Genomic DNA, 259,704 nt, shown 5'->3' with positions numbered 1-259,704 from the left:
TACGGCACGTGATGTGTTTCGCTTGAAAAGATGACCATGGCATAGGAAAAATGCAATGGGGGGCTAGAAGTCAGAGCAACAAATGATACGTATATTTTGTGAAAGATAAGCGCGCGAGTTTGCGATATCTGTGCCTTTGGTTGGTTAGATTTACTTGCGTGCAAAATGCATTGCTTTAGACTGCCCGCATTCCCATCGTACGCAGCGTGGTTTCACAAGCTTCGTGCAACATCGGTAGTCGCAACCCTATAGAATAATGTATTTCAATGTGGTTCTGCAGGGAGATGCATTACCCCACTTCTCTTCATCGCACAACTCACGCAGGTTTTTCATATCCAATCATTTCTGTGCCATTAATGTCCGTACTGCGAGCTATCGCTGTCATTCCGCGATCTTTCTGTCATGCTGTATGATATTTTCGCAAATCTGGTTATTTTTCAACGTTTTTTTCAACGAAGTATGATGGGCTTAGCATATACAGGAACACTAGGTCGCACCTTCTCCCCCTTCCTCTCTTTCTGTACTGCTCAGCGAACTTATAGCTCTGCATCACCAATGAATCGTCCCGTGCTGTTCCGGTTTCGCTTGTTTTGCGTTGAATCATAGGCGCTGCTACTTTAGTTTCCGTTCCAGCTATGCAGTATTCACGAGGTATAATCTCTGTTCATGGTTCAGATCTCTGTGAGAAGTGTGGTATGTTTTGTGCATGTCAATTATTATGTCACTCCCAAGCCTCAGGTTGGCCGCGCCTCCTGGAGTGCAAAAAGACGGTTGGCCTCTGAAACAATTTTGTTACTCTGATGTACCTTGTAATCTGCACGCGCCTTCAGGCTGAGGTTAGGCCGAAGTGTGGAGCTCTTATTTGATTTTTTGAGCGCTAGGACATGCTGATAAATGAAGATCACCTATGAGCATTTTAAATCTCGCAAAATATAGTGTGTTCGTTTTTTCTCATAACCTTTATTTCCCGCACTCCAGAAGAGAACGTCTGCCTCTATCTATAGCTCAGCAAGGCACGCCTCTGTATCTATGTGCACGCAACTGTAATAGCCGTTTCACTGGAAATACCAGAACCTTGCTCACTCTTGCAACGATCTCCTTAGTAACGCACAAGACATTAGGCATTTATTCAGTACCTATACTTCACCGCAGTCACGCGCTAGTTTTTTTTTTTAATTCGAGAAGTGTGCCATGAGGCATAAGTTGAAAAAGGAAAGGGGGGGGGGGGGGGAAGGAATGCACGGGATCGAAAGTTAAAAGGAGTGAAGAACCGTTGCGCTGAGGTAGTCGCAGAGGTTGTTAATGAAACGGTTGTCCATAGTCCACTTCACGTAGTCACTTTCGCGGTTCCACCGCAGGCCCACCTCCCTGAGGAGCCGTTTTCTGATAGCAGCCGTCGCTGGGCACGTCCACAACAAGTGCCGCACATCGCAAATGTCCGGTGCAGCGCTACAGTGAGGGCACCTGTCAGGTACTGGCAGATCTTTGGCACGCCACCGATGACGGACAGATGGTGTCAGAGCCGCCCCTGCCCGAATCCGGCGCACGGATACCTCCTCCTGCCGAGTAAGACTACGGGGGAGAGGGTGCGAACACGGAGGAATGAGAGCGCGTGTTCGCTGGCACAGAACTTCGGAATCGGAAACATGGGACAGGAACGGATCTGGGGGAAGAGGGGAAGATGGCGGATCGTCTAATGTATGAAGATGAGTCATAGCATCCGCTTGAATGTTATGTGGATCCTGGGCATGGCCGCGAATCCAATGTATGCGCACAGGACATGGATACTTTGCGCAGAGCACATGAATAGATTGTGAAATCTGGAACGTTCGTCGAACAGCCTTAAGCTGTTTAAGGGCGGCGCGGGAGTCGGTGTAAATATGAACTGTATTGAATGTTGGAACGAGCGGAAGGGAAGCAATGACATTATAAATGGCTTGAAGTCACGCGCTAGTTCTCGCAACGCTCACCAACTTGCGCGAACAAACAGACATGCGCGTGCCACTGACTTTCCGGTAAAAAGGGCGATTGGCCTGGGAATTTTCGCAAGTGGTGCCTCGCTGGACCGGTGTTATAAAGACCCCTGAAGGCCTTTCTATTAAAATTTATATATATATATATATATATATATATATATATATATATATATATATATATATATATATATATATATATATATATATATATATATATATATATATATATATAATCTGGCTACGTTTAAAAAGGCCAAGCATCGCAATCGACCAATTTTACCACATTCCTATTTCTCTTCGGGACGAGCCTCGTCAGAAGTCAATTTAGACAACGTAAAGATGTCCTGAGTATGATCTCAGGATGCCCACATTAGGATGTTCAGACGTCCTCAGGTTGTCCATATACAATCCTCAAGCAGTCCAACTGGGATCCATTTCTCTGTCCGTTGCGCATACCTAGGATATCATGAGGATCATGTCTGGGGACGTTTTCAGTGCTACTTGAGGATGTCTATCAAGTTCCTTGTTTTCATAGGAGTGCCGCATTCAAAGCTAATGCAAGAGAAGCTAACCGGAATGAGCCAAAAGAAGTGGCACAGCATGGTGTTTACCGTGCCCGAGGCCGTTCTCAGGAGTTGAGTTCTGCTGCCTGGATGGAAAAGACGAGCGGTCCAATGATCTAAACAATCCAACCCCATCGGAAGCTTGCGGTACATAATATCAAGTTTCTCAGTGGCTATTCCGCTTGGCTGGTGACCCGAAAGACGCGAGTTCAATCCCGGCCGCGGCGGTCGAATTTCGATGGAGGAGAAATTCTAGAGGCCCGTGTCTGTGTGATGTCAGTGCACTTTAAAGAACCCCACGCGGTCGAAATTTCCTTAGCTCTTCACTACGGCGTCCACATAGCCCGAGTCGCTTTGGGGCGTCCTCATGATCACCAGCCTGACTACGCCCACTGCAGGGCAAAGGCCTCTCCCATGCCTCTTCAATTAACCCTGTCCTTTGCCAGCTGCGCCCACCGTATTCTCGCAAACAATCTCATCCGCCCACTTAACTTTCTGTCGCCTCCTGCTACGCATGCCTTCTCTTGGAGTCCACTCGGAATCTCTTGGAATCCAGCGGTTATCTTGCCTTCACATTATATGCCCTGCCCAAGCCCATTTCTTCCGATTGATTTCGACTAGGATGTCATTAAGCCACGTTTTGTTCCCTCACCCACTCTGCCCGTTTTCGGTCTCTTAACGTTACACGTATCATTTTTGTTTCCATAGACCGCTGCGTTGTCCTTGACTTGAGCTGAACCCTTTTCGTTAGCCTCCACGTTTCTGCCGCGTAGGTGAGTACTGGTACAAGATAAAGCTGTCGTATACTTTTCTCTTGAGGGATATTGGTAAACTGCCATTCATAATCTGGAAGAAGCTACCATAAGCACTCCACCATATTCTTATTCCTCTAGTTATAAGAATGGGACGTCAAACCCCCCTTAAACCATCTCTTCAAGGCATAAGTTTTTGCGCCATAATGGTTTCCTTCATTATACACTATTTTAAACACGTATTTTAATAGAACTGCAGTTTTTACGCGGTGAGAGCCGAGTACGAGCGATAAAGCTGGTTTGTTCTCAGTTAAATTCCACAATATTGTCCTGCGATAGGACGATTGTAAGACATTCGGGGAATTTTCATCCTCGAGACATCCAGCAGGGTACAAACTGAGGACATTTAGCCATCGATGCACTGAAAAGGTACTCGAACTGTCCTGTTCGGGATGAGGACGTTCTGTCCATTTGTAGACATCCTCAGAACGTTCGGTGTTGTCTGTGAACATCACCCAGACAATGCAAACACGTCCTAACTATAATATCAGGATGTCCGCGTCACGATGATCAGACGTCCTCACGTTGTAACTGGTCCTCAAGCAGTTCAAGTGGGATCCATATGTCCATTCGTAGCGCATACTCGGGGCATCTTTAGGGTCATGTTTGGTGACGTTTTCAGCACTGCTTTAGGGTCTGTATCAAGACCTTTTTCTCATGGGAGTGCCATATTCAAAGCTAATGTAAGCGAAGGTAATCACAGCAAGCAAAAAGAATGGGTTTACCAAGGGCCGCAGAGAATACAACCTTTGTCCGTAAAGTTCCAAGACAGTGTCCATTAAAAAAATGCGTTTAACATTGAAATCATTTGTGCAGCACCCCACTGAAATAATCTCCCTTGCAGTCTATACACAGCTTCAAACGCTTCTTGAGGTCTTGGGAACAGTTGGAAAAGGCTTCTTTTGGCAGGGCTGTCAGCTCCTTTGTCGTGGCGTCTTGAATGGCCTCCACGCTCCCCATCCAGCGACATATTAGGGCTCTCTTCACACGAGGAAACAGGAAGAAATCGCATGGGGAGAGGTCAGACGAGTATGGCGGATGGGGAAGTACAGTAATGCTGTGCTTGGCGAGAAATTTTGTCACTCTGAGAGCAGTGTGCAACCTTGGGTTATCGTGGAGAAGGCTCCATTGTCCAGATGACCATAAGTCAGAGCGACGGCGTCGCAGTGCATCACTCATGTGTTGGTGCACGTGGATATAAAACTCCTGATTCACCGTCTGCCCTTGTGGGACGAACTCGTGGTGTATGACACCTGTGGCATCAAAAAAAAAACTATCAACATCGTCTTTGTTTTGGTCTTCTGTCGCCGCACCTTTTTCGACGCCGGAGAGCTTGTGGACCACCATTCGGCTTTCTGCCTATTTGTTTAAGGATCGTATTGAAAACACCATGTTTCGTGTTAAGCAATGATGATGATGTCGTCAGGCTGAATGGCACGTACCCACGGCGGGGGATTGGCCAGGGTGCATTCAGCAATGATGCTGCCGACGAATGCAGAATCCTTCTCGTCCTCGGTAAGCAAATCAGCGCTCACTGATGCCCGCGTGCCCTTCTGGTCTTGTGTGAGGGAGTGCGGCAGTCTGGCATTCAGCTTTCGTTTCCTTAAGTTATCGCACAAAGTTTGATGGCATGTTGTCTTAATTACTAATGTCGAGAGCATCTGATAGCAAGCGGACTGTAATGGTGCGGTCTTGCTGTACTATTTCCCTGATCCGAGCCACGTTATTTTCATTCCGTGAGGTTGAAGGGCGCCCCTGCCTTGTGTCGTCTTCCACCGACGTTCTCCCCAAAACGAACCTCTTGTGCTACTCGACCCGGGTTCGAACCCGACCGCGGCGGCTGCGTTTTTATGGAGGAAAAACGCTAAGACGCCCGTGTGCTGTGCGATGTCAGTGCACGTTAAAGATCCCCAGGTGGTCGAAATTATTCCGGAGCCCCATTACGGCACCCCTTTCTTCCTTCACTCCCTCCCTTATCTCTTCCCTTACGGCGCGGTTCAGGTGTCCAAATATATATGAGACAGATACTGCGCCATTTCCTTTCCCCCAAAAAACAATTATTGTGCCACTCGAAAACTCACGACCGCGATAATGTCTCGTTGCCGTAGGCGTCACGAAGGAGCTCATACGTCTTTGCGGTTGTCTTGCCAAGCTTCACACAATTTTATATTTACACGCTGTTCGAGGTGGACGTCCATCTCTTCACATTCACTCACAGTAGAATGCGCAGACGACTAGTGACGTTTTTTTCTCTATGTAGTGCCATCTAGTGGCTGCCACAGCAATTCACACAAATAGCTCAGGTTGGACCATAAAGATGGCGTACACATACGCACCAACGTTTGTTTTCGGGAATCATTTCTAGAGAAGAAACTAAATCAGTCTTCAGTCTCGAAACTTTACAGACAAAGGTTGTAGCTCTGAAGTTTAATTCTACTGCCTGAATGTAAAAAATGAGCTTCCCGAAAATCTAAACAGTCCAACCCCATCAGAAGCATGCGATGCATAGAACAGACGCAAAAGCAGAAATGTCTTAAGATACATCTTCAAGGCATATAATTTCAGGGGTCACAACGGTTTCCTTCATTAGATGACTATTGTACACACATCATTTAATAAACCTGCAGTTTTTTTATTAATAACAGCCGAGCGCGAGAGAAAGCTGGCTTGATCTCAGTTCGGTTCCACAGTACTATCCTGCGATAGGACGACTGTAGGACATTTGAGGAATTTTCATCCAGGAGACATCCTGCAGAGTACAAACTGAGAACATTCTCATGAGGACATTTAGCCATCGTTGCGCTCTGAAGGTACTCGGAATTATGTCCTGTTCGGGATGAGGACGTTCTGACCATTTGTGGTCATCAGGGCGTTTGGTGTTGTCTGTACACGTCAGGCATCCCGCATGCGCTCTGCGCAATGCCCGTCTTAATTCGCCTATCGTCTGAAAGCGGCTGGACAGAATGCATTGGATTTCTTCTTTCACGCCCTCCTTTATTCCTTCCTTACGGCGCGCGGTTCGAATGTCCACCGAGATATGTGAGACAATTACTACGCCATTTCCTGTCCTCGAAAACGAATCAGTCAGTTAATCCACGACGCGCTGTTTATAGAACGCGGTTATTTGAAAAGTTTCAAAACATTTGATACGACATATAAAATTTGAAGATTTAGACCTTTAAGAGGTAAAAAAAAAAACGGTGCGCCAGCAAGCTTACAGCTTAAGAGGGACCGACATTTTTCGTCTCCTTTCGAAGTAGTGAAAATTGGGAAACGGTAGCTCATAGAAGCAGCCAGCTGACGCGGGTTTGCTGCCTGGTCCTCGGCTGACGCAGGGCACCGAACAGAAGTCAAAGCACATGTGCCTCCTTATACCGCGCAACGCCTGTACGCACTCCGTGTAGAATTGCACGCATACATATACCGACACGCCAAACACGCATCCGTCGCACGAAACCAGAGCCGAAGCGACCACTCGGGGCGACGGCAGCGCTGCCGGAGAGGCATGAGCTGCAGCAACAAGCCGAGTTGGTCAGGTGGCGGGGCCCCGACTCTGGCGATGCTTCGGCTGGCCGTCGCATTGCTGCTGGTCGCGATGGTGCTTCGAAGCGCGGACGCGTCGCCGGACTGGCACCAGCGTGGAGGCCGGAGGCGCCAGCAGCAGCAGCAGCGGAAAGAAGAGCTGCCCCTGTACCTGACGCCGTACGTGGCGAAGGGCCGCGTGCGCGATGCCCGCGAGCGCAGCCGTGTAAGCAGCATCCGCGGCTCGCCGGATGTCGAGAGCTACGCAGGATTCGTTACGGTGCGGGAGCAGCAGCAAAACCATCTCTTCTTCTGGTTCTTCCCGGCCATCGTGAGTTCCCGCCGACAGGTCACGATCCTTATGCGAACGGTGGATGTGTTTGTAGCTTGTGCTTGGATGAATGAGCGGGAGAGCTCTGGTGGTGGCTGTTCAGTCATGGCCGCTGGGAACCTGCGCGAAGATTGGGCTTGACACAGAAAAGACGCGAAAATAAGCATCTCCTAAGACCTAACGTGGACACAGGAATATAACTCTGAAGGTTTTCTGCCATCGCTTCGATATATATATATATATATATATATATATATATATATATATATATATATATATATATATATATATATATATATATATATATATATATATATATATAGATCAGTTATGCAGAATTGCGAATGCTACTTACGTTACAAGCAAAAAAATCACAGGACGGTTACCAGCTTGCATAACGCTAAGGATCCAACGTTAGCCATGGCTTGTGAACGCAAAAGAAAAAAAAATGGAGACATTAGAATTGATGAGCATCCGCCTCGTATTCGGGGGGGGGGGGGGGGGTACTGGTCACGTGCATTTTCACCGGTGGGTGCCCGAAGGTGCATTTTTTTTATTTACCTTCCGTGACAGAAGCATTACAGAGGAGAGTGGTCACAAACAGAACAAGAGCAATGAAGCAAGCAGTAAAACGTTATACAAACAAGATTATCCTGATTATGCAATTAGCTAATGAGTTCCAAAAAAGTTCAATTCAATTCAATTTATTCAACATCTTGAGGATGTTGGTTATCAACAATCGACACAGCGGAAAGGTGGTTCCATTCGGGAGATGTAAAAAGAATAAACAACTGAACAATGTTTTTTTTTTGCTGCAATGATCGAGATTCACTATGTGATATGTGATCTGCCATATGAATGATAGGGCAGTTAAAGAATTAGTTCCCCGTGCAGTACAGCGCGGTGGAGAAATTTCTCAAGTAGAGTTAAGCGCAAAATTTTTCGGCGAAATGACAACAATGGACGTTCATGACCACATTTAATTCCCGATATACTGGCTGTAGAGCAAGTGGAATTATTTTGAATAAGTTTTAGAGAATTTGTTAATTTAACGTAAGCAGGGTTCCACCTGAAGAACAGTAAAATTTTTGGCGTATTAGCATATTGAAAAGGAACAATCAGCCCGGCGGTGTACTTCCGAACGCCAACGGCGCAAGGCTGAGGTAAGATCTAACTAAGAATAGATAACGCTATAACCACTACGCAAGTGCAGCGGGGTCCTAGAGCTTAAGCATCCGCCTTTAAATTTATGCGAGATGTGAGTGAGATGGTGGCTAGTAGGTAGAAAGCGTTTTTAATGCGTTAGCAATAGAACGCCCATTAGTGCAAAACGTATCCGACGTTGGTGGTGTGGGAAGCCTAGAGGGAGAGGAGGAAAAGTGGAGAGAGCGAGTCGAAGGGAGGCGACGGGGCCGAAAGGAAAAATGCGGTGGCCAATCAGAGTCAAGGGGTGGGGAGAGTGGAGCAAGGAGATTCGGCGTGTCACACTGACAGCACTCGGGCAAGAACAGCGCTGGACTGAGGGGTGGGGGGCTAAGGGGGCTGCAGCCCAGGACGTCTCACCTCGGACAGTAGGAGAAGGGGCCCATTTATTCTAACCTGCTTAGTATATGGAACCATGCGCAACGAAACTTCGAGCGACATGTATGAAGCCAGAAAACCAGAACGAGCAGACGGGGGCCCCCTGCCTAATGTAACAGCATGCATTTAGCCTGATCATTTGAGGAGAGCTATATAGACTGAATACATAATGGACCTTGAGATTATTTTCCTGTTGATGATGATGGTGTATTTTTATGGTGCAAGGGCATCTGTGGTCAAAGAGCGCCATGGCACAAGGTATTTTCATTTGCTCAAGGTGGGGTCAAAGACCCATTTCTCAAGCATTTCACCCTGAATAAGCTGAGCACCAGGCCAGGGGAAGCTTGCACCCATTGTATCACCGGTGGGTACCCGGCGAGATTATTTTTCTTGTAGAATTCATTTTTATTATAGAGAGTGTTGTGCTTAAATTCATCCTTGAGGTATTCCATTTTCCTGAATAAAATTCCTCAAAAGGGCCGAGCTAGGCAGACATTAAATGAATGGTTAGACAAGAAGTCTTCAAGGCAGTTCAACTTCTGGCTGTGGATGCCAAGCTCAGCCAGGTCCTGAAGAATCCCAAACCACCAGGTTTTGTCATATGCTTTCTCTAAATCGAAGAAGACAGCAGGACAATGTTCTTTGTGTATGAAAGCCTTTCAGACAGTATTTTCAAGACGAACTAGGTGGTCGGTAGTGGAGCACGCCTTTTTAAAACCACATTGGTGGACATCCAGAAGCTCACGGACTTATACGAAGGTTAATCTGATATTCAATACACTTTCAAAGGATTGCACTAGACAGCTGGTGAAGGAAGGGCAGGTGGTTTTCCAGTTTTCAAAAGTGGAACAATAATGGCATTTTTCCAGGCTTCGGGTATTTTCCCCGATTCCCAACTTTGTTAAAAAATCTTAAAAGTACCTCTACAGCGGGTTCAAAGAAATGGGCTAGCAGTTGATAATGTATTTCGTCAGGGCCGGGTGCAGTCTGCTTGCCGGCGGATAGTACTGGATGAATTTTTTGAACTGTAAGTAAATTATTATAGGATTAATTTGCACCGCCACTTGTTGGCGGTCTTTGTTTTTCAGCTGTGCTTTTGTATTTTAGGAATGATTCTGTGTAGTGAGATGAGCTGGAGACTAGAAAAATATTCACCCAAAATGTCTGCCTGTTCTATATTTTCCTGTATACCAGGGGCTGAGAGAAAAGGAACTGTGAATGGGGAGAATTGCTGCCACTCATCTTTCTAACCTTCTCCCACATTTGTTTTGATGTGGTTGAGCTGTTTATAGACGACACGTAATCTTGCCATGAAGTTCTTTCGGCATTACGGCGGATACATCCGGATTTTGCTCTGGACATTTTAAAGTTTATGAAATTCACCAAAGGTAAAATAGAATTCTGAAAGATTGAATCACGGCAGAATTTTTTTCACCATATCAGGGCGGCAAAGCTGGTGCTCCTTGTTGTCGGAGTTTTCATTATGCATTATTTTTTAAATTCTGTCATAGTAAGCAGTTACCATGCTGTGTCAAAATGGTTTTTTTCTGTTGAGTTGTTTGGCGGTTCTATTTAGAGGAGTCGTTGCACCACTTGGTTTTTCATTCTATTGCAGTTTTCAATTTCTTGTGAGGGCAGAAATTGCTTTCAGGTTCATCGCTTTCATGTTCTGCTTGTTTCTGTCGGGTTCATGCAACGACTGCTTGTTCAGCATCTGGTGAATCAATGTCCAATACCTCATCACATGAGGTGGGCAGCTCTTGCATTCTAAAAGTCTCGTGTTCTGAATGTCTGCTTTGGAGGAAAAAGCATTTCTTGTGATATATAAGGTGGAGAAATGTCAGAAAAGGCGACATTTAGACAACACAAACTGTTACAGAACTCAAACACAACCGGAAGGCACGTTCTACTTTAGGGTCTCCATCTTCCAATCATTCAATTTGGAATCACTGATCTTTGCAAACCCTTGTAGCCCCCGTTAATTAGTTTTTATGAAAGAATTTACTTTGAAGGAATAACGTCACCTGCTAGTCCGCCTCTAAAACAAACACCATTTTTTAAAGCGAAAGCTTCACTAGCTTAGCTGCGCCGATTTCGCTGTGTCTGCACGAATGACCTTGAACAGGAGCGGAGCTGCTTAAGTAACCACGTGACGTACCACGTGCTTCGCAGCAGCTGCAGCCATGTGCACTGTCATCGTTGCAGAGCGCTGCGCGCTGCCTATCCAGCGTCTCGCTACAGATGAAGCAAGTCAGCCGGAGCCAACGTACTCAAGAGTGGGTACTCGCAGGCATCGGGCCGAGTCTAATCATCTGGTCGACACTGCCAACCGTGTAAAAGATTTAGCAATCGATAGGAAGCGTAAACGCACTAAACAGGCAGCCGAAACCAATGAAGAGCGGGACCTTCACCTGGCTCATTGCTAACCACAGTTAAACCAAGGCTTAACCAGGCGATACCAAAGCTTTCGCTTGCATAACCAGGGTTAGCTGAGCTAAGCCGCAGCCAATTTTTTTTTCCACACGGCCGAAGGGAGGCAGTGGTATCTATCAATGGTGGCAGCAGAGTGCGAGCAGTTTTCGCACTCTTCTTACAAAATAGCGTTTGCCTGCGGTTTTTATTTTTAATATATATATATATATATATATATATATATATATATATATATATATATATATATATATATATATATATATATATATATATATAAACAGCTAAATGCTGGATTTTCCACAAAAACAGTTGACGTTTTCTTCCTCATGTCATGCATATGTCTGTGATTCCAAATCGCTGAACCAGAGAGGCTTAATAGCATTTTTATTCTATACTGCATGCAAAAAAAAAAGCTGTAAGCATTTTGTAAGGGAAATAGCACCACGAAGATAACTGCCTCTTGGCGTCACTGTGTTAATGTAATTTTGGTTGCAAAAAATGGTTTCTTTGCAAATAGGTAACAAAACTTCCTTCTCAAAAATGGCTTTGCGAAATGTAGTAATGCGAGTGGCGGCAGACGTGTGAAAACAGTGAATGTTATAACTATAGTAGGCTGGTTAGCTAAATTCTAATAGTTCATAGCAATATATTACAAAACTTAGGATTGGCAGCTAACTGTTACTACGGTAGACTCCGTTTAGATACCAAATTACAAGGTTTTACAAAGCTGTCTCATGTTTCCTTTGTATGTGAGGACCATATAGGACCATTGGAGCCAAGTATTAAACTCAAGGGAGGTCTAGAATATATATTAGTACTATTTTAAAATTTGAGCAAATGCTCACTCTTGAAGTCTGCGCCATCGCTAGCGTATCAGCGTGACATAGATTCAGAAAAAAAGAAACACAATCAGGTATTTGTTGTGTGTTGCACAGTATTCTCAAATACGGGATGAAGTTTTGCGGCCTAGCAACCTTGCTTACGATTCTTTTTTCTTCCGATGGCTCCACAGCCATCCTTTAGTTGATGAAACCGAAACAAGTTGCATGAGAGAAGAAATCGAATTATATATTATTTAATGGTCATAGGGGAATACCACATGGTGAACCGTGTTTTCCATTGTCTAGCGCATCACTTGAAATAAAACACGACCTAAAATTAGGTGTCTATGACTCGTTTATCAGAAATGCCCCTAAAAAAATATGCGAGCATGCTAGCTATATCCATATAATGTAACATGAAAACAATGACTAAAATAAAATAGCCTTTAATTCAGAGCAAGGATAAGGATGTTGGGGAGGGCTTTATGTGCATATAAACCTATGCAGTTAGCCAGGTGAAGAAGAACTATAAAACATGCCATGATTGTGCTGCAGCCATCACAGGTAGCAGTGTAAACCTCCCTGAAAACAGCTGGTTACGTGTGAAGTATTTTGTGCCTGGTAGCATACCTTTTGTATCCCCATCAAAGGCAGCACTTGACTTGCTCAAGTTATGTGAAGCCGCCTTCATGTTGAATACTGAAAGCACCCTCAACAACTGGGCTACGCTGGAGCACATTGAGAAATAAATTATAAGATACGTAGCTACAACTATACCATCTTGCCACAGTATGCCTCAGAAGCTCGCGACCTGCAAGAAAAAAAATGAAACTATATCGAAACCTGACTTGGGACCAAAATGTGAGAGCAGGAGCATTGTGATGCATCAGACTGCCAGTGCAATAATGTGAAGGTATTGCAGTACTATCTAATGGCATGGTTCTGCTTAAGTTGCAAGCCAGGCAAAGTACTGAAGGGACACTTAAGACAAATTGCAGTTAGCACGTATCAATACACTTAACATGGCAAAAATTAAGTTGTTTTATTACCTTAACCTATTATAACCGTGCATACAAGGTCAGATTTTAATAATGAGAATATGGCACGCTACATAATACATGTATATTACATGTAATACATGTAATAGATCTGGCAGCTCAACTCCATTATAGCGAGCCGAAAAATACTACAAGAACTACGGCTTCCGCCACAAAAGCCACCCTATGTCGCTGAACCCCTGGAGCTTGAGACGCGGAAACTATTAACAATTGCACCAATTCCAAAGAATATATGCAGCAGATTCACGACAAGGAACAAACGGGCATAGAGCAAAATTTATTCCAAGTAAACTAATGAAAGACCTTTCTGAGGAACCAGCCTATTTCGATGCTGCCTGCAGGCTAGAGGGGGCCGTGATCATAGCAGTGGTAGATGGGAGCCACTCCCAGAAGGTAATTGGATCCGTCAATACGCGTAACGCTTTAATAGCTGAAGAGGCTGCGATAGCCTTAGCATGTACATGTACTACAGCCAAAACTATTCTCTCAGACAATAAGGCGGCTGTTAGGAACTTCGGCAAAGGCCTAATTTCCAAGCAGGCGGCCAGTGTACTGAGGAAGCACCCGCTAAAGCGGGAGGTTTCAATAATCTGGGCTTTTTTTTTTCGAAAACTGTGCCATGAGGCATAAGGTGAAAAAAGGGGAAGAAATGCGGGAGATTGAAAGTTGAAAGGAGTGAAGACCCGTTGCGCTGAGGTAGTCGCAGAGGTTGCCGATGAAACAATTGTTCGAAGTACACTGCACATAGTCACGTTCGCGGTTCCACCGCAGGCCCACCTCCCTGAGGAGCTGTTTTCTAATAGCAGCCGTCACTGGGCACGTCCACAACAAGTGCCGCACATCACAAACGTCCGGTGCAGCGCTACAGTGAGGGCACCTGTCAGTTGCTGGCAGATCTTTCGCACGCCACCGATGACGGACAGATGGTGTCAGAGCCGCCCCTGCCCGAATCCGGCGCACGGATACCTCCTCCTGCCGAGTAAGACTACGGGGGAGAGGGTGCGAACACGGAGGAATTAGAGCGCGTGTTCGCTGGCGCAGAACTTCGGAATCGGAAACATGGGACAGGAACGGATCTGGGGGAAGAGGGGAAGGTGGCGGATCGTCTAATGTATGAAGATGAGTCATAGCATCCGCTTGAATTTTATGTGGATCCTGGGCATGGCCGCGAATCCAGTGTATGCGCACAGGACGTGGATACTTTGCGCAGAGCACGTGAATTGATTGTTAAATCTGGAATGTGCGTCGAACAGCCTTAAGCTGTTTAAGGGCGGCGCGGGAGTCGGTGTAAATATGAACTGTATTGAATGCTGGAATGAGCGGAAGGGAAACAATGGCATTATAAATGGCTTGAAGTCCCAATGCCAGGGGAGTGCACATATCTGCGGTATACGTCGCGCGAGAGTTGAGATGAAGATGAGATGGACTATACACAGCAGTAACACCCCTCTCTGCAGAACGTGATGCATCCGTGTATAATATGCACCCTTCAGGCAGATACGCTGCTGATACCGACGGGGAAACAGTGGGGCGATTGTCAGTGAGCTGGCAATAGGACCACGGTGGAAGTGACTTTAAACGATGAAGTTTGAGAGACTGTTTTCGAGGTCTATTTGCCACCCGTTGGTCGATGATTTCACTGAGTGTATTAAGTTGGGCGAACTCCTGTAGCACTGGTATGGGTGTTAAACGAGGCAGATATGTTATGACGCGCATAGCCTCACGATTGATAGCTTCAAGGAAGTCCCACTGTCTGCGGGTGAGACGTTGAAATTGTGCCTGATATACTATCCGTGGCTGAAGGATAGAGCGCACAAGCTGGCGGGCTGTATGAGCACGTGCGCCACCAGAGCGCATAGCCATACGACGAATCAGACCTAGAGTAGCGTGAGCCGATTTACGGGTGGCTGTCAGCCACGGGGTGCCAGTCCCAGATGTATGGAAGAGAAGACCAAGAATACGAACAGTTTCTACCTGAGGAATCAGAGAATTATGTACCCCAATATTTAAAAGGGGAGCTTTCCGTAAGCCGGCTTTATTTCCAATTCGAATGAAACATGACTTAGTAGGAGAGAGTGTTAGACCCAGAGGTGGGAGGCGAGGTGTCAATACATCCAGCGCGTGTTGAAGGACCGACTGATGAATAGACGCATCTGGATGACAGCACCACAAGGTTATATCATCGGCATACGCAAGCACGCGGATAGAAGGGATGGACTCTAGGGCTCGAACAAGAGGAATTAAAGCCACATTAAATAATGCGGGGACGTGAACGGAGCCCTGCGACACTCCTCTATTGGAAGTGAAGTTACCAAAGGGCTTTCCGTGGACACGCACACTGAAGATTCGATTTGCTAAAAAGGCGTGAATGGAGAGGAGGAACCGGTGAGGGAGACCAAGAGTTTGAAGGAAGGCAAGAATGACAGAGTGAAGGATGTTATCATATGCCTTTGTTATGTCTGTAGTGATCACGGTTCGTACAAGGTGACTCTGCGGAGAGTGGTCAAGCACATCAGCAGCCAAAAGAGCAAGGCCGTCCTCTGTTCCAATTTGTGGGTGGAAACCAATTTGGGAATCTGGGTAACAACCATGGGATTCCAGCCACCGCGACAGGCGTGCAGTGAGAATGTTTTCATAAAGCTTGCAGATGGTAGGCATAAGGGAAATGGGACGAAGGGCCGAAAGAGATACTAGAGGCTGACCTGACTGGGTTCAGTCATCTGGGTTCAAGCTCATGAGGGTCTACCAGGCAATGAGGCTGCCCATCGCCTCACTCGAGATGTATACACCCGAGCAGGCCGTAGAGACCCCACTACCTGGAGACAAAGACCCCCTCATCACCTACAAGGAGCACTCTGAGACTCCCAGACTAGGCCGAAGGATCTATCCACCACTAGATAGGTCCCTAACACCCTCAGAGTGTAGGGCCTGGCAAAAAATTAAGGCCAATCGCTTCTTCCCTTATGTTACACTGCATAGTGAGCTTACAGGCGACACAGATGCTTGCAATCTCTGCAACGTACCTCTGAGTCAAAATCATCTAATCTGGCAATGTCACAAATGTCACAAATCGTTCACTTAGCGAACTTTCTGCACAACTCTGTGTGACAGGACGCGAGTCCCCTGGGAATAATGAAGTTGCTGCACGGAAGAAAGCTTACTGATGTGTTCCCGAACCTTTCAGTTGCTTTGCGAATGTACTTAAGCATACCCATGGCAAACTGTGAGACCGAACGATCGTTTTCCAAGTTGTCGCTGATAAAAAATCGCCTTCGTTCGAGCCTCCTTGACGACAAGGTGAACTCGCTTGCTATCATGTCCATTGAAAGTGACCTCCTCCGCGATCTATCCTTCGAACAGATATATATCTGATTTCGCCAAAGCGAAGGCGCGAAATATGCCATTTTAAAAGAGGACTGTTCGCGCTATACATGAATAGTTCCAATAAGTTCGTTGTGTCGCCTCCCAGCCTCCACGTTGCCAATGAAACGCTGAGTAATTCAAGATATGCAAATCTTCGTTGTTCGTCTCTTGTTTGTTCTTCTTGTGATATCTAGCGTGCTTATAAAGAACTGTATTTTTGTTGTTTTTGATAGTGCCACGTTTATTTGGTGTCGTCCTTGCTTGTCTTACCTTTGACGAAAATATTTTCAAATAATGTTTTGTAATTACAGTTGGTAATTTTCACCTGTATTCTAGTGCATTTTTATGGTGTTTGTATTGCCCTAAGTATTGTATATATCTATTGCATATTTATAGAGTAACGTGTATAACGATTACTGCAGTCTGATGCTTGAATTTTATTTATTAGTTTTTTTTATTATTAGTTACCTGCATCGCCCCGCAGGGCATTACAGCAGGGGGGTACAGACTTCATTTATAGGTATAAAGCAATTATTGCAGTGCATGGAAAAATGCTTCGTTAGATGTAATACATACAATGCTCGATGGCAAACTGTTCCAGTCCCGAACAGTTCTAACAAAAAAAGAATAACGCAAGACGTCACCCTTGCAAGAAAATTCTCTGACCTTCAAGCAGTGGTCCAGTCGCTTTGATATATAATGAGGTGCCTGGATATATTGTTCGCGGTTTATGCCAGTTTTTGAATAATAAATCTCATGGAAAAATTTCAATCTGATGTACCTTCTACGGTCCTTCAACTCTTGCCAGTTAAGTTTTCGTCTGCTTTCCGTCATACTAACTTGCCAATTATAATTACCAAGAACAAATCTAACTGCCCTATTCTGAATTTTCTCTAATTTTCCTACGCACTCAGATGTGTGCGGGTCCCAGCAAACACATCCATATTCAAGTATGGAGCGTACATAACTGAAATACAGCTGTGTTTTTAAGTTACTTGGTAAATGGCTAAAATTCCGCCGTAGAAAACCCAAACGTGACGCTGCCTTATTCGCAATATAATTAATGTGCTTATTCCATCGTAAGTCCGATGTAAAAAAGACGCCTAGATATTTAAACGACTTGCTTATGTTGAGAGTAAGATCATTAATTCTATACCTATACGGATGATTAGCACGTTTTCTTGTGAAGGTGACGTGAACAGTTTTGTTTATATTTAAGGACATGTCCCAACGTACACACCAGTCTGTCACAGTATCTAAATCAGTTTGCAGGATTTGTGATTCAGAAGTGGAATTTACTACTCTGTAAACAACACAATCATCGGCAAACATCGTGAATGAAGACTGTATGCCAACTGAAATATCATTAATATACAGCAAAAACCATGCGTCTCCTCACGGTATTAAACTTAGTGATGCAAACAAAGCCTAGCTTCAGAAGGATCGACATCTGAGCTGTGTTGTCTTCTCTACGTTCTTGTTCGTCTAGAGCTATAATCTAGAGCTGAAGGTTTTCAGTCATCTATAGTATTTTGAATTGGCAGAGAAAATAAAGCGAGACCCGACAGTGGCGACGCGTTGTGTTGGAACTTTCCAGCTCTGAGGTAGGCGGGCATTGTCGCTTTAAATGAATACACTACATATTATAAATAGAACTCAGCGCAATACAGAGTTCTTTTGTTGAAAGACGCTGCAGGGTGCCCTAATTCATTGGCCTTAATGTACTACTGTCATGGCGCATTGCATGGTGTAACCCAGACTCTTTTATAATTTTGCTTTTGCTTTTGCACGCAAGGTCTGCAGCCAGGCACCACTGCATCATTCAAATGTCTTTGTGCATCATCCCTGTTGTTAAGTTGCAGTACCAGTAATAGGTTCGCGTATATGAACCAATTATGGTAAAAGTTTTTCCTTCAAAAAAAAAAAAAAATAGCAGTCAAGCTAGCCAGTAGGCTCACACCGAAGAGTTCAGACCTTGTGTACAAGTGCGCACACGTTTTTGCACTGCGCGCGCAGAAGAAGCATCCGAGCAGCCCGGCTCCGGTGGTGCTGTGGTTGCAAGGCGGCCCGGGCACACCGTCCCTCATGGGAGCGCTGGTAGAGCACGGGCCCTTGCGCGCTTCGCCGGACGGCACGGCGGGTTTCCGGGCGCACACGTGGGCTCACGAGGCCTCGGTGCTGTACGTGGACCAGCCCGTGGGCGCGGGATTCAGCCACACGCGCGACGGTGTCGAAAACCACTGGTACTGCGCCAACGCGTCCGACGCGGCCGCGGACCTCTACGAGTTCATGGGACAGTTCTGCGTCGTCTTCCCTCACTGCCACCAGGCGGACTTCTTCATAGCTGCTGAGGGATACGCAGGTATACACGACACGGCGTACGACACGTGACTGATTCGTGTATTAGAACATCAGCGGCGCGAGCAAGGACGGCTTGTGATTCGCTGGTCGCTGTGGTATATGCCATATACTGGATGTTTCACCAGACTTTCCCCCAGGTGGTCTATAAAACATTTTATAGCTCCTACGGCATACATCGTAGCCCATGTGTAGCTTCGGGACGTTTAACCCTTGAACTAATGATTTTGTAAATAAGGTTGATTTTGATGGTGCGAACATCGCGGCATGAGAGCACGTATAGTCACGTGACAATTTTGGAAGGGACATTTTTCAACACACTTTACAGCTTTCACATTGAAAAAAAATTATCGCTATATATAACAATAAAAAGGAGCGTTTAAATAATTTGCTGACCTCGTCATGACGATTGTCTACATCTCAAGAAGGAAGCGACAAATGCCCCTAAAAGGAAGCCCTTCAACCAATGCCGTCGACCTACTGTCATGACGTCACGGTCAACCGCCTTGCATCTGCCACAGCGCTGGTAGAAGCCAGTAGCTGCTGATGGCTAGCAGCTGAAAGGCAGTTTACCGTAACGTCATGACAGAGGTGCTACTTGAGCACGCCAGCAGATGCAAGTGATGTCTTGGCAATTAGTCGACGCCATTGGTGGGAGGGCCTCTTCTGAGAAGCATCTGCCGCTTCGTTTTATAGTTGCATCCCACTCAAGTTGAATCTTTCCACAGTGCGCTGTCTTTTTAAATAAAAAAAAACTTGGTCCTGCTTATCTGCAACACCCTGTATAGTGTAGGGTGTCCTCTTTGAAAATGCACGTCTGTCTGCAGCCAAGTTCGCACTGACTCTGGCTACCATGCTGAACATGATACGGGACGACGACTCGATTCCTCGGCTGACGGGCTTAATCCTGGCCAGTCCGTTCATGGATCCGGAGAACCAGGTGGACAACAGCGAGCTGCTCCACCAGACGGGCTTCCTCACCAATGTCCAGGCGGCGCTCCTGTGGGAAGACTACCACAGAGCTTTTCTCCTCATGCGCCGAGGGAACTACACGGCAGCCAAGCAACTAATGGATGACATCATAGGTGAAAACAAGGGGCTGGCTGTTTATATGCGGTATATTATCTTACAAAGGGCACAGGAGCTGCTAAGCTTGACAAAAAAAGGGGGGAGGGGAGAGAGAGAGCGGTAAATCATCGCTGAGAGCAAACACGCAGAGGAGTGTGTTCTTCGGCTCTGGACTAAAGTTAACAGTTGGGTTCATTGCTGCGAGATCATGTGTCGCTCTGTTTATGATTCCCATCTCCGCGTTGTTCTCAGTATATTGAACCCAACCGCATGGAAATTTACTGGCATGCAGCACTGCATTTATTCAAAATACATTTCAGTTAGCACTGGCCCCTGCGCCCACCATTGAGTGTGCGTTTGCGACGTGAAGTTTCATTGTTTCAATATGCACGGAGGAAAAATAAGAAAAGCACTCGCATTGTGAACGGCAGGCAGAAGATGTGCAAGTAAGCTCGGCTCTGGGGTCCTGCGGAGGGCGTCCATCAAGCATTCTCGTTGCTCTCATTGTCGTCTTGCTCTTGTTACCACCCTAAAGCACGTGCGTTTAGGGTGGTGACAACGTTTGTTCGGTTGGGAGACGCCATTTTGGTTCTCTATTATTGCGTAAATCCCCGGTATGAACACGAAGGCGGTACATGTCTGGCTGAGATAAAATTTATATGCCTGGCAGCTGTATAACATCATCTGGCTGCCCGGACAACCGAAAATGTCGATTTTCAAAGTAATATCGCGGTGCGGCAAAGTCTAGCCTTTGAACCAAAATGGCGTATAGTTGCCATCATTCCAGACTTGTGAAGTGTTCCCAGAAGCACGCGGGCGTCCGCAGACGGCAACCCAAGAGTGGCGACGACGCTCTTCGGCAACATGACCGGCCTTCGGCAGACGTACGACATGGACCTGACGGAGCCACCGGCCATCTTCGCCGCCTACGAGGCGTTCGCTGAGCGCTCCGAGGTGCGCCGCGCGCTGCACGTGGGACGCCGGCTGAACTTCGTGGCCGACGGCGAGGCCGTGAGGCACGGCATGTACGCCGACCTGCTGGTCTCGTACAAGCACCAGCTGGCCGACCTCTTGGACCAGGACCTCAAGGTACGTGCGGCGCCACTCTTGCGTAACACAGCTTTCCCATAAATATCCACCACATTCTTACAGGGGAATAAGAAGGGGGCGGAGTGCATTTGGCAGGCACTCGATCAGATGACATTTCTCAATAGAAAGCATACGACATCTGTATGTTGCCAGTACTCACTTATGCGATGGAAACTTGGAGGCTAACGAAAAAGCTCGAAACTAAATTAACGACAGCGCAGCGAGCTATGGAAAGGAAATGATAGGTGCGACGTTAAGAGACAGGGGAGAGCAAAACTGGACAGGGAAAAAACACAATTTAATGATATCCTAACCGAATCCAGAAGTTGGCATGGACAAGAAATTTTGGACTAAGGCAAGGTGTCCAAAATAACCAATGGGCCCTTAGGGCAATTATTTTATTTTTCCTTCTTGTCTGTACACGCGCGCAACCAGGAAAACTTTACTGTTATCATTTGTAAATAGTGTATATATGACCACTCCCTATGTCCTTTCTTGCTGTCCCCTCGCCTCTTTCATTTCTCTTCTTCATACTGCTTGCTTTCCTTTATTTCCGCTGCCCCAGCTAAGGTGCCGCCGACACAGTGATAGCAGATGCCGGGGTTGGCAAAAATCTTTTAACTTCCTTTTTTATTATTTTTATCAATAAACACTTACTACTACTACTACTTAGGGTAAGAGAGTGGATTCCAAAAGAAGGCAAGCGTAGTAGGAGGCAGCAGATAGTCAGGTAGGTGGATGAAGGAAGTTTGCGGAGACAGGATGGCCGCAGCTGGCACTGAACAGTGTCAGTTGGAGAGATAAGGGGGAGACCTTTGTCCTGCAGTGGACGCAATTAGGCCTATGACGATGACGTGGCTCAGCAAGGCGACTGCTTTATTGGCAGCGCACTCTGTAAGAGCGTCTGCATCGGTTCGAGTCGCGGACAGCAATGGCGCACTCCTTCTTAAGTTGGGCCTATAAAACATGATCAGGCAGGTTGAATGTACAGAAGGAGGAAGAAGGAAAATATCAAACAAAGCACAGGGCGTTTCAAATATGGTAGCGATCACATATTGCACATACAAAAGGCGGGCAGAAATAAAATCAAAAGTAATACCTGACTGGTATCATTTCCCATCACACATAAGTTAAATTTCATGCGCCACTCTAACCTTCACTATGCTATGTATTGTTATATACAGCCTAATTATTTTGAAATTTCAAGAAAAGTCGCTATTGGCACAAAGTGCAATCGCCAAGGAAGTGTAATCGCGTGATGAGAACGTATATTATCATCGTGCTCCGCCATTGAAGGCTGAGGACAATGAGCGCCAACGAATTACCTCATCAAACTTCTTAGCGCTATTCCTGTGTGGACCTTTCTTGTGTTCGTCTTGGTTGCGCTAGAGTTCTTTTGTTACAAACTTCTACGGACTGCTGTTTGTGTAAATTGCAAATTGTGGCATTTAACGTCTCGAAGCGACGCATGGGCTGTGAGGGACGCCGTATTTGAGGGCTTTGAAATAATTTAGACCACCTGGGGTTCTTTAACGTTTACATGGCGTTCTTTCACATCAAAACACGACCTCCACAGCCGGGTTCGATCCTGGGTCCTCCGGATGAGTAGCCGAGCGCCACAATTACCGCGACGGGGGTGTGTGCGTATGTCGTTTAATTCTCGCTTAACATGGCTGCTTGCTTACTTTTACATTGCCTTTGATTGAAGCGTAGTGACCTTTCAGCGATGCACAAGTTGGGCCTAGCGTGCTACGAAGGAAACAGCCAAAACGGGCAGGAGATATCCAATAGTTTCTCGATAAATTTTATACAATCACTTTGCACATAAAATGCATGCGTAGTTAACCCTGTAGTCCCCGACATTCAAAATGTTCAGCCATTCATCGTCGCACAATGTTAGGAAGACTCTCGGTCGCAGCGCTCCAGTGGCACACCGCCACTTTTGGATCGTTCGCCACGCACAGACAAGCTACGTACGTTGATGATAGAAATCACTTCCCATCGCGGACGTATATGAATAACTGGGCCAAGCAACTTCTTCCTGTGATTGGATAGCTGCCTATAGCCAATTTAGCTGAGAGCGCCTAGCAGACAGCTGCCTATCTGAGAGGCGCGCAACGATACAGTTCGATATGTATCAAGCTATAATATTCAACTGTAGTTGACGATGTATGTTTCCGCTAGTCTTGTCCCCGCGATTATTTGAGAAGATGCGGCAAGTGTTTATCTTTTTGCGCATTATAAAGTCATCTCATTGGCTGAGCCAGGTCATCTTCTGTAAACCTGCGTGGCTTGCAAGCACATATCGAGTGCTTCCGATTCGATTGTTACATCCTTGAAAAAAAAAACGCGAAAGACAGAACATGAAATAAAGCTCTACAACATGAACTGGTGGGCGAGTTGGCCAGACATAGTTCTTGTAAACCAGCACAACGGCTCGAAGCCAAACAAGGAAGGGACAAAACACAGCGCTGAACTAACAACAGAATGGTTTTGTTCAGGACACCAGTGCTTAAGCACGCGCTGGTATCGTAGAAAAACAGAAAAATAAAGAGAAAACATCAAGTTCCACAGGCTAATCATTCTGAGCGTGCGAAAGCTTTACCGATGCACGTAATCTACGTCGTAATCTACTTTGATGCACGTAATCGTACGTCGGCCAAGCTGGTCGTTGTTTAAATAAAAGACTTAAGGAGCACAACAATAATGTAAAGAATTCCGTCCGCCATATCGGGATTCATTGTCGTGATTGTTCATGCCGACCAATGTTCGAGAAGAGCAAAATTCTAGCAAAAAGCAAAGACTGCAGCTCACCAGAGAGATAATTGAGGCATCAGAGATTATGAGGCTAGGTACGGAATGCATAAGCACCCCTTCTGTTGCTATCTCGAAGAAAGAGCACGAATACTTGATGTCCTATATTACGTGCATCGGCAAAGCTTTCGCAAGCTCAGAATGATTAGCCTGTGGATCTTGATGTTTTCTCTGTATTTTCCTGTTTTTCTGCGATACCAGCGTGTATTTAAGCACTGCATGGTGTCCTGAATAAAACCATTCTGTTAGCTCAGCGCTGTGTTTGTCCCTTCCTTGTTTGGCTTCGAGCCGTTGCGCTGGTTTACAAGAAGAGGAAATAAAGCAGACAGGGCACGTCTCTCCCGTTTCCTGCGAGAATGAAGACTTACCAGCTAGCTCGACTACCGACACTCCTGTACAACCTGCGCATCGAAGCGCGTGTGTCGTGCAGGTCCTCGTGTACTGCGGTCAGAAAGACTTGGCGGTGCCCTTCAGTTCCGTGGAGCGCTTCATGAAGACGGTGACCTGGAAGGGCCAGAGGGAGTACGCCACCTCAACGAGGTTTCCGTGGCGCATGGCCACGGACCAAGTGCTGGGATACTACCGCCACGTGCACAACTACACCGAGGTTGGTGGCCCACGTGTGCTCTGTGGAAGCTAAGCTGCTATCAATAGGTGCGCGTTTTCAAAGACTATAGCAGACGCCTAACGGATTGTACCACGGCGCTCTTTTGACACAGATGTCATTGCGCCATTAAAAAAGTGGTAGGAATTTAACGTAGTTAATCCGAGCAGATGTGCGAAAGCAGCGCCCCTTGCCTGAAGGGCGCGAAAACAAGAAACCTTGAGGGTGGCAAGGTCACCCTCAAGGTCACCTCCGGTTGGCTACAGCTGGCGCAACGCTCCTCCGAACCAACCCAAGCTTCCTTCCATTGGCTGCAGCTTGCGTGATGCTCCTCCGAACTAACCCGAGCTTACCCGAATTACTGCGAGGCTTCACGCAAGATTTTGATTGGAACCGTGTTAAGTAGTGCTTTCGCACTAAAACATTTTCATCACTTAATTAACGGGCCCGGCATGCGTAGCCCTGAACATGGCGATACAATGGGTACAAGCTTTCCCCTGGCCTGGTGCTCGGCTAGTAAGGGTTGAAATGCTTGAAAAATAGGTCTTCGACCCCACCTTTAGTAATCGAGAAATACCTTGTGTCATGGCGCTCTTTGGCCATAGACGCCCTTGCGCCATAAAAATCCATAATCACCATCAACATGCGAGAACAAGAGGCAGTTCCTTTGGTCCTTGTTCTTGGACAGCAGACCGGCTGCGTGCAGTCATGTATGTGAATAGCGCCACTATACCTACTGTGGCGCGATGGCATCGCTTACTGATATCGAGATATACAGTCTAATAATATATGTGCAGCCTTGTCCGTGCGTTGTAATGTTGTGCGGTAAGGCGCCCTCTGTTGTGAGGACATCATCTTCCTTTAGTTACGGAGAAAACGTGAACAGATAGCACTGGCGAAGAGTTGCTTAAAGCTACCGTGAAACGTTTGACATGTTGATATTGGCCTACAGCAGCCGCAGAAACGAAGTCGCAACAAGATCGAACCATACTGGGCATTTCAGTGCTTTGTGCACTTTAAGCATCAACCGCGCATCGAAATGGTATTTAACGATTTCGAATACGCGTTCTACCGTCCTACCACGACCGATCACTCCGTCGCTTTTGAAGTGGAGAATGTCTACAGGCAGAGTCAGCCAGCACAATTCAGCCACGATGTCCCTGTTCGAACGGTTATCGGAACGTCGACCTCTCAGGACCGGGCGGCTACTTTGACTGAACTATGAGCCCACCTTGCTTTTGTTTGTTGCATAAGTAAACGACAGTGTGTCCAAAGAAGGCGATGGATTTTCGTGTAGCCGACTCGCTCGACTGCAGTCCCGCCGTAAACTTCTCATTATGTCGCTAGCAGGGTCATCTGAAATTGTAAATACGCAGACACGTGCCTCTAGGTGGCGCGACTGTTCGGAAGGCTGGTTTTGCGTCACATATACTGTACACAAGGAACGATCGGGCCTTTCGTCGCGCACTGTGGCGTATGGGGTCCATATTGGTTGGAATCGGGAGGACGTGATACTCTCCGCGGTTGGCCTAGGGTATACCCTTATCCGTGGTGTGTGAACGCTACCTGTGTGCTGTGACGCCCTAGCCGCTGAGGGCCCTGGTGCCTGTACAGCTGGGGCGCAGGCGGCGTTCTTGAGCAGTTATGAGTCGTTCTTGAGCATTCCGTTCGGAAGGCTGATTTGGGCCGCGTATACTTTTACACAAGGAACCACCCTGTTCTCGGGCAAGAAACTTCGTCGACCACAGCGACTCCGCAAGCCTTCATCTATGCGGCTTTTTCAGAGAAACTGAATGTCCAATCGCCACACGCACATAAAAAAAATCGTGCCGCTCTGGAGTTTTTCTGTAATGCATGGAGCCAAACGCTTGCAGTATTGCGTTGACGTCCTTCTTCAGAGTTCGCTGAATCTATCAGCTAATTAAGCATGCATTAGATGAGCTGATGAAGCGTTCAGCCCCACACCCACATGAATGGATGATTATTTCTATGCCGTGACTTCGCAGGTGCTGGTGAGAGGAGCGGGCCACATGGTGGCATACGACAAGCCCAGGGAACTTCTGGCGCTCATCGAGAGATTCATTTTTGGCCTACCGATCGAAGACGTGAGATGAGTGAACAGATTAAACGGTCTCACACGGGGACATAAGGCTGCAAAGACTTCAGTCAGCAATGCGAGCGATGAGAAATCGAGAAGCAGCGTGGGCCTACTGCTGGCGACGAACATATTAAAGAGGCAGCAAAATTGGAACTGTGAGGAACAGCAGTTATATGAAGTATAATTAAGGCATACTATTTTAGCTATTCATTGTTTGGCGTCAGTACCGCGCATATTGTCTCAAAATAAAATTATTTCCGAGCATGTGTTTGTATCTAAAGGTTGTTTTGTATCTAAAAGTGTAATAAAGATGCTGGTAATAAAGTGCAGCTTTTCTTCAAAATTTTCTCCGAGCTGCTCTCATTGTGCACGTACCGTGATCGAAAAAGCACACGATGCGGACGTGGGGTCATCCCGCGGCCAATTTTTATCTGCTGGGCCATTCACTATGGGGAAAGAAGGGGAAAGAAGACTGAAGCCCATGACCTCGCGCCTGGAAGTAACCGCAGGCGGCCGTGTTACCTCGAAATGCAGGTTTAATTTCTTTTCGTGGACGTCATTGGTAATGGTAGAGGTCATTGGTAATGGTGGAGGTAATGGTAGAGGCCACGGATGCTGACAACAATTCTGCTGACCTTCTGCACCGTTTAACATCATTCCAGTGTATGCAACTCTCTACGGCGCACATTTTCAGAGGTGCGCCTGTTGAACCTCTGGTTCCGTTCGTGCTGCCAAGTAGTGCGAGGGGCCGGGGCCATACCCTGGTGTACAGTCTTGGCAAAAATATTCGCAGACCAGGGGCGGATTTATCCCTACTGAAACGTTCCATATGAGCCGGTCGTATGGAATTATGGGAATATGAAGTCCGTAAGATATAGAAAAATATACGGAAATCCATATCTTGTCTGTACGGAGTCTAAAAGAATTCCAAATAAATTCCATAAGGTTTCCATACATTGTACATGACGTCATATGGAGTCCGCAAATTTCTATACGTGCTTCCATATAGTCATACGGACGCCATATGCCCCATACTGAATCCATAAAATTTCTTAAGCAAACGTTTGGAATTATGCAACTCTTCATATAGAAATACTCAGTAGGGATGGAGCGTGGGCAACCCCTCCCCCCCCCCCCCCCCCAATCCAGAAATTTTGCATAGGCAAACAATGCCGAACGCCATTATTTCGACCGCCGCGGTGGCTCAGTGGTTATGGCGCTCGGCTGCTGACCCGAAAGACGCGGGTTCGATCCCGGCCGCGGTGGTCGAATTTCGATGAGGCGAAATTCTAGAGGCCCGTGTACTGTGCGATTTCAGTGCACGTTAAAGAACCTCAGGTGGTCGAAATTTCCGGAGCCCTTCATAGTACGGCGTCCCTGAGCCTGAGTCGCTTTGGGACGTTAAATCCCCATAAACCAAGCCATTATTTCGAAGAAAAAAGGCGACGAAATACAGATAAAATGGGTCTTAATTCCACCCCCTCCATTTTCCCTCTTCAAGAGTGACCCATAAAGCTGCCCCTGTTGCAGACCGCTGGGTTTGCTCGTGCAGTGGGGATATCACGCTAGCCGCGGGCACTCCGATCGAAGCTCCGAAAGTGTGAAGATGACAGTTCTACGGTCATCAATACTGCCACCGGTGGAATTTGTGCGATCTATGTTGTCCTGGCAACCTCGCACGACCAATCATTTATTTATTTACCCTCATGGCCGAAGCATTACAGAAGGGAGTGGGTGGACAAAGTATTAGTGCACAATTAAAATAACAAAGCATGGTAAGACATAGTAACTCCTAATTATACAACGTTAGCTAAACACATCTGAATCGGGTGCTATAATAAACGGAAACTGTGACGGAAGGAAGGCGATTCTAAGCTTTTGAAGTTCGAGGTAAAAAATGGCGGTGGTTTATCTCTGGTTAAACCTGGAGTGACGCGATAGCTACATCTGGCCGAGTGGAACTCGCTCAGTCGAATTGCAAAGTCAGTCCTTCGCCGCTCCGTTTCGCTGGGCGTTCCTTCTTCATCTTTGTCCCACTTGACACGGCGCATGCGCAGAGCTGTTTGTTGCAGCTGTTGGGCGCCGCGCCGCCGGCAGCTGCTCCGCACCACGTGACAAACCACGGAACCAACGACGCCGCCGCGGAGCTCAAGTGGTGCCAAGCTGAAGGGTCGAAGAGGTGGCGTAATGTAGCTATTGCTACAAAAAGGGCGAAGAAAGGTTTTAGTATGACATGGCTCGATACCAACCTTAAAGCCAATGACAACATAGTCAGATATATAATGTGGCTGCAGGATGAATTCATCACGGAGGGTCGGGTGACAGTAAAGCCTGTGAAAAAAAAAAAAAAGCTTAAGCGGAACTTTTTTCGGCGGGATGCTAATGGCGGGATAGATATGCGATTTCATAGAAGTTATACTGGCAGTACAGTTATAGCAGGAACAAGTTAAGCGAGTATAGTTATTCTGTACCATTTCAAGTGAAGTAATAGTTTTTTTATTTATTTCAGATGCCTCAAAGCCCCTTGGGTAAAAGCTTTACATTAGGGGTTAGTGCTTTGGTGTCAGATTGGAGTGGAGTATTATGATTTATATCAAATGATTGTTTTAATAAGAGTTTTAAAGAAGAAGTAGCAGCTGAGAAGTTACGGCATAAGTAACCTGACATGCGATTAGCGTTGTTAATTATCTTCTCAACATGCAAAGACCTGCGTAGATTAGATGTGATGTGGACGCCTGATATTTATAGGAGGAAAGTGGGGCAAAGGCAGAGTTGTCCAGGTAATATGTAAAAGGACTATTAGAAGCACGGGAGACACGCATCGCTTTACACTTGTTAATATTTAATTCCATAGGCCAGGCATTGCGCCAGGTAAATATAGAATTTATGTCTGACTAAGTATGTTGGCATCGTTATCAGAATGTATTTCATGGAAGATTACGCAGACGCCAGCAAAAGGATGAATATTAAACGAAACTATAAAAGGAAGCTCGTTAATGTAAATGAGACAAAGAAGGGGCCTAATACGGATCCTTGTGGGACTTCAGATTGAGCAGGACTGTGATTAGAGGAATTTTCATTGTCTACAACAAATTGAGAACGATTAGAAAGGAAACCTTCGATCAAAAAAAAAACGATTACAATCAATATTAAGCTGACTAAGTTTGTGAAATAGAACCGTGCTGCGGCGTGATGTAACCGATGTCACGCAGCTGGCAATTCTACCTCTGCATGGCTCTGTAGCCGCCTCCGCGACGCCGCCGCACCCCTTCTGACCTGCACGCGAACTTCGTGAAGGTAGTCGTCGCCGCACCGCGCTCCGCTTTTAAGGGTATGACGCGATAACTAATGGGTTAATGCCCATACATGCAGAAAGTGGTCTTTCTCTACTTAACATTCATTGATCCCTGTGGGTCCTCGTGCCACTACTGGCTCAGTGGTGCAGCGGTTAAGCGTTGCGCCGCTGTCCTGGGATGGGGTGGCAAGTGTTAATGTCACCGGTGGAATTTGTGCGATCCAGGTTGCCCCGTGTAACCTAGCTCGCGCGGCCTATCATTAATCTAACCGCCACCTGCCAGGCTGCATAAGGACGCCATCTTTCATAGGTGCCATCGAGTGTTAACACAGAGACGGGTTTTCGCTCAATGGGGCACGTAAGGCTTACGCCTTAAAATTGCCCGATGCTTGCGTTGTACTATAGAGCGACCTTCAGTGACACCTGCGGTTGTAGGAAATGCCGATGACAGTCGGAGCGTTTAGTAACTCAGGTTAATATCTAGTGCAGGATGTTAGTTGCGTTTAGGATGCTACACTGGCAAAGGCGTCACGAGAAAGCTCTAGCGAATGCATCGTGACGTCATCAATGACGCCATTTTGTCTGGGCCAACCAGTGACAGGCAACGCGTTGACGCGTTGCAACGGGCGTGTTACACCAATTACCTCGGCGCCGCAAAAACGCAAAACTCGGAATTAACAGCTGTCGCTGTAAAAATTGTAGTTCCCATAAGTGTTCACACGGGTAGCTTTTCAGCTGGCACCCCTATCCTCTAACGCATGTCAGCGCAACACGAACGGGGCACAAGACGAAGGACTAGCACAAACAGGCGCTGTCTATCAACTGGTTTTTTTTGAAGAACGAAAAGCGTATAAATACAAACAGTGAACTACTTATCAATCAACAAAAGTTATCTGGAAGGCACGTGGGAGGTCAGATAGCTCGATTCCCTCTCGGATGACGGTATGGAAGGGCTGCTGATACATTTTGCGCCGTTGTGGTAAATATAAAAAGCTTCCATTACCTCGCGTGTTAATTTATTGTTATGTCGGAATAAATTAACACGCGAGGTAATGGAAGCTTTTTATATTTACCACAACGGCGCAAAATGTATCAGCAGCCCTTCCATAACGTTATCCGAGAGGAAATTGAGCTATCTGACCTCCCACGTGCCTTCCAGATAACTTTTGTTGATTGATTGATTGATTGTTGTCTTCCTCTCACGTCCTCGTTTTTTTGCGCTAAAGGCTTTGCCATTATGAGTGAACAGTACCAACTAGCCCAAGAATCAGCATTGTTGAAGTAGTTCACTGTTTGTATTTATACGCTTTTCGTTCTTCAATAAAAAACCAGCTGATAGTCAGCGCCTGTTTGTGCTAGTCCTTCGTCTTGTGTCCCGTTCGTGTTGCGCTGAGAGCGAAAATGAACACTTACCAATTCGCCCAAATTTCCGCCTTGCTCTAACGCATGGTCTGAGAATGCGCGAGCACCCTGCAACCACGCTCATAGGCCACCCTACGAGGTCGTAGTACGTGGAAGCACTGCCTGTCCGTCCCCTCGACCGGCCACCAGCTTCGTCCCGCATGCGCGGGAAATTGCAGCCGGCGCTGCGCTTTTGAATTAAGAGGACCACGCACGAAGGCAGAAATCTGAGCCAGTTTCCTCTCTCGCTCATCGAAACTTGAGCGTCCCTCTCATTTCATAAGTCAACGGGGAGCATAGCATGAACAACACTGTCGAACTGCACACTCAATATTTTGAGGTTGAACAGCAGGGCTTGGTTCTCGACATGAAAGCACGCAGACACTAGAAGAAAACGCTCCGCATCTTCCACGGCGTCTCAATTCAGGCAGCACGCTATATATGAAGAAAACACTCTGGCTTTCTTGGAGTTGAAAGAAGCTTGTCTGGAAATTGCGAAAGACTTGCCAGAAGAAAAAAAAAAACGCAGATTGGTTTTAACTACCGTGCTCTGATGCTCACTCAGCTGCGCTCCGGTACATACCGGCTCGCTTTGTTCATGTCACCATTCGACAGGAAGCAGAAGAAGACAACGACGCTAGGGATACGCGACCGGTGAGCTTCCACTCCTTTTCTAGTCAAAACTTTCCTGTATCCAGCAATTAACCGCCTGTGTCTTGGCCACTCCCCCGTAGTGGGTATGTGCCAGCAACGTCTGAGGCCTTCCTTCCTTCCTCTGTTTCTCGATAGATTGGAATAGCACATGCATACTATCAGCGTCAAATGAAATGCGAACAAGACAATCGAAACGCAAACGGCAAAACTTGAAGATATCGCACTAGGAAGGCACAATACTAGACCGGTTGATTTTCGTACCGAAGGCGTAAAAAATTGGCAGCGGTTTAACTCTTCTAAAACTAGTTAGACAGAGCGAAAGCTCCGTTACACTTGGCTACGCTTGGTTAGACTCAGGTACACTGTCAGCCGCGCTCTCATCCAAGGCCGAGTCACGTGCATAATCATATGACCACATCTGGTGAAGCGGCGGTAGGCTGCAGCTGTGGCGAGTCACGTGGTCTGACGTCGCAGCCACACCTCCGGCGCTCCTCCTGCTGAAGGTCAAACTGCAACTCCTGAAGACCTAGGCGAAACACGGCGTAATGGAGCTCTAGCTCTAAAAGCGCTCCTTGGAAGTGTTGACAGGCCACGGTTGTATTTCCTCTCCAGCCGCTACAATTTATGACTGTGCTCGCGTTTCATTTGACGCTGATGGTGCCGTTATTTTGGATGTGCACGGCTGAGCGTGTACGAATAAGTGGTGGAGAGTGTGTACATTTCAGTCGTGCAGTGGCCTTCGGCGTCTGATATTCTCACGTGATGCAACGCTCACGCCGTGGCGCTCGCAAGTTACATGCCGGCTTTTTTTTATGTGTGTTACAGACAAGCGTCTCTTTCGCGTGCTAAAAGGAAGCCCCAAACTGCCTCTCGTCGAAACTACCGATTCATTGTCTGCCGTCCCTCTAGGCATTCCGGGTGTGTCGTGCAGTACAGGGACAGGCTACGATAATCGCAAGCAATGCTTTTTAGCTTTCTTTTTCATGATGCGTTCGCACAGGACAGCCGGCAAACGCTGGCATTTCACTCTCAGCGACGCAGAAAAATCCGTCCTAATGCAATAAAGTCATAAAATGAGGAGAAAGAGCAGAAAAGGCTATTCAAAAGAGATGGCTCCTTTTCGGAACCTACCTTCACGAGGTTGCGGGATACTAGCAACTAAATGCACCTTCTCACTGAGCTGCTGCCCGAGCAGAGCGAAATGCAGCAAATACGTGCCACGGGGGTTATGACCGCATATATGTTTATTGCCTTACTCTTTCGTGTACCGTTTTACGTACACAAAGCACCAACAATCCAAATCAAGGACTTGCACTTAATTCTCTGCTTTTTATTCGGACCTTCAAGGAGATAATAGGCTCAGCGACTTTCTGCGAGATTTCTTCAGCCCCTAAAGGAGCAAAACCATGGGCGCCTGCTGGTCATATCTCAAGTTAACCGACAAGCCCAGCATCCAAACCATGGCAAGCGCGTCTTTCGTAAGTATGCAGCCAAAAAGCCTTTATCATCATGATCATTATCATCAACACCAGCACCCAATCGAGTTCTCTTAAACTTCTACTGTCTTTATATCGCACTAGCTGTCCCAGCAAATTTCCCAACCTCTCGTCTTCACCCGGCTTTCTGTCGCTCTACAGTTTTTTCCCCTTGATTGTTTTGCAACGACTATTTTGCATATTATATGCCCTCCCAATATCCGTGTCCTCATCTTGATCTTAATCTATTCTTTCATTCCCTTTTACTCGTTTTCCCCCTCTAATTCTAGCGCGGCTTATTTTAAATGTCTAAACCGCTGAAAAAAAAAAATGACCATCGTTCATGTCAATTACGCAATAATGCGCTGTTTCCTAACCCTTGAAAAACATTGTTGATAAAAGTGCGTAAATCAGGAGAAAATATCAGTGGCGATTACACCCTTTGTAATGCTGATGATCAGCGCTCGCTGATCTAAGTTGTGGTTTGCAATTGTTGCGTTTGCGTCGAATGCTGCTGTACGCATGAATGTGATTATTGTTTCTGCTTATGGTGGGTTACAACGAGTTATTTATGGCTTGAGAATTGTGTTGGCATGGACTTGAGAATCTTGTGAGTTTGCGGGCAGAGTCCCGAGAGCACTCGTACTGCCCTGCCCTGTCCTGCCCTTTTTCGTGAAACAGCCGAGTTTGAGAATAGCCAAAACATGAAAAATGGATGGTTTGGTTTACGTGGGTTTAACGTCCCAAAGCGACTGAGGCTATGAGAGACGCCGTAGTGAAGGACTCCGGAAATTTCGACCACCTGGGGCTCTTTAACGTGCATTGACATTGCACAGTACACGGGCCTCTAGAATTTCGCCTCCACAAAGTATGGCGTAATTAGGCTGTGGTCATGAATGTGCCTGGTATGTTGGGTTAAGCGTACACGCAGGTAATCACCGGAGTTGAAATTAAACTGATGGCGATATAGTGAGAAAAGAAATTTCGACCTGGCGGGTGCTCTTCACCTTTTCAAGGTTTCAATGTAGTTTGTGGCCATGGGATCGGACGGTAAAGTATGCCTCTGATAACTGTTGAACATGAAGCGGATTGCTTTTTTTGGTACCATCTTTTTTCAAGAATAAATCCCATGATGCACTCGCGTATTCGAATTTATATGTCTTATATGTGTGTTAAAAGGCTAACAGCTTTATGGGGTGGAGCAGACTTTAATTTGTGGTGGAGAATGGATCATTACCTGCAATATTTTTAGTGCGTAAGCACTAATTTGATGGGTCCTAACCCCGAGTAAAATCGTCCGTTGTCTCTTTGTCTGTTGCGGCAGCTGCGGTAGGCACGGGCAGACGGAACCTGTTTTGCCTAACATGAGAAAGTCGCTACTGACATCAGCGCCACCGCATCTTCGTGACGTCGCGGGGTGAAGGAGGCGGCAGCATATCATGCCTGTGCACTGCAGCAGCAGCATGTATTGACCAACAGCGTCACTGTTGGATCCGCGTAGTAGCATAAAAGGAAAATTAAATTAGCCTCGATATGTTTCTCGCGCATAAATACCGTATTAAGAAACTGGCTAACAGGCAATATGGGCCACGGTAGTAAAGCGCGAAGTCTGGGAGTCGATCGGCACTGTCGTGCTCTATGCACTTAATAGCATGCAAGTTACTGCGTTCATTCACCTGAACATCAGGATAGTAGGCTGATAATTGCGCAAGGAAAAAAAGGACACATGTAGCTGCACACGTATTTATCACCTTGAGCTGGTGTGCACCGGGCGCCGGCAGGTTCACTCGCCCCCAAAGAATGCGTTCTTTTGTTAATAGCTCAGCATGATTTAATGGCGCGTTTTATGGCATTTATTATTTACTTGAAACTTTCTTTATATGACCTACGGAATTATTTGATTCGAGTAGAAAGAAGTCTGGTAAGTTGTGTCAATCTTGTACGGTCGCATTGGCGCGCTTAGAATAGCGTACCTTAAGTGTGCTAAACGCCACATGCTTTTTCACTGCACCATGCATGTGTCACGTTTCATGAGGTAGTACATGGTCGCGAAGCTCGTTTGGAAAGAATCATGCCGCAGGCGTGCTATACTAACAGACACGTGGCGATCGCGATGATTGAGAGGGGCCGCGGCAATGAAAAGTTTTCGTTATTTATGCATGCGACATGTAACCAAACTTGGTGCAAATATGAAACTGCTACTCTTGTTTCGGTAAAGCCTTTTATTTTTAGCTATACGTGGTGCAGTTCTGGTTAGTTATAATTAGTACCCTCGTCAAGGCACCCCAGTGTCTTAAATAATGGAGTAGAAAGTGCGCAATTTTTTTTTATGCCAGCAAGTTACCAAAGCCCTGTTCTGTGTGATGACTCGATTAGTTCTTTTTTTAGATGATCAGTACTTATGAATGCATAGTTACATGAAAACGTTTGTTACAAAAATAATTAACAGTACTGCACGCGTAGGAAAAAAAATCGAGAAATTTATTACGCTCCTCAACGTCTCAGCAATAGTTTGCAACAAATGGAATCATTTTATTTTCATGCGTTACGGAATTACAAAGGTGTGAGTGATGCCAGTCGCAGAAAATGTGAGGGGTCAGAAAACGAACCTTAAAGTTTATTCCACCCGCCGCGGTAGCTCAGTGGTTAGGGCGCTCGGCTACTGATCCGGAGTTCCCGGGTTCGAACCCGACCGCGGCGGCTGCGTTTTTATGGAGGTAAAACGCTAAGGCGCCCGTGCGCTGTTCGATGTCAGTGCACGTTAAAGATCCCCAGGTGGTCGAAATTATTCCGGAGCCCTCCACTACGGCACCTCTTCTTCCCTTCTTCTTTCACTCCCTCCTTTATCCCTTCCCTTACGGCGTGGTTCAGGTGTCCAAGGATATATGAGACAGATACTGCGCCATTTCCTTTCCCCAAAAACCAATTATTACTAAGTTTATTCCCTCGTTTATGGCCTCTTCGCTTTCGCCAAAGAAATGCGGCAATGAAATCAAAGAAATTACCTCACAATTTTCGGCGACCACACATCTAAACAGCGTAATTTATAAATTTGTACTGTATATTTCGCTATAATTTTTCGTCACGAAACAAGACTACAGGGCTAGGAAAGAAAATAATTCCAGAAATCAAAAATTTTCACTAAATCGACCCGTTAAGCAAGAGGAGAAGTCGACCTGGCTGGTGCTTGATCATGCGGCTAAAAGCAGCGCTTAAGGGAGATCGGGGACACGATGCTGTCCCCACTTTTCGCACAGCGCAACACGTATGTCAACAGACGTTGAGCGCACGTTTGCTCCGCCGAAACAACGCCAGCACTTCGCCTCCCTACTGCCCCGAAGTAAAATCATTCCGGCTAGTGCAGAGTGTCAAAACTTATTTTATTCAATGCCTAGCGTATAAATCAACGGCTGAAACGCTTTCTGCATGTTTACTACTAACCATATATACAGTACACGGTGGCAAACTATTTCTCTGAATACGCCGCACGTTGCCAACGCGAGCTCGTGTACTTCGAGAAATTACTAAGTTGGAAGCATAAACCATTGCTGTGATTTGCAGAAACTGGAAACACGCCTACAAGCCTTGAAAACCCGCGCTCAACACCTCTCCGCGACGCCATTCCCTGGCCTTTTGCCTACCGCGAGCAGCCCGCTAGCGACTGCAGCGCCACCTCGTTTGTTTGCAAACATGCAGGTCTATAGCGCGAGCGCTCTGTCCCGCGGCACTGCCTGCTCTTCGTTGTCTTTTACGTGGCACTAATCCGGTGGTTCTGACCCGGGAAAAATCGTCTCTTGCGTGTCCGTAGCTGGCCTAGCGCGAGCGCCCCGTCCCGCGCCACTGCCCGCTCGTCGTCGTCTTCTACGTAGCAAGAAACCGTGCTTTCGCACTGATTCGAATGTAGTAAACATTCTCTGTGGTTTTCCATAACAGCACCTTACAATACTGCGAAGCTACCTCACAATTGAAATTGATGCCCAAGAATCCCGGACTTGTATATATCTGACACTAACTCTACCACACCCTTGATTATGTCTATCTTATGCATGTCAACCCTCCAGCGTAAATGGGCTACGAGAAGTAACAAACTTTCCCATATTTTCCTTTCCAGACTGTAAACACTATAGCACTGATGACGTGCCTATTTGCTATCATTAAAAGTGACGACGCAGCAGTTTACCTGAAACTTCAAGCCATCGACAGCGCGCCAGGAGGTCTGTATGTCCGTTCAGTCGATTGACGTGCATCTTATTTCACCAGCTCACCGATTACCATGAAATGCTTCTCTTTTCTTTTTTTCAGAGATTTTTGTGGTTTCTATAACTGGAATCGTCGTTACTTACACAAGTATCCTCACGGACCTCTTTCTTCTCGTCGGAATAGAAGATGTAAGTCAGCTCCCAACCGTAAACGATCTGCGAAGACCCCTGCGTTAGCTGCAATGTTAGGTTCGGTTTGGTTTACGGGGTTTAGCATTGTGGTGGAGGGCTACAGATAATTTCAACCACCTGAGATTCTTTAAGCATGTATCGTTGTTGCAATCATTCACCTTCTTGGGGATGGCAGCGCACACTAGTTTGAATTTCCCGTGTCAGCAGAGTTTTCTAAAGTCTACAGTATGATCAATGCTTACAATGCACAAGTTAGCACAAAGTTGTCGCAGGTTGCGATAAATGGCAGTGTGTCGCAATTAAGTACCACGCTGTAGGCGCTCAGAATGCCTCGACGCCTCGTACCCAGGAACATGTGGGCTGGACTCGTTAAGCCCTTTAGGCCGCAGCAGTTGATTTATGGGCAACTTACAGATGGAGGGTAGTATTTGCGCACCATAAGTTTTTGCTAAAAAGCTGCAGTGCGGGCACCGAAATTTTTCCTCTAATCCAAAACGCGCACAAGCATGCCTACACGCCCACGGTAGTGTCACTGGGTGATACATGACGTCAACGGCCGCTGCCAAGGAAGTTAGCTGCGACGCCGGAGAGCCTGGCGCATGTGCTCTTTCGAGTTGACCTCCGTGCAATGCACTTTTTTTGCAATTTCTGCCGAACAACATGAACACGTACGGTGTTTTCATCGGCGCTTGTTCTCTTGAAGTGTCAAAGCTTGTTCACATGCGTTATTACAAATACCTGCTGTTTTACCAGCCAATAGCATATAATACATGACGACATCCAGGAAAAAAAGATTTGCAAACGAAGCTCGAGCCTGAAACTCCTCCTACAGCTTCTGCTCGAGTACTGCATCATTTCTTGACGAAAAATTTGCAAATACGAAAGCAAAACGCTCGGTATAAATGTTGCAGAAACGCATTTCAAGTGAAATTGCATAAGCTCCTGTATCATAACTTCGCCTCCTTCATCTAGTACGCCTTCTTCTAAGCTCACCACTATAATATATAGCTCACCTCCCACCCATTTGGACATGTATATGACAGTGCATGTTTTTAAGGAGCTTGAACCTGGATTAATTGTTACTTAGGGGATCCCTGTAGTGTTGGTTCTAAAGTGCTGCCGCGGAGCGCAGCCACAAAAGTGGATGAAAATTAGATATGCCAGCCATATAAATGCAGCTCTGTATTTAAAACTATATAAGAAAGGGCAGCAACAATAACTTGTACGGTTTTAACTTCTATTGCTGCTCAGGGACGTGTTAGTTCGCTTAAAATAGTACAAAGAAAAACAAATCTTTTGTCGCGCAGAACTGTCGGCTGGCGATGCAGCTGTTCACCTGGTGGAGCAGCTTCTGCATTTCACTCAAGGGCCTACTGGTGCTCTGCGCTGTCGCCTGGAAGGTCACCGCAGAAAACGTGAGCTTGCGCCACCTCTCCTCTTGCTCGCATCTGCATATCGCCGCCGCATGTATACAGTACAGTCCTTCGAAATCTGTTTTCCGAATGCCTCTACTTTTTTTTGCTCACACGAGACATAGTAGCACGGACTGACGCACCTCCATTCCACGCATATACTACAGCGAGCGAAAGACGCTTAGTGAAGAAAGAATGAAGAAAAAAATTATAAAACGCTAAATTCGATTGATGGGGCAGAGTATGCATAAGCATGTGTTATCCGGATGGAGCAGCCGCTGCCGCTGACGGGTCCATGGACCGGGAGGGCGGGCAGAGTGATCCAGTCTGTCAATCGATCATGCCACACGCCAATGCCCCCTCTCCACTCTCCCCCACCCACCACTCGTCGCCTCCTACCCTCTCTTCGTCTTCCCTCTTCTTCCTCTCCCCTGAGAATGGAGAGAGGAATGTCTGTCTCAACACATTGCAAACCTGCCAACCAAGCCCTCATAAGGACGGACAGACAGACTTTCTCGACATGGGGGTTCTAATGCTAACGCAGTAAAAAATTTGAGGAAGAATGGGCACCATCAATTGCCTTGGCATACGCTTGCTAAGCATGAAACCGTCACAAGCATTCGACGACAGAAACACTGTTGGCAGAAACACCAGTCAAAAATTAAACGCGGTTTTTGATGAATTGGGTTCAATATGAGAGCTGTATTTGCTGAGGCAAACAATCGTAACTTCCATTGTTTGGCAGTATAAACAATCTATATCAGGCGAAGTTTCATTGAGCTGGGTACATTAAAAATGCCTTTGATAGCCACTTCGTGGCCGACATCCCCAAATGCGGCGCCGCCGACATCATGCTCACGTTACCGGCGGCGTTGTACTTGAACCGTTCTAATTAATTTTGGGCGGGCTAGTTGCTACAGTTAATATAGCAGCGCAGCAGACATGGACGAAATACGAGAACAAGGCCCGGACGACAAGAAACGTTAGCACGGGTTGTTTTATTGTGTCATCATACACGTCTGTTGCATTGCTACATTAATTATACCATCCTTTTTTTTTTGTTGTCCAAGGAATGCCCCCCCCCCCCCCCAACTCCCATAGGTTGATAGAGCAAAACCTCGAAGCAGCGAATCCTTTTTTTTTTGCGATATTCAACTGTGCTCTGCCTTGCAGCCAAGGGCTACGAACCCTGGCGGCAACCCTCAAAATGATTTTTTAAAAACTAATCGTTCTTTTTTCAATATTCTTTCAGTTAATTTTGTTCGTCCGTGTGGTCTTGCTCACCACTGCCATACTTGTTATCAAGGTAAGTGCACCACTTATGTTGTGAACAATGTAAAGCTCGTATGCTTAATCTAAGGTAGCTAAGTCGCTATGGTCTTTTCTTTGCACCAAATCCAAGCCTTGAACTATAACATCCCCACCCCCTCCCCCCAGCCTTTCCAACATTTTTTTTTGTACAAGGAACTTTGCGAAAAAGTGAAGGACAAAAGTGAATAGTTTGTAAACGCGCTGCTACTAGCTGCTTTGCTTTGAGTGGAGTAGTTACCTCAACCCTGCCGCACCCTTCAAAGTGACACGGCGACCCTGTTTCCACAGAGATTTGGGTGCGCTAATAACAGCTCCAGGTGATTGAAATAAGGAGCTTTAGTTCCGCCGTACGATAAACACGGCAACTATGTAAAGTGCAACTGTACAGCACATTTGCATAGCCATACGGCTATCAGGCAGTGCTAGAACTACCTACTACCCTAGAAGCATCCCGCTATACAACGTTCCTCACAGCCCACATAAAAATCTCTTTACAGTATAACCATGATAACCGTAAGTGAAAGGGAAAAGAGAATGCAAGGGTGGCGACGATTTTGACTGATGTTGTAATATCAATTTCTATGTGCAAGAAAAACACAGTTGGCTATGAGAGATGGAGTGGTATGGGTTAATTATTTTTACCACCTAGGGTTTAGCGAAGCTACGAACAAGGCTATAGTCGAATGCAGCTCAAGAATGAAGCGGCAGATGACTGTCAAAGGATGCCCTCCAGTCAATGGTGCCGACCGATTTTCATGAAGCCGTGGTTAATCCAATGAAGCCGTGTTCGATCTCCTTTCACCTGCCAATCTCTGCGATTTCACGCTAGCCGGTGAAGGAGGGTTTACCACAATGTCATGAGAACAGGTCGAAGCTATTGGCTTGAGGGTCTCCTTTGAGGGGCAGTTAACACGTCGTTCTTGAGTTGCATCCAAATATAGAATGCTCACCCAAAGTTTCTTCAACACGCACCTAAATCTCAGCGAACGGGAAATTTTCATTTCGCATCCATAGAAATGTAGCTGCCATGTCCGATATCGAACCGGCGACCTCAGGTTCACCAACCGAACGGCATATAGCCACAAACCGCGTGCGCTTCTAGACGCAGTACTAACGCAAGTGAACATGGGCCGAGGACGAAACACAACAGGACGTACACTCGGGTGTCGGAACATAAAATAATGTTCCATTAGAAACTGCCGCAGTTATTTAATGGGTGAGAGGAGATTGTGCACTGCTGGGAGCGCTATTTGTGTCCGTGAGACCTGTGAAGACCATACATGCCCGTAATCAAATTTTTTTTTGCCGTAAGACATTACTGTTTTACAACACCTTATGATAGTATTTTCATGAATACTGTATATGTTCCATGGTTAGTTCTACAAATGCTACTATATTTGGATACATCTCAATAACAAAGCGGCTTTTCTCAATGAAAGGACTCCCTTCCAGCCAATGGCGTCGGCTGATTCTCATGAGCCTGCTAATGCAGGGAAGGGACTGGACCATGGAGGGAGCGGATTATCCCCTTTCATCTGCCACTCCCTGCATTGTCACGCTAATAGGCCCATGAGAATCAGCCGACGCCATTGGCTGGAAGGGGAAAAGGCGCTTCATTCTTGGGTTTATATCTTTTGTGCCAGAACTGCAATAAAAACAGCGATTAAATTATTTTCCTCCCCAACAACCAGTTAGAGGCATCGCTGAGGCAAAACAGTTTGTTGTTCCTGTAGTCGGCAATGTGAGCAGGGCTAAGGTATATTCAAATGCCGACAATATTTTTCTCCACACATGGAAAGTATGTTGAGCCTTTCTTTTTCTAAGTGCTGAATTTCTAAAAAGTCAATCACTGATTCGATATGACCAGACATTTCGATATGAAAGAGCTCATGAATTAAGCTCGACTCCATCGATTGTAACATTTGGGAGGCGTAAAAACCAAAAGGCAATGTCCTCCTGGAAGAAAGCTTTGAATTAGTCGTGCAGTTAACGTATGTCCCTATATATCCTTTTTATGCGAAGCGTAATGGCGAACCACGCCGACAGCTGTCCACCTTTTCTTTCTGTGAAGTAATTTCACAACTATGTTTTCGCGAACAAAACACCGCACAATATGCACCGGTTTGAAAAGCGGACCTATCAATAGTATTATCTGATGTCACAGCCGCCGTTTTCTTGTCCATGAAGCACAGCGAAATGACCCAAGCGTGTCTAATGGGATTATCGCCACTTGCTCCGGCCTGCACCGGTCAAGGGCTGGACAACAAAATGGCACCCATGACTTCACGTGAATACCCCCTGTGCCAGTGTAGTGAGTGCCCTGTGCCACTCCATTTGCAGTTGCATTACATGAAATAAATTACCGCTGTGTTAAAACAAGAAGAGACTTCTAACACACAAGCTTCCTGGGGTTTTTATGAGCTGCCTGTGGAGACAGCTGAGGGCAAGAAGTGAAGGACATTCATTAGAAACAGTGACCTACACGTAGATGCGTATGCATAAGCTTGGAGAGGAGGAACGAAGGAAGATGCTCCCGGAATGGATGTACCTACCAATTTAACACACAAAGATCAGAATAATATACACCACATTTGTCCGCCGAGACAACCGAATCTATAACTGCACTGTGTCGGCCCAGCATGTAGTAATGGTGTGCAAAAAGGCCGGCGCAAATTCCCTAATAAGAGCCTGGTGGCTTGGTTGGATGGTTGGGGTTACAGGTAAAGTGTTCCAAAGCGGCGTTGGCATTGTTACTCGACCAAGAGCTCCTTGGCCCACCTTGGATGACAGTCTTCCAAAATTTTGTTGCATTACTTCAGTGTTGAAAGGCACCTTAAGTGTCCTCTAAGGCTGCAGCCGGCATCGTGCAGCGATGGCGTCGGCGTGTCGTTATGCTGCTGCAGGGACACTACACCCGTCAAGTGCACGCCTACTACCAGCAGGTGAAGCCGCTCAACACAGCCCAGCCGACGCCTTCCGCCAAGGTGGTCGCCTCTTCGACCACTCAGCAGCAGCAGCAGCAGGACGCGTCGCTGCTCCCCGAAAGCCAGCAGGGTGCCTCAATCGACTGACCAGCACAATGCGTCAAGGGCAGCCTGGCTCAGAAAAATAATGCTATTCAAGAAGTATTGCTACTTCGGGCATTGAATGGACTCGAGGACGGATATTCACTTTCGGTGTGCGTTGCGTAAATACACTGCAGTTCTATATTTTGCGTGCCGCATTTTGGACTAAAATAATATGAAAGAGCTTCTTGCAACTAAAATCGCAAAATAAATGCAGTTAACGCCAGCGAGTCTCTAGTTATCTACGGTATTTACTCGCGTATAGGTCGACTTGATTTTTTTTCTTTTTTTTTTTTCAAAATTGCGCTCTCTAAACTCTGGACTCGGCCAATATGATCACGGCCTGGCGAGGCACAAAACCAGCTATAAACGCAGAAAGGAAGCGATGCTATTGCGGCTGTGGAAAGACTTTCCAACCATACGCCTTCAGCCTTCCGCACAAAAGGTTGTGCTGGCTGCAGTGGCCTCGTCGCAAAAACGAAGCTTCTCCCCCATGTGGCTAGTCATACTTCCCGAACGTCGTTGAATTGCGTTCGCAAGCGCCAAAAAATGGCGCGGCAGCACGGAAGTTCGATTTCGCCGAAAAGTGAGCCTTGCTCAGTGAAGCAGAGAAGGCATGCATACAGCGCCGTCACATCTGCAATCAGTGACGTGCGCTGCGGCGACCATGGTGTCGCCTCATTGATTTTGTTGGTCGACCTACACGACGTTCTTTTTGGATTCGAGTCCAGAAGTTCAGAGGTCAACCTATACGACGTATCAACCAATATGCGAGTAAATACGATACTTAAATAAAGAATGTAGGCTTAACGAAAAACTTCATGCACACGGAGCAGGCCTAGTGTTCAAATTTAATGTCTCGCGTTGTAAAACTCATCAGCAACTCAATTCACAACTCTGAACACTTCGAAAGGACTGACCCTCACCACCTGTAATGCTTGAAGAAATACATGCAGGAAAATAAAAAAGGGAGCGTACAATGCGGCCGGCCTCCACAAGCCAAGCTTTTCTTTCTTTCTTCTGTATCTGGACGCACCAAAGTCGGCCCGCGTGATGACCGAGACTCGGTCCTGGCCAATAAAACACTTCACAAATCACTACTTGAGGCCAATCTCCTCCCTAGCTTTTAATAAATGTATGAAATGTTATAGCTCTAGGCAAATTCTGGCGAACATCGCCCTGGGACAGCAGAGAACATGACACCGAACCTGAGGGGAACTTCGCGAAACTTTCCGTTTGAAAAGTATGCACCTTGGCGCATGCTAAAGGATGCAACGCGCCGCGCGAGACAAGGAAGGTACTCGAGCAACGGCGAAGATCGGGTCACTGGTGGCAAGGCTTGCACCTTGAACGCACACGTCATCGGTGGCGAATTAACACAAGCTTGAAACCGTGAAGTCGATGAATGAGTTTTTGGTGCTTTCACTGGGCTACAAGCCACTCCACTCGGTCATGAGGACACATTGACGTTGCCTTGTATCGAGAGATTACAGCGTTCCAATGACAAAGAGGCCACATTCGCTGAAAAAGTTTTTATAAGCTACAGCAGGCCTGAAAATGAAAAACAGGTATCTCAGCCACTGGTCGCTTTCAAAAACAAGCTGTGATGATGTCAATAATGATTTTACACGGATCTCTGAAGCTAGGCTGTACGTCATACTCTTTGAAATGGTGGCTATGGAGTGGCGGGAAAAAATCTCATGTTTAAATCTAATTCTCTCAGTAATAAAGGAGTCTCTTACTGCCAAACGATTATCAACATATATCCACAAACCCCAAAACAACAATCGGTTTTTACAAATGAAGAAAATTGAATGGAGCTGTATGGTGAGGAAAAATAAAGCAACATGCGTGGTTCACCCAGCGCTAAAAGTGATGAATTTTGATTGGTTTTACTGGGAGAGCAGTAACAGTGACACTTGGAGTAAATGCCGGTGTTGCCTATGCGAAGCCTCAGTGAGCGAGGCCTCTGCCTTCCAGAAACACCGCTCATCCACGGACTCTTGAACCCCCCCACTCATTTCTACCCTCTAGAAGTGCCACCCACCATTGCACCAACACACCTTCCTCCACGCTCCACAAAGCTGCTACCCACTAGAAACCCAAGCAGGAGCGGAACGAAGAAACGAAGGCAAAATGAATTCAAAGGCACAGTGCAAAATCCACCAGCCCACCAGAAGCACCACCCATCAGCCACCACCACACACTGCCCCTACCCCATACTAAAGGACTGCACACCCACACACCGCCCACTTTCACTCTCCAGAAAAATTTTTTTGTGTGTGAAGCCTTGGATCAGAGCAAAAGCACCAAATTAATCAGAGGATAAATCCAACTGCTATCACAGCTTTTTCACATCACATTCCACAATCACCTTGTCAATCTTTTTTTTTTTCTATAGGCAGGTCAGTTCTGAAGAACGTAACAGATCTCTATATAGCACATTTTACAACATGCAACCATGACTGGAAATCATTTAGCGTCCAGCAGGCGTGATATGTTGGTGTTAAATTATTTATATTAATATACTACTCAATCATCTACTGTAATGGTGCGAAAATATTGCTGCAGAACTCATAGCAATGTGACCACTAATAAAGAGCTTCTGCAAACAAAACTTCCACTTAGCATTGCACTCGTTCATCTTGTCCATATGTGCCCACAAGGCGTCATGAATATCCACTGGAGACTGGATGCTCTGGGAAAACAAGAAACCAGACTTTTGTAAAACAGCCCGAGCTTGGGGTCTACTAACACACGCAAGTTCATGCTTGAAATACCAGCATAACAGCTGGGCGTTTAATAGCTGTCTAAATAAAGTACTACTACAGCTCTAAGGCATCTTTATTGCACTATATGTTGTTATTTACAAGCTGTTATGAAGTACTTGGCTGTAATCCAACATGAACTCTCTTTGGTCTGCTTGCTGTCAGGGAAAAGACAATGAAATTGTGGAATAGCATTTAAGCTTAAACTTCCTCGTTAAAAATCAGATATCAGCAGCATAAAATGACAAAACATTCGGTGGACACTTTATTTGAAAGTAAAAACTTCATTATGGCAGTGCTTTACCAATGTGGCTCCTTGCTCCATGCCTTTTTACGTCTTGCTGCACTACTTCATCACGAAAAGTCTATCTGTCCTACCTATGCATTCTGACACAAAGATTTCTGCCCATCAGTCTTGAGATGAAAACTTTGTGCGGAGCGGTGTCAATGAAGCTGTGTAATCCTTGCAGCTGGGGCCCCTCAGAAATGACGATGCGTGGCTCAGCTGCAGGGCAGCATCTGGATGGGCTGAGCCTGGAAGCAGGGTGCACTCCCGCTCCAGGATTGTGGCCATGCCTTCCAAGAGCTCGTGAAACCCAAGCGATAAAGCAGCACGCCGCAGACGGTTCAACTCCTTGTAAAAGTTTGCTGTCTTTTCTGGCAGCTTCCTAGCATGCCTTAGAATCTTCTGGATGTCTGCCTGCAGGTCCGACTGGCGGATCCAGACAACTGAGTTGTGCGAATAGCTGTGCTTGTCGTTTGACTTGACGGGAAGTGCTTCGCTACCCAAAGGAGCCAGAGCTTGGGGTCCTAAGTGGTTGAGCTTCCCAAGCCATGGCACTGACTCGAGTCCTGGCTCAAAATAGGACAGCATGAGATTCGACTTCTTCTTGCTGTCAGCCCAGGAGTACAGCATGCCATACCAATCCTGCCCCAGCTGGCAGAGGGCAACCATGCCCTCAACCTTGAGGCTGCCGTGCAGCAGTACACAGAAAGATGGCTGCTTGCCCTCGTCGTTGTCCTCTTCCTCTTCACCCGTGCGTCCTCCTGATTCCTTTGGTTCAGTGGTCCGTGCTTCTTCGGGACCAGGTGCCGGGAGCACTAAGTGCCGAGATAAAGTGGGTGGATTGGCTATCTGCTGCAGCCCGAGGAAGCCACACACCTGAAGGGTGACAACAGAAATGAGGACGGTAGGTTAGCACTAATACATAAAATAGGACTGAGGCCCAAACCAAGGAACAAAGTTGGCTCGCAAGCTATTCTTATTGGTTTCGACCCAGGTCTTTTCCTGCAAGATTAGGGTCCATAGCGGTGCCATCGGCATAGACAAGCCCGTCGAAACGCAGCCTGTAGGACGAATTATGGAGTGCTGTAGTTTCTCCTCTTTATGAGATGTGCCATACTTGAAGCAAGCAAGTCCCTTCCTTCTCTGCCAATGCACAAGGACTCAGCTTCATTAGCTTCATTTACCCTCTCTTCTCTGAAACTGGTCACAAGTGTTTAGCACCAGGTGGCCATAGAAATCAGCACCAACAGGCAAATTAGATGGCTGGCAGGCATGCTGAGATCAGTGGCAACCGGCCTTTACCGCAGAGAAACTCTGAACTGCAACACCAAGATGGCCTGAGTAAACTTTCTCCCCTTCCCTCATTTGCTCTTGCCTTCTTTCCCAGTCAGCCACACAGCTCAAGTCAAATGGTTGCAGCCTCCAATAGCCACGACAACCGCAGCAGCCATGAGAACACAATAAATGCCTGATTTTGGGCAAAGGTCTATTTTCCTGTGTCATTGTGTTATATGTCTGCAAACCCTGTGTAGTACTGACTGCACGTGTTCTTTGTGCATAGGAGCTAGCTAATGTGCATAGATTAGAAAGCCTCAGCTGAGACTCAGATGCCCAGGAAGAACCACTACAAAGAAAAAAGATAATGCATCCAAGGCAGTTGCCTCTGAGTAAAGTATGGGTCAAACCTCACAATGTGATTTTGGCGGAAAGCCACCAGTGGTACACAGCTACACAAGGCAAGAGCCATCAAAACTACATATGCAGAGGCTCACAACCTATAATGCCCTTCTTTTTTTTTTCTCTCTAAAAACCTCTTTCTACTAACTTACCACAGCATATAAGAAGGCTGCATGCTGTTGTTATTTTCTTCACGTAAAAATATAGCCGTGCCCATTGCATGTTACATAATCTTTGCCCTTTGGCTTCACACTGCAAAATGCACTCAATTCAGGTCACAACAGAAAGGAAGCAGAGCCACAATAATGTTCAGCAACTCTGGCCTTACACACTCTGCACATATTACCTGGATGGTGTTGGAAGGGTGAACCCAGCCAAAGTCCTGCGACCTCTTCTGGGGCTCTGGTGGAGGGCAGAGACTGACACTGGACCAGAGTTGGCCACAGCGCAGCACACCGTGAAATGGCGCATACTGTGCCTGTGCAAGGTTCAGGAAGGCCTGCTGCACACTACGGACCGACAGGCCACCTTCCGGCAGGAACAAGCGACCACCTGTTCGCTGAGCCAGACGTCCCAAGGGACCCAGTGCCGGAGGTGGGGCGCCGGTGGCGGGGTGTAGGCAGACGGCCTGCAACCGTCCTGGACCCCCGTCCTCAGAGCCCCGCCAGCCGCCCAAGGCACCATCGGTAACAAGGATCACCTGTAGTCGCATTATAGCAACAAACACTGAATAACTGTGCAACGCAACCCATAGGCTTCATTTCTTTACTTTTCTGGGAGTCACAGGCCAGGACTGTTGGGAATTGTAATGGAAGCTCTAACCAGGTAAAGAACAAGTAACTGGTGACACATTGGTAGGCAAAATACAACACCACCAAATTATGTCTATGATGATTTTCTTTTCTAAAACTTCCAAAATGTTTTGTAATTTGTCCATCAAGGTAAATGCACATGCACAGCACTGCCATGCAAAAAGTGGATTATGTATCAGTAAATAGCTGTATTTATTACCACTGCAGTTAAGCGTCTGTATGCTTAGAGTGCCAATCCGCAGTGAGATGATGAAATGATGCCAACCTACAAGTTTAAACCCTTCTAATGGCATATTATGGCACAAGTAAGGCTTAACCCTTACCTGTGTTAGCACACTTGAACATTAAACACACAGCCACACCACTCCTCCAGTTAGTACTAAAAGTGCAGTTAATGAGCATTTCACATTGTTAAACTTGTTGTGTGCACTCTAAACTAATATTGTAGCTATGGACGCTTAAAAAGTAGCACTATTACTAACAATGCACAAACTCACCATGAAACAGCACTGGATCATTTCACAATGTAAATGAACTTCTTGACTTCTTGCTTCTGAAGAACAGTGCCTTTTAAGACAATGCCACTATCACTACTTCATTTCTTTCATTGTGCATCCCTAACATGGCATGGCGTTGTTCACTGCAGTTTACTGCGTAGCTTCTGCCCTGTTCTAAAGTCTTTACAAGCATGCTGCAGACAAACAACTGTGAGTTGTATAGTCACCGCATTGTTCTTTCAATATTTATTTTGTCAATTCCTCAGGCCATGGCATAAGGCTTTCACATAATTAGTGCACACTTTATTGTATTGATCAGGATTCCTGGTAATATGGGCATTTTTCCCAAAACCAGCACTTTGGGGGTTTTTGATGCAAACATCAACCATGCTGCATATAACCATAACGGAAATTTCAAAGAACAAGGATGTTGATGTTTTCGATTACAGATGTGTAACTTGTCCCCACATATTTATGTAAATCAAAGTTCATAATCAAGAGGAAGAAATGAGCTTGGGCAGGGCATGTAATGCGAAAGCAAGATAACCACTGGTCCTTAAGGTTAACCGAGTGGATTCCAAGAGAAGGCAAGCGTAGTCGCGGGCGGCAGAAAGTTGGGTAGGTGGATGAGATCAAGAAGTTTGCAGGGATACGGTGGCCGCAGCTGGCAAAGGACAGGATTAATTGGAGAAACATGGGAGAAGCCTTTACCCTGCAGTAGGTGTAGTCAGGCTAATGATGACGATGAAACTCGCATCTTTCTTAGTTGCCATTTTCGACAACCACATATCAGACCTCCCAATGGCAATGCGCACTATTAAAGAGTCTCTGAAACGGTCTGCACAGAGGGTAAGAAAAGCGAAAGAGTGACTGATAGTGAAGCACCCACTATAATCTCACAAAAGTTTCCAATTTAGCATATGTACTGCTAGAAATATTGGAAGTTAAAAACGACCACCTTCTTTTTGTCTCGCAGCTCAGATACTGGAGTGAGCCAGAAAAAATAAAAAATAAATTATGAGACCCTGCTCAGGCCCCTTGACTGGATTCTTTACCTTTCTTTGACATCATTACTGACATCAAGAAGGCAAATGCCATTGCAAGGCAGGATTTGAGCGAAAGACCGGAGTTGGTGGTCGCCGTTCATAAAATTATTTGCAAATTATCAGCTCACTTTTTAGGACTAGTACATAGCATCCACGCTCAAGGCATTTACTCTACATAATGCACACATTTGATAGCCAGTTTCAAAACAATTTCATATGCCTTTTAAGCATGAAATGCATTTAGCTCTCATTCTTGGCAAATTGAAGCGAACATCATCCGAAACTGAAGAACATAGCGCAGAACTGATTCAAAACATTTACTTCCGAATAAGAGGCAGCAGAAAAATTGATAGGACAATCATGACACCTGATGTGAGAAAGCTGCGATCAGTTGGATTTACCCTCCATGATCGCTTTGATGTTTTTACTCTAATGTTTACTCTAAGCCGAGGCTTCATATAGAGCTGAGGCGACAGGGTGAAGGTTGGCAAAGGTGGGCGGGTGGTACTTCTGAAGGGGTTGGCTTTCCCACGGCATCCCTGAATTCGATTTCACCGTCGCTTTTCGTTCCGTTGCTATGTGGGTTTTTAGTGGGCAGAGGCCTTGTGTAGGGTGGAGTTCTGTGGCGAGTTAAGTGGCACTTATGGAGGATGGAGGCTTCACGTGCAAAGGCTTCACACAGGCGATGCCAACATTTTTGCCAAGTGCCACTGGTACTGCTACGGGAGTTAAACAGCATGCATGTGACTGAAAGTGAGAGTAGCAGCAGCCTGCTGGCAACAGCAAGGATCATCTATTCTGGCACAAACCTGTGCTGGCATGGCGGAACCCCACTCGTCAAGCAGAACTTGTCGTGCTCCTTGCAAGCCGAGGTTGAGGTCGGTACGGTCGCGGCATTCCATCTGCACCAGGGCTGCTTTGAGGCTTTCGGTGTCACGTGTGAATGGAACCACCAGCTCCCATAGTGATGAGAACACCACCTACGCCATGGCAACCCAGCCATTTTGCATTGTAAAATGAGGAATGCACTGCTTTGCACACACTACAAAGTTGCGTTAAGTGTGTCCACACGCATTTCTCCACATGTGAAAACTGCCAGAACTCTGCACACATGTTGAGTGTGCTAGCTTTTGAAATGGTTGGTTTCCGGGTTTAACGCCCCAAGGAGACTCAGGCTATGAAGAACACAGTAGTGAAAGGCAACGGAAATTTTCGACCATCCGGTGTTCTTCAACGTGCATTTGCATTGCATAGTACATAGGCCTCCAGCATTTCGCCTCTATCAAAGTGTGACTACCACGACCGGGACTGAACCCACATCTTTATGGTCAGCAGCCTAGCACCATAACCACTGGACCACCGCAGCGGTTGGCTTTTTAAAGCGAAAGCTTTACTGGCCGCGAACTCGCGAGAAATCGCCGTGGTGGTGCTCCGAGAAGGCACATGATGTCACAACGGGCCCCTCACCATGGATATTTCTCTCCCTCTCTTGCTCCCTACTCACTACTGGGCATGCACCACTTGAGCCACAGGTGTTCCGCCGCTGCTGCGCCTTTCCTCAAAATCCAACTTTCAATTTTCAGTTTTCTCTTTCTTTCCCTCCCTTCTTTATCCCTTCCTTTAGGGCTCCACCAAGATATGTTTTAGGCTCCACCGAGATATGATATGCAGGACAGTTACTGTGCCATTTCCTTTCCTCAAAAACCAAAGAAAACAAGTGAGGGGACCACGTTCATAGAGTTCACTGGCGTTCATAGAGTTCATTGGCTTTCATAGAGTTCATTGGCGTTGGCAATTTAGCAAAGGCCCTTCATTTTCACGAAAGGAAAGGCACACAACCGGCTTCGTGAGTCAGTGGAGACCTCAATCTCGCTTTCATGTACGTGGCATTGGTGTCCAACTGCAAAAGCCTGCTTTGATTGCGCTCCGCACACTGGATAGGAAGCGCGTCCTCCCTGCCACGCTGGGAAGTGGCATGCAGTTAATGGTTGACCGCAAGAGATTGATCACCAAATGAACGCTGCAGCCTAGCTAGCTATTGCTGCAGTGCCGCATGTTAGCGACAACGCTGTCAGCGCTAAGGCCCACCACATGTATTAAAGCACGAATGAGGCATCCACATATCCAGGGAGCCAGTTATGCGCCCTTCCTTTCCTCAAAGCCATCGCCGTCTAGAACGTTGTCAACGCCAACGCCAATGAACACAGTGAATGCCGGCATCTTTCGCTTTGTGTATCCTGGATTAGCTGAGCAAATCCCCATTAATTTTTTAATGCAAAGGCTGCACAATTTTCCTGCTTAGAACTATGCTAATGTTATATGCACACCTTCATGCTTTACAGTGAGTTTACAATACTCAAAAGGTGTCTCGCACTGCCTCTAAGCAGGACACAGTGGGTCATGTCAGAGCGGAAAAAGACATCATCAGCTGCAGATACTGTACAGCATCTCCAATGGACAATAATGCGGACATGGGAAATAACATGGATGTGGACATTAATGTGGTTTGGGGTAGGTAGGTAAACTCTTTTATTGCGCCCAAAAACAGGGGACCAGTCAAAGGACCGGTTGCGCTGACTTAGAGGAGGTCGGCGGGGATCCTTTGGGATGCCGCAGCCTCCACCGCGCGCTGGATAAGCCAGCGTTGGTCTGCTGGCTTGGAAGTACACAGGAGAGACTCCCACGTCTCTGGGGTGTTTGCGTTGTCTGTGTTGTAATGTGTACAAGTCCACACCATGTGTATGAGTGTGGCCGGAGTTGAGCAGTGTTTACACATGGGGGCTATCTGTTCCGGAAAGATCCTGCTGTATAAGAGGGGGTGTGGGAAGCTGCCAGTTTGTAGTTTGCGCCATTGGACGGCCTCGCGTCTTGTTAGATCGCGGTGTGCGGGAGGATATGTGCACCTTTGGAGTCGGTAGTGCTGGAGTATGTCCGTGTAAGTGGTGAGTAGAGAAGCGCGTGGGATATTAGTGTCAGCGGAAGCAGGGTGGCTGATCATACTCTCGGCTCGGCAGCTGAGATCTCGAGCGAGAGTGTGTGCCTGGGCGTTTCTGCTGAGCGACTCGTGGGCTGGAGCCCAAAGAAGTAAGCGAGATGTGGAAGAGGGTGCTGTAGAACGTAGAATGTGTAACGCCTGGCAAGAGATACGGCCAGCATCGTAATTGCGAATAGCCTGTTGAGAGTCACTGATGACGACTTTGGTATTAGGGTCGGCTAGCGCGAGCGCAATGGCAACCTCCTCAGCTGCGGTGACTGTTTCTGCATTGCGAATGCTGCAGGCTGTGTACCAGCTGCGGTGAGGGGCGAGAGCTACCGCCACCATCGCTGGCCTCAATGGATGGTAAGAGGCGTCCGTATACGTGACGTCCGGACGTCCGCTGAAGCGTTTCTCGAACTGACGAGCCCGGTCGGCCCGTCTCTCGGCGTGGTGTTCCGGGTGCATCCGTTTGGGAATGGGACGAATGCGGAGATTTAGGCGATATTCCGATGTAAGTTCAGCGTAACTTGGGGCCGATCTCAGCGGGGAGATCCCAACTTGCTGCAGTACCGCTCGGCCAGCGTGTGTGAGTGAGAGCCGCTCATACTGGGCGGTGAGGGTTGCTTCGATCAGTTCGCTCACGGTATTGGAGATTCCGAGAGCCATGAGCTTATGGGTAGCTGTGGACATGGGAAGACCTAGGGCCGTCTTGTATGCTTTTCGAAGTGACGCGTCTAGCCGTTCGCTTTCGGCACGAGTGAGACGTAAGTAGGGTCCAGAGTAGGTGATGCGGGAGCAGACGAAAGCTTGAACGAGGCGCAGGAGGTTGGACTCTCGCATGCCATGATGCTTGTTGGAGATTCGCTTAAGGAGGCGTCCGATCTGCACAACCGACTGGTCGATGCGTTGGATCGTGATGTTGTTGCTGCCGTTGGCCTGTAGATGCAAGCCCAGGATCCTGATGTTGTCTGTTCGAGGAATCGGGTTTCCTTGCACCTGGAGGTTGATGTCCGGAAGTATCTTTGAAGGGCGTCGTCCCGGGGAAGGAATGATGATATACTCGGACTTTGTCGCCGAGCACGTGAGGCCAACTGTACTTAGATAATCTCCGATCCGTTCGATCGCGGTCTGTAAAGTCTCTTCAATCTGGCCGTCACTGCCGCGCGTGATCCAAAGTGTGAGGTCGTCAGCATAAATGCTGTGATGCAGGTGGGGGATGTCGGCCAGTAGCTTCGGCAGGCCTATCAGTGCGACGTTAAAAAGCATCGGCGAAAGTACGGCGCCTTGCGGCGTGCCACGGTTTCCCGGAGAGATGATGGAAGGATCTCCCGTGCCGGCTTTAAGTTGCACTGTGCGGTCGGCGAGAAAGTTTCGGATGTACGCATACATGCGTACACCGAGAGCTTGAAGTTGTTGAAGAATCGCTTCATGGAGGACGTTGTCGAATGCCTTGGCAACATCGAGGCCGACGATGACTTTCGTGTCTAGTGTACGTCTCATGACTACCTGATGATGGAGAAGAAGCATAATGTCCGGGGCTGCTAAATGAGGGCGGAAGCCGAACATAGTGTCTGGTAGAAGATGGTTGTCTTCAAGGTATCGTGAGAGTCTGGTCTGGATAACGTGTTCCATCAGCTTCCCAACGCAGGACGTGAGAGAGATGGGACGGAGGTTGGCCAAGGTTGGTGGTTTGCCTGGCTTGGGCATGAGGACTAGATTGGCGCATTTCCACTCTTGAGGGATGGTACCGCTGGCCCAACATTCTTGAAAATAGTCGGTAAGAGCATGAATGGATGCGGCGTCTAGATTCCTAAGCATTTTATTTGAAATGCGGTCAGGACCGGCCGCCGAAGTCGGCTTGAGGCGAATGAGTTCTGCTCGGACCTCCGCTAAAGTGATCGGAGCGTCTAGACAGAGATTTTCCGCGCCCTGATAGAAAGGGAGGTTGGTTGTTGGTTCAGGGCGGATGTAAGTATTTATAAGCTCTTGTTTAAGCTCGTCAGACGTGCCAGGATACTGGTGGAAGATTCGTTCGAGCTGTTGGCGTGTTTGGAGCTTGCCTCCTGCTGGGTCGAGTAAATGTCGAAGGAGGTTCCACGTCTTACGAGCGTTTGGAGTGTTGTTCATCTGGTCACATATGTTGTGCCAGCTCTGTCGAGTGAGTTCTATTGCATATTTCTCGATATTCGTATGTGCGCGCGCCAGTCTACGTCGGATATTGCGGTCCCATTTCCGAGTGGCAAGTAGAGCTTCGAGCGACTTCTAGCGCTCCCACAGATGGGCGTAGTAGCGGTTGCAGTGTGGGATACTGTCCTCTAACTCGACGGTTTGAGTGGCGTCGGCCACTTGTTTGACAATTTCGGTTGTCCACGCCTTGATATCAGTTATAGCGGGAAATTTGTCCTGCTGTTTCCTGTGCGTCCGGAAGGAGTCCCAGTCAATCACCTGAGCTGGCCGCGTACATTGCCTGGTGGGCTCGTGTATTACGATTTCGAGTACGAAGTGATCACTCCCAAAGTTTTCGTGAGTGTGACACCAAGTCGCTTTAACTCCGGAGGTCGTAAAGGCCAGATCCGGCGTTGTATCACGATGTATCACGATGTTGTATCACGATGTGGTTTGGGGCCAATTAGCCAGCAAGCTTTCACCAAAGGAACATTGGACTTGGGTGACAATTTACTGCCAGAGTACATCAAGTGCCACTCTGTGCATTTATAGGTACCAGCTATGGAGTGCCAACTCCTTGTTCACTGATGCTGTGAGTTGTTGCATCACAAGTATGACATGTATCAGATTTTCTCTGCACTGCTTGTTGTTTGCCTGTTATATATATATAATGAACTTATTTGTGTGAAACAGCACCTCAGTGATCCTCCTAGTGTCAGATCCCTCAATTAAACATAAAAGCACTCTCTCAGAATAAATCAAATCAAATCGCTTTATTTTCACCTTATATTTACTGGTCGGAATAAATTATGTTAAAGCACATTACTTCTATTAGGATCAGAAGGGCGAGAAAATAACACCTATTATTCATATCAGAAGTCGTTTGCAGCACTGTAAAAGGTAGAAGCTCTCTCGCATCCAATCAGGGCCAAGGGAGCCAACAAATAATCCCTCAAATATTTGAGCAGTGTTGTGACTCTTTTTTAAACGATTACAGCAGTAATTGAAAACATTGTTCAGGATGGTGTTTTGAAACTACAGCGGGAGTTTCATTCACTGGTTAAATTAGCAGAGAAAGTCCGTAGAGGCCTGCTGCGAAGTGGTGTGCCGCCAATCGTAAACATGGCATGCACCGAGACAGCCGAGTCTCCTGCGTGCAGCAGCTGGACACTGATGCTCTTTCCTTCCCAGTGATGGAGCCACCAGTCGCGGGTTGAAAGGAACGAAGGAACACCTATTGCAGCGCACATTGTTTTGACTGGCTCAGATCGCCACAGCCTTCACAGCGCTGCAAACAACTTGTGAGATGGAGTATACTTGCCTGATGCCCAGTAATTATGTCAGAATACTCAATGGGTGGTGTATGCATTTAAAACCTCTGTTTTAGTTACCACTCTCCCATCTTATCAGATGTCGATTTCTTGTAAAGCAGCCGCCATAGTGCTGAGAATGCACACATCTGCAAAGCCGACCTTCTTAATGTGACGGGCCCTAGTCAATGACGATGACTAATTTTCCCTGCATACAATACCACCATTATACTACAACAGAAGCACCAAGCAAAGAAACAATTAGCACCTTGTAGTTAAGACTGCCACAGCAAACCAATGGGGTGCGTTTTTAGACATTTAACAGCATAAAAATACAAGCGCCCCAAAGAGGGATTGGTGCATATGCTGATTGTTATGGTTCAGTACTAAGACATGCGAAAAGGCTGTTCATAAACAGCTTTCAGTTTTAAAAAATGTGCTTGCCCAGAATTTTTGGGTATGAGTTTGAACGACTATTCGTTTTCCCTTGCTTGGTTTCCTTTTTTTCCTTGCTCATGAGCACTGAAAACCAATGGGGTGGGGTCCCTTACTTCATTTTTGTGTTTATGCATCTGTTTGCAGTCTTCATACATTCAGTTCACAACTGACTCAAGAAAGACAAGCATTGGCAACAGAATCATTTCTTAGAAGTGCCACATCTGGTCTTATGTAAACAGGGACCTCAGGTGATTCCTTCACCCTCACCAGGAATAATCCGACTTCTCGTAACGCAAAAATTAATGCTTGAAAAAGCTCAGTTGTTATTCGTTGTTCAGTCCACTGCCCACTGCTGCATATTAGCAACATTCTATACAGTGTTGTGCGTTTTTATGGTGAACACTTGAAAAAATTTGCCCGCCTCAACCGCTGGCTCATTTGCCGTGACACTGCCCACAGAGCTTGCGTATTATGATAACTTTTGTATCGTAGCAAGTTTGACAACGGTACTTACTTAGTTGAGCCATGCATGATGCGAAAACATAATCGTCTACGTAGAGACCGGCAACCAAAACCCGCAGACGACGCTGTTTCGCTGAAGGGCGGCAGTGGCGCCATCTGTTTTCGGCAGTGGAAAGCGTTACGACAAGGCCGCCGAGACGAGCGTTGTAAACAATATTCTTTGAAAGGTAAAGCCTCGTCAAATCAGCTGTTCTGATTTTTTCTCCTCTCAGTTAGCCGAAAATGTTGTAAGCGCTTCAGTTGAAGCAGACGAAACGGCCGGAACGGCATATTCAAAGGGCCCGCGCTTCTTGCAACGCTCGCCTCGGCGGCCTTGTCGTGACGCTTTCGACTGCCGAAATAAGGTGGCGCCACTGCCGCCCTTCAGCAAAAAAAAAAAGCATCGTCTGCGGGTTTTGGTTGCCGGTCTCTACGTAGACGATTATGTTTTCGCATCATGCACGGCTCAACTAAGTAAGTACCGTTGTCAAACTTGCTACGATACAAAAGTTACCATAATACGCAAGCTCTGTGTGCAGTGTCACGGCAAATGAGCCAGCTGTTGAGGCGGGCAAATTTTTTAAGTATTCGCGATAAAAACGCACAATACTATATTTGCAGCAGAATTATCACACGGTGATTATTTTGCATCATCTATTATCAAAATTTTAACTAGGTTTTTATGAGGCAGCTATTACTAGTTTCCACGCGTTCACTATTATGCTCATCACATGCACTGAAACACGTAGTCGAATGACATCTCTTTTCGTTCCTTTTTTTTAACTGCCATATAGAGAAAAGTACAGAACGAGACTACAACGCCAATGAGCCACTCTGCACTTGAAAAAGCCCGGCGCGGTGCGACCAGTGAGGAAATGGCAATATCGCCAGAAAACCGCTATCAGCCAAGCAGCACGGCAGCTTTATAGATTATGAATCCGAAACGCGCTCGATGACAGAAAAGACCTCACATACCAGAGCGCAGAACTCCAGTTTACAGTGTTGTGCCATATGATCGAGGAAAGCATTGATTCCATGCACTGCCAGTTGGCGAAGCTGGAGCGATTCCGAGCTGTCAGACGTCGTCACTGGCCGGCACATTGACAGCGAAACATCAAGCAGGATAACTGTCGGCATGTTGGAGAACAGCGACAGTTTTTCAGACGTCACAGTCTTGGGAAAAATCCTACCCGCCGACACAGCACACAAAACTTAAACGAAGCGCAGTGAACATCTGATGTTCCCACGGAAAGTCCATCTATTACTGACCGTTAAGCCAGTATCGATAACATACTAGTAATACTCAAAATCACTACAGTTCAGCCACAACTTGTGCGCTGCCGATCACCCGCATCTTTCCGCGCACTAGGCTCCCTAGAAATGCGCGCACAGCATCTCCGCTGGATGGCTTGGACGCATGCTTGGATCGCCTACGAGCATAAAAGTTTCTGGCTTTTTCCTCGTTTGCGTTGCATAACCCGCCTCGCTGCGCAGCCCCTTTTCCTCCGCTAAAACTTCTAATGATGAGAAATAATATAAATATAAAGATCAATATATCTGCAGGTGCCTCCATGAGCAACGTTCTTACCTATTACATGCCCGTACTTACATCGAGCTGCAAGCCAGATCAAGTCAAGACGTGCGAAAATGGCTGTCTGCATGCTTGTGCGGTCTTTGCAGCGGATAAACTGCAGTTATTCGTGGCACGTGCTGCAATGGTCATCCACAAGAAGCTACGCAAAGAAAGCAATTGCAGCAGCAGCAGGTAACAACAGTTTCTCTCACCACCATTTCTTTTTCCGGCCTAAATTGGCCCTCGTGGTACCGCGGTAGATGAAAGACGAAGCTTGTATCGAGTTTGTTGGTGTTGTCACGCTGTTTTTGCGTTAACAGCTTATCTCTGCTTGCAGCGGGCCTGAACATTCAAACCAAGAAGAAAAAACTACCAGTAGAGACTGATCCGGAAAAGCTGGTACGCTTTTGCAGCGGCAGCAACATATTCAAGGAGGGCCAAGACGTCGAACTAGGTCCTGACGACGCGTACCCGTCTTGGCTGTGGGACCTGCCTCTGAATGGGCCTCCGCCGCTCTCAGAGATGGACCCAAACACTACAGAGTACTGGGAGTCGCTACATCGGCGAGCACGTTTGCACCAAAACAAGATGCGGAGTAAGGCGCCCAAGATTCGGATGCGCATCAACGAGAAGGAAAAAATGCGGAAGCTCAAGGCCTTACGTTTCCGTGCGCTGGCGTCGCATTACTACGACCCCGGCACGCCGTTGTATGCTTACCAAGAACAGCTCAAACGCAACAGGCTCGACAAGTGATTGCTGTTCGATGTTTGCGATAGACTCGCGACCCTTCTGGAGAACCGTTGCCCATTGCAACGGTTGGAAGTGCGAGAAAAAAAAAAGAGGCGAAGTTTCTTTCATTTAAGAGGTGCCGCATGTTCAACTTGTTTCATTAGTTCTTTTGTGCTGCTTACTGAGGGCGCATGTTTTAATAAAAAAATACCGTGTGCAACCATAGTTTTGCACTCCACTCCAATAATGCTGCCAAGAGACATCATGGAGTAACCTTTGACGATCTGGAGCGTAATCTGTGCACATGTTGGGGCCATTCAAAACACTTACATAGTTCCCCAAAGAGCTGTGTCGCTTTACTGAAGTACCCCATCCAACATTCCTTGGCTCAATGGCAAGACCCAATGGAACCGGATGCGGTTAGCAAAGTGTGAACATAAATGAATCGCACCCACTCAAACAGTATTACATTATACTGTAATATAGTAGCAAATTACACATGCTACCTGAGCAATGCAATAATTGTTCAGTTGCTCTTTTGTGTACATGAACTTACCCATCTTATTTATGGTCACTGTTAATTGCATGACATGCAGCTGTCTTCACCTTTACAATAATAATCAACAGTGCCCAAGGGTTCTATAATGTGTTTATGGTCAAGAGTCGTTGCCACCATTGGCAATGTGATGGAAGGAAGGGGCTTTGTGCATGAAGCACAGTGAAGTGTTAAATTATTGTACTTAGTCAATTGCCAATATTTTACCAATATAGTCTTTTCCAATATTTTACTGCAGCTTACACAAAATATGGACCGCAAACATTTTACTGCACTAATTTTCATACCAACTGGTCCACACCAAATTTCCTAGCAGCACGTGGGCTGTGCATACCATGTATGCATAACTTCAGTAACCCTTGAGAGGCAGGTATAAGCCTTCTGTTTTATTTGAACACTTGACATAGGGAATATTCGTACACATACAAGTCATTGCACTAGGTGTGCCTGCTTCTGGTAAATAAGTACTATATGTGAACAACGCTAGTCTAAAATGTAATGAATAAACTGTACAAAATGACAGTACAGTGCTATGAGCACATCATAGTGCCACTGAGACTGTCTAGTCAAGTTCCATGAGCTTCATTACACATCTGTACAATGTACAATAATAAAGAACTGTGAACGTTTACGTATAACCATACAATGCTTCACAAGGAAGAGGCACCCAGGTAAGAAGCTATGGATAAAAACTATGTAAGACAAAATGTACACATAAGCGTTTGTGAGGCTATATGGTCTGAAAATGCATCTCAAACAAAGGGTTATCGCTTGCCCTGAGAAGTCTATGCACAGGAAATAACAAACTCTTACCGAGCTCTGTAGCAATTGCTTTTATGGACGGGTTATGTTGCAGGAGAGTAAATGGATATACTGACCACATAGTGTATATTTGTATAAAAGCTTCCAGCTGAACAGGCTACTATAAACGCATTCTTTCATGGCAGACAAAACAATATGTCATCTGAACAGTAGAACAAAAATTTTTCTGGTGGAAGTGCTAACAGCACACACAAACAATGAGGTTGCACATTCTGCAAATATTTTTACGTACTGAAGGCAAATTTTCAAGCCATAGTTCACCAAAGTAGCATTCTTAATGTTGTGTATGTAGTGAAAAACAACCTTTACAGTCATCTGAACCTTGAACATATGAAGCAAAAGCTTTACACTTGAGAGATACAAGTGAAAGGGAAGTGTAACGATGTGAATGAAAAAGGGGAAAAAAGTAAGGTTGCTAACTATGAACAAAAAAAAAATTTTAGTGCAGGAATGCAATATATTCACAACCACGGCCGTAATATTATAGAACATGTTTCAGCAATAAAAATCCTACCAACAAATGCCGCAGGTGTACACTCGTGAAAACCTGAGACGCCTTCATATGGAATCTGTAAGAAAAGGTCAAACACCAGTGTTCCATATTATTTTGACTAAGATGAAAAAAAAAAAGTGGAACACAACACAAAGAAAGACCAAGAGAGAAAAAGGACAGGAAAAAAAGCAAAAAGAGCAAAGATCTATGTACAGCACTGTGAAAGATAACGTGTTTTCAGAATAACGTGTTTTCCACAAGTGTATATTGCGCTCAAGCAATAAAGCTTTCAGTTGGCAGTCTGCGCCTATGCTGTCCTTTCCTCGTTAACGTCCTTGCGCTGTTGCTACTTTTGCCCAACTCGAACTGAGCAGCTTACTTTGGCGTCCTCCTCTAGAGATGTACATTCATATGAAATAGCGTTAAAAACGAAAGATACACATATAAGTAAGCATATAAATGGCAGGGATTATGCAGAGCGATTTAGTGAAATGAATGGTTTCAACTTATCTTCATACAAAATGAAATACCTTGTAGCAGCCAATAGTCATAATTAAGCAGGACCATCAACATTTTTGTGATGCCTGGCTATCTGAGATAAGGTCTGCTACATCACATGTAGCAGACCTTATCTTAGATAGCCAGGTGTCACAAAAATGACACAATGTCTAGAACCGGCACAGCTGAGACTGTCTCCGTGTACAACCAATTACCAGGTAGAAAGAAATGGGAAAAGCATCGTACAGCCATGTGAAAAGCGGGTGGCTGAGGCTCCAAATTCGTAAGAAGTTTCTGAGTGGCAAGGTGCCCTTCCGTAGGATTTCTGCCATCCATCCATAAGACTTCTACTTCGACTATGTCAAAGCCACTCATGGAATTGCAGAGCTGGTTGATGCTGTGTTCATAACAGGAGGCTCTCCATCAATCCACTGCAATCAAAGAACAAAAACAAGTTTCAGCATACTGGCAATGAGCAATGCTTAAAATACCATAAGAAGGCTGATTCAATGCCTTCAAGTACAGTGCAATCCACTTATAACGATATTGAGAAAACCGGAAAATCCGATTGTTAAAAACCGATTACTGTTACATCTGGACTGCCAAGAAAAGAAAAAACACCCATGTAGTCCCCCATGCATGTAGGTGTTTTCAGAGACATTGCCTTGCGCTTAGTCACCACCATATTTACCCAGTTCACAAACGCACAAACGGGCAGAAACTACATTTGCATGAGAAAGTGTTGCGCAGCGGCGGCCAAGCAAGCTCTTCCCCCCTTCCTCCGGCAATTGTGATGATAACAGCGCTTGCTTCCCAAGGCCGTACGCAACGTTTCCGCACGGACTTCACCGCACAAGGTCGACCATTTGCAGAGTTTTTACGTCATCCTCTACAAAGTATATTATTTTTTTTATCAAACTTTGTCTCTCAGACAAATTTTGGTGGTAAACACCTTCTGGGTGGCCAGAATCCTACCACTGTATCCATTAGTTCGCCGATAATCTTATCATTATATATGGTTTATTTTTGCACAGGGGCAACGGGGGAATTGACAAATCCAAAGAATTGGATCATTATACAGTAAAATCTCGTTACTACAAACATCAGATTAACGAAATTTTCAGATTTACGAATTTTTTTAAAATCCCCGCCAAAATGCCTATACTTTCAATGTAAAAAACTTTCAGTACTACGAATTTCAAATTACCGAATATTTCAGAATAACGTATGTAATTTAATCTCGCATTCGTCGCAAAACGCTTCGTTATTACGAAGTTCCGTACCAAATCCCTGAAGCTGACGCCTGTCATCATCATCCGAAGCATCAGCTATGCGCTGGGGAACTCGTTGCAACGGATACAGCCCCAGCGGTATCGCCATCACACGAGGCGGCGCGAGCTGCCGCCCGATACAAAGGGTAAGGCCATTATCATCCACCCAGCGTGTGGTCACATACGTACTGCGCAGCAGTCTTAAGCCTATTCAGCGCAGTGTCACCACGTCGACAGCGAACGTTAGGATCTGCGAAGTTATCGGCGCTGTGATTGTGTTGTGCATTAGCTTTGCTGACAATGAGTTCTCCTGGCCCCCGCGTTAAAAAGAAGCGACGCCAGTTTTCGCTTAAAGAAAAAGCGGACATTCTGTCGCAGCTGCTGGAAAAAAGCAAGCGGACTTGTGCAGGGAGCTTGGCATTACACCGTCAACAATAGCAACGATGTTCCAAGATCGGGACAAGATCGTAAAACTACATCGAGTGTCGCAGCTGGCTCCCTCAAGAAAACGTCTGCGGCTGGGCAACTACCGTGGACAGCGACTTTTGAATTATGTGGATAGCGACAGCGCGGCGGCTACATCCGCGGAGCTCACCACCGAAGACATCGTGAATCAAGTGCGTGAGCAAGAAGAATGTAGTAGTGACAAAGACGATGCCAACACTGGATCAGCGCACGAAGAGGAAGAGATTGTTTCCAGCTCGGATGTCCTAGTCTTTCTAGAGAAGACCCAATCATTCCTCGGGCGCTGCAAAGATGTCCCCGATGACGTGCACAGGAAGGTCGAGGATGTGGAGACGTTCGTCCTGCAGCGTTTGTCGTCTACTCGCCAGAAGAAGATAAGACTTTTTCAAGCAATAAATTGTAGTTAAACTGTGCCCAGCGTTATCGTTTATTATTTACTTACCAACACATAAATCTGCTGCAAAGGTACCTAATTTTAGTTCTTGTGATGCATTACTGACATGAAAATAATGGTTTTTCAGTACTACGATATTTCAAAATAACGATTGAAATTCGGCGGTCCCGTGAAGTTCGTTGTAACGAGATTCTACTGTAATCGTTATAAGTGGATTACACTGTAGGATGGAAACACTGACAATCCATACCCAATAAATTCAAATGGATAATAACTCGAACAGGTAGTTGGGTCTGTAAATGTCATGTATTTGAATGGGTGAAAGTACCCTCTATAATCTGAACCCTCCAAAGGTCAAACCAGATCATTTGCATGAAACTGTTGCTGGAAAAGGCATTAAAAATGCAATGGGAAAAAAATTGCACTGCAGCTGTTATACAACTACTGGAGATTGCAACATGCCATCTCCACAGACCCTGTGCTCTGTGCAGGTGTACCTCAATTTAACAAACAAGAACGCATAACAGCGCCTGAGGAAAGTTATCTCCTGACATTTAATTTTGTCTTTAGGCTCAGAGCCAAGGACCAGTGGTATAGCTGGCAAATCTGTTCTGTTTAGGTCAGGGGTTCTCAATCTTTTTAGCCTCATGAAACCCCAAGGACCTTCAAAAGGTGCTGAGGAACACTGCGTGTCTTGGATTCGGCCCCTTCCTGCCCAACATTCATGAAAAAAACGTGCGTGCACATGCACAGGTCCTGAAAAAAAATGGCCAAATTAATAATTGACATGAATAAGTTCTAATATAAGTGTTTTTACAATGTGCGAGTTTACTATATTGGGGTTTATTCTGCATCTGGAAAATTTGCATGCAGTAGTACTGTAGTGGGTACACTAAGCTTATATGAAGAGAAAAGCAATCACATGGCACAGGCAAGCATGAATAACTCGTATAACAGAAACCCTTCACTTGCCCCTCTCTAAGATCGACGTAAATACCCACAACGCCCTTACACTACAGTCAAGGTTAAAGCCAAGGCACTGCCGTAGCCAAGTAATAAAGCTGTACAACTGGTGCTGTTGCACTCACCTGGATCAAATTGTGCTCTGGTAACTGGGATGCCTGAAAGTGGTCTTTGAGCAACAGCTGTGAAAAATTGGCATGTGTCTGGATGGCTTCCTGCTCCTGGAGTGGCTGGCCGCACAGTCTGTACAGGTCTGCACAAAATTAAAGTTTTCAATCTTGAGCAATGAGTGGTCACCTTGTTCAAATAATCGCTACTACTGAAACCAAGCACGATTGAGCTAGTGATGACGGTCAAACTTCAACACCACGTCACAAATGAAAATGCAGCAAAGCAATGTGACATCGCACTTCACCATCTCTTGCAGTGTGCCACACAATGAATATCGCCGTTTGTGGACTAGACGGGATGGCACAGGTTATAATGCAGGCCATATCTAATGCACCTTTTCCTGATCGCTGGTCTCCATAGCATGATAACATTACGACAATTTACACATACATGACCCTCTTTGACAGCTAATGCTGAAATTCGTATGACATTATACGGATGCCGCTTCAGTTTTACATACAATCTATATACTCAGCAGAGGTGTTTATTCAACTTTGTAACCACTGGAGGCATACAAAGAATTTCTGCAATTATAGGTTTACTCTGAATATTTTTTTTTGTGGGCGCTAAACGAAGTGTGCAAAATGCCAACAGAGAGGCAACAAGGCCACATGAGTGCATTGGTTGCAACTACAGCAAAGCAAACTCAGTTGAGCCATGTCAGCAGTCACTAGGGGAATGCTGCATATGTGCGAAGTTAAAAAAATTCACCTAATTACCTTGTGCGTTGGCAATGTGATAGCATTAGACGCTGTTGATGCCTTTACCAGAAGTGACGTCACTTCCGGTCTGGCGATTTCACATATGGTCAGGTGATGTCACTGCCCTCCAGCCAATGACAAAATTTGACTGACAACACATTTTAATGTGGTAGCATTAGAGGTCCCGACAGCGTCCGTCGTCCATGACACAAAAAAGCATGTGGCCCACCTACCACGGTGGGCAGGTGGCAATCAAATAATTGAAATAAACTCAATGCGATTGCCACCTTCCCACTGTGGCACTGCGCATCAGCTAATTGGTCGTGATAGACAGCTTCCCGAAGAACTATCTGTGCCTTACAGGAGCTCGGGAAGAGCAACCTGGATCTCAAAGCCCCACCAGTGTTTGAAACAGTCACCTGTCGAGGCTGTGGTTCATCGCTTAACCACTGAACCAGTAGTGGTACGATTGATTTGTTCGTCTATGAAAGAGAAGGAGCACTTGCATGGGAGGGATCTCTAATGCTATCACATTTTAGTCTTAAAGGTGCACTAAAGAGGAATCTCAACTCGTCTTTTTATTGCGGGAACTCGATCTACACGTTCCGAGCATTCTTAGAAACTTCGAATTGTTGTCCTGTGCAGCTGTTTTCCCTAATTTAAATCGGATTAAACCTCCAAACTCCCGGCTTTTTTTTTAGGTTTAATTTATGGGGGTTTAACGTCCGAAAGCTATGAGGGACGCCGTAGTGAAGGGCTCCGGAAATTTCGACCACCTGGGTTCTTTAACTTGCACTGACATCGCACAGTACACAGGCCTCAAGAATTTCGCCTCCATCGAAATTTGACCGCCGCGGCCGGGATCAAACCTGCGGCTCAGCAGCCGAACGTTATGACCACTGAGCCACCGCGGCCTTTTTTTTTAACTCGATGTTGAAGGTAGGAGGAGTCAATGAACGTGTGGAGAGCCTTTCAGCCAGTACCATGGCAGCTTGCCACTCTGCCATCAACGGAGTGATACGTAAATCAAACAGTCCATGCATATTTTTATTTCCTTGGGCCTAATTCGCAGCTCTGTTGTCCGTGACTAAAACTATTTATTCACAGAAACGTAAAAAACAAAATAAAAGCAAGAGCGAAGCCGCCACAGGACTAGTTGAAAGGCACGCCACGCTTTGGTTGACTCCTCCTAACTTCAGCGTTGAGTCAAAAAAAGGTGGGAGCCGGAACATTTATTTTGATTTAAATTAGGGAAATCGGCCACACAGGACAATCATTTGAAGTTTCTAAGAATGCTCGAAACGTGTAGATCAAGTTCCCACGGTAAAAAGAAGAGTTCAGGTTCCTCTTTAGTGCACCTTTAATGGTAGATGAAACGTCGTTTAAGTTTTTTTTTTTCATGCTCCTGTGTGGAAATTTCAGATTACACATGGTAAGAAGTGTAAACTGTGTTTGCAATAAAGCTGCTACAATGAAAAATACGGCATTTATGTCACGGAAAAGGTGGCTGGCCGAGAGTGACCCTTCGTTAGCAATCATGCAACTTGTGCCATCGTAGTGAGATGAATGATGGTGAGGAAATGAAAGGCACAGGAGTAGGGTTCACAAGAGCGGTCCAGGGCCTCTTAAAACGGGTAAGACTTGACTAGTGGCACCAGCTTAGAAGATGATATGCTACATTGCTGAAATGGAGTTCACTAGTTTCTTTGTTCCTTCATTCGTTTTCCTGCTTCCTTCCTCCTTGCCGAACTCATCCACTCCCTTGCTTGCTCACTTTGTCACTTACTCACCCACTCATACCATTCACTCACCCATTCACTGACTCAATCACATACATGATGCACTGACTCGCTCGCTCCCTCAGCCACTAACTCTCACTCATTGCACTCACTTACCTTTGAGCAGAGCTGACGCCCAGAGCTGGACATGCACATCTGGGATCTTGCTGGCGAGCTGCATGGCAGGCGTGACCATGTTCATGCTCTCCCGACTGTTGCCCAGTGAGAAGAAGATGTGACCCAGGAGCACCAGCGAGCAGGATGTCAGACGGTTCAGGTCCTCAGCATTGGCTGTCTTGAGCGTCTCCCGCAGGTAGCGCCTATGTGCCACAGCACAAGCACAGGCCACCTTCAGCACAGGTACCCTTACAAGAAGCACTCTTTTTGCAAGAACATGTGTTGCTTGAGCAAAAGCATTTGCCACAATGCCAAGTGACAACCACCACCTTGCAGAGCCTGTGTCTAATTGGCTCTTTACTACATAAAAACTGACACGACAGCATTCACAGGGAGAGAGCCACTGCAGTGCATCGAGAAAAAATAAAATGGCAAATGCCACCTCAAGCAGCTACAAGCAACACTTTTATTAACAAGCCAGAATCAAAACTGCCACTGCATGCAGCTAGTAAACTAGTCTGAGACTTACTTGGCATCATTGTACCGGGCTTGAAAGAAAGCATTGAAGCCGTGAACATAATAGGCAGCCGCTCGTAAGCTGTGGGATCTGCACATGGGCAAGCGTAAAAAAATGCATCACCAAAAATGTTCTCACTCACCAGGGAGATATTAAAGGGCACTCTAAAGGAAGTAATCATGATACAATGCCATTAGCTGGAAATTCAGGCAATAAAAAAATTAGACAAAATTGGAGGGCCACTTAAGCTCCACCATATGACGACGTGACAGTGTTAATGAGTTCATGCCCATATATGCGGAATTGGTCATTCTCAACTTTACATTCATAAGTTCTGGGAGTCCTTACACCACTTCTTCCACAATGGTGCAGTGGTTAAGAGATGTACCACTGCCCTGCGATGGCAGGCGCTGCCACTGGTGGGGCTTGTGTGACCCAAGTTGCTCTTCCCGAGCAACCTCTCACGATCAATCATTAATTTAACAGCCACCTGCGGTGGTCATTTTGCTGGCAATCCAGTGGGCAGGTTGTGAAGACACCACAAGGTCACGTTACCTAGGTGGCCCACCTAGGTTGCTTCTCCAGCGGGTGACCACCTGGGCCACCCTATGCCACCCTATTTTTCACTTATAAGGGACAATGCCAACACTGATACCCCCAGATTTCCGATTTTCTGGGTAATGGGGCAGTGCTTTAACTGCCACCTGAAACTTGCTTCAAACCACAACAGGCATGACAGTCACTAAGCCAAAAACACACCAAATAACAATAACTAAGAATAAATTGCCACAAGCGACGAAGAAAACTCATGAAGGCTGTCTGTGAGTCTCTTCCATACATAGCTTCATTCTCTGAAGTGTGCACATTACTTCACTGAATAAAGGTTATATTGATTGCCTGATGGTTCTTTTTAACATCAAAGAAACACTGTAGGCTACGGTGTAGAGAGGTATGCTATAATGGAGGTTGTAATGGAGGACTCTGGGCTAGTTTGACCACGTAGGGCTCCTTAACATGGACAGTAACCACAGTGCACGGCCGTTCTTGCATCCTGCCTCCATCAAAATGCACCCCATGTGACGGGGATTGAACCTACGATCTTAGAATCGCCCATAAAACACCTACCAGGGAGAAATTACCGAGCACTCTAAAGGAAATATTCATGATACAATGCCATTAGCTGGAAATTCAGGCATTTAGATGAAGAAAGGCTACTTCTGTTCGCTTTCCTCCGAAAAAAAAAAAAGAAAGCCTTCACCTAAAATGTCCTTCCTCTTTGTTATTAATGAGGCTAGAATGCAGTAAAATTTTGACACTTCCATTTCATCAAAGAAACTAGAAGCTATCACTTCGCATAGTGCAAGTAGTTAACTACACCAAATCCAGGCTGCACCAAATCCAGGCTGCACCAAATCCAAGCTCGAGCAAACTAGCTAAAGTAACACCTGATGCTCACAGACTCAACTGAGGTCACCTTGAAAAACCTAATCTTGGAATCTAACCTTCAAAAGTGCTCAGCTGTAATGCTTCCCCAGTGAACATTTGCTGCGCAACTCCAGGCTAAAAAAAAAAAAAAAAGAAAGCGAACAGCTCACAATGTAACCAAAATAAACAAACAAGGTAAGCCACTCCAGCAGTAATCTAATAAAAATGTAACGGCTTACATCTTGTTTCTGAGACAATGAATGACGATGAAGCCATAAAAGCAGCTGTCATTCAACTGTGCAACATCACACTGCTGCCACGCTTTTCACAGCCAGGAAGGGGACATGCACACACTGGTAGTTGAGATAAGAACACCAAAAAACGGGGAGCAGGCTGAAAGTTTAGCCAACTGACGCTGAGGGCAGGGTATCAGGATTAAGCCGAGCAAGCAGCTCCTGAAGTTCTTTCTCTCGGTGACACCGCAGGTACACGATGACCAAGTTCAGGCTGGCCAATATCCGCAGCTCAGGAGAGGCCATGCTCTGCACATGAAATTGGCGTGGTCTTGCACAGACTGATACACAGCACAACGGCAAGTTCCCCAACACCACAATTCTGTGATTCTGAAGCATTAGGCACCCGGTATAGTTGCCTTGCAACAAACCCAACTCACAAAGCTTGGCAGGCTGCACACAAAAAATTAGGAACAATAGTTGCATTGTTAAAAGTTAAGTTTATGTAATACATCTCCCTTCACCATCATCATCATCAGCACCATGGGTTACCGAAAGATTTTCAGGCACAATGTCACTGTGCAACAATGCACTCTGGCCCAGCACTTCATAACGAAATTTATCATTGAAAAAGCGATACTTTTTTAACAATTTGGTAGGCCACAGGAAGCCTTGACTAGGCATTTCGAATACACTGCATTATCAAGCTCCCATAAACAAGGACACTGTACTGCAACACTCTTATTACAAGCAAGCTTCCTTGCACGTTATGTGCCACTGATAAGACCTCTCAAACTGAATCCAATTTTAAGTGACAACTGTTTCTCACACTTCCTCACTCAAAATTCCACCACCATAATTGGGTGCTCAGCGAGTATACCTGCAAGAGCCCACAGTATGCCAAAAGCCTCCCTCACATTGCTGAGTTAACAAACTCAGCAAGCCCTAAATGATAAAGATTCCATTGAATGATAAAGAAGTCATCTTGATAAAACCAGCTGACTGAAGCAGCAATCATGCCGAAAGGTATTTTCATGCAAAAATTTAGAAGAAAAAGCATTTTGCAAGCAGAATGTAAAAATCTACTGTCGTAGGCATTTTTAGGAGCAACTTCATGAAGAAATCACTTAATCTCCAGGGCCAAAATAGAACTACAACTTTCTCCAAACATTATTCTCTGTGGTGAGATTTGTGCGATACGAACAAATATATGCTCAGTGGTCATCGAAAAACATAACCGTGCTGCTCTCGGCCCGCGCTCAATTTAAAGTAATAAACCTTTAAAATTGCATTTGCTTTCCCTAACTGCTCAAACAGTTTCATGTTTCCTTTGCCCTGACCGATGAAAAAAATAAGATATGATTATGCACATAGCTAGCACACAAAAAACGCTAAGGCGCCCGTGTGCTGTGCGATGGTGGTCGAAATTATTCCAGAGCCCTCCACTACGGCACCTCTTCTTTTCTTCTTTCACTCCCTCCTTTATCCCTTCCCTTATGGGCCCTTCAGGTGTCCAACGATATATGAGACAGATACTGCCCATTTCCTTTCCCCAAAAACCAATTATTATTATTATTAGAACGTCAAGAGAAAGGAGATCATATAGGGGAAAGGCATGGAGGTTAACCAGACTCAGATTCAGTTGGCTGCTCAACATATGGGGAAAAAGGGAAATTAATGTCAAGAATGTGAAGTTAACTTCAATGCTTGCACAAATTCCAGAAAAAACAGTACTAGTACGTAGTTAGTGCAAAGTGAGGAAGTTATACATTAACACATTAATTTAATTGAGAAAAATTAACTAGTTTCTGCGGGTACTTACGACTGTCAAGCATTAGTCAAACATAGTGCTTGCAATAAATTTAATTCATGCCAGTATGTTTTGTCCCCTTGGTTCCCATCGATATGGTCCACTAGGGTAAACCTATGCTGCACTAGTTGTGCAACCATGAACAGGGCTGGTGACTTGTGAGGCTTGGGAAAAGAAGGCAATGGCAGCACACCTCAGCTATCGCATCATTTTTTGCATACCAGACCATGCATACTTACCCTGACAACAGTGTTGAACTGAGCTTCAGCGGCCTCCATACAATTCATGGACATGGCATATAAACCCTGCACAAAAGAACAGCATGCCATAGCAATTATCCTGTTTGCTAGGCACATAAAAATGAAATTGTAGAATGTCAAGAGAAAGGAGATCGTATAGGGGAAAGGCATGGAGGTTAACCAGATTCAGATTCAATTGGCTGCTCAACATATGGGGGAAAAAGGGAAATTAATGTCAAGAATGTGAGGTTAACTTCAATGCTTGCACAAGTTCCAGAAAAAACAGTAGTAGTTAGTGCAAAGTGAGGAAGTTACACATAAACATATTAATTTAATTGAGAGAAATTGACGAGTTTTTGCGAGTACTGCTGAATACCTGGCGTTGCTGTTCATGGAGTAACTTGCTACTGGAAGCCTACCAAATGACTGGAAAGTGGAGAAGGCTGTTCTAGCAAACAAATCAGGTGAAAAACAATCTCCCCTTAATTGTCACCTTATTTCCCTAACCAGAGTACCATGTAAAATCATGGAACATGTCATTTACTCCGAAATGAATTAACTTTCTGGACAGTAACAATTATTTTCATCGTTCACAACATTGCTTCTGCAAGGGCTTTTGAAAATCAGCTTGAACTCTTCATTCATGATCTCGATGCTAACTTTGACCGTGATATCCAAACTGAAGCCACTTTATTTATTATATGCAAAAGCCATTAATACCATGCCACACATACGTTAACTACTAAAGCTAGAGCACCTAAATTTGCACCCTAACGTCCTTGCATGGATTAAGAAATTTCTAACTGACAGCTAACAACCAAAATTTGACCTCCCTTGCTGAATAACCATCACGTGTCCCACAAGGCTCTTTACTTGGTCCACTGTTGTTCCTAGTCTACATTAATGATTTACCAATGCAACTTAGCGTGCAAAGTTCGCATGTGTGCCGAAGACTGCATTATCTTTCGCACAGTGCCTAACATATCCCACCAAGCAGCTCTTCAAAATTATCTAAATCATGTTCAGGAGTGGTGTGACCAATGGCCCACGTATCTAAAAGCTAACAAAGCAAACTGTCTCATTTTACCGTTGCTAACAGCCCCTCATATTTAACTACACTTTCATCACCTCCGCTGTTTAACTTGTACAATCATATAAATAGGTTGGCATACAAAGAACCTTAAGCAGTGAACTTTCCTGGTGTACTCATATCACAAACATCATGTCATCTGCGAATAGATCTCTTGGATTTCTGAAACGTCACCTACAACATGCACCGCGGCACGTAAAATTACTAGCATATAAATTGTTCATCAGGTCAAGGCTAGAATAAGCATCTCCAAACTGACACCCCCATCAAACTTATCTAGCTAATGCACTTGAAGCTATACTGAACTGCACTGCAACATTCATTCGTTCATTCATGCTAGTCAGAATGACTAGCATTAAAACTTGAGTCCAAACTTCTGAACTATGGCATTCATCGTCGCATCGCTAGCGTTTGCCTGTTTCATAAGGCATTTCACAGTTTGCACTACCATCCCCAAAAAAACCCCACTGTCAAGCATGTCCCACTGTGCATCCTTTTCATAGTGTTCGACCAATTAATAGAACTGCTACGTTTCCTGGCTCATATATATTTCCACAAACAGCTATAAACTCGGACAGCCTTCCTCACATCATTGCTGCCATCATCTGCCCATCGACGTTTGCGATAACTGTAACTTCACATATGCAAAGCTTGCACTAATCATAACCTACACGTAATACCACTGCCTATGTAATACCCCAAAAGGGGTCTTTAGAGCAATAAAACGAAACAAACCGAAAGATCAGGAAAAAAATTCACATTATATTCGTACCTTGGTTACGATTATTACAAATACAATGAGAGGTGTGATCTGAAGCAGACGATCTGATGAAAAAAAAAAAAAAAAACTTGCATTAGGCAGATATACCGTATAAACGCGTGTAAGGGCCGCACTTTTTTTCCCAAATTCGGGGGGCAAATTTCGGGGTGGGGCCCATACACGCGATTTTCGAAAAAAAATTTTTTTTTCAAGTGAAAGCAAACCAATCTGGAATGCGCGGCATTTATTTACCGTTCAGGCATCACTCACGGAGTCTTCAGACTCCGAGCTGGTGCTGTGTTCAGGTAAATGTTCAGCCCACAGAAAGTCGTCTTCGGTCTCGTCTAAACTGTTTGAAATTCCGGTCACTTTGAAACTCCGGGTTACAATGTCGGTCGACACGGAATTCCACGCGGACAAAATCCATCCAAGCACAGTCGCGAGCGGTGCCCTCTTAAGCCGCCCTGTCGGCGTCTCGTCGTGATTGCCATTGGCCATCCATTCCGAATACTGCCTTCGAAATTCAACCTTAAAAGGCCGATTGACGCTTACATCCAGGGGTTGCAGCATGCCGGTGAGGCCGCCCGGTATCACGGCCATGTCTGTGCGAATACCGCGCAGGCGTTCCTTAACCCTACCCGTCAAGTGACCGCGGAAGCTGTCCAAGACGAGGAGCGATCGTCGGGCCAGCATGGCGCCTGGGCACTTCTCCCAAACGCTTTTTACCCAGTAGAGCACAAGCTCATCGTCCGTCCAGCCCTTTTCTTGGGCGCGAACTACGATTCCCTTGGGGAAAACGCCTTTAGGAATCGTTTTTAGCTTCCGCCCATCCGCGGTGACGCACAGCATAACGGTACACCGTTGGCGCTCCGCGCCGGTTGTCCGCACGAAAACACTCTTCTTTCCTTTCAGTTCAACTGTGCAGCTCTCGGGACAGTCGAACCACACGGGGGTCTGGTCGGCGTTCGCTATCTGCGAAAATATATAGTTGTGCTCACGACGCACACCGATGACATACTTCTGAAAGCTGAGCACCTTGTCAGTGTAGTCGGGGGGGCAGCCGCTGGCACAGCGTGGTCCTTCGGCGAAATGATAGGCCCTTCCTCTTCAGAAATCTTCGTACCCAGCTGGCACTAGCCTTGAAGTCCTCGTGTGGTATGCTTTTAGCACGCGCCAAGGCTTGTGCCCTCACGCGCAGCATGTCCGTTGTCAACGCGTAGCCGTTGTTCCGCACTTCCATTGAATAGCATAGCAGCTCTTCTTCTAGCTCAGGAAATTTGCATGGCTTGCCTTGGAAAGCGCGCCTTTTGGAGCTGGTATTCTTCAACGCATCCCTTTGTCCGCACCACCGTCGGACACACTTCTCGTCCACGTCAAATTTTCTGCCCGCGGCACGCTTGCCGTGTTCGAGAGCGAACTCCACTACTTTCAGTTTAAAGCCCGCCGTGTAGCTGTTGAGGTGCTTGCCCATTGTGCAACAGTGACAATGCTCGGAGGCAGTTCATGAAAAAGTGAAGAACGACAGCGCATGAGAGCAACAACTATGCCGAGCGACCACGCTAACACAACCACCAAAAAACGCATGCTTTGACAGCCAGAACAGAACAAAGTTAGACCTGGCGATACCGATGCCGATACGGATAGCGGAAGTACAGTAGCAGAAGCTCGCGGCAGAAGAAAAGATGATGATGATGACCCGCGGCCTCGGGCGCCATCCATGGGCGGCACCTCGAAGCTCCTGTGCGCACGTATTTCGAAGGCTATTCTTGCGTGTTTCCTGGAAAGTTTGGGTGCGGCCCTTACACGGATTTTTATTTTTTTTTCAAATATTTCCTTTGGGAATACGGGGTGCGGCCCTTACACGGGTGCGGCCCTTACACGCGTTTATACAGTAGTCAGCTGAATTCTCTTGAAAGCTAGAGTCTACAACTGAAGTTCCGCAGATACCCTGACGTGCTTGCTCCACTATCTGCTTGAAAAAGCTAGCGCATCATTCGCAGTGGCTTTGGTGACAATGTGTACACCCATCTGTAGTAAGTGTCATAATGCTAGCGCCTTTCATAGGCAACATTAATAGCAGAGGCAGAAAAAAACATTTTTACTTTCGAGTAATGCCCAACATATATTTTGGGGCTTTCCTCTGGTTGCAACATCGGGCCGTACAGAAATGAAAGTGCATGAACGGCAGGTGGGTGCCAAATTTCTGTAAGGCTGAGTCCTACTTTTGGGCACAGTCACCACAGCAGGCACAGGCCCGTATGGCAGGGCTTCATCAGAAGGATCACTCGACCACTGTGGGGGCCATTGTTTCAAACAAGTGCCATTCTTCAAGTCAAGAGATGTACCAAGGGCTACCTGATGCTGAATTCTAATAGCCACCTTTCACTTTAATAAAGGCACATTTAGAGCATGTGAGGCATGTTTCTAAAATAAACTTATTCCTGGATTCTACCTGTTATGTTTCTACAAGATATTGTGGATTCCTTGGAATGAATTAGCGGAATTTAAACTTGTCCATCATGGGAAATTTGCGTTAGTCATTTGGATATCCAGAACCTCTAGGTCCTTAGTAAACCGGCACGGCTGGAAGAGGTCTTCCATGGCTACATGAAAAGCGCACTACTTTTTGTCCAAAACAAGATCTCAGAAAGAGAGTGCCCCAAATGACTTCATACACAGGTTGCAGTGAAAAGACACCAGATAGACCCTCTAAAACATGGTTACAACAGTGAGAAAGTGGGTGCGATAAAGTCTCTGGGTGAACGGATTAGTTAGTGAATGCAGGAAACTGCCAGAAATAAAAAGAGGTACTGCGATTTTGTCCACATTGCAATCTAGCTTTGCCACAGTCACAATTTATCTCAGTGCAATAAAATAAGCACGTGTTACAGATGTTAAAAAAAATTCTCCACTAGTAAACACTAACACAGCTAGCTTTAATGAGCTAACTGACATTCACGATTTCAGTCACAATATCCACAAACGTCTGCTCGAGTATACTGGTTTACAGCAAGTGTAGCATGCTTAGCTGCTCAAAATGAATCTACAGTAAAACCTCGATAATTTGAACACAATTAATTTAAAATCGTGGATAATTCGTAGCATTTCCGAGGTGTCATTTATTCTAATATAAATTTTACTGGATAATTCGAACAGGCGAAGCACCAGCCCAGTTAATTCGAAGATCTGGGGTGCTATGCGGGAATGCCCGACTACAATTTCGCTACAAACGGTGGATCAACGACTGATTCGTAAACTGGCTAATTTGAACATTTGTTGCAGTACCGATGACTTCGAATTAACAAGGTTTTACTGGACATACTTCCAGCACATTTCTAGATTAGGTGTTCCCCAAGTGAGAGAAACTTAATGATTCTTGAATAAAGTAGAACAGGAAGTAAGAGATCACTGAGGTGGTGCTGAGCACCAAGTCCTAATGTCATGTACAAATAGCAATTAGTTCTTTGTACTCTTAACATCTGCATATGATGCTGGCATGTGGTGTGGAGGAATTTCCTAATTTTTTCAACGATTTGCGTTTAATAAAACTGCTGCATGCAGCACTGCGTGTAAAAGGATTAAACCTCACCTAGTGCGAGGTCAAGTCTTATTGAATAATTCAAGCACAGCGACACTGTGGCCCGGTGGCCATTTGTACAAGATCCACATGCTCAAATTGCAGGATATCGCACACCATTAGCTATGTTCCTGCCAACATTTCTGGTCCTACTTAGTTTATTCCAAAAATACTGGCAATAGGCTGCTCTATGTTTTCAAGGTTTCTGCACAGAGGCAAAAGACAGGAATTCAGGCGCTTTCCTTTTTGCCTAAGGCCTGCTTGGCAAGGCATGGTGTTATTTCCTGCTAAAATGTCACCTCAGTACACCAAGGCATAGAGTGGTTTTTATGGTGCTGTTGGAAGCAAAAAGTGCGACACCTCTATCACTGCGTTACAAAGCCTAGCTGTGCTCAGCTTCCCCAAAAGCGAGACATAATCCCTCTGGTGTAAGGGCTGAATTTGTTGGCTCACCAGGAGTGTATGTAGCTGCGGTCTGTGGCGAGCAAACAAGCGTGGCTCTTGGCGACAAATCTGAAGGGCCTGTGACGTCTGCAGAAAAATTCGCAAAGTGAAAAAGAACATATGCAATAAACTCCCTATGTCTTGCACATGAGCACAACAAATAGACAGCCAAGAAACAATCCTAATACCCATAGCGCATTGTCTCACACTGTCTGCAGCTGCTCGCATTTGTCCGAAGTCTGCAAATTTCAACTCAGGCGGATAATGATTTAAGCTCCTGGAAAGGGACTGCGCACTCATGTTCAGGCATTTTCCCAATTACATGCTACCTTTGTGGCCTTTATGGAGAGAAAGCGATAAAGTAAAAGCTGGCTATGACGGACCGAACACAGCAGATATTTCAGATATAGTATGTAGACCACATTTACAGTCTCCGTTGATAAGCCTAGATCAAAGTACAAGACTTCACCCTGAAACGGCTCCAGTGTAATATCAGTTATGATGGATGAAATATACTTCCAAGTTCATCAGACACAATACATTTTCTAAGCGAATGTTTAATGGACTGAGTTAGATTGAGAAAAAGGTAAGGGTTTCTACTCTGGAAACAAAACTCTGAAAGAGAGGGTGAACCATGAGAGCAGTCCACTTTTCTTTGGAGACAGAGCATCTGGCACAGCTTTTAAGGTTTCGGTTAAGGTTTTGACAGGGTGCAGCTCTTACATGAGACCGGCACATTTGTGTAAAATTTTCCTGACTACAGTGGAGCCCCAATTATGCATCCTCTATTTATGCTGTGACATGCATTTTTATTATGAATTAGGGCAGCCCTAGCGAATACTTAAAATACATAATGCATTGAAGGTATGATAGGACGCATTCCCAATGACTGGCGCAAATTAACCGCCTGAATTAACCGGGTTGCCGGAATTTTAATAAGCTTCTTCCTATACTATCCTAACCGCATGAAGTAAAACTGGACGCCAAATCAGTTCACTGGCAAATGTCAAGTAATCCTAAGATCCTCCACAGATCCAGCACAGATGTGGCGTATACAGGGCACTAACCAGTTAAATGATCACCTAGAAATGTCGTAACTGTCTACCAATGCCAGGGCTCATCCTCTACTTCCAACATGCAAACATGCACAACAACTATTCTTCAAGAAGTGGTGGTGACTCTAGGCAACCGCTGACCTCTAACAAAGAACAAGGGCAGGTCGCTACTGCTCACAGAAAATAAATTACAGTTCGGGTGGGAAAGCTTTGTACTCATCTTGTTAGCTCTCTGCGACGTGTAGAGCAGGAATATTCATACAAACATCCATGAATCGACGTCATGGCCACTGTTTGTTCCCAATGCTTGAACCCTATTCATGGGCTCCTTGAGAGATTGTTACAGGTTTAGTGAAGCCTCTGCTGCTTAAAATCTCTAGTCCGAAGTGGACACACTGGCAATCTGACACCAACGAAACCTGACACACGACGCTTTGAAGTGCAGGACTAGAGAAGTGATTGATGCTCGTGAATTGACATAAGAAAGTCGAAGCGCACCTCTTGTATGGCGAGGGTCTTGTTACCCATGACCAAGCGGCACATAGCAATGTGTTCCAGAAGCAGCAGTTGGAATGAGTGCAGAATGGGGTTGCTGTCGACAACTGGGCAAACAAAATGCACAAACAAGTACTCAAAAAAGTTTCTGCAAAGCCCTCAGCAGAGATTGTGCTACCACAGCCAACGTTAAGAAACAATCACATACACATACCATTGCACAAACATGGTTGGTCATAACAGACGCACCAAAAATTCTGAGGGCACTAAGTCTGCTTGCGCGGAGGAATGCGAAAGCATGGTAGTTTCTAGAATGCGGGTTTTTCCACAACGCCAGTATGCGATCTTTTTTTTTATTTTAAAATCTTTATTTTTTTTCATTCATTTGTAATCTTTTTTTCATTTTTTCTTTATTTATTTTACTTTTCACATCCAGGTGCTATGTCAATGTACGTGGCTATTGTGTCGTCAAAGTGTAATTAATTAACTATTATAATTAATCAACCAAATGTTTCCCACAGCAAGATCTCATCACGCACTAACACAATCAAACTTTAGCACATTTATCTTCACAGAACAACGTAATCGCGCGGAGAAACATCTGCTGACACGAAACACGGTACATAAACAGGGGGCTATTGTGACGTCAAAGTGTAATTTGAACATTTAATTAACTCACTAATTAAAATTCCCCAACCAAATTTTTTCCACAGCAAGATCTCATCACGCACTATCTAACACAATCAAACTTTTGCACATATATCTTTATATAGAGCAACACAATCGTGCGGAGAACCTATGTCGACATTTGTGGCTATCGTGATGTCGAAGTGTAATTTTTGCTTTTAATTAATTAATTAGTTAAACATCGACCAAAATTTTCCCACAGCAAGATCTCATCACACATTAACAGAACGAAACTTCTGCACATTTATGTTCACACAACGACATAATCGTGCAGAGAAAGTTTTGCTGACACCAAACTCAGGACATTGCCATTTAATGCTTTCGCATTAAAATACAGTTCATGACTGAAAATTCGGATGCCTTATTTTTCAGACATCCTTGATTATTGGGACATTTTTGCGCACCGCGACAGTGCCCATAGAGCCAATGTGTAAGAGCGCCTGAAATTTCGTACGAACCGCAATTGACTGCTCGATTTTTCTGACCTCGTTCGCACTCGCCTCCAATACCCAAGCCGCCACATAATGGGTACAGTGGAACCTCGTTAATGCAAACTGTAAGGGTTATTGATAACATTATCAAACAAAACCAAATTTAAGCTTAAAGGGAGCCTCTTAAATTGCGAGGCTGAAATTGTGCGCGTGTCGGCACGTTGCGCCCGTGTGGTTTCGAATTTGTAGTTCTTGAATGTCGTCCACCGCACAAACTTGAACAATAGTGAGAATTCGTGGAATTCATCTGTGCAGAGTCTTTCATCCCGAATACGGGAAGTAGTAGCAGTGAAACATGTGGGAGACATACGGCTTCACATACGCCCCCCCCCCCCCCCCCACCCATTTTTATTTTTTTAGTCATGTCCAGTTTGCAAAGGGCAGGTTCATTTGCCACACATTGTCTGCAATAGAAAGTGTGGGCAGTAGCAATCACATGCAGTCTACGCTGATGTGTATGCCATCAGTGGTGGCATGCAAAAGCCGCACTCCACCAAATTTGTGCTGAGTGATAACAGTAGCCAGCAGGCTAACGACAACTCACTCGCAGAGTCTTTTAATATACAGCAGAATATTTCTGACAGTCTCTCCTACCTGTCCCAGACAATGCATGCAAAAGTAAACTGCTGCTGCCCTCACTCTGCGCTTGTGCCAACATGCGGCAATCAAGAACCACTAATCTTGCCATTAAAAAAAAAAAAATTAACAGGACTCAAAGATAGGCACCCAGATAGCACAGTGCATGTGCACAATGTTGCCTCTTCCCGGCCACTGTCACTAACAGGTGCAGAAGGTTACCAGCACAGTTGGACTTGCTTTCAGGCTGCCTTTCACATTAGTGCAGCGCTGTTCAGCACTTGCATGAATAGACAGCAAATCACAAGGAAACGTGATGAAAAAGTGCAATACAGATCAACAATACCAGAGAAAATCGCCACAAGCTCCCAGACCATAAGATCAACACCCAAAGCACGTGGTTTTCTCTGAAAGATCAACCTTTTGAATTTAACTTCATGCAACAAACTGGCCGTGAATATTAGTTATCCTATGGGAAACCTGAGAATTCTTTACACGGGTCACGAATATCGAATAAATGCAAATTTTCGGATAACAAAAAATCAGTAATGTCTAAGATTGTAGGGTATAAACATCAATCACTGCATTCACAGCAAAAAAATGAAAAAAAAAAAGTTTGAGGCCTACTCACTTTTAAGCTTCTCAATTTGCATAAGTGCCTTGTCGGTGTACTTGTGGGCCTTGTCCATGTAACCAGCTTGCATTGAATGCAACACAGTCACCTAGGAAGAGACAATGCAGCAAGGTAATGGACCTCAGTATGAAGACATAGAAGGCAAGGCAAATACATGGTGACAATGAGTATCTAAAATGGGTAAGGAAAAGAAATAAAAATAAAATTGCCCAGCCCACATTGGCAGAGGCAGACATAATGACAAGAATTAAATATATTCAAACTGACAGCATCCTTTCAGGCTAGTTACTGCGAAAAAGTGATTTCCCACTGCAGTGAACCCTTACTCGCCATGAGTCCCGTGGCCTACAGCCACTGCATGCAATCTCCAAATATGGAGGGAAATGATGCTAGACAAGGGACACTGATGTCCAAGCGACAAGGTCCAGCAGAGAGGCAGTATGAAGTCACCAACCGCTAAGCTCTACTACCACATGAAATGACACAGTAAGCTCGCATCTGTCAGCTGCAGATGATATCTCCTCATTCCTTTAATAAGATTCACTGCATGTTCCTTTAGCTGTCTAGGCCTTACTGCTGCAGTGGCTGTCCATCCCTTTTTCTCTGACTACCATCACTCCTCCACAGTACAGGTGCCAATGGGGTGAATGCATCAGCAAATAAGCATGGTTAGCAGGCCCAAAAGCAAGGTGCCTTGCAAAAAAATGGTCTGCTGCATGCACTTAGGCCTGTTTCACATGCATGCGATTTTCGCCTACGACACTGCGAATTCAGCCGGTCTGCGACTGGGGAGGGCCGTCGGTCTAGTCGCAGACGGCTTGCGATCGAGTTCCGTCCGGTTGGAATTCAGTCGCAGCGTCGGTGTGTTCGCTCTGCGACTGACCATTGGGGAGCGCCGAGACGGCATGCGACGTGCGGTCACGTGGGAACTGTTACCGCGGTGGGAGCAAAACTGTTTATCTTAATCAAAACATACGGAATAATGCCTTGCATCTAAAAATACGCTGGTCATAAAATCATCAACACATTCTGTGTGATGTTCCTGTCGCGTTTAATAATAGGTTGCCTATGCAAACACCAAGGAACCTTGCCGGTTCTTCCGACCGAATTAGTTGTGTCGGTGTCGCATGTGAAAGCAGTGACCGAAAATAGCACTGCGGCCTTACCCACTACACCGGATATTTTCGGTCCAGTCGCAGAATGTGAAACGGGCCTTACACTTGCATGGCACAACTACAATGGCAGCATTACAGCATTTACATACTGCATTTACTCGATTCTGACACGCATATTTTTTCCTGAAAAAATAATCTAAAAATGACATGCGTGCTAGAATCGAGTACGAAAACGAAACTATGCCAGCAACATCCTATTCTCATCGGCATCTAGGGGTGTGCGAATATTCGAAATTTCGAATACGAATCGAATATGTTTAATATTCGATTCGTATTCGAGAAAATGATATTCGAGACTTTCCGAATATTCGAAAATTCCCGAATACTCGCCAGTGATTGTATACTGCTCAGACTTTGATAAACTTGACCGTGGCAAAACCACAATATCTGGGCAAATTAGCCGATGATCGAGTTAAAAATTCTAGGAAAACAATACAGAGGTCCTATTAACTTCCGTTATCACGCGAACCGATCGCATTCCGACGCCGCAAGGCTTGACCTCGTGAGAAATTCTGCAAGTGGGCTTTCCCACATATCCCACGTGCTGCGAACAAGATGGCCGACAGCCCGCTTCAAACAATCGCAACGCGAAATCGCGCTTTTTTTTTTTAATCCTTCCGTAATGCGTTACACATTTAATGACCACATTCGAAGAATGCGTCCTGTCGCCTTCATAACTCCGAGCGTGACCTCCGCCATCCTGTTTAGTAAACTGCGCTATGCGGGAAAGCCTACTTGCGGAATGCCGCGGGAGCCTCCTGAAGGGGCGCGTCGAGTTGTCACAATAGGGCAAGCGATCCTGTAAAAATCTCGCCTATTGCATGGTGCATTGTAACCAGCGCACCTCTTTAATGGGTGTAACGGCAGGCGTGACAACAATCGGAAGGCCCCTGTCGCTAGGTCAAAAAAGCATCCTGGCCACGTAGTTTCTGTCTCTGAGCTTCGCCGCTGCCCCGTGGCAACTGCAACTGTCGGCCCGCGTATTCACCGGTGGTCCAATCCCAGCTCCGCGCGGCTTTCGACGCGCCGCAGGTTATTTCTTTTTCCTTTTTAGAAACCGCCTCGGCGTTGCGACGCCAGTGTGTGTTCCACGGCCCCTTGCTTGCATTTGTGTTGTTCTTCCAGCACACTAAAACGGGCAGCTCGTCACGGGCTTACAGGTGTTAGCAGGATGAAGCCGCCTCATAAGGCCTTTCGCATTTTCGGCAGGTTGTTTTTTTTAGGGGGGTGGGGGGGGGCACAGTTAATTTTATAAACCGAGGCCTTCGGATGAACAGGGCATTTCTTCCGGTCCCTTCAACTCCAAATGAATGAAGTTTTACTAGTCATAATGTTAGATTTTGTTGCCAGTCTTGTCGTTTTATGGATTTTGTTTTGCGTGACCTCATTATAGTTTGAATACTGTTATGCTGTCTAATCAAGTAGTATACATTTCTGTGCACATCATGTCTTTTTATACCGCACTGAGGCAGCCTAGTTTTGTTTATTTTACTTGCAAAGACCATACACTATTGTGACAAAAATAAGGGTAACAACATTCGCTTGTTTATCATTTTCTGAAATTTTTTTTTGTACTGAACAGATATTTGATTCGATACTCGAAGCCATTTCTTCATATTCGTATTCGATTCGTATTCGAAAATTTTAATATTCGCACACCCCTATCAGCATCATAAAATGATGGCTTGTTATTAACACAATAGCATTAAAACTCTCTTCTGCAGAAAATCTGGCGTCAGCGCTGTTGATGTTGTGAGCAAAAATTTACTTTTTGCATTTGCAAAATGCAAAGAGTAAACAAATTTGCAAAGCTTGTGCGCAAGTGCCCAGGCACTATCCGAAATATAGCTGAGCCCAAACAACCACTCCGACTATTTACAAAGCATGAAAATACACTGTATATACAAAACATGCACACATAACGTCCTCTTGTGAATTAATCATGCACGCAGTACCCTGCACAAGGAGCCGGGGTGAGGCGACCAGCTGCATATCATCCACAGTAGCACATGCACAACGCTCACGTCACTACGCGTACTACATGGCGATGAGCAAGCGCGATGTCAAGCCTGCCTGCTCAAAGTGTTTTGAATACATAAGACACGCTATGTGCAATAAAGCACATCAACAGAAATTATAGCATAAGATTCACATAATCATCCTGTTTGCATCTAGGCACTGCATTGAAAGCCATATCACACGATGGCCCCTGTTTTCTTGGCAGCACTTATGGCAACACACAGAGACATATTGCGGAACCATAAGGACGCAAGTTGGACAGCAGTTACACAGCACTTACCAAATAGACCAGGACACACATGTGCTCTTTGGGCATCCAGTGAAACATATCCCCAGGATTAGACGGCACAGCTTCTTCATCAGAGTGCAGAGACGTGATGGTTTGGATCCCCTGCTGAAGCTGTTTCAGACACGGCTTCACGCTTTTTACCTGCCAACAGAAAAGTGGCCACAAAGTGGCAGTAAGCTGAGTGTTCCTGGAACACTGTTCAATACAAATACATTTTTTGTGTGTGCCCAGGTAAAGAAACAGCGCCAACTAGCTTTCATCACCGACGGCAGGCATAAGCATAAAATGACTACACTCGGCTAGCTGGCACCGCCACCGCGGGATGGCGATGCAATTTGGAAAACAAAACTACACAGCTGGGCTATATGCTTGATGCACTAGTCATTATCCGAAAGTTGGAAAAATTTTCAAACATTCAGGTTTTGTAAGGAGCCTGCAGATTTTACAGAAAAATTCTTACGGAAAAAGAACTAACGCCTTCAAATCTCGTGGCTTCTCCCTCAATCAAAGCATGGAAAGATGTGCTGCTTAGCTCAGACCGGCTATGCAAATGAAGGCTATCGAGCAAGCCAAAAGGTCGCCAACAGCCGTCAACTGACGGCCGTCTGGCACAACTGACTACCAACTGATCCCACTCTTTTTGCCGATGAATAAATGTTTTTCACTCACTCACTCTAAAAATTCTAAATTCTTTTAAAGGTTCTCATAAGAACTTGGAGAAAAAATTCTCACTTTCTCTAATGATAAATAATGCAATTTCTGCCGGGTCCTTATCTGTCCACGTTGTCACACAAAACTGATTTCAAGGTCTAAATCATATTTCATTTGACTGATTCCTTTTCTACAAAGTCATTACGTAAACAAAATAAGCAAATTTTAGGAACTTTGAAGCACTCATGCTTGCAGAACAAGCAAATGAAAATACTCACTGAAGCCGAGCTACTACAAACACGAAGGCAATCATATTGAAAATTTTCTGCGTTCGTTTTGCATGCCTGGCTTAACGTGTTTCTACACACGATTACAGAGGCCGCTGAATGGTTTACTGCATCCATTAGCAGGCAATGCACCCTGCAACCATGCCCACAAATGCAGACACCACCTAAAAGGGCTATTTCATGACTTAGCAAAACAGTCGTCGTCCCACCTGCCGTTAAATGTACATTTCAGAGGTGCACGAGGCAAGTGGCAGCAAACAAAGGTGGTGCCCATACCTGGCCGGCCGAGAGGTAGTGGCAGACCTGCAGGACGAGGAAGAACACCTTGAGCGCCTCCTTGTGCTGGGTGGAGCCCTGCCAGGCCTCCACCAACTGCCCTGCTTGGCTCAACACCTGGTGCACCTCAGGCAGCTTGCGGTCCACCATCAACAGCTGGGGAAGTGCCAGAAAGAAAAGCTCTATGCTTGGCTCCTGGGTCTGCCTTAGGCCTAGCCAAAGCCTTCAGGCTAACACACAGAAAACACTCCAGGCCTGCTCATTGCAGGGAGGCGGCCTAGAACGCGAAATGGTTACTCTGTGGCATGCAGCCACTGCACATTTAGCGAAGCACCATGGCATAACTGCGTGCTGCCAAGCAATGTTAGTCTGTTTAGGAGAAGACTCGAGACAACTGGCAAGTTCAGCTGCCAACACAACACCACTTGACAACTTAGTGGACTGCATGTTTACTTGTTCTGGATAAACGGGAGGTGTTGACCAGGTGCATTGCAAATTTCACAGAGTTGGTGTTGCAAATCTCAATGGTCGACGAAGCAACAAGATCAAATTTGCCACTCGACCACTTGGGGTGGGCACATAAACACGTAAGATATGATTTATTATGATTTTAACTTGAAGCCAGGTTTAAGAACACACATGTGCCTGAAATCCAGTTTCAACTTGAGTCTCAACACAAAATGCAAAGAACAACACTCAACTAACAGCTACATCGGATTCTTCACTGCTCCAATATTTTTGAAACCTTTACTGCATGTGTGAGAGCCTTCACCTGTGGTAGAGCAGAAATCAGTTAGGTGCTGCACAGTTCAGAGCACTACCTGAAGATCTTCTTTTTAAAAATACAGCAAAAGTGGAGTGGATTAGCCAGCAGTGGGTGTGACACGCATGAAATACTCTGAATGGGGGGAAGCCACTTCGGCATCTCCCTCCGTTTCTGCCACTGCTCGTTGCTGCCAACTCTCAATGTGAAATGGGATAAATCCAGCCACTATGGAGGGCAGCCGATTGCTGCCTGAAGGTAACGGAATGAAGGAATAAATAGGGCACCTGCGCGACAAGACAGCCACAGCTGCTCTTGCTGCGAACCTCGCCTTCCTGCCTGTACCTGGTGCCACAGGTACAATGACAACACAGCAAGCCTCTTCTGCCAAGTGTCTCTTCATTTGTGTCAGATTAATATACGCTTCGTTAATGCACTCTGCCTTTGCCCATTTCATTTGAACCTTCCGTGGCAAACTTTTGCAGCATGGGTGAGCCGACACACGTCATGCATGAATAGCACGTGCGCATGTGTGTTTGGTACAGAAGCTCCCAGCTGGTTGCATGCAGTGTGACCACCATATCTTGGCAGCTAACTTTGTAACAGTGGAAAACTGTCACCACCCCAACAAAGGATGGTAGCCGGGACATCTGACTTCCTTCCAGGCTTTGTCCATGCTGTCAGAGATAATGGCACAGTACCAGGGCTTAGAGATTTGGAGTTTGAGTGTAACACATGGAAGAGCCAAACGACCTTCCCTGACGCATTGGCAGGACATAGCCGTGATGCAAGGTGCACCACACTGCGCGCCTCTCCGCCTTACAACGCAGGCATAGGGGTACAGATACAAGGGCAAGCACTTTTTTGTTCGATCACGAGATGTTAAAACCACCTCCAGGAGAACAATATCTGGTTGATTGTGTGTGATACCACCTTTCGTCTAGCAAGAGGCACAGAACTGTCAAGCTGTGTAGCAGTTCACTGGAGAAGATCACTAAGGCAACGATGCCTTGCTTGCCTTCGTTGTTTATCCATGCCTGCAGTTCCTGGGTGAGACTTTTTGCAAAAGTGCCCGCAACATCGAAACCATTCTTACTGCTATACCACTTGCTCTGCTGCGTTGTCAGGCATGAAAAGAGACGTGATACGCCCCCTCACGCTAAGTATGCCAAAGCATGAAGCACCAAAGTAGAAGACCACCCGACCTTTTCACGATGACAAGTCTTTTACACAGGAAAGATAACAGCAAAGGACTAGCGCTGAATGGGTTTGATGTCACACTGAAGGTACCATCGTAACCAAGGCTGTTTTTCAGAGTTACTTGCAAACCATGACTGTGCAGCACTTTCTACTCAGAAAAAGCAATAGACAGCATTACTTACTAGGTGATGACACCGAGCCAAATGCAGTGTCAAGAAAGCTGTGGCAGCTTAACTATTACCCTGCCTGTTGATCAAATGCAAAAAAAAAAATTATTGCAACGCTAGAAGCTGCATGGCTGTGCTTGGTTGGATGCTAATAAGTAATTACTCCCTTACTGCCATGCCAGAACTGCTGAAGTAGAGTGAAACAACCCTTGGTAAGAAATGTGAAAGTACAGAAATCATAAATTAATTCTCTCATTTTGTTTCCAGCACTTTTCAAGTATTTACTCATGTTCTACATGGAATGTTCAACTTCATACGTAATCATAATCTCAAAACATTCCACCTCCTGTTCATCTAATGCAGCACAAACCATGAAAAGAAAAAGGCACAGCATGCTGCATTAAGAGATAAATGCACAACATGATGCCTATGCACTTGTTCTCGTTGAAAGTGACAATTCACACATACTCACCATGCCTTCACTGAGAAGGAAAAGAATGCGGGTGTACTGGGCGCCTGTCATGTGAGCGTACTCAGCTCCCATGCTCAAAAAGCTGCACGCATTCGGATAGTCTCGTTCAGTGGCGAGCATTTGCTGCAAGTGCAAAGCAAGAGCAAGTGAGCCTAAACTCAGTTTCACTGGTGCAATCCACCAAGGTTCTATTTGTGGTTTGCATAACATCCTCCTGTAGATATGCTAAGAAACACTGGTTCACAGAGATATCACTTTCAACAAGTGCAATTTGACTGGAACAATGAGATCAGTTCACAATATGTGCTGGTGGAGATTGCTGAATGGAATAATTCACAGCAGAGCAGTTTTAAGGACAGTGGTGCTACTGTCGCCATCATATCTCGGCTAGAATGTCTATAGGGGTGCCTCCATGCCATTTTCAAGGTTCAAAATCAGAACTTGATGCTTAGAACAGCATATTAAAGCTTGATGCTGGATCAGATGGTTTCCGGCTGACATGATTAAAAGTGTCAGCAATGGAAGAGATATTGAAGAAAAGGCACAGGATGAAGTCCCGGCTAACAGGTCAGTGCTTTTTTTTTTACAGCAAACTATACATATAGGAAGGAAACAAAAAGAGTACAAAAGAGAAAGAAGAAAAACACAGAACATTAGTACCCATGTACTCATTACCTTACTTTGCTTATTTATAACCCACTTACAGGCTTTATAGCAGTTGACAAATATGCTGTACTCAACACAAGTAGCCGTGCAGTGTGTAATTGTGCTTTTTCTGCCTTAGCCTCTGCGTTCTTTTTCCTCTACATTCCCTTTGTCAGTATAAAAGCTGTCACTTGTTAGTTGACACTTCACCCTGTGTCTTGAATTTCCTGTCCTTTACACTATTTTAATCATGTCAGGAGAGCATAGTGGGTGCACTGTTAAGGAAAATTCAATCAATAAGCCCATATCACACCAACAAATTTCTTTCATTCAAGTGAAGCACCGTGTGGGATTTAGTGACACCAAATAAGGAGGTACTGCCAAAGGTGACCATATGAGAGCTCAGCAACAGTACAAGTTGCAGATTGTTATGCTACAGAAGTCAGTGCTTAGCCACTTTTGTAGCAACAGATACATTACGGTAGCATTTCGAGCCTTCAACGTGGCGGCGCCGCCGCCCTGTGGCTGCGCCACCACGTGGTTGGTCACGTGGTGCGGAGCAGCTGCTGGTGGCACAGCGCCGTGGCTGATCACGTCGTTGGTCACGTGACCAAGTTCCACTCGGCCAGCTGTAGCTATCGCGTCACTCCAGGTTTAACCAGAGCTAGACCATTGCCAATTTTTTCTCTTACATTATTGTGTGAGCTGTCTGTTTACACTATAGTGCCAATCCTGAGTTATCACGCTTTTGTACAAAAAGGTTGGGATAAATTTTAAATGACGGAAAAGATTTGCAGTGAACTGGGGCAACAGCTGGAAGATGCTCCAATATAGCTACAACTGAGCCAAAAAGGCTGTCAACTGAACACTTCTACAAGCAGGCAAAAAATTAACAGTGCTGCCAACCTGTTTGAATGTCAGCTCTCCTGCGCATCTTTAATTATCAATTAGTACAATTTCCCACCCTTTAATTCCGTGCCTCAAAGCCATCAGAATGCCTTCAAATACACTGTTAAATACGACTGGCACGTCCAGTTTACGGGACATAAGACTGTAAGCCAAATTTCAGGGGTGGGTGACATGATCATGCCTTGCTTGCCACCATGGTTAATACTTTGGCTTTGACAAGAAAAACTAAAAAAATGTTTAGAAGTGCCAGACAACATTTTCATGCTCGTGGAAGGTTAGATTCCAATCACTGATTTCTGTGAAAGATCAAGTCCTCCAACAAAAACCACAACATAAAATCAATAACCAATCATTAATTAAATTTCATGCTGTGCACTAACAAGCAATATGACAAAAAAGTATAGTCCACACTCAAAAGTGATGTAGCCGTACACAGGAGTTGCCTGCATGCAACAAAAAAATGCATTCCAACTTCCATTAGTTAAATGCAACAGAATTAGTGAGAGCTGATGAGGAATGCAGGCAAGCAACAGAAAGGACAAGCAATGCTTTCCCGTTCATGGCACTTATCTTGTCCTGTTCCCTCTGCCTGATTCACTGTCAACTTGCACCAATTCTGTCACAATTACGTCGCATCAACAAGTCGAAATCTCTACTCCTCTATGCATGAATTCCATTATTTACGCTCAGTAGGTCATGCCTTGCCAGCACATGCTTCCACGCCCACTTTTTGTAAAATGCACTGAATTTTTCATTACCAGTCTTTTATGTGCTTCTAGACTTATCTACAACAGAAACCTACCTCTTGGAGCACCAAGCCTATATTTTTATGTGCTACTCTCTTTGTTACTTCCCATTAGCCATTTTCTTTCTCTGACAATGCTCTCTCAGCTCAACATACTGTTTAATAGAAAGTATATATTAACCACTGCAGCATGGGTTGACAAAGTATCATGAACAGAACTGATAAAAAAAAAGCAGGCTAAATGTGTTTTATTGGGTCCTCACTGTTTTCAGCATTGAATATTGTACAGCAAAATGCACTAGTCTATTAGTAACATGGTAAAAGAAGCTTACCACAATTCGGAAAATGAGTCGGCAGTGCCAAAATGTGGAGTGCTGGGAACACTCAATGGCAGTATTCAGGATCTGCTTTGCAAGCGCCGTCTGGTTCTAGTTCAAGCAATGAAGAGGAACCCAGATATTATCACATTTTTCACAAACAGTGTATGAAGCTTTCTTAAAGAAGTGAATGTACTGCCATGTGCCTAAGGTGTTCATGCGACCATTCAAAACAATATGAAACAATTCGGAGGTCGTGGGTTCGGATCCCACCAGCAGCATATGGTTGTTTTTTCTTCTGCTTTCTAATCAATTATCTTTAAGCGATAAAATATTTGGTACTAATCTCTATTGATCAACACCACAAATTAAAAAAAAAAAATTAATAATCCCCTATGCTCCTCAGTTTCTGTGGTTGTTGGGTTCTTCCATATGTATAGTGAGCCCCTAATTTTCCTTCCCTTGTCTGTTTAATAGCGCTTCTATGAGTGGTGTCACACATGAACTCTATGATAACTGGACAATATTTCCACTGGATATGCGGATGTCCGTTCCTGTTGCTCCTAACAGAACCATCACAGCTGCACGGCATGCATTATTTCTGAATTGGAACCACTCAATAACAAAAAATTGATGCTGGGCAACTTTTTATAAACCCTGACAAATTCTGAAACCTTAACAGCAGTATGACTCACTGAATGGCTGAGAGAACACAAAACTGGCTATTGTCAGGCATACCCCCCTCCCTCCACTCTCTCAACTGCTTCACGCATCATAATGAAATATTACAAGCCCTGAGAATGCTGCAAGTGCTGCGGAATAATATTCGAGTTTGGCAACATACTGCTGCATGGTCGTACTTAATAGCTGGAGCCAGACATGAAAAAAAAAAACGAAACAAAAACAACGAAACAAGCACACTCACTCTCCGTTCATAAAGGTCAGCCAATGCACTGGCTGCCTGAAACTTCACGTCATCCATATTAGGAATCTACATAGTATGTCAAGGAAAAAAAAATATTTTTTTTCTTTCAAGAGTAGGAAAACCTCTTCAGCAGAAGATTGAAAGGATACATTCTGGGTGAGGTACCACTGCAAAAAAAAAAAGACAATAATGAGCAAAAATGAGCCATCAGAACTCACTGAACCAAAACTTAAATTTGACAGATCGACAACGGACGATCACAAATCAGAAAAAATAAACTTGTGCGAGCTTTCCGCACGGCATTCCACGAGTATTTTTACAACGTTCAGTAAAAACTCAATATAACAATATGAGTAAGATTCCACCAAAATACAAGAAACGATTAATTCCTCGACGTTTCGTCCACTGAAACCAAACAGTCCCGACGTGTGGCAATGCGAACGGATTACACAGCAACGTCATGACTACACTGGTACTAATGAACGTGGAATAGCAAACCAAATCAGCATCAAAAAGTACCGTAACTGGTCACGCTTCTACAGCTAGAAGAAGTGGAATACAAGCGCAAACATACCGCTTTCTCGAGATGCGACTGGGCAAGATCAGCGTTGTTAGTATAGAGCATAAGGTTTTGTCCTAACTGAAGGTGCGTCAGAGCCGCGACCCTGGGGGCAGGGTTGAGTTGAAACACAGCCAAGAGACAGCGAATGCAGTTCTTCATGCTCGGGGGACTCATGGTGCGGAACTCCTCGGCCAAACCCAGCAGGGCCAGGTAGGTCGCGTCCCCGCCGGACGCCATTGTAGCAGCCATTGATGTCGCTGGCCTGCGGATCACTCGTAACGTTGCACTCACCTACCGCATGCTTTTCCGTGGCGCTAGCTACCTTTACAGCATAGAGATTACAGCCTAGAGTCACTCAGTAGCTCTAGCCAAGACTTGCTTTAGCCGAATGTTCCTGTAGAGCATCAACCACGATCGCTCTCGTTTCATAGGAACTATTTAATATTGCAAAGTTGTTGATATTTTTTTTACAGCGGTAGTCAGGTGCTTCAGGAAAAAGTAGTGGCAAGGCCACTCGTGATGAAAACGGAGAGGAAAAGCGCGGTGGCATTCGAGCACCTTGTCCAGCATCGGCCAACGTTTTGCCTCGGCGCAACACGTTGGAGTGCAAGGAGGAAAGAGGGGGGAAGAGGGAAAAAATGAAAATTGGTTGTTGGGGAAAGGAAATGGCGCAGTAACTGTCTCACATATATCGGTGGACACCCGCACCGCGCCGTAAGGAAAGTGATAAAGGAGGGAGTGAAAGAAGAAATGAAGAGGCGCCGTAGTGGAGGGCTCCCGAAGAGGGAAGATGCACCGCTTCACGCCGATTGGTCAGTATGTAGTGACGTCACGCAGACGTCAACGCGGCACGCTGAGTGGTTCAAACACAGTAAGTCTAGCCCACGCTACGAGAGAGGGCACGCTAACAGCTATCACTGAATCTCGCGTTACACAGTGGTAACTGTCGTGCGAGTTTTTTTTTTTTTTGGGTCAGCGGAAAAGCTGCAGTGTTCCATGCAGAATCCATAAAAAAGAAAATGACGTGATTGTACAATGTGATGTGGCATTTCTGTGTCAGAATATTTTTAATTTTCGCCTTTTTAAATTAGCCGTTTACATTCGCCTCTCGAGTCTTTCTGATTTCGCGCCCCGCGAGAGGCGCTATTGCTGCGAGCCTCCTCTCGCACCCCTTCGTTGGAAGCGTTTGGGGGTAGCGGCTGCGACCACAGTGCAAGCTGGCGCCACAGTCTATGCGAGTTTCTAAAGAGCACTTCATCCACTGTGGGAATGTCGGTTAGACAGCATAGCGACTACAGAAATACAAATTTTTGCAAATTATGCGCTGTAAGGAAGCATTGTTTTACAATAAATATGTGCTCTAATAAAAATGTTTACTGTACATTGCAATAAATGAGCAGAAAAGCACATAGGCATGAACGATCACTTAATTTGCTCATGGCGAGAAAGGGCTTTCTATGCATGCCGCCAAATATAGCTAACCGTGGAAAATAATTTTTTGCGTTTAACAGACGCGATGATAAATTACCATGATAAGATTTTTTTTAAGCAGCCCCCAATTATTTCCGACATGTGGCACCGACTACTACTACGCTGAAAGCTTTTCGACCAAACGAGCTGTTTACGCTATCGCATAATAAGAATGAGCTGGAGCGCACATAGCAGATCATGAATGGCAATTTATCAATATCCCTCAAGAGAAAAGTATGCAACAGCTCAATCTTACCAGCACTCACCTATGGGGCAGAAACGTGGAGAAACAAAAAGGGTTCAGCTTAAGTTAAGGACAACGCAGCGAGCCATGGAAAGAAAAATGATAGGTGTAACGTTAAGAGATCGGAAGCGGGCAGAGTGGGTGAGGGAACAAACACGGGTTAATGACATCCTAGTCGAAATCAAGAGAAAGAAATGGGCTTGGGTAGGGCATGTAATGCGAAGGCAAGATAACCGCTGGTCCTTAAGGGTAACGGAGTGGATTCCAAGAGAAAGTAAGTGGAGCAGGGGGCAACAGAAGGTTAGGTGGGCGGATGAGATTAAGAAGTTTGCAGGCAAAGGGTGGATGCAGCTGGCAAAGGATAGGGTTAATTGGCGAGACATGGGAGAGGCCTTTGCCCTGCAGTGGGTGTAGTAAGGCTGATGATGATGACTAATATCCCAAACTGAAGCTCGCATTATACTCACCTAAAATAAAATCTACTCAAGAGATATCTTCATCACGATCAATTTTCGGCACCAGTTTTGCTCATTCTGTCATAAAGCATTATGGCAGACTGCTGAAATGCCTTTCAGCTCTGATAAAAGAAAGCAAACAAAAGAGTATCAAGTACTCGTTTTAATCAAAAATACAATTTTTTAATTGCATTTAAGTCAACAATTGTTTCCTGCAACTAAACACCAATATATAAGTATCTTGGTTGCATAAAAACTTGCCCAGTCTCAAAACAGCTCAAAAACATTTTGTACAACCTTTTCACAGTCATGATTTGTGACACGCAAATATCTCTTAGCTGCTCTTCAAAGGTGTAAAGTCAGCATGTAAAACAACAGGGAAATGCTTGGGGCTCCTGACAGACTTCCCATCACTTGCAATCTAGGAAATCCTGAAGAGCAATAACAGACAACTGTGATGATCACCATTTGGGCACATTTCTTTTGATTGATCATGACAAAACAGTGCAAGAAAATAAGACACACAATACAGGCAGCCAGAGGGTGACACCATCATGAACACCAGCACTTGTAACAACATGCTTAAAACACCAGCATAGTTTCACAAACTCTTGGTTATCACAGCCAACGGTATGTACATATAACAAGGGAACAAGGCACAGTTCCTATGACGCATGGCCATCTGACATTGTCATATACAAGTGCCGCAAGCAAAAACTTCTGCCACGTGCATGTGGCAAGGGCAACACAAGCAACTTTACTCACCAAAAGGTGCCTCAAATACACGTATCTGCTTAAAAAAAAAGGCAACAATGTACTTCCTGTATTATTGCAAATGACAAGCTGAAGGCTCAGAGAAAATGCTTGAAAAATGTCCCATTCTTTTACCACTCATTTACCACTAACACACATACACCTGAATGTAGCAATGAACCTCAGATTGAGTCACCAGAGGCATATAAGCAATATTCTTCAAACAGAGTGGAAATGACTGTCAGTACAACTCGTTGACCTCCTGGACAAAATGACTGAGCAAAACAGTGTGCCATGAGGAATGCTTGGAATGATATGTAAACAAAGAGAAACTACATACATGGAACAAAATTGAGCAGTGGGCTATGCTTGTTGCAGCTGGCTCGATCCCCATGACCGCTCAGAACAGCTATCAAGACGATGTGTGCAGGGCTATGAAAGTTTCATAAAATGCACTTGGCTTGGCTGCCATGTGAGACCGTGGGATTCTAGGCATGGTACCTGACAAATACAAAAATTCTGCCACACAGACACTGAGCAACAGTGAAATCCAAGGATCATTTGCAACTTCCTATGAATTTCTGCAATACACTCATGGCATCATGGTAGCAAAAAATGTAAAATATTTTTATAAACTTTCATATATACGTATATTAGAAGCAGTCAAGGACATTAAAGGGACAATGAGGACAAATTCAAGTTTGTCTGTATCAATAGGATATCGCTTTTTTACTACAAAAATTCCACTCCCATCGAAAACTGAGCTTTTATATGCTAGAAAAGACCAAAAACAAAATACAGGTGTCACCACCAGTAAAATGCGTGCATTGACATCAAATTTTCTTATGCAGATCCCATAGACTATGCTGCACCACCACTCACTTTCAAACAGCGGCAACCGGACTTTGGCATGGACATCATGATTCTGATTCAACTGGTGAGAAAATTTTTAGGTTCAATTTTCTCAGCCATTAATGGGTTTTCTGCTGCCGAACAAATGCCAGTATACCTAGAACGAGCCAGAGAATCAATTTCTACCAAGAACAATAATTGGATGGAGCTGTCCTCATTGTCCCTTTAAATGCCAAAGGCCTTGGTACCACTCAAATGGACACATTTCTCATCAAAAGCCCTAGATGATGGACAGGAATTAGGTGTGGCACACATAAGGATAAAACATTTCAGCCATAAGTATTCCGTACTATGGCAATACATACAACATAAGTAAAACACACAAAAGTAAAAATGAATCGGCAACTTTTCTCTCATTGATCAAGATCCCCCTTAAGTTGTTCTCATTCCTGCATGACTTCATCAGACATAAATCGACTTAAAAAGGCTGCAGCATGCATGGAATTCAGATACTGCCAAATAAGGCGCTAAGCTCGAATAATGGAGCAATGAATGATGCACTGAAACCTCGTACATTGCTCTATGGCAAGCAAATCTAAGAAAACTGCAAGCATGAAATGCCAGAGAGATAAAATAAAGAGACAACACATTACACTGAAACCAACTGCTAGCTATGAAAACTCGCATATCCCATACCATAACAAGAGGCTCCGTAAAAGGCTTAAAAAAGAACACAACTCATGCTTACACAAAAGCAGTGTTCCAGAAAGCCCGTAACCTGCATTTATACTATGGTCTAGGAAAACTGAGGCACACAACCCCCCCCCCCCCCCCCCCCCCTCCTGTAATGAACCTCATAATAGACTTCAAATGCAATTCTGTCAGCAAGGCTGAAATTGCCGACATTGCAATTGGATTCACAAAATTTTAATTTCTGTTTCTGCTAAGAAACTAAGCGGCACCAACACCATTTCCCAATCAACTGTTTGGAAATATCAATGAACCAATTCAATCGCAAATCATACCTTGTAGGCATGTTTTTGGATCTGATGAGTATGCAATGCAAAACAAAAATATAATCCCAAAGATACAATGCTGCAACTTAACAAGGCATCCTCACTGCATTCAAAGCTATGTATCGCAAGGAGCACACAATGAGCAAGCAATTACTTGTTAACAGTCTGAGCTTCTTGTGCAGGCTAACCCGAAATGCTAGCAATGCCACAGCCGGCAACACACCTGTTCTCAGCGCTAAAGCATCAAGTATGAAGACTGCCACAGGCACCAAAGAAACATTCTTAATAACCGTAATAAGAAGGGGCTCACTTTCAAATGCCTTGTCGTTTCATGTAAGTGCTACACTTGGAATATACTGCGACACAAATTTTTTTTCGTCAGAGATGCTTTGTTCACAGACACTGCGCTCCCATACATTTCACTCCCGAGCTTGTGGCAACGAAACAATTTACCAAAAAGATTCCAGGGCAGATTTAGCATTTTGTTAGTCATATGCCAAAGGACAAACAGATTTCAATTTTCTTATCAGCACTTTCACCGAAGCCAGCAATGAAATTCAACATTTCCCTTTGTTGACCTGCCCTCCACAGCTCCGTGCAATACTGCTATATAATGAAACTTCAGCCATAGTGAGCATTTCTACACCATCATAAACAGCCTTGCTATAATAGTCAAATTTCAACTACAAGTCCTTGAGCTGAAAAACAGTCTGTCCATTCCACCTCTCCAGCTAGTCTGCCCAAAGGGTCACAGGAACACTTGACTTAGAATACAGCTGTGCAGTCCCGGTGTGCAGCGTCCAATAACACATTGGATCTTGCATCGTTCAACAAAGATTGAGCACAGCTTCAGAAATGCTTACAGCACTTGACATGTCACATACTGAATGACAGCAGCTTACCTGCAGGCAAAAGCCACTGATATCTGGCTCGAGTGCACGTCCCATTTCTTGTAATTTCTCTCGAATTTGTTCCCCTTTGTCTACACCCCCTTTTCGCTAATTCCATTATTATCGCCGTTACCACAACCGTGCACCCAATTCTTCATTCACCATAGCAGGCTGTGTGTTCTAGATTTCTTCATTCAATTTCCTCTGATATGCGCCCTCTACAACACATTAACACCAAAACATGGTTGAACTGTCAGTTACGGTGAAACGCAGCGCCAGTCACTTTTTCTATCTTGGGCTGTCAAGTTAAAAGGTGAACTCTAGAGACAAACACTGCGACACAACTTGGCTACCTCGCAAGTTCTGATTTCTGTGAACGTGCTGCCTGGCACACTGTGCTCTGCTTGAGCAAACCTCACTGTCTGCAGTTAATATTTTTTTCAGCACCAGAAAACATCAGCAAGCCCAACAACTCCTAGCTGTACATTGTAGGTTGGAGCAAAATGGAATGCCTGCATTGCCACTTGCATTGTGCTTGAATTACAAAGATGAGCTAGTCTGAGCACCAAAATTAAGCAACTTGCAGCTTAGGACAGTGGGGAGCAGATGTAGAAGCCCCGTCCTCAGCTGGTGCTTCACAACTTGCTTCGACCGTTTTTATGTCAGTGGGTTCAGCACTTGTCCGAACGCGAGAAGTAGGTGACTTTCTCCAGCGGCGCAGTGACACTGATCCACTTGCCACCTCGGTGCAGCTTCTGGTCCTCGCACCACCAGCCCTGAGGCAGGTAGACGTATGCCGAATTTCGGCCTGGCTCCAGCACAGGTGCCACGATGAGGTTGTTGCCCAGGGCAAACTGATGGCCTGCCGCGTACGTGTTGTGGTCACGAGGGTCCAGCCACCACAGAGGCCGCACCAGGGGTGCTGCTTCCTCCAAGGCTTCCTTCATGGCGGGCTCCACACGTGTTTTGCGAAATTGCGTTAACACTCGAGACACCTGCAGCAAGAAAATGCACACTGACGTTTATGGAAGCACATTCCAGAGGTGACTGAAATCCAAACTCATACTGGGTAATAAAAAAGACAAATAATCATATTTGGCTCTCAGATGTCTACTGAATTCAAAATTTAGTTCAAATTCATGGCTCATCTAAAATACAAGAAGCTAGCCATAATATCAGCCTGATAAGCTCCATACCTAGCAAGTTAGAAACCTTGATGCCCCCCCCCCCCCCCCCCCCCCCACACACACACGCACGCACGCACGCACACGCGCGCGCGCGCGCGCACACTGTCAATTTAAAATGACTCAATTGGTTGAACGTGAGAGCAGAGTTTTCCATCTTCCTTTCAATTCCAGAAAGCTACTTAACTAATGCATGTGACCTGAGAGCAGTGGACTTTAGATGGAAGAATTACTTTTGCATTCGAATCAACACCTGATAATAGCACTGTAGTTTTCCCTACGCAAAATGATGACCTTGCTTCCTTTGCAACTTCCCAGGTGTACAAGATTGTTTTAAAATGAGAAAAGAACTACACAATGCATTCTGCTAAGATTTACACACTGCTATGCGACATCGTCCCACCGTGACTGTTGCAGTGAGGATACAGCACATGTGTGCACGTGACATGCAAGTGATGAATACAGAGAAGCAGCTTATGTTAATACTGGATGACACTGTGCAAATGTGGCTTGTAAGTTGTCATTATGCAAACCTTCATTAAAAAAACAACGTATTTTAGCTTCACCACAAACCATGCTGTCAAGCAATTTATGTGGTGAATCATGCACATCCAGGAAAAAAATGGTTCTGAACAGCATCTGAGCAAGGCTTGTACAGTGACTTCTGAGTAACTGAAATGCTGATGAGCTTTCTAGCATGTCTTTTATCTCAGCCATCAATAATTTCAGTTTGGCACCAATGACTGCTGCAATTTATTTGATGTTTCTACCAGAATAGCACAAATGGGCAGGCACCATTCAGAGTGCAAACCTTTGCATTTATTTTTGTTTGCTGTTACAGTCTACTACACACACTCTATTCTACTCTCTCAATGTTACTTGACATAAAAGCTCTACTTTAACCACTTAACTGCTTTTAATGAACCTGACTGCTACTCACAAGAATGGCAAACTGCACTTTGGACAAACTGAGTTATTCTGCTGCACTTGTGCTGTATTTTAAAAAGGAAATCTTCAGGCAGGTTTTGAACGACAAAGCCCTCAATTAATTTCTGCTCTACCAAAAGGATGGCAGACAGCGCTCAAATCTGCAGTAAAGAATTATGGTAAAAAAAAAAAATATTGGAGTGGTTAAGGGGTTATTCCAGACATCCTTCATCACCACTTCAAGCTAATTTATTCAATTTCAATTTGCAATGGGTGGGGACTCGCCAGGTGCCCGTCCCCTGCAGTTGAGCTTCCCCGCGCAACCCTCCCGCAACGCCCCCGTCCTTATTTTTTTAGCTACATTAGCTAGCAATGGAGGGCGCCTGTGCCTGCGAAGCAAGCGGGTGCAAGCACCATGCCAGCATGGGAGAAAGCTGATCTGGAGTCTTTGGCTTGGGTAACTGGAAGCACACGGACGCCCTTACGCAGTACCGCTCATTGTCGGCGGAATGCCGCCTTGCAAGAATAAATCCAGAAAGCTCCCTTTATCCAGCATCGGTTCGTCGGTGTTGTCCAGCCCTGGCCCGTGCAAACATTTGCCCGTAACTTTAGCTGGTGAGTTGGAAGTCCTTGATGCTCTAGCGCAGCACTTCCGAGGAACATCTGATTTGTCACTAGCCAGTGTATATTGTTTCCGTAGCAACACCTGCCACTTGTGTCAGCACATTGTCATATTCCTTTGTTCTCAAGGGCATGGCCCGCTGCTGGCGATCACAAGGTGGGGTGACGGCCTGAATGTCAGGCACAGACAAGTGAAGAATATAACTACATACATTCCTCCCTGCAATTTTAAAACCCTACAATTGAAATATCCCCTTTGCATAGCCCTAAAACATACTAGTACTTAAAAAGTCATTCTGGTTTAATTTATTCTGCTCATCAAGACATGCGAAATGCCAGCTTTATATACTCCGTTTCATACATAGCAGTCAACACTGTGGAAGTAGTGTGCCCGCAAAACCAAATTACTCTGCCACGTCACGGTCGAAGCTGCGAGGCGCTCAATGCTTGGGTCCTTTGGCTGCAATTTTCACTACGTGTGAACTACTTTTTTGGCGCAGATGAAGTTGGAGAGGTTCACTCTTCCGGCAGCATATCATACTGCCTTATGTCATTTTTACTTCTTGAAGTCTCGATCAGTCGCAGGACAAAAATGTGGCAAGAGGAAAAACGAAGTGCAGGAGGTTACCAGTCACGGTACTTGAGATTTGTCATAACGAAATATACCTGTTTTCACTTTGGTTGTATGGTGAACTACTTTCTGTGTGCAGACTTAGCTGGTGCGAGCAGGCACACTAGCTTTGGCAGCATTGACTATGTGTGAAGTCTGGATATGCACAACCCGGATATTTCTAATTGTTGCATATATCGAACACAGAGGTTATCCCCTTGAAAATCCTGTGCAAAAATATAGGAAAGTTGCGCAGTATATCCAACTACAACTTCACCGGTCGTTCAATATATCGAACTGCGGGCCTGACGGCCTTTTCGATCCCTTTCTGCACGGAGATGGGTCAGCTGTACGGTCTTGGACACCTGCTAGCAGCGCAAGCGCTGGGAACGTAGGGTGTGCTGGAGGGTGGCTTCTAGACACTTGTAGTCATTCTTGACACCACATTCTATCAAGCATTGAAGCCAGCCTAACAATAGTCTAGCCCTGGCCCTCACGTGCTGCGCTTCGTTCGCTTCTCAGCCGAAGGCATTGCGGAAGCCAACTGTACTTTAACTTTCATGAGTGATTATTCTGTTCACAAGTTCCAAAGCACCTTCCGCTACGACTTGGGTGCGAAGGAGGTTAGGCCTAGCAACGCTGAACAAATGATGCTCTGCTAGCTCGCCGGCGGGCAGCACATTGCTGCAAGAAGCACATCACTAGCGTAAGTGCAATACATTCTTGCTTCTAGGTTATATATAAGCCGAAGCTTACCTATTGCATTTTTTATGTATCGAATTACTGATATATCGAACCATTTCGCGATCCCCTTCAAGTCCCTTCAACATATATCCTGGTTCGATTGTATAAGCATTTCTTACATGAAATCCAACCAAGCTTACTCTGACCTTTGTAAGCTCAAAGTCGTCATTGTAGTCACTAGGCAGCACAGAGAACTGCAGAACTGGTAGAAACACAGCCAGCTGCCACCAGCGAAAGTAGAGCTCCCGCTCGGGCTTGGTCCCGGGAGCCACCAGGTCTCCACCAACACAGCCAGGGCTCACCACACGGTGACCTAGGAGGCCCAAGGTCAGAACCTGTGCACAATATCAGCAGTGTTAAATGAAAAAATATTGCTTTATGATCCTCCTAATGGAGGCCACAAAAGCAGAATTTAGGACAAAACGAAGTTTCGTGAAAGCATTCACAATTGAGTTGCTGAGTACTGTTTCAGGAGCTCCCACAGCATGTGGCTGTAAATAAATGCTATAAATGCAAAAACTTTTGGGCTCCTAGGGCTGATTTTGGCTCTGAAAAAGAGAAAATTGCATGCTGGCACTAAGAAAACAGCTTGGCGTTGTCAAACCATTTTATTTTTCCGTGGATAAAAATTAGTCCTGAAAGCCAAAATGTCAGTTCTCGTACATTACAGCAGCAACTGTTAATGGCACAATTACCTGGATTCAAAACTTTGGCACAACAAGGTGGGGGGAGGGGGAATAGGAGAGGAGAAAGGGCTATGATGGCTGCCAAGTTGTGCTTTGACAAGTTGTTTCCTTTCACTGATATGGTTTTCACTGCACGTGTAGCACAGCATAACAGCTATTGTTGGGTTCTCACGTTGCGCAGTAAGTTTATCTTCTCCATTGGACCTTGCACTATGGTGCACAAACAAGACCCAGCGCTCGAAAAAAACTGGAGCGGACACTTAAGCTCTGCATAAAGGGTATGATGCAAGAGCTTTATGGGTTAGAAGGTCGTTCTCTACTTTACATTCACAGACCCCTGGGAGTCCTCATACCCCTCCTGGCAGCGGTTAAGCGATATGCCACCACCTTGTGAGAGCAGGTGCTCTCCCAGCGGTAGGCCTTGTGCGGCCTCTTTCCGAGCCATCAATAATTAACTTAACTGCCACCTGCCAAGGTGGGCAGTTTGTGAGGATGCCGCAAGGTCACGTGACCTAAGTGGCCCACCTGCCTCCTAGGTTGCTCTCTGGGGCATCACCTGCCTGAGTCGTGCTTGTGACTTTTCGCTCACAACGCCGACGCCGCATTTTCTAGGTAACGGGACCTTTAACACTCTTGCATTAATACTTCCTTGTCACAGTGATATGCACTATCACTTGCTTACCTTGGGCAGGATGCCCTGCAGTGCGGCCCAGGTGGATGGCTGTGGCGCCAAAGTGACAAAGCCAGCACCACCAGGAGTGCCAAGGACAGGGCTGCTGCGAGCAGCAACTTCAAGGTAGCGTCCCAGGAATGCCGATGCCCACCGACCCTGGCCATAAGGCAGGGCCCGAGCTTGGCCACCACGGAACACAAAGCCATCGACCCCAAGCTGCAAGCAGAGCGCACAGGACACCGGAAGAGCAACTCAGAATGAATCTTGAGGGAAGTTAGCAATACCTCATGACATGGTCTACAAGAGAGTGCATGCCAGGGCACACTTGCAGACTGCAGTCACACAGGACAGCACCACATTTTGCAGTGATGAGAAGGATTTGCCATTTTCACGATGCCCATTACTCTGTACGTGCTTGCACCAGCACATGACTGTTTTCAATATTTCTCACTGGTGTCACTTGCAGCAAAGCCATCTGTGTTAACCCCTTCAGGCACCAATTAAATCTGCTGAAAGGAAAAATCATCTTTTGCATAAATGACAATCAGTAGACCGAGCATAAGTACAAAAAATTACACAAAAATATTCACATTTAAGCATATTTTATTCGCATCCACATTTGTGGACATAGTGCCTTAAACCTGCCACATGAACGTAAACACTGCTACATTTGCTTGCCTTTTCTAACTGATCGTTAGACATGAATAAATGGTTAGCTGTCAGAATATACGCTTCAGGGAATTATTGTTCATGACTTATAAAACAGATAAAAGCGGTCATTCTGTGACGACAGGAAGAGGAAAATTCGGTATTTCGAGCACCGAACGCGGCTTTTAGATGCGCAGCCTTCACGTCGGCCCCGTTGTGTAATTAACGTGTTCAGAAGTTGGGGCCAATCGTTGCTTTCATCATAAGTAATACTTCAAGTCCGGCTGCATCGAAGGGGTCTCTAGTGATCTGAGCACAGGTGGAAAGGGAGCGAGAGATAGCATCTTGCGGCCTGTTTTACACATGGTATTTACAAAGATGAAAAGTGGCTTTTAAAGGTTGTTGTGTGCTCAATTTATGTCAGAGACCTCAAACGAACTGTCCCCTCGCTCTACCAATGTGCTGATTGTTGTTTTGTAGCCTTGGAGCTGAGTGGCCAGCTCTGAACTGACGATGGTGTGAGGGCGCAGGCTCCCCTTTTTCATCCCCCCTTGTGTAGTGCTGTCACTTTGTATTTTTCTCCATCTCGGGTTTCATAGAAAACGTAATGATTCTTAAAAAAAACTGCAGCGAAAATTTTCAAAACAAGAGAACAAATGTTTTGACCGCCACTGAAAGTGGTTGCTTCCTCCAGATTCATGCGTTTTACAATCTAGCACAGGCGGTCTCACATCCGTTTCTGAATATTGGTAGGGGGCCTAAGACCCTCCTAGATCTCCCTGACATTATTCACCGGTCATAGTGCACTGTGCTGTTGGCAGAGGCTCAGCTAAGTGGCGGTTCTTTGCGACCATCTGCAGGTCTTCATTGCTCGGTCGACCGCACTTCTTTGGAGGTGCTTCTACATCGGCTATTTTCATGAAAAATGCTTCAGTGCTGGAGTCGTCCAACGTTCTCTTTATACAAGCATAGTTTTCAACGCCCGCAAGCAGTAAGCCCATTTCCTACCGTACGTGCACAAAAAAACGGCACATTGTGGCGAGAAGATACACTTTGATATTTTCGGCATTACGCCGCCATGTCCACATATGTGGACACGCCACTCTGAACGTCCACCGCAGCAATTTTTCTTCGTCCGTGACGATGAAAATTGGTGTGCCGCCTCTACATTAAGCTATCGACATATTCCGAGCCCTAAATTGCATCATTCAAGATCATTTGTAAAGATGGAATGCAAAAAAGAAAGCTATTTACTTGTCACGCCAAAGAACGACGTGATGCTCATATTTTCTTTTTATTTCACAGTAGCTGCAAGAGATAGCACCACAGACTTGACAGGGAGGGTCACAATGGTAAGAGCGCGGCATTAAAAGGTGGAAATTAGCCTTGCAAACGAAAATATGCGGAGGTTTAAGTCACGTCCACAAATGTGGACCCAGCGCCTGAAGGGGTTAAAAAGCATGTGCATTCAGTCAGTTCAAAAACAACCAAGAAAGACAGCAATATGGGTGTTAATCAATGCAGAGTGAGTGAGCACCCTCCCCCCACCCCCTTATAAGTGCAAAGCACCACATAAGTTGCCAATTCTGCCCGACCTCAGTGTCTAAATGCACTCATGCACTAACTCATGAGCTAAATACATGCTCCAGACAAAGTTTGGTTATCCCTTCAACAGGCAAAAAGCCAACGGAAACATAAGTGCACATATAAAGAGAATTGTTATCACAACAGTAGCCTCACGAACAACTGCCTTGCAGCACCTACTCAAGGAAAGAAGTTAAAAAATCACTACAGGTGAATACGCTGCAATAAGAACGAATACACCGAAGAACACCGAAGTACTAAAGTAATATTCAAGGCAGCATCAGACATGACTAGTAGTACCTCACAGGCAGAGAATTCACACAAAACCGGGAACCATGTTATCATAAAAGGAGAACAAAGAGCCAGCCACTGAGCTCAAGGCATTGGACTACATCCTTACCTACATTTTAAACAGGGCCTACATATAGGAAACATTTCCACACCCTGCTGAAGTTCAAGCAAACATCTGAAAATTGACAGTGAAGTGTTACCAACTTTGGCAATAACGCAACCCCTTAAATGCCCTTGAGCCCCTTTGCCACAGTGAACAGAGGCGGTGAAACAGCAGTGGGTGCCTTACTGTGCGGTTCAGTTCTCTGAGCTGCTCCAGAAACCAGTCAGCAGCCCGCTCCTCAAAAAGGTTGACCACAGCACAGAGGCTGCCATTCCAGCGTGTCAGCAGAGGCACCTTGCTCTGGTCAGCCAGCAGGTACTCTCCATCCATGGCAGCCCTGAAGCCATAAGGGATGCTTTTAAAACATCGAGGCAGTACATTAGAAATCTACCCACATCTAGCGACGAGTTGCAACTGGAGATACTGAACTCTATCAGATACTATGTGCACAGTGGTGTACAGTGTGAACTTGCAGCTTTTTTTTTTCTTCTAATGTGCTACACTAGCAGCAATTTTTTTTTCCACACAAATTCTGTACTTTGCATATCACTGCTGGGGTGCTTGCTTATTTGGACTAGAAAATGCAGCAAATAATATTTTGCAAAACGGTGAGCTTGACAGCATAGCACATCCTTTGGCACTGTTGTGCAGGTAGATATTGTCACCCACAATAATGCCCTTATATCCTGGGTTTCAAGTTTCACATGCAAAAGCTATGCCAAAAAATATGCGATCCAATGATCCCTCAAAGTGCGTAAGTGGCAAATACGGCTGTTGCAACGTTACAATTTCCAAGCATTTTGATGCCTAATAACATATCTTGTACGTGCCTGCAGGAAACTAACAGTTAGCGTTTCGTGCTACAAAACTGACTGGATTTCTTAAGGGCTGCTTTGGCGGAAAAAAATGTGTTATTTTAAAAGGAATGGAAAGTGATTAATGAGGTGACCAGCAAATGGTTAATAGTGGTACAAGTGTAACTCAATGGGATATTGCAGTTGACAATGAATTAAACAAAAACTTGTTGAATTTAAGGGCATTTAGATAACCTTGGTTTACCACAGTGGTCCCAACATACATCGAGTGCAGTGCTAAGAAGTCACACAGCAGTTCTGATATATTCCACATACCGTAATTTCATGCACCCCTAATTTCAGCCTCTAGGATAGGGAAAAAAAATATCCTTATAAAACCCACATACTAAGAACATGTATAACTTCACAGAGAGTGACAATTTTTTTTGTCCAATCAATTTTTTTCATGAAGCTTGTAGCAACACTCGATTCGCCATGTTCAATTATTGCTTCCAGTGCCGCCTTCCAAGGCTTCATCACCCCTGTCCAAGATGTCACCTTCTAACCAACCCAGACTACTGCTGATTGCACGTTTTGTGAAGCTTTTGCACACGTCGGCCAGAACTGCCCTCCACGCAACGATGATCACTGGCATATCATACTGATGTCTGGCCTTCAGCATGAGGATGTAAAGTCCAAAAACCATTTATTTAGCATACACCTGCTTCATGAGCATCTTGATCTGCTAGCTGAGGCAAACATCTAGTGCTTTGAGCATGTAAATCACGCCACCAGGTATGGTGATGTTATTGTTTTGTTCCATAAGGCGAGCTTTCACTGCGTGAGTACAATGACCCCGCAATGAGCTCATCTCAAGCATCGACCAATGACCCAACATGGCACTTGATACTAGAGGTTGATGATGAATGCCACGCGACCCTGCTCCTCCACCTCCTTCTGAAATATGCATAAAACCTGCACCCCCACTTTCTGAATCCATTTCATCAATTTTGGTGCAGGTTATACATGAGAAAATATGGTATGTTTTAGTACATCTGCCACATGCCAAAGCACACTGCACTTGCCTTGCAGTTTCAGTGTCATAAACCGTATGAGCAGCATCATGTTAAAGAAGACAACAGCCATGATACTAGATATTTTGTAAGAAATCTGAGCTCCTAAGACCACTGATAGCACATGGCTTCCCATTCTATTCAACTATTAACAGTTTGCCTCAAGCTGCTGCACAAGTTCAGGCCAAGCATAAAGACAAAAACGGGGAAGCAACACTTTCAACACTGAACTTCTCATTCCTGGAGCTCTTGACTCCTTTGAAAACATATCTGTTTTGCATATCATGTGCAACACAATGAAGAGCATTGTAGTAAAGCTATATGCATCAGTTATCCTTCCCAACATAGTCCAATGCATACAGTGACATTGAAGTTCACCACACACCTGAAATTGATGGAGTTGAGGCAGAAGTAGGGATGAACATCCAGCAGAACTTTGTTCCCTTTATTGTGCAGGATCCGGACAATCTCGGCCGGGTGTGGGAAGGCCTCCTTCCAGAAAGTCAGGTCCCCCTGAGTGTGCTGCCAGCCATCCCGGATCAGGACAAAGCCTCCATTAAAGCCATGGTTCACAAATCGGTTGGCGTACTCGTGCACTGTCGCCTGCGTCAGGTTTCCATCCTCTCCCGGTCTGGGTACGAGCACTGGGTGCTTGACGAAGACTTCCTCGGTGGCTGTGAAATTACTTGGCTCGGGACGGTGCGGTGCTGATGCCTTGTGGATGGCAAGCACATCAGGCCCTGTACACAGCGTGTAGTTTAGCTCCTCCTTAGCTGCAAGGCAGAGGCGTCCGTTGCCGGAAGCATTGAAGCTGAACATGAGCGCTTGGTTGGGACTGGCCAGTATCGACACTCCGCACGACGACAGCCAGTACGGCTCTAATACGGAGCCCAGTGGATCAGCGCGGCCCGTTTCAAATGCCATGGTGTTCAGTTGAAGGTTCGAAAGAGGCCAGCTCAGGTTTGCCACTTCGCCCATGCCGAACCAGTGGGCATTCGTGAGGTCGTAGCAGTCCACGAGCTCTGTGTGAACGCTCGCGGCACGCCAGTGCACTTCGTAGCAGGCGATCTCATCTTGCATGGGCGCCACACGCATCTCAAGGCGGGCTCGGTACTTCCACTCGTAGCAGTAGCCAAGGTGGAGCACGGGACAGATGTGCGCTTCTAGAGCCGGAGGAATAACCTGTGCATGTTTGTTTAGCCCCATGAGATACATGCACACAGTCAGACCTTGAACATTATGCACACATAGATTACTTAAGGCGCGACAATGCAGAAATAATGCTTCGGTTCGTAACCAAGCAGCTTAATTCAACCAGTCACATGATGTCAAAGCAAAAAAATAAAAAATGATAAAATTGTAAGGTCTATGATTGAGCAAAAGTTTTCATTGTCTACTTTCTTACTACGTCCCTCTTTGGTTATACCACCATAGTAATGAACCAAATTGTTACTTTTATGGCACACAGATACAGAGCTGGCGATAAATACACTGCTGCAATTGACATTCATTTGAATAACCTCATTTTAATTGCATGAAATCTGTCACGAACAAGCACTATTAGCGCATTCCTGGAGATGAGCAATAATGCAGAGTGCCTCACCTGGCCGAGCTCTCCCTGAAGGAGGGTGTGTCCTCCACGGTCAAGTAAGCGCAGCTTCCTTGTTTGGGGATCGAAATCCGACTTGGTGGAAAGTCGGGTGGCCTCTTGGAATGCTTCATGCAGGTGCCATGTCAGCACCACAACGCTCACTATGCTCACAAAGAGCACTGCAAGCACGAGTCGGAAGCGGAACTCCGGTGTGCGGCTCTGACGAACTAGAGCCAGAGCCTTGGCTGCCTGCAAAGAATGTGGCCACACATATTTCAGCAGGAGAAATCGAGGTAAAGATACACAATTCTCAGTTGCGGGAATATCTTTGTGGTGCTCTAAAGCCTACACCACGACATATACAAGAACAGAGGGTTCCAGACTAATTTGGCCATCTGAAAATTCCTTTAATATGACCAGCAACCTCAACATACTACCATTTTTACATTTCACCTAGCCAAAATGTAGTTCCCACAATAATGGCTAAACGAAAAGATCAGGCTGAACGTCAATTAAAAATAAAAAAGTGAATGGCCTTCAAACCCACAGAAAACAGGGGAATTGCCCAGTGCTACCGATTATTCCAAAAACTGTTGGCTTTTTTATTATTAGCCCCTAATCTCCTTAACCCTTCTTCTCTCAGAGACTCCCTAAGCTGCACACGTCTATTCAAGTCTAACATATGATTAAAATTGTGTCTCTTTCACACTTCTATATAAGAACAGGAAAGTTTCAAATTCTGGTGTTTCATGTAATACCATATGTTAAACCAATGCACAACCAATATAAAGGGCAAGCCCTTTCTGGATGGTTCTGTATAAAACAACAAACTAAATCTAACTTATGCTCACAGTTACTTCCATTGCCGATATGCAGGGTTTGTACATTCTGGTCTAAAAAAAAAACGATAAAAGTATGCTGAATTCAATTTTCTACATTTAATTTTATTCAAAAAAAGGTCAGTTTTCTTGACATGCATGCTGCAGCTTGCTGGCAGTTGAGTAGGAGTTACACTCAGTGAAATGAGAACACAACAGAAGGCAGAAGCCAACGGAGCAGAAAGTGTACTATACGATTATGTAGCACAGTTGTCTGTTTTCAGGTATCCCTATACTACCTTACACACCTCTCCACACTGGGAGGCTCCACCTCATTTTCAAACCGTTGCCAAACATCATCTGCTAACACAGCCCTTTTCCCTGCTATCACCCGCTTAGAGCAGTTACTTGGTTAAACAGGTATCACCGTTGTATATAAGGACACTCGAAACCACATATATGTGTGACGAAAAAGAGTAATGTTGTTATCGCGACTAGTATGGGGCAATTCTATCGCTGTCATCAACACACAGACCACTTGATGGCCCGACCACTCGCACAATCTATCGCAACAACCCAGTAATAACATGACAATCTACCTTTTAGAAATCAACTTCCATTCATTTTTTATCGTTGGTTGTTTTTCCTTCTGCAAACACTGCTGTAAGTGCGTTACCAGTAATTAACTATTTCTGTTTCAATTTCTTGTAAATCGAATTCTCAGGTTGACAAAATAGCCAAGAGAAAATTCATGTGAATTTGGTCACACAGGAATACCACATTATATCACCAAAAAGGGACCAGCAATTCATCCTTGGAAATTAATATTTGCTGGAAAAAAAAAACACTGTGCTCTAAATAAATACCCAAAAAAGGTCAATGAATTTTCAAAAATAAGAACCGAAGAGTCCAACCCCCAGTCATATATTCATTGTCATAAAGCCTGAAACACATATCAGTGTAACAACTGGAATGAAAACTTAAGATCCTAACAAGCTGGCATCTCGTCCATGTCACTCCACTCATAAAGACCTGTGCATGCATGCAGAAAGGCCATGCAATGCAAAGCACGCACCATATCTCATTAAAAAGTCTGCATTTTTCGCAAACAAGCAGGTCAAATTTTGAGAAAAAATAGGAAGACACAAGTGGGTGCCTAGTTAACTACAGCTTTGCAATGGTCACTTGTGACTAATCAATCAATAGTACCAACAATGGCTGCAGGAAAGTTGGATGCTGTGGTGATTCTTTTATGTCTCAAGCTCAGCACTGAGATGAGATACACTGGCGCATGAAATTTGCACCACAAATGCAGAAATCCCAAACAATTTGCAGGGTCAGAAATTTCATGCTTGGCGAAGCGTTAGAAGTGTTATTCATAAAAGCTTGTTAAACATGGGACACGAAGGCATGAACAGTTGCACTCTTGAAAAACCATGCAACTTTTTTTACATAGCTCTGTGCACATTGTGCTCAATCACATTAATAACAGTTTGAGGCATTAAAAGACACTGGCAGTCAAGACAGAAAGATAAAAGCCTCAAAAAAGCACAGGTAATATAAGGGATCCAATTTATGGGTAATCATAATTTTACAACAAATTTTTTAACCTGTCCCATGTTGCAGTCTACAGCATCTACAGTCATTTACATCAATCTGCAGCAGGCTTCTTTTGGGATAAACATGGTGGGACTTTGTCAATCTTCTCAGTTCATCCGAAATTCAGTCTCACAAGGTGTATGTAAAAAAAAAAAAAGATTGCACAAGTATGCAGGCGCTGTTAGTAAATCAGGAATGTGACACATTTGAAGGAGCTTACAAGAAATTTTTAGGTAAGAAAAAATACTCTAAGGAGTTCAACACAGCCCTTGTAATCCATTATTTCAGTTGTCAATTCTAGCCTTTTCTGCAACAGCTCCTTTGCCACACAGTAGGGCATTTTTCAGTGTTTGACAAACACTGTTCGAAATCCTCACACTAATACGAACACTTGCGCTTGCGAGGAAGAACGTGCCTCATTACGTGTTATATACAAGGTCGCCCCTTTATTCACCACTACCCTTGCTTGGCTGCAATTTTTGCGCATAAAAACTTATTCAAATATGCATGTGGTTTTACTAATAATAATATTCTCTGCTCCACTGACCTTCCTCACAAAAAGCAACACAGTGGCTCTAAGTGATCGTTTGTTGATGTGGAATACTAGTAGGTGTGGCACTGTAAGAGCTCATGTTGACCAAGGTGTACAAATATATATATATATATATTTTTTTTGCACAGTACCCATGGGAAGTTTAACAAGGCTCCCTGAACTGTTCAGCTTAGCATAGAATTCAGGCCAACAGAGGTCATCTTGAAGCGAGACAGCTGCATTTCAAACATGCAGCTCACACTGACTGCTGTCCGCGAAGCGTGTTCAATGTGTACAGGTCTAAAACGACAAATCCCCTGAGCCGAGCGGGCACAGCACACAACTAAGCAGGCACTACAAACCGCATGCTTCAAGTACACACCTTTCGTGAAAACCAGTAAGAGCACCCCATTGCACAGCTAGAAGAAGAAGAAGAGGAAAAAGAAGGAGAGGCTTAAGCATGTGGAAGCCACACAGAGGTCCCCATTGAAGTGCTGCGCATAGCAAGCCACAGCACGACGGAGACAGTGCGATGAAATGTCGGCACCGACCTCCCACCGCCATCCCCTGCGCACACTAGGAAAGCCCCCCCGCTCCACTCCACGCATTTCGTTTGCCGACACATGCCCTGGACGTCTGCCAGCACTGGAGCTGCCTTAAGCAATGCTTCCAAAAAACAATTAAACACCAAACAGACTGACACACAAGTGCCAAGTTTCAATTCTGAAACAAACAAAGCCAAAACATCACAGCTGTGGTGACATCCCAGAGAGACAAGGACTTGCCTTCGCTCTTTCCCTTTCTCTCTCAATTTCACTGTGCTGAACTGGCCTACAGGCGCCCTCTCTGTAGTATATAAGCACGCAGAGCTGAAGTGACCCCAAGGCAGGGGCAGATTTATGGGGTAGAGGTGGGGGGGGAGGTCGTTCACTGCCAACCGAGAAATTTTACATAGGAAGACCATGCTGAACCCCATTTTTTGACGACAAAAGTTGAAGAAATACATGAATCTAAAGGACCACCCGCCCGCCTAGGTTAACAAAAACTCAAATTGGCATCAAACACAGCACCATGACGCACTGCAAGTAACAGAATAACCTTGTTTTTGACAGCCAAGCGTGTGGCTCTGCTCTGAACCACATGAGGTGGCTTTCCTAACCTTGCTGTCCTTGTAATGCATAGCCAGCATGTAGCACAACCATCTGAACTCTAGAGGAAAACTGCCCCAGAAAGCATATCAGTGAATTGTCCTACCTTGTTTGCAAATCCTGAACGCTTGGGCTCTTCCTTGCGCTGTGCGAGGTGCGTGGCGCCGACCGCCTTGGGAGGCCTCACAGAGCTCCATGTTGAGTCATCAAGGTTGAGCTTGAGGGCCGGCACGCCTGACAGGCGGCGTGCCAGCCCTGGTGTTGACGGTGGCGTGTCTCGCGGAGTGGTGTTTTGTGAAGTGGCAGCTGTTGCTGGTTGGCTATTGGCCTCCTGCTCCAGTGAGGGCCCTGCTACGCTTGCAAGTGGCAGCAGGTCCTCTGTGCTGGCAGCACCTAGTGCCTCGGGAAGGCTGATTTAAACAAAGCCAGTTCAATACTACCACTTGAGACCATCAAAGTACCAATACTTGAGACCATCAAAGTACCAATGGCAAAATGCCCTGAACATAAACACTAAGTTGCAGGGTTCTTTGCAAGGCCTGCTGTCTCATACTGAGTAGCCTCACATTCACGTTCTCTTAAACAAGACCCTTTTATGTTCGTGTAGTTTGTAGATTTTGTTACCCACTACAAGGGCTCTAAATCACTTGTTGCACAGCTTGCTGAAGCTAGCTTAACAAAGTGCCTGGAGTCAGTGCTTTTAAACCATGTATAAAAGCCACATTTTGAGAAAATTACTTTTCCAGCCACTGGATCAGCAGACATAATAAATGCTTCTACAAAATCTGAGCATGCTGGGCACTTCCAGCTAACTTAACTGGGATGTTAAATTTTTTTTCTTTTTCCTCGGACATGCTGGAGTTTCTTGAGGCTAAAGTAACACTTGATGATTTATGAAAGCTATAATGCTTTTATATTGGACATGCATAACTCACAACTCCTATTAGCTAAATACAGCTCTCGGGAACTATGCATAAATTATTACTTTCATCACATGAACACCCTCAAACTAGTTTATGACAACAACTCTCCTGTGGTGGTACTACCTCCAGATTAGCTTAGAATGGGGTGCAAACCCTTTGACCAGAATTCAGTGCCCTCTGAGCATTTTCATTTAGATGGCAAAAAGTTTGTGAAAGGCCACTGTACAGGGTTCATTAGGTACTTCCAGTCGTACAGATGAACTAGTGAATGTTCACCAATTACAGCACATTCCGACACAAGTGCTAAACACAGCTCCAAGCTGTATCACCTGCTAGGCAAGCAGTCTAGTAGTAATGGTCAGGGGCTCCATTTTACATGCTCATATATACTACATAAATACTAGAAAAAGAAGGCATCTTTGCACTGAGCGCCTGTCAAATATGCTTTCATAGTGTTGTGACAGCATATAAAGAAGCCTTGAAAGCTCCTATGACTTAATTTTGCACTCAGCACATGTCAAATATGATTTCATAGTGTTTAAAAAAGTCTTGAAAGCTACAATGATTTCTTCTGCGCTTGTTCTTAATACCAACATAGCCAAGTGCACTTAGAACATCAGCAAAATCTGGTGAACGCTACTGACAGTGAACAGCTAATATTCAAAATTCGCATGCGTGAACACAAGCGAGCTGAAGCAAGTCAATCTAGGGCACCACTTCACAATACCTGGCTGACATATTTGTTGTACAGAAAAACCTGCCGTAGCGTTTCAACACAGAAGGGGGCGGATGCCCCAGTATTCTACTCACCGTTGCAACTTTGCTACGGCCCGCCCATCTTTCTTTCTCCAACCGGTCATCTGAGAGTTCTGAGCCATCCACCGAGAAAGCGGTGTGCGGAAACGTTCTACAAGCTCAATTCACGAGGCGTCGGCTTCATGAGCGCGACAAAACAGGCAAAAAAGAAAGAATAAATGCAACTCAATGCCGCCTATGCAGCACGTCTTGTGCAATTCCACTGACGCCCGATCCTTGGAACTCTGTCGCCTCAAACGAGGCGCATGCGCGCAGAGATCCTCATGCAACCTTCAGCTAGGAAACGCGCACGGCGCGGGCTCGTCATGCAAATCCACATGCGAGCCGCACTAATGAAGTGCCCCGAAACCAAGCTGAATGCGCCGAAACATGCAACATGCACCTCCCGTAGTGTAGTGCACGACGATCCGAAAGTAGTGCCGAGCAGCGACATCGGTTTATCAACGAGCCCGTTCTACGTACTTACCTCATTGTGTCTGAGCGCCGCCGCGACTCCGCTGGTCAAGGTGTCGAAGAGGCTGAACCGTTCATTGAGTACCGCTTATCTGCAAGCGGCGAAGAACTGACATTCCTGGGCACGCAACGGGACGCAGCACCGAAGAGTGACGCAGACGACGACGGAAGCGGCGTCCTCAGAGCTGTCAACTCCTCCACGCATGGATCGCCGCTCGCGCGACGTACGCACCTGCACTCACAACAACAGCGGCTCTACGCGCGGCCTCCGGCGAAGCTTAAGCGGCACGTCGCGCACAGAGGCGGGGTAAACCCCGCTATCGGCGGCGGCTTTTAGAAGCCATCACCAGCGCGATAACACCGATGCGTGCCTACCGCTGACGCGTCATCTTGTGCGCGCACGTATGTGCCACTCGAAGATGTCTCGGTGAGGACTAAAACAACACTTTCTGTTAAAAGCACCCGAAGAATGCACGACTCCGCCACTTTGTAAGCAAGGTTAGCAATGATTATTCGCAAGCTCTCGCACAACTAGCCAAACAGTCCGTAATTAGATCGGATTGGATTTTTGACCGCTGAACAATAGCCATCTTTTCAAGGCCACACTGGCCGATGGCCGCACTCATAAGCACCATATCATTAAAATAATAAAAAAATGCTTTTATTAACTACTAATTTGAAGTAAAAAATAGTCAGTGCATTATTTATTGTACTAACTTGGCAGAAAGTTTTGTAGCAACAGCAAACAAAGCAAATGTCACACGGACTCTACGCTTGTTTTAGCGCTATGCATGAAAGGTTAAGACAACATTGTGCGCATCGCGCATGCGCGCTTTCTTTTTGCGCACGCTGCATTGAGCAGCAGTGAAGCTATTGCACTATGAGGATTGAAAAGTGTTACTTTTGCTCGTCTCCCGTCTATCCTGGGCATGGAATTCAGTTTGTGCGAAATGACTGCAAGGTAGGTTATCCAAACTAGTGACTTGCGTTCACCAGTTATTGTTGCTCACTCTAGCTCAGCGGTATGTGTGATGTGCAACACGCGTAACTGGGAGCCATTTGCCTGTGCAGATTTTCAGGTTTTGTCGATCGAAATGCCACAAGCTTTTCAAAAAGAAGCGCAACCCGAGGAAGGCCAAATGGACGAAGGCGTTCCGCAAGGCTGCTGGCAAAGAGCTGACAGTCGACCCTTCTTTTGAATTCGAGAAGCGGCGGAACATCCCAATGAAATACAACAGGGAGCTTTGGCAGAACACTGGTAAGATCAGCGTAACGGTTATGCTTGAGTTACCGCCGCCCCATCGCTGTTTCCTTCACTTTTTCTTGCAGTGCAAGCCATGCAGCGGGTCGAAGAAATTAAAGCCAAAAGACAGGGGCACCACGTCATGAACAGGTCAGTGACAGGATGCGTGGATCATTCATATATGTGCTTACCTGTCACGTGCATGGCTGGGGCCAGTAGCCAGTTTTTATGCGTTTGTACTAGTGTACCTCGTGCCTTGTCAGGACCCGCAACAAACCATTTGAAACCTGAAGTTACCATACCGCACTAGTTCATATTGTTGTTTTCATTTTGTTATCGAGTTTTATTGTTACCTAACTTTTCTAAGTGTGCTGGCCAATTTACTTCCCAGGTTGATGAAGGGCAAAGAGCTGGACAAGCAGAGAGACATCAAGGAAGTCCAGCGAGACCTGTGCCTGATCAGGTCTCCGGCGGCAACGCTGAAAAAGAAAGAGCAGGCAATTGTGGAAGTAATAGAAGAACATTCCGACCAAGAAGAAATGGCAGTGGACTGAGGTGCACACTACAAGGACTGATTGTTATCATTGCAGTGACATTGCACTCGAACTGTATTTTATAACTGTGTGCACATTACTGTGCTTACAGCTTGCCATCGGATGCCTAGGGCTGCGTTTTGTTGCACATGAAAGAAATACAGGTAATTGTCTGTAGCACCAGGTTGTTTTCAATAAGTCAAAGCATGTAATCGGTTACAAAGTACATCAAAGATGTGCATGGTTAATTAGCAAAAGTTAGTTGGTTTTTCACTCTAATGCAGGGAACATTAGGACCATGAAAACAGATCAAACTTTGCTGAAAGTAAATCCATTTGCTGATTGCATGCAAGTTTTATTAATTTGTTTGCTTTGCATTCAAATGACCAAGGTGCACAGAGAAGGAAAAGGCACTGCAAACTGACACGTGTATTTACCTGTTGTAACTGATCACCCGAAAGTGAGAAGCGTGGAAGTAGCTTCCTAGAAAGGCCAAGTTTCAATTGGCTAATTATTTGAGAATAAAAATGTTCACTACCGTAATTGATACACGATAATTCCACAGCTGCAGATAGAACCCTCTAAGCCTAAGTTGCCAGCACAGCTATGGCTGGTCTAGTGGACAGAACATTTGGCTGCTGACAATGTGGTGCAGTTGGTGCAACTCATACCAAGGCGGCTTGAATCTTGGGAAGAAAGGTGGCAGGGAATTGCACATGTGCTAGAGAAGTGCAGAAGCCACAACAGGCGATTTTGATCGGGCCACTACCTTCAGGGGCATGCATTTCTCTTGTGCAGAGCTCAACATCACTCAGTGTAATAGAGTTCTGTCAATAAAACATATTCCCTGGGAGGTTTGCTTACCAAAATAGTTTAGTTTCCAGTTATGTACTTTGACAATCTGGAAAATAATTCTCAACCTTTAGTTGCACCTGCTGTATGAACCACATGCATATTCAGGACAAAGTGTGAAATGCCTCTGCAAAAAACGTCCCTAGGTTATTGTTGCAACCAGTGCTGAGACAGAGTGCTGCATTTCACTGTCTGGTGTGAAAACGTTCTTTGCGGGCAGTCACGTCAAAACCCTGCAGGGACATGGCATGGCTGTACAGGCGAAATACCTGACATTTCGCACATTTGGAAAACTAGAGCACCTTCGTGGCAGCCTGTGCTTGGCACAGAGATCTTGCACTGTGAGATCTTGGCATCGTGCACGTGGTGCCCCCGGAAGACAAGAGTGGCCCCCGGTCTTAACGTGGGATGCGGCGTCGGAACTCTCGTTAGCCTGCAGTGGACGCAAAAGTTCATGGTGCGCCTGCTTGTTGTTTACAGCTATGTTGTAGATGGCATGATAGAAACACTCACATGCAGATGCCAAACTGGGCACCTTCAGTGCACTTGATGCTAGAGGAAAAGTGAAAAACAGAAAAAATACAAATAGCAGTTACTGCTGAGGAGAGAGAACCAGTGAAAAAAGAAAACTAGACTAGTGCCATTTTCAAGCAGGATAATGTGAGCTTGTGAGTCCTCGCTCTTCAGCTCACTTCATGTATAAATGCTCTATTTGCAATTATTCTCTTGCTGAAGGCTGTTTTAATCACTGTTTTGACGTAACAGATATTTGGACACACCTATCATGCTCACTTATCTTTTTTGGCACACTTCAGTATGACGAACATGTGTTTTCATGATCCCTTCAAGTTCGTTTTAAAGGGAGTCTACTGTACTGCCTGTACATTATCAACATAACTAGGGGCAAGCATCAGCATCGAGTGAAGTGACGCCTCATGGCAGTAGCCAAAGCTGCTTCGCAACCCTGCTAGTATTCTGACAACATGTATGGCATTTACTGCTGCTCGTTCCTCCACGCATCGATAGGTCACACTGATAAAAACAAATACCTTCTGCTTTGCTTTGCTCCGTTTTAATTTGTGGACAGTATGTAGTACATCACTGTCGGTCAGGCCATTGGGGTGATACTGTTTGTTTCGAAAGAAGACTTCAGTGTTTGGTGTCAGGGAACAAGATGGGCTGAAGTGACATTGTTCTTGCCCCTTACTCCTGCAGCAAAGCCATATGTTCACTACGCTTGCAGCATATGCTATGCCTTCTGCCTCTACTGCTCTCTTTCTTCACCATGAGCTTTCATTACTTTTCCCCGCTTCTGCTCCCCTCTTCTGTAGCAGCATCCATAGCGAGCGCTAACAGAGGCAGCAAACTGGTTGCACAGTGAACATCGAGCCGTGGCAGAGAAAAACGCCACTAGTAGCAACTGGCATGCACTTGCAATTTGTGCAAATGGCAAAACTGCTGTTGTAGCTGCAATAGCACTACACTGCTTTTGGCCTAGTTGGCACTCCCATCCATCTGGATCCGTGGTTCCAGTGCACCAGCCTCCCTACCATTGAAAACAACCTGCAAGCTTATCATTGCATCTTGCACAACTAAATCTGCTAGGTTTTTACATAAATGACACTCTCATACACGAAGGTGAAGCACAAATTAAAGGTGCCCTGAACTTTTGTGTCTATTTCTGAGGCTTTCTTTTCTTGGCATTACTAGCCTGCTGGTAACTATGTGGGCCCATTCAATGCATGGTGTGCACCTCCTCACACTCGACATGCAAAGAGATAAAACTTTTTCGTGGCATCTTCTGAATGTATTTACAGTGTGTTTGCATGTGTTTTCTTTTTCTCTTCAGTGAGGACTTCAGTCAATGCTGGAATTTTATTTCTAGCATTCTCAGTGACAAAACAGAACCATTATAATGAAGGTTTGAACGCAAAGAAATTAGAAGGATGGGTTAGGGACCTTTTAAGGATGTTGACAAGACCAGGAATGTGCTGTTCATACATGTCTGACAATGATTTTCACATCTGCTCAGTGCTTTACATACCAGAATCTTACTAAGATGTGCAACGGGTACTGCATCAACTGCTCTGCAGTTGACTTACAGGGACTTAAGTTTTTATGTGCCTGATTTTAAAAAATTCCTGTGCGCAAAATACTGACCTAATCAAGAGCAAACACCGCTCACAATGTATAACATTATTGCCTAAGTTGTTTAAGATCTAAATAAACATTGGCACTTGCCTGCATTTGGTGGAATCAGCGAGAAACTGTTTTCGGCTACGAGTACAGTTTCTGCAGGCGCGAACCAAGCAGCCGGTCTCACAGGCTGCGCCATCTGCGGGATGAACATGCAACTCACAAGCGACGACTTATCAGTTTTTAGTGTGTGCAGTGCTGTTGTTACATTTTCGGTGCGGTATTTAGTAGCAGAAGCGTTGATGTTCCTTGTGAGATTAATTCCAGTGGGCAGCCGAACTCCACCTTCGAAGAGAACGCGCTTCTCGCAACCGCTGAGCCGACGTCGTTTGCCTTGCCGTCCGGCAGATGGCGCAGCCTCTGAGACGGGCTGCTTGGTTCGCGTCTGCAAAAACTGTACTCGTAGCCAAAAACAGTTTCTTGCTAATTCCACTAAATACAGGCAAGCACCGACGTTTATTTAGATCTCAAACAACTTGGGCAATAATGTTCTACCTTGTGAGCAGTGTTTGTTCTCAATTAGACCAGTATTTTGTGCACAGGAATTTCTTAAAATCCGCCACATAAAAACGCAAGTCCCTGTATATTAAACGCTGAGAGACAGGTTCACTCTTTGGCAGACACATTTCCTCTTTCATCACACTGCTAAACATTTTGTAGCTAGGTTATTCATGAGGTATCTGGAAGCAGCACGACATCTATAAAATTTTTCGGGTAGCAATCTTGAGGGAGGGCGTCTCAATTAAGCCTATTTTGGCTAATGAATGAAATGGAACCAGTCTTGGTACACATGTAATTTGTAATGATAGTTCTAGTACAGAAATCAGTTTTAAGGAAGATGATACAGATGCTGAGTAATAACAAAAGCAATTCCCAGGTTTTCAAGTAAAAGCTGCACTGTATTTTGGTCTGCATATTAATGCGAGAGCGTTAAGGAACCTGTGTCGCAGGAAAGCAGGTGTAAGTGTAATTAGCCGTGAACGAAAAATCATCTAAAATTTTCACAGAAGCAGCCTAGGTGGCAGGTGGGCCACCTAAGTCACGCGACCTTGTGGTGTCGTTACAACCTGCCCGCCGGATTGTGAGCACACTGCCCATCGTGGCAGTTAATTCATCATTGGTCGAAAGAAGTCACTCTGGAAGAGCAACCTGGGTCGCACAAGCTACGCCAGTGCCATCGCAGGGCAGTGATTCACTGCTTAACCGCTATATCACTATGCCAGCAATAGTATGACTCCCAGGGATCTTGTGGAGAACTGCTAATTCCGCATATATGGGCATTAATGCTTTCAAGTCATACCCTTAAGGTAGAGCTTAAGTGTCCCCTTCAATTTTTGCAAACTCATGCAGTAACGCCGTTAACTTTCGTTTTTACATTCCCCCCCCCCCCCCTACACATTTTTTCAGTAACTACAAGAATAGAAGCTAAATTTTATTATGCATATTTGCATGAAAACAATTTGCAAAAGCCAGTTTCAGAAAACATTACAGGCATATATATTTAAAACATGACAGCTTTGTCACCAATGTTGCACTTGTGCAAAAAAAACGGAGTCCTTTATACCATACTAATCACGCACGCAACCTGTAGACATTTCTTATCGTGTAAATAGTTTGTGTATATTAACTCTCCGGAGACCCTATCCTCTCTTCCTGTCCCCTCACCCCTTTCATTTCGTTTCTCCATTCTGCCTGCTATCCTTTATTTCCGCTGCCTTAACTCAGGTGCTTCAGTATCGGTGGCAGATGCCGGGGCTAGCAAAAATCTTATCCTTCCGTTTTATTATTTTAATAAACCACTACTACTGCTACTACATTATACCATTAACAAATGAAAAAGGCATGAGTGGCAGCAATTACAAAGTGAAAGCTGAAGAAATCAATCCCAAACTTTCAAGATTTGTAGCAGAATCAACCCAAAACGCTCAAAGCCTGCCTGTGCAATACTTCCCAAAGTCCTCGGTCACATGCAAACTTTTTTTTATTGTTCAAAAATCATGCAACCTCCAAGACCTTTTAGGCTCCATGAACCCTGCTCAGCTGCTCGATGCACCAAGCATGATCTTGCCACAAGTCCCATTGGACATGTCATTGTTTGCAGTGGTGTTCTATGCCCTGATTTCAACCTGCAAGCTGTCTTTGCCTGTAAATACTTGCTTCACTTAAGGAAGAGGCAAACTGATTTTTTGACTGAATAGAGTAGACGTCCAGAAATCCAATCTGTATTGTGTTTTGCCTTGCTGGCACTACCTATCAAGGAACTCCCAGGAGAAGAGGTCCTTGTATACCAAAAAGAAAAGGGCAGTCTGAAACATACACAGGAAGGCGGTGCTGATGTGGGTAGCCTTTCCACAGGCAGCAGGACGATTGAAATTGCATAAGTCATGGGGAAAAATTTGTGGCATGGCTCTCTACCAATTGGCAAGGGGTGATAAAAATTTACAGAATGATTACCACTACTCAGAGACAGCTGATAAGGTATTGCAAATGCTTGAGCACTAGCCGTGGTACGACAGCAAAAAAGAAACAAGCCATTTCCATGTTCGGCGGTGGGTTTCCAACCAACCACCTCCCACAGCCAAGGCGGACACCCTGGCCACTAGGCCACCCGTTGCCTCCCACCCTCTCTCGCTCTACTTTGCTACCTGACAACTGAGGCAGGTAGCAGGTGGCACTGTGGATGCTGACGCCAATGACGACGTGAAACAGGAACGTGCAAATAAGACACAGCACTTGAAGTAGCCACGATGGTTTTCTCCACAAGAACATTTCCATTGTTCTTGATTGCACAACCACTAGTTTTTTTTTTTTTTGTATCAGCTTCAAGTAAAGTGCTCATGCCGAGTTCATATACTACTGCACTCAACATGGCTTGGAAAGCACCCGAAGTGAACCAACAGAGGTATACGCTTGATAAAAAATCGGTGCACCTTAGCACGAAGCATCTAACTAGCAGAACCATTCAATGTATTTTGTTCTATGCATCAACGGCAGAATGTTTCAATTTCCAGCATTGCTTCGTGAGTGAGTTCCTACCACAGCCTGTGTGTTGCAGGTCATATCGAGTGCGACAGTGTATTGTTCTTGTCCTTCACCAGATGTGCAAGGTGTGCTCACATAAGCACATATTTTTTTAGCGTGGCTCACAGTCTTGTTTCTTTACTGCTTTCAAGCCATACACCCAGTCCACGCCAAAGACAGTGCAGGAGTGGCCATTTCCATCACAAAGGACACTGGTGTAGCAAACATAGTGCATTTGCATTGGGCACTCAAACACTGCGTTGATTGCACTAACCCCCATTTGGCCAGCACTTGCATCATTTTTTCCCCGTGTTTTATGGCTTTCAAGACATTCTGAATGGCTAGCATCGTGTGGCTGAGGGCAAAAAGCACAGCCATGGCAATAACTAGAAAAGATGTACCGATTCAAAACAATGCGTGTCCCATCATTTATGGTACCTATGTTGCCTGGGGTACCTCCTCCAAGTTCTTGCACTTTGAGATTTTTCAAATTTAATCGCTATGGATCCCAGTGCGGTGAATGTACATTTGGTGCAGCATCTCATCGGACTTTGTGTCAATTCGTCCATGCAAAATGTACATCCGGAGAAAAATGCAATTCAGAGCCAGTTGTTTTTTCCCACAAACTGTGTGGTGCAGGTAGCATATGTAGACTGAAAAAGGGCTCCCCTTCTGGTTTGGCTCAGTTGGGGAATAACCACACACTCCCAGTAGGCCTATACTTGATTACTGAAGAGTTGCGTCCTTGCTGCCAAGTCTTGGTGCTCGGTCACAGTGCATGCAACTTGCTGGAGGAAGCAGCTCATTCAGCAGCTTCTTGTTCACGATAAAAAAGTAGAGCTCGAGACCACCACCCATGCTGTTTCCCTCCTCCCAAAAGGTCAAGTTTCTACTTTGTAGCAGAGGGTGACAACAGGGCTGCAAAAGCATCAGCTCAGGTCTTATTTCACTGCAGGATTTCTTCACTGCTCGAAGCAGGTGCTCAAATTAACCCCCTTAATTAGCTTAACCTCCCAGCAAATGTGTATAGCCATGCTTGTCACAAGCCGACAGTCATTTATGGCCTATGAAAAGTCCCAATTCATCATGTGTTTTCTGGCACTCTGTATTCGGTTTAGGGTGAGAAGGGCTCGTTCAATGCAGTTTTCTTGCTTTGCCAATAGATGGTGGGACAGGTACTGAAAGGCTGCCATTTCTTTTTACCTGAATGGCAAAACTTTTCACTGCACACAAGAACATGAAGGGTCACAACAGCGGCGATGCCAGAGATTTCAGTGGCATTTGATAAATATGGTGATGAAGAACAAACACAGCACTATGCTGCCTGAAGAAGTATAGTAATGGGAAGTGTGTCTGAAAGAAAATGAGCGCCTGGACGGAGCAGGTGACGTCAGAAAGCCCCGAGTGCAGTCCCATGTTTTCAGTGCTCACTTATGACAAACTAGAGTAGCAGGATTTCAATGTTCATTGTCAAAGCACTAATAGAAATTTATTGGTCTTTTCTCTGAACAAGCCCTTCCTTTCTGTTTTTGCCGTTACTTTGCAATACCCCCGTTATCAAAGGACAGATATCTATCAAATAAAAATCGTAGAGAGGGAAGAAAATTTGTTTTTTCGGCTTTAAATGAAGTAGACTACCATTTCCTGTAGTAAAAAACAAACTACTTTTATGCCAATTTAATGAAAAGCCTGTTAGGAGGTTAAACATGTCCTCGAAAGGTGCCAAAACATACTAAACCATTTTGGATCAGCACTAGCTGCTTCAGCCAGCTACGATATCAAAACATGACTGCTCTTTACTTGGACCCAATTCTAATGCTCTCTAATATCAGGAAAGTTTTAGAGTTTATACAAAGTTCCCAAGGGTTTGAGCCATTTTAATATGCCTAACAAACATATTTATTGAGAGACAACTCGTGCAATTTATTAGAAGGAAAACATAGCCTGTGGTGCTTGAAATTTGGGCAGAGAGATGAGATTAAAAAATTATGAAGGGGACCTAAGACTTACACACTTTGTATGTGAAAGCATTTTTATTTCCTTTTTATTTTCAAAAATGTTTTCCCCATTCCTTCCTAAGACACACCTACTCACTAGGATACAGTCAGAAGGCAACGCATTTATTAGGTTTACCTTTGTTCGCCAAGAAGCAACGCAATTTTGTGGCCTGTGCTCGCCTCGCAATCTGAAAGTCCTGGGTTCGTTTCCCTCACATTCGAAAGAAATTGTTTTTCTTGACCTGGTCATGTGGATTCTGGGACGCCGCTTTTTCTGGTCATTGTGTTTCATTGCCGATTCAGCATATAAGGCTTTCGCATTAATATCTGCTCAGCTAGGCTGGCTGCAGCTAGCACAGGACAGGGATAATTGAAGATCACTGGGGTAGGCTTCTGCCCAGCAGTGGACGTAATCTGACTGATGAGGATGATGAACTAACTGATAGAATCAGAGTAATGAGCACACAAAAATAAGCTAGTCAGCAGTTCCCCCAATGTCCCACACAGTAGTACTCTATAACTTAAAACCACTTTCTTGCCTTGCAAGTGTTCACTATATGCTACACTGACATGACCTTGAACCAGTGCATTTAATTTTTCTGTTGTGCAACTTGCGCCCATGACCCTAGCACAAAATGTGAAAAAAAAAACAAAAACAAGCAGCTCCAACAGCAGTCTCTGCATGCGGCATGTCACTCCTTTAGCTGTGTGTTGGGCTGAAGTTTCAGTCTGTCCAGGGTCCAGCTGAAGTGGGCAGGCAAGGTGGGGTCACTCAGAAGCAAGTGCTGGTCTTTGCCATGGTAACAAGGTAGCAGCAGGCTCTGATAATGCACCATTGCAGGCACAATTTGTAGCTGGCTGTTGGAAATCTTGAGCTGCTTGCAGACTACGTCCGGCAGGGGCTGTAAAGTTACAGGGAAGCAGTCAGCACAGGCTCAAAATCACCTCAGTAAGCTAGCGCTACACTTGGGGTTACATATACTGGTATTCAGCTCACACTGCCTAACAATGAGCTATATGCCATAGGCAATTTCTGTCGACATCTTTATAAAAAAAAATGTTTTCAAGCATTACGCACAAAAACAAGAACTCGGTACACACTCATCAAAGGCAAACTGCAACAAAATTATACTTTGCCTATAAGTAGGAGTTGGAGTTTTTGAAACCGATAAAGGTATGCCAAATTCACTTTTCGGAACTTGGTTTTAACAGAAAAAGGTCAGCATTTTTGGTATGCAAGGCATGGCTAGCTGGACGCTGAATGCGAGTTACACTCACTTAAAGTTGAGAATTGGCTAAGCAGCGAAGCCAGGCGAGTGATGTGACGATGGTATTGTAGGATAAGCAGTGCAGTTGTGCGGTTTGATGTACTGCTCCGCCAGCTTACATGGCTCTGCAGACGAGGAAGCATCATCTCCTCGCCGTCTTTTAGCTAAGCACTGTTTCTTCACTATCATCACCTGCTTAGAGCAGATAGTCGGTTGATTAGGCTAATCAAATGCATGTAGCACATTGACACGATACCACAAATGGGCATTACGAAAAAGTATGTTTTGGCTACTGCGAAAATTGAGCAGCAGTTTCATCGCTGCCATTCAACAGGCAGACCACGTGATGCCCCCCACCCTCATGCTCCACACCGCATGACAACCCAATGATAACATGTCAACCTAGTTCTTAGAAGTAAACTTCTACCTCCGTTTTTGTCTGCTAGCTAGCTCACTTAACATAAGTTACTCTTTTAATGAGGGCAGCAATTTTTTCTGCAAGCACAGCTCCAAGTACTATCATTTGCACGTTAATTACTGGTAGATAAATTGTTCAGAATGACAAAAATACCAGTATTTTAAAAAATACCGAGAGAGTCATTAAATGACTTAAAAGTACCGTAGCAGACTACGTGTGCATCTGGTGGTGTGTCGCATAGTTACCCGAGTCGCATGAGTCGCATGAGAACCCGAGTGCCATCCTCAAGCTGGGCTCATTGAAGTGAACTCATTGAAGTGAACTGATTACAGATGGCATGAAGTGAAGGGCAGAAGGCTGAACTGTGGCTTGGCAGACCTAGGTATGGTACCATTGCAAGTTATTCAGAAATTTCAGGCATGATTACTATGCCCAAATGCTGGGGAGCTGCCGGGATCACAAACGCACGCTCAGCAAGAACACGCACGCCGCACGTGTTTCTAACGTACAGTGATCAGCAAGTGTTGTGCAGCATAAGGCGACCTGTTTTATTTTACGTGGCGTTCTGGTGGCGTCCTTGCCTGTTTTGGTAAGAACTATTTGAAAGTCCACGTTGGCTGCCACTATTCCGGCTGGAAAACAGAGTTTTCGCAAAGGCTGTACTAACAGCGTCATCTCTTGTCGGTGACTGAGGTAAGAAAGCAGATGCCACAAGACGAAAATGGTCCCTGTTCGCGGGCGTTCATTCATAGTGCTGTGATTTCACACGATCGACATTTGTGGTGCTCGCAGCACACCCTTGTAATGCGTGCCATGGTTTCTATGGCTAGCAGCGCGCCGCCGAAACACCGCAACTACGGCGATCGAGTAGTCCCGAGTAGTCGGCTTTTATGTCATTTTTGGAACTTGGTAATGGCCACCTTTTAACCAGTTTCAGTTAGAAAAGCCGATGATTTTTGCGAGCTATTCCTCACACACTCACTTCTATTAAGAATGCCATTTTTTTTTAGTAACATAAAAATTGTTTTTACGGGGTGAAACATATTGTAGCAGTTGGCTTTTAAGTAATCTCAAAGAGACAGAAAAAATAGTTGTGTAGATGGGCCTTTCAAGCATATCAAGGCACAGCTGCTGAAGCTGCTGTGAGCAGCAAAAATATTAAAGGCTGCAAAATGAAGTTGATTTATGAAAAGAAAGCATGGCTGTATAGGTCGTCTAAAAGTTAAGAGGACGTTAAGCGGCAATCCTCGGGCTGCTTAAACTTAAAAACTGCTGCCAATTAATTTTCTTTTAATGGCAGTAAGTTGTGAAATCCCTCACACATTGTGAAAATTTTCTTTTTTTTTTCCGTTTTCCTCCTTACATGTACACCTAACACTGCCATGCCATCAATATGCATGGAAATGCACATACTGGAGATTTGTATGTCTGCATCTGTTAGTAACGATGGGAGCTCAGTCGAGGCAGTGCAGCTCCACCGGGAATGCACTGGCCCACCTCGTTTCTGGCAAGTACAGCCAGAGAGGAATAAGCCGACAAAGCTTACCAACAGCTCTAACTTTGGGCGCATCATGCTACGAGACAAATAGAAGAAAAGAAAAAGCAGAGGGATAGACCTGCGGCCTAGCTGCTGTTGCTGCTGCTGCTGGGGACAGCACCAGGGGCCGGCCCTGGTGGTGCCTCGTGAGGCAGGCATTGGGGCTCAAGTCACCCAAAATACAGGATGCCAAGCTGGCCACGTAAGCTCGCAAAAAGCTATTGTGCACTGCAAAAAGAAACAGAAGCCAACAACAAAACAGGGTCTCAGGGCAGTAGATGGCAAATTCAAGCCAATTTAAGCACAAATGTAAGAAGTTTTGGAGATGGTGAAAATGACAACGACGAAGCACAACTATTTCCATTTGTTGACTGTACGCAAGTGCATGGAACGTCACGGGATGTATGGAACATATCAGCGTCTCCTTTGAAACAGGGTGGCGATGAGTAGCACCAAGCTCACCCTTTAATGCATTTTTTTTCAAATCTTGTCCTTACTCTTAAAATTCATGGTTCTGGATAGCTAAACGACAGACATTTCATATTTCTTTCCTTTAAATCAGGGCTGAAGTAAGTACAAATTTTTCTGCGGCACTAATTCTCCAGCTGATTTTCACTAGTCCCTCTCATGAATGTGTTTCAGTGTTGCCCCTACTATTACCCCTAAATCCCCAGGCCTTCGGAAGGATATGGTCATGTCTACAATGGGATAGATAATGCGATGTTCAAACAAAAGGTGTCTGTTAGTTTAAAACAACAAACCCAAAGTAAACTACACCGCCACCTGATGTTGCACACAGAAACTTGGCTGCACAATGGCCGATATCATTAGATGCTTACTGGCTGCATTCCTCCACAGCTCTACTATCGTAGTTGATAACAGTTTTCCCACAGCTCAATGCAAGTTTCAGTTTTATTCACAGCTGTGACGAGTCTGCCACAACAAACAACCGAGCGATGCCACTACACCCAGGTCATGCAATCACCTCCTGACCAATAAGAATCAAGCACTTATATGTTCACCTACCCACCATGCTAGGCCCTCTGCACTTGCAAAAGACCCCTGTAACATAATGCAAAAAATTTTCCATTTCCACTAACTCAAGAAAGGAGCAGGCTATGCAAAGGATTGCCAAAAGCTCATGACCACCATGTAAAAGCAGTGCTACTGTGCTATATGTACGTGAAATGCAAGAATCTACATGTAAAACACTGCACACACCTCCGAGGAAGTAGGTGCTGCATCTTCATACCAAGTTGCCCATTACACGACAGCACTCGACAATAAGAATAAGTGTTCAGACCTAGTTACCGCTGGCATGCTCCTATATGACACCGCTTCCCTTTCTTTGCAATGCTTGTGCGTAACCTAAAGGCACGCAGTTAAAGTAAGGGATGGTCATACTGTTCTTGTAAACCCTGGCACTTTGGTGCACCATTTGAGTACGTACAATGCAAGAGGCTTCAACATTGAGCCTGTAGAGAACTGATATTTTGTTGGAAAGCACATGCAAAAATTGTAATTAGTAAATGTGCAGTCTCTCTCTAATTGCATGTTCAGTAGTATGATACACTTTAAGGGGGGACACGGGGATCGGGGGCAGTCCACTGAATGCTTTACTGCTATACCAAACTTGCAGAAAGCCTGGTGCGACAACAAAACACGGTTGGAGCCTGGAGTCACTCTCAAGTTTTACTGAAAGGAATGGTTGACGCTGCGGCATTCTCCAAGCATTTTTAGCAACCTGAATTTTTTCTACACAAAATATAGCCATGCTCGCATAATGCACTCGTTATTGCCATGTAAATTAGTAACAGAGTGAAAAATGAGAAAATAATTCAGAAATACAGGCACGTCACTGCATAAAGAATTTATCAAGGACCACTGCAACAAAATGTTTGAAAATCCATGATACCATTGTCAAGCTATGCTTTCTGCAAGTAGGGAAGTAAGGTAAAAAAAACACTTTTGAGAAAACTGACATTTTCAAGGCGATTTCAGCCAGTTTCCTGCCACCTACGGTCACAAAAACATTTTCTGAACTCACCTCTGGGCTGTTTTCGGAAAAATTTTCATGATGCAATTAAAAAGACCTTAGAGATACCAATTATGGTGTTTTCTAAAATCCTTTTTTTTTTGCATTTTCATCATTTTGATTACTGTGGCCCACCCCTCTAAAGCACAATTGAAAGGTGACCATTCATAGCAGTTTGTTTTGCAAAAGTTATCCAGAAATACAGCAGCTGGAATTTACGACACTGCTGTTACCAGCTGAGCTAAATCCCCTGCAGAATATTCCTTCCAATGATCTCCATTTTTTCTTCTTTTGCGAGCTTTTTATCACAATATTAAAATTCCATGCTGAAATTTTGGAGTTATTCACAGAGAGTAAATTTTGTGAGCTGGTTGTAATGAGATGGCTGTGATAACCACCAGTGGCACTGTATGAACAAGTCAATAAAACTTTTCAGATATCTATTAAATCTGGTTAACTACTATTTTAGAGAAGTTAAAGCAACAGAAATACACAGCCATAATGAGGGCATCTCCAATTAAGTCTTTCAGCATATTTACACTGACTCCAAAGGATGCTTAGCCAATAATAAAAAATGGAACTAAGCAAGTCCTCGTGAAAAAATGTGCAGCTTACCGGACCCTCGCCTTTTGTCAGCCCCAACCCTGTTATTCCAGCAATTTCTTTTAATCTCACTTCTCAAAGAATTCATTAAATGCACATGCCTGTTTGTGACCTCCAAAGCACTCAAGGTACAATAATCAAATTACCCTGGAATAGCACACAGGAAACTAAAATTATCGAAGTACCATATCTGCTTTTTCTTTCATCTGTCACAAAAGTAGGTGCATTTAGAAAGAAGGGTTTGTTCACATAAAAATGCAGGATAAGCACTTGTATGTAGATGGTAGTCAGGGACGCACGTCTCCTTCCTCCTCACCATTTGATGTGGCCACCTGGAGTAGACTCATGGCTATATCTGTGTTTTTGCTCAATGTCTTGCACTCCACATAGGTGGTCTTCACCAAACTTTTCTTGACAGCTGTGTTGCTGAATTCACGTAGTATTTCAACCTGTTCAAAACAGAATTCCCGTAGCATTTTAACCTGTTCACAACAAAATTCACGCAGCATTTTAAACTATTCACAACAGAATTCACATAGCCTTTCAACCTGTTCACAACAGTGAGAACTGTCTTTCTTCCTCAAGATCATTCAGGTGAAGCCTGAGAAATGAGATCATCAATGTGACACCAGCGTCGCACAAAGATTTGCATGACTGAAAACCTGTGCAGTGTTTTATCTTTGGAAACAAGAAGCTGGCTTTTTCCCTTGAAGTCCCTGGCTGTTAATGGCAAAAATAATGAAACTAGTAATACGCCAGCTCGGCGACTGTTAACATCTCAATGGGTGCGTACACTTGACGAGAGCTTTTCTTGACAATGAAGGGAAGGCTACAAGGGCAGTGCCCATAATTGTGTCATTCTGCCAAGCACCTCAACCGCACGACTGCGCTCGGTTATATGGTATGTTGCTCTCTCTGTGTTATCTTCAGACCGCTGCTGGTGTAGCTGGCGCCATCTATGGAGCCTTCTCCTAACAAGACGTGTCTAGAAAATTTGTTTTAGTCAAAAAAACAGTTTTTTTCCTTGACTTTCTAAGACAGAAATTTCTGCAGTTGAGTTGAAAATATGCCTTACGTAACAAATACTGACAATTTAATAATGTTTTAAAAGAAAACTAATAACAGCAAGTGGGGATTACATTCTGCAGTGTAGGAATAGAGGGCATGTTTTGGTTCTGTAGCTTCTGCTCCATTGCCAGAAAGAGTTACCACGAAGCATACGCTTCGTCACTGCACTATTCCCAACACGTGTCCAACAAACCTCCGCTTGCATCAACCGAACAATTTCGGAAACAGTTTAATGATGTATAGACACATTTTTTGTGTGTTTCATTCATTCATTTTCATTTATAGCCTCACAAATAACTTTACAACCTGAGGTTAGAACCCACGTCTTTTGCAGTGCACTTGCACAGTTAACAAGAATTCAATCTATAGCAAGGCTTCCTTTCAGTCCTTTAAACATACAGCCACTCTACATTAGTCAGGCTCACCTAAGCAAGACTGCATGAAAGGTGCAGACAGACAGCAGGTGTGTTGCTATATCCTGGAGAGACTGGCAGTGTGGCTTGGACCCACCCATCAGTGGAGCCCAAGCCTCAAAGCGCGTAGTCTATCTTTACATTTTATCCTTCTCTTTTCTCCCTCTTCTTTCATCCCTTCCATAGTGGCACAGTTGTCTACTCTCGATGAGAGAGTTACAAGGTCTCCCTCTTCTCTAGGACTCAACCTCCTTTTTTGACTTTGCAGATTAGTTATGCTCATTTGCTCAAGCAATGGCACTGCCAGGTATCTTGGCCCTGGAAGAGCCGAGAGAGTACAGCCAAGCAAAGCCTATGTGCACCTTCATGGCCAAACCAAGAGGGGAAGTTTTGGCCCCCACCTTCTTGCTGAAAATGTCAACTTGTACTGGTGATACTTGAGGCTCAGGCCCAGTGGCACGATAATGTGCTATGCTATCTCAATATAGTTGAGAGAAAAATGTGACCTGATGAATGACACAGGTTTGAATAATCAATCACATAACTGACAAGCTTGTTCCTTGGTCCATGAGTGATGTCTTAAATACTAGCAAGTGCAGAGAGCTCCCTTGTGTCACTTTTCTACAAGCCTGTCATACACGTCTTGAAGTTTCGCTAGCGTTAACACAAGGCTGCGACATCGAATTGAACTAGGTATGTTTTTCTCATTGACATCTTTTCAGTGCTCTTTATGGGTGCCTCCGTCCTTTTTATGCCCCCCTCCCCACTCCATGTGAACTTTTGAGAGATAAAATTAGGAAAGATAATATCAGTGTCAAGCAAATGCTGCACGCATCCTAGTTAGTATTTATGCTTTCCTGGCATTCATTCTGTTCCCTTTAGAACTTAGCTGATTACATGAATATTGTGTTTGCAGCATGAGGTTGGATAGTACCATAGTACCCTACTTGTCATAGTACACAAAAACAAAACTGTTCCTTTCGGAGTTCAAAAGTCACTCTTACACGTTTTTCAGTGTCCCCCAGTGGTACAAGCTTCAAGGCTACTCTTTCCTGCACTACACTCTGAATAGGGTAGCCTTTTGCAATTACCCTGCAAAAGAGAAAGAGGACAGTGAAATGCAGACTTTTTCGGAGCTCAAAGTTTGAACAACAGAATTTGCAGGGTAAAGTACATACACATTGACAAATGTGCAAATTGCTCTCCACAAGGCTCCACAGTGCCTTGTAAAGGGGGAAAAAGTTATATTATGTGAAACTATACCACACTTGTCTAGCGTGAATGTTTAATCCCAGCTCAGAGCACGAAATTGCATTCATGACACCAATGCTTGTCTCCCCTGTATGCAATTATTCAGGGATGAACACATATTCCTGCAAGCGCAATATGTATATAAATCTGTGTCACCCAGATACGTCTCTTTGAGTACAATGTCATTAGTGGAGAGAATGGAACATGGCAGATGTTAAATGCCCGGCCTTACTGATGTACAGACTGATAAATGCAAAGCTGGTGTTTAAACGCTGCTTAGTAGAGCGAAAAAATCTCCTGGTCAAGGGTGTATCTTCTAGCTCTAACAGAAGAATGTCAAGTCTGAGGCTCATACAATGGAACGAAAACAATATGTAATTTCTAGACAGTAAAATAATACCAAATATAGTGATAAAATCATAAGCTGCAATCTACAAAAGTGCACAAGCTTCTGGCTCATCTCTTACACATGTGGTGGTTAACATAGCATGCAGAATTCTTCATCAATGACTATGTTAAAAATCTGGGGGACACTTAAGCTCTGCCTTTAAGGGTATGATGCGATAGAGGTAATGAGTCCCGCCAGCGGCTCCTCTTGCCCACACAGACACTGTTTCCATATTATGTGAAAGACCACAGAACATACATATAAGACCTGTTTGTACCACGACCCCAACAGCTTTAGAACTGCTCAGACAAGCGAGGGACAGCGTTTAGCCTTCGTTTTGTGTTCGGGCTTTTATTGCCCACAATTTTACCTCATCTGGAAGTGAAGCCCTGCCCCGAGTGACCAAGTCTAAAAGGTTTATGGTTTATGAAGGTTTAACGTCCCAAAGCGACTCAGGCTATGAGGGACGCCATAGTGGAGGTCTCCGGAAATTTCGACCACCGGGGGCTTTAACGTCCACTAACAACGCACATCACACGGGCGTCTAGAATTTCGCCTCCATCGAAATTCGACCGCCACGGCCAGGATCGACCTTACATTCTTCGGGTCAGCAGCCGAGCGCCATAACCACTGAGCCACCGCGGCGGCTCAAGACTAAAAGGAGATGAAAAGAAAGTAGCAGGGCTGGGTTAGAACACCCAGAGGCTTTTTCAACAATAGAACTCATTTTGGGAAGACGATCTTCAGGTGAAAATCAGGTTAGCTCCAATTTTTTTTTAAACTCTCTCAAGGTGCAGGAAGCGGGAAGAACAGGGAATTGGGGTGGAGTGAGAGGGACTATTCATATGGCACAGCACCTGATCCAAAGCACTGAAGGGTACACTTCATGCAACTTGTAGTACAGCGGCATAAAATTCCATTAAGTCAACAAAATAAAAAAATAAACAAGTTCCTACAGATGCAAGATTAAAAGGGAAGGAACATGGACTGTGTTGCACAGCTGTCTACTGACATTTTGCTGCAACTGAAAAAGGGTGATAGCTGAGCTGTAAGGCTCACCATGCAGTGATGTATGGTATCTTCATCGGCTTGGCTCGTAGAATAGCCTTGTCAACCTTTCGGGCAGCTTGCTCATCTGATGCCAATATGGTGACACCGCTAGCAAACCTGAGCAGTGGGCGAATGAACGCTGTCATACTGGCAACTGTAGCAGCATGAAGTTCATTTGGTGAACAAACGACAAGGCTTTGGCAAGTGATTTGTTAATGCTTCGTTCCGTTATCTCACTCCATGCTGTCAAGAAAAAATTATTTCATTATTATTGCTCTAGAAATTAGCTGAACATCATTTCTATTAAAATGGTACTAAAGCACCCTTCGATACCGTGCAATAATCCGAAAACGAGATTTTAAAATTGCTTCTTTTTTCATGGTGCACGGTTTCATATGGCACCTTAATATTTTTTTTTTAAATGCAAGGATAAACTACATTTAGTAAACAGTGCAATGAGTAAATAACAAAGCATTTAGACCAGCAAGTCTATATGGTTGCCAGCTCTTCTAACATAAACAGTTTGATGAGCCATCATAATTCCATTATCTAAAGCAGAAAAAGGCAAGGACGAGCCAATAAGGGACATACATGCACTGCTCATATCTTAACTAAAATTATAAATTTTTATAGCCTTTGCATATATTAGTCTCTTCAATAAAAATTTTGGTGCAGCTATTATGTGTGTCCCATTTTGCCCCTGTTTTACTCTTGCTGTTTTCCAGGTTTTTTTTATCATGCCTGCTGTTTGTAGCAGGACTTTTTTTTCTTCTTTTTTTGCAGATCATCATAGAAGCTCTATATTATGTCCTTAGCTCTATTTTTCTACTTTAGCCTATCTGTTTCCCTCCCCCATTTTCTTGTAACTATTTCTCTTTGTTCATAGTAGTATACAGAGTATAGACTTTTTATCGTCACTGAATTCTTTTACCTTTAATAATAATAATTGATTTTTGGGGAAACGAAACGGCGGCGCAGTATCTGTCTCATATATCATTGGACACCTGAACCATTGGACACCTGAACCGTAAGGAAAGTGATAAAGGAGGGAGTGAAAGAAGAAAGGATGAAAGGTGCAGTAGTGGAGGGCTCCGGAATAATTTCCACCACCTGGGGATCTTTAACGTGCACTGACATAAAGATCCCAAGGTGGTCGAAATTATTCAGGAAATTATTTTTTTACCTTTCCAAATCTGCTTTTTCAGTGCTGTTTTAGACCCTTTCAAAAACGGCCAAACATTATGTGCTCTATGGTAGTAGCTACTAGCCTGTCCTTGCCTACTTCATTTCTGCATGTACGTGTGCATGCACACTTGTGCATGAGTGCTTGAGTAATAAACTTAATCAGGGCTCAAGTACAGAGTATACCTTTCAGCTGGCTTGACAACGAAAATGTGATCCACATTTAGGTGAATCGCCAAGCCCTCACAGGCATCTTCAAGACTGTAAGGAGACTCGCCGAAGCCAGAGACATGAAGTCGATGCTTGAGCATTGGTTGTGACCCTAAAACACACAAATTTATTGTAGGCAACTTTCTGACAGTGCATACAGTCACAAAATAAAGCAACAGGAAAATTAAAAAGAAATAACATGACACTAGACTCAAAGTTAATATTGTGTTCTTGGAACTGCTGTCTGTTCCTTAATTTTGTAATGTCAGTAGTTCAGTGCTAAACTGAGGCAGTCAATAGCAAATCCTCATTTCATCAGAATGGCTGACCAATGCTGTGGTGGCCAAACAAAAACAAGCTTAAAATCTAAAGAACAACATTTATAAACACCGCTTCTTTTCCTCACTGCCACATTGAAGGTATTGACTGTAGAAAGGCAGGAAAAAGAAGTTTGCTGCAATGCTTAGCTGCATAGCAAGAAAGCTAACATAAAGGCAACTAGTAGTACAAGTTGGAAGAACAATTCTGATACGATGACGCAGAGAAAACTATTGCTTCTTGACAGCTAGAGGTCTGAGCAGGCACACGCGTCTGAAGTTCGCTAAGTTTACATTTGTGTAATTACACTTTCTAAGAGCACTTTCAACTTACTGCCTTCCTTCCGGAAGTTCAAGGTGAGGGGAACACCATACGGTTTGCTGAGCGCAATAAGCCCATCTGAAATAGAGCCAAGAACAGTTATTACAGCATTTCACAACCAAGACGAAACATGCTAATCGCTTTGCGAGCATAACGAAGGTTGGAACACCTGCCCTGATTATAAAATATACTGGCCGCCAAGTGCCGCACGAATTCACCCTTCGATCTCCACGGGTATAAAGTCTTATAAACGTGTCGCTCTTCAGAGGTCTGCACATCTTCAGACGCTCGTTGTGTCGCCGCGGAGAGCTGCCTGAACAAGTTCAAGCGGCGCGAAGGTAGCAACAAGGCGCTCAAGTGCTTCATTGCTTACAACGAAAAAAAAAGTTCGAACTGTTTCGCGTGTCCTAGCCTACACGAACATAAGTAACAGAAGACGAAGGCATGAAGATGGACTGTCGTAACGCTCCATCCTTGCAACCTCACCGACTACGCTCCACAACGCGCACGGCGAGCACAGCACTACACAAACACGGGAACACGTGCGCCACTGCGCTGACTGCGCGATGTGGCGCGATTGCTCCGAGTTTCTCAAAAATGCATGCTAATAAGCTGTACAGCCCAACAACAGTTCCTGCAACGTCTCTAAATGCGCTGAAAATGCGTTTCAATTTTCAAAATATTACAATATGTATTCGCAACAAGTTTTTGCAGTTTCGTTTTCGCAACCACATGTGCGGTTTGCGTCGGTCGTCGCAGCCGTAGGCATGGTCGCATTCGTCGCAGTCCAAGGCCCATTCGCAGCTCAAGCTACTGTACCCAGGACAACGACCTTGCTTAAGGCCCAACACCCAAGCTAATCAAGCCATCAAGCGGCCAAGGCGCCAAGGCCACAGGACACTTCAGACTGCAGCCGCAGTTTCTCGTTTGCGATGGGGGATGGGCCGAGGAATGGGATCGCAACACCTGTTGCATCCGTCACGCGGATTGAATCCTTCAGCGCTTCTCACCGTTTGCACAGGTGACAGTGCATGAAACTAGCTGCTTAAATGCTAAAGGTCGAGTAGGAAGGCGCCTCTCGCAGGCTTATGCATGCACTTTATCGTCTTGCTCGTTGAATAACTTGGTTGTTGTAAATTGGTTGTCGTAAATTGGTTGTTCGGGAAAGGAAATGGCGCAGTGTCTGTCTCACGTCTCGGTGGACGCCTGAAGCGCGCGATAAGGTAAGGGATAAGGGAGGGAGTGAAAGAAGAAAGGAAGAAAGAGGTGCCTTAGTGGAGGGCTCCGGAATAATTTCGACACACGCCGAAGGCACACAACATGCGGTATGCGCTTCCTGTGAAAGGAGGTATGGGCTTTTGTCAAAAATGTACAGCCCAAGGGGTTTGCTTCTGGACACGTTTCTCTCGACCTTCGAGAAATTTGGAACGCGCTGGTGACGCGTATATACAAGCAACACAGCAACGCCAAGAGACAATTAGCCCCATGGGCTGTGTATTTTTGTCCAAGACTGTATATGTTGGTATACCTGATTGTGAGTGTAGTATGCACTTGTCCACGACAACATTGCTGGATGCCTTAATTATATGTACACCTGGTAAATATTGCTTCCCAGTGTGAGCAGTACTATGCACCTTAGTAATGAAGTTTACACAACTAGTCGAATTTCAAAAGCCACTACGGTCCCGTTTTATGTCTACTTGTAGTCCCCACCTCACAGATGCTGAAAATGCTGCCATCTTTGGGAAATGCAACAATCCAAATGGGCACGGTCACAACTACAAATGTAAGTGCATTAACTTGTACACGAGTTCACAATGATGGGGCGCACATTTTTCATATAATCACTGACTGTTTGTTGTTTCAGTGGAGGTCACAGTCACGGGCCCTGTGAGTGGTGTGCACATTCCACGATTTTGTAACTATGTCAGGCTGGAAACAGTCAAACATGCAGCTGTTATTTTACAGGTGGACAAAGCCACAGGGATGGTCATCAACATCACAGATCTGAAAAAGTACATACAGGTTAGTCACCTCACAGCTGCATCAATTTATTCATGGAAGTGGAGTTTGAGGCAGCATGTTGCACATCGACTTATCCAAGACACACATTTCAGTATGCGCATACAAAAACTGCAAATAGAAACAGCTGTTCAAAATGCAGCGTTGTGTGTAGTCGAGTTCCCCATGGCAAGGCCACATATTGTTATGGAATATGTGGGCACTAGCGAATGAAAGCACCGGGTATCCCTTGGCAGTCGACATTTTTCCACCCTCTATAGTTGGACCTCACGCCGCCACTTCGTCATCATCCTTGCAACGCGGTCCAATTTCGTCGTAATTACAATAACAGTGCCACAGTGCAGGCATGACAGCATGTGCAAGGTCAAGTCTCAGTACCACCACTGTGCTAACTGGTGGTGTCGGCTGGGCACTTCTTATTTTTCTTTCTCTTTTACTGCTCACTCTAACCAATGTCTATATTCCAAAGGTGAGGTAATTTTCTTTCAATTTTTTTTATTGCGACAGTGTGCCTACTGGCATAAATTATTTACAAATATAGGTACACACTGGACTCTAGAAGAAAGCCCAGTAACCTCTTGTGGCGTGGCCCAAAAATCCATTCTTCTGCATCTGGTGGACGGCCTAGTGGCGGTCCGCACCGGAGCAGGTGTTTCTGCCGGATAGCACGCAAAGAAGGGCAGGTCCATAGCAAGTGTTTTGTGTATGCCTCATAGACAGGAGCAGGGCAGAAGGGGCAGCAGTCACCGAAAGGGGCATGGTACTGTGCCGGCCACGACCAGGTTACCGCTGGTGTGAGGGCAGCACGGAGGCATAACATTTGAAGCAAGACCATTTCCCAGTGTTCAAAGCCGCTAGGGAGGTCGGTGCCACACAGTGGGAGAAGTGCTCGCATGGCACGCCGGAGGTTTTCTTTTTCTTGAAGGATATTGTCACCGGAGAGGTTGGGGCCGCTTGAAGGGGACGTGGAGGAGCTGATTCGTGACTTGCTCCATCCACCAAAGTTCATTTTCTTGCCCATTCTGCTGTGTCTACATTGACACTTACTGGAACATGAAGCGCCCATACTCAAAATTTCACATTTTTCTTCCTAAAGTACTGAGACAGAAAGAAAGTTTGACCCTTTCCTATGGAACAAATGGCGTTTCTGTGAAAGATCTTGCTTGTTTATCAAGTGGGCCAGCTGGTGAATTATGCTAGGCTCCAAAATTGCGTGCATAGAAAAGAAAAGTTAAAAAATGTGGTAGAGGTTTAACATAGCTAAACCGAGTAGATATAAAAAGCATGTGCTTAGCTTGGTTGGCTCATGGTTTTTGCTTTGCTGGGGCGTCGGCACGTCTGGCAACGATATTAGACTCAGGTTTAGCTCTGATAGAGGTTAAGCTGATCTGATCGCGCCGCAAATGGAAGTTGATGAAGACGACGATGTGCTATGCACAGCGCGAGAGAGTGTTGCAGTTTAGCATGAGGCGTGATCGGCTGCTGCGATAGCACAGTGCCCTCATGCAGTGGCCAGCAAAGCTGATCTGTTCACACCGCCATGTGTTTGAAACACAGTCATGGCAATGTTTGCTTTATTTCTGCATGGGCTTACTATGATAGGTTTTGCCAAGGTCACCTTCAAGGTCAAGCTTCACACAAACTTGGTGAGCTGGTTAGAGCTCGTGAAGTAGTGCTTTCGCACCAAAAATTAAAAAAAAAGACTGATAGCCTATCCCTACGGAAACATATGCAAAGGGTGTGAAACAGTATAGCTTAGTTACACGTCTTACTAGGCACTTTGTAGCTCCTAATCGGTGTGTTCAGTTTAGCAAGCACTGAAACATCTTTAAATCGGTGTTTTAATATCCAGCACACAGTGTGGTTAATCATGTCTTAAAGCTTACTTTGTGCCAGTAAGGCACCACGCGCCGTGCCCTAATGTACAGTGTGGCTTTTACAGAGCGAAGTAATGGATGCCCTCGATCACAAAAATCTGGACAAAGATGTGCCACACTTTGAGACAGTTGTGAGGTAAGACAAGAGATTTTGACAAGTTTTCCAATGTTTCTCAAACATGAACACAAATTGGAAATGCTGTCAGTCGATAAGTCTGGCTTTCTCCTCCTGCATATTCAAGTTTAAAGGGATGCTGAGGACTAATTGAAGTTGGCCTGTATTGATAATCACTCTCAATAACAAAGGAAGCTTATAAGCTAGAAAAAAAAAACGAAATATGGGTGCCGCTATCACTGCCCAATTCTGGAAGTGCAATGCATGCATCAACGCCAATTTTTGTGTGCAGATCCCAGAGGCTGTACTACACTGTCATGCACTTCAAAATGGCAGCAAGCCATCCTTTTCAGTAATGACGTTGGAGGTTTGAATAGATGAAAGGGAAGATCTCTAAATTCAATTTTCTCACTGATAAATGCACCTTTTACTACAAGACAAACATCAACGTAACCAAAAAAGGCCAAAGGATAAATTTTTACTGAAAGCCTTAATTTCTTGGCATTGTCCTCGGTGTCCCTTTTTAAGGCTAGGGTCCCATGTTTGTGTGGCCACTGGACAATTTTTTTAAAGTGTTTGCGCGATTGCTTTGGCCCACCTGCTTGTTATATAAAAACAAATTTTAGCTCATTATAAAGAGAAATATATTTACTTCTAAGTAATATGCGACGTTAATACCAATTTCGGTTGGTACATATGAAGTGAGCAGAATACTAAGTGACTGACCAGGCGTTTCCGTTTGACTTGCCTACTCGTGTGAAGTTTTTTAGAAAATTACTGCACCAAAAATAGGGTTGCTTCAGTGTTTAGATTAACTTTTACCCTCAATAAATGTCGAGCAGTTTTGGGTTCCAGTTGATAGTTGTATGGAACCATGCTCTAAAAGACCAAAAGTAACGAAAATAAATTATATAGGTTTAATAGCTTCTGGTCTAATAGACAAAAAGAAAGCATATTGGCCTCCATGGGTCATGCTAGCTGTCAGTGTTGCGGTTAACTTGGAACGACGAAAACTACTCAATGCAGCTCAAAGAAATTTTGCATGCTTAAAGAAATATGCGCAATCCACAAATGTGCCAGATATGCTTCGTTTTGTCTATTAGACCAAAAGCTATTGAGCCTATACTACGTATTTGTTAGTTTTGGTCTTTTTTTTTGGAGCACCGATTCTAAATAACTATCCATTGGAACTCAAAACTGCTCAACATTTACCAATGGTAACATTTCATCTAACACTGCAAAAGCAGCCCTCTTTTTAGTGCAGTAGTTTTCCAAACACCACGCAACCAGGCAAGTTGAACAGTGCCTTGCTGGTTGCTTCATGTTTTGCTCACTATACTAACTGAAAGTGGTATCGCATGTCAACGAAAATTAAATGAGCTAAAAATTGGTTTCCTAGCATAAGCAAAATCAGCACAGTGATTGCACATACATACCCGAAAATGGCAGGTGACCGCCGCTGGCGCGGGACTCCTGCCTTAACAAAATGTTCCCCCAAGAATGCAGCAAAATTAGTTCAGCATGCCTTGAGTGCACCATCAGTCAACAAACCAGCACACAGTAAAACGAGCGCAAGTCTCTCAATTACCCAAGAAAAAAGCAGCCACACTCCATTCTTACACTGCTGCATCGTTTTCTTTCCAGCACGACAGAGAATGTTGCTGTATTTGTGTGGCAACAACTGTCCAAGGTCTTGCCCAGAGGTCTACAACTTCGTGTGCGGTTGCACGAGACTGACAAGAATGTTGTCACGTATGAAGGCTTCTGAACCCAGTGCTTGAAAGCCATCAGTACACTCCTATGCCAGCACTGTGCACTACTTGCATGCTGCATGGTTGCAATGTATGAACATGATTTTATGCAAGGCCGTGGAGAATTTATTGCATCAAAAGGCCACATGTATTAATGCAAGGAGTGTAATTTTGCATTGTAAATGGTAATATACCTACTTACTGAAAAAATTAAACCAAAGCACGATGGTCACAGTTGTTTTGGCCAACACTAATCGTTTATTTTGCTAGAGGTATAAATTACACCTAGTGTCATGTTATGCTTGAAAACTGGTTCCTCTGCACCACTTTTATGTGCAATATCTAGCATTTACAAAAGCTGTGTGCCAAAGTGGTGCACGCTTGTTTCCATATCATACCATTGCAAGGTGCAATATGTGGGAGCAAATAAGCTTTGTATGAGTAAATAAAATCGTCGTTCTCAATAATCGCATCTGTTGCCTCAAGTGCTAGTCTACTGCATATTCCAAATGTTGGCCAGCCTGTCGCTATTACTTGTTACTCTATGCAACCCCACTTAACCAGCTCTTGCACATTAACACCGCACAAGCAGGCTAAGAGAAAATTGAAGATTACACAAAGTATGGCCAAACCACACCCATTTGCAAGTGTGTGTGCATGCATTTATTTAGCTTAAATAATGCAAGTTCAACATTTCCAAGCAGTAGCAGAAAAACCTAACAGTCAATGAATTTTAAAAAGTTATTCACAGGTATAAATAGAAACTAAGCATTTCTCACGCAGCTCCGATGTATTTGCTTCCTGTGATGATACATGCCTGCGAGACTCGGCTAAAGGCCTGGCTGAGAATTTAATTGCTTGTCCCCAGAAATCTGTTTGCTTCGCAAATTCGTTGGGGCATGCAAAACAAGTCCAAACTCTTTTATGTATGAATTTAAGAGTGTGTGAATTTAGAGGGTTTAAAAGCTAATGGCAGTCTGTACCCATGTTTGCAAGCACTGTACAAATGATCTTGCAGCACCAACATAACATAAGCTTCCTTGATGCAGTCTTTCTGCTTGAAAGAACAGTTTTGTGCAATTTCAATTTAGTTTTAACATTACCTGCAGTTGGCTGTGGTTCCTGCAGATCTACATAATTGACAATGCTGCTCTCTTAGTACAAAGAAACATATGATTGGAGCTGGAGCTTGCGTTAAGCAATAAGAGGCTGAATTTATAAAAAAAATGTTTGCGCATAAGAACTGTGCCCAACTGGTCAGGGCTGACACACTTTCAATCACAGAAGTTAATGATAGGACACGAAAAATGCTGGCCAGTTTCATTTGGTGCTGACAGGACGTGTGTGCATGGGCATGCATGCAGCTTGCGTATCAGTGGTAGATGACACATTAAAAGTGAATCACTAAAGGGATGTTTGCCACATGCACACATGGAATGCCTCAAAAATACCCATGTTCTGGGAAGAAATAGCTTCAATACAATGCAGTAAAAAAAAAATGCATCAACAGCAGCTCTGAGCAGAAGAGCATCAAAGAGATATCACAGCATGTATAACGGGTGGCAAGCGAATTTGGTTACGCCATTTCATTCTCAATTGTTTTGGCCACCGGTGCAACAAGTGCTACCACTTGTGATTTCAACAAAATTTTACTTAGCATTGCCAGTGCTTAAAAGGATGCTCAGATTCAAGGATTGGTGGTCCAGTGAGATATCTCCAAGGTCTGAGAATGTGATGCTAGTTTTAAAAAAAATTGTTTATGTGGAACAGGCCTCTAAATGTGCCTGAAGAATGCGAGCATAGGCACATGTATGTAGTACAGTTTGCCAAGTGCGAACTGCGCAGGCAAAAGCACAGCATATAATTAAGGAGTAAAAATCTTGCAGTGAAATTGTTTTTTTACAATATTTAAATACAAGAACACATACTACATAGTACATACTAACATGAGGTGCTGAATTACACAACGCTATGGTTATGCTATAAATACAAATGTGAAATCAAACCTGACTGAATTTTACTCACTTACAACTAGAAAGTGAAACACTAAATGTCTTGGGTAATGTTTCAGATTGGCAGTTGACAATTTATTGAGCATTACAGGCATGACTACAAAAGGGATTCCTGCAACAGGAAAACAGGTGCATATGAACGCTGATACAACGACTGGTATAAAAAGTAACGTATAATATGGTGTAGAATGCCAGCTCAGCTTATTAGCTGTTCTTCTGGCCCATCTTGATTATCACCTGCAGAAACAGAAGTAATATGCATTTATATTAATTTGTGCAAAGTACCTTCATACCATTTTCATGCTATGCTATGAGTTCGAAGGGAACAGAAAATTTGTTCACTTTATCAGAAGTTCGTCTTAACAAAGTGCCCCCCCAAAAAAAGACACTCGAGCATGCTAAGTGTGTCCAAATATGTGTTACATGAAAACAATAAATAAAATGACCTTGCAGTGAGAGATAATTACGAATGGTACATATATGGCACTATGCATGAATTGAGGTGAATAATGAGGGCATGAAACAAAGTCACATTATCTTGCTTGATAACGGCGTTGATCTAGTTTTATTTTCACAGCCACTTTTCCGCTCTCTCTCTTTTCCACAGTGACTGCTATTTGTTTGCATGTTTTTTGCACCCGATTTGATTTTTTGAGGCTGTGAGCACACTGAAGGTGCCCAGCTGCATAGCTGTGCATCTCTCTCTTGTCTCGCTCCTTCCTCAGCATAACTGTTATTGACTCTGCGAGCAGGCACACCATGCATCTTTACATCTGCTGCAGGTAGTGCCCATGTGACGCAGATATTGCGACATTGTGCCAGTTAAAAATTTGGCTCTCAACTGTTTAAGCCCTAAGTCAATGAGCAGGTCTACTCCGTGCCTATGCACCTTCGCTGGTGGCAGCACTTGGCACACAAGATGCCAAGATCTGGCATCTCTTCGCCGTGCACAGGCAGGAGCGAAGGTGCCTTGCCGGCAAGAATACTTCCTTGCGAGGAAGCGTGCCCCTGCAAGACAGCTCCTCCGCACAAAGGCACGAAGTTGCATGGAAGCTATCTTGTCGGGGTGCACCTTCTTGCTAGGAGCGTTTTGTGCATTTTTCCTATGCTCAACAGTGCCGTGCAGACGCCCTGTGAGTGCCTTTGTGTGGGATTAACGGCAGCAACTGCGAAAGTTTGTCTATGGGGAGCCAACCAAATTGTTGCACATTCTTCATCTTATCCGCAAATTCATCTTAACAAAGTTTGTCTTATAGGGAGTTTATGTATATACCACTTCCACCGTGTATAGCATAATGGTAGTATTATTTTATATGTGCACTGCTGGAGGAAATGATTTAAATGTGCACATGGATGAAGTAAACAGGCCAGAGGTTACCCATAAAGTGTAACTAAAATTCTGTTTATTGAATGAAACATCCTAACTAACTGAATAAGGTTGTGTAGTGAAGAAACTGAAGTAAAAAGATTGCATATTGTATGCCACATATTACCTTCAAAAACAAACACTTGTACAAGCACACAGCATTCACCAAAACACAAAGGCAATGCACAAGAATGGTGCGTACCAAATCAACAGAAGTCTAAGGCACACGTGTGATCAGCTTACCGATTTCACTTCAGTGTAGGCTTCCAAACCATACTCTCCAAGTTCACGACCGATACCAGACATCTTGTAGCCTCCAAAGGGAACTTGTGCAGTGAGTACATCATAGCAGTTTACCCTGGGAAAAAAAAAAAAGCTAAACAAACTTGCTCAAGAAACAGCGCTGAAATTTCATGTACCGCTTAAAGGACCATATACACCTAATATTAGTCGCATGCTTTCTTTCAAATGATGTGTTAAGGCTGTTTCACTCGGTGCGATGCACCCAAAAAAAGTGCGGCCCAGTCGCACTGTTGTTGCGATACCAAACGCAGCCGCTAGTTCACATGCTAATGATTTCAGTCAGTGTGGCATGAGTGGCTTTTCATAGGCAAGAAATGCTTCGGCGAATGTAAATGTCAAACACCTTTATGCATCTATTTTATAATTGTGACTAAATCTATTGAGCTGTCGTTCATTTTTATGTTCGATAAACAATTTCAGGGTTTTTTGTGCTCGTTAATAGATACGCAGCTGCAAGCAGCCAGCCTCCCTTGAAATCCTATTGGTTGATGGCTGGGCTGTTCGCAACGATTGCATCGATGGTGTGGCAGTGTGGCCAACTCTGAAAGTCTGTCGCAAAGGGTTTGTGGAGGCACGCATGTGCAGAGCGGCCTTGTGAAAAAAGGCAGACTGAAGGAGGCAGGAAGGAGACCGGGGGAGCGGTTTCTTAAATTCATATCTCCCCTAAAATGTACTCCCTTTGCAAAAGAAACCGAGCAACGTGGTTTGCTTCTTGGCTGTACTGTGGAGCCCTTACAGCACCCATATGGACCTAAACGTGCTGAAAGGTGAGGACAAAGGTTCTCCTGACCCTATACGGATTTACAGCTCGAGGGCTGCCACAGGCACCCCACCACATGGATAAGTAACCCCATTGATCGGCTACTTTTGGCAGAGGCTGTAATGTTCAGGCAGATCCCATTGCATTTTCTGCAAGCACACTGGTCGGCGATAGTTTGGCACCTATTATAGTTGCGTGGAGCACAAGGTATTATAGCAAGTGCAAAAGGCGGAGCTCAACAGAAGGCATGGTGAAACTGCCATACCAGTCATGCTGTTCACAGGCTGCCTAAATGAAACAGCAGAGACAGATGTGAGTAATGCGCTCTCTGCAATACCTACCACACAGTGCCAGCCTTGATCCCCGAAGAGAAGTGCAGCGCTTTCTCAATGTCTCGCGTGAACAGGCTTGCAGCCAGACCATATTCAGTACGGTTTGCACGTTCAATCAATTCGTCTACGTTGTCAAAACGAAGGATCTGCATCACAGGGCCAAAAATCTGCAAAAAATAAAAAAATAATGTTAGCTGAATTCAGCCAAAGAGGCTGAGGTGAAGTTAAGGTAAGTTTTCATTACCATCTTCCTCTGCTTCACCCACAGCCAAAGTATACACAAAAGAACAAAACAAAAGAGCTGAAATTGCAAGTGAATCAATAACCTTTCCTTACAACGAAAAAAATAATACAGAACAGCGACATCTTGATTTGCCACATTTTCATGCATTTAAACTTACTGCTGCCACTACTGCTCACTACTTTTTTTTTTACTTAACTTCACACACTACACAGTGACAAAGAGATAGGCCGAGACCAACAATGACAGAGCTTGGCCATGATCAAACCAAGAGAGATCACAACCATATGCATCCTGTAGACAACATGAGTGAAGAAAAGCTCCATGCTTTGCATATTATCTCCCAATATTTCATGTTATGTAAGCTCTACAGTACTACCAAATGGATGGCATGAAACAGAGAATGAAGATCACAGGCCACACCTCTTCTCTTGCGATGCGCATGCCATCTTTAACTTCCGAGAAAACTGTTGGTTGAACAAAGTATCCCTGCGATCCATGCCTGGCTCCACCGCATAGCAGCCGGGCCCCCTCTGTTTTGCCACTATCAATCAGGTTCAATATCTTGCCCAGCTGTTCCTGGTCAACCTGCATGTGCATGCAACGAGAACACACCAACTTTTATTACTCATGGCAAAGTGAATGTCAACAAACATTAATACTTCCCAGGTGTGCCCACATAAATACTTTGAAAATTACAGAAATGCACTTAAGTCTGCCTTTCTCCCTCCACCTTTTATTTCTTTTTATTTTTTGTTATTTGAAGTTTAGTTTTTTTATTTTTACTGCCTTTTCTTAATTTGTTTTGTTTTTCTTTTCTATTTTTTTCAATTTATTTTTTACTAATTATGTAACACTTCTGACGCATTTACATTGTTTATCATTAAAACCTGCTTCAAAGAGCATTTAGTTTCATAAATTAAATTACATTAATTACCTAATTACAATTCACCAACCAAACTTTTTTCATTTCAAGATTACTCACGCACTACCTAACACAATTAAACTTTTGCACATTTATCTCCACAGAATGACATAATAGTGTGGACAAAATTTGCGGACACTTTTTGCTGACGCGACAGAACCATTTAATGCTTTCGCATTAATAACAACGACACAGCATGTCTATGTCCTCTGTTCAAATGAGCCTGCAACCCTGGTTTGGTGCAGCTTATTTTCCAGAGGAATAAAGTAATAGAGCTTGCACTACGACACCAGCGCAAACATATTTTGCTTAATAATCTAGACAAGATTAAGAAAGTTCTGCCCTCATATTTTTCATTTATACTGCATTTACTCAAGTAATGCAAGTTTTATTTTACCGAGATTGAAGTGAAAAAGTCACCCATCATGTTATGATTGAATGCAGAGACAAAGGTACACTATGCTATATTAACTCTCATAATGACTAATGAGTCATATAGATCAGCCTTAATTCATCTTTGCCAAGTGGAAAAAGAAAAAGGAAGTGCTTCGAACCACGTTCAACTAAGGCAACCGGCATAGTGAATGACTTATCGAGCAGCGGCAGAGCACCAAGTGAGATTTCAACACTTTGTCCCAAGGAAAGCACGACAGAACATATGAAAAGTTACAAGTTCCGCAGATACCCTGAACTCCTCGCATGCTGTCCTTTGAATTGGTACGTGATGCACTTCTTGGCGACATTGCATTGGCATGCTGCTGCACAATTTTTTAGGCTAGCTCTGAAGTGTAGTCAGTGCAGTGATGGCGTGATGGCAGTCTATGCTTAGCTTCATCTAGGCCTTATCTGAGAACCTTTTGCGCGGCTCTCTTGAAAGGTTCACTTTCCTATGAAGACAAGCTATAGGAAAACCACTTTCCTTGCACTGCAGCCTGGTCCCTCGATGTACTTTTTCCCCCCCGTTTTGCACCTTCAAAGACTACTCTTGCGTTACAACAGTGCTTATGTAACATTCAGGGAAACTATTTTGCTCCAAAGTGCGTAACTTGCCGATGCCAGCCTGACTTTTTTTTTTTCCATTGTTCATTACCAGCACTGATCTCCTGCAGGTCTGTTGCCTGTGTGTTTACTTGCTGCTCCCTCAGTGGCCCTTTACAGGGCAGAAGGTAAAAATAAAAGAGATGGTGCAAAACGCCTTACCCACCCTCAGATTGAATACATCACTGCCACTTGCTTCAACTGTCCTGAAGATGCACTTTGCACCGTCTAACCACGAGTTCTGGGAACACCGTAATGCTGGGCTTTTTAGGGGGAAGCTTTAGCTCAGGCTGCAGTGCAGTTTTCCTCATCAAATTTACAATGCAGGAATACTTGTTGGGCTAGTTGGTTAGCATCCATGTTAGCAGCACACTAGGGACAAGGCACAAGAACCTCGTCAGCACCTTGCCCAGGAATGCAGGAATGTTTAGTTTTAGTGAATAACTACTACCCTCAGCTCAGCTTGATACAAGATGTTCCTGGAAATTGCTGAGGAGTATGTATATATTTGAAAACAAATTTTTACAGCTTTTTAGCTTTGCTGAATTTGTGTTCGATTTGGAAAATTATAGTACTGCACGAAGTCATACTTGAAACAACTTTTTTCTTTTTTAACCGTTCTTAACAGGCATGACTTACTCAATTTTTACATTTTTTTCTTTGCAATGATGCATGTGGTCTGTATTTTTGCACTACATACTCTTATCATCCATTTTGTTAAGAGGAAAAAAAATATCATTAAGCGTCTTAAAATTTCACTTCCACCAGCCCACAGCATTCAATTTTTGGTTGTCGCAGTGACGTGCAAATAAAATAATTTCTTGACCCAAGATAAGGCATGCTGAAATTGCACAGCTCAGCGGACTGTGGTGTGGTCATGACCTATTTGCTACCAGCAAATGAGACTTCCTTGACACTGTATAAGTAGTCCACTAAGCCACTAAGGTGACACTATGTAAATGAGATTTTCCTAACAGCCTGGGATTCATGAGTGTAGTGTTGAAAACTTTGCATGACCTGCAGACAGCATGCATTTCACCCCGAGCACTGTAAGCTCTTAGGAGTCTTGGCTCATGATGATTTCCATAAAGGAACTGACACTGACCATAAACTCATAGATGCTAGGCTTTCTTTGCCAAAGTGCTTGCTATTGTAGTAAGAATATTACAATTTGATGCTCTTGTTCGAGATGTGACAAACAAGTCCAGAAAACATTTTAATCAAAATTAAACCTGTTGTCCAGACAAATATGCTCCAATTTTAAACGAAATCAACCAGGAGATGGACATAAAACATTTTAATCAAAATTAAACCTGTTGTCCAGACAAATATGCTCCAATTTTAAACGAAATCAACCAGGAGATGGACATGAAGATGGAATTGAAAATGCACAAAAGAACATAACAGAGCCAAAAAGCATTACTCGATTAGCATACTACACATGGAACATCCATTAACATCATTAAACACGTATAAACTTTGTGCACATGCAGCATTTCCAGCATGAGAGTACATTTACAAGCATGCACTCTTGAAGTACAATTTTTGAAGATGAAAAAATTCAGTGAATAAAATAGAAGAACAGCTCAGTCTGCAGCTGTGTACAAACCTGCAGCAATTTTCAGCAAATTTTTAAGGCACATGTACGTTCTTAAACCCTGAAAACAGATAACCAACAACAACCAAGATGTCTGCATGCAAAACAGTCATGAAAGCAGAGCAGCAAAGCGTGGCACACCTGAGGCCCCTGTGTGGTGTTGGCATCAAAGGGATCACCAAGGACTCTCTGCTTGGCGAGTTCCACACTGCGAGCCACAAAGTCATCGTAGATCGCCCCCTCCACAAAGATGCGTGAACCAGCACAGCAGCACTGGCCTTGGTTGAAGAACAACCCGAAATGTGACGTCTCTATGGCCTCGTCCACTGCAGTATCAACAAGCACAGATGGCATTGGTCCAATGTTTAGAGAAGTCCCCCAAAATGGAGCAGCTTTGTAATAAAGCAAAGCAACAGAAGAGGCTAGCTGGTATTGCATTACTCTGCTGCTTGAATGTGCTGAGTGGTGACAAGGATGAAACAAGACGACTGGACGTGGTGCAACTATCAACCAACAATGCTCAGTAATGACTCCTGTTTCCCTTGATATGCCCATGCTTTTCAAATAAAATGTCAGTTGATAGTTGCGCCACATCCAGTTGTCTTGTGCTATCACCACTCGGTGCATTCAAGCAACAGGTTTGTAATAAGGGAGTACCATATTTTCGAGATTCTGAGAACCCACCCCCTCTTTTCATTAAAGGATTTACACCTTTTTCTTTTTTTTTTTTGTGAGGAAGAGCACGGAGGAAAGCCACCAAGCTTGCTTGTTCACTCTGTCTTCAACTCTGAGCTGTCTGAGCCGCTTTGCGGTGAAGCACTTGTGCGGCAGAGCGGCAGAGCCAACCCTTGCGAGTTAAACACTCCGTATGTTCTTTGTGGTCCCCTGTCTGTCTTGCGGAGACATTGCAGCCGGATATGGCAATTGGCGTTGGACCTTGCCTCTATGACCACATCTTCATCCACGTGTTTTCTCCATAACTGTGTTCCCCGAATAGCATAGCAGGCTGATGGTGGTAGGTTCAGCACCATGTTTTGCCCCCTATGAATGGGCCCCCTTGTCAGCCGAAGCAGCTTGCTCAGCTTCATGTCATCTGTGTGTGATTAGCAGTATAAATGTCCGTGGAGCACCCGAAACACCGGATTCACCATTCTGGCCCAAGCACATAGCCATTACAACCTGCCGCCCATGAGAGCTGGTGCCATGTGCACCTCCCCATGTTCCAGCACTCGCCGTGAAAACTCAAAGCACAGACTGCTGACTATTGTGGGTGAATGCCCTGCGCAGTTCCGCATCGATAGTAAATATGTAGATACCCTACAGTGGTGCACTCGCCGTGAAAACTCAAAGCACGGGCTGCTGACTATTGTGGGTGAATGTCCTGCGCAGTTTGGCATCGGCAGTAAACATGTCGATACCCTACAGTGGTCAAGTCAAGTTTCACTTTAAACCAAGACTGAGAATTCTCATTTTATGCCCAAGATAACCCTGTAACAGGCCGAACTGTTAAATACATAACACTGGTTCATAAGTTACTTCTACAGCAAGATTACTAGCCAAGAGTTCAGACACCATAGATCACTCACAGTCAGCATCCTTGAAAACAATGTTGGGGCTCTTGCCACCCAGTTCCAATGTGACCTTCTTGAGGTTTGACTTGGCAGCAGTCTCCATCACTAACTTGCCAACCTTAAAAAAAACAAAAAAAAACGAGATGGCATATTGATGCACAGCGCGATTCACATGACAAGAATGGGGACAAGAAGACTCCCCATGCTTTCTCTGAATGCAAGCCAATGCATGTGTTATCTGTTTTGCAAATAACCTCAGTAATATGTGACATTCTCATAGCAAAGCAAGCTTTTTAAATTTCAGAATAAACCACTCCCTGGCATTTCATGGCAAGCACAGCGTCTGCATGTTTTGAAATTTCACCTCTTTGGACTTCAATGCCCAACACCTGTTCTCATCTACATAAGTGTTTTCTACTAGGCTGTCAGAAGCTGCTTGTGGCTTTACAGTAGCTATGTAAAATACAATACTTTTGAATAGCTGGCAGGCCTGCTGTATGTGAGATGCCACCTTGCATGTCAATCACCATCAAGTAATGCAAACAAAAAAGTGCAAGCAATATAAGCATCAAGAACCTTTGACACTGCTGCCTTTCAGTATGGCAGGGAACTTAAGAATGGTGCAGTCATGTGGTTTACAGTGCATAGGTATGCGAATATCCGAAACTCCTAATAGTCTGCAGATAGTATTTAATATTTGATTCAATCTACATCGCACTTTCACTGTTCGAGCTATGCAAACCCTTTAAATGTTCAGATATTAAGAATTTCTTGTTTATCTGAACTCGCAGCAAAACACTGCGGTATTTCCAAACTGCTGTATCTTGCAGTTGCCACTTGAGCTAATGTGCTCGTTCCTTTATGGAATTGAATGCCAGCATGTGGTAACGCTAGGCCTTGCATAGAATCAATGCACTGACGGCCATCGAGAGCGTGCACGTCATCGCCTTGTGCCACGATGCAGTTGACAACTGGCTGTGAACTTGAATGGCAGCAATCCTCTCGGTTTTGATCACTGTGAATGAGACGTGGCGTGCAGAGGCGGCCCGGCTTGTGGAGGATAGCGGAAGGGGCGAAACTGTGGCCCTCATGCGCTCCTGTGGTTGTTCCGTGACAACAGCTTTGATCGTTCCCAATTTTTGTTGCAATCTAGCAACTACATATTTGAGACCACATAGGACAAGGAAAAAGTGTACCACACCTAGAGACATCAGGTTCAAAGCCAACCAGCATGACTTCACCACGTACAGCGGTACAGGGCGACCTGCGCGCCGGCACGTCCAACGGCATGATTTCGTCTTCGCACCTTCGGTTCATAACAGTGTTTACATGGGCTCATCATGGGGCTTGAAGTCTGGCAAAATCGACACGCGAGGGATAAGTGGGCTACATGCTGTTATAGTGTTGTCGCGAACGCTACATTAAGGGTGGCATTCCAGAACCGGCGCTTTATGTACTCGGGCGTCGAGAGGGAACTTGGAAGTGATCCCGCCCGTGCTGCAACTCAAGTAGCTCCTTTTTGTGCCAGTTTTGCAAGCAGTCTTGATGCGTTTTGCCAACAGCGCCTCTTGCCTTTCTGATAATCGATACATCACTCCTCCTAAGGAGGTATCTGGCCACCTTAAAATGCTTCATGACAGCATTCAGGAGGCTCCTCTGTCATGTAAGCATTAAGCCAAACTGTAATATTGGACTTTTTCAATGAAGGCAACATTCGTCCAAAGAATTGTACTCAAGATAATTGTAAAAAATATATTAGTCTATGCAATGAAGCTTATTACTGTTACTACAATATAATTATCCCTCCCTTATTTGATGCTCGATTTGTTTGTTTACAATCTTTTTGTGGCTGTGTTTTGTGTAGAAGTGTCTAGTTTGAACTACCTGTACTGATATTCAAAATTATTCAAAAATATTCGATTTGCACCCAATTTTTATTATTCGTGTCTGTTTTGCCACCAAATGTTTTGATTTTCGCATACCGCTAGTTTACACCTCTTTAACACCAATAATCAGCATTCTGGCTGGTCACCTTAAACAGAACTGCCAGCTGTACATTTAAAATTTGCCTTTGGTCAAGTTGCTAGAGCTCTCGTGTAGTTCACGTCTGCACCATTAACAGGAATTCAGGACAGTGCCCAGCCAGTGCCGCTAAGCCGAGCAGCCTATCACGTTCTAATCTGCAGCCACTCTGTCATTATCTAACTTAGGTCACGGGAAATGACAACAGGCTACTTTTTACTGTTCAAAGCCATGCACCATGTGGTGGCAGCCAAGGGAACTAGAAGCACTTACCCCGAATTCCTGGTAATGAGTTTTGGCATGCAAAATCAGATTTTAAGCACCAATGCCTAGTGCTCAAAGCACACATCAGTAACCATATCCAGCCTTCAGTGACAATGCTACAAAAAACAAGCACACAGCAACTAAAGTTAAGTAAAGGCCCACACCAGTTAAAGCTAAACTGATAGCTGCAGTAGAAAATGGCACTAATGTCTAGCTGTGCATTACCATTTAATGAAAGCTAGATTGAAATGATGGTGGCGATGTTAGGAGTTGGGCAGTACTGCAGGGTCAGCCTCACAGTAATAAAGTCAGGAACTGTCCTGCCTGTGCCATGCAATAAAAAAAGCTTTTTTTAGCCTTTTCTTTCAAACCAAAATGTTCACTGCAACATCAGTTCTGTGAAAATAGGAATGCAAAGGTAAAAAAAAATTTCAGCAGCTTAACAACAAACAGTATTCTGAGTAGTGTTTCATTCTGATCATGGTATGCATGGAGGCAAAATTGCAAAGATTTCAAAGGGGAAATTTTATGAAACAGTTACAAGATTTGCCTTGAAATCTAAAACCTTCCAGTACATGTACACGTCAGAGTCGGGATAAAATGTCACAAGTGGGAGAAGCAATCTGCCAGTTTGTGCATTAGAAATCTGATGAGCTGGACAACGTATACACTGGGCAACGCGTGGCTTTCACAGCAGAGAGTGCAGCATTGATATTGGGAAACAATGGCACTATTTTTTATACTATATGTTAGATGACACTGAGTACCACCCGCTGCAAACATTTCGCGCTTGCAGGTACTGTTTTGCAACAAAATACACTGGCATTTTTTTCTCTTGCAAAGGGCTGAAGAAAGGCCTTACCTCTGTGGAGCCTGTAAAAGCAATCTTGTCAACGTCCTTGTGAGCTGCGATGGCAGCTCCTGCCGTGGGACCCATGCCAGGCACGATATTTACCACACCAGCTGGGAAGCCGGCCTCAGCCACGAGAGAAGCCACATGCAGAGCCGACAGCGGAGTCTGTTCAGCTGGCTTCATCACCACTGTGTTGCCCATGGCAAGAGCAGGGCCTAGCTTCCAGGCCTGCATCAATGCTGGGAAATTCCACTGCAAGGCACAACAACACAAAAGCACTAAAGCATTGAACTGACAAAATGGCAACAATGCAGATTTCAAAGAAAAGCAACAGTTAGTGGTTTCTAAAGCATGATTCCATCCTGCAGTTTGTAAGTTTCTAGGCTGCACCATCAGTATGCTGCATAGCAAAAAAGCTCAAGAATTTTATGGGAAGTCAATAATCTGACACACTAACACATACTTGTGTAAACCTTGTAAGTACAATTAATTTTACATTTCTGTTAACTGCACACTGTGTCAGCTTTACAACATAGAACTTGTCTATCAGTCACACAGCAAGGTAGAGGCAGAAACGCATGTTTTTCAGTCACAAAAATAGCAGCAGCTCTTCTTTGCCCAAACAGACTTGGATCCTCATCTTATGGCATTGAACCTGAAGTGCACCTTACGCCGCATTCTGTATTGCAACATGATGTGCAATAAGTGCCAGAATAGGTTCAATGAATGCGGCTCTCGTGCAACTCTAGTGCTGCTTCCCCTGTGACAATACACAGACTTACAGGAATAACCTGCCCACACACTCCGACAGGCTCGTGGCGTGTGTAAGCAAAAAAGCTGCCATCAAGAGGGATAGTTTTTCCATGGTTCTTGTCAGCATAGCCGGCATAGTACCTGCAGCGCAAAGAAGGCATCTTTTGAGCACTGTTTCTTTCCAGAAATTTCTAAAGCTATTGTGTACATGAGAAGATGGTTTGGTTGGTTAGTGGGGTTTAACATCCCAAAGAGACTCGGGCTATGAGGGAAGCTTAGTGGAGGGAAAGGGGTTTACAGCACAGACAAAAACACAGGAAAAAACGAGGTGACAGAACTGGGAAGTTCTGTCACTTTACGGGATATCAGTTGTTTTGATTTCTTCTTACATTATCCTGCCATTCTGTTTTGTTGATATGAGCGGCTGCTGTATATAACCGACTGAGCCTGAGTTGTTAGTGCTCTGTTCTGTCACCTCATTTCTTCCTGTCATTGTCTATCTGCGCTGTAAACCCCTTTCAGTTTGCACCAACTAGCCAGCAAAAACGTTCTCGCTAGTGGAGGGCTCTGGATAATTTCGACCACCTGGCGTTCTTTAACATATGCTGACAGAAGAGGAGCGAAGTAAATGTGATTATGGGTACGATGAGCTCCATACTGGCACACTTTGTAGCAGCACATAGAGGCAACAGCACTTATCATACAGCAAACATCTTAAGAAAAAAAGAATATTTAGAATTAATAGCAAGATACCTGGCAGCGATAACTGAATGAGTGGCAGCAACGGATCACAACAGGTATGTTTGCTGGCACTAGTCCCACAACAGGTGCTGCACAAATTAAAAACAATTCTGCCAATTGTTCCGGGCTGTTGAGTCAGTATTTTGGGGATTAATTGCTTTTAAGGTGAGCGCTGCCCGTTTGTGATGTCACTTACACATGTCAGTGGCAAAAGCTATGTCTTGCTGACCAGGGCAGTGTAAAGTGAGTGGATGCGACAAGAGGGTTGCACGTGTGTGTGTGGAGGTGAGAGGGCACTGTCAGGCTGTAAAGATAAGTGTAGCTGGGAAAATCAGTTTGGCAGGTTATTCTGCAGTGCAAGAGGGCAATTCTCAAGCATACAGATAAGTCTATATGATAACATCACTGACATGCAATTCTTGCAAGCTCAGTTCCTGCTGGATTAATCTGTAGCAAAGCGTGCTATTCTCCATACGAGTGTAAAGAATGGTTTCAGACGGGAGCTGCGGAGTGTGTCATTAAAGACTGCTGTTGTGACTTTATTGGCGCTCAATCCACAGCAGAAATGTCTCCTTATTAATAACGAGAGAAGCACATGAGGCTGCATTAAAACAAGTTGAAATGGAAGTAAAAAGCCAGTGGTGCACTAAAGCACAGTTACCTGAGGCATTTGATGACAAGTGGCAGGTCAATGTTGTAAGCGTCTGCAAACGGCTTTCCATTGTCCAGCGTTTCCAAGCTCTGCTCCAAAAATACGATACAGCATTCTTGGAGCAATTCCGAACAGACACAGTGCCTGCTTTCTAAGAAAAAAACCTAATACGAAAGTCCAAACTCACAGCAATGAGACAACGATCTCGTTCAATGAGATCGGCGAGGCGATTAAGCAGGACGCCGCGGTCTGAGGCATCCATCGTGCGCCATTCAGATCCCAATTCAAATGCCTTCCTGGCTGCTTGCACAGCTTTGTCCACATCAGCCTGTGAGAGAAACCATTTGCAATTCAAGCACTCATTCACTGACTAGCTATGCTCTAGTTCAGAAGTTGACAAAGTATTTCTAGGCGACTGGCCCAAGGCAAGCTTCTTCAAATTATGTAACTATGGATCTGTACTGTAAATGAAAACACTAGAAATTAGACATCCCAGCAAGGGATAATTAATGTGAGTTATATGTTAATGAATTCTGAAACCAAACAATAACTGGCAAAAATATAGGTTAAATATAGCTTATCAGAAGAGTAGCACTTGACTATATCGCATTTCATTGTTTATCATATGTATTACATGCCTGCATTGCTTTTGAAAGATTAACAGCAGCAGGAAGAAGGGAGGGGGTTGAAACAAAATTTTACGCTCTCGAAGAGCAGTAAAATGATGTCATCTGAATTGATATTAACAATGCTGCCTGGTAGAAAATTCCAATCTCAGACTATACAAATTAACAAAATAAAATGAGGAAGGTCTGTTTCAAAAAAGGACTTCTAGACATACAAGAGAGGCCCTGTCTGAGCATATTTATGACATCTTTATTTGTCTCAATTTATGCCTGTTTTTTTCATTTCATTGTAAACTATGTTTGCCTTCTTTCATGCCAAGTTTTATGACATAATGACCAAGTAAAAAACCAAACTGCTCTGGTCTGTTTTCTCTGGAACAAGCTTGAGCGCACATTTCAGGCCACAGGGTTTCTTTCTTGCTATGTAAAAGAGGTCCGGAAGCAGCCTTGACATTACAAAGCTCAGAGGGATGAGGGAGAAAGTACCCTTCACTCTCCAAATATTTCGATTGCTGGCAATCCCATACAAGATGCACTTGAAGGCTCAGAAGCAAACTTGCTAGCCTGCTACTTTTAAAATGGATGACCGATTGCCACTTGCCTCTAGAAGGCAGGCATAGAAGCAATTGGCATTAATAATTTTGCCTGCCTTAATTCTAAGAAGGCAGGCAAAATCATTAATGTCAGGTGCTGTGATGTGTTGTTCATTACAACAGTAGTGATAATCTACCAACCATTTACACATCACATCTCTTCAGCACATGCCCTTTTCTGTGATAACCATGGTGCATCTCCACTAACACGCTTCTGTATGAGCAGCTCTTTAGGTATTTTTTTTTTCTGCAGAACTTTCAAAATGCAGCAGAAATACATTTGTAACAATACTGTGTCGTCTGACTGCCCGACTCAAAAGAGTTTCTGGCGTTCAGTGGTTTAAAAGTGAAATCAAGGCGAAACGTAAAGAAGCAGCAATACTGAACAACTGCTGCTTCACTTTTTCAATTTTTTTTGCAGGCCAACTGAAAGGTCAAGGCGCTCAGCCATTTGACGTCTTCATAACATAATCCAGTCGACTTAATTTTCCGAGCGAACAACGAAATGATGAACACCCCGCCAGCCCCCACAAGCTTCCTACACACTGCAAAGTTAGCTACACATCAGAATCTGATAAAGGTGTCATGTTGTAACGTTCTTACCTTATCACCTTCCTGCACTTGCGCAATTATTTCTCCTGTGGTTGGATTAACAGTAGGGAACGTCTTTCCCGAGATAGAGTTGTGCCATTCATTGTTAATAAATATCTGCAGAAAGAACAAAATGAAACAGGGTGAACAATTAACATGACCATATCCCCAACACTGAAACAGTATTTTGGAATAGGGAACTATCGCGCAGGTTCGTTGTACACGCGAGTTCGTTTTACACGCAAGTTCGTTTTATCTCGTGGTCCACTTACGGTAAAGCGTACTACGCCTCCAGGTTCTTACCTTAGTGTAATTGACGTCCGGGTTTCGAACTGGCTCAACAGCAACGGCGGCGGTGGATTGATGGAGCACGCCGCATCGCCTAACCAGCGATAAATTACGCGCTGCCGCTCGGAGCAACATGACTGTCAACGCCCCGCGTCTGTTCTCTGAACCGCACGGATGCCGAGTCAACAGCTGCCAGCGGACAGGAGCGCTCTTTTAAATTGCAATTTACACCGTCAACTGACAGCAAAACGAGCGCGCAGCACAGCCGCTCGATCGCACCCGGCTCAGCAGCTGTAATCGCGGCAGAGCTCTATGCGCGGCAGCATCCGCCTTGGCAGCTGTTGCAGTTGATACGACACCTATCGGCGCGTATCCGGCCAATCCGGCTACCGGACGTATCTGCTGCAAGTTCTGTTGGTTCTGTGCAATTCGAGACACACGCTGCTACAAGCCTACCGGCGTCAGCAGCTCATCGTTTGCTCGTTTCCAGCCGCTTTAGAGCGCTAAAGATAGAAGCGAGCGCAGACACATAAGCCAGCGTAGTTCCACTCCTAGCGGTCGCCGTCAGCCTGTTCATTGCAAATATTTACGCAAAGGAAGGAGAGCGCGGATCGTTCTGATTAGCTCTTAAAAAGGTTTTGTGCCGAAAGCGAACTGCTTATACACCTCATAACAAGCTCGAAGACGGGTGTAAAGCTCACGCTTGTATACAAACTATGCAGGCACGAAGTTCCCGCATGCAGTTTCCACAGTTCGTCACGCGCCACTCGTTTTTTACGCACCAGCACTTCGCCATTTAGTACGTAGCAGGCAACCCGAGCCTACATGCATCACCGGCGCACGTGACTGGTCTGGTGGGCGTAACACGACGCAACGCTCGTAACGTGCGCCGGCATCGCGCAGTACAGCAGTCCAAATACAAAAACGCCTGTGTGCTGTAACGGTGTTAGCTCACGTTAAAGAACTCCAGTGGGTCTAAATGCAGAGCACCCCCGCACCAACTACGGTGTCCTCCGTAATGTGTGCTTCGCTTCGAGACGTTGAAACCCACTAACAATTTATACGGTCAGCCTACTTTCAAAGTGACGCAATAAGAGCGAAGGTCGTTCCCATTTCTTGAGCGAAAAAAAAAAAAAAAACGCCGAACTTTTCATAATGGGGGAGGGGTCGGTTCACACCAGGGCGTCATATGCGCATAACTGGATCCCGGAAATCCGACGAAACGTTGGTCCAACGTGTTCAACTGCCCTTTTTGTAGAGACGCAGTCTTCTTCCACCAGCTGAAACGTGAACCCGCCGTCAAAAGTTACGACGCACAACCTGCTAAACATTTCATGCATGTACAAATTTGTATACTAATGTATTGTAGGTCGTGCGCAACAGGGATGAAATTAGTTTTTTTTTGCAACTACTGCGTCCCATAATCTTTCAACTGCCAGGTGTAGATTTCAGATTTTTCCCGAATACTGCAATCCTCTCCACACCAATGGATTTGGAAACTCCAGCACTGCAAACGCATCCGTAATTCCCTGTATATCCTTTATAAACTATTCTGCGCAGTTCGCACAGCTAACTGCAGGTACCTCTAAAGGACGCTTGAGAAAAAAGATCGAAACACTGGAAACCAATTCTCATTACTCATTGAAAAAGCAGCTCGCTCATGTATGCGAGTCCTAAAAGGGCCCAAAGACTTGGGAAGCCCACTGCTCTATTGAAATTCTCAACATTGGGCTGCGGTGGCCGTATTCCAAGCCTGCGGTACAGAGGAAAGGAATACGGTACTCTGAACTTGTCTGGTGACTAGTTTGGAAACACCCGCACCACCACATTATTCATGCAGTTCCATGTGGAAGACGTGCAACCTGCATGGAAGAACACAAAACGAAGGCATTCACAACGGCAAATCTTTATTCGTGCCCAGCACAAACTTTTTCAAAACACGCCATCCATCACTGGTTTTTCCTTTTTTTTTTTCTTACAACCAAACTCAAACCATGTTTGCCTTTAGGAGTTCTATTTTTTTCCGTTCAGTCTTCAAAACAAGTCACAAAACAAAAGCAATGTGGGAAGGGTGAGGAGTCCAGCCTGATGCACCGAAGTAAAGCAAAGGTATATAACAGAAATGATGTGTTGCTAATGAACACATTAAACACAACAGAAGAGAAAAGAGAATGGCAGCACTGCCGTCAATTTTGGAAGCTACAGCAATGCTGGGGTCGACACGGTAGAGATCGCACAAGCACAGAAAAAGGAGGGGAACAGGGCGGCAGGCTGGAATGAGTTGTTCCACTGGCCTCACTCAGTATCCAAAGTTTTGACCGCTGTCCCTTGAGAGGAGCACACAGACACCACAAAAGATGGAAAGCTTAAGAAAGTGCTACAGGCGTTTCTCCACTAGCAGTGATGACGGGATTCCTGGGGGAGCTGGGGTGTTAAATACTGTGCTAGTGAAGTGTGCAAATCGGGCATCAATGGTCACTCCCCCCACAAGCTTCGCATCAGGGAAGAAGCTGCCCGCTGCTGCTGGTGTTTACTATCAGGCCTTGGCTGCTGGCGGAGGATCACTTTTAGGTGCGGCTGCTGCTGGTGTGGCTTCATCCTTTTTGTCCTTCTTGCCATCAGCACCTGGGGGAAGCAAAACAAGCACACACTGCCTTCAGTCACTGCCCCCTGCAGGACGCCAGTTACTGGTCACAAGCCTGCCACTGGTACAGCGGAAACAGCATGAGGAAATGTTCCACTGTGACACGACAGTAATAAGACACACATGCTGCGAGTTTTCAGTTTGCTCTGTTGCGGTTATTTCAAACTTCAGTTACCACGCATTACCAGACAAAGATAATTAAGCTACTACAGCCGAGCCCACTTATAACAAACATGAGCGTCACGCGGCGTCCGTTCGTTATATCCCGAAGTTCGTAGTAAGTGGACCACAGCTTAAGAGTTGCTTGTGAAAACACAAAATTTTTTCTTTGTGAAAAAGTTCGTGATGGACGTCTGTTTTTGCAGAGTCCGCCATCACGAATTGTTACCAGAGACCGAGATTTGAAAGAAGCCAACGAAACGTCTGCACCGCAATAAGAGTGACAAAAGCGCGTGGCAGGGTAGACTTGCAACGTGCACAAGCGGCAATCAAGCTATACAAATGCACAGCACCAGCGGAGAGACCAATGAGGGGTGTCCGTGAGCGTCAGCGCAGTGACCTCTTGGCTCCCACGAAAGGATTACTTCACGGAGCGTGGCCTCCAAAATCAGCACCGGCGGCGGCACGGTTGATCGCGGAGGCCACGCACGGATTTGCGAGAGAGAGATAGGAGAGAGGAGCGGAGTTGCGAGGAGGGGCGGGAGGGCAATCTTGGAAGGCGCGTCAGCAGGTAAAGGGTAGCTAGCTTGAGAGTGGCAAGAAACGGGGTGGGCAGTTCACCTGCGATGAGGCTCGGGAGAGAGAGAGAGATAAAACATTTATTATTTCATTGAAGTGTTCTACGAGTCAGGTAGGCAGACTCCTCAGTTCAGGACTCCAGTGACTTGGGTGGATGCCTGGACCAGTCTGATGATGCGACACTGGTCCTTCAGACCATTGCTGGTCAGGGCTGCCTCCCACTGCTCGTATGATGTCTGTAATGCTTTTAGATGAAGTGGTTTTTGGGGAAAACACACCGTGCGCCAGGTGCACAAAGGGGTCGGAGGCAGGTTATCTCGCATCGCGGCGCCGGGTTTACGCCGTCTGTTCACTGTAATCGATCAGAAGGGCTTAATGACGTTCGTTATACATGTGATTTTGTGCCACTGAAATAATGTATATTTTGACGGTCGCGCAGGTCTCGCTTGTTATAAGCGAAAGTTCGTCTTAAGATGGGCCGTTATATGTGGGCTTGACTGTAGTACCGTATTTTTTGGTACTTTGAATGATAAGAGTGACTGAGAATCGGTTATCATAATATACACTATATTTAATAAAATATGGACTGAAACAGCAGCACCAAACTACATTTCTGAGGTGCTGAGACATGTAATGAGTGAAAGACAAATCCCATAACAAACCGTTCCTGTTCACTAGCCCTAAATGGCTTTCACTGAACTGTTACGGTCCATGGGCTATGAATCAGCGAGTGTCAACAGGTTGCCTACTAAAGCTGCAGATAATTGCGTGTCATATAGTGAAATTTCGATACAACAAACGTCACGGGACTGCCGAAATCTTTCGTTATACTGAAATATCGTAACAATGAGACTCTGAAATCAAAGTTAGTACAGTAAAAAATCGTCAATTCAAACTCAAAGGGACCAGAAAAAATGTTAAAATTATCGAATGATCTCGACAACCCCGAAACAACCTTCAAGGACTGTTTGCATCACTCTAAATTTATTGCGCGCATACTGTTGGGAGCACTGAAGCAGAACTGCTCCAATATTATAAAAGCCTCCCACACCCTTTGCAGTGCAACACGGTGCAGATCTACCGTTGCCGCGTCACATCCACCATCAGTGGTACCACTGTGTGTGGATGCTTCAACGCACGAACAGCGAACGGCATGTAACGAGCGTGCAGTTTCGGCGCATTTGTAGAATGGAACCGAAGGAAATGGCTCAGCAGTGCCAAATCAGCGAGAAAACAAGAATGGGTAAAGAAAACAGTGACGCGCCAACCAGCTTTTTGAAACTGTGCTCAGCTCGGTTAGGTCGGCCGGTAGCATCCAGGCTGATCGAGCCGCTGTTGCTGCAGGCTGGCGTGAAGCTCAGAAAAGCAAAACTGAAACTAAGTGGTCTGACTGTTCTCGGAGACTGGGCCGTTCGCACGTCATCATGCCTTCTCTTTGAGCGTTAAACTGCGGTCACTTGTTCATAACCTGGGCGCTAGCAGAACTCAGTCAAGCACTTGAGTCAGCACCACGTGAAACTTGGCAGCATAGTTGAGCACATGCAATAGCAAAAGTACAAAGAAAAATAAGGCAGCAAGTGTGGCAAGGCGTCATTACAAAAATACCATGAGCCATGTGCTTTGCACAATCTTCTCAGGCAGCAAGTGACCCCTGCACTAAACAGTAAGGGGGGGGGGGGGGGGGGGGGCTCACCCTCATGGTCGGCAGCCTCGCCATCCCGCCTGCGCTTGCGGTTCAGCAGGTTGCGGGCAAACTTGGGTGGTGGCAATGGGTCCATGCCCAGAACTTTGTGTATCTGGCGGAAGGCTACCAGGCGCAAGGCATGCTGCGAAGAAGAGAGGGAAAATGAAAATCCAAATGTAGTGGTCCCACTTACACCAGTTAGACCTCGTTGCAACACCATACAAACTCTTGTGAAAGCAGTATATTTAAAATCAGGAGTGCATACTCCAGGTACAACACAAATACAAAATACAGTAAAAGCTCTTTAATTTCCAACTCTAAGGGGAGCGGAAAATTGTTTGAATTAAGTCAAGTTCGAATTATCGAATGGGCGCTAGAATGAGTGGTCATTGCGCTCCGCTGCGCGGGCAGAATTTGAAGCAGACACATCTAGACCCATTGAGCTAGGCGCTGCTACAGGTTTGTGGCGTGCGATTCTGAGAATTAAATTCATGCAGTTCTATTGGAAAATGAAATAAATTGATCAGCCAGTTATGCACCAGAAACAAGTACTGGAATGCACTCGTGTGAGCAGCGAGCGTTAGTGCTGGAATATAGGACACTATGCTCCAAAACTTGTTTATTTACGGGGAAGGGTTGTCAAAATTAAAATTAATCAGTGGTGTGCATTCGCTTGTGTTTCTTGTCGAGACTCCATCAGCATCATCTGCAGCTTGCCCAAGAGCTCCAGCGCAACATCCAAGTTCCCATTGGCAGAGAAGTAGCATGCTGCACATCGAGTGCCGACGCCACATCACATGCACTTGGCAGTGGCATAGGCCCACCACCGCAGTCGGACTCATCACTGTAGGCTGTGCACACCGCACGTGAGCCCGGTGTCATTTACTGAAAGCATGTAGCCTCAATTATATCGGCGTCACTCAAGCGCTCCCTCTTCGCACTGCAGTCCACGTAGCTCGCGGCACTAACAAAACTCATCACGGTGGCACTTGAACCGCCATACTGCGTTGTGTACATCACTTGTGTACATCACTTGTGTACGTTGTGTGCACCACGTTGTGTACATCAGCGACGCAGGCAAGTGCTCCGGCAGTGCTCCTGCTATGGCATGCACCGGAACGTGGGCTCTGTGAGCCTCGTGCACTTGGGTTTTTGTTCTTTTCCACTCTTTTACATCTCTGGTAAATTTGGAGCGTGTTTTACTGGCTATGAGTCAACTACTGTTTACGAGGAGTGATGTCAGCCAGTGGCTGATATCACCCGGGCGTCAGTTCGAATTAACGAGCTTTTTCTGTATAACAAAAATATGGATGTAACGAAAAAAAAAACCTGACTTTTTTCAACTTCGTTATATCCAGGTTTATCTGTATTACGTCATGCAACTTTTTGCCGAGAGCAATAAAGAAGTTGCTAGAACGTATGCCATTGGTTTCTCATGATGTCAAGCTATGCAATAAGCATAAAATTATGCTGCCTGGAGAAATTGAGTTGGAGGGTTTTGCTTCAAATTCACATAACTCAACTTCCTTGGCAGGCAGGATGATAATTTTACCCTTATTACATAGCTTGATGTCGTGAGGGACCAACGGCATGCATTCTAGCAACTTCCCTACAACAAGATTTTTTTAAAGCTCTCGGCAAAAAGTTACCAAACATTACACAAGGGCACAAGGAATTATTTTCATATATTCGGAATCAGCATGCAAAAACACGTTCCCTGAAGATTTCCTAATTGTGACACCATTATTTTTTTTTGCAGACCATCTTTACTCATAAATTAGAGCTGTCAGACACACGTGAGCAGGCATACATCAAATCAAATCTCACTGAGCGCAAACTTGATGAACAAAGCCACACAAACAAAATATTCGGGAAGCAGAAGATAACGAGCAATCAGCTGACAAAGAAACTTAGTCTGTCAAGAAAGCTTGGTGTCTCATTCACATTATGTGACTGAAGATCAAATTTAGAGGAATAATGCATGCAAATGCTGCTGGACTACTGCCAAGTACCGAATTTACATGCAGCAATGCGACCACGAATATAACATGAAGGGGGCAGTTCAGACTTGACACGAAAATGAAAATTATGCCGAATGTTTCGGTGAACTTCAAAAATTCTAAAAAATTGAGAGTTTGAAATAGAAAAATCTTTTTGAGAACAAACTGACAGCAACGGAGGATGTCAGTTACTATAAAAAGATCCTAGTTAACTAGACACTGTAGAATCTCAGTGATACGAATTTCGCGAAATCCCCCGGCCAGAGTGCATTGTGTACAATGTGCGGAATTTCGGACGCTCTCTCCCTCGCCTCTACGGATGATATGAACATGCGAGCGCAAATCACCCACGTCGCGATCGCTAATCATGCGGTACACACCGCGCGCAGTGAGCGGCGCTGTGCGGCCGGCCCGCACATCGCCAAAAGGTCGTGATTGCTAATCGCGCGGTACGCACCACGAGTAGCGGGGGTGGTGCACAGCCCGCACATCGCCAAAGTCTAATCACACGATACGCACCGCGTGCAGTGGGCGGCGGTGCGCAGCCCGCACATCACCAAAATCGCGATCGCTAATCGCGCGCTATGCAGCACGTGCAGTGAGCGGCGGTGCGCGGTCCACACATCACTAAAGTCGTGATCGCTAATCGCGCTGCACGCACCACGAGTAGCAAGGGGCGGTGCACGGCCCGCACATCGCCAAAGTCGCGATCGCTAATCGCGCTGCATGCACCACGAGTAGCGAGAGGTGGTGCACGGCCACCCGCACATCGCCAAGGTTGAGATCACTAATCGCACAGTACGCACCGCGAGTAGCGAGTTGTGGCCGCACAGTAGTGAATAACTCCCGTCAGCCGAAAACAGATCCGTGTGAATGCATTTTTCATGCTTCTCCATACAAATTTTGTTCGTTTGGATAATAAAAAATTTAGGATGATATGAATTTTTTTGTGACCCCGTGCGATTCTTATCACCGAGATTCTACTGAAACTAGAATTCACCAACACTGTAAATAGGACAGTCTGCTGGTCGTTAATAAGAAATAGGGAATTCGAAGCCATAAAAAAAAAAATTGGCTGTGGTTTAGCTCTGGTTAAGCCTGGAGTGACGCGATAGCTACAGCTGGCTGAGTGGAACTTGGTCACGTGACCAACCATGTGACGAGCCACACGATCAGCCACGGCGCCGCGCCGCCGGCAGCTACTCCGCACCAGGTGACCAACCACGCTGAAGGCTCGAAATGCTACCGTAATGTAGCTATTGCTACAAAAAAAAAAAAAAAAAAACATTTCTCAGAAACTTTGCAGCGCGAGGAAATCCAGCATTTTTTCCTGTGCAAAAAACCGAAACAGTGCATGAGGTGTGCAGTAAGCTCAGCGAAGGCGCTAAGTTCGCTTGATCACGCATCACAATGGCTGTAATGCCAAATTTGCACTGCCTGCATTACTGTGCCGTGTGATGCATTTTCTTTTGTTCCGTCACTCCCAAAAGCGAATATGCAGTCAGCAATGACTATCCTTTGAAGGAAAAGAATGTGCACAGCGTGATATAACAATTCCAAATGGGCACAGTAGGAACCGCAGCATTCATCAGTGGATGCTGCACTCACGTCGAGCTTCGTGCACACCTCATGCGGTCAGTTTCATTCTTGTGCGAAAAATTAAGAGCTTGATTTCCTCATGCTGCAGAGCTTTAGAGTACTCTTCTTTGTTTCGAATACTGATGTGGCATCGTTTTGTCCATGCCTTCAAACTCCCCATTGGCACTTACCACCAGACTTAAAAGTTAATTACCGAATTTTTGTTGACATTACATTTAGTTTGTTTCTGAAAAGTTCGCTTGAATTCCCCATATAAACGCGATTAGGTTGTTCAAGTGAACTACAGCAGAGGTCCTGAGAGCTCTGAAAAAAAAAAAAAAAAAGACTTCAAGCAGGAAATATGGAAACAATGAATGCGATGACATTATACAAGAGAGAACACTTCAGAAATACGTGAGACACCACTGCGAGCGAGCGTAGCAAAGCCCCTGACGCCTTAACGCATGCAGTCCCCCATGCAGGAGCAGGCAGGAGCAGCTGCCAATGCCACCATGCTACCGCTATTTCATGGTACCCAATTCTGCATTTGTTCACAATTTCCCCAACTCCCCTCAACTCTCAGTGCCGTTCCTTTCTCAACGGCCTGTGCTGCCTTCTCTCCGCATTCCCACCTGCCCTATGCTGGGTGCACCGCACAGTCACAAGGTTGACAAAAAGTTTACTTCTCTTAGCAGCCGGGGAGTCCTGTGGCATAAGTAGATGTAGCTATCATCAGGAGCGAGGGGAAAAAGATCTGTTATATTACCATTTTCTTAGTGTAATATGAGGTGTGTTCTGAAACCGATGAACTAAAGAAAAAAAAAAAAAACTTGCGGCACATTCGTATAAATACAGTGTGTACTAAACACACCTGAGGCGAACTGATAAAATGCATGAACATGCCACGTCTGCATTATGGGACCGCCACTCACAGTGTTGCCGCACCCACTACTTCAGTGTTCAAGTCGCAAATCAACAGCCCAGGCAGGGTACCTACCTGGGCACTGGCAGTTATGTCCTCCCGAGCTTGGTCAGTGAGCCCAGCCAGAGCGTCCACAGGCTCCCGCTCACAGGGGTCCAGCAGGCCAGGGCTCCCTGAAGAAGTGCACACGTGCTTCTCAATAACTGCAGTGACAGTGGGAAACAAAGCAGATGCGACCAAACGGAACAGGACTCACCTGGCAGAAGAATGCCACCGGCCACAGCCTCCAGGACACGTCGCAGGGCGTCACCAGGTGCCAGTGGCTGGCTGGCACTGCTCAGCACTTTCTCCACTAGAAGTTCAAGCGCCTGCACGCAATACACAAGGGGGAATGCATTCATCGCCCAACAATGGTGCCACAAAAACCATTGTTAATAAGGCAGGAAACCCGGGAAATCGATGCAAAGAGGAATGCGTTAGCATGTTGGCTCCGATTCGTGAGTGCAGTCTCGTGGTGCCCTCTTTGTGCAGCGATGAAAACTAGCGCATGCAGCACGAATTTGTGGCACCCTCCATTTGCTACTGCACAAACTAGTGTCACAGCACGAAAGCTGGCAGTTTATCATGTAGGGAGAAAGGCTTCCTGGCATGTTTTTCAATTTGTTCAAAATGAGACAAGTTCGATGAACTATTTCATCAAGTACAGTAAAAGCTCGTTAATTCGAACTCGAAGGGGACTAGAAAATTGTTCGAATTATCGAATGGGTGCTAGAATGAGCGGTTATAGCACCCCACTGCGTGGGCAGAACCCGAAGCAGTCGCATCTAGACTCGTTATCGCGAGCTAGGCGCTACTACATGTTTTGTGGCGGGCATATTCTTAGAATTAAATTCATCCGGTCCTAATGGCAAATGAAACAAATTGATCGGCCAGTTATGCACCAGAAACAAGTACTGGAATGCATTCGCGTGAGCAGCTAGCTTTAGTGCTGGAATATAGGATGCTATTTATGCCCCCAAAACATGTTTATTTCAGGGGAAGGGGTGTCAAAATTAAAAGTAATCGGCGAAGTGCATTTGCTTGCGTTTCTTCTGCCGAGACTCCATCAGCATCATCTGCAGCTAGCCCAAAGCTCTTGTGCAACGCGAGAGTACTCACGGACAGAGAAGTGGCGAGCTGTAACATCCAGCGCCGACACTACTTTATGTGCACTTGGCGGTGGCACAGTCTCGTCGCCGCCATCGGACTTATCACTGTCTGCTGTTCTCACTGCATGTGAGCCCTGTGAATTCTGCTAGGAGCATGCAGCCTCAATTATATCGGTGTCACTCAAGGGCTCCACCTCCATGCTGCTGTCCACGTAGCTTGCGCTCGCGGCACCAACAAAAGCCGTCATCGCCCGAACCGCCATACTACGCTGTTTACACCACGTGATTGCAACCCAGCGACCGCAGCACAACGAAAACCTGGAACGGCTCGCACCTAAGCATAATCGGCGCGGGCGGGTGCTCTAGCAGCGAAAACCTGCTACAGCATGCACCGGAACGCGGGCTCCGTGAGCCTCGTGAACCCGGCTTTTTTTTGTTTTCCATTGTTTTACATCTCTTGTAAATTTGGAGCGCGTTTTACTTGCTATGGGCCAACTTCTATCTACGAGGAGCGGTGTCAGCCAGTGGCTCCTAGCTCGAATTAACCGTAGTAGATGCTGACTTGTTTGAATTATGAGTTTTCCTCCATTGAAATACACAGGGCTGTGCCGGGACCCGGGCATCAGTTCAAATTAACCGTAAGTTAGAATTAATGAGCTTTTACTGTACTACCAAATGTAGGCTTCAAATCAGCTCAGTGTCCGAACTTTGGCTCGCATGTACAAGCACACAAAGATCAAAGAAATGTGCCAGTAAGTATCAAGACTACCCGTGTTGCTTCATACTCCATCTTATGATAATGACCTCGCACATACAAAATATCAAACATTTTGCGCAACACAACAACAGGGCAGTTTAATGAACATCGCACTTTTTGGTCAAATTTGATAATTGATGAGAAATAGAGGCAAATTTTGTTGTGCATCAGTGAAACAAACAAAATGACGTCAAATTTGCTATGCAACAGGGGTCAACATCAACCCGACTATGCCCACTGCAGGGCAAAGGCCTCTCCCATGTCTCTCCAATTGACCCTGCCCTTTGGCAGCTGTGGCCACCGTATCCCCGCAAACTTAATCTCATCCACCCACCTAACTTTCTGCTGACCCCTGTTACGCTTGCCTTCTCTTGGAATCCACTCTTACTCTTAAAGACCAGCCGTTATCTTGCCTTCACTTTAGATGTCACCTTCTGAATTGAGAGCAGACACCAAGATTAGGCTCAGAATGGTTACACTACAGATGTGTGACATTTGGGTACTGACAGCGTTACAGCATGTTTGCAGCAGCGCACTAAAGAATTAGTCACCGAAACCTTACAAAACACCTACGATTAAAAAAGCAAAATCATAGACAAATGCAGTAACAGCAAATGTTTTCTTCTAAACAAGCAAAATTTTGAAACACATGTTATTTCGCTATCATGCATCCAAGCTTTGCCCCCAAAATGTGTCCACACCTTCAAGCCGAAGCAGGCTTTCCCCAACTCACCCAGGAGTTCAGAGTGCTCCAGGTGGGCACACGATTGCAGAGGTCCCTCAGGATTCGTATGACCATGACGCATGATTGCAGTCCACTTGCCCGAGCCTGCAAGACAGGGCGAGCGCGCGCGCGCCAAGCCCAACCCGCCAGGATAGCCCCAAGTCAGGCAAACAGAAGAGCCCACAGACATCCATCCGTCTTCCCCACGAATCAAATGCAAAGACAACGCCGGCTGTTCCGGTGAGCCCCACATTCTTCCTCCTTGAACCCCCACAGGGCCTGCCTCAAGGCTGCCTTTTGCAGACCAAGTTTTTCCTCACCCTTTTCCTGCCTGCTGACCTAAACAGCTGTTCGAAAGAGCAAAAATGCTTACAGGCCTGGCTGGCAATGCTATGCCACTGATGCAAAGCTCAGGACTAATCAAAGCTTAGCCGAAGAAAGTTACCACATTGCCCAACGTAACACTAATTGCAAAGCCACACAAACACAGCTGTACTACTCCACATATAAAAATCTGTTGGTGAAAACAGCAATCTAGACACTGGCACCATGCCCAACTATATGCTAATGTACACCACACTGCTCTTGCCAATTAAAATAAGTGTCTCATGCAGTCAAGAAATTTGAAGGCAGGCCTTTGGCATGCTGTGCCTCCTAACCAGGCAGCATAGGGTGAAAACAGCCTGCAAGACAACAGCCCACAGTGGGCAATGCAGTAACTCCACACAGGTGGGCTGCCAACACACACTCCTGTGAACCTTGCAGATAGGTAAACATGGTGCCAGTGTGTTACACTACACTGCCACATTGTGCACATCAGATGCATTTGCCAGCCATTCCCCTTTTTCTTTCTGCATGCTTTGCTGCTGTCTCAGCCAATGCAAGCTGTACCGATTCAGCCTTGTACATCATTTTTTTTTTGTTCTACCATCCTAGCTCTTCAGTGCATGCCTACCCTGAGGCAGACAACCATTTTATTTTTGTGCACAAGCAACAAGATGCATCAGGTGTCGAACTTTCCAGCCCCATGTTTCTTTTTAAATCTATTTTAATTTCGCTTAGTGCTTTCTTGCTCCATTTGCTTAGACCCTGGCGTTTTCATAGGCAACGCATTCGTGTGTGACGCTACTGGACAAGAAATGAGGGCAAACGACAAGAGACACAGGGGGAGGCGTGCCACCCCATGCGGAGGAGCACACTGCGTGTAAGACATAAGGCTGAAAAGGTTTCCCAACCTGGAACCACTTGGCATGGCGCAAGGCGGCTAGAGCATCCAGGCATTTCTGCCTGTCCAGAACATCCGGCGGGTCTTTTACACTGGCTAGAAACCAGACGGCAAAAAGGAGGGAGAGAGAGAGGCCCACGGGGGGCACAGCCAGTTAGTCGCCTCGCGGCCGGGTGTTTGACCCCTGGCACCGTCATCACTGCAACACCTCGGGGAGGGGCAGGAGGAAGACGGCGGGGGTCAAAAATCCTTCCAGGCTACACAACTTCCACACACGACAACTGCAGAGAAAGAACCAATTAGCTCGCTACTGGCAGCAGCAATCCAGTCCTGCTGCCTCTTCACTGACTTTTTTTTTTTTGCACCGTCAAGAAACCCCACACCCCTGGGGTGCCTGCCACTTTTCCGTCCATGATTCGCCAGCTGGTTACTATTTTCACCACCCCATCTGCAGCACCCCATTTGCAATGCATACTGCAAGAGCAGCCAACACAAGCTGCCCCCGAACCACAACAGCCCATATTAGCCAGTTCCAACTGCTGCCCTCAACAGCAAGAACATACAGGAGGGAAACCCCACTAGTGCAAGTGCAGGCCAACGATGCATGAAAAAGGATATGCCGATGGAAGTGCATGCACTGCGAACCCTTGGTGGTATAATACAGGCTTGCCACCTGCTACTAGAGCCAAGCCAGCATGACAGTTGCCCCTCTGGCCACAAGATTGGGTTGCTTGCGACACTACTGTGCTGCACGGAAGGGCAAGCAAAGTTTCCACTCCTGTACGTTGTTGCTCCTTGGGTTCAGGCAAAGCCCCCATTTCCCACGTTCTCACTGCACAGAGGCAACACAAGAAGCCATAGGGAACGGGCAGTAGAACTCTTGGCTCCTCTGCGGTGTCCAGATGGCTTGCAGAGAAGCCACCATACTGCTGAAAACCTTTCGCAGGAGGCATTAAATCAAAAAAGAAAAGCAAGCATGATGTCAACCTCAACATTTAAAAGGGAGCACATGCACGCATTAGGATAGCTTTTATAGCCCTAATGTATGATGAGTTCACACGTCAGCCCAGTCATCATACTTGGACAGAGTCACAGGAAATGTGCTAAGCGATGTGCATTCACTTCTAGTCACCGAGAACAGTAGATCCAAGAAAAACAGCCAGAACGACATCTAGATGACGGTTGCATGAAAAAAAAAAAAAAACTGCGATATTTGCAAAACACCCATACGGTGACAGCGAGGCCAGGGGTAGGAACCTCCGGCTAGTTTGTTTCAACTACTTCAGCACATCTGGTTACAGGAGGAGATTTTAAAAAATGAATCACGCATATGCCGTGCACATGCACACAGCCCGGCAATATGCGGCGATAGCTGAATTGGTTGAGGCACTGAGAAGCAAAGCTGAGCTCGGAGATTTATGCTTTTTTTTCATCTGGATAACGTTGCAACAACGATATGATGCTCCAAGCAGCTTTCCTCCGGCTGCTATGGCCTTAATAGGCGCTGAAGTGAATTTGGCGCAAAAACGGGACATGAGGAAGGTGCTGGGACTGGCTGGACAATGGTATATACCGTATAATCTCGTGTAAGGGGCGCACCCCATTTTAAACTAGATAATTGAGAAAAAAATAAGGTTATTAATTTTCTTAAAATTTGTGTATGTGCCGCACCTTCAAAATTCACACCCAAATTTAAAAAAGAAAGTGCGGCCCTAACACGAGTTTATACAGTACAAGAAGTCTCTACCCGTGGCGAGACCACTCAACATGTTACACCTCTTCAAGCAGCATCACCTGCATATAGAAAAACACTTTTTGTTTTCACAGTCTTGTAAGAATTGATGTGTACCCGAGAAAAATGTTTATTTTCCTGCTGCAATATTCAAACCCTCTGGGCTGCCCGCAACACAGTACTGCTGGGTTCGATTTAATGCCACATACCTTGGAAAAGAAAGAAAAGACAGATCTAGCACTCAGTAAGCATCAACCAAAAGGCGAAATCAAAGTCCAGGCAATATCACAGCTTGGCACACTTCTCTAGTGACTCTTCCTCGGGGAGAAATGCAATGCTACACATGTAGCAGTAATGCAAGCAAGCACACTGTTGGCCAAGACGAGCAAACCCCTACCGTTACTGGCGTCTCCGTCCCGCACTACAGGTGACGTAAGGGTTACCCAGACTGTAACTTTGGGATCCGAGTTGTTGGTCACCGATACGGCAGCATCCTGAGGGCTAGCACGCACCTCATACTTGTCATCAGGGGAAACAGTCTGCGAGCAACAAAACTCGCATTCAGAAAGAATAAAGAAATGCTTACTTTGTACAATAACAAATGCCACTGCACATGTGCACACTGCTGAGGCAGCCATTATGTTAGCGGAACAGCTCTGCAAACACACACAAACAATTAGAAATAAAAAACAGGTACCGCTGGAGTGGACAAAGAGGATCCTTCGCAAAAAAACCTTTCTCCCATGATGCCCTGCTGAGGACTGCGAGTGGGTCAAAATGTAAAATTGCTCAGCTAAATGTCTCGTATTAAACTGCAAAGTACCAACTCTCCACTATGGCGTCCCACATTGCAAATACAGTCGAGCCCACAAACAACGGACCAACTTAAGACGAACTTTCGCTTATAACGAACGAGACCTGCGCGACCATCAATATATACATTGTTTCAATGGCACAAAATCACACGTATAACGAACGTCATTAAGCCCTGGTGATCGGCTACAGCAAACGGACGGAATAAGCCCGGCACTGCGATGCGAGATAACCTGCCTCCGATCCGTTGTGCACCCAGCGCATGACTTGTTTTCCCAAGCCTCAACGCAGGCGATCTGCCCGCCCCGTTTCGTGCCGCTCTCAAGCGAGCTACCCTTTCCCTGCCGATGCGCCTTCCAAGATCGCACTCCCGCCCCTCCTCGCAGCTCCGCTTCCTTCTCTCTCTCTCTTGCAAATCCGTGCGTGGCCTCCACAATCAACTGCACCGCCGCCTGGGCTGATCTCGGAGGCCATGCTCCGTGAAGTAAGCCCGCCGTGGGAGCCAAGAGGTGGCTGCACTGACGCTCACGGATGCCCCTCATTGGTCTCTCTGCTGGTGCTGTGCATCTGTATATCTTTAGCTTGATTGCCGCTTGTGCACGTTGCAAGTCCACCCTGCCACGCGCTTTTGTCACTCTTGTTGCGGTGCGGACGTTTCGTTGGCTTCGTTCAAATCTCTGGCCCTGGTTGTAATTCGGGACGGCAGATGGGAACATTGCGCTCATTTCCATTGTATTCAGCGGTAGAGATGATGAAATCGGCCTGAGCGGAGGTGGCGGCCACTTGCGTGAGAACTGCTTCCGCAAAACCGGCTTCGTTGACACAAAGTCTGATGCCCAGCCTGATGCTTCGGAGGATGACCAGCCCGGCGGCGATTTGTGGCAACGCGTCGTCGACTCCGACATGGGGGTCATGGCATTGGTTGGAATGATTTTATTTCTGTCGATGACACCGACACCACGGAACCGTGCAAAGACGAGGGCATCGTTTCTGAAGTGCGGGAGCGGGACAAGAGTGACACGGCGGAATCAAATGAGGATGAAACTTCGGAGCCAGCACCCATAAGCGCGCCTGAAGCAATGGGCTACATCATAGAGAGCCTCAGACAACTTGTCTATGGTAAGAGCCTCGGCGAAGAGCACATAAGCTGGAAACCTGCCTCATCGGATCTGCGCTGCAAAAACAGACGTCCATCACATACTTTTTCGCAAAGAAAAAGTTGTGTTTTGACAAGCAACGGTCTCTTGAAAGCTGTGGTCCACTTACTACTAACTTCGGGATATAACAAACGGACGCCGCGTGACGCTCATGTTCGTTATAAGCGGGCTCGACTGTATAGCACTTTGAGATGTTAAACCCCACAATTCAAAAATGATACAGCACCGTTTCCATAAACCTAGGCTATGCCAAAGCACTGTGCAATGTGCCGCTCATGTGTTGTAGGCACTGCAGGAATTAGAAAAGAGGCAACATGACACTCACAGCAAGATGCTTGGGCAGTAGAGCTGCAACACGGGCCAGAAGAGTGCGGCCAGGCTTCTCCGAGCACATGACCACCAGGCCAACAGTGAGGTCCCCTGCCAGCAAAAGGCCCTTGGCCAACACCCCAACCCGCATGACACCTTTGAGCAGGCGCTGCGGCTGTTCCTCTTTCTTCCTGCACAATGACACAGAGCCACCAATCCGCTCTCAACACAAGCTGCTACAAAGCCGGAGGCCGGCACTCGGCGAGAGAGAAACAAGACACAGTTAACATGCACCGTGTTACCAGTCTACATTTGCACATGCTTAGCACAGTGGCTGCACAGACTGTTTTTGTATACTGACCCTTCCTCTGGCTTCTTGGCATCATCAGCTGGTTTCTCTGCCTCCTCTTGTTTGGGCTCAGTACTGCAGATCGAAACGAGGACATCAGTCATCCAGAAGGATTGGGAATGACATGTCACTCACTGTAAGGTTTAAATATGACTTACGCCTCAGCAAGGGAGTCCGACACCAACTTGAGCGCCTTTTCTGTGTTCGTGACCATGCGCTGCACCTGCCCCAGGTCCTCCTCCTTGGGATAGATTAGCGAGTGCTTGGCCATCACATGCCGGTCGTCCACCGAGTCTGGACGGCGGGGCATTGGCTGGAAGCATGAAAATACACTGTGGCAAGAACACACTCCTAGCCTACAAGCACATTTCGGCTGCCCAATATTTGCAAAGTTCTGTAGTTGTGACTGCATGTACTGGTGACCACAAAACTGAACCACAACTAAACACTCATTATGATTCTCACAGAACCATGTCTTCTGTACAAACCATTCATTGTGGTTCACAACCTTTTCTAATTTGCACCCTTCCAATAAAGTGCCAGTTTTTCAAGACTTTGAAATAAGCAGGAATGACTACTTGAAGACTGGAGTGTGGCTGCATGCAGGCCACAAACCTGACTAAGTTTTCTTGGTTTAGCACATAAGTGTTCCAGCTGCCGCACTCCAGTAACGCACACTTAAAGCAGAAAGGAATTGACCGACCACACATCACATACTGTGGTCAGACAATTTTTTTGAGAAACATAACAGGGTTCTACTCTACTATTAAAAGGCACACCAGCAACCACCTACTTAACATACGAGACCCCTGCACATCAACTAAAAATGGTACACACGTGTCGGGTTTTATGGCATATAGGCAACTAAGGTCATCATGCAACGCAAGTTTAATATCTTTGTTAGGCAGTAGGAAGTTAAAAAATCTAAAATGCTACAGCTTCTAAAGCTTTGCTTTATTTAAGAATGAGTGAATTTTCTCCAAAAAGTAATCTAGGATGGAATGCGATGTGCGCATCAAAAAATTGCGGGAAATGTTTTTTCCCTTAGCCTCTTCAGCTGTGTACACAAACATAGAATGTGGATTACGGTGCATAGCTCACATGTTGGTCTCTCTTCTTTTGCAAGAATAAAACTGTGTTGCGTGTCCAATACAAAGGTGTCACAAAATAACTTCAATGAAACGGTCTTGGTATGAACACGACTTCCATTCTCCTATGATGGGTTTAACAAGGTGTAGTTTATTGGTACCATTCAGATGTCCATTTCTAAGAAAAAATGGTACATGGTCCGTCTGTGGTAAAACTCTGCTAATGCACCTAACGAAAGCATCCTACATGTCAACAACACGCAGCAATGAAAGCACACCGCTCTCGACTGATGCAGGCTTATATACTGCCCAAATTGCCATTATCACAAGAAAATGTAGTGCTTGAATTTCAAAGGCAAGGAGAACAGTTATAGAGAAGTAAGCTCCTCAAGGGCGGGAAGAAAAAAAAGCAGAAGCAAGGAAGCATGGTGTAAACTCTGTGGGAACCCAGACAGCCATCAAGGTGGCTGCATTTCCCACCACACGATGCCCTGCCGCCACACAATACCATGTGCAGCAATGCCATGCTTCTTGGATGACTCCATTTTTTTTTTAAGCGACACAAATACAAAATGGCCTATAGCCCATCAAGAACATCATTTGGCAACACCCCAATGGACTGCCCCAGGCCCCCCAACTGCTTCAACAGCAGCTTGGAAGCAGGTGCCATTCTCAAAGCCATGACTTCAAAGTGACGTGATGCCCTATTCCCCGACTAACTACAGCAAACTGTTTGCATATAGCCATAATGTCAGTTCGACATTGCACCAGCACACGCAGCAAGTGTGCATCTGACCCGGCAGATCTAGAAATGATCTTCTGGCTCTGTCAAACAGGCTGCAGTGGCAGTAGAGCCATCTTTGTCATCAATGGGGTCAATGCAAGAGCATGTATGGGGTGCAGGAGGGGGCTGCCTACCGACTAAGCAACCCTACAGGAGACAGCTGCATACTACAACCCCACAAAGTTTGGATCCGCCGTGCCAAGTAAAGGCATGGCGAAAGAGATTGACGGCTTCTGAATACAGCTGATACCGGATATATCAAACTCACAGGGGATCGAGCAATACAGTAAAACCTCGATAAATCAAAATCCCGGTTAACTCGTAGAATTTCTGCGATACCGTAATTTCTGATGCAAATTTGACTGAATATCTGAAGTGGTAGCCTGCACCAGCAAAGTTAATTCGCAGATCCGGGGGTGCTACGCAGGAATGCCTGATCCGGATTTCATTGCAGACTAGCAAAGCAACGGCCGCTCGGAGCTGCGAGGTGCCGCCGAAGAGCAACGACGACGCTTAATATGCGAAATCTCCCAGCTCCGGTACTCCCAGCACAAAGCTGTTTCTGGCATGGCTTGTGGACCGCCAAAATGCATGCATGCCCTTGTCTCATGATGCTACCGTTCTTGCCCCGTGCCCTCAATGGGTTCACCATGTGCAATGCCAGCTTGCAGTTTCCTTGAGCGCTGCGCAGTGGTCAATGTACTGGCATCTGATTACTTTGAGTACCACAGCGTATAAGTTGGTTTCTTCAGAAAAATGACCATCAGAATTGGTGGGGGGGGGGGGGGGGGGGGACTACCTATAAGGAACAGACCTATTTGTGGGGCCCATGGTAGTTTTGAATGAGCAGTGGGTAGTACGTGCCACGTGCCAGCGCCTGTTCCCGGCAGGATGCACGGAGCTCCAGGTGTCAAAAGTCGTTAATTCGCATGCAGATCGGTTTATCTGAAGAAACTTCGAATTGTGCACAGTTTACCCGGCTTGTTCGCACTGGCAGTCGCTTCCTCAGATGAGCGGTAGATGGCACAAGAGCAAACCTACGATAAATCTCAAGGGTGGCATGTGTCACACCGGAATCCAAAACAGGACCGTTTGTTGAGCGGGGCAGGGATGTATGGAGACTTTTTTTTTCGGCTAGCAACGGCTACGAGCTGCACAGTCAACTTTTGTACAGTAATATAAGGTAATTGCAAAGTTCGTCTAGTAAAGGTAGCGCATTCCTACAATATTTTTCCCCCTGGGTCCCTTTTTTCCCTGCGGTCAGTCAATTCTAAAACCCAGCTAATTTAAATATATTTTGCGGTCCCAGTCACTGAATTAAGGTTTTACTGTACCAAGAACCTCCAGGATACAAGCTCGACGTAACATTCACAAAGAATATGTCATTGTCTAACACACTGGTCAATTTCTAACACCCTAAAAAATAAAATAGTGGCAATTTACATGCGTGTAATGCAATGACAATCACTTAAAAGCACGCTATATACTGGGTGAGTTGGTGTTCATTCTGACGACCAGCGCGAAATTCGACAAGGGACGGAAAGAAAAGACAACACTTTTTGTCCCTTGTCGAATTTCGCGCTGGTCGCCAGAATACAGCATAGACCGCTGGTAACGCATACCGCGGGAGCCGGGAAAATGCGCATTATAAGTGGTACTGCACTGTAACCAAAACACAGCTTTTCCATGCATTTGCGTTTTCGAAATGGCCAGCCTACCTTTCAAAAAGCACCTGACAACACATCAAGCGCACAACACTGCAATCACTGGCAACATAGAAGTTTATTTGATCTTTTTGTTGAAGCCTCATAGTGAAAGAAAGACGTTATTTCAGTCTGGTGCTGCAATTGAACTGCATTGCTATAATGACTTCATCTTCAAAAACAGTGAAGCACTTGAAAACTTGCCGAGGTTTCCGAGCGCAGTAGAGGCACAGTTTGTTGCAACAGCCGAGTGAGAGTGCGTCTTTGCACGAAACTTCTGCTGCACTTTCACTCATTTCGTCAGGCTCATCCTCGCATAGAGGCTCACCGTGACGGTGCACCACTGCCACAATGTGATCTGTGGCAGCTACTTCACACGCGACGGGCCTACCTCGTGCCGGTCCTTGAAATGCTGAATCCAACTGTTCAGTGGGTTGAAACCATCATGCCCCAAAGTGTTTGCAAGGCACCTGGCCTTGGCTTGCAATAGCAAGCCACTCATAGGAACGCTCGGTCCTGGACCTCGCGAAACCGTTCAGACAAAGCAGCAACATCTTCGTACTTTGGTGCACGAATCTGCTCCTTGCAAGCGACGCGGAGTCTTCCAGCAGCTGTTGTCGCAACTTGTTGCTGTTCTTCCAAATGGCGGACATAGTAGCGTCGGCGACACCGTACTTTTTGCCACCGTAACCTTTTTCAAACCGCTCTCGAAGTCCCTCATAATGCTCTGGTTGGTACTGAGAGCTTGCCGTTTCCTGGTTTTCGGAAGTGCAGGCGCTATCGGAACTGAAGACAGCAGAAGCTGTAGCCTTGCTCACGTAGTCAACTGAGCTGCCTACGTTGTCGACTTTTTGCTAAACACGATGACACATATCTCGCTCATGGGCGTGACAAGATGCGGCCGCAAGCATGCGTGGTACGGGCAGCGCTTGCAGCATCATGCTATGCGCTCGCCACCGCCACTCCAGCATGCTACTGTCAGGCCGTGCCGCCACGTGCTTTCAGGTCTTGTCCATTCAGTGTGCCCAACGGAGGCGCATCGGAGAGTGAAAGGAAAAACGCCTGCTTTGCGACTTGTTTTTTCATCCTCTCCTGCCTTCAGCCTTGCCTTGAACTACGCTGACAACGCTCCCCCGGCCCGCCTGTTGACCCTTCTTGCGCAATCTGGGAAGCGCGATCGTCGCTCCCGCCAGTACCTGCGCCGGTATGTGGGCGGCCAGGCTTTCCAGAAACCGCACTATGTGAGGTCTCCGGTTACGCTCTGCCGCGTATTAAGCGGTATGCCAATACATTGAACTCTATGGGAAGCAAAGCGGTTGTCACAAAAAGCCGCATATAATCCGGTCCCGCATTATAACCGGTTACGTTATAAATGGTCCGAGCTGTATATGGGGAGCCGGGCCTTCCCTTGGGCCTTCGTCAAGAGGGGGTGTGTGGTCTGGTGGAGGCTGTCCAAGAGCTTCAGCCCACCTGCTTTTATGCCATTATGTATCACCCTCTGGACAAAACTTGTTACTTGTGCCATCGCTAGAGCAAGAATGCAAGTATGACGTCAAGATGCTGTAGTGCACTGCACGAACATCACCTCTGTTATGAGCAACTGCAATCTGGTAGTGTGTATGCAGCTTTTGTATCGTGGGGTCTTCCAGCTTTTCTCTGCGTGGTAGAGGCGCCTTCAGTTGGTGAAGGGCTGCCCCCGAGGTGCTTTGCAACACGATTGGTGCAGTCCATCATCGCCCAAAACCTTTGTGAAGCGCAGTAGCGTTTCATAGGTCAATGTTCTCTGCCTAATGTGGAGTGCTGCCTCTTTTTTCATTGCGTGTGATGAGAAGAATGCATTCTTCTCGTACACGGGGCGGTGGAACACGAGCCAAATCTCTCCTTCACGGCTCAATACGACCATGCAAGGCAACAGTTCGATACTGCCTCAAAATCTAGGTACAGTCCGCTGTCCAGGGACACAACACTAGCCACATCATTACGACTTTTGTGGCCTCTTTTCTGCCATGTACCGTCACGCATAACAGCAGCGTCCGCTCCAGTGACTTGTGCCTCATCTCTCTGGCCTCCTTCAGATTTTTTGAGGCAGCGTTCTTGGCAGCGGAGTGAACTTTCTTTGCAATTGCGTGGAGTCTTCTGGTGCATCGGTCAAGAAGGCCAATGATCACACAAAACCACCAAGTTGATCGCTGCAAAGCTGCCACGTGCGCTTCTGCTCTCGTTGCTTCACACCGCGCTGCCGTCTCGGCTGCCGCACACCTCGAGGTGTATGATGATGAAGAACGAACTCCAAGCATTCGCTGCATCAGCAGCAAATGAAGCAGCAGTTTGAGAAACGACAAAAGCCCCTTGCACTTTTGGGGCAACTCCCCAGACGGAGAGTTGGCACTCGTGGCCAACAAGACATGCCGTACCTTTGACGAATGTCCTTTGTGCGTCAATGTCACATTACCGCACTGGCACAGCCGTCACATCTTTCGTTTTTGAAGAGCCCCCAAACATCTTTTTCGATGCATTGACAAAGTTCAAGGCAGACTTGATCTCGTTAGAGCCATTGCCGTGGTTAGGCCTAACCAGCCCCGGGATGCCTTTCTCGCAAGACGTTCTCGGCGTCTACTTGGGCCTCTTTTTTTTTTTTAAATTTTAACTTTGTGTAAAACTTTTGAATGTAAACATTTCACTTTTTGGGGCTAACCATGATGCACAAAACTGAAACTCGTAGAACTGACTGTGAACGATCGTGGCAGACTCACGAAACAGAATAAAAAAAAAAGCGCGTGTGTAAGCTTCGCGGCACAAATATGGCCTTTTTAGCCAATGGCGGCGTTAGAATTGCACCACATAATCGAAGGAGACGCTCGTAGGAGCTGGCAAAAAAAACCACCTTTTATTATTATTTCTTGGGAAAATGTGAAACTAATACCCCTGTCGCGTGGCCAGTTTCGATGACCATCGAGTCAAGAGCATTCGAAATTCTCAATCACCATCGAACTCGAAGGTGTTGTGTTGCTGCTACACGGCAAATCTCAATCGCCATTGAAATGGTTCTCGTGTCTCACGCCAAGCTTGTGTGGTGCTACAATCGCTGCTTTCGATTTTGTGCAAAAACAAAAATATTTTATAGACCTATATTAAATGCTGAAATACACTTATTTGGTCACAGGAGATATTTAGTTGTTATTAAAGGCTTAAAAGACACTGCCTTTTGTAGGATTTGCTGTCACGGAGAAAGACTCGTCAGAGCCGCATGTCCAGCAAGAAACATGAAAATTCACGTTTGAAGGGCGTTCAACGAAAGCACGATTCAATGAATTCTGATTATGCTTCTGGAGCATACCGATTGCTCTCGGCTGTTTTTTTTATTACTTTTCTTTGAATAAAAACATTTTAAGACGTTTTTCTTCATTTTCTCAGAACCACAAAATCAACAATCTTGCTGCTTTTGAGGTGCGATATCACTGGTTCTACTCATGCTATCACAATAATTCTTTCTTCCTCAGAAAGATAAACTCGCGCAGAGTGGAAAAATACTGATGTTGTTCAATTTGTTCGAATTTTAAAAAATGCAATTTTTCAAAATTGCATTTTTTCTTGAGTACCCAGATGGCCTTTTTTTTTTTGTCCAAATGTTTGACATGCTATCTCTCTTTAAAATTGGTCCAGGACATTCATTCCTTCTGCTTGCACTCTGTTGTAGATTATTTTTATACGTAAATCTTCAGTATAACACTTTCAGTTTGATACGTAGGTCACCTCTAAACAAAGAACATGAGGTGCTCAATATCTTCAGAACCAGGTGACTTATAGAAAAAGTAAGTGCATATTTGAAATCAGCACAAAAATGTACACAAGGATTGCAGCTTTCATCAAAATCTACCAGTAAATAAAAAAAACTGTCTTAAGACCAGGGTCCCCCTTAAAGCTCTTGCACCTCTCGTGGGGTCCCCGTACCAGAACTCCTTTCTTTGCAGGCAGAATTTTACACTATGCACTTTCCTAGGTTATGTAGTCTTACTTCCCTTATAAGGTGCAGAACCGCCATTTTCTGCAGTAATTGCCCAACATATTTTTGTCCTCAAGCGTGCCTCCCACTGCTTCAAGATTTTCAACAAGTGCCGTTCAAAGCAGCACATGCATCGTGCCAGAGGAACGTACTATCACAGTTGCCTATGCCAGCAAAGAACAGTAACAAAATGTGGTAAAACCCTGACCAGCAGGGGTGGCGGCTTCCTACAAAAGCAGCTCTCTTAATGTGCCACCTCCTCCCCTCTGCACACCCACACAACTCCAAGGTTGAGCAGCTGTGCTATGCCATCTAGTAAGTGTGGTTCCCCCCCCATGGAAGGTCATGCCTGGCTCCATTGACAACTGACCCCTAATCACATCCTCTAAGGGCATGAAAAAGAGGCAAGCCTGGTCTTGCGCTGCATGTACCTGCCCGGACTGGGCCCAAACCCGACTCGGGTGTGCGTGGGTGCTGCCATTGTGGTTGAGCCCCTGTGCTATGCCATCTAGTAAATGTGGTCCCCTCCCATGGAAGGTCATGCCTGCCTCCATTAACAACTGAACCCCAATCACATCCTCTAAGGGCACGGGAAAGAGGCAAGCCTGGTCTTGCGCTGCATGTACCTGCCCCGACTGGGCCCCCACCTGACTCGGGTGTGCGTGGGTGCTGCCATTGTGGTTGAGCGTCTGTGCTATGCTATCTCGTAAGTGTGGTCCCCCCCCATGGAAGGTCATGCCTGGCTCCATTGACAACTGACCCCCAATCACATCCTCTAAGGGCACGGGAAAGAGGCAAGCCTGGTCTTGCGCTGCATGTACCTGCCCCGACTGGGCCCCCACCTGACTCGGGTGTGCGTGGGTGCTGCCATTGTGGTTGAGCGTCTGTGCTATGCTATCTCGTAAGTGTGGTCCCCCGCCATGGAAGGTCATGCCTGGCTCCATTGACAACTGACCCCCAATCACATCCTCTAAGGGCATGAGAAAGGGGCAAGCCTGGTCTTGCGCTGCATGTACCTGCCCGGACTGGGCCCCCACCCGACTCGGGTGTGCGTGGGTGCTGCCATTGTGGTTGCTGCCGCCTCGGGAGCGATGCCTCCACCCTATTGGTGGTGGCGGCAGCAAGGGCGGGCAAGGACAGTGGCGGGGCCACCCTACCATGGGTCCTGGGGGCCCCATCATGGGCGGTCCCCACGGCGGCATGGGCCCCATGGGTCCCGGGCCTCGGCCAAAGAAGCGACACCGGTCCATTTCATCCTCATAGCGTCGCCGCTCCTCCCAGTAGAGTCGTTCTTCTTCCTCCATCATCCTAGAAAAATTACAAAAACATGCAAGACTTCCTGTTAGCAAGAAAGCAGAGTTAAGAGCAGGGCCCGCACACAGACTTCATCACAAAAATCTGATCCCTAGAGCTCAATGGCTAGAGCAGTGAAAGCAGTTACGGCAACCAGTTGGACTTAAACTTGTGATCACACTGCCGGCACCCATTTTCAAAGGCTGCAGAAAGCTAGACCTCGCATCAGTAACATCCTTCTGAACTAACCACAGCATTTAACAACTATGCATGTCCTGACCATATGCAGTTACAAATATATTTGATAAAAAAAAAATCTGCTTCCGACTGCAATAGCTCATACACAGCTCTAAGTATTTTCATGGTACGTCAAAATGCTGCTTTGACACATTCAAATGAACAAGCGATTGTCCAAAAAGTGTAGCACCTTCAAGACCAGGCTACTGTACCCAGCCTGCAGTGTCACAGACCACATGAGACCTCAGCAATACGCTCGTTGCTCACTGATGTTTTGTACAGGACCCATGAGAAGCTGTAAATAGGTCAATGACCAAGCTAAGCTAAGCAACACTGACTCAAGGGACAGCTCAGCACAGAAACGAACCTCATCTCAGCTCTCCACCGATCTTCTTCGCGCTTCCAGAAGTCCTCTTTCAGTTGTCGCCGGAGGCGCTCTTCTTGCAGCTTGCGCTGCCGCAGGCTAGGCTTTATGTCCACAACAAGGTCAGGGTTCACTTTTTTCTGCAAAGAAGCATTGCTGTCAGAAAAAATCTCAACCTATTCCTAAGAACATCAACAAAATATCACCTTCACTCAGTTTTGGCAAGCACTGTTTCAATGACTGGAGAAAATACTGCAATTACACCCTTCATCAATGCTGCCTGGAGCATGGAATAAGACAATAACATTTCCATTACCAAGCATTATTGAATGCTGCACAGTCGCACCAACGTAGAAAACAGCAGCAGGTTCTGGTACCCACCCTCAAGGACAGCCAGTCCTTTGTATACAATGTTCTTTTCACTGACAGCAATAAATGAACGTACTATATGCTTTTTGACAGTAGACTATATAAAAGGGGTAAAAAAATGTTAACTGCCCGATACAGTGTCTGCTCCTAAGTTGCTTTACATTCCAAACCATGGCAGTGGCCACTGGCTTTTGCTTCACAAAGAATATGCCACAGGATACAAAAAAATTACTTTCTCAATTAAAAAAGTGGGCAGCAAAGCAATGCCGAGGAGGAGGAGAAAAAGAAACCCAACCTTGTATTGGAGACGGTGGCGGCGACCTTTCATGTGCATCTCCTTAGCATTCGGGTCATTGAAGCGGCACTCGCACAACTTGCACTGGAAGCTGAGCACCTTGCCCTCATCATTGCGCATCTCCTCAATGTAGTCCTGACCAACAGGCTGCATTTACACAGGGGGAAAAAAAAGCAATGACACATTACAAAACAGTCAACCACGGCAGTCATCATACCGCCCTCAGCACACATGCCTAAGTCCAAATTACAATATCAGAAAGAGGGTCTTAAAATTTTATTTCAATGAAGCCATGACAAATTTGAGGAGAAAACAACCTTACAATACAGTTGCTGACCAATGTCATATTCCATGGGACCCAACAAATAGTCCCAATAATCGAACAGTCCATCCCCAAACCTCGAGAGCGAGAAAAATAACTGCTGCAGAAGTATGACCTAAATAATCAAACTTCATCATTTCTCATGTTTCAGTTGTAAGTGATAGACTGTGGAGAATCCGACAGATTTTTCACACTCCAATAACTCAGACTTTCACAATTTTTCAGACCTCGCTGAGGAACTGTCATGCATCCCATAGGAAGGTGTACATTTTTACAACGGATATTTCGGATGCCAGCAATACTGCGGAGATCATTTTCACACCAAAAATTAGTTTTTTTTCGGCTTAATGCAGATGACAGCGGACACCACTGTCGCAACCAAGCGGTTCTCTGCCGCTGTAAGAAGTGCCATCTTAGATTTAAACAAAGTCAATCGGACGGACTGGCATGAATAGGCTTTGCTATTTGTTCTTCATGGCTGCCACTAGAGATAATGGCACGCTCTTCGTTGCCACAAAGATGGCCTACACAGCCTGCGCAATCACTGAAAACTGGACGGATGCAGCGTCCGCCATTTCTTGGATGACACAACCTGCGATTATAGTGTACTGTAAAGCTATGTGGGTGAGGGGACGAAGAGGAGCGCATTCAGAGGTGCTCACGTCCACCTACGTCGTCCCATGGGTTACCTCCCTGCCTTAGAAATCATTGTTGCCCATTTGTTAGCAGCATGACCGGCTGCCGCGTCGCACCGTCTGGTATAGCGATGCGAGGTGGTGCAGACGAACGCATGAGCCACATACAGTTGCCGACCGATTTTTTCGGACTCGAAGGGACACAAAAAATGGCCGGAATAATCGAACAGCCCGAAAAATCCTTGCAGTACAAAAAAAAATTAACTTTATTGAGATGAAATCGGCTTAAAAATGTCACTGATTTTTTCTCTTGCTGCCGGCGATTTACGCCTGTATTCGTGCCAAAGTTGTGCTTTCACTGCAAACGCTAGACAGCAAGGTCACGGCATTTAATTGAATACTTCCCGCGCTTCTTTGACGGACCCAGCGGCACCATGTTGTCCACAACCCGAGTGTGCACCACATCGCTCGTCAAACACACGCAAAGACTACGAACTTTTCGTTCAAAGCGGTGGAACCGCCGGATGCAATCACAAAACGGCGAACGGATGTAATGTAACTTCGTGAAGACCGAGCGCCACTCGGTCGACGCGGTCGGATTAAGGGGGGAGACGGCTCTTAGAGGCGAAAAAAATTGCGAAAAAATCGATTTTTCAAAAATGTAATTTTCGAAATCTGCAGCTGTTTCTCTACCACCCTGTGAATTTTCTAATCTCTAGAGCCAATATTTGGGCTGTAAAAGGAGTACAAAACTTCGATCCGAGCTCGCTCTTGGCAAATTTTCGCGCAATAACGGGGCTTTTTCCGAGACATGCTATTATCGTTTCACTGCAGCGATCGCGGCCATCTTGGTCTCGTTTGGAAGAGCTGCTTTTCGTTTTAAATTTCGCGCAGTTCCTGCTCCTTTATGCTTATTGGATGAGGGAGAAAATGCCGCCAAAAAGCAGTCGCAACGCGCGATGCTATTCGCTAGTCGGTGCACGTGACTGAAAGCTGCTATCTGATTGGCTGAAGGGCCTCGTGTCGTCTGCTGGAAGCGTCTGTTGAGCCCAAGCGGTAGCCATTTTGTCAAGGTGTGTTCGCTGGTGCATCTCGCGACGATGTCAACGCCGGCGCCAAAGTTCAGCACGACTCACAGATATGAAAAAAAGAGGAAAAATTCGCTCATTAACAACCTCAAGAAGAGCGCCACGGTCACCTCGAGCACCGCGGACACCACAGGCACCGTGGGTATGCCTCCGTCAGCGGATCGGGAGGTGCCGACCGAGCTAGGCCTAACGGCGCCGCCGGTCGCGGAAGCCTCATCGGGCAGCGGCCGTGTTCGTCGCGATACCAGAATGCCGCAACCTTCCGAGATAGAAGAAAGGGACAAAAAAGCCCAGGAGAAACTTCATGAGATGGCATCAGCGGCAGCAACAGAGCGAAAGGCAGCATTCTTCGGTGCAATGGGAGACGCCGCAACTGCCCCACCCGGCGACACCTTCTCCATCGTCAGCTTGCGCTTGGTGAACGAGAAAATCTTCAGCGCTCACTCAAAAAGCGCCATTTTAATAACTCTGGTCAGACAGACTACCTTCCAGGAGGTTATTAAGTGTCTGCTGATGCCAGTATATAAATAAATTTGAAGTACTTTGCCATAAACACCACTTCGTTTGTTTTTGCTGTTTTTCTCAAAATGGAAATTTTGGACTCGTAGCATGTCCCAAACTAGCATATCTCAGCAGCTATGGCAGATAGAACCATAATTCTTTTTTTAGCAAGTAGCCATATGTGTAGTCTACACAATGTTGGGAGTAGAATTTGTAATTAAGGTTCAGAAATTTTTTAATTTGCTCTAGTTTCTGATTGCAAGTTAGGCACTATTTGTACCTTGAGTTTCAATGTCTTTAAAAACTACTTATGATAGTAAAATTAAAAAACTGTTTCCAACATTGTATTCATTTCTGTTTCTAGAACCCAACCAAGTGCAATTTATAAACTTTCTAATGTGTTTTTTCTCTTAATTGTTCTTATTAGTGAGAAGGGTGTAATTAAGTGTATCTCAATAACTACTGATCCTATCATGAAACCAATGACATTTTTGGAATCAGCATGAAAAACTAGTCATGGGTGTGCAATTTGATTAAATTTGGTGCAGAAACAAAATTTTTTTCTTTAAGAGGAGCCTCCCCCCTTAACCCAAGTGACGAAACGGCAAACGTATGAGACCCGCCGCGGTGGCTCAGCGGTTAAAGTGCCTGGGTTCGAACCCGACCGTGGCGGCAGCGTTTCGATGGAGGCGAAACGCTAAAGCACCCGTGTGCTGTGCGATGTCAGTGCAAGTTAAAGATCCCCAGGTGGTCCACATTATTCCAGAGCCCTGCACTACGGCACCTCTTTCTTCCTTCTCTCAGTCCCTCCTTTATCCCTTCTCTTAATGCCCGGTTGAGGTGTTCGCCCAGATGTGAGACAGATACTGTGCAATTTCCTTTCCCCAAAAGCCAATTTTCAATTTTCAACGTATGAGACAAGGGATAACTGTCCGCGACATCACTGGCGACAAAAGCAAGTTGACAGCGATGACAATCCGACTGCCACCTTGAAGTCTCAAAGAACGGAGGGACCTCTACTGGCAAAAATGAGGTACAGAAATTATGTCAAGCCAATCCAACTGCAGAGTAAATCCACCTCAATCCAAGACGACGCCTTTTGCACCGACGAAAAGCCGATAAAATAGCAGATTTTGGCCCGCAGGCGACTGAAATTAGTCCGAAAAATCGAGCTTTCGGACTTTTTGATGTTCGAAATATCCGTGGCGAATATGTATGTGCTTTTATGGGGTGACTGACGGTGCCTCATCGATGTCCGAAATACCCGTCGGCTACTGTACTCGAAGACAGCTTTCTGTGGCTACGCAGGCGAAGCTACAAGCGCGCCGCCAGCCTCGCTCTCTCCCTCGTGAGAGAGAGATAAGAGTGCACTTCTGGAAGCCTCACGCCTTTGCCCTCGTAGCTTCCACTGCATAGGCACAGAAAACTGTCCCAAAGTATAGTATTGCTTGCAAGGGGCGAAGTTCGTGATTTTTAAGAAGTTTTCTCGCTGAAATATTTTTTCAAGTTGAAAAAATTTTGGACTGTTTCGATTATTCGGACCATTTCCCAGGATCCCAGGCAGGATCTAAAAAAATCGGCCAGCGACCATATTAGAGCCAAAGTTGATGATTATGGATTTTTATGGCGCAAGGGCAGCTATGGCCAAAGAGCGCCATGTCACAAGGTATTTTTCTTTTTCTCAAGGTGGGGTCAAAGAAAGACCCATTTCCCAAGCACTTCACCCTAAATAAGCCGAGCACCAGACCAGGGGGAAGCTTGTACCCATTGTATCACCGGTGGGTACCCGGCGGCACTGGGGATCGAACCCCGCACCTCCCGCATACGAGGCGGATGCTCAACCACTTGGCCACCGCTGCGGTCCTTTAGAGCCAAAGTGACGCTTCCATCGCGTCCGCACCCCCTCACGTCACGAATAGCAGTCTGTGCAACACAGCCATTGGTGAATTCGCCGCAATGAACTCCCCTAGCCACTCTACGTGTGCTGCCAAGAAGTGAGAGCAATGCTTCCAGGGCAACAATGGTCGTGAAGAACAAGAGGAGGAACCCACGAGATAAAGCAAGCGCCTCCGACTGCGCCCGCACTTGCCCTGCACCACGGTGTAAACAGCGGTGGACGCTGCCGCTGTCATTTTCAATGTGATCATGCAGCCTAGCTTACACTCTCTTTGTAGGGCACCTATCAACAAGAAAAAACTGAAGCGGATACCGTCAGCGCGAAACACATGCAGCCAACTTCGCTGTCGCACCTACATGCCACTCACTCATACACATCTGCACTAGCACTAACATCAACTCACACTGATTGACGCGAGTGTCAGTAAGGCGATAGGAGTGCACTCATGAGTGTCCGGCCTACTCTCTGCTCACCCCTTCGGGAGCCGCATGCAAAATCTCTGCAGTGGGCTTCCCCGCGTATCACAGCTGACCAAAGTTATGAAGGCAACAGAACGAGTATCACAGGCATGTGCATTAGGTAAGCAACACATTGTTAAAAGGTCAAATACACAAGCAAAATGAGTGTGCTTTCATGTTGCGATTGTAGGAAGCAGGTGATCGACTGTCTTGTTCTCATCAAGTGTCGTACGAGGCAAAGCCTTCTTGCAGAATTTTGCATGAGGTTCAAGCCTATTGGCATCCGAACATGATTAGCCCATGTGATTACAGCAGCGAACAGGGCGCCTTTATACCATTTTCTGGACACTTTAAACTCTTATCTTCGGATAATATGGCGAAATATTCTGGTTCTGCCTAGCTGAAGTTATGGAAGTCAGCACGGCATTCGATCGATGGCGAATATTAAGAAATTTCTAAAAATCAATTACTTGAATCAAATATGAGCCAAATATCAAACAATTACGTTGAAATATTTGCATACCCCTAAAAATTACCGTATAAACTCGTGCAAGGGCCGCACTTTTTTCCCCTGATTTGAGGACCAATTTTCGAGGTGTGGCATATGCATGCAATGTGCGAATATTGTTTTTTAAGTAAAGATACACCCATCACAGTATGAGTGGCATTTATTCTACGTTCAATTGTCACTTGCGGAGTATTCCGAACCCCGAGCTGCTGCTGTGCTCTGGTGCACGCCCATTCCACAAGAAGTTGCACAGCATATCCGCTGTCAACGCATAGCTGTTGTTCCGTACTTCCATCACTTAGCAGGACAGCTCTTCTTCCAGTTCGGTAAACTTTCCAACTTGCCTCGGAAAGCACGGTTTTTGCAGCTTGTGTTCCTCAATGCATACTTTTGGTTGCGCTATTGTAGGACGCACTTCTCGGCCAAGTCAAATTTACTGCCCGCCACACGCTTGCCTATCCGAGAGCAAACTCCCAGCTGTGTAGACGTTACAGAAAAAGGGTAACTAAATACACTACTCGTTACGCTAAAAAAAAAAAAGCAACATGTTACCACCCTACGCTACCTACAAAAAAAGTACCGCATGTTACTTTACAATTACTTCATGGCCATAAATTTTACTCAGTGTGTCTTCGCTGCAAGAACTCACGATAACAATTTTATAAAGCTCATATTTCACATAAAGCTTCTACCCCAAAAAACGATTTTAGCCAAAATCCTGATTTAACGACAATACTTTTCACAGATGTGCAGGAGCTTAGCAATGTTATAGTGGCCTAAAGGAGTCAGATACAACTTGAGTCTGCAGTGAAGCTCCGCCCACATTTAGCCGCCACACACAGAAAATTCCTCCACGGCGAAAAAGTAGTCCGCTGCTTAAACGTTTCTCGTTACCTAAGGAAGAAGCTTATCACAAGAAAATAATTATGAGCTTTAGAATTCTGATACATAAATTCTGTGATAGAGTCGAGCCCACATATAACAGCCCCACTTAAGACGAACTTTCGCTTATAACAAACGAGACCTGCGCGACCGTCAAAATATACATTATTGTTTCAATGGCGCAAAATCACACGTATAACGAACGTCATTAAGCCCTGCTGATCGGTTAGAGCGAATGGACGGCATAACCCCGCCGCCGCGATGCGAGATAACCTGCCTCCGATCCGTTGTGCACCCGGCGCATGACTTGTTTTCCCAAGCCTCAACGCAGGCGATCTGCCCGCCCCGTTTCGTGCCGCTCTCAAGCGAGCTATTCTTTCCCTGCCGATGCGCCTTCCAAGATCGCACTCCCGCCCCTCCTCGCAGCTCCGCTTCCTTCTCTCTCTCTCTTGCAAATCCGTGCGTGGCCTCCACAATCAACTGCGCCGCCGCCTGGGCTGATCTCGGAGGCCATGCTCCGTGAAGTAAGCCCGCCGTGGGAGCCAAGAGGTGGCTGCACTGACGCTCACGGATGCCCCTCATTGGTCTCTCTGCTGGTGCTGTGCATCTGTATATCTTTAGCTTGATTGCCGCCTGTGCACGTTGCAAGTCCACCCTGCCACGCGCTTTTGTCACTCTTGTTGCGGTGCGGACGTTTCGTTGACTTCGTTCAAATCTCGGGCCTCGGGACGGCGGATGGGAACATTGTGCCCATTTCCATTGTATTCAGCGGTAGAGATGATGAAAGCGGCCTGGGAAGAGGTGACGGCCATTGGCGAGCGGAAATGCTTCCGCAAGGCCGGCTTCGTTGACAGTGTCTGATGACCAGCCTTATGCTTCGGAAGATGACCAGCCCGGCGGCGATTTGTGGCAGCGCGTCGTCGACTCCAACATGGGGGGTCATGGTTGGAATGATTTTATTTCTGTCGATGACGATGCCGACACCGCGGAACCGTGCGCGGACGAGGGCATCGTTTCTGAAGTGCGGGAGTGGGACGAGAGTGACGCGGAGGAATTAGATGAGGATGAAACTTCGGAGCCAGCACCCATAAGCACGCCTGTAGCAATGAGCTACATAGAGAGCTTCAGACAACCTGTCTATGCCAAGGGCCTCGGCGATAGCACGCCTCTGCTTTAAATAAACTGGAAATCTCCCTCATCGGATCTGCGCTGCAGAAACAGATGTCCATCAGAGACTTTTTCGCAAAAAAAAAAAAAAAATTGTGTTTTGACAAGCAACTGTCTTTAAAGCTGTGGTCCACTTACTACAAACTTCAGGATATAACGGAACGGATGCCGCGTGACGCTCATGTTCGTTATAAGCGGGCTCGACTGTATAGCCAAACAATTTAGGTTCGGCTAGCGGAGTAATACAGGATGCAGAGGACGGCGGCCCGGTGTTACAAACTGCTGTTTTTTAAAGTTGTATCCTCTGGTTGTAGCAAATGGTGAAGCCATTTTCTGAACGTGACATTTCAAACACAAAATGGCACTTCATCATCAATTATAAATCCACGAAGAAATCATTGCTGAACTCTCAACAAATGTACAGTAATTCTGAAAAATGTGATGTTCCAAATTGCTCGAATGCTTCCACTCTTTAGAGAGTTGTGTGAATGAGTGGTTTGCGAAGTGGAGGTAGGTGAAGGCAAGTGTGTGAATGAGTGTTCGTGCACGAGCTTCGTGCCTTAGGGGTATTCTTTTCCTTTTAGTGGGGTGCGTCGTCAAGGGCAGGTGTTTTCTGGCATGCATACGAGCCGCAACAAGGGTCATCTGGAGCACTTGTACGTTTTGTTTATTTCCAACATCACTTTAAATGCTCTACGCATTTTTTCTCTAAAAAAAAATGGAGAGGATGGGGGGGACAACTGGAATAAAAAGTAACTAGTAACGTGACACCTCACGTCACCGAAAAATGTTAATGGAAGTATGTTACCCGTTACCGTTCCGAAATGGTAACGAGTACGTTACTAAGTTACTGAAAAAATTAACGAGTTACCGGTAAAGCCATTACTTGTAACGCGTTACCGCCAACACTGCTTTCCCAACTCCTGTGCCTTTGACAGCCGCAAAAGTGGCAAAAGGCTGGAGCTGGTGATACTGAAGCCGATATGGATAGCGGGAGCTCGCGGCAGAGGAAAAAAGTTGATGATGATGATGAGCTGGGGCCTCTGACGCCATCCGTGGGTGGTACCTGGAAGCTCCTGTGCACATTGTCGCCCCCACGATCAAGCGCTCCATTGCTTGCAGCTGGAGCTGATTGCGGAGGACACGGCGCATGCATTTCGAAGGCTATTCCCGCGCGGGTCATGGAAAGTGCGGTCCTACACGGGTGCGGCCCTTGCAGGCGCTTATAAAGCACATTCATAATGCACACAAGACAGGTTACTAAATCTTCTCACGCGCTGCATGGCTTAAAATTACAGAGGACTATTATGGTACAAAAGAGATTACTAGAGCTTTTTCATTCGCCGCATGGCTTTAAACTACAGAGGACTACCATTTTCTAACTTAAACCTTGGTCCCACTAACATCAAGAGCACCAAAAAGGCTCCACATATGTCAAAAAAAATTTCAGTCCCCTTTGAGTCTATCACAATGGAGCTGCCAACGCTGTGGTGGCCAGCCAGGCAGCCACTAGAAAAAGGGCCAAACAAAAGCAGGAGGGAAAGATTTAAGTGCTCACCTCTGCGCCTTTGTCATCCTTGAGGGCATCAGCTGAAGTGTCCTCAGCTACAGGAGGGCTTTCAGACTCAGTGGCTACCTTTGCCGCGCCTTCGGTGGTACTTTGTGACGACGCAGTGGTAGTAGTGGTGGCCGTTGTGGCCGGCTTTGTTGTGGTAGTGGTGCCAGTGGCCGCGATCACCACCGGCTCTGTCGAGGGAATGGGCTTGCCCAGCTTTGTGTGTAGCTTGACCACCTGCACGTTGCATTTGGCCCATGGCGATGCCATCAGTGTCGGAACACCTTCTGCTAGCATTTCAAACAGACACTGGACCCAACAAGTATGAAAATGCTAGCACAAAGCAGGCCTGCAGGACTATGAAACCGAAGCAGCTATCTCCATGGATTTGCATCAGAACCAACTTGCATTTTCAATCTGTTGCACAATTCTCAAGACAACCACAAAGGGCACAACTATGCTATTTTGCCCCACTGGCAACAAAGCAGCACAAAGGCCCAACATAGAACTTGCTCCAGTGATTACCTGTTTGCCATTCACCTGAAAAATAATTCGTCAAATTCAAAGTTTTGCGTGATAGCACAGTGCAAGGAATTGCCAAAAATGCCAGTGCACCTAGTTAACACTGGTCTTTTTGAGATCAAAAAATGGCCATTTGTGGAATCTACAGCTATTATTCACCAACTCTACCAATTTTTTTCCTTCAGGAAATCAGTATTTTGATCGTAATATTAAATTCAGATCATTGTGTGGGCTGAATTTATGCAGGAGAAGGCAATTTAATGGCATGAAAATTTTGGACACCTGGCTGTCTTAGTACGTCGATATCTCAACATCTACGACAGATAGAGATGTCATTGTTTGCTAAGGGCAGCTGAAGGCACAGGGTATGCAATAATAAAAGTACAATTGATCAATCACACTTCAAAAATCTATAATTTTGCTAAGCTTACCAATGCATTATTTTCACACCCCGAATGTTGATATTCCAAGTGCTGCAAAATTACTAATTAGAGTAAAATGAAAAGAAAAAAAAAAGACAGCTTTGATCATTGCGCTCTTTACTCACCATACTAAATAGCCCTTAATTTTTACTTGAGTAGTAGTTTGCACCAATGAATGACTAATTAAAATTATCTTAGAAAATAACTAATTCATGAAAAACAATTTCAGAGTTGAAAGGGAGAGGCTACCCTTGAGCACCAACTTTTTTATTTCTTCAGATATCTGAATGAAATTTCCAGGGTAGGCTCGTAGCAAAAACATTCGAAGAACTACAAAGTTTTGTGGAGCTGTGCCCAACGGTTCTCAAGTTACTCCTAGGAGTATATCAAGGTGATTTACATGGATTGCTTGGGACATGCCTGGAGAATTTGCAAGCACTGAAATTCAGTACTGTAATTCCTGTATAGGTACCCCAGGACAAGACAAGGCCATTTTTCTAAATTTCCTTGCTGAAAAATTTTAGCACAGCCGTGTTACTAATTAGACCTGCATTAACCAAATTTTAACGGTTAATCACAAATTCCAGATACAATATTTTGAGAAAACGAGCTGATCTTGCCCTCAGAAATATTCAGGTATGGAATAAAAGAAACCCCATGAAATTCTGATCAGCAGTTCCCGAGATACAGCTTGACTGAGCTGCCACACCGGGCAAAAAATTGACTGAGAAAACGGTTTTCAAAGATTGAGAGAACACCAACTTCTTTGTTTCTCAAGATGATGAAATTAAGAACTACGTTTACATGGGTTCCTAGGGAGAGGGCTGGAGAATTTGCAGAATCAGCTGGCACTGCGAAATTCATTACAGTAATTCCTGGATAGGTACCTCAGGCAACAATACCCTTCTAAATTTCCTTGCTAAAATTTTTTTAGCACAGCAGTGTATTTAGTTACTAATTAGACATTCACTAATTACCAAATTTTAATTATCACAAATTCCAAACACAATGTCTTCAATTAATTAACTTTTCTTGCTCTCAGAAATTTATCTACCACACAGGATAAAAAGAAATAAAAATAAAACATGGAAATCCAATGAGTGGTTCATGAGATGATGCTGGGATAAGCAGCCATGCAAGGCAAAAAAATAATTCCAAGAAAATGGCCCTCGATAGTTGCAAGATTTCGAGGTCTAAAATGATCCTGCTGTACAGTTGGAGCTGTCTATGTGCCCTTTTTCTTTGCCGCCTCTGTTTTCACCTCATTCCGTTTCTCAGCCTAGCCCACGCTGCTGGAAGCGGTGACGCATTCCTTGAGTGCGCGCTTCGCCATGCAAACAGACCTCGTAGAACGCTTCCATGCACCGAACATGTGTTGCGGCTTGAATTTCATTTCAGGCATCCCGACTGATCACGCAAAGATCGACAGGCTGCATAAAACAGTTATAAGGGCACAGCGAGAGACCATAAAGACGGCGACCGCAAAAATGGCAAAAGGCGAACACACCGCACAAAGAGCAAGAAGCTGGAGCAGACGACGCGCAGTGGGGCAGCCGGTGGAGACCATTACGCCAGCGTGCGCAGCAGACTATTGCAGCCGCCCAATCCCCTGCGTTCTCGAGGAGCATGCGCTTGGCCAATCATAGCCTCGGATTTGACACGCGGAAAACTTGAAAGCCGTCGCGATGCCCCCAATCAAAAGCTTGCCAGGCCTCGAGCACCCCACCACCGCCACAGGTAGCAAAGAAAAGTGCGCGCAAGAATTCACAAAGAAAACAAGACCAAAATGGCAGTGCTCGGTTCAGCGGGAAAAGAATGGTGGGCGCGCGTAGTTGGAGAATCTCCGGAGTTTGCTCATGGCTCAGGGGCCACGGCTTGTTATATATTTATTTTCAATATTTTCAAGACGAATTACACATTGATAACTACAGAAAAGGTAGTACTACCGGAATATATACCGTAAAAACCTGCGTATCATACGAGGTTTTTTCCCACATAATTAGCGTCCTAAATTTCCGCCTCGTACTATTTGTGGATCCGAACAAAAATTTTAGAAGTTGCTCGAAGTTTTGGTTTTGTTATTGCGGCATGGCTATGGCTGGGTTTTGCTATTGGCGCGTGGCTACTGCTTGGCTTCGTTACTCTCGACAAACTATGTCATGATGTCGTTTCTTTGTTGTTGATCCGGTTGGGTGTGTCGGGGGTTGCTCACGCGTAAGCCACGCTTCGTAAAGTGGATGTTTTTTCTTGGGAGCAAGATGTCAGGGTCTCGAAAACAGTACACGGCTGCTTTCAAGCGAAAGTGATTTTAGCTGCGGAGAACATCGGCAACAGTGCAGCCAGGAGGCAGTTTGGTGTCGTCCAGGGAAGCATTAGTGGATGGCGACAGAAAGAAGCCCTTTTCGCATGCAGCGGAAAGCGACGAAGCTTTCGCAGCCTGAAGAATGGCGCATTCCCAGAAATTGAACTTGGCCTGACGTAGTATGTACGGCAACAGCGAGCCACGCATCTAGCTGTGAGTGTGGAGCTTATGCAGGCAAAAGCTGGAGCTCACAAAAGAAAAAGGAATACCGGGCTCTGCCTTCAAAACGAGCAAGCATTGGATCCATCGCCACATGTGCCATGCTGGCTTTTCACTACGCCGGCGGACCTCGATTTCACAGAAGCTGCCTGTGAGTTTTCAGCGCCATGTCATTTCTTTGCACAAGTCAAAGAACTTTCTGTTGGGCCAAATAGGCAATGCCAATCAGATGCCGGTTTACCTGGACATGCCATCGCCCCTCACCGTGCACGAGAAGGGGTCTAAACAAGTTAGCGTCCGGTCCACTGGCAACGAGAAGACGAGTAACAGTCATGTTATCATGCACAGCAGATGCAGCAAGCTCCCTCCTTACGTGACCTTCAAGAGGAAAACAATACCGAAAGGTGAGGAGCTGCCGAAAAATGTCATCGTGAGATGTCATGAGAAAGGGCGGACGAATGAGGGTCTAGACTTGGACTAGGTAAAGTCCGTGTGGTGTAGGCGAACTGGTGCACTGTTGTCTCTGCCGTCCATCCTTGTGCAGGATCCGTTTCGTTGCCATTTGGCCAACTCGAAGAAGAGGCTGCTACGCGACTGCGACACTGAACTCGCGATTCCGGGTGGGATGACGTCACAACTACAGCCCCTTGATGTTTGTGTAAACAAACCCTTCAAGGACACAGTCAAGCGGTGCTATGCAGAGTGGATGTGCTCAGGTGAGCCTGCAGTGACGCCAACCGGGCGGCTGAAGCGGGCTTCGCCAGCCACGCTAATGGATTGTGGACGCGTGGGCGGCAATCCCAGATGATCTTGTGCGTCGTTCTTTTAAGAACGGCGGCATCTAGAACGCCCTCGATGGCACGGAAGATGAGTACATTTGGGATGACTTGTCAGACCAAAAAATGTCCAAAGAAATCGCTGCTGAAGATGAAAGTGTTTGAAGGAAGTGAAGTGCGGGATGTGATTTGAATAAATGTCTCCTCTGAGCTTTCGTCACTTGTATTATACGCAGTAAAACCTTTTCTCCCCATTTCACGTCTCTAAAACTTCACCTCGTATTACATTCGTGTTGGCATTATACGTGGGCTTTTTACGGTACTTTTCAAAAATTGACTTTTTCCCGATTTTTCGTCTCCCCTTATATTGGCATAAAAAACTGAGTAAGGTGATTGTTTCATTAGGATTTGACTAAAAATAATAAAAATAGGTCTAAGATCATTGTCAACCCTTAAGCATCACGTTCTCCCCAAAATGGCCATTTTGCGCCCCCAACAATTTGTCCACAAACAGTACAAACAAAAGCCTGAAGACATTGCAGAGTAAAAGAAAAATCCAAGCCAATGAACGATGACTATGCTCTCATGCACCCTGGACATCAAACAATAGCACTGTCACCAGGAGAAGTGACACCACCTGTAATCCTGCAACACAGCCTACCTTTTGATGCTTGGCTCCCCGAATGTGAGCAGCGTAGGCATCCGAGCCAGTGCATGTAACATCGCAGAGCTCGCAGCGCAGGGCAGTGCCCCCCCGGGGCAGTGGTGGTGTCCCTGCCGTCCCATTGCTTTTGAGGGCCGCCTCCTTTTTCTTGTGCTTTTGGCCCTCCAAATGCTCCTTGTATGTCTGAGGGCCCGCACATGAGATCTTGCACACTTCACAGTAGTGCAGCTGCGGAGCCTTAGGTGGCGGCTTCGGCTTGTTTATCTTGTTCTGGAAAGGACCGGGCCGTTTGTAAGGGCCCGGGCCAGAACCCACGCCACCTCCGCCGGCTCCACCAGCACTCACACCACCGCTGTTCCACGACATCTTGGCCCCACCTCCGCCACCACCACCACTGTTCTGGTTGCCATGGTAGCCACCAGAGTTCTGCATGCCTCCGTAGGAGCTCGAGTAGCCAGAGTAGAGGTATGTGGCAGTAGACGTGCTGCCCCCCGCTCCCTGCTGCTGCTGCTGTTGCTGCTGTGATGGCTGGCCAGTGTTGGCCTTGGGCCCCGATGGAGGTGCCCGATAGGCCGAGGCAAAGCTGCTCTTGGCTGTCGGTTGGGCCGCGTAGCTAGAGCTCACGCTCTCGGCTGTGCCGGTGGTGGCAGCCGCGTTGCCGTACGCCGTGCTCACTTGGCCCTGGCCGTAGTAGCCCCCCTGGCTGCTCTTGTCATACGTTGCCTGCAAGAGACGACCGAGAAGCACATCAGGTTCAACCATGCCATTCATGCCAAAATGAAAGCATGTGTAGACATGGCATATGAACATCATAAACCAGCCTTTTCAAAAAGTAGCTAGCTTTGTGAAGCACTGACAATACACACAAAAAGCCAAGAAGTCGCAAGTAGTGCATCGGGCTGTTTTGGCATTCAAGCACCTCCTGCTTTAGTTACATTTTGGCTTGCAACATTTTATAGTGGTGTATGAATATTGTAGCGGTAGGCACAAAAATAGCGAAGACCAGGAAATAAAAGGCTGAACTAATACCACAACAAATGACTGACACAATTGTAGTCTGCAGTTATGCAAAATTACACTTGATGCTGTGAATGTGAAATGTGACAGGAACTTCAGTACTCTGTCCACTGAAAAGACAGCTTCCTATTGGAAGTATTCACTAAAGCCATAGTGGTCGCCATTTTGGTGTCCACGCAGGACTGAGAAATGCTACACTGAGTAATTGGGCTCATTAAAAAATGCACTTCTGAGTTCACTGTTAATGAAAAGATGCCGCTTGGTGATACGAGACTAGCTATACATTTCAGGCATTATGACTAACCCCAGGTTTCTGCCAGCTCCGTGCAACGCATTGATAATGCCAACAGAACACAAGAAAGCTTTTGGGGACCTTTACGTGCACTACAGTGAACAACCACAAGTAGATCCCCACCAAACCATACTAGTTACACTCAACTAAGACCAAAATAACACCAGCCAGGCCAATGCCGGGACGTCTCCTACCTGCTGCCGTGGGGCATAGTGGAAGGCGGCAGCAGCCGCAGAGGCGGCCGCCGCAGCTGCCGCATTGTGGGTGTCATAGGCACTGTATGCGGGGGCTGCCCGAGCACCAAACTGCTGAGGCGTTGCCGCCGCGGCAGCAGCGTGCTGCATGGTGTAGCCCGTCTGGCTGGCAGCTGCTGGGTAGGTGCCAGCCGCACTGCAAAGATAGAACATCACACACAATGTTGCTAGCCTGCCTTGCCACGAGGGAAGATGCAAGCATAAAACATTTACTGCAAAATCCCAGGTACCATCTTGTGTAATGTGAACGGAAGCCGTGCTGCTTCACTGAACTAAGGCAGCACGTCTACATTCTACACGCCAGTTGGATTCAGCTTGTTTGATCAATCTCTAGTGCAAATGATATTACCATGGCTGGACTAGCTCAGTGTCATAGCAAAACTTAATTCATTCTTTGCCAATTCACCTTTTTAATTTGTGCTATGTCATGTATTAACATTTATCATTTGCCCAAACATGCTTCTTAAAAAAAGCGCACACACACAAAAGAGTGGAAGCCTTCTGAATAATAAAAAAAAAGTCAAACTTCAAATGAAAGCAGACAATGTGCCCCAGGAACTAACCAGGTCAGTGTTTATGAAGCGGGCAATGGCTACCTGTGCAACTAAAAGAGAATGCCCTTTCAGACAGGCAGGGCAGCATTAAAAATCACAACCATGGAAATATTAGAACGCCAATAAAATGTATGTAATGAGTGCACAAGGAACACAGTACAGTTGAATCCCGGCACAACGAAATCCACTTCAACGAAATTTTCACCATAACGAAGTATTTTTCATTCCCCGCGAAATCAATGCGTTGCAAATTTCCTCGAAAGCGAATTACTCGAAAGCGAATACAGCTCCAATGTTGGGCCAATTACTTGTGCTGCTTGGGGTACGTGCGAAGGCCACCAGTCGTACGAGGGCCAAAGATGAATCCAAATCCAGTCGCCAGCCTCCCCTCCCCGCCTTTTCTGCAGCCCTAGCCGCCATTTTCTCGTGTGTCGGTGTGTGTTGATCGTCGATCTCTCGCTGCAGTCTGATCTCATCGATCGCCTCTGCCATGTCGCCACCAATGAAGAAGCGAAAGTTTATTTCACTAGAAGAAAAGGGTAGAATTATCGCCGAAGCGGAAAGCTGAAAGAAGGCAATTATTGCCGCAGATTTTGGCATCGGGCCGAGTTCGCTATCGACGATTTTGAAGAATAAGGACAGCATTAGGAAGGCACTTTCATCGGGCACTTCAGCGCAGCACAAGGAAGTGACGCGACCAACGTATGAAGAGCTCGACAAGGCTGTCTATGCTTGGTTCGTCGATACGCGAGCAACAAACATGCCCCTGAGCGGTAAAATTGCACAGTAGAAGACCCTAAATTATGCTCGTTTGCTAGGGCTGAACGACTTTAAGGCAAGCATAGGATGGCTGAATCGCTTTAAAGAAAGGCATAACATCATCGGCAAGGTTTTGTGCGGTGAATCGGCATCTGCGGACGTTGACGGCGCATCAGCATGGGCGGCAGACAACATGACAGACATAATGAGCAGTTACGCTCAGTCTGATATAACGCCGACGAGACGGGCCTCTTCTATGAGATGCTGCCAGCGAAGACGCTGGATTTTAAAGGGCAGCGTTGCCACGGAGCCAAACATAGCAAGAAACGAGTGACTGCGCTGCTGTGCACAAATGTGGATGGGTCTGGCAAACGCCCCCCGTTAGTTATTGGCAAAAGTGCAAAACCGGGCTGCTTCAAGGGGAACAGGAGCCTACCTGTCAAGTATGCGACCCGTGCCATTTTTGCTGACTGGGTGGTGGCACTTGACCGCGACATGAGCAGACAAAATCGAAAGGTTTGTTTGCTCTTGGACAATTGCTCAGCGCACCGCATTGACGACGTCAAGGTCTCTAGTGTGGAGCTGAAGTTCTTCCCGCCGAACTGTACCTCAGTCGTTCAACCCCTGGACAAAGGCATCATCTGAAGCATGAAGTCTTCCTACCGGGAGAGGTTGATCCAGCGGCTTCTCCTGAACACCGACACTGGTAGGGAGACGAAAGTCGATCTTTTCATGGCTTTAGAAACTATGGCTGCGGCATGGAGAGCAACACGGTGCAGCGTGATCCGCAACTGCTTCAAATATGCCGGGTTTGTTGACAGCAAGGCGACCAGCACGACTGCAGCCGCGGAAAGTGTACCATCGTCATCGACTCCGAGGATTGACGTTGCTTGGAAATCGCTCCAGGAAGCTGGAAACGTTCCTGCAGACATTGCGCTAGACGATTTCCTCGACGCTGATGCGGACGTGATTGTCCACGAGGAACGAAGCGATGAAGACATCATCAAAAGGGTTCGCGAGCCGGTGAAGAGCCGTCCGATCATGAAGACGACTCCGCTCAAGATTTACCTGCCCCGGCAGCCTCATCGCAGGTACTGGATGCCTTCGACGTTATTAGAAAATTCCTTGTCACACACGATGACGACGTTGCGATGTCGCTGTTAACAGAGTGCGAGAGGCGCGTGACGCCACTGCTGGCAGTGAAGCGCAAGCAGGCTAAGCTCACAGATTTCTGGCAATAAAACTATGTTTTACAGGAGTTATTGCCTTGCATTTTTGGTTAATTTCTCGACAGTGAAATTTCTCACGCGACCCGTCGATTTCGTTGTAGCGGGATTCAACTGTATCCCCTTTACATGATGACACAGTGAAACTCAACAGCTAGCAGCACAACTGTTCTCCACTCCCCTATTCTCATGAGTACATGTGTGCTCACCAACTCTATATCTTCTTCATGAAACTGCTCTGAAAAAATCAATGGCTGGAAGCAAAACATTTTTCACTCTCCATGGTAGCCGACAAAGGCAGGGGTACATTATACTGCAGCAGAGAATTTTTACTCCTACTAAAATCTGTGTCGCCTCAGGCACTAAACTATCCGGCAGCAAGTGTAAATGCTGTATGGATTTTATTTGGTAAAAGCAATTTTGCTTAACTTTACATTTTTACCTTTTCATCACAATTTCTCTTTCACTAACAGTAACCGCTCAGAGCAGAGGAAAAATGAACAGGAATTTGTTCAAATTCTCAACCACTCGAGACATGTTTATAAATTACTGCAAGACGGTGAATTTTAAAGGAGTAGACACACCAACTAAGTTGTGTTTTGAATTTTTGAAATGATGTGCAGCACATCAAAAAGCGTGGAAAGCCGTGTGGACTGTGCTGACAAGTGATAAATAATTTATACATTGAATTTTTATCTCTCATGCTGTTCCGGTTCAGGTTTCAACAGCGAAACAACGGCTGTGACGTACAAGTCTTGTTCAGATCATGCGAGGCAAACAGAAACTCCGCTTTCATTTTAATCCACACCAACTCTTTTGTAAGCACGCTCAAAAGTGGGAATGACAATAAATGAGCCTGACAGCCGTCGTTCGGCTTTTGAAATAGAAACGACACAAGAAAAAAGAAAACAATTATTCACCTGCCGTATGTGTATTCTTAGTTGTGACTCAAATACAATTTTCCAGCCCGTCACTCAGGAGAAAAAAAAAAGCACCCAAAAATTTGGTGTCTACTTTTATAATGGTGCAAGGGCACATGTAGCAAAAGAACGCCACTGCGTAAAACCTTTTTTTGTTTATGCAAGGTGGGGGTCAAAGACCCATTTCCAGACTTCCCCCCATTAGAGGAATGCTTAAACCCACTGGAAACCGATGGCTACTCGGCAACACTGGGGATCAAATATCGCAATTCCCATATACGATATTACTGCAAGGTGCAAAGATCACAAACATTATGTTTTAAGGAACTGTTCTTTGCTTCAAAGGTACTACCACTACCACTACGCTAGATGCAAAAAAGTGTAGACTACAGCAGCCTGCCAGAGCAAATACTTTTCCTGAAGTGCAGCCCTCTTCTATTATGTATAACAGCGCCCTGTTGAGCACAATGCTTCCATTTTGACCAAGGCTTTGTTGCAGTCTAACAGTCGCTCACTGTTCATGGAAAGTAGCCGTGGGTATCTGTACATACAGCTGTCAACAAACGCGCCTAGAAAAATTATGTGCACGGCCTTTGCTGAATTTGCCGCCTTGACATGGTGTTTTTGGGAGGCTTCTTCACTCAAGAATCCCGTCAAACGAAATGTAGAAAGACGCTACTCGCACGTTTACATAAGCGCCTCCCGAATGCGCTCCTCATTGCCGCATAGAACGTGCACAGTCGCCCGCGCGCGCAGCATCGAGTCTTATTCGGTGATGACTGTTCATATACGGGCGCGACAAAATTTACGGAATTATTTTACAAGCTTCATCTTTTTATCACCGCCAGTGAGGTCTGTGCCCTCACTCCATAAAAATCTCAAGTTTTAGACATCGCAAGGTTCCCAACTGAAAGGGTTGAACCCTAGTGGTTACATCGGCAACAAAAAACAGCCTGTCCTTACCGCAGCTTCCAACGTTCTTTCGCTCTAGCGTGCATTCAGCCTCACTAGTCGGCCAATAAATGTGTCCAAAAAGCGCCACTGGGCGGCTCGTTCGTCTCAATGCCATTCTTCCCGTTTGATGAAATGACCAGAAAATCGCAGCACAGAATACGGCGTCGTGACGAAGACGTAAAGCTGAAACGGGAGCGCGCGGGCAGAGGTAGTAGTTGCCAATCTCTAAGAAATTACGAAGCACGGCCCGTCATAGCTTGCCCTAGCCATAAACTTGGCACCACGGAATGAATAAACTCGCCGCTTAACGCAGTTAAACCAATGGCTAGGCTTAGCCGTGCAACGCGTACTGTTCGAGTAACTGCGAACATGTCCTGTTCGAGATAATGCACCTACCTGTATTACCTTTTTGTCAAATTCCCGGCTTACGCTAAACAGTCAGCAATAACGTTACGCAATTATTTTCACGTAAAAAAGGTACTTCAGAACACAATGTGCACAACCGACGCCATCTTTGAAAGCTCATTCGACCACTGCCGGCAACCAAGCTTTTCACGCGGATTCCAGAACGGGTAAAAGCCAGCAGCTGCCGCGAAAGTCTCCACGTGCAACGATGCACAAGGCACAATAAAGTTTTGAATGAATTCAAATCTTCTTACCCATACTGTGCATTTCCTGCGGCAAACCCGAAATAGTTGTTCGCTGCCATTGCGGACAACCGATCAGGGGAATCAACGACAGGAAAAGATCACCACATCGACTTAGCAGTCCCGCATGTTCTTTTCTACTGTGATGTGGCGCTACTAAACAATAAAATAGTATTTTCTTTCAGAAGCAGTGTACGATTAACTAAAAAGTATATGAATACTTATTTGTTAGCCATTTACTTACCTTAAATTTTTATCTTGCAAATAACTACTTATATAACATAGGCTTTTTACAACAAACAACATTCAAAATATTCAATACTAATGACATTAATAAGCAAAACGTAGATAAAAAAAGAGAAAACTTATAAATAAATATTATATATTTAAAAACGACAGCTACGTCAAAAGCGGCCGAAAGCGAAACTGCAAAACAAATTACGTAAATTGCATGATTGCAAGCGCTTGAGTCTCAAAGCGCGCGAAACCAAGGCATTCACGGCTGCGACCAAGGCAAGACATGGCGTGACATGAACTGCGCTATCATCTTGATCGCCTCCGCTCGGTAAAAGTAACAGCACTTGTCATTAGTAGAAGTTGTTGAAATTTCATTTTGAGATCTACTGAAGCTATGGAAGGCTTGATGGAAGAAGACTATGCCTTGGACGATGCCGAGGACGACAACGCCGGAGCTCCCGAGGTTAGTTTATTCGTTTCACATTGTGCAGTGGTTCTTCTTAGCTGCTATTGTCTTCCCTATATTTCTTCGTATTCTTTAGGAAGCCATCGAAACGAGCGATAAGGCTGCAGAAGATCAAGAAGGAGCAGCAGAGGAAGCTAAACCTGCGCGGAAGCGCGTCGTTAAGAACCCTCGGCCTAAACTCAACAAAGACAGGTGAGATTCGGGGCACTTATTGCACTAAAAGAACCTTTGCATTTCTGATCAAAGGGAGAATTTGAAAGTAGTTAACTTGGTGATCAGCGTGAAAAACTAGGCAGGTTGACCGACAGTAATGAACGCCACGAGTTGCCATTTTCAGGCGGTCGTCGTTCAGGTCTGCCTGGGTCTTTATTTCAGCAGCATTGTAATGTATGGTCAGGGCGGTTTGCAGCAACACCGTGATCAACTTACCATAAAGTCTTCTTATTGAGCTTTCGCGGCGCGTCATTGAGTCCACCGAATGGACCGCACTTTCTGTTGCTGCAGTGTCTTTGTGGTGGTTCCAGTGATTTCGGCGCGTGGCTGCATGCACTTATTCGTGTGTTCCACCGTAGGCTTGCTAGCGCCAAAGGGATTCCTGAACTCCTGCGCATGTCCAAGAATATGCACTGGCGAGGAAAGGGTCATGAGGTAAAACTTAGATCCAAAACCATGCTACTTTACCCACCTTGAAAGCCATATTTCTTACTAACTCTTTTCCTGATTTCACAGCTCCACGATTTAGACACGACGTTGTCAGTGCTTGAGCACTGGAGTCATCGCCTCTTCCCTCAGCTGGATTCTGACAACTTTTTCAGTACTTTGGAAAGACTGGGCACCAAGCGCGAAGTGCAGGTTAGATATTTATGTATCTTTTGCTTGGCTGTAAACAGAAGGCCTAGCAAGGGATGTTTTCAGTGACAATTTTTTCATAAAATGATATTCCTCTTCCTTTTACTCAGTTGGCTCAGGTGATAGACTTTTAATTGCTGATGCAAGTTGTGCTTCTGTTGCAAGACAAGTGCGTGAGCTACTTGATAGTTGCACATTGAAGGTTTATCCTTTTAGGTAATGTTGTGTTAAGGCAGCTAAAACAGTCTTGCAGTTTTGGATTGCTCATTTCAACTTTCTATGGTAGAGCAGCTTGCTGCAGCCATTATGACGGAATTTGGCTTGGAAGTTAGAGTGACTCCAGCTCTTTTGTCAACGACAGGAAGTTCGTGCAGCATTTTTTTTTTTGGCATAAGAATATTTTGCTGGTGCCATTACAGTGTGAACCCATTGCAGTAGGTTTTGATCAAGTATGTTGGGTGAATGCGGAAGGACTGTTCCTCTCATTCCTACCTTTTAATATTCGCCTTGACAAAGCCATCTTTGTTCCCAACCTACTTTCGCTTTGCTATTTCCCTTAACTCTGTCGAAGCCTCCATTATGACTGGTTGTACTTGACTGTGTTGCATCACATTCAAAGAGTACTGACATTTTTACCGATGTAACCTCCAGCTGCAGAGTACAAAAAGACCTTGAAACTCTGTAGGTAGGTACTTTAAAGTATATATTGAACACAAATGTGCCATTTTTGAAAAATCAGAATTTTCGAATTTTTTACCATTTCAATACCTGCGTCTCTTCTTAACCTAGAATTTCGGGTAACACAATAGGCGGCCACAGTCAGTGTAATAAAATATATGGTTGTACACTTTTTTGGTGCTGCTTTTATGCTTGTGCAGATGCTAACTTTTGGTGCTGCTGCATGGGCAGCATCAAGACATGGAAATACCGTTGCTTTTTCTTTTTGAAACTTGCAAATATTGCACTCTTCACAGCAGTGAGGGAGTGCTGTTTCCAGGCTCCTCAGTTCTATCAATGCCAGCCTGACAGTGTGCATTTCACCGTGACAGACTTACATGCGCAAGTTACGGATGGGCTTGGAGGGTGATCCTGCAGATGGTGACCAGCCATTTGTGGAGAAGTTGGACGACGTGATTGTGGAAGAGGAAGAGGAGCCAACATTTGAGGACCCATTTTCATCGCTGCTTGGGCCGAGCTTACAAGCGGACAACCAGCAAATGTCCTCAACCGAGGTGCCCCCATCTCAGCATACCAATGTGAGCCATCTCTCCTCTGTTCATGCAGTTATATTACTCCCTTGTAATGCATTTGCAGCAGGCCATTGCATCAGTGTTTCAGGTTGCATGGAAAAGATACAGGTTTTTATGGTTGGCTATATCTTGTTAAGATTTAGTCGACCATCTCTGCTGAACCTAGCAGCACGCATTATTTATTAACTCCACCATTGTGTCGCAGTGCTATCCAGCAAGATTTTGTCCCTTTCGACCTTTCGAGTGCAGCTGATATTTTGCAGTTCTTGCTGTGTTTTCCAGGCACCTTTGAGGTGTTCACGGGAATGCCGTAAATGGAGAAAAGCATGTTGTCAATATGTGGGAAGCCTCTTTGTTAGTTAGCTGCATTGCTGTTGTCGTGACCTCCGGTTAGGGCACATGTGTATAGCCAGCTAAAACACTTTTACTTCTGCGAAGTGCGAACATGGAAGTAAACACCTGCAGTGCATAGGATTGTTAATAAACTGTCTCTTGCAACAACGATGATTCTTAGTGACTAGTCTAAAAGTGCCTTGTTCAGTCTATTTCTTATTGCAAAAAAAAGTGGCAACTTCTGAGAAGTCTTTAAACCTTTCAGACGCTTAGAACACAATTGTGTCGACAGCAAACTCGCAGCTTTTTCATAGAGTGTGCTTCACCTAGGAGTGATTTCATTGTTTCAGTCGAATTTAGCAATCTTGTCACAAATAAGTTGGCTTTTTGTGTCATACAGAAAATACAGTAAATAATACTCAGTAAACAGTGAGCTTGGTAGCAGGTCATCTGCCTTTTTTATGCAGACAGATTTTGCCACCTGTAATACCTTGGATCGTTTTTGCTCAGTGTTGAGAGTAACGAGCACTTTCAAAACATAAAAGGATTCCACGATCGCTGGGGTGCTTACTTGACATATCTGGGCATTTGGATGTTACTATCTCTAATCTCACACTTTGTGTGGAATTTTGCATGTCCTTGTAAAAAATTACCTGCTGGGCTTTTGCGCTAGAAAACTAACAAATTGCCTTTCTTGAGGCCTGAATATAGTGTTTAGGCGGAAAAATAATTCTGTTCGAACAAAACAAAAAATGGCACCGGAAATGGTTAATGGAGCGTGCAACACCATATGACTTGTCTTTAAATATGTTTAAACCATTGGTTTATTAACTGTTAGGTTAAAAATAGCTATTCTGATCTGCACTTATTCTCATGGCCGTGAAGCAGCCTTCGTATTTTGTATAACCAAATAAAAATGTTACCATTTTCTGATCACAGCATGACTGTGCTAAGAGCACTTACTATCTGACTGTTAGGGGCTTAATGTCCGTGGGAATATCAGCCCAATAAGAAATGGAGCGGACACGTAACCTGGATAGCCATGTGGAGCTTGGTTCCACAACTTGTTGCCTGTGACTGCTTGATGGTGTGTAATCTTGATAAACAAGCGTGAGAGCCGAGCTCTGAAAACTCTATGTGTATCATCTTTCCCTCTTTGTGTTGGTTTTTGTGATGTTTCCAACCGACATAATAGTATGAACCTGCACAAAGCACTTTTTCAGCTCATAATTTGGTTGCTATTGACATGAGTACTGTATTCATGGCCTAGACAATTTGTTGCATTCAGTGATGCTGCGGCTGCTTTCAAAGCTTCAGGCAATGGTGCTCTCATGTTTCAGGAAGCGAGCCAAGAGTTACTCGATCGCATGGAGAGGAGTAGGCAGCAAGCTCTGGAGCGACGTCGCTTGCGGCTGGCGCAGCAGGAACATTTGCTGAGAGACATGGATTCAGAGACTGGGGAACCTACATCGGTATTAGATGACAGTGCAAACATAGACCAGAAGACTGAGACACGGGAGGAGGCCTCAGAAGAGCAGAGTGTAATAGCAGTATCACCAAAGTGCCCGGATGAAGGCTCAGAGACAGTGGACCTTACAATGGTTTCAGGTGACATTGAACGTGTAGAGCCACAGACTGACACAATCCTTGACAGGCATCACAGAAGTGGGCTTGAAGAGCGTACTGAATCTGCTTCAGTGCTCAAGAGCCAAAATGTTGAAGATCTTGAGACTCTGGATCTTGCATCGGCTGCAGATGATGCTACAAGTGGAGAACAGCTGGCTGACGCACAATTGGATGCCTTTCAAGGCCACATTTCAGACCAAAGCGCAGTAGACTCGAATGTTCGACCACTTGCCATTGACGACAGCGATAGCAGTGTGGAGTGAACTGCAAAGACAACTTCACTGACTTGTCTGTACCTCCCTTGTGTATTTGGAACTTGTTTATTTTCAGGACATGTGCTATGAGTGACTCAAACCAGTAGGAGGGCGAGAATTGCTTCAAGCAGGTTGCAGTGTTCTCTGCTCAGATGAATTGCCTTGAACTGGTTGTGTATTAAGGAGCATGTATACAGTTGAGCCCAGGTACATCGAACCTGGATATATTTCGAATTATTGGCTATATCAGCTACACAGATTATTTCCTTGAAAATCCTCTGTAAAACTACAGCAAAAGTCGGGCGATATATCGAAGCCCAACCTCGCTCGTCATTCAATAAACTGAATGGCGTGCCGTGTCCCTGCAAGTGGTGCTGCTCCTAATGACGCTCTTCGGTCACTTTTCTCGCATGGGGAGGCTCGGCTGCGCGGCTTTGGGTTCCTGTTGGCAGTGCTAGTGTTGTGAAAACACGGGACGAGGTGAACGTGTGGTATGCTTGAGGGTGGCCTTCTGTCTCTTGTACTCATTTTCCTGGCAACATTGCTGTCATGCTGCGAAGCCAACTTAACTAACAAAGCCTAGTGGCCACCCTTTGTGTGGCGTTAAAACGGATGATTGGGCGAGTTGGTACGACATTTTCCTGAAGAACAGCACGAACTTGGATGAGGACTGAAGGAAGACACACAAACGGGTGCTGAAGGAAGACACAGACAGCGCCCCTCTGTGCGTCTTCCTTCAGTCCCCGTCTAAGTTCGTGCTGTTCTTCAGGAAAATGTGTGGCGTGCTTCGCATGCTTAGCCGCCAAAGGTGTTGCGGAAAGCAGCTGCACCTTAATTGCAATGAGCTATTATTTTATTTATAGTGCACTAGAATAGGACTAGACATCTTATGATAGGCAGGAGCTAAACCCATAGCACCGAAAGCCCCAAAGCAGGTTCGACCTAGCAGTGCCTAGTGAGTGGTATGCTGCCAGCTCACTGGCATGCGGCACATCGGTGCAAAAAGCAAGTCTCTAGCATGTGAGCACCGTATTCTTGCTTGTAAGCTACAGGTAAGCTTATCAATTGCCATTGTTTATATATTGAATTATTGCTTTATCAAATTAATTTGCATTTTCCTTTGAGTTCCATACATCTGAGTTCGACTATCTTCATGCTGTTCTACTAGATTGTAAAAGCATTTTGCAAGGAATTTTCATCTTGTCGGTCTGTTATGCTGCTGCTGTCTCTGGCCAGCCAGTTGTGAGCATGCATCTCTATTATGGTACCCTTTGTTTTATGTAGACGCGGACCTTTTTGGGTGCACTTATGCAAGTGAGCCCAGCAGCTTCTGCATTTATAAAACATTGTTCAGGGAGAAGCTTTTTTCGTCCATTGTTGAAATTGTTCAGGATGGTTATGCAAAGCACACTAGATTTTATGGCTATGGAGAAGCCAGCAAAATAGCTTTATTGTGTACTTGCTAAAAAGCAACATTGTATTCTGAAGGCAGTGACATTTTGTATGACAAGTGGCAAGGGATGCCTGATGCAGATTGTTAGGGGCAAAACTTCAGTTTAGTAAGCCAAAGCAAATGTTTCATTGTAGCTCTTCAATGCTTAAGATGTTCTATTCATGGAAAAGTTCATGCTGCCTAGCAAAACCAGTCTGCAAACTGCTGGCATTGGCTCTAACTGTATGTTACCTTTGATTTTTGCAAAATTGACTAGTGTCATCCTGTATGATTGACTTTCAGTGCGGAGTAAATGAAGGTCATTATCCCTGAAAGAAGGTTCTTGTTGATTGGCCAGGCTGTTCGATTGTTTGGATTGTACTTATTGTCTGTTTGGAGAGGCTAGTTCTGTCTTATGTATGTGTGCATGTGTGTGTGTGTGATTTTATATTATATATAATTTGCGCTGAAAGGCAAAGTTTGGCGTATCTTCATGTCGCTTTTCGTCTAGGTGTGCACTGTGGCATTTTCTTTATAGTTACCGCGCTGCTTCACGAATGCTTCGGTAAAAGTTGGGTGGTAAACTTTGGCACTACCAAAAGTATTCAAGTTACTTCGAGATGAGCGGCGGTGCTGGATTGGCGCAGTTATGTCGCAGCTATAAAGTCAACGAATTGGAATTATCTTGTCAGCAACGCGCGGCTGATCTAATTATCTTTTGAAATCGGTGTTCTAAATTTTCAGTCCACCAAGAATTTCTGAGTGGACTGCGATTTTGAATGGACAGTGATTTCGAGCAACTGATATCGAATTTTTGTGCTTTTTCTATGCATGGCTGCCTGTAGGGATCATGTAAAACGTTAGCAAGTGGCATATCCCTGTACGAGTAGCATGCAATGCTAGCCAATCGGAAGTGGGCCATGTGGCAACCCCATTTGTCGATAGAGTAGAATTTCCTGGTAAGCTCTTCACGGGACGTTGAAAAAAAAGCGTACCAGCAGGGAAATGGTCACCGAACACACTGAAAGCGAAGGGCAGGAGTGAACTGAGCTTGTTTCAGCCTCATCGCATGAAAAATTGTATATGACTGCCTGCCGCTTTTTTTTTTTCTTTCACTTCCTGCAAGCGTGGCATATGCTTCTATGAAATTTGCAAGGCTTTGTGGTCGTCACTATCAATTAGTGAGCCGTCACGGTGCCTCAGTGGGGTGCTCGGCTGCAGACCCGAAAGATGCAGGCTCGATCCCGGCCGCGGAGATCGCATTTCGATGGAGGCGAAATGCTAGAGGCGTGTACTGTGCGAAGTCAATGCAAGGTAAAAAAACCCAGGTGGTCGAAATTATCCGGAGTCCTCCACTACGGCATCTCTCGTATAGCCTGAGTCGCGTTGGGACCTTAAACCCCATAAACCAACCATAATCTCGATTAGCACTCGTGATTGTTCTGCACATGCGGAAGGCCCTGCAATGGCTTTCCATCTCTTAGAGCAGCTCTCAGTAGAAGGGAGTTAGTGGCAAGGAGGGAGCTTGTGGACAGCTTTTAACGCGATAGCGTTGAAGGGTCTCTGAAAAGGGTGTTTGGGCTTGTCTATAAATTGCTCGTATTATGTAGAGTACGGGCCACCGAGCGGCGGTCATGTCGTGTACAAGACCTCAAAAGCGAGCCGATAATTTACAATGCAATTTTTAAAACTTGCGCGCCTAGCAGCGACCAGCGGCGCCGGGCGTTCGCCCGAATCCGCGCTCAACGCGTCATTTAACCCTCGTTGCGTCAGCACCGGACTGCTAGCTTGGTTCGCGCGCGTCGGCAGCCGGCGGAAGGGCCGAGTGCGAGGGCCCGGCGTAGGAGCGCCGACATTTCAGCGTGCAAAAAGAGAGGGAAAGGCGCGAAGACACGGAAATTCAAATTTTGATTACAGATAACTCAGCTTCCACGAAACGCATCTAAAAAATTCTTACTGAAGGATATTTGTGAAGCGGCGACCTTCAGCATCCTAGGCACATCGCATCTTTGTTAAAAACCCCTTTCACAGCCCCTTTAAGGGCGTCGTCCAGAAAATCCGGTGTCGGCGTTGTGAACATGACTCTGGCAGGCGATGCTCAGAGAGCAACCTAGGAGGCAGGTGGGCCACCTAGGTCGCGTGACCTTGCGGCGTCATCACTACCTTCCAACCATATAGTAAGCAAACTGCCCACCGTGGCAGGTGGCCGTTAATAATTGGTCGCTTGGGATCAACCTGGGCCACCGCTGGGAGCGCCTGCCATCGCAGGGCAGTGGCGCATCGCTCAACCACTACGCCTGGAGGAGCATGAGGACTCCCAGGGATCTATGAATGTAGAGAATGACATTCTGCAGATATGGGAATTAGCCCACTACGCTATCGCGTCATACCCTTAAGGCGAACCTTAATATGTCCCCTCCAATTTTGAAGCTGCGGCACGCGTTAGCTTGTGAGTCGTTTTCACGGCGACTGCTTTAATCCTGCGCAATTATCACATATTACAATCCAGAAATTCTGCCCTTCCAAGTCAGTGCGGGAAGTTGCATCTGATGTCCGCTCCTCCCGCTGAAATCGGAGGCAAGTAAATTTCGCTTGCGGAGCCAAATCGACCAGGCGGGGAAAGAAAAACCTCCAAGAGGGCACGGAAGGAGTGGAGGATCTATTATATCACCCCTGCTATTTAACGTAGCAGTGATTGGCTTGGCAAGAAGGCTAGAAGGAACTGAAGGCATCGGCCATGCAATATATGCCGACGGCATTACTATTTGGGCAATTAAAGGCTCCCTTGGAGACAAGTAAGAAATTTCATGCTGCAGCTACCTGTGTAGAAAAGTACGTCTTAGCACGCGGGCTAGCGTGCTCCGCGATGTCGGAACTAATCACAGTCAGGAAAAAGGAGCAAGTAGAAACGCACCCAGGCCTCAAAGTTGTACTACGTAGCAAAGAAATTCCAGAGAAAAATACTGGTCAGAATACTGGATACGTGGATACAGTCGACCCAACGCTCTACCCACACACTCGCCCTACTAAAGACAGCAGCAACTCAGGTTGCAAGGATGATCAAGAGGATCACCAATAAAAGGCACGGGATGAAAGAGGAAGATACTCTCAAACTGGTGAGGAGTAAGCAGGGTAACTTACAGCCTGCCCTATCAGGTCCTAAACCGAACTGAGATGATTCATGCAGAGACCATCGTGCGTTCTGCATACAAGATAGCGCTCGGTCTGCCTGTATCGACATCTACGGAGAAGCTCCTGGCCCTAGGACTTCATAACACCTTTCAAGAGCACAAAGAAGCCCAGTTGAATACACAGCTCCTACGGCTCGTCCAACAGGGAGACCTCTTCTAAAAAGGCAAGGCTACGAAGAACAATTATGTTATTCGAGAAGGTAGTCAATATGCCAGCCGAAAACGTAAGCAACTTAAACTAGCCCCACTATCCAGGAACATATGGACCCTCGCCTATACCCAGGAAGACTTGACGCGAGAGCGAAGGCACTACAGAAGAAATTAGAAACTGAGAAGAACGCGGTATATGTGGATGCAGCCACGTATACAAGAACAACAATCGGAAAGCGGCGAATATGGCGGTGCGGGTTTCCACCTTCCGAGAAATCACCTGCGCATCACTACAAAACGCTCGGCCACGGAAGCTAGCTGTTGCTCTAGCGTCGGCGAAGGGCTACCGGACTGGGCGGTCACAAACTATCCTCACAGACTCTCAAGCGGCTTCCGAAACTACACAAACGGCAGGATAAGCTCAACTGCGCTCCGCGTACTTCTCGAAGCGGTTGGGGGAACCTGAAAACAATGAAGAAGGCAAAAAGCTAATCCAACATTGGATTATTTGGGTGCCAAGGCATGCAGGAATACAAGAGGCGGATCGGGTAGCCCGAGAATATACATAACCGAGCACCCTGCTCACTAACACCATGCTGTGCCCGGAAACTCTAAAGCATTTCGATCCTCAATTCGACGGCCAGTGCTCGCGCTGTGGAGAGGTGTCTGGCACCTACCACATGGTGTGGGCCTGCCAGCAAAACCCATCCCTACCCTCTATCCCAAACCCCACCCGAGAGGACTGGGAGGCGACCCTGTCCGGCTGCTGCACCCTCGAGGCCTAAAGGGCTTAATGCAGCGCGCCCGGGCTGCGGCAACCGCCAATGGGGTGCCTGACTAGGCATTCCACCTAGTGGCTGTAAGGGCGTGGCCTTTCAGGTCACGACCCCCAACACTCACTCTATGATTAAATAAATGTTTTCACCACCACCCATGGCATCCGACCTTGAGAAATTTCTCTACTCATGGCACGGGGGTACTCGGCAATCTTAGAACATCAGAGGACTGACGTAAGTACTAAGCAGGGAGGAGGCCATAGTATGGAGAAAACTCTAGAGAGGAATATATCCGAACCTTTACATTATGAGCATCCATATTCGGTGGTATACGCCGACAAGTGTCCGTGGTGCGGGGCGAAGCTCGCGCTTTATCACATCCCATGGGAGTGTCAGAAAACAGACGCTGTACAAATTATACAACAACCGCTGCGAAGACCAAAGAGGTCTAGTGCAGCGAGCTCAAAACTCGGTCAAGGCAAGCGGAGCCCTGGACTGAGGGCAGACGCTGAAGAGTCTTCCTGGATGGAAGACAACGTCGCCGAAGATATAGGCAGCCTTTTAGAGCTCAACACGAGAGAGAGAACTTTAATTTGCACCCGTCAAAAATGACGGGGGAGAAGGCTATAGCCTAAACCCCCATTCATTCCCCTAACCGTCGGCCGGAATCCCTTGGGACTCGGCGGCGGTCAGGGCGAGACCGATGACTTTGCGTTTTCCTTCTGCTTCATGGTTGAGCAATAAGGTCTCCCAAGATTGTATATTTCTATTCGGGTCGTTATAGAAAGGGCAGGTCCAGACCATGTGGACTAGATCTGCAATGCTATTACAGTGCGTACATCTAGGATTAAAGACTTCTGGATGCCATTTACTGTGCAGTTGACGGTTTGGAAACACCCCGGTTTGCAATTTCCTCCACATAATTTCCTCTTTCCTACCGGGCTGTTTATCTGCTGCTGGATAGGTCTTACGACCTGGAGCTTATAATGAGAAATGATTTCATGGAATGTTGCGAGTTCGTCACCCGATGGGAGGTGTTCCTCGCGTGGAGGCGACGCGTCAGCGGCGATTGACCGGAAAGTGAGCCCTCGGCGGTCGCGTACGCCTTCTCGTTCCCCCACAGGCCCTGATGAACCGGGGACCAGATCAGTGAGATTTTATTTTATTCCATTATGCCCCGCGCGTTCCGGGGACGATGTCAGCCACCGGGGTGTACCATTTTCGACGACGGGTTGGTAGGGGCCATTCACAGCGGTGGACACACCGAATTTTAGTTGTGTGTTTTTGTTTGTAATAATACGCAGCACATTACAAAACACGGAAAGCCCTCTGAATTGCGCCGAAAATCGATAAACAAGTTAAGTGAATTTCCTGTCATGTTCTTTCGGGTTTAACAGCCAAACGATGGCTTTTACGACGAGTTGGGGGTACGTGAGGCACGCAAAAACTGCAGCACAGCATGGTCGCTGCTTTCTTCGCTTTAATTCACGCAAGGCTAGCGAAGAGCTGGAATAACAAAAACTGCAAAAGCTGTGATAATATTGCAGTTTTTGTGTGGCTCACGTTACCTCAACTCATCTTTTAAATCACAGCCACCGTTCGGCTGTTGAAACTATAACATGATAAAAAAAATGTCCATAATAAATTATTAAGCTGGCTTAGATGAATCCCACGCCGGGACTCATGCGTACAGTTGTCCATTGGACGAGCAAGAAGCGAAAGATCAGCAACAGTGAAACTAAAATTTAAAAAAAATATCTGCAGGAAACGCAAGAAATTCAAAACGATCGCGTAAACAGGCTACACGCCGTCTGGCTGGAGAACTGCCTAGTCTGTAGCAAGTAGTGGAACAAAACAGCATCGGTATCTTTCTGGATACGGTTTTTTGATGCGTATACTCCCAAAGAATGCCTGTAGGCGCCCATGGAGGCAACCTCATATTGATCTGGAAGGAAGAATAATAAGGTATTAATTTTAGAAGGGTGTCCAACATAGCGCCGTGCACTGTCTCATTTTGCACAAGAGGTCTGTGCAAAATGCGACATTTTAAACCTCCGAATATCATAAAATTTTACTGCGTTTCGCTTGAGCGAGTATCCTCATGTTTACTAAGTGCTATGACGGGAGGGTAGCAAGTGATCGTGTGATAATCAATTTTTTGCTTGAGCTTGTTAGTAAAAAAAAATATTATTTGCAAACTTGTGTCACGTTTTGCCCTACTCTTCCCTATACATGCTGCTGCTAAAGATTGCTGTTTGCAGCGATTTTCCACAGCAGTTTGATGGCTATTTGTGTCACACTGCATGACGAGATCTGACCCGCATATACGATTGTAAGTGTATGAAAGCAGAAGTGTGGACAGGTTGGTGGATAGACATGGGGAATAAACAGCGCAAACTAACGGGACACGCACGAGAAAAAAGCGCTTGCGGTGTCTTTCTTCTCGTTTGTGTTCCATTAGTTTGCGCTGTTTGTCGCATCCGTATACAAGCGTGCCACTGAAGAAGCATGAATTTTGGATCGCAGAACGGACGCAGCGGCCGGTGTCATTGAAGTGCACCAAAAAGCCATAAAGTGCGGCTGTTCACGACGACATTGAAGTGCATGTTTGCACGAGACCTGCCGGCTGCAGCTGGCGATCCCGCGTGTACCCTACGCTCGCGAAGGTTTGTCCCTGCGTCCTTCCCTTGTGCAAGGCCACAGCACAAGGCGATGCCCCGCTGTGTCAACACCTTCTTCGAGTTTAATCAAGGCCTCGCAATTTCTCGTTGTTACTTTAATGACAGAGAAATGACCTGTCCGGCTGCAGCCATGCCCGTAGAGACTGCAGTGTGGAATTGGAATCGTGCTGGCTATGTTGTCTTTCCGTCATGAGCGTGCGTACCGCAGCCCGTTGGCTTGCGTGCTGTGCGCATTCATCGCTGCCGCTGATGCTGCGAAGTTGCAGCCGTGTGGTGGAAAGCCAGGTGAGATAATCTGTTCGCGTAGTTCTTAATTAACGCGGCCTTGAAACATCCTCCGTTGAGTGTGCAAGCTCGTTATTTCTGAGGCCTTCCCTCTCGGTACTCAGTGTTGTCAGCCTGATTGGTGCGTGGATGGATTTTACGGCTCAAGGCATGGCGTGGTGATCGGCCTGGATTAATCTCGACCTCCTTGCTGCTAATTAACGAGTACCGCAGGTTCAACACGCTGGTATTTTCACTTCGCCTTCATCGAAATGTCGCTGCCGCAGCCTGATCGAACCGACGACATGCCCAGAAAATCTGGACAATAATAATAATAATAATAATAATAATAATAATAATAATAATAATAATAATAATAATAATAATAATAATAATTGGTTTTTGGGGAAAGGAAATGGCGCAGTATCTGTCTCATATATCGTTGGACACCTGAACCGCGCCGTATGGGAAGGGATAAGGGAGGGAGTGAAAGAAAGGAAGAAATAGGTGCCATAGTGGAGGGCTCCGGAATAATTTCGACCACCTGGGGATCTTTAACGTGCACTGACATCGCACAGCACACGGGCGCCTTAGCGTTTTTCCTCCATAAAAACGCAGCCGCCGCGGTCGGGTTCGAACCCGGGAACTCCGGCTCAACTGGACAAACGCCCCTATAGTCGTATGCAACTTAAGAATGCAGCGGCTTTTCCACATCAAAGACCGCCTTCCAGCCAATGGCGTCGGCCGATTCTCATTTCCCTGCTAGTGTGGCAATGCAGGGAGTGGTAGATGAAAGGGGATAATTCCTTCCCTCTATAGTTTGGGATAGACCCCTCTCCCCATAGTTGCGCCGCTCCCTGCATTTCATGAACAGGGTCATATGAGACTCGGCTGACGCCACTGGCTGGAAGGGGTCCTTTGACGGGGAAAAGCACTGCGTTCTTGAGTTGTATTCGACTTGTTTGCGCAATTGCCGCCACGTGCTGCATGGCGCTGAACAACAAAGTTACCGCGGAAATTTTGAATTTTTGGTACAATCTCTTGATTTCCTGTGGGTCGAAGCGAGCGCAGGAAACGTTTTATAAGTCAGATTATGCAGCGAGTAGGAAGAATATGGCCCATCAGTATCAACAGCTTGGCACACATTCTCACCAGCTACTCTTTAGCTTCCTCTGTAACTACAAACGTATCCTTTGCAATTACAAACGAAAATATCCCATGGAGTTAAGCTCTCTTCGTTACTGACAATTGACAGAGGGTGCTAGTTGGTGGAAATGGCGAATTTTAATAACAATTGCAGCACAGTTAAACTAACATAAAGGTAAAAAAGGCCGATCAAGGTGGAAACTGCCACCACCCTATTTCAAAGAGGACGCTCCTATCTTCCATCGATCCATCCATTTAGTTGATACAACTAAAGTACGCAGCAGCTTTTCCCCATCAAATGACCCTCTTCCAGCCATTGGTGTCGGGCGATTCTTTTGACCCTGGTAGCGTGGGAATGCGAGGATTAGTAGTTTGCATTCCTCCTCTTGTCCCTCGTCTGCTTTTTGATTGTTTTTTTTTTCGCTTTAGAGTGCGGGGAGTGGCGCCACAATGGAGAGAGGGGTCTATTTCTGGCCGTAGAGGGAAGGGATTATCACCTTTCATCTACCACTCCCTTCTTTGTTACTCTAGCAGGATTACAGTGCTCTAGAACCTTGGACAGTGTGTCGTCTGGGCTGGGAAGCAACGGAGGAGGCGAGGCCGTCGCAGCGATGACAGGCGCGCCAGGTGGCCAGGGGGCGCTGCTGGTAAGAGGAATGCCAAGGAGTGCAGGAAACATAATAAACTGCACAACTCCAACCAAAAATTTTAACTTTGACCCAACGTTTCGAAGCCGACTCGGCCAACACCCTCTAAATACTTTCTTCAGGCCTCTCCAGGCCCTCCTTTCCACACGCGCTACGTCACGCCAAGTGTCCGGTCAGGCTGCTCACCAAGCGCGGCTCCGCTCCGCTCGGTTGTCTCCCTCGATGTGCTCGCGCTTGCCCGGGCAAGCACAGACACGAACGCAGTCTTGCAGTGAGCGTCTAGCTGCTGCTTGAGTCTTTCAGCCTGGCGTTGGGTGCATTTCCGTTCGCTCCTCGCACGGCTGTGTCTGTTTCGTGTGGCCGTTTCTTGTGTGGCGTGCGTACCTGTGCTAGCGCACGAATGGGAAACTGATTGCCTGCCGTGTAGCGAGTGCAACTTCGTGAAACATGGGCCGGTGCTGTGTTCCCGGGTGCCGCGGGAACTACCAGAATGGTCCCAAAGTACGTGTTTATTGCTTCCCAAGAGACGAAGTACGAAGAAAAGCCTGGTTGCGAGCCATTCCACGGAAGGATTTCACACCTACAGAGCATTCGAGGGTAAGACTCTGAAATATTGCTTAATAGGCGCTGGTAATTATCTTAGTTGTGAGCTGTCGCTCCCGGAAAGGCATGCTGTCTTTGTAGGCAATGATATCACTTCTTACACTTATGTATGAATTGTCCAGGAAGCATTTAGTTCTGTGGATGTGCATAAGGCTTGTGTAAAAGCTGTGTAAATATGTAAAAGCTGTTCACTATTCAGACTCTTTTTACTTAGTGTTTTAGGCAATGGAGAGTCATGGCGAATGGCCTTGCTTCATTTTCTCGTGCAGGTGTGTGAACTGCACTTCCACGCAGGCGACTTCATTACGACGTTGTCACACCAAGATGAACTGACAGGGAAAATAATAGAGGTGAAGCGTGACAGGCTACAGTTGAAGATTGATGCTGCGCCTTCTGTTTTTCCAAACTGCCCAAAATACTTGTCCTCAACGCCTGGACGGAGTGAATCGCCAGAGACGAAAAAAGCAAGAAGGGAAAACGCTGCTTTGCAGGAGGCTATGAGGAAGTCACTTCAGTCTAATGAGCTTGAACAGAAAAGAAACAAAGTTTCATCTTACGAGGAGTTCAAATCTAAGTTGCCTGGAATCTGCAACACGAAATTCTGGACCGTTTCTGTCGATGAGCAGTGCGTTAGGTTCCTTCTCATCGAGAATGATCCTTCACCTAATGTGAAATGCGCCTTGGTAGTTCTCCCTGATCTGTCACTTTCTGTTTTCTTGAATGGAGTGAAGCTTCTGTCGCTTCCTTCAGGCAGGATTCTGCCAGCTCAAGTATGCGACACCTCCAGCCTGTCCTTGCTGCTAGAAGAACTCGAGATAGGCTTGCATAATATACCTGAGGTGACGAAAGAGTCGAAACATACTAAAGTATTGCAGTTTGTCGGTTCACTGCTTGCAGACCTCATTGAGGACAGTGATACGACGAAAGAACAGTCTTCTTTGCTGAAATTTCTGGTTGAGCAGATAGAGCTTCTCCTCGCGAAACAGCATGTGTATAGCGCAGAGCTGCTGGTATTCGCCAGTATTTTGAATTCAATTTCTCCTCACGCATATCACTTCACAAGAGCTGCATCAAGAATCATTCTGCCCCATCCTTCCACACTGCGCCGTGTTTGCTCAAATTACAAAGCTGACCCTCTTGTGGAGCAAAATCAACCGCACTGTCTCTCCTACATCCGAGAACGAGTCAAATCAATGAAAGACCACGAGAAGACAGTGACCCTGATGATCGATGAGATCCACATAAAACCATACTTCGACTACAAAGGGGGCACAATAGTAGGATCGTCGGTTCATTCAACGGAACCAGCAACAACAGCCCATGTGTTCATGGTACAATCACTCCTTTCTGCAAACAAGGACGTCATTCACATATTACCTGTGAGCAAACTGAGCGCAGAAATTTTGCACGAGCATGCTAAGAACATAATCATTAATGTTGAGAAAATGGGGCTCAAAATTATCGCTGTGATAACGGACAACAATGCTCTGAACCGCAAGATGATGTCGTTATTTGCTACAAGTCCTCAGGTGAGCATTGTCTATCCCCATCCAGCCGATAACGCTCGCCCTCTTTTCTACGTGGTCGATCCTGTGCATCTCTTGAAGTGCATTAGGAACAATTGGATTAACCAGAAAAACCCTGGAACATGCCTCTATTTCCCTGAAATGGACTTGAGTGGAGCAATGCCCGAAGGGCCTCCTCGTATGAAAGCTGCTTCTTTCGCAGCTGTGCGGCAGCTTTATTCTTCAGAGAAGACGTCGCTTGTGAAGGCTGCTTACAGACTGAACGCAAAAGCCGTGAATCCAACCTCAATGGAGCGGCAAAATGTAAAGCTCGCTCTCGACGTCATTAATCAGTTTGTTTCAAATGCCCTCAGGACACATGGTTCCGCGTTCAAGATTCCTCAAGCTGAGTCGACTGCTCTTTTCATTGACGTTATCCTCACATGGTGGCAAATAGTCAATGTTAAGACCCCTTGCAAAGGCCAGAGGCTAAGGGACAGCATGCAAGACCCTGTAAGGTCTGTTGATGACACACAGTTAGCTTTCCTGAGCGGCGTTGTGGACTGGTTGGACGCTTGGGCAAGAATAAACATCACCAGTGGCTCGCTGACGAAAGAGACTCACAGTGCTTTGCGACTGACATGCTATTCTCTGGTAGAACTCTCGCGCTACTGCTTAGAAGAACTTCACTTCAAGTACGTACTGCTGGGCAAATTTCAGACGGATGCGCTAGAAGACCGGTTCGGCCGTTACCGCCAGCTGGCAGGATCACAGTACCACATTTCCGTGCGTCAGCTCTACGAATGTGAGAAGAAGCTTCGTCTTCAAAAACTTTTGACATTTCCACGCGAGGAAACAGAGTTTGAAGACGTAAGTGAGGATCTTGTCCCATGCAACTTTTCTGTGGCTGTCAGCGACGACGATATTACACACGCCCACTCTGACATGGATGCTATTGTCTACACTGCAGGATACGCTGCTCATGCTGCTTTAAAGAAGCTTTCATGTTCTGCTTGCTTCAGCACATTGGTGATTGAAAATCGAGAGATCGAAGCGGAAAATACTGCCATGATAGCTAACCTGTCGAGAGGAGGGCTGAAGTTTCCCCAGCCATGCACAGTTCACATGGTACTGATGACTAAACTAGTTGCAGAGAAGTTGTCTTTTGGAGCAACCGCGGAAGATTTTCTCTCCTGTAGAAATCAACGTGGTGTCGTGATTTCACAGACGATTTCCCTCCTGGACGAACACGACATTGAGACATGTGAAAATGGCCACACTGCACAAACTCTCCTGCGCTTGGTAGTACGCGTTGCAACCAACGTTGTTCTAAACAACTTTTGCAAACTAAGAAATGATGCCATACAAGACAATGCGCAGCAGAAGGCCGCAGCCCGGAAAGCAGCAACGCTTAAGAAGAAGTAAGTTTTATTCCCAAGCAATAAAAATGCTTTGCGCACACTTCATTGCTGGTGTCTCGTCGTTTTTTATTGTAAGGGTCAGATTAGCTGTACAAATACTCAACAGCGCAACATTATTGTGAGTGTCATTATTGCTGTGTGTGAAAGCTTTAAGCAAAACACAATACAGAATAAAACTAACACAATGCGCAGTAGACGGTGTTTTTTTTTTCAATGTTCACGAACTTCTACTTTAACAACTAGATATACGCATGTGCGGTCTGTGCGGATGGATTTTACCGCACGGCAGACATCATGTACGTGATAGAACCTAATAATTAGATGATTAATTGAAATTAACTAATCAATTTTTTATTATAATGACCAATAATGCGAAATTGGCGGCCGTATGCTAAATTGTTTATTATAAAAAACTGTATTAGCAGCTCGAACTTTCTTGACAATAAGGTGTTCTGCAATAAAAAAAATATATAAAGCAGATAAAATGATAGCCTAAGGCGCGCACAAACTAGCGAATTTCTTTTCTGCAGCAACGACAAAAATGAAAATGAAGGAATCACTTATAAGGCAGCTACGTACGGCAGTACCCGAATAGTGCAGACGGGCGCGGCGCGCTGAAATCGCGGAGCGCGGGGCCTGCACGGTCCCTTGGCGTGACGTCACGCGGCCGGTGGAGAGGCCTTAGCATTGAGAGGGTGTTGACTCGGCTCCTTCATCAGGGGTGACTGATGCCGTATTCACAAACAGCCCTCCACTCGACGCTGCTGAGGGTAGTAGCTAAGCGTCTTCAAGTATGGAGCGAGGAGGGGGGAGGGGGGGGGTCAAAGGAACGACAGCTGTGACACGAAAGGCGCGGTGGAGGGGGAGGGGGTTTAGGCTGTTAGTCACGCTGGCGCACTGCAGGGAGGTATTGAATGGCGGCTTTTTTTCGTTGAGTTGAAGAGCCAAGTCCCTGGGCATATACTGGGGGCAGGTTTCCTTTTGTGCGGTTGATATTGGGGGTGGTTTGGATATGCCAGGATTCCAGAAGGAGCATCTGGTAATTTGTTTCGGTTCCGAGGATGCGGGTTTCTTCGAAGTTGATTCTATGGTCGGAGTCCTCGGAATGTTCGGCTACTGGATTGCGTTCTCTTGCGAATTTTCGGACGTCGTTTTTATGTTGCCGAATTCTTTCTTTGAAATTTTTGGTTTCGCCGATGTAGCTTGCGTCGCAGTCGGCGCATGGAATTTCGTAGACAATGCCTTGGGCTCTTTCTCTCGGCGGCCGGTCTTTGGGAACAGGTAGGCAAAGCGCAACAGTGTTTGTGGGCTTGTGCGCAACCTGGAGACCCGATTTTTTCAGGATTCGGGCAAAGGTCTCGCTGACACCTTCGACATAAGGTAAAGTGACGTATTTTGGTGGTGGCGTTGGTCTTTGTGCGTTGATTTCTTGACGAATGTTGTGTTTTTGACGTCGAATGGTTTTATGAATAAAGTCTTTTGGGTAGCCGTTCCTGATGAGTTCTTTGAATATCGTGCGTTTTCTGTCAAGTTCTGTGCTGCAGTGTGTCTCAACTCTTCTGAACAGCGTCTTCATCACTGATGCTTTATGGACTGTCGGGTGGTTCGAATAGAAGTGGAGATACCGGCCTGATTGGGTTGGTTTGCGGTATACGGAGAATTGAAGAGTATTGTGGGTAACGGAGTGGATTCCAAGAGAAAGTAAGCGGAGCAGGGGGCGGCAGAAGGTTAGGTGGGCGGATGAGATTAAGAAGTTTGCAGGCAAAGGGTGGATGCAGCTGGCTTAGGATAGGGTTAATTGGAGAGACATGGGAGAGGCCTTTGCCCTGCAGTGGGTGTAGTAGGGCTGATGATGATGATGATGATGGTGGTTTCGGGGCACGAGGACGTCCAAAAACGGCAGGGAGTTTTCTTGTTCCACCTCTAGCGTGAACTGAATGTCAGGTTCTACGGAGAACCAGATTTTCCTCAGGTATGTCGACGACTGCTTCGCCGTCATCAAAAGATCTGAGACTCAAAATTTCCTTCGTCATTTAAACTCCGGCAAATATCTCAAGCAGCCGGCAAATATCTCAAGAATGCACCGTGCGAAACGTACCGCCGTGCCGCGGCAACGCAGCAGACAGCTCGCGGAGCAGCCGACCTTGGCACACCTGTTACACGAAGCGCCCCCTGGCCGGCAGCGGAGCAGTCATCGCAAGAAAGACCCTTGCTCCGCCGCCGCACGACACACTGTCCAAGGTTCTAGAGCACTGTAGCAGGGTCACGAGAATCGGCTGCCGCCATTGGCTGGAAGGGGGTTCTTTGACCGGAAAAAGCCACTGCGTTCTTAGTTGCTGGAACTGGGAAAGTACCCCATCCATTTTCCCTGCACCACCGCGCCTCTGACTCGCTCCCCGCGGTCACGTGGTCAGGCACCGCCATAGATGTTCCCGCGTCTTTCGCCGCGCCTTTGGCTCGCTCCCCGCGGTCACGTGGTCAGGCACCGCCATAGATGTTCCCGCGTCTTTCGCCGCGCCTTTGGCTCGCTCCCCGCGGTCACGTGGTCACGCACCGCCATAGATGTTCCCGCGTCTTTCGCCGCGCCTCTGAGTCGCTCCCCGCGGTCACGTGGTCACGCACCGCCATAGATGTTCCCGCGTCTTTCGCCGCGCCTTTGGCTCGCTCCCCGCGGTCACGTGGTCAGGCACCGCCATAGATGTTCCCGCGTCTTTCACCGCGCCTTTGGCTCGCTCCCCGCGGTCACGTGGTCAGGCACCGCCATAGATGTTCCCGCGTCTTTCGCCGCGCCTTTGGCTCGCTCCCCGCGGTCACGTGGTCAGGCACCGCCATAGATGTTCCCGCGTCTTTCGCCGCGCCTCTGACTCGCTCCCCGCGGTCACGTGGTCAGGCACCGCCATAGATATTCCCGCGTCTTTCGCCGCGCCTTTGGCTCGCTCCCCGCGGTCACGTGGTCAGGCACCGCCATAGATGTTCCCGCGTCTTTCGCCGCGCCTTTGGCTCGCTCCCCGCGGTCACGTGGTCAGGCACCGCCATAGATGTTCCCGCGTCTTTCGCCGCGCCTCTGACTCGCTCCACGCGGTCACGTGGTCAGGCACCGCCATAGATGTTCCCGCCTCTTTCGCCGCGCCTCTGAGTCGCTCCCCGCGGTCACGTGGTCACGCACCGCCATAGATGTTCCCGCGTCTTTCGCCGCGCCTCTGACTCGCTCCCCGCGGTCACGTGGTCACGCACCGCCATAGATGTTCCCGCGTCTTTCGCCGCGCCTTTGGCTCGCTCCCCGCGGTCACGTGGTCAGGCACCGCCATAGATGTTCCTGCGTCTTTCGCCGCGCCTTTGGCTCGCTCCCCGCGGTCACGTGGTCACGCACCGCCATAGATGTTCCCGCGTCTTTCGCCGCGCCTCTGAGTCGCTCCCCGCGGTCACGTGGTCACGCACCGCCATAGACGTTCCCGCGTCTTTCGCCGCGCCTCTGACTCGCTCCCCGCGGTCACGTGGTCACGCACCGCCATAGATGTTCCCGCGTCTTTCGCCGCGCCTCTGACTCGCTCCCCGCGGTCGCGTGGTCACGCACCGCCATAGATGTTCCCGCGTCTTTCGCCGCGCCTCTGACTCGCTTCCCTCGGTCACGTGGTCACGCGCCGCCATAGGTGTTCCCGCGTCTTTCCGTGCGCCGGTATTTTAGTTGGGCGGTACTGCGCGTGCCCCTTATAAAAATGGTCTGTAGGCTTTCATAGACTTTTTGCAGACTCTGTTGGCTTTGTATAGATATTTCCTTTTGTCTATCCATAGACGAAATCTACTAAAAGTGTATGGCAATAAATCTATGTACTGTCTATGAGCAGTGCATATAGGATTTGTATTCTACAGGATTTGTCTATAGAAAGTTTATAACTTCATTGACAAGTCTATGGACAGTGTATAGACTGTCGAAAATTTTTTTTGCAAGGGTGGCGTGCTGCAGAGCATGCTCCGTCGCGCTTAAAGTTTTGAAAAGCCTGGTCAGGGACTGTGAATCGAAAATGATACCCAGTTGCTGTGCCTGCGAGCGCAGCAACCGTGAAGAATCCGGGAAGGCCTTTCTGCCGTTCCAAGTCGCTAGAGTGGCGTCAAGCGGCGAGCTATTTGGCTGCATGGGATAAAGTGAGACAAATTTGCACCCTCGACCAACACACTATACCCTGCGAGGTAAGCGTTTTATTAGAGCTTGCATACTTCACGGCGCTCTGCATGTGAAAAGAGGAATGTAATATGGGCGAGGTCATGGAAAGGGAGCTGTGTGAATTGTAAACATTGAACGTAACATATATGACTCGTCTCAAAAGAAGACATTCGACAAAATTATGTCTGATTTAGGAGCACTAATAAATAACCACAGTTAGAAGAGCGCTTTCTTCGACACAGCATTGACAGTGGTGTATAGTACATCAGAATAGAGCTAAGAGTTGCTAACTAGCAGGTTGGTTAACTAATATCCAATAGTTAACTTTTCAACTATTGCGGTTAAGCTCCGTAATTATAGAGAGACGTGTAGGCTACCGTAAGTGATATCCGTATCAATTTTTTTTTTAATTTCGAAAACGCGGTTACATTCCTGTACTTTATTAATCTCTATTTTCTGAACCAACCAAATTCTTCCAAGGGGATCGGACATCTCGGAACGTACACTCGGTTATTATTTCTTCGTGGTTTAACCTCGGCGTAGATTTAGCTGTGTATTTAAACGGCGGAACATCTGCGACCGCAGCGTCACTGAACTTGATCAAGAGTCCGGATGGCAGCGATTAATGTTCCCCCGCGCCTACTCGGTATAGCCGCGGCTCAAGAAGCAACCTTCATTGCGGGTCGCGTCTCCTGCCAAAATAAATTTTTTTTTGGTGACATCCTTCACAAAATTCGGCTACCGCGCTTCGCACGACGTCTGCTTTGTGCTGCTTTAATCTTCCTGGTGAAATTCTTCGTATCCCCTACGTACGACGCCGCTGGGCACTTATAGCGGACGGATTTTTCAAACGACACATTAGGCATTTTCTTTTGGATGGCGACTTTTCGGGCGGGAGAGGACTCACGCGATGATGGACGAGGACATATATACTGTTTGCACACCTCCTTTTCTCAGAACTTGATTGGCCTTCCGGTAGTTTAGCGCAACGCTTTCCGCGTTGATTTCCGTTCAGCGCCCCTTACATTTATAGATTCATTCTATATCGTAGGCGGAATCTCACCTGATCGCGTATGTACGGAAAAAGAAACGATTGTTCTCTTAGACATCCGGTTCTCTGCGAAATTATCAGGTGTGAAAACGGTTAACGCCACGTATAGTGTTTTGACTTGAAGAACAATGTGGTCAACAGCCATTCTTTTTAGGGACTTCTTAACGATTTTATACAAGGTGTTTCACCTAAGACTTTACACAATATTTAAAAACAGGCTTTTTGAGTTAGAAGAGTGCTTTCTTCGGCACAGCATTGCTAGTGGTGTAATGTATCAAACTAGAGCTTATAACTGCTAATTAGTAGGATGGTTAACTAATATTGAATAGTTATCTTTTTAACTATCCCTGTCAGGCTCTTTAATTATTGAGAGGCGTGTAGCGCACCATAAATAATATCCATATCAGTTTTTAGGATTTTGAAAGCGCGCTAACCCTCGGCGCTGCATGCGGCCAAACAAGTGTTAGGCACATCGCGCCCAAATACATGCGCTTTGGAGAAGCTTGCAGGCAAAGCAGCCCCTCTAGTGCACGTTGTTCGTCGAAACGACAAAAAATTGGTGGGCTACAGGAATGTAACCGCGTTTTCGAAATTAAAAAAAACAACTGATATGGATATCACTTACGGTGGCCCACGGAGCAAGACTGTGGCCTACACGTCTCTCTATAATCACGGAGCTTAACGGCAATAGTTGAAAAGTTAACTATTGGATATTAGTTAACCAACCTGCTAGTTAGCAATTCCTAGCTCTATTCTGATGTACTACATCACTGTCAATGCTTTGTCGAAAAAAGCGCTCTTCTAAGTCAAGAAAGTCTTTTTTTTTTAAATTGTCTAAAGTCTTAGATGACACACCCTGTATACCCTCCATCTGTTTGATTGTTGCACAGTTGCACGATCGCCAGAAATCCCAGGAAGTCGTCAACGATTGTGATGTGTACCGCGATTGTTACTCAGAAGTAATTTTGTTTCTTTCCTGTCGCAAGATATGTTGGGCCGTTTATTGGGTTCTACGCGATAATAAAGTTTTTTATAGGGCGGCTAATATATCGGGTTCTCGTACTTTTCTTTTGCAGGGCCACTTCAGTGCAGCTCAATGCGAAATCCAAATATGCTTCTAAGAGCGTTGGAATATTCCAACGCTCTTAGAAGCTTATTTGGATATATGCGAGCATCTGTTGCAAAAATATTGTGAAATAAACTTGTTAAATCTCTCCAATGTTCATAACATTTTTTATTCATCCCTGCATTCTTCTGATCTCCACATTTCACGCGCATACACACAAAATTATGTGCTCACAGATAGTAACAAACTGCACTTGCGGAGATTTGTTCCATATCCTGTTTTTGTAAGCTTCTTTTAGTTTGTTACACAGTTACTGACGGAACCAAACCCGAGTTGAATGAAATATGAGAAATCAGAATTTCCTACGAGCGGAATAACCCTCATGAACTTCAAAAGCCTAAAGAAACGTTCGAATGACACGTATTGCATGGCCATAGCAGAAAAAGCTATTAATTCTGGAAGCCATGGTACTGAAACTGTATAAAGGGTATGTGTATTAAGCATTGGGATATTGTTTTAACCACGCAATGCATATAGTCGACTGATTTGGCGATTTCTTTCATTATACCCTTTCACTGCACAATTCATTTAATCCTACACAAACTAAATGTTGGCTTCTACTTCTTTCCTTGCAATTTAAGCGGGACTGATCATCGAGCGCTGCGCGCCAAGGAAGGCGAAATGTGTATAATGCAACGTAAAACATAAAAAAATAATCATTAGAGAGCATAAGGCCAGCCAATGTAAAGCGAAGTGTAAATGTACCAAATGTAAAACAGAATTATTAGCAAGCCGTTAAAAGCGACCTAAAGTGAAGCAAAAATAATGGCGCAACTTTCAGGCAGTGAGATACGGCAAAAGGTTGGAGAATCAAATGAAAAAGCATCATCAGATAAATTAATTAAAGCATCAAATGAAAAATTATCATCTTAAAAGCGTATTCTGCTTACGCATGCAGTTCATCGCATCAGATCATCTGAGCATCGGTTAAATCTTTTTGTTCGGAAAGAAATTTGAACCAATAATTTGGACTTAGCCCGAACGATAACGCACAGTACTCCTACAGGTTCTATTTCCATAGGCGAGCTTTTTTTTTATTAATTACTGCGCGAAGAATCCGAGGTTCTTCCGCGTCCTCACTTCTTCGTTGTTCCTTCGGCGTTCGTATAAGCAGCGCGTGACAGTACAAAGTAAGGCCGGCCATTTGCGCGTCTTGCAAGCCGAACTGGCGTCAGCAACACTCCTCTGCCTTTTTATGGAGGCAAAACGCTAAGGCGCCCTTGTGCTGTGCGATGTCAGTGCACGTTAAAGATCCCCAGGTGGTCGAAATTATTCCGGAGCCCTCCACTACGGCACCTATCTCTTCCTTTCGTCTTTCACTCCCTCCTTTATCCCTTCCCTTACGGCGCGGTTCAGGTGTCCAACGATATATGAGGCAGATACTGCGCCATTTCCTTTCCCCAAAAACCAATTAAATAAAAGAATAAAAAAACACTCCTGTATGTATAATTATATATCGGCTGAAAACAAATACCCGCCGCGGTGGCTCAGTGGTTAGGGCGCTCGGCTACTGATCCGGAGTTCCCGGGTTCGAACCCGACCGCGGCGGCCGCGTTTTCATGGAGAAAAAACGCTAAGGCGCCCGTGTGCTGTTCGATGTCAGTGCACGTTAAAGATCCCCAGGTGGTCGAAATTATTCCGGAGCCCTCCACTACGGCACCTCATTCTTCCTTTCTTCTTTCACTCCCTCCCTTATCCCTTCCCTTACGGCGCGGTTCAGGTGTCCAACGATATATGAGACAGATACTGCGCCATTTCCTTTCGCGAAAAACCAATTATTATTATTATTATTAGTAGTAGTAGTAGTAGTAGTAATATTATTATTAAACAAATGTACCGATTGATTCCTAGGCCACGCCTGCTCGCGCAGGTAATGCTAACGTGCATTGTTCGAACCTCCTGGAAGATATAAGGCTCGGGTGTTGTATGCACCATTGCATTTTTTGCCTAAAACTCAACCACGTTCTTCTTTTGCCCCATAGGTGTCGTGACCGCATCAAAGAGCGCCGCTCTTGGATCTAAGCTTCTGGCAACATGCGGCAGCTCCACGTTTCTCAAACATGCGCATGCGAGCGGAGATCTGGCGGAGGCAAGTCCGGTGAAAGTCAAGCATGGCGTTTGGTTCTGGTTTCAGCGGTGGGCCAAGTCAGATATAGCGTCTGTGCGGAACAGTGAGCCTATAGGGCGACATAATAGGCATTATGGGAGGCCGAACAATGATAGCAAAAGTGACTGTCAGATATTGCATTATCGAGAAGACTTTTAGCTATTTGGCCAAAGTTCGTTAACGTAAAAGCGCACAAATGAAAGGGTGGCTGTCTTAGATAAAAGAAATATTTTTTTTTTTGCCAGCTGTGCCTGCACTGACGAAAAACGATGTGCTGGGCTAATGTACTCGCTATTATGACCATAAATCACACTAACTTGCCTAGTTGTGTGGATATATGCGCAATATTTTAAACTCTGATATTATGTCAAGGTTATTATTGGTCTCTGGTACGCGTTAGCTGGCTGGCTCAGTCTATAGAAAACATAGACCGAACCACTTAAAGACGCAGTACACGTCATTTGAGCGGTTGGAGGCGATGCTAATCAGCGATCGTATCGAGGACCAAACAGCCCTCATAAAACAGGTCCGTCTGACTGCTCAAGCCAGTGGAATGAGTGGAGCTCTGGAATGAGGACCCCCACCCCCAAGCCTCAAGAAACATTCCCCTGATTTTAATCATTAGTTTGCCTGCCTGCCTGCGCGATTTTGTCACACACTTCCGATGCCTTCATTTTGCTCAGCTCAGCTTGCTCAGCATTTTTCACACCTGACACTTCTACTACGGGTGCATTATAACTTATTTCCCTGCCACACAAGATAAGTTCGTAATTAGTTCCTAAACGCAGTTTGCTTGTACTTTTCCCAACTACCAGATCTTGGAAGCGTTTTGCATCGGATTACGGCTGTGTTATGCCTATCACGGGAATAAGAACCACGTGAGTATGCCCTGGTGTGAAATAAGCTTGCAAATAGCAACGGCGTGCGCAGTAAGCTGCCACGTCATCGGCTTCTACGTCCCTTTTATTTTTCAGTGAAAAGAGTAAGCTTGTTGATTTCAATGAGTGGGGTACGGAAACATGGCCAGTTCAGAAATCAAACTTTTGCTTAAAACGCGAAAGATTTTTTTCGGGTTGGATGTCTTTGAATCGTTAGGTGAGGAGTTTAATCACCAAGCTGGTTTGGTCCCTAAGCGTGTCCCATATGTGAGGGGATACTTAAAGTAGGTCATCGCTTATAAATGTGCGGAAGCTGAGGAGAAAGACTTTTTAATGTGACAGCATTATCTCATCCTTTCGCCGAAGTCGTGGTGGTGTGGTGTCCGTGTGACTGCACCAGCACCCCTAGCGGAGTGGAACTTAGGCAGCGGTCACACCGGAGTTCGGCCGGCGGTGTGCTGTGAGAAGGTGTCAAGGCGAGAACGAACCATTTCGTTGCATCACGCCAACGACGCCGCGCGCCAGCTCAAAGCCCCGTGCCCTGCGCTGCGCTAAGTAGTGCCGAATATTGCTTTTACGAGGGACACTTCCGGTTCCTCGACTAACGAAGACGTTGCGACAGCGTGGCGTGCTCGGAGTGCCACAACGGCAAGAGCAAGATGCGGTGATCCAGCGGGGCGAGCGGCCTAATTAGAAGCAATGCGTAGAAAACGTGAAGTGCAAGCGGTGGCGAGATAGTTGACGCCCTGCTGTCATAGATTTGTCACATGAAAATGTGCGATTGGCCGTCAGTTATTTTGTGACGTCACTAATGTATACTGTGGGTATTATCTGTATTCATAGATATCTTCAACATGGAATTAGCGATTTTAAAGAAACTGCTAGTTTTGTTGAACAGAACGTCAGACTTGTTTATGATGCATTCCAGACGAGTGCTTATAGGGCGCTTAGTAGATATTGTTTAGCTGTAAACAAGGAACAGCCTAAAACAGCGTTCTCTATACCCTTTTTAACTTATACCGGTATCACGAACAGCACTGTCACGTTTTCATTTTTAAGCGCACACACCTAATGCAAGCCAGGGGGCGTGATTTGATTTTGTCGCATTTTTGCAAGATGACTCTGAAGTCAACAAAGGGCTCATAGACCGAACGCGTAATGCGTTGATGAATTTTATGCCACCTAGAGTAGGATACAACTTAAGGGGACAGCAAATGACAACAACATGGTCCGCGTGTCCGGTACTAGTCCGCTGACGAATTTCAGCAGGAAACGAAGTCAACTTTTAGTGCCTATGGCAATATCAAACAAACAAGAGGTGTCAAAATTCTTAGGTTAAAATTTTAGTCTGTAATTGGCTTCTTGTTTAGGTAACAAGAAAAATTTTAAGAGTGGAACAGTTTTGTCGCGGAGAAATTCTGTGTCGCTGTCCATCGGCGGCGCATCACTGCAGAGTTCAGTGCATCCGACTATATATATATATATGTTATCGATTATATAATGGCAGTAGTTCGCTCACGCTTGAAGCTCAAGCTCCGCGAAGCACTCCAGTCGAATTTTAGCGCAGGCATACACGTCTTACGTCTCACTTCCTTCGCCAAATATGGCACAGCGGTAAAACCCGATGTTGAAACAAGCAATGAAGACCAAGGACCGTGCGTGAACAGGAGCAATGTCGTCTCCGCAATCAAGCAACGAGGCTGATGGTGCGCGTGCTTTGTTGAAAAGCAAAGCAGACGACACACGGAGGGGAAAGGAGTCCAGCAGAAGACACCCCAAAAACCATCTCGACCGCCGGACAAGCCGGAGCAAAATTCTAGGAGAATCGCGTTGTTTTAGTTCAGCCCTATACTTCGTTATTGGCTGTGTTACAGCGAGCTGTAACGGCATCCGAGTTATGTTGTTCTCACAGAGCGATCTTGAACTCGCATTCGATGATACGGTAAAAGCCACGCCAAATTACCGACATTATTGAGCCTCTAAAAATGTTTGGGCGTTGCGAAGTAACACGCAAAAGTATCAGAGCGTGCGGTCACGGTCACCCCTACGAAGGATTACTGCTTCGTGTGTTGCAAAGTAGTCGCAAGTCCAAATGGAAGCGCGGAGGTCTCTCTCGCGATGGTACCAGTCTCCCGCCGCCGGTCGCACAGGTCTGGCAGCCGTGACGGTGCCGATGGGAGGCGGGCGGTTACCATGAAAATTTGTCGGGCGCTATCTTGAGGAGTTGGTTTTGTTCGCTTATGAATATATCCATAAGCATATCAGTCTTTGCATCCAGTTGTGGCTAGTAATTAACGAATATATCGCACTATCGTTTCCCCAATTTGTTCTTTTTATTTTACCTTGAAGAAGATACGATGCGTTCCCAAAATTTAACTCCACCCCGCTTCGATGCCACCCCGTAGGAATATCCTGGCGCCACCTCCGTCTGATAGGCGTACAATAATGTATTAGGCCAACGTGTTGTGCTGTCCGGAATACATGGTGCGGGTCTGGTGTGGGCACTACAATGTACCAGACTGTCCGGTTTGCACAACATACAGTGACAGGCCGGTCTAGTGTTCACACCAGAGAGCACCAAGCTGGTAAGTATAGGGTGTGCATTTTAGGATGTACCAGACCTGTATTCGCTAGACTGGCACCGCTGGGTGTCCCCACCGAGTGGCACCAGGTTGGCCTTGTACCCATGATCACTGTAGGCCACGGAGCAAGACTATACAGGAGGTGAAACTCCCATCTGCGCGAGCGAGCGCAGGCGACCAGATAAAGTCACAGTTGTATGCGCCGACGGGAACGCATGCAGTGGCGGCGCCTTGCGGCGCCTCCTAGAAGCAGCAGGGAAAAAATAAAAAAAATGCAGCGCCCGGGCAGGAACTCCGGCGGCGCGCTCAGAGCAGACAAGCAGACGAGACCGGTGTTTGCTTCAGCGGGCACGCCGTGACGTTGTATTTCAGTAGTTTCTTTCCAGGCCGCCAGGCGCCGCCAGCAGGATAGTGGCGCCGCGAGCTTGTGACCTTTACTGGTTGCCGCAGACGGCGGGGTTTCCACTCCTTATAGTCTTCCTCCGTGCTGTAGGCACATCAGGCAATCCTGATGTTGACAACAGAACGCATCAAACCATGTTTGTGTATTGTTTTTTTACTGGGCTTACGTAACGGAACAGTGCAGGTATTCGCCACTAAATCTTACTGAAAACAGATACCTTGAATCCGTGTACCTTTTACTCGTCTACGCAGCGCATGTAAACGGCGTGCACAAAAATGACTAGCAGCAGAACCGAAAGTCTAACACTGAAATTAGCCTCGCAGTGCGAAACTGAGTTCGGTTTTATAGTGGCTACGGCTATATAACAAAAATGTTCAACTAAATGTACTTGGCTTTGGTGTCCTTTGAACCAAAATACGATACTTTATCTTCCTTTCCAGAGTGCACAAGTTTTCCGAAAGAACCTCCACGAGTGCATGTCGTCCGCATCGCTCGCACTCAGTGCAATAAGGCCTGTGAGTAGATCGAGTGTCATGCTTGTGGTAAGCGTCGCCTAATTTTGCGTTCTTGTTTCGCTGAACTGTGTGACATCACGAAACACTGTTTAGCGGTACGTTTAGCAAGAGTCGTGCGTAACTTACCTTGAATGCTGAGAGAAAGAGAGAGAGGAAAAGAAGTTTACTTGAAGAAAAAGGAAGAAAGGTCGGCCCGAGCTTAATAATAATAATAATAATAATAATAATAATAATAATAATAATAATAATAATAATAATAATAATAATAATAATAATAATAATAATAATAATAATAATAATAATAATTGTTTTTTTGGGGAAAGGAAATGGCGCAGTATCTGTCTCATATATTGGACACCTGAACCGCACCGTAAGGGAAGGAATAAAGGAGGGAGTGAAGGAAGAAAGGAAGAAAGAGGTGCCGCGGGGGCTTTCTACTTTCCACTGAGAGAGAGGGAAAGGGGAAGATGGAAGGCCGTGGTGGGTGACGAGAAAGAAAAAAAAGAGAGGTGCAAATGCATGCAAACGTATCATCAATTCTCCTGGTCGCATCTTTGGGTTAGCTTTCGCGCGCTTTGTCGTTGTCGTATCGGAGCGTGTCTCCTTTACCTCTTGGTGTACGCTCAAGTCCTGGACTGAAGTTTAGCCGAAATCGCCGCCATCGAAAACAGGTAATGCAGGTGTTCAGAGAAGATAAAGCGTGCCTTTCTTTTTTTGTTTATTTCTCTGTCTGTTTGCTTTTTGTGCTGTGCGGATTCATTCATTCATTTGTTCTCCACAACATGACATACACATTGTGAAGGGAACCAAGAAGAAAAGCCGTTTTATTACGGCTTGAAAAAAATATTGTTTCCTTTGGAATTGACAGCAGCGAAGGAACAGGGTTAGAAAAAAAAATCACCTTGAGTCTTATAAGTGGCACCAAGAGAAGGGTTCACAGAAGAGTCCAACAACAGGTTCTCCACAAATACTTTTCTAATACTGCTCCTTAGCAGAATGCAGATTTTCCGCGGCGACATGTATAAGCAAGACACTTTGAGGTAGTTTGAGGTGCCTCGAAACATGCACCTACTATGGACATAAGCGACATTATGTATTAGCTCTTTTGTAAAGTATTCAACAGTGTTGTACCTATATAAATTTTCGGTGACCCAGATTCTACCTCGCGATTAGCAGCCCAATGAAACCACGTTAACATTTCTTCTGCATAGGAGCTGTACGACAGCACCACAACTGCGATCCAGCCCATCATTGAAGACTGGAAGGTAAGCTGCTACGCAAATCCGTTGTTTCCCTTTTTCCATTTTGGCTGCACGCGTATGTATGCGCGGACCAAAAAGCTCGTGCAAGTACAATCATGTGGGTATAGACTTTTATAAAAAGCCCGAGCACGGCGGACGCGGCAGCTGGAACTTTTCGCAGCTGTTCACAAAACTCCAAAGAGCAGCTGTTTTGATTTGGCGAAAGAAAGGATCGGTAGTAAGGAGAGGTGTAGGTGCTTTAGGCGCTGGATTGTATATGCCTCGAATTTCTCGTTGCGCTCCTGACGTTCGAATTTGTGCTGTTGGATGAAGCACCCCTTTAGTCTTCGTCGCTTTTAAAGACCCAAAGAGAGAAAGAAGGTCCGTAATGCGAGTATATATATGCAGTATATACACTTGCATTATACTATATATATATATATATATATATATATATATATATATATATATATATATATATATATATATATATATATATATATATATATATATATATATATATATATATATATTACCAACGAGACAGTGGACCGTCCTTCATCAGGGTTTTAAGTCAAACTTAAAACCCTCATGAAGGACGGTCGTCCACCGTCTGAAACTGTTGGTGAATTAACCAAGCTAATCGTACCATAGTGTATTGTCAGTGTATTGTCAGTAAAGTGTATTGTCAGCGAAATCCTGGTACACAGTTATGATCCGCTACTCCCTAATCTCCTTACTGTATTTACAGATCTATGTAGTTGAATGCCTCCGATTGAGAGTTTGAGCACAGAAGCGAATGTATTTGCACAATACAGATATGTGAGAACGGTTTATTTGGGAGACGCTGCGAATCATTTCAGATTTGACCATTGTATCATATTTCGCTTATCATATTGCGTTGTATCATATTGTGCTCAAGAGTCTTGCAAAGCTTTTGTGACTCGTGCAAAATTTTTATACGGTGGAATTTACGTGTCAGGCATGTTCAGTTCACAGAATTGTGGCGTCTGTTTGTATGTTTGTATTTCAGGCTGAGAGAGCTGAAACAAATTTGGACTAAAATTTTTCAAGCCGTGAATATATCAACAATTTTCTTCCAGGAACTAGGTTCCAAATCCAAACTTTGTTTCTATTTATTGTTCAATCTTTCTACATTCAGAGCCAGCCATTTTTATTAATTGGTTACACACGATTATTTCTGCTTTCTTTTTACATATCTAAAAGGAAAGCTCGTGCTGTGATCTAGGGAGGGTTACTACCCAATGTTAGGACTTTCGCACATTCATTAAACTAGACCATTGGCACGATAAGGGGTTTTGCGTAGCGTTTTGCAATCATTTCGGAACCACGATTGCTTTTTAATGCCATATAACATTGGAGTTGTCCCACCAATGCTCTGCAACGAGAATGTTCGGTGTCACGAAATTTGCTGATTGGTCGAGAGATGTCACGTGACCTTGTGACGTCACCAAAACTTGCCCACTATGGCAGGGGGAAACCTCACCATCGGATTGTGAGCAACCTAGTTTCTAGACAACAGCCTAGATAGAGAATCGAAATCAAAAAGCAGAGACAAATGTGATGTGTCAAATCTCGGCACCGTCACAGCATAGCGAATATCTGCTACTACAGCTAGCAGTCCGAATACGGCGGTTGATGGACCGACAATTGCAAAGAAACTGATGCAGACACACACCAAAGTTGCATCAGAAGCTGCGACAGATTGAAGCATAATGCTATCGCATTCCACTCTCAAGGAGACTTAAGCTTCCCCGAAGTTTTTTGAACGGCTTAGTGTATGTACGGCCGACATATGACAGTGCCCGGTAAGGATGACGTATGATTTTAGAGAGTTCGTAGAGCTTAAACCACAGCACCATCAAAAAATGACCAAAAACGGACACATGGAAGGTATCCTGGTAGTTCATTACTGCCCCTGACGTCATTAAATGCTTAACTGCCCAAAGTTGAACCGTTCCTTTCGCGAGGCTCAAGTGGCCCCTATCTCTTGCAGCTATGGGGACGCCATGCTTTCCCATCGTGCTCACTAATATACCTATAGTTTCGCGTGCTATATACAAGTTAAACAAGCATTGATGTCAGCAGGCGATATTTACATACTTACGTATAATATCACCTGGAACAAGGCTACTCCAGATATCTAAATTTTATACAAGAAGCATATATGGATAGATACGCCCTGACCTAATCCTGGTCCTCTCTATGCGGGTTTCATGGCGATGATTTCGGTATAATCCATTTTCACGCTTTCAAAATAGCGCTACGCAACGATAAGCCGGCCGCGATCTTCGTGCATGTATATAGATAACACCATCGTGGGCAAATGTAAGAGATCCCCCTTGCCCTACAAGTTGCAACCCGTGCCACTCTACGTGGGGCCGCCAACTGACAAAGCATTTCGTGGGTCGAGACGTGCTCACTGCGCCGATCTCGACACCAGAAGGCGCTCCCTCTTCAGGTGGCGCTCCCCCGTAGAGCGGCACGGATTTTAGCGATACTGTCCCGGCAAGCGGCTGTCAGAGTTACACAGAGCTACTATACTAACTATATATCGTGTCCCCGATGTCAAGGCTTTGCAGACGCCGACGACGAGAAAGCCAGACTACCAAATGGAAAATTAGGCTTTAAATTATACAGCTGTGCATCTCAACGCCACGGTTGGGTGTTCGTTTATTTGTACAAGGAGCTTTCGATTGCCGCAAAAAATAAAAATAGTCGATAAGCCATAGTCTGTCCCTTTAATAAAAAGTAAACGTCGTTTTATCGTATTTATAACGGCGCGCAGCTTTTGTGATCCGTGATGAAGTTTTTCTGATCAGTAGTAAGTTAACAGCAGACTGTTGTAAAAGTGTCTGAGAATCGTTGTATGTTTATCCCCTTTTCATTTATGATAATCCAAACTTTTGACAAATTGTGAGTCACCATTGGCGCATCTCTTTGTGGCCTCTACCTGCATGTGCCACGGCAGTCGTGTATCACGGGTGACCTGGTCCCTGCGGACTTGGGCGTGGCTCTGGCCATGACGCGGTACGTCCGCACGGTGGTGCTCCAGCGGTGGGGACGCTGAAGGGCGGTTCAGCAGCGAAAGCAACCTTCTCGACACGGGTACGAACGCGCTAATAAAAAGTCCACAACGATCCGTGATGCTCGTTTTTAACCGAAGAGATAAAACGGTAAACAAACGTGTCGCAACGGCTGACGAGGATAACGAAGACAAAGAAATCCAGAGACATAGTCATGCAGAGCAAACGAAGTGGACAAGAGATGTCCTGAGGCATGTCTCGGTTCTTATATATGCGCCATGCTTCTTGACCGCATGTGTAAACCTAGCTAGCTGTCTGTGTACCACAACGACTGATTTAGAGTGGCTTAGACGTGTAACGTGTGCATTGCATGGCGAACTTGAAATGACCCCTTTCCGAAGGGCGACGACAGGACATAAAATGACTATTCAATCAAACGGTCTACGTTTACAATGACTAGTCTCAAGATCGCTATCACCAATTCAATACTCTCTTTTTTTAATGTAATAGAAATAATGCAACACGCGATGATGCTAGTTGACATGCAAGATGGCATATGTAATTTTAGTGCATTATTCAAAGCATGTGTCGTGCTTAGCGCCGGGCACAGCAGGCGGCTCTTTACGAGGGAATTTGAATGACTTCTGGCCTTGGATGACACTGCCGTACAGCTTACAACCATACTGTTCTAATATGTTAGACTTTTTGCAGTAGGCTTATAAGGCGTCGACAATATGTACGGTGACAATTTATTTCGTGTCATGCCGAGCAACTTTCTCTCAACATTTCAGTGAGGTATGGATGCTCCAAATTCGGCGCCACGAGCTAAAAAAAAAAATTGCAGAGGGTTTAGCATGCCTAAGCGCGGAATATCTTGCAGCAGCACTAGTTACGGCGGGCACTTAATGTCCTTAGGTGCTGTAAATGAGAAAGCATCCTTTGAGCTAAAGGCCCTTACACCAAAGGCTTTAACCATAAAGAACTTCGACCTAAAGACATTTACCATAGAGGCATTTATCATGAAGGCCTTCACCTCAAAGGCCTTTACCACAAAGGCCTTTATCCTGAAGGCATTTACCTTGAAGGCATTCATCCACGTGTACCCTTCACCCACATGAAGGCCTGCCATGTGCGGCAGGTTGCCCACAAGCCGGTGGGCAGATGGACCAAATGCGACAAAGCAGGCTTCAGGACTTATGACCGAAATCGGAAAATGCGCCTAGTAGTGCTACACCTTGCGGGTCCGAGCAGGACAACGCAATGACCTGCCGCTCCAGTTTTGAGAGTCCAGTCTGGAAGAGAGCCCACCATGAACTTTAATTCGAATATTCCGTGATTCTCTTCCTCACACTTCCGATTAATAAAGTTTTCCTACTACTGCCTAGCAGGTCTACCACACTAGAAAGAGGAGGGCGCATCTGCAAGAAACAGATGCTGAGAAGGCCGCGCCACTGCTTCGAGATCGCGCTAAAATAACTGCACATATTGCATCGGTACCGAATACGCGTTAGCCTACAGGCGCCGTCTTGCGAGAATAATCACTTTTAGTGCGCGAGAATTAAGGCTTCCACTCGGACGAAAAGCCGCTGTCTGTCAGTTTGTGCGGTCCCTGGTCTATTCCTTAATGAACCGGTAAATACACTCTTGGCAGCCTGCCCATCGTGGCAATCAATGCACATGGTAACTGCGCTAGAGACACGGACAAAGATAGAAGGACACCACGAACGCTAACATCAACTGGCTTTATTCCAGACAGGCACATGAATATATAGGCAAACGTGTACATCAGATCACACCCTAAAGCGCATGTGCAACGGCACCTTCTTGTTCAGGAAATGTATTTCTTTAGATGACAGTGATACCGACTGGTTGCTTACGCAAGGCTGCCGTTCTATGTGAATGAGGAATGCTTCCAGTATTTCGCGTTGTTTTTGATCTGAGCTTGCAGAAAATGACACTGGTCTGATTAAATATCGGAGAACATTTATCCTTACATCGTTTGCAATGTGCCGCCAAGTGTCCCGGGCCTGATAATGCCTCGACAGCCAGCTTGTGCTCCATAAGCCGAACATTGATACAACGGCCAGTTTGGCCGATGTAGCAATTCTCGCGTGACAGGGGAATTCTGTATACCACATTAATCCTGCAGGCCACATATGGCCTTTGATGTTTTATCGGGCAACGGGGCTTCTTTAGAATTGAGGCAACATTAACAGCTTTACACAATTTTCCGAGTTTATCGGGTGCAGTCTGCACAACTCGGACCTCGCCTTTCTGCGCCACCTTCTTTAGGCGGTGTGTCAGCTGATGGATGTAGGGCAGTGCCACGTATCTAACCCGCTCATGAGCTTGTAGCTCAGTCGTCGTCGCCGGTTTCTTACCGGTTATCATTTTTTGCAGGCATTCAGTGACAGATGTCAGGAGTTCCCTAGGGAAGCCTGCTTTCGTCAAGCGATCCGCCTGCAGGTGCACACTCTCCATCACCTTGTGTGAGCAGGACTTGTCTATGGCAGCACTAAGGCGTGTCTTGGCTATACCTCTCTTTACTAATTTTGAATGGGCCGAATCAAAATTCAAGTTTTTTTTTATCTTGGCTGGTACATATAGCAAACTCGTGCGTCGGTGAAAAAAAACCTAACATCTAGGAACTGTAGGCTGCCCTCTTTAGAAAGCTCATGAGTGAAATTAAGACCATAGGCAGAAGACTTAAACACTTGCAAGGTTCGTTCGACAAGAACATCCTTTTTGTCATCCTGAGTAGTTTTTGCAACTGCCAAAAAGTCATCGACATATCTAAATATCTTTAAAATCCTGTTGTCAAGACACGCTTCAATGCGTCTGTCCAAACTGGCTAAAAAACTGGCTAAAAACAATTCACTTAGCGCGGGGGCGACACAAGATCCGATGCACACACCATCTCGCTGAACGTACATCCCGCCATCAAAATTTACAAATGTGCTGGAAAGTGCGTCACCTGCAGATGGGCCTGCGTGTCCTCGCCGCCAGCAGGAGTGCCAACCAGGAATGCTGTGATGCTCTCTTCAGGACATGGAGCAGGCAAGCTGTGCGTATGGCTGATTTCCTCTGGCAGTCCTGTCTACCGAAGCTGTGCTCCTGGAAGAAAACTAGTGAAAAGAAGAACACTGTGCGCGGGAGAGTTACCTGTCTAGGTGGGTGTGTCCTGCCACAAAACGTTGAACATGTACTTAGTTACGGGCCCAAGTTTTGCACCGAACCTAAAAAGACTGCAGTGGGACTTGTCTCAATGGTGAAAAAGGTTGCTAACTCGGCTGTTGAGGAGGAGAAAAGCCGCTGCACGTCTGAAGGTATGGACTGTCTCCTAAGGAAGGATTACCGTTCTGGCAAGGTTAAGCTCAATACGAAAGCAACTGTTCACTATTTAAAATCTAATGATCTCACCTTGCTTGTTGCCGACAAGGAAGGTGGGTTTGTAGTGATGCCAAGACACTTCTTCCTAGGCAAAGCGTGTGAAGCTATCGAGAAAAATTTTGTGAAAAAGCCTTTAACCGCTGCAAGGATTAAAAAGCATGCGATTTTCCTTTGCAAAGACCTGAATTTAGCTAGTCTACAAAAAAGGATTGAAGGTGCTGACAAGAATGGCTTGATAGTCTTCTTCTCAGCTAAGACACACAAGCCTGAAATCCCCCTGCGTGCGATTGTCACCGAAACAGGATCTTGGCAGGCTCTTCTTTCCCGCTTCATCCAAAAGCGGTTGAAGCTTCTTCATGTTAATGATCCGTTCAGAGTGGCCAAGTCCAAAGATGTAATTGATTTTTTCTTAAAAGAGGATTTGACTTCGGGGGCTAACTTTGCCTTCTCGATTGACATCGAAAACATGTTTTATTCTATCCCTCAAAGTGAAATTTTAATGACAGTGAAAGAGAGCATTGAATCCTTAGGAACTGTGGGCTTTCAAAATGATGCGGGTATTTCTTTGGTAAATTTTATAACTCTTTTAGAGTTTTACCTTTCCAGCACGTTTGTAAATTTTGATGGCGGGATGTACGTTCAGCGATTTAGTAGAGTGGAGAGCTGGGCGAGTCGGTACATGATTGAAGAAGGAAACCAGCGCAAAAGACGAAGACACAGGAACAAGGAACACAGGACACCGCTGGAATATCGACTGTATTTATTTGAGAAACGATCACATTTATACCCTTCAGTTATCAACCAAGCTTGCGCACACATGACAGATTAACAAGACAAGGTAAATAGCAGCATCACGTACAACCGCGTGAGTTCATAAATCTAATTTCTTTATCAAATAGACTAACCGTCGTGTCACTTACACATAGATGTCTTTGATTAACGATATGGTATGCCTCTAGAATTTCACGTTGGCTCTTAGTTTTACCGCGTCCAAAAATGGTAGTCTTCTTGAAGAGCGGAATGCATTTGTGCTTTCTGCAATGTTTTGGCAAATTCGCCCCGTCATCTGTGGAAAGCAATCTTTCATGTTCTCTGAGCCGGGTGTTAAGACAGCGGCCAGTCTGCCCGATGTACACATTCCCGCAGGATAAAGGTAAGCAGTACACTACCTGGGTCGTGTACACAGATGACGGGGCGAATTTGCCAAAACATTGCAGAAAGCACAAATGCATTCCGCTCTTCAAGAAGACTACCATTTTTGGACGCGGTAAAACTAAGAGCCAACGTGAAATTCTAGAGGCATACCATATCGTTAATCAAAGACATCTATGTGTAAGTGACACGACGGTTAGTCTATTTGATAAAGAAATTAGATTTATGAACTCACGCGGTTGTACGTGATGCTGCTATTTACCTTGTCTTGTTAATCTGTCATGTGTGCGCAAGCTTGGTTGATAACTGAAGGGTATAAATGTGATCGTTTCTCAAATAAATACAGTCGATAGTCCAGAGGTGTCCTGTGTTCCTTGTTCCTGTGTCTTCGTCTTTTGCGCTGGTTTCCTTCTTCAAACGTTCAGCGAGATGGTGTGTGCATCGGATCTTGTGTCGCCCCCGCGCTAAGTGAATTGTTTTTAGCCAGTTTGGACAGACGCATTGAAGCGTGTCTTGACAACAGGATTTTAAAGATATTTAGATATGTCGATCACTTTTTGGTAGTTGCAAAAACTACTCAGGATGACAAAAATGATGTTCTAGTCGAACGAACCTTGCAAGTATTTAAGTCTTCTGCCTATGGTCTTAATTTCACTCATGAGCTTTCTAAAGAGGGCAGCCTACAGTTCCTAGATGTTAGGTTTTTTTTTCACCGACGCACGAGTTTGCTATATGTACCAGCCAAGGTCCAAAAAAGAACTTTTGAATTTTGATTCGGCCCATTCAAAATTAGTAAAGAGAGGTATAGCCAAGACATGCCTTGGTGCTGCCATAGACAAGTCCTGCTCACACAAGGTGATGGAGAGTGTGCACCTGCAGGCGGATCGCTTGACGAAAGCAGGCTTCCCTAGGGAACTCCTGACATCTGTCACTGAATGCCTGCAAAAAATGATAACCGGTAAGAAACCGGCGACGACGACTGAGCTACAAGCTCATGAGCGGGTTAGATACGTGGCACTGCCCTATATCCATCAGCTGACACACCGCCTAAAGAAGGTGGCGCAGAAAGGCGAGGTCCGAGTTGTGCAGACTGCACCCGATAAACTCGGAAAATTGTGTAAAGCTGTTAATGTTGCCTCAATTCTAAAGAAGCCCCGTTGCCCGATAAAACATCAAAGGCCATATGTGGCCTGCAGGACTAATGCGGTATACAGAATTCCCCTGTCATGCGGGAATTGCTACATCGGCCAAACTGGCCGTTGTATCAATGTTCGGCTTATGGAGCACAAGCTGGCTGTCGAGGCATTATCAGGTCCGGGACACTTGGCGGCACATTGCAAACGATGTAAGGATAAATGCTCTCCGATATTTAATCAGACCAGGGTCATTGTTTGCAAGCTCAGATCAAAAACAACGCTTTGCGTAAGCAACCAATCGGTATCACTGTCATCTAAAGAAATACATTTCCTGAACAAGAAGGTGCCGTTGCACATGCGCTTTAGGGTGTGATCTGATGCACACGTTTGCCTATATATTCATGTGCCTGTCTGGAATAAAGCCAGTTGATGTTAGCGTTCGTGGTGTCCTTCTATCTTTGTCCGTGTCTCTAGCGCAGTTACCATGTGCATTGAATCTAAAGATCACCAACTAGCCCAGCTGTCTGCTTTAAATGCCATCGTGGCAGATGGCAGTTCAGCTATTGATTGGTCGCGAGAGGTTGCACGGGAAGAGCAACCTGGATAGCAACCCAACACAAGCAACCCAAGTCCCACCGATAGCAACATGTGCACCAATCGCACGACAGTGGCGCATCCCTCAACAGCTGCACCACTGTACCAGGATCGGTATGAGGTCTCCCAGGGATCCATGAAAGTAAAGTAAAGAATAGACCATATATTTTTTTTTCTACAGTGGATGGATCAGCCAAGCAAAACTTCCGGTCGCTAGACAAGAGGCTCGTATTTAGTTTTGCCTATCACAGACTCTCCTTGTGTTAACGTGAGCCGAGCGGCACCAGCCAAAATGATTTTATTTCTTTTTTTTCTTCTTCGTTTTAAAAGGGAGTTCAAATACGCTAAAGCATTGTGGAATTGGGCTGCAAGGTGGAAATTTTGTCCTTTGAGTGAGGTGCGGAGAAGAGTAGTTCAAGCCAGTCATCGTTTTCGTCCCCATTTGCCCGCTTGCTACGACTCTGCACAAGTTGTCCAGCGTTCGCGAATCGGCCAGGGATTCATAACATGGGACGTCCGCAAGCAGAAATTAAGGTAAGCCACACATAGGAATTATGAACAAGCGCGATTTTCAACGGGAAATAGTGTACGAACGCAATTTTTTCACATATCGTGAGATTTAATTATAACTGTAAATATATCCGCAGATCTCCCCATCAGCAAGCTTGCATTTTATTGCTTTTAATGTTTTTACTATTGTGGAAAACGTTTCCCATTTGTTTTATATGACAGTACAACTACACGATGCGAGCGGCGAATAAACTTTTAAAGAAAGATTTTGAAGAACGTTTTTTTAAAGAAAGGTTTTTGAAGAACGGACCACTGCCTGCAATATTTCAATAACGGTACCTTACAATATTCTACAATTGCCTCACAATTAAAACTGATGCCTAAGAATCCTTGAATCGTTTGAAAACAGTATGTCATTGTTTCTCTCGCTCTTCTGTTTCCTCATAATGACCCCACTGCTTCTGCGCAGTGAACACCTGCGCCAGAAAATGCGGGGTATGTGATGTATAGTATATCGCACAAGTCCCCGAGCCATTCGCACCTTGTTGCCAGCTATGTCAGACTGCCTCGAAGCGCTGGGTCAACAAACCATCCGGTGTTAGCCCATCTCGCATTCTGGCAGCCCCATCCACGGGCGGACACAAAGTTATTAATGACTTCTCGGCCGGGACCAGCGCACCGCGCCATGACGGCCTTGCGGAGGCACAGCGAAGCCTGCGCCACGGTGCACAAGATATGGAATGCCTCTAGGCACAATAGCTGCGCCACGACAGCTTAACTAAATGCGGCCTCTGTGTCGAACAGCGGTGTCGCTTCGACCTGTGGCTCTTATATGCGTTCTCCTTGGTGCCGCAGACAGTTCCAAGTTCCAGCCCTGCGGTGGCAGACCAGGTTAGTGCAAAGGGCCCTTCGATTCATGATTACTCCATAAGCGTGACTCGCATACGTGATCCTGTTTTCTAGTTACTTTTTCCCTTGGCACGTAATATCCAAAAGTCATTCAACTTTAGTAGAGAAATAATGCATTTGTATTTTTGTGCAAACTGGTTGTTCCTTTTCATATTGAAGGGACCTGGTGCACGGGTTATCGCTTTGCGGAATGGTCTTCCGCTGAGTTTTTTTAGCTTATGGAACGTAGCCTCGTATAAAGGTGCGCAGACCTCCAAGCCTGGCACCGTTGTACGAGAAAGTTCGTAGGCTGGCAGAGCCCTGGTGGTGTCTGTAACAAAGCTCATGTGGTGGTAGAACTGCAGCATGTGATGATTCAGCACCGACCGATGTTAAAAAGAAATGAGAGACATCGCTAAAGACGTCCATCAACATCAAAGAGTGCTATATTTTGCAGTTTTAGGTATTTGATGCACGCTGGAATTTCTGCGTATTTTTCTTTCTTTGTAACTCTTTCTGGAGCGTTGCTTAGACCAAGCGTTGTGGTCCATCTGATGACCTTATCGTTCAAACCGAAATATTGCGGCATGCTCGCTATACGCCATATTTTACACACATTAAAAAAGTTATAATACCTGCCCCTCCCTCTCCTCCAAAAAAGTTAAATTCTCAGATTTTTTTTTGTGGCTTGTGGGTCCCTCACGTGAGTAACGTCTGAGTTAATTAGCAGCATTTGTCCATGGAACTGGTGGTTCGAACTAACTTGGTCACAAAATGAGTCCCATATAAAACTGATGCTGGCACTTCAAAACGTTGCATCGCCGAATTACCTGAAGATGTTTAAAGTGGCCCCGACAAAACTGACCTGGAATGAATATCATTTGTGTATCCAGGGCAATGACATGCATGGTCATCCTGGACATGTGTAATCTATTTCATGGTCTATACTTATGCAGCATTGCATAATCAAGCTGCATTTTCCGCATCCGTAAGATGTTCATGGTATGTCAGTAGCTTCTTTGGATAATGAAATAAAAAAATAGAGCTAATTAATAAACCTCAAAGAAGTTATATGCACAGTATAAAGCCACAGCAGACCGCCCATTCAGGCCGAGACATGAAGGGAATACCTGGACGAAGTTTTTGAGGTCACCAATTAAAGCAAACGGCCTTATGGAGCGCATACAGTGTCACGGTAGACACAAACTCCACGAACCAAAATAAGCCAAGCAATTGCAAAACATTAACTATTTATCGATTAAAGACAACATGCTTCCTCGTTTATGTATGCACCGTATACTGACCTACGATGGATCCAGGGCATCCACCCTTTCCGCAAAAGTACCTTACCTAACTGTAGGGCTATGACCAGGCGCAGATGTAAGTACAACTTCGCTTATCTAGCTATATAATTTTATTGGAAGAACCATTAGTTCGCTCTCCGATCAGTGTCTTGGACTTGTAACAAACATCTCTTTATAGTGAACGCTTACATTTTAGGAAGTCAACCTGAGTCAGTGAGCAGTTATTTTCACTACAGCTCTTACTGTTATGAGTGCCTAAACAGTAGAAAAGTTGTAATTAAGAAGCAGCCATAACGGCACCTCATTTTTATACCAGTGTTAGAAAACGACGTAGCACAAGTCGCAGCGTGCACCGAGTGGTCTGCAACAAAATAGTCCGTGAGATAATTTTTGAAATTCGAACTTGTCTTATAATCGTTTCGGTGGTGCATCAACGCGGTTTTGACGTCAAAAAAAAAAACAACGAAACTTGCCTTGTCAAGCAACAAGGCAGGTTGAAATGGGGGGGGGGGGGGATCCAATATTTTGTTTTCTACCAGTTTCGAAAGCTGAAACCTCCCTTCAGGGCTGTTTCTGTCCCCACCGCTGCATTGGTTTCGACGGGAGGTAAGGCGCTGCAAGCGACACAACGAACGGGGAGTACGCTTCCCCGGGACTTCAAGGCCGGCTACGCCGCGCGACTGTGTTCCTGCACGGCTTGTTTTCGTCCGACCTCGGCAGCCGCCTAGTCCTTTCAAAAATGAAATATAAGAATGCCTACGTTAATGAACGCTCCCAGTCCTCGTTTCGGCGAAGACAACTCGGAGCGTGTGGACTTTCCTCTTTTCTCTGTCGTCCGGCGTGAAGCCTCCCTGGCAGTTGTCGACAGTCATTTCCGTCGCAAATCAGTGAGACAGCTGACACTCCGCAGTGGCATTTTGCTCTTATTCCGCTGTTGACGTGCGCCACATGGTGGCGAAGCATAGCTTTGAGCGAATGTTTAGTGTAGATTACCTTTACTTTATTTTATCTTCAAGGTATTTACTTTGAATACCTTCACCCTAAGGTCTTCAACCTAAGGCCTTTATCACTGCCATTGTCATAACGCGGTATAACTTTGGTATGATTTGGTGGACTGTGATATGACATAGTATGACAGCTGCAACTCGTCGTGCATCAGAGGCCTCAGGGACGTATTCACGTGTGCCCGTAATCCGTAAAATGCGGCTAGCTGTGCTACTGCAATAAAATGATGTCATCTCGGTCACCATCGACGGGGAGAAAACGTTTGCAACAGATCGCTTCATGACAAAACTTAGAGGCTTTTCGCAAAGATATAAACAAGATCTTCCTATTTTCGGCTGTGAGTGATGGGTCTGTGTTTTCCGCTACAAGATGTGGGCGTTTGCGTGATCTGCGCCAAATATCACCTCTGATTTGGCGCTGTTGAGAATGCTACTGGCCTCAGGATCGACGCTGATGATATGAGCCGAGCATTCATTTCCATTCCGCCATCAGCACAGTGCCCTTAAGGCGAATTCGATCACTGTCCAAAAGGCATGTTCCTGATACTCAAGGAACTCATCGCCTGAGTCGGCCGGCCTTGTGAAAAAGACTTTCGATGTGGCCACTTTTTTTTAATGATCTTGGGATTTCATTTGCAAGATAGATCGCGCACAACCACATCAGGATGACGCAAAGCGAAACTATCCACGATAAAAAAGCAATGCGAACAGTATGGGTGAGAAAGTTGCACAGCAACTCTTGCTTCTGCCATCCCACTCCGTGCAATCTCCATACCTGGTGCCCGACCTTCGCAATGTCATCAGCGAACAGGTGACTGAGACCCTTCCACCGGTCCCTCCGCCCCCATTAGCACAGCCGCCCGCACCTGCCGCTGCACCCCTGACCTACACTGGCGCCGCTGCACGGCCGTGGCCGCCTAACTACCGCCCAACCTACAGTCCATCTCCAGTGTCTGTGCCTCAAGTCCCTCACACTCCGACGCCTTTTTTCCGACCGCTTCGACAATTCAGCAATCCCTGGCAGACTGGTGACAATCGGCCTATTTGTTCCTCTTGCGGACTGCCTAGTCATGTGGCATGGCTTTGCCGTCATTGTGGGCCAATCTCCCAAGTTGCCGGTTAGTCGCCTCCTCCAAGTGAATACTCACCTCCAGCCGAGCCGCCGCAGAGTCGCCCTATTTCACCTGATTGCACTAGCTTCTCCACCCGGCGCTCACCTTCTCCTCGTTGCCGCTCCCTTTCTCTCATGTGTTGGCGCCCGGATCTTTCACAAGAGGAAAACTAGATGCCAATATAACATCAATATATTCAAAGCCAATGAAATAGCGCTGGTTTTTAAAGCACTCCCGGACAAAACGATTACATTCAAAGGTGGCCCTTGCGCAGCAAGGAAATAATTACTGTGCTACTTGCCGCCAAAATCACAAGAACAGAATGTTTGCCGCTCTTGGTGATTGGGAAGGTGCAGAAACCGAGGTGCTTCAAGAACATGAAGCACCTTCCTGTTGATTACCAAGCTAACAGGGAGGTTAGGATGGCATCGAACATTATTCAGTCCTACGGGGGCTGGGAGACCTTCCTCGTGTCACGGCTGCGTAGCTGTGGCGTGGCAACGCAAAGCGCGAGGTTGACGGCGATGGTGAGCGCGAAAAGCAGTTCGGCGTGTACTCTTCTCGACGCAGGTACTCGTTGATTTCCTGCGGACGTTGTCCGAAGCATGGTCGTGGGGTGTTAATGGCAAATCCTCGAAGACCGATACGCTGGCACGGGCAGGGACGAAGAATATGGCCGGCCTCACCGCAATGGAAGCACAACGGCCGGTTGTCGGAAGTCCTCCAGGAGTCGCATTTCCTGGGGCTTGAGCGTCGGTCATAGGCTGGGCGGGCGGGGGCTGGGAGGCGCCGTTGTGGAACAAGTGGCTCATCTCGAGGAGGACGTGGGGGTTGTCGTTGGGGCTGAGCAGCCCTTACTGCAGCGCCGTAGGTCATGGCCTGGGGTTCTGTGGCCATCGGGGTGCCAAGTGCCTGTTGCACTTCTTCCCGTAACACATCCATCAGAGTCGCTGCTTGTGGCTGTGGGGAGGATGGCAGTAATCGACGTATCTCCTCTCGGACGATTTTGCGGATAACTTCCCGCAAGCTGTCGCATCGTGCGCGAAGTCATGAATATTGATATATAGAATTTTATTTTTTGTCACATTGTGCGTACCCGCCGCGGTGGCTCAGTGGTTAGGGCGCTCGGCTACTGATCCGTAGTTCGCGGGTTCGAACTCGACCGCGGCGGCTGCGTTTTTATGGAGGAAAAACGCTAAGGCGCCCGTGTGCTGTGCGATGTCAGTGCACGTTAAAGATCCCCAGGTGGTCGAAATTATTCCGGAGCCCTCCACTACGGCACCTCATTCTTCCTTTCTTCTTTCACTCCCTCCTTTATCCCTTCCTTTACGGCGCGGTTCAGGTGTCCAACGATATATGAGACAGATACTGCGCCATTTCCTTTCCCCAAAAAACCAATTATTATTAACAGTATGGGTGAGCCGCCGCGGTGGCTCAGTGGTTAGAGCGCTCGGCTACTGATCCGGAGTTCCCGGGTTCGAACCCGACCGCGGCGGCTGCGTTTCGATGGAGGCGAAACGCAAAGGCGCCCGTGTGCTTTGCGATGTCAGTGTACTTTAAAGATCCCCAGCTGGTCTAAA

At 45.8% G+C, this 259,704-nt stretch overlaps 12 protein-coding genes across 23 annotated transcripts; 6 read left to right on the top strand and 6 right to left on the bottom strand.

The window, feature by feature from the left end:
* Positions 1-6,661: 6,661 nt before the first annotated feature.
* On the top strand, positions 6,662-26,838 carry LOC144125383 (putative serine carboxypeptidase CPVL). Its single transcript, XM_077658713.1, has 6 exons — positions 6,662-7,204; positions 18,477-18,822; positions 19,646-19,903; positions 20,713-20,975; positions 24,220-24,396; positions 26,400-26,838. The coding sequence occupies exons 1-6, from the start codon at positions 6,857-6,859 to the stop codon at positions 26,505-26,507; spliced, it is 1,500 nt and encodes a 499-aa protein (XP_077514839.1). The 5' UTR covers positions 6,662-6,856; the 3' UTR covers positions 26,508-26,838.
* Positions 26,839-33,129: 6,291 nt separating this feature from the next.
* On the top strand, positions 33,130-43,631 carry LOC144125381 (uncharacterized). Its single transcript, XM_077658711.1, has 6 exons — positions 33,130-33,319; positions 37,428-37,530; positions 37,619-37,704; positions 39,015-39,122; positions 40,372-40,425; positions 43,334-43,631. The coding sequence occupies exons 1-6, from the start codon at positions 33,248-33,250 to the stop codon at positions 43,499-43,501; spliced, it is 591 nt and encodes a 196-aa protein (XP_077514837.1). The 5' UTR covers positions 33,130-33,247; the 3' UTR covers positions 43,502-43,631.
* Positions 43,632-46,315: 2,684 nt separating this feature from the next.
* IntS14 (integrator complex subunit 14) lies at positions 46,316-59,392 on the bottom strand. Its single transcript, XM_077658710.1, has 4 exons — positions 58,949-59,392; positions 51,391-51,561; positions 48,573-48,926; positions 46,316-47,425 (listed from the first exon to the last, which is right to left on the bottom strand). Exons 1-4 carry the CDS (start codon positions 59,108-59,110, stop codon positions 46,673-46,675), a joined length of 1,440 nt encoding a protein of 479 aa, XP_077514836.1. The 5' UTR covers positions 59,111-59,392; the 3' UTR covers positions 46,316-46,672.
* Positions 59,393-59,578: 186 nt separating this feature from the next.
* mRpL54 (mitochondrial ribosomal protein L54) lies at positions 59,579-60,500 on the top strand. The gene is made up of 2 exons (XM_077658712.1): positions 59,579-59,738; positions 59,884-60,500. The coding sequence occupies exons 1-2, from the start codon at positions 59,621-59,623 to the stop codon at positions 60,297-60,299; spliced, it is 534 nt and encodes a 177-aa protein (XP_077514838.1). The 5' UTR covers positions 59,579-59,620; the 3' UTR covers positions 60,300-60,500.
* Positions 60,501-60,716: 216 nt separating this feature from the next.
* On the bottom strand, positions 60,717-94,210 carry Mau2 (Mau2 sister chromatid cohesion factor). Of its 2 annotated transcripts, XR_013313379.1 has the most exons (17): positions 93,952-94,210; positions 93,527-93,544; positions 93,378-93,443; positions 92,468-92,563; positions 89,837-89,959; positions 87,235-87,390; positions 86,012-86,161; positions 82,535-82,625; positions 80,153-80,256; positions 78,609-78,686; positions 72,729-72,794; positions 70,861-70,988; positions 69,034-69,111; positions 68,505-68,707; positions 65,863-65,990; positions 62,891-63,075; positions 61,197-62,222 (listed from the first exon to the last, which is right to left on the bottom strand). XR_013313379.1 is itself a non-coding variant. In XM_077658709.1 (16 exons), the coding sequence occupies exons 1-16, from the start codon at positions 94,186-94,188 to the stop codon at positions 63,016-63,018; spliced, it is 1,782 nt and encodes a 593-aa protein (XP_077514835.1). In that variant the 5' UTR covers positions 94,189-94,210; the 3' UTR covers positions 60,717-63,015. The 2 variants fall into 2 exon arrangements, 1 of the variants encoding a protein (XP_077514835.1); XM_077658709.1 differs by having other exon boundaries at positions 60,717-63,075.
* Positions 94,211-96,253: 2,043 nt separating this feature from the next.
* LOC144125377 (myogenesis-regulating glycosidase-like) lies at positions 96,254-117,989 on the bottom strand. 6 transcript variants are annotated; one of them, XM_077658707.1, is made up of 9 exons: positions 117,451-117,978; positions 115,352-115,655; positions 114,480-114,516; positions 111,161-111,397; positions 109,943-110,739; positions 107,877-108,027; positions 105,074-105,280; positions 103,852-104,040; positions 96,254-100,614 (listed from the first exon to the last, which is right to left on the bottom strand). In XM_077658707.1, the coding sequence occupies exons 3-9, from the start codon at positions 114,507-114,509 to the stop codon at positions 100,291-100,293; spliced, it is 1,935 nt and encodes a 644-aa protein (XP_077514833.1). In that variant the 5' UTR covers positions 114,510-114,516; positions 115,352-115,655; positions 117,451-117,978; the 3' UTR covers positions 96,254-100,290. The 6 variants fall into 6 exon arrangements, with proteins under 6 accessions (XP_077514833.1, XP_077514829.1, XP_077514830.1 ...); XM_077658703.1 differs by lacking the exon at positions 114,480-114,516 and having other exon boundaries at positions 107,877-108,045; positions 117,451-117,989; XM_077658704.1 differs by lacking the exon at positions 114,480-114,516.
* Positions 117,990-118,239: 250 nt separating this feature from the next.
* Positions 118,240-120,066, top strand: RpL24-like (ribosomal protein L24-like). Its single transcript, XM_077658708.1, has 4 exons — positions 118,240-118,398; positions 118,509-118,695; positions 118,767-118,830; positions 119,072-120,066. The coding sequence occupies exons 1-4, from the start codon at positions 118,318-118,320 to the stop codon at positions 119,232-119,234; spliced, it is 495 nt and encodes a 164-aa protein (XP_077514834.1). The 5' UTR covers positions 118,240-118,317; the 3' UTR covers positions 119,235-120,066.
* Positions 120,067-127,296: 7,230 nt separating this feature from the next.
* Positions 127,297-139,883, bottom strand: LOC144125374 (mitochondrial mRNA pseudouridine synthase RPUSD3-like). Of its 2 annotated transcripts, XR_013313378.1 has the most exons (9): positions 139,515-139,883; positions 139,354-139,419; positions 138,679-138,814; positions 137,320-137,427; positions 135,626-135,713; positions 133,457-133,589; positions 129,329-130,730; positions 128,558-129,175; positions 127,297-128,181 (listed from the first exon to the last, which is right to left on the bottom strand). XR_013313378.1 is itself a non-coding variant. In XM_077658699.1 (8 exons), the coding sequence occupies exons 1-8, from the start codon at positions 139,705-139,707 to the stop codon at positions 127,972-127,974; spliced, it is 1,083 nt and encodes a 360-aa protein (XP_077514825.1). In that variant the 5' UTR covers positions 139,708-139,873; the 3' UTR covers positions 127,297-127,971. The 2 variants fall into 2 exon arrangements, 1 of the variants encoding a protein (XP_077514825.1); XM_077658699.1 differs by lacking the exon at positions 128,558-129,175 and having other exon boundaries at positions 130,582-130,730; positions 139,515-139,873.
* A 190-nt stretch (positions 139,884-140,073) lies between these two features.
* On the top strand, positions 140,074-145,536 carry pr (6-pyruvoyl tetrahydrobiopterin synthase purple). Its single transcript, XM_077658700.1, has 6 exons — positions 140,074-140,362; positions 141,048-141,127; positions 141,209-141,231; positions 141,310-141,366; positions 143,306-143,376; positions 145,000-145,536. Exons 1-6 carry the CDS (start codon positions 140,274-140,276, stop codon positions 145,121-145,123), a joined length of 444 nt encoding a protein of 147 aa, XP_077514826.1. The 5' UTR covers positions 140,074-140,273; the 3' UTR covers positions 145,124-145,536.
* Positions 145,537-147,166: 1,630 nt separating this feature from the next.
* On the bottom strand, positions 147,167-163,456 carry LOC144125373 (aldehyde dehydrogenase, mitochondrial-like). The gene is made up of 12 exons (XM_077658698.1): positions 162,650-163,456; positions 162,359-162,463; positions 160,724-160,864; positions 160,546-160,625; positions 159,173-159,284; positions 158,400-158,642; positions 155,267-155,369; positions 153,822-154,006; positions 150,544-150,708; positions 149,889-150,046; positions 148,728-148,842; positions 147,167-147,355 (listed from the first exon to the last, which is right to left on the bottom strand). Exons 1-12 carry the CDS (start codon positions 162,767-162,769, stop codon positions 147,323-147,325), a joined length of 1,560 nt encoding a protein of 519 aa, XP_077514824.1. The 5' UTR covers positions 162,770-163,456; the 3' UTR covers positions 147,167-147,322.
* A 1,068-nt stretch (positions 163,457-164,524) lies between these two features.
* Positions 164,525-211,239, bottom strand: Zn72D (Zinc-finger protein 72D). Of its 5 annotated transcripts, none has more exons than XM_077658695.1 (17): positions 211,104-211,239; positions 205,972-206,167; positions 204,466-205,191; positions 199,567-199,800; positions 190,551-190,697; positions 189,890-190,026; positions 189,150-189,300; positions 180,573-180,727; positions 180,427-180,489; positions 180,082-180,256; positions 178,184-178,325; positions 176,065-176,150; positions 174,839-174,934; positions 172,457-172,568; positions 172,276-172,373; positions 167,710-167,842; positions 164,525-165,259 (listed from the first exon to the last, which is right to left on the bottom strand). In XM_077658695.1, the coding sequence occupies exons 1-17, from the start codon at positions 211,151-211,153 to the stop codon at positions 165,171-165,173; spliced, it is 2,790 nt and encodes a 929-aa protein (XP_077514821.1). In that variant the 5' UTR covers positions 211,154-211,239; the 3' UTR covers positions 164,525-165,170. The 5 variants fall into 5 exon arrangements, 3 of the variants coding, with proteins under 3 accessions (XP_077514821.1, XP_077514822.1, XP_077514823.1); XM_077658696.1 differs by lacking the exon at positions 211,104-211,239 and adding an exon at positions 210,841-210,982; XR_013313377.1 differs by lacking the exon at positions 176,065-176,150.
* A 351-nt stretch (positions 211,240-211,590) lies between these two features.
* On the top strand, positions 211,591-217,870 carry LOC144125371 (TIMELESS-interacting protein). The gene is made up of 6 exons (XM_077658694.1): positions 211,591-211,791; positions 211,871-211,986; positions 212,367-212,442; positions 212,524-212,646; positions 213,693-213,899; positions 215,567-217,870. The coding sequence occupies exons 1-6, from the start codon at positions 211,723-211,725 to the stop codon at positions 216,113-216,115; spliced, it is 1,140 nt and encodes a 379-aa protein (XP_077514820.1). The 5' UTR covers positions 211,591-211,722; the 3' UTR covers positions 216,116-217,870.
* Positions 217,871-259,704: the final 41,834 nt, after the last annotated feature.

The sequence above is a fragment of the Amblyomma americanum genome, chromosome 3, assembly GCF_052857255.1.
Source record: "Amblyomma americanum isolate KBUSLIRL-KWMA chromosome 3, ASM5285725v1, whole genome shotgun sequence".
Classification (NCBI taxonomy): Eukaryota; Metazoa; Arthropoda; class Arachnida; order Ixodida; family Ixodidae; genus Amblyomma; species Amblyomma americanum.
The sequence above is the reverse complement of the archived record's forward strand: the minus strand, read 5'-3'. Positions and strand labels throughout refer to the sequence as shown.

Coding starts and splice junctions, on each gene's coding strand:
- pr (XM_077658700.1), top strand. CDS start 140,274: ATGGGGGATGGGCCGAGGAATGGGATCGCAACACCTGTTGCATCCGTC. Junction 140,363..141,047: donor GCTTCTCACCGTTTGCACAG/GTGACAGTGCAT, acceptor GTCTACTTGTAG/TCCCCACCTCACAGATGCTG. Junction 143,377..144,999: donor CACTTTGAGACAGTTGTGAG/GTAAGACAAGAG, acceptor TTTTCTTTCCAG/CACGACAGAGAATGTTGCTG.
- IntS14 (XM_077658710.1), bottom strand. CDS start 59,110: ATGCCGACAGTTATCCTGCTTGATGTTTCGCTGTCAATGTGCCGGCCA. Junction 48,927..51,390: donor GTTCCGCCATGCCAGCACAG/GTTTGTGCCAGA, acceptor ATGCGACTACAG/GTGATCCTTGTTACCGATGG. Junction 47,426..48,572: donor ACCCTTCCAACACCATCCAG/GTAATATGTGCA, acceptor GTCACCCTTCAG/GTGTGTGGCTTCCTCGGGCT.
- LOC144125383 (XM_077658713.1), top strand. CDS start 6,857: ATGAGCTGCAGCAACAAGCCGAGTTGGTCAGGTGGCGGGGCCCCGACT. Junction 19,904..20,712: donor ACTAATGGATGACATCATAG/GTGAAAACAAGG, acceptor GGGCGTCCGCAG/ACGGCAACCCAAGAGTGGCG. Junction 24,397..26,399: donor ACGTGCACAACTACACCGAG/GTTGGTGGCCCA, acceptor GTGACTTCGCAG/GTGCTGGTGAGAGGAGCGGG.
- Zn72D (XM_077658695.1), bottom strand. CDS start 211,153: ATGGCAGCGAACAACTATTTCGGGTTTGCCGCAGGAAATGCACAGTAT. Junction 199,801..204,465: donor GGGGAGCCAAGCATCAAAAG/GTAGGCTGTGTT, acceptor TGCAACGTGCAG/GTGGTCAAGCTACACACAAA. Junction 172,569..174,838: donor GGAGCACTCTGAACTCCTGG/GTGAGTTGGGGA, acceptor TATTGCGTGCAG/GCGCTTGAACTTCTAGTGGA.
- LOC144125371 (XM_077658694.1), top strand. CDS start 211,723: ATGGAAGGCTTGATGGAAGAAGACTATGCCTTGGACGATGCCGAGGAC. Junction 211,792..211,870: donor ACAACGCCGGAGCTCCCGAG/GTTAGTTTATTC, acceptor CGTATTCTTTAG/GAAGCCATCGAAACGAGCGA. Junction 212,647..213,692: donor GCACCAAGCGCGAAGTGCAG/GTTAGATATTTA, acceptor TCACCGTGACAG/ACTTACATGCGCAAGTTACG.
- mRpL54 (XM_077658712.1), top strand. CDS start 59,621: ATGGCTGTCTGCATGCTTGTGCGGTCTTTGCAGCGGATAAACTGCAGT. Junction 59,739..59,883: donor AGCAATTGCAGCAGCAGCAG/GTAACAACAGTT, acceptor CTCTGCTTGCAG/CGGGCCTGAACATTCAAACC.
- RpL24-like (XM_077658708.1), top strand. CDS start 118,318: ATGAGGATTGAAAAGTGTTACTTTTGCTCGTCTCCCGTCTATCCTGGG. Junction 118,399..118,508: donor TTGTGCGAAATGACTGCAAG/GTAGGTTATCCA, acceptor TTGCCTGTGCAG/ATTTTCAGGTTTTGTCGATC. Junction 118,831..119,071: donor GGGCACCACGTCATGAACAG/GTCAGTGACAGG, acceptor TTTACTTCCCAG/GTTGATGAAGGGCAAAGAGC.
- LOC144125373 (XM_077658698.1), bottom strand. CDS start 162,769: ATGTTGCTCCGAGCGGCAGCGCGTAATTTATCGCTGGTTAGGCGATGC. Junction 162,464..162,649: donor CGGACGTCAATTACACTAAG/GTAAGAACCTGG, acceptor TTCTTTCTGCAG/ATATTTATTAACAATGAATG. Junction 150,709..153,821: donor ACACCACACAGGGGCCTCAG/GTGTGCCACGCT, acceptor ATGCACATGCAG/GTTGACCAGGAACAGCTGGG.
- Mau2 (XM_077658709.1), bottom strand. CDS start 94,188: ATGGCTGCTACAATGGCGTCCGGCGGGGACGCGACCTACCTGGCCCTG. Junction 89,960..92,467: donor GACTCATTTTCCGAATTGTG/GTAAGCTTCTTT, acceptor TTGCACTTGCAG/CAAATGCTCGCCACTGAACG. Junction 82,626..86,011: donor TGTGTGTCCTGGTCTATTTG/GTAAGTGCTGTG, acceptor GTCTCTTCCTAG/GTGACTGTGTTGCATTCAAT.
- LOC144125377 (XM_077658701.1), bottom strand. CDS start 117,046: ATGGCTCAGAACTCTCAGATGACCGGTTGGAGAAAGAAAGATGGGCGG. Junction 105,281..107,876: donor TCAGAGAACTGAACCGCACA/GTAAGGCACCCA, acceptor CTCTGCTTGCAG/CTTGGGGTCGATGGCTTTGT. Junction 100,615..103,851: donor ACGACTTTGAGCTTACAAAG/GTCAGAGTAAGC, acceptor TTCTTGCTGCAG/GTGTCTCGAGTGTTAACGCA.
- LOC144125381 (XM_077658711.1), top strand. CDS start 33,248: ATGGGCGCCTGCTGGTCATATCTCAAGTTAACCGACAAGCCCAGCATC. Junction 33,320..37,427: donor CCATGGCAAGCGCGTCTTTC/GTAAGTATGCAG, acceptor TTTCCTTTCCAG/ACTGTAAACACTATAGCACT. Junction 37,705..39,014: donor TTCTCGTCGGAATAGAAGAT/GTAAGTCAGCTC, acceptor TTTGTCGCGCAG/AACTGTCGGCTGGCGATGCA.
- LOC144125374 (XM_077658699.1), bottom strand. CDS start 139,707: ATGAAGCACTTGAGCGCCTTGTTGCTACCTTCGCGCCGCTTGAACTTG. Junction 137,428..138,678: donor GTTGTCAAGCCAGCTGAAAG/GTATACTCTGTA, acceptor CCCACTGCTCAG/GTTTGCTAGCGGTGTCACCA. Junction 135,714..137,319: donor ATACCATACATCACTGCATG/GTGAGCCTTACA, acceptor TCTCTTTTGCAG/GGTAATTGCAAAAGGCTACC.